Source organism: Mirounga angustirostris, unplaced genomic scaffold, assembly GCF_029215605.1.
Source record: "Mirounga angustirostris isolate CCGP_5_RB_7025 unplaced genomic scaffold, mMirAng1.0.hap1 SCAF_12, whole genome shotgun sequence".
Lineage (NCBI taxonomy): Eukaryota > Metazoa > Chordata > Mammalia > Carnivora > Phocidae > Mirounga > Mirounga angustirostris.
The window spans coordinates 88,862,960-89,109,589 of record NW_026991720.1 but is presented as its reverse complement, the minus strand read 5'-3'; the positions used below and the strand labels follow the sequence as shown (position 1 = coordinate 89,109,589).

The 246,630-nt window shown below is 42.3% G+C and overlaps 2 protein-coding genes, 3 long non-coding RNA genes and 1 pseudogene across 9 annotated transcripts; 3 read left to right on the top strand and 3 right to left on the bottom strand.

The window, feature by feature from the left end:
• Window positions 1–3,717: 3,717 nt before the first annotated feature.
• On the bottom strand, window positions 3,718–94,013 carry PRKAR2B (protein kinase cAMP-dependent type II regulatory subunit beta). Of its 2 annotated transcripts, XM_045864884.3 has the most exons (11): window positions 93,557–94,013; window positions 68,900–68,935; window positions 36,025–36,077; window positions 28,880–28,963; window positions 20,127–20,233; window positions 16,893–17,046; window positions 12,136–12,237; window positions 10,340–10,414; window positions 7,990–8,055; window positions 7,726–7,864; window positions 3,718–5,726 (listed from the first exon to the last, which is right to left on the bottom strand). In XM_045864884.3, the coding sequence occupies exons 1-11, from the start codon at window positions 93,858–93,860 to the stop codon at window positions 5,593–5,595; spliced, it is 1,254 nt and encodes a 417-aa protein (XP_045720840.1). In that variant the 5' UTR covers window positions 93,861–94,013; the 3' UTR covers window positions 3,718–5,592. The 2 variants fall into 2 exon arrangements, with proteins under 2 accessions (XP_045720840.1, XP_064431479.1); XM_064575409.1 differs by lacking the exon at window positions 10,340–10,414.
• Window positions 12,494–16,883, bottom strand: LOC135362128 (uncharacterized). Its single transcript, XR_010406600.1, has 2 exons — window positions 15,405–16,883; window positions 12,494–13,583 (listed from the first exon to the last, which is right to left on the bottom strand). It is a non-coding gene; the product is annotated as an uncharacterized LOC135362128 (long non-coding RNA).
• A 180-nt stretch (window positions 94,014–94,193) lies between the features above and the next one.
• LOC123835691 (actin, cytoplasmic 2-like) lies at window positions 94,194–132,775 on the top strand (annotated as a pseudogene).
• A 41,181-nt stretch (window positions 132,776–173,956) lies between these two features.
• Window positions 173,957–186,460, top strand: LOC123835690 (uncharacterized). 2 transcript variants are annotated; one of them, XR_010406597.1, is made up of 4 exons: window positions 173,957–174,140; window positions 174,829–174,964; window positions 182,144–182,195; window positions 185,259–186,460. It is a non-coding gene; the product is annotated as an uncharacterized LOC123835690 (long non-coding RNA). The 2 variants fall into 2 exon arrangements; XR_010406598.1 differs by lacking the exons at window positions 173,957–174,140; window positions 174,829–174,964 and adding an exon at window positions 175,604–175,699.
• A 7,406-nt stretch (window positions 186,461–193,866) lies between these two features.
• On the top strand, window positions 193,867–222,883 carry LOC135362127 (uncharacterized). Its single transcript, XR_010406599.1, has 3 exons — window positions 193,867–193,895; window positions 218,973–219,147; window positions 219,222–222,883. It is a non-coding gene; the product is annotated as an uncharacterized LOC135362127 (long non-coding RNA).
• Window positions 203,159–236,520, bottom strand: PIK3CG (phosphatidylinositol-4,5-bisphosphate 3-kinase catalytic subunit gamma). 3 transcript variants are annotated; one of them, XM_045864880.2, is made up of 11 exons: window positions 236,372–236,520; window positions 232,044–234,050; window positions 229,047–229,112; window positions 228,715–228,940; window positions 227,169–227,272; window positions 223,193–223,339; window positions 221,341–221,431; window positions 220,020–220,150; window positions 218,924–219,035; window positions 217,543–217,718; window positions 203,159–204,429 (listed from the first exon to the last, which is right to left on the bottom strand). In XM_045864880.2, the coding sequence occupies exons 2-11, from the start codon at window positions 234,036–234,038 to the stop codon at window positions 204,151–204,153; spliced, it is 3,327 nt and encodes a 1,108-aa protein (XP_045720836.1). In that variant the 5' UTR covers window positions 234,039–234,050; window positions 236,372–236,520; the 3' UTR covers window positions 203,159–204,150. The 3 variants fall into 3 exon arrangements, with proteins under 3 accessions (XP_045720836.1, XP_045720838.1, XP_045720837.1); XM_045864882.2 differs by having other exon boundaries at window positions 217,543–217,700; XM_045864881.2 differs by lacking the exon at window positions 236,372–236,520 and adding an exon at window positions 236,176–236,351.
• Between the last annotated feature and the right edge of the window lie 10,110 nt (window positions 236,521–246,630).

Sequence of the window (246,630 nt, the reverse complement as noted above, 5' to 3'; positions counted from 1 at the left end):
TTTGAGCTCCACGTTGGGTGCAGAGATTACCTGTGAGTGGGTATTGGTGGTATGTCGATGCCATTGCTGAGGTGGGGAATGTTGGAGAGAACAGACTTGAGGACTGGGAGAAGGGGAAAGGTTGGGTTCAACTTTAGATCGTGACTTTTTTGTGCAAGCAAGAAATTTAGGAACAGAGTTCCTAAAAGCAGCTGAATCTATGTGGAGTTCAGATCCAGGTGGACAGAAACAAACTTGGGTGTCCTCAGGACTCCGAGGGCACTATGCTTCATGGCCTCAAGAGCGCTCAAAACGTTTTTGTTAGTTGCCCAATTTGGTATTCATGAAAATGTGAGCGTTTAGAAAAGGCCACAAAAAATTCAACTTAATCCTACTTTCTAAACTTAAGCAGAAATAGGAAGGTTTTCATCTTTCAAATGACTGTTCTCATGTCTTCCACTGCAAGTTTTCTAGACCATTCCCGTTATCTGAACCGTGTAACACAAACTCCCACATATTTTCTCCTCATGTCTGTTATTTTAGGCCCTCATCTGTGTATTTTCTTTTAGTTGCCAGTCAAAAGTACCTCATCTTAGAGGCGAGTCTGATAAAAGGCAACTAAAACCACAGGAATAATACCTACACAGCTCTTATCACACTGTCACTACACTTAATATTGTTTCCATTTGCTGCCCCAACATTTACCAACATTACCTCCTCCTTCCCCGCCACCATCTCCTATGCATCTTTCTGTCTGAGCACTCAGTCAACAGGTGCCTGCTGAACAAATGAATGAGAAGTTAGGAGGAAATAAGCCGCACGAACTTTCTTAGGAGGATAGTGTGTTGTGTGTTATGCTGTATGTCATGTGCTGTTTTGATCGCAGACTATGAGCAAGTTTCCACGGGCTTTCCATGTGTGAACATTCATCAGGGCTCTAGGGAGGTCTCATCTTCTTACAAGGTAAGCGCTATTCTCATTCGTCTCCCTCACACAAAGGCAAACAAGATTCTTGGAATCCACTTCCAACTCCTTCAAGTTCCACAGCATTATCACAATGCGCTATAGCAGTAAACATGTGGAGGCTATTTAAGTTCAGCTAATTTAAGGAGCAATCACAAAGAAAAAATTTGCCGAAGATGTTTTTATAGCATCTCTTCTAAAATAATTTGGCTTTAAAACACATCATTTGTATACATTTCAAGAATACAGTCCTTATGTAAAGGAGTGGCCGAGTTCTCGGGAGACCGTTTATTCTCTTGTCCCTCAGCGGGATCTAGGTAGGTTTCCAATTAGGACGAAGATGGAGAACCAGCGACCGGAAGCACCTTTATCCGAGGTTTTTGCAGGTCATAGTTACTGCTCACTCATTCAAGGGTTCTACTTTGCAAACTTTTTTTTTCATGTTAAGCAGAAAACACTTAGGGTTTTGCTTCTGGGTTGCTAAGGCTTTTGTCATTTGAGTACATTTCCGGCTCACACTTAAATCCTTCTCTGGCCCTCTGGAAAAAAAAACTCATTTTCTTCTTTTTGCAGGGGAGAGTAAAACTTCATTTACTTACTATAACATCTCAAATATAATTGATACTAACAAAAACATTTCATATATATACAATTTGCAGTACACATTGGGGGAGATTTGGGGCAGGTAGAGTGGCAAGGCTCAGGCTGTGGTTGAATCTGGGGATAACCACCAACCTAGTAAGTGTCATTTCATTTTTATGGTGCCGACAGTTACTTCCACAGCATACTTCATTACATCTCCCAAATGCAAATGTTACATGCATCTTCAGGATGTCTTAGGCGATTTTAGATTTATACATTTACAGCATAAAAAGGGACACAAGACCCAGATCTGTTGATCACATAGTTTTCCTCTCAAGAGTCTTTCTATCTGCACTGTAAACCTGATACAGATTTCTCTATAGGCTCAACATGGGGAAAACATAGGAGACCAAGAACCACACAGGTAACCAAGAGATCTCAGTTGCCTGCAAGCGCTGCTATGGACTCATCACGTAACTGATTTGGGCGAAGTCACCGACTCTCCTCACTTACACACACTGAATTGATCTAAGCTCCCACAGTTATTGTTGGGCACACAAGACCTCTGCCAATACCCGGTAAACTTTACTGTTTCCATAATTCGTTATACTTTTAAGGTCTATTTTTTTTTAAGTACCTGGTAAGACTAACAACTATATAGTTTCAGTTGCTCAACCAGTTTTGCTGCCTTTAAAAATATCCTGGAGCAAGTAGTGTTGTCTCAACTCCTATTCCAATTTGTTTTGGTCAGAACAAAATTCTTTCTGATATTCAACATCAGGCCGCACTTCACACTCTTAATTTCAGAAGCCAGCATTCCTTGCTATTCTATTTCTCCCTTATGTGTGAACAATTTCATTTCTCCCTTTGGTATTAACATTTTATTCAGATACTAGAATTCCTTGTTCGGTTATTTAACAAAGCCATGGCTTATCCAGATGTATTACTTACCCCTCTGGGCTTACACATGACGTTTTCTTTAAGAATGCCATATAGGTCGTGCCATTTGCAACGACATGGATGGAACTGAGGGTATTATGCCAAGCCAAATAAGTCAGAAAAAGACAACTGTCATACGATCTCACTCATAGGTGAAATTTAAGAAACAAACAGAGGCTCATAGGGGATGAGAGGAAAAAATAAAACAAGATGAAATCGGAGAGTGAGGCAAACCATAAGAGACTCTTGATCATGGGAAACAAACGGAGGGTTGCTGGAGGGGTGGGGCTGGAGGGACGGGGTAACTGGGTGATGGACATTGAGGAGGATACGGGATGTAATGAGCACTGGGTGTTATATGAGACTGATGAATCACTGACCTCTACCTCTGAAACCAATAATAGGTTAATTGAATTTAAATAATTTTTAAAAAAGAATACCATAGGTCATGTAGTCCTTGTTATAAATTGCTTGAGAAAATTAGGAAAACTAGATCAGTATCTTCAAGATGCTTTAGAAAGGGAACGGACTTGGCACTTAATGGGACATATTTCAATCAAATCCAGAGTCCCTTGCTTCATGTCCCATGCCTCCCATGCAAGAAATCCCTTGCAGCATTTCTACACATTTTAAATGGTCTGCTAGTTTCTAACAGTAAGCCAAGCATGCTCACCCAACTTGTGTTGCAGATAGTGTTTGTTACGATATAGGCAGCAAGCCCTAGTTCATAGTGACATGCAGAACACACACACGCAAACACCACTATATAAAACAAGAAGCCCTTGTGTTAATAGAAGGTTCTTCCAGAATAATCCATAGCTACACGGAGTGTATCCTTGAATGACACTTCAGTGGAGGATCTTCCAAGAGTAAAGAATCTTGGTTTGTGATTGAATGATGACATCCAAACCCACAGGTCAAATGTGAGGTGTTTTAATTAGGTGCTTCCACATGTAAATTCCCTAGTTAGTCACACTTCTTTGGTGAACCTACACGGCCAAGTTAGTCTGCAGCATACCGCAATTGTTTAGATCACATATGACTAATAGTTAAAATCTGTAAATCCCTATTGCCATAAAGTACTATACTCTCTTGTTGCATTAGGCCCAGGAGGGAGGGGCGGGGGCAGCAGCTTTCACATGTACCCCCCGTCTGTCCTGCTTCTCACATAGTACAATATGCACCGTCCAAATCCCAAGACAGAAACAAGTGAAACAAAACAAAACCAAAAACAAACAAAAAAACCCCCAAAACTTCATTAAAAACATTTTATTATAAAAGTGTGCTTTATTATAAGGTAAATTTAAATATAACCAACAATACTGAAAATAATGTAACTGGCATTTACAGCCTTGGTCAGAGTTCTTTATTAAACAGGCATTTGTTTGCTACTCCATGAATAGTTAATAATCAGCTTATGCAACAAGGTATCTTGAAAAAGTGGATAAAGAATACAGAATGATGAGCCAGGAATCTGAGGGTTCTTTGTGGTTTTTTTCTTTTTTAACAGACCTGGTTTTTAAAATGAAATCTGAAATAGAAAACAAGTCATCTTCATGTCATAAGCTCTCTTCCTACAAGAAAGTTTGCAAAATTGTTAAACAGTGTTCTAAAATGTGGTTAAGTTATACTTTACATAATTTTTATATGTACATTATTTGATGAACACATTTTTAACCATATTTTCATTATATATGTAAGACCATAAACATTCTCTAATAACATCACACTCTAAGAGCCACAGAATATTTTTACCCAGGTTTGTATTTCTTTAAAACCTGTTTCCCAAAATGCAACAGCTCATTTAAAAGTGAACAACTGGTTAGAACTAACCTCTCCAGACACTGGGGTCATGTGGGCCTAGAAATCATGTTAAGAATAATACTGCTTTTGGTTGAATGTAATTCATCTTATGTGGCAGAATAATAAGCATATTATCAATGAAAATCTATTCAGTTAAGTTCATCCTGCACTTTTGAGTCTACATTAACACAAATGGCAAGGACTAATGGTACATTTGGATGGAGCAGAAATTCCTTTTATCTTTATATATGGTTTTGCTCATAAAAATTTATTTCTACCACCTTAAAGGAAACCCATGGGAGCAGATGTCTGCAAAGGATCATATTATGTACACCTAGTGAAGAACAGAGAAATATCCTGTGGGCATGTTGATAAGGACCCCAACATATTTTTGGTATAGGAGAGGTCTTTTTTTTCCCTTTTCTTTCTTTCTGTTCTTTCTTTCTCTTTCTTTATTTTTTTTGCATATGTAAGATCTCCGACTTCTAGAAGACAAATTTAAATAGTATTTAAAAAAACTACTTGTGACACTACATGTCGAACTCAAACTTTTAAAGAGTACAGAGAACTACAAAATGGAAAAAGGAAGCAGATATATGCTTTATGAGGAAACTGTCAATGATCTCTCATTTAAAAAAGACTCTTCCCTATTATCATAATGACTACATTGCCTGTCCTTAAAACCACTGGAGTACGGAGGTTACTGACATTATGCCAAAGAAGTCAGAATGTACTTTATTGCAAAAATAGAAAAGGTTTGAAAATTGCATATGATGTGTTCTACCATTTCACCGTAGTCCAAGGCCAGCACATAACTTATCAAGCCAGAAAAACTTGAGAAAACAAAAATGATTAAAACTGTACTTACTATATATAGTGAGTTGTAAAAAGAATGTGATGCAAGGCTGTCCAGCATGAGTCACTGCCAGGGTCCCTTTTCATGGGCACACTCACTAACACAGCAATCCGGGGAAGTCCAAATGAACACATATCACCCTTGGGTGATCCTTTAATTATCTTCTTACACACAGATACTTTCAGTATATTACAATCATCTGAATAAACCTTTCACTCAAATCATAATTTTGTGGAGTACAAAGTCATTTCATCAGTATGTCAGTATTTTTTTGACCTACTCTTTAGAAAGTGATGGTAAAGCCTATTGAGTATTAAATCACTACTCTGTTTACGGATACATTGTAAATGTAAAAAAAGGAAAAAAACCTGAAATCACAGAAAATGCTTGGCATCTACACAAACACATTCTCAGTGGACTAACCACTACTGTGTAATTTTGTCACTATGGGTCTTGTCCATACTTTTGCTTCATGCAGTGGGTTCAACAATATCCATGTTAGTTCCAAACAGAGCAACTAATTGTTCTTCATAGGTGGCAATGTTCCTTTTCATAATTTCCATGCAAGGTCCCAAAAGCCTTTCAAATGCCTGCACATCCATAGCTAAGAAAAGGGGAGAATAAAAGAAAAACAAATTTAACATTCTTTGCAAATCTGAAAAATTCCAAAGTCACTTACAATGCCCATTCTACAGGTGTCAATAATGCAATGGTATTTTTAGATATTTATCAAATGCAAGAAAAGGGCATAAGGATAAAAATGATCCATCTCAGAAAGTAAACAGCCAGTGTTCCCTTGATAATCTTGATTGTGCAATGCTAGGTCAGGTGGGAGGCTCCTGGTCTACGGTAAGAAAAAAATGAAGGGCTGTTACGGCAAGGCCTTGGAATTTTAAAAAATAAATTAGTTTTGATGTCACCATCTCAATAATATGAACTCCTTAAAGGTGGCAAGGGATTTTTTCCTCTACTGTTTTCCCTTCTCAGGGTTTACAATGCTGTGCTGTAAAGACCCAGTGTTACCTTTTGTAATGTTTACTGGTTTATCCTATTGTCTAGTCAATTCAACGTGGCGACCAAAACGCTTTTGTCCACTTCTAACTATATGCTGTCTGTCACTTTCCCTGCCTGTCTCCTGCATTTTTAAGAACTCAATTTGTAATATACACGTGGAAAATATCACACACTCTACCACAGAAATCCAAATTAAAAAAAAATTTTTTTTTTTTTTTGCCTCTCAAATTTGCAAAGGTGCAAAAGACAATGTTCGCAAGAATTGAGGAAGTGGACGTTCTTGTATTGCTGGTAGCATGTAAATTAGTACAGAACAAGAGAGCTGGCAGTATACCTCGAACGCCATAAAAAGAAAGCGTACTCCTGAGAACACTGCTAAGGAAAAATCCTATATGTGGGAAAAGAGTATGTGCACACAGACCCAAAAACTCTCCCCCACCCCCAAAATATGGAGCCCAAACCCCCAAAATATTTGCCAGTGGGAAATGACTGAATAACTTATAATGCATATGTTTACCTCATACAACACTACAATTTGATCAAATGAGAAATAAAATGAGCAAGTGCCTATGAAGCTACAGTGAATGAAAAAAAAAGCAGTTGACAAAACTTTAAAACAGAAAACCCATGCAAATAGAGAAAGATGAGAAGGAATTCGAACAGGATCACAGGGGGGTGGTGGTCATGGTGGTGGTCGTGGTATGGGCAACTCTGAGTTTTTCCTACCCTTTCTGTATTTCTCAGATTTTCTTTAATGTGAATAAATTTGTTATAGAAAAAAATTAACGCGGTTTCACTCACTTCACCTTTACTCTTCCTCCTTCCTGTCTGTACTCAGGAAAATTACCTGTCAGTTTCTACCTACCTTCTCTTTCATCCACGTGTAACACTTGATTAATATCACACGTACTGAAAGCCTTTTAAAAAGTGACTTCTCTAAGAAGTGAATTCTGAAGATGCCTGCAGGTCTGAGAACACAGAGTGGCTAATTACTGCAGAATCAATTTTCTTACAGGGTCCTCTACATGGACTCCTCCTGGGTTCCACTTCTCACTATTCAAGCGGGTTCTTTCTCCTAGGTCAGGTCTCAGATGCACATAGAGGTGTTCCAGCTGCAGGTGGCATTTGTGATGCCGCATCATTAACAGCTGGACAACAAAGAAAACCATCCTGCGTTGGACAAACCCAACCCTCCTTTCCGTAGGACTAGGAGGAGGAAGCGTTCACACAGACCTTTGGGCTTTGCCCACAGACCCTGATGAACACTATAAAAATACCGTTCTGGCTGGCTTTTCTTTGGGGAACACAAACTTTACTTGAGAGATGAGACCTAAAACTCCATACTCGGAATTCTTTACTAAAACAAGACGTTCTCTCACGCCCATATGGAAGAACAAAATAGGTATGGGGGAAAAAACGGGCTCCCACAAACGGATTCTATAATGCCATGAATCTTGACCTTGTTCTCCTTTGTGGGGACCATAAAACTTGGGGACCCAGTGCAATCATCAGTACAGCCCCATGAACACATGGAATGCAGGCATCCCAACTGCAAACAGGAGAGACATGTCCACCACTGTGACTCCTACCTAAACATTTGACGGTCCCGATGGCGTGCGCGGAAGCTGCCCGAGGTTTGTTAGTGACCAGAGCCAGCTCTCCAAAGTACTGTCCCCGAGAACACCGAGCGATTTCCACGGCGCCATTCTCTTCCACTTCTGATTTACCCTGACAAGGTAAGGAAGAGTGTGAGCCTTGACTCAGCTCAAGAAGACTCTGTTAACCTGAGGGTGAGCATCAGAAAGCCTGTTGCTCTATGGCTAACATGAATTTTTAGACTTGCCAACACTCACCTTCCTTTTCATAGTGATTTTCACTTCACCCGATTCTACGATGAAAAAAGAATCCGCCAAATCTCCCTGTAAGAAGGAAACAAAAACAGTGGGGGGAAATGCAGATTTCTTTGACAGCAATCCTTTTTGCCTCTCGTGGCCCTGAGATCAACCCAGCTCCGTTGTACAGATGATCTGCCCGAAAAGCCAGGGCCCAGAGGAACAAACTATCTCACCGTCTACACTGAGAGACCGTGATCAACAATTCTTGAATAAGGAGCTCATTTGTAAAATTATCTGAAATAATAAACTCTCTCCCGTGGCACTTCTTGCTAAACTAGCCAAGGAGATACGGCAAATACAGAGGTGAGAATTTGGCCCCAGCTCCAGCCTGGATGACAATGTCCACAGTCAGAGATGGCAGGGCTGTGTCCCAGCACCTCCTGCTCCACCAGCCAATCCCGTGCTCCCCGAGAAGTGCTCAGATGCACACCCTGTGTCATCCTCTGATAACCATCGGCATGGTGGCCCGAAGAGGAGAAACTCTCAAGGAGGAGAAAACCACCAGACTTATCAGGAGGCAGTTCATGGGGGCCCTGACCCTGACATCTGTACTGATGCTCCACTCCACCTCGGGGCCTCAAAAAGGCTCCTGAAAGTGTTGCCATTTCTAACTACATCCCTGATTTCCCTTCTTGGGTGAACTCTGCCTTGATTTCCAATGACGCCTCCTGAATTAAATGGTGCAGTACGCATGACAGCAAATACTGACTTTTCTGAGCCTCTCAAAGTGATTCTAGAGAAACTTGGGAATTTCAAAACTCTTTAGTACATACAATCCAAGAAACACAGTATCAGAATACATCACACCAAAATGTGGAGTCTAGATTTATGTAACACAGATATTTATAAATGCTTAAAAGACGATACCTAAAAATACTTTCAATAAGCCCTAAGATTAATACATATACATAATCTCCTTTCTCTTATTTTGTATCTAAAAGCTTCCTGTCAAATTTTCAAGTGTTTAAAATCATAATACATCTGTTGACTGCTGTGCAATTGTTTTTTCAGATTTTACTTTTAAATAATCTCTACGCCACTGTGGGGCTCGAACTCATAACCCCGAGATCAAGCGTCACTTCTACCCACCAAGTGAGCCAGGCGCCTGATAATTCTGTTTTCAAAGCGTGCTCTAAGTGCATGTAGAAGTGACAACACTCGGTCTGTCGGTTGGGCCATGTCGGATGGTAGGTGTGATGGTGTGTCCTGCAGCAACACCAGCAGGTACCGGGAGGAAGTGGGGCAAGGGCGTGGGACCACTGCATGACCACTGCGACTTACCAGGCATCTGCAATTATTTCAGAATAAAAGGCTAGAAAGAATCATGTTGAAAGTGCTCTGTGGCTGGTTATTTTTCAACTTCCACAGTAGAACCTCAGCCTTGTTCTCTAATTCGACTCCACTTCCTTCCAACCCCTGACTATAATCTGTGTGCACATGTGTGTACAGGAGAGAGAGACTTGTGATTTACTTGTGTGTTTGCCTTCTAACACAATTATTCTTGCCTCAGGCTCACAGACCTTGCATCTTATTCCACATGTATCAAAAGATAATACTTTTAGATTAAAATTATAATACAGCATAAATGTTGTGATATAAAAATCAGAGAACCTTAAAATCTGTTTAAATCATTCGCCCAGGGCTTAGAACTGTAACTGAGAAATATGGGCCCTATCATCCGTCTGCTTTATCTGTGAACGCTGACTGTCTTCATAAATCCTACTTCTTGGCAGCTCTGTCATAACCAAGGTGTGTATTCCTACCCATTGCAACTGGGATCTCAGAGAAGTATTAGGGGTGAAAACAGCACGTTGGCCCCCATTTCGTGCCTGGAAGCTGATACAGTACACGGTACAGTGTGTTCCCTTCCTGATTAATTTTATCAGGGAGCAGCCCCAGGAGGCTTCCTCCTGAACTGATCATGCAAAACTCTGCAGAACTCCCGGCGCAACTTCTGGGTCCACGTTATCTCAAGGAATGCGCTCGCCTGTTTTTTCTGATTGTCAATGACATCTTATTGTAGATACATTTAAATTTCATGTCATGTACAAGTAGAAAATTATCCAGAAATCCATCTGATGATTTAATACATATTCATCAGGAGTTAATTATATAAATAAAAATATTGAAATAGCTTAATGGCTGTAAATCAAACCACTTTTAAGAGGTCATTTGGTGGAAGTAATATTCATTTAATCCACCACTACATGCTAATTACAGACACAAATGAAAAATTTATCAAGATCGGCCTCGTGGAAGAAACTTTTGGAATATAACCCTAAGCTGAATTACCTAAAAAGCACTATACCTGAGCAATGATTTGTTCTCCATCGTTGTATACTTTGGTGCCTATCACATCTACCACTTTCAGGCGTTCAGAAACCTTCAGTGAAAAAAAGATATGATTAAACAGACTAAATTAAACAGACTAAACTTCTATTTCAGAAGTTAAAAATTGGTAGCCCAGAGGCCAAATAAGTAGAGCATGCGGGTTTGTGTGTGTATTAATTAAGTGCCAGCATTTTAAAATAGATTTCCCTCAGGAGAACCTGAATTCTCAGCTTCTCTTGAACAATCAGGAGCCTCAGCAACCCCCAGCCCACATGATGGCACATAGCAACAACGGGCTGGGGTTTGGCGACTGCTCTGGCGCCAAGTCTAGGTGACACCCCACCCTGGCTTCCTCTGCTCCCTTACATTACACCTGCCTAACTCTGAAGGCATATGTATTTCCAACCCCTGATCTTTCATGTTAAAAGAGATGCCGCGAGACACGATCAGCTGTCTCATATGCATTCTGTAACGTGGCCAAAACCTCCACCAGGCGTGTACCGACAACCCAACAGAGAAATTTCAGGAGATGAATCAGTACTAATCCTGAGGCTTGTGGCCCAGATGCAGGGAGGTGGGGAAGGCAGGGGTGGAGGAGAGCTGGGACGCGCTAGGTTTGAGATGTCAATTAGCCCCATGAGCGCAAATGTCAACCATGCGGTTGGATAAATGCGTCTGCTATTCGACAGAGGGACCTGGCCTGGCGATGGCCGTTTTAGGAGGCATCAGTGTATAAGCAGTGTTTAAAGCCAGGGCATTTGACAAGTTCACCAAGTGAGAAAGCATAGCCTGAAAACAGAAGAGACCCCGGAATGCCAGTCTGAAGAGGAAAGGAGAAGAGGGGTAAACAGCAAGGTTGACTGGGAAGGAAAAGACACACCGTGTTTCGACAAGCTCTCCCTGTAAAGGTGTAACTAGTTACTGCCCACATTTCTATCATTACTTCAGTCTACTTTTACATCTTTTAAGTTTTTACTTAAATCCCAGTCAGTTAACATACAGTATTATATTAGTTTTCAGGCAGACGATACAGGGATTCGTTACCTCCATACAACACCCGGTGCTCATCACACCAAGTCCCCCTGCCCTCCTTAATCCTCATCCCCTATTTCCCCATCCCCCCAACCCCTCCCCGCTGGTGACGATCAGTGTGTTCTCTAGAGTTGAGTCTGTTTCTTGGTTCGTCTCTCTTTACTTTCCCTCTACTCATCTGTTTTGTTTCTTCAATTACACATGAGTGAAATCATAGGGTACTTGTCATTCTTTGACTGACTTATTTCTCCCTTAGCATTATACTCTCCGGCTCCGTCTATGTCGTAAACGGCAAGATTTCATTCTTTCTTATAGTTGAGTAATATTCCTCTGTGTGTGTGTACACACACCTCTTCTTCATCCATTCATCAGTTGACGGACATGTGGGCTGTTCCCATAATTTGGTTGTGGTAGATAATGCTGCTATATAAACATTGGGATGTGTGTATCCCTTTGAATTAGTACTTTTGTATTCTTTGGGTAAATACCTATGAAGTCTGCTTTTAGATAAAGACCACATATAAATCTGTTCTAGACACTCACAGGAGTCCATTACTTGTAAAACAAAGCAAAACAGAACATCTGCAGCTACAGGTAGTGAAAGAAATACCATGTTATACAAACACCATCACGTAATCTTTACAAATAAAAATATTCAAAGAAACTTTCCTACAGAACTAAATGTTCCAAACAGAACAATTTTTAAAGCAAAGTAAAACAAAAGCATAAACATATACTTACTTCCAACGATTTAAGGAATGGCAGTGACTCAATAAAGCTTTCATACATTTTTCTCTTTTTGGCATTATTTTTCACAATTATTCTCCTGAAGGTTACCCTGTCCTAAAGGCAGAATAGCAGATACAAAGACAGTTAAGAGATTTTATTAGGAAAAAAAGTTTGAAGAGATAGTTTCATTTTAGTCCCAATAAGAAACAAACAGTAACTGAAGATTTTGAAATAAAAGGTTAATATTTATACTTTTTTCAGATTTTTTAAAAATTTCTTCAGGCATAAAATATAGACCCACATAAAATATTACTTTCATTTTTTTTTAAAAAAGGAAACGATTTCCTTTTATTCAGAACTGGCCAACACATAATTGGGATAAACCCACAAGGTGGCGCTATTGCACCATTAAAAAAAGAGCACTAGCCCTGTCTGTTTTCCTCGTTTTATTGACATTTAACTGATCTATAACATTGTGTAAAAGTTTAAGGTATACAACGTGTTGCTTTGATACATATATATTGCGAAATGATTACCACAAAAGGGTTAGTTAATACTGGTATCACCTCACATAATTACCCTTTCTTTTTTGTAATGAGAACATTTGAGACTCCCTTTGCAACTTTCAAGTGTACAATACAACGTTTACGATAATTACCATGCTGTTCATTCAATCCCCAGAACTCATTCACCTTGTAAGTGGAAGTTTCCACCCTCTGACCACCATCTCCCCATCTCTCCCCCCCTCAGCCCCTGGAAGCCAGCACTGCACTCCGTGTCTCTGAGTTCGGGCTAACACAGTTCTTTTACTGTGGATGACAGCCCCAGGATATCCAAAATCAAGTCAGTGGAACATGACCAGCATTTTTTTAAACGGAGTTATAATGGACCTATAACATTATATTAGTTTCAGGTATACAATATAATGATCTGGCATTCATATATATATTGAGAAATGATCACCACAGTAAGTCTGGTTCACACTCATCACCATACATAGTTACAAATTCTTTTTTTCTAGTGAGAACTTTTAAGATCTACACTCTTAGCAACTTTCAAATATAGCATGAACTACAGTGGCCGGGGTGGACAGGACATCACAGGTCTTATTTATTTTATAACTGGAAGTTGGTACCTTTTGACCCTCTTCACCCATGACCAGCATTTTTGTAAAAAATAAAGAATGGAAAATCTCAGCATGCACACCTTTTAGTAAAGTGTTGTTTAGTTATTTATTTCAGTTATACACAAGGACACATACATAAATAAATATAGTAATATACTGGTAAATATACTGGTTGTGAGGGGCGCCTGGGTGGCTCAGTTGGTTAAGCAACTGCCTTCAGCTCAGGTCATGATCCTGGAGTCCCTGGATCGAGTCCCGCATCGGGCTCCCTGCTCGGCGTGGAGTCTGCTTCTCCCTCTGACCCTCCCCACTCTCATGTGCTCTCTCTCATTCTCTGTCAAATAAATAAATAAAATCTTAAAAAAAAAAAATACTGGTTGTGATATTTCCGAATGGAAATCTAAATGTGGGTTGCAGGAAAAAAAATGCATGAAAAACACTGTTGAATTTTTTAATCATAAAGCAATTATGATAAGCTCTTGAAAAAATTATGTATGCTAGGTTGTCACATCCACATTATGTCAGAGTTTTTCTTTTTTAAAAAATGTGCATAGAGGAACTACAACTTTGTTGAATATCAAGAGTCAAATGCCAGTGTTTATCATTCTCAGGGTTCTCCAACATTCCTCTGTTTATACTACTTAACCTCAAAGATACAGAACTCAATTAGGAAACTAGGGAAAATTTTAAAGATAACAAACAGCTCAAAAAATGGTTTTCCTACAAACTTTATTTTGAAAAAATCCCTGTAAGACATTATTTATAATGGTGCTTAGTTAAGATCTCCCAGAATTATGTTGGTTTGTCATATACTGATCAACAATTACACCACTTTAATATCCAATAAAACTGTGTTATGTTCATTAATTATTAAATTACTGTCCGACGCAGTGAGGCTGAATTTAGCTGAACTGGTGGGATGGAGGAAAATGCCAGCATGGATGTAAGTCTCTAGGAAAGCAAACATCCCGTTCCCCAATTTAGTTTATTACAATTTGACAAGGGTTGTAATTTGGAGTTGTAATCCTAATAACTTTTTTAAAAGAGAAAAATGTGCAAGATAATTAGTAAAATTATTGAAATAATTTCCAAGCTTGGGTCTGCATCAGAATCAGCTATAGTATTAAAAAAACGGTTCTCAGACCCCAGACTTCAATGACTCGAACAATGTCTGCGTGTAGGGCTCACTAACCTATAGGTCATAAAAGCTCTCCAAGTGATTCTGATATATAATCAGGTTTGGGAACCAGCTTCAACACCATTTTATGGACAGAGTTTATTGCAAGACAGAGAAGACGAGAAATAGTTTAGTGATTAAAAATTAACCACAATGAGGTATTTGTCTTGGGAAAAATTGTGTTAGTGGCCCACCTCTTCACACCCACTGTGACATATAATTAAAATCCACAAAGTCCCATTTCAAATGTTTTCATCCTTGTCATTTCAATAATTGCCTTTCTGAATCATCGGCAGGTTCACGCTCATCAGTTAACCCTTAAGGCTGACAGTGACCGAGTACTATTTACAAAGTTAGACTAGTCTAACAAAGGACTTTTCTCTTGGGATCTGCTTATCTTTCTACCTGCATTTATATGACAGAGCTCCAATGTGCTGGCCTTAAAAGAAAAACATCTTTTCTACTTGACTTTCCCTGGAAAGGGGATAGTTCAGTAAGTGGCTCTTAAAAAACATATTTGAAGGATTAAGTGATAGGTTAATTCTAATTTTTAAAAAGTTCCTGCACTTAGGCACATACCCCAAGGTGATCATCACAAACTGCCCACCTGAATAACATGCATAGATAAGTAAAAATCTCTGAAAATGCTCAATCCTTGATGGCTTAAGTACCACGCACACTGGGAAATGCTGGGCCTTGGTACCCAGTTTAAGGTTTCTGCCAGGGCTGCAAATTATGAGTACTCAGAGGGGCCAACCTGCTACACATGTGACCTTGTTCCAAGGATGTGTGGGAGGCAGCTTCCAGACTGCGCACCCCTCTGACCCTGGCTGGCAACCTCATCCGAATGACGGAACTTTTCAGCGAATGCCTTCCTTAATGGAACAGGTCACGGCGGACTCTAGATGGAGCCAACCACTCCGATAACTGACAAACAGGTCCTATGGACCTAGCCCGGTCTGGTTTGGGGTTTCTTACTTTGCTGGCTTTGGGTATTCGAATCTTCAACAGTCCTTAAAACACGCCAGACCACGACGGGTTTCTTCTCGTGTGAAACAATTCCAAATTTTCTTGTACAACTTAAAATGTGACTCATCACATTTTTACCACGGCAACAGTAACCGCCTGATTCTAATAAGAAGAAATGTATGGTATGTATGGTTTCTCTGAGCAAGAGATTTTTATCAGCTGAACCGACTTCAGAGTTAAATGGCTGAGTCGACAGGGAGTAACGGGTTACTTGTGTAAAGCTACATACGGTCCTTGGGACCCAGACTGCAAATAGTCGTCCTATTCTCTCAACCTCTTCTCCTTCCACAAAAGGATTTTTGAGAGAACTAATCTAATAAATACATGTTGCAACTAGAGAGTGGGCCGTTTTCAACAATTTAAAAAGAAAATACAAGCATTGCAAACGTCCTAAACTCAGCACTGCTTAAAGTGTGCTCTGGGCAGAACAGCAATGGGGTCTCCTGGGAGCTTATGAGAAATGCAAATCATAAGCCTCATTCCAGATCCAGTGAATCAGGATCTGCGTTTTAACTATATTCCCAGGTGATCCATAAGCACATCGGAGACCGCCTTCTAGAATCAGCTACTCGGCATCCTGATACCACGTATGAAAAGAATCTCCCTTCCCACCTCATCCAAATGTCTTCAAACCAACTTTTAAGTCTTGTAGAAATATCACCATTAACAATTTTAAAAGCCCAGGTCCCACCCCAGCAGGGTCTGATTAAATTGGTCTGTGGTGGAGCTTCAGCAAGAGGAATTTTTTTTAACATTTCCACCCCCTCCCCCACCTTCAAGTAATTCTGATGTGCATCCAGGTGAGAAAGAGAGGCATCAAGTATTTTAATGCTACCCAGCTGCTTTTCGAGGCAAAGCTGTTATCACTTTAAAGCACACCAAGAGAACCTGTTCATGGAGGCTTCTCAAACTCTAGCATGCATCCGAGTCACGTGGTGGGTTTGCTCAAGCACAGATCGCTGCGCCCCATCTCCAGAGCTTCTGATTCGGTGGGCCCAAATCAGTAAGGGGGTGGGGCCAGAATCTGCATTTCCTGCAAAGTGCCCAGGTGATACAGGTGCTCCTGGTCAGGGGACCACACCTGGGGAAGCACAGATCATGTCATACCCCAGAAAGCTACCTAAGAAAACCGCGCTGGAGGCCTTGTTCAATTGTCTGGGTGGCTGGTTTTTAAGGGTGGGTAAAAGAGGAGTATTTCAGATCTGAGTGTCTTTCCCAGGACCAGGAGGTTAAGCTCCTGACTTCCCTGGGAAAGAACATGAAGATTTAACCCAGCACCCAGAAGTGCAGCATCCAGTAGCTGCTTAATAAATACCCCAATGACCGAGGAGGATCGCAAAGAAATCCACCTACTAGAACCAAAAGACTCCACCTGCCTGGCTTCCGTCATAACAGTTTTCCTAAGTAACACTCGGGTGAAATAGATCTCTCACTCACCAAACCCCACAGAGCACCAGGAGAGGTAGCAGTGATGGTAGCTGCTCGGGGCGTATTGTACATTAAGGCCAGTTCACCGAAACTCCCGCGGTTATCGTAATTCCCCACACACCTTCCGACACCATCGCATTTCACATAGATATCGAATGTTCCTCTGTTGGACAGATGGAAAGGAAGAGGTAAAAGTAACCCAAGTCAAATCTCATGACAAGAGTACATCATTTCAGAGAAGAGCTGTGTGCGACGAAATCTCCTTTCCAGCTTCCCGTTCTCCTCTGATGACAGGTGATAAAAGGACATCGATATGTGCCAGAGAAAACATCCGTGCCAGACAAGCAGGAAGAGGACATCAGCTAGACTGCGGTAAGGACCAGACATGTGCCTGCCGGGGGGAAATGAGACCGAACGATCAAAGTTTATAATAATAAAGCAAGTGATAAAATGAGACTCCAACCAAACAGAATATGCACGGACATCCTTCTGAAGAAGCTGACTGCAATCATCTCTGAATGTAAGAACAGTGAAGGATGTTTTAGGAGTTTTTGTGTCTAAAGAGAACACGTATTACTCTTGAAATCAGAAGAAAATAACTTTTTTTTAAAAGAACAGAGCTCTAACAACTTGGTCAGCCCTACTATACAGCACTTACAAGGCTCTTGTATCATCTAAGGAAGGGCCGGCAGAGCAAGGCCCCCGGACTGGCTGCCTGCTTTCATGAATAAAGTTTTACCACACAAACACACGGGTTCGCCTGCGCCTTCTTGATGGCTCATGTGTACGAACCACAGCAGCAGAGCTGAGCAGCTGAGACCACATGGCCTCACAGCCTAAAGAGTTTGCTCTTCACATCATCCGGGGCTTTACTGCAGACCAACCCCCAACCTAGAGCAAAATGTAGAAATTCAGACTGAATATCTGGTCCTGGTCTTTTTGAAGGTCTTTTTATTTTGTGCTTATCTTTTATTTGGGTTCATGTTCTAAGCAAGCAGCCCACCGTCTGCCTGGCGCTGTCCTACGCATTTCACAGACCCCGTATCTACAGAACTACATTCTTCCTGTGGACGACAGTCTCCCCATACACTGTGTTTTATCAGAGAACATGGCTTCAGGTCTTGCTGAAACACCTGGGAGCACAGACAGCAGAAATTCTTTGGCTTTATTCTCTTGGCTAAACCCCTAACAAAGACAAAAAAGGGAGAGCTTTTAAGATTAGGAAAAGGAGGGCGCCTGGGTGGCTCAGTTGGTTAAGCGACTGCCTTCGGCTCAGGTCATGATCCTGGAGTCCCGGGATCGAGCCCCGCATCGGGCTCCCTGCTCGGCGGGGAGTCTGCTTCTCCCTCTGACCCTCCTCCCTCTCATGCTCTCTGTCTCTCATTCTCTCTCTCTCTCAAAAAAAAAAAAAAAAAAATCTAAGATTAGGAAAAGGATTATGAATGGTAAAGATAAAACAAAAGCAAAAAACACAAGATACGTTAACGAATAAGAGAATAACTGGCTTGACGTTCATGGATAGAAGGATTTTTCAAGGATACCTTCTAGAATGGGTTTCATGACTGTTTTTCAAGTTCAGACTAATTCTTCTATTAACACTATTTACACTTTAGCACCAAAACCATTTTATACATTTTCTACTTGGAACAGAATAAAGTACGACAAATGTGCTGATGAGAAGTAAAATAAGCCTCCAGTCCAGCTGCCAGCACGTGGTCTGAAGCCTGTACCCCTTCTCATACACATTTCTTCCCGATAATGTGAAGCGTGGGGCAGAGTGGAGCCACGGAAAGACCACGAACAGTGGCCAGGAGACCCGGATGCCAGGCTGGCTGACCTTCGCTGACTCCTGTCACTTCCGTGTGCCTGGGAGTTTTCATCTGTCAAGGGGGTGATTAGGATCTAAGCGAACCGGGAAACGTAATGGAGTTTTTAACCATATTTCAGTTTGCCATATACCCTACAGTTAAATACAGTGTAACAGCTGAGTGCATTTCTGAGGTGTTTCCCTGATGAAAGCTGTTAAGGATATGAAAATCAAGACTTTAATTTATACGTGGAATAAGTGGGTCTGTTCTAAAATCAGAGAGCTCAGCCCAGCCCTCAGCGACAGCTCTACAGGTCAGCACAGCATTAAGACGAGGAAACGGGGGAGTCAGTGAGAGTCCTCCACGCGGAGAGCATGCATGACTGCTGATACGGGACAGATGCCAACCACAGAGCCACATCAAGAAATGAGGCTGTGCAGACAGATGGGGTGTGATTTTCCACAAGGCTCTGAGCTGAGCACAACTCTACCCAGAGAAGCAAATGCAACCCAATGAATCTGGCCAGGCTAGGAGATGACCTGTGTGGCCCCCCAAACGGGAGGGGCACTTCAGCATCACTTTACCAAAGTGAGGAAATATAGCCTCCATTCAGACTGCTCCCCCAGTACAGTCAGGGCTCTTACCTAAGTATTGCTTCAAGCACGCTCTTCTTTCGATGGACTCTGAGAAACAAACTGAGGGTTCTAGAGGGGAGGGGGTGGGAGGATGGGTCAGCCTGGTGATGGGTGTTAAAGAGGGCACGTTCTGCATGGAGCACTGGGTGTTATATGCAAACAATGAGCCATGGAACACTACATCAAAAACTAATGATGAAATGTATGGTGATTAACATAATGAAAAATTTTTTTAAAAAGCACGCTCTTCTATGACAAAGTAAAGATGTTTTCTGAAATTGCATTTTCAATATGAATGCCCACCTTCTCATTTAAATAAAATAATCTCTCTACGGTGTTTTAAAATAACTTCTCTATGTTTTTAATGCACAAGAATGCATAAACAACTTCTGGAAAGAACATAAACTACCCTCTCTACCATGTGCATGTTTTACTTTATCGTTAATAAAAAAAGAACAGATTGAGTTATATGATTCAACACCCCAGATGCTGCGCTCTGCCTCCCTCCTAAGTGTAACAGGCGTCTTCTCAAGCCAAAGGCAGCACACAGTAAATGACTGAGATTTATAGATTTAACTAAGCAAAATCATCCGTTCTTCTATAAACTAGGCCTCTTTTCATGATCTAATGTGGTTTCACCACACGTATTCACAGCAGGCTTCCAGGGCGTATTATGGAGTAAAAAGAATAAAGAGGTAACAGCAACTATCAAGTATTAATTTGCCAGTCGTTATAAGAACCGCTGAGAATTTATATGGAAGGGTCATTACATTTCAGCAGTGAGGTTACGCAAAACTTACCTATCGATCACGTAGAAGTTGTCACCATCATCGCCTTGATCAATTACATGCTCCCCTTCTTTGACCAGTTTTTCAAACATGGCATCTAACACTTGAGACATCTGCTCCTATTTTTTAAAAAAGAAAAGATACAGTCCTTATGTTTGTCTACAATATTTTCCTTTAACTAACCGTAATCGGCTATAATTATATTTCTGTGAACCAGCTTGAAGAAACAGAAGTATCATCACTGCCATTAAATCTTGTCAAAAAAAGAAAAAATACACAGCACAGTTGTTCTCATCACCTAACAAATGAGATGATTATGTATTTCCTTTCATATTCAGTACCTGAAAGTAATTATAATTAGCTATTTCAGAATATTTCAGCACAACGATCACCACTGTAATATATTGAAAAACGAACCACCGAACACCATATACCTTATACATGAAATAGAACCTTGGCAACTAAAATGACCAGGTTCATAAAGAACGACTGCAAATGCCTTTTAAAGATTGTTTTTAAAACTTCCCTATGTTTAGTCATCACTAGAACTAAATACTTAGTGAATTCAAATTCTGGCTCCAATCCTGTTTGGTTTTAGCACCAAAAATAAAAAAAAACAGAACAGAAAAACAACATAGGCAAATCCAAAATGGACTATGGCAAATTTGTTATCACTGTTCTTTACCACTATAGTTCTCTTCAAGAAGCAACCATTTACCTCCGTAGGACAGATTTATTAACACTGAAGCCAGAAATGTCAAACCTATTCTTCAACAACTACCTAACTACATAAAATTTTTATTCTGCTAACATGTGGTTGACAAGGCTTAAGGATAAACGTCAGCTAGTGAGAATAAACTAGAAGGTGAAGAAATCTTTCCTCAGAACAAATACAGGAAAAATTCAAAGACCGTCAAACAGACAAAAGGGTTTAGTGTTTCTCAAACTGGGTTTTGTGGAACCCAGGGACTTTGTGGAAGTGCTTCAGTGATTGATTCTGTAAACCACTGATTTAACTGCCTCCTCAAAGTGTATCTGAGCCATTAAATATTGAAACTAATGGAAACCAAGGTGCTCAGATGAATTATATATACATAATTTTTTCGTGAGGTTAAATTTCTCATAAAATTAACTATGGTTAAGTGAACAATTCAGGGGCCACAAAGTTGTGCAACCACCACTTCTTAGTTTTCATCACCCCAAAAAGAAGCCCTGTGCCCACTAAGCAGTCACTTCGCTATTCTCCCCTCACTGGCCCCTGGCAACACCTACCTGTTTTCTATCTCTATGGATTCCCCTAATCTGGATATTTCCTACAATGCAATCATACAACGTGACCTGTTACTTCTGCCTTATTTCACTCAGCATAAGGTTTTCGAGGTTCATCCTTGTTCTGGATATATCCTACTTTATTCCTCTTTTATGGATGAATAATATTCCACTGTAAATATACCACAATTTGTTTATCCATTCATCTGTCAATGGACATTTGGATTGTTTCGCTTTTGGCTACTGTGAATAGTGGGGCTACTGAACATTCATATTCAAGTATTTGTTTGAATATTTATGTCAATTCTTCTGGGTTATACCAAGGAGTGGAACTACTAAGTCATATGGTAATTCTAGAACTTTTTGAGCAACTGCCAAGCTGTTTTCCACAGTGCCTAAACCATTTTCTTTCCCACAAGCAAAGTACTAGGGTTCCAATTTTTCCACATCCTCGCCAACACTTGTTATTTTCCCTTCTTAAAAAAAAAAATTATACCCACCTTAGTAGTGCTGGGCTGGTATTTCATTGTGGTTTCAGGATTGGCATCTCCCTAATGACTAGCTATGTTGAGAATATCTGCATGTGCTTATTGGTCATTTGTATATCTTTTTTGGAGAAATGTCTATTCAAGTATTTTGCCTAATTTTAAGTTGGGTTGTTATTTTGTTATTGAGTTGTAAGAGTTCTTTATATATTTTTGGATATTTGGCCATTATATATATATATGATTTGCAACTATTTTCTCCCATTCGGTAGAATGTCTTTCACTTTTTTCAATAATGTCCTTTAATGCACACATTTTTAAAATTTTTTATGAAGTTCAATTTCTTTCTTTTCTTTTCATATTCTTGTTTTTGGAGTCCACCTAAGAATCCACTGCTAAATAAATCCAAGGTCATGAAGACTTACCCTTGTGTTTTCTTCTAAGAGTTTTTATAGTTTGGGAGCTTACATTTAGGTCTTGGATCCATTTTGAGTTAATTTTTGTGTACAGTGTAAAGGAGGGGTCCAACTTGGTTCCTGTGTGTGTGGGATATCCAGTTGTCCCAGCACCATTTGTTGAAGGGACTCTTCTTTCCCCATTGAATGGTCTTGGCACTCTCATCAAAAATCAAATGGATATCAAATCAAATGTATAAATCAAATGTATAGGTTTGTTTCTAGACTCTCAATTCTATTCCACTGTTCTATGTGTCTATCCAGGCCAGTAACACGTTGTTTTATTCCTGGAGTTCTGTAGTACAGGTTTTTTTTTTTTTTTTAGATTTATTTATTTATTTTAGAGAGAAAGGGGGAAGGGGCAGAGGGAGAGAGAGAATCTCAAGCAGACTCCCCGCTGAGCATGAAGCCTGACGTGGGGCTCGATCTCACAACCCTGAGATCATGACCTGAGCTAAAACCAAGAGCTGGATGCTTAACCATCTGAGCCACCCAGGTGCCCCTGTAGCAAAAGTTTTGAAATTGGCAAGTGTGAGTCCTCCAACTTTGCTCTTCTTTTGCAATATTATTTTGATGATGTGGGCCCTCCTTGGTTATATATACAAATTTAATAAATGATACAAAAGCAAAATGTTAATGCGCTTGCCTCATTTAGCTTTATAATACATAAATGTTACCAATTTAAACTTTTATAAAATCATACTACCACAAATAATTTTTGTAAAGCTTTTTTATTTTTTATTTGACAGAGAGAGAGAGAGCAGAAGCACAAGGAGCGGCAGGCAGAGGGAGAAGCAGGCTCCCCGCTCAACAGGGAGCCCGCTGCGGGACTCGATCCCAGGACCCTGGGACCATGACCTGAGCTGAAAGCAGATGCTTAACCGACTGAGCCACCTAGGCACCTCCCTGACACAAATAATTTTTAAAAAGAATACAGAACCTCTACAAATACAGATATATTGCTAAGTAAAAAGAAGAATGGGGCAGGACACTATGGAGAGTCTGCTGTCACTGAAATTTAAAAACAACAACATACTGCTCTGTACAAAGCATAACCCTGGAAAAATACCCATGAGAATGCTCAAAACATGTGTGGCTCCTGAGAAGCTGGGGTGCGAGGGAGATTTTCTCTCCCTAACTACTCTTTTGTTCTTTTTGGATTTTCATAAATTGTGTACACACACAGACTTAGAACTTTTAATTAAAAAACCCGAGCTCTCCATCTGAACAGAGAACATACTACTGCATCTTCCCGTGGGCTAAGCAAAGCTTTTGGAGGAACATGGGGGTGGGTCCTGCAGGAAGGGGTTTTCGTCCCCTCCCTCGGTCCCTGCGTGAGCTCTGACACCTACTTGTGAAACAGGAAGCCCTGTGGAAGATGAAGCCAGTGTGGCAATGCCGTCTGGATGTGCGGCTAATTGGCCCCACGGGGACCATTTTACCCAAATGAGTTAATCAACCAGGCAGCATATGGTCACCTATCAAAATTATGAAGTTTGATTAAATGGTTTACTAATATTTTGTTGCACTTACTATTTATATTCCAACTCTTTTAGTCCAGATGGAGAGAGAATATCAGCTTTATTGATTAGCTCTTTCTCTAAATGTCAAATGGAGAAAAAACAAAAATGAAATACACTGCTCTAGTAAATTTTTTTGTTGTCTTGGTATTTAGCTGCATTTTAAAACATTATAAAGCTTAGGAATTCACACATGATATATAAAAAAAGTAATTCCTGGTAAAATACAGAACAATAATTTCTTCTAGAACTTCTCACTGTGACAGGTGTCTGTTCTAATCAATCAAAATGTAATTTCCCCATAATTATGCACAGAGTGAAAAGAACTTAGGAAATATTTAATATGCAGAGGCTTATCCCAATGACTGACAACTACAGTAGGAAATCCACATCTTATTCTACAGAATGCAAATTCGAGCTCGATGAAAGGTCTCTAACTTCAAAAACAACTATTTACTCTCCATTAATGAAAGAACCTATCATGGAGCATAGGAAAATTATTTCAGTTTGCCTCAAATTAGAAATATTTCAGAAGAAAAATGGCCTACTGAGTCGAGCATTAAAATATTCATGAAAAGGATATCTTCAAAGAGATTAATAATTATAAATGCTGTGCTCAAACATAGGAATATACAGCCCTCCCAGGAAAAATATTCAGAGGCCTAGGAGGTGCCAGATTTCCAAGCTAAACAATGACTTCAGGGAATTCAGATGGGATAGTACGTAAAAGGCCAAGATCATTCTCCTTTCTAGTTAGTATTTACTGCTTTCCTTCCTCCTCCAAATTTTCCCGTTTCAGAAAAAGGTACCAGCTCGTGTTCATTCCAGCGAGACAGTGGGAGTCATCCTAGACCCTTTTCAACAGGTCACAAATCGGTCGGTCCCGAAGTGCCAACTTCGGCTAATCCTGAATATTTTATGAAACCGTCCTCCGTCCCCTTCCCTAAGCCTATTTCCCGCCCTTCTACCTTCCATCCTGCCACTGCAGTGACCTCAGACACATTCGATTGTTCATTTCTCTGCTTAAAATGTTTCAATGGTGGGGCGCCTGGGTGGCTCAGTTGTTAACGTCTGCCTTCGGCTCAGGTCATGATCCCAGGGTCCGGGGATCGAGCCCCGCATCGGGCTCCCTGCTCGGTGGGAAGCCTGCTCCTCCCTCTCCAACTCCCCCTGCTTGTGTTCCCTCTCTCGCTATATGTCTCTCTCTGTCATATACATAAATAAAATCTTAAAAAAAAAAAGTTTCAACAGTGACTTCCTACTGCCTCCAGCATGTGGCCGACACTACAGGGTGGCATTCAAGAAGGGTCCCTGATGACACAGCACACACACATCTGAGCTCTCACCACCGTGTCTGCTGGTGCGGGCTCCCGTGAGAACACTCCCTGGGCTTTCCTCCCACGGGCACTCTCCTTCCTACTCACTCTCTGCAGCTCAGCTCGCGTGGCCTCCCCAGCTCCCTAAATCCCCAGGTGGGGCGGAGAGACCCTCTCCTCACACAGCTGTCCTGACTCCATCACAGCATGGATCATGTTGTACCAAACTGCTTTTGAATCCCTCATCAAATTATAAGTTCCAAGAGGACAAGAGCCATGTCTGAGTATTTCTGCGGCGTCCCTAAAAAGGCTTTACATGGGCTTCGGAGCACGGTGAGCAGTCTGGGCATCAAAGTGAAAGGAGCTGTTGTATAAGCAGGTTATTGGAGTTGAATATGTAATTCACTTTAAATGCATCTGGGTTATTGTAGAAAAAAAATGTGTATCGTGAAACACTAGAAGACTGTTTAAAAAACACGAGCTTAACCTAAAATCTTCAATCTGCCATGTTTGGGGAGGTTTTTATTTATTCCAGGTAGTAATCTGTTGAGAAGAATAAACTTTTACCCATCTATATTTTGCATTATTTCCAGAAATGTAGGGAAATAAATCAAGATAGCTTGAGCTCTCATTTTTAAAAAAACATCTTTTGGAAGTAACTACGTAAATATATTTGCTTCTTCCCTATAAAATATCCAGTAATGATAATTCATGAATTTGGTAACTTTGTGATCCCCCCACCCCAAGAACTGGCCTTTAAAATACATATACTGAAGACCTTCAACATAGAAGCCAAAAAAGGCTAAAAAAAATTTACTGTTTCGGGTGCCTGGGTGGCTTAGTTGGTTAAGCATCTGCCTTCAGCTCAGGTCATGGTATCAGGGTCCAGGGACCCAGTCCCGCTTGGGGCTTCTTGCTCAGCGGGGAGCCTGCTTCTTCCTCCGCCCCTCCCCATGCTCTCTTGCTCTCCCTCTGTCTCAGAAATAAATAAATAAATAAATAAGGGGGAGCCTGGGTGGCTCAGTCGTTAAACGTCTGCCTTTAAGCATCTGCCTTTAAGCGTCTGCCTTCAGCTTGGGTCATGATCCCAGGTTCCTGGGATCAAGCCCCGCATCGGGCTCCCTGCTTGGCGGGGAGCCTGCTTCTCCCTCTCCCACTCCCCCTGCTTGTGTTCCCTCTCTCACTCACTCTCTCTCTGTCAAATAAATAAATAAAATCTTTTAAAAGAAAATTTACTGTTTATAAAAATCACCACTTTAATTAGGTAAAGCTGTTCCTGGCCAGAATATACTAGTGAAAGCCTTTTAAAAATTATTTTAAATGCATCCAAAATTTTCACAGTGCCTTTAAAAGAGTTAAAGGTGAAATGGCAAGAAAGGAGGAGACCGAAGGGGCAGCAGCATCTCCGGAAAACACGCCTGGCAGCCATCTGACGCCCGTCTGTTTATCACCGGGCACACGGGCACCAGAGAGCACCAGACAGTCACTGCTGAAGCACGGAAACATGGCTTCGATGCAACAGGAAAGTATGCACACGGAGTAACACGTGGTAGTCACCCAAATCTGGAGCTGGAGCCCTTCACGGCCGGCGCTTGTTCTTGCTACAGGAAGCGTGGCTGGGGGCCAGGACCCCCGGTCTCACCTGAGAGCCGGTGAGAAATGCTCTCAGGCTCCACCACACACCTACTGAACCAGACTGTGCCTTCCGAACAAGATCCTCTGGTGACAGACAGACACAGGAAAAGTGTGAGCAGCCCTGCTTCTGGTGAGCTCTGAAATTCTCCCACATAAAGTTCTAGTCGAAAAATAGAGAAATCTCCTTAGCTGAAGCCTACCCCTAAAGGTAAAATTGAGCATTAATTTTACAGCTGTCCTCTCTGTGTATCTGGAGGAAAGAGTTAAATACTAAATTAGTTTAATTCCAATACCACACACACACAAAGTTGTATCTTTCCACTAATCATTATTTGGACTCCTATTGGTGGAAGATGATTAGAGATCACATAATTTTAGTGTCCTTTATGTCACAGAGTCATTATCATTCTAGATAAATGAGATGAGGGGTTATGTGGAAGCCCATCAAAATTTTACAAATTCTCTTCAGTCACTTATTCTAGCATTTAATACTATAAGAAAATATTTCCATTCCTAAATTAAATTCTTAAATTTTCTATCTTAATTCCATTTCTCTCTGTTTTTTTTTTTTTTGGAGGGAAGGGGAGAGAGAGAGAGAGACCGAGAAAGAGAGAAAGGAGGGACAGAAGGAGAGAGAGAGAGAGAGAATCTTAAGCAGGCTCCACGATCCCAATGCAGGGCTTGATCTCACAACCCTGAGATCATGACTTGAGCTGAAATCAGGAGTAAGATGCTTAACTGACTAAGCCACCCAGGCACCCCTTAATTTCATTTCTTAATCTTCCATTATTAGAGCAAACAACCAACAACCCCATTCTTTAGAGCTCACAGTTTTACAAACTCAGTAAGAATTCTAGAGGACCTGGGTCAAACTGGACAAAACTTATATACACGTGGTCCTAAACAACATCTCCAAAGTCACAAAATGTAATCCGTGTTCCTGGAGGACATGACAGAAACATATGTGGTATTAGAAACAAAAGATCTTTAAAAAATGTTTCAGGGTGTCCTATGACCCAGTGTAGATACAGTACCTTCCTCTTTATAAAAATGACTTTAAGAAAACCCCATCTTAAAAAGATTTTAATTTAATATTCTAGGGCATCGATCTGAAAACTATTAAGATGCTGCGTTTGACCAAAAAAAAGTTGAGGTAAGAGGCATCTGGGTGGCTCAGTTGTTAAGCACCTGCCTTCAGCTCAGGTCATGGTCCCAGGGTCCTGGGATCGAGCCCCACATCGGGCTCCCTGCTCAGCGGGGAGCCTGCCTCTCCCTCTGCCCCTCCCCCTGCTCGTGTCCTCACTCTCGCTCTCTAATAAATACATAAAATCTAAGAAAAACCCTCAAAACTTTAAAAAAAAAAGTTGAGGTAAGCTACAGGAGTTGACTCAGTTTCCACATTTGGGTCATGGCAGCAGGATCATGGCAACCCAAACAATCACCTAGCAATAAAGAAGCATAATGTGAGATGAAGGAAGAGAACATTTAGGTCCGAGCACAGGGCAAAATGTGAATCACATGCTCACGGGACAGGGGTTTCTAGAAAAAAACCAAACCAGAACTAAAGAACAGAAATTTCAAAATCCTTACAAAGAAAAAAAATCCCTCTACCTTTAAAACGAAGTAAAATGTTGCTTTTAAAATACATATAATACAAAAGTTAGACACTAAAATATCATTACTATCACGAGTCGGTGAGAGAGGCAGTCCACCGTGGGCCCTGCGCCGCCCTGCACATTCCTGCCGGATGTACAAGGAACGCAAGGTGCAACCCTCTCTTCATCTGGGCCGTTTCTCAGGGCTACTCTTGTAAAGTAACCTGGAGGGATGAGATAATGTCTTCTGCAGACAAGGGGGCAGGCAGGCCTGTGTGCTCACAGCTTCAAGGATATGCACCTCCCAAGCTTAGCCTTGCTCTCCTGGAACACAAACTACCACACAGGCAGGCATCTTGGAGGGGGGGGCCTTTACATCATCCCGGGTGGCGTTAACCTGTTGGGAGGGTAAAATCCAAGACCCTGCAACCGTTCTTTACTCTGATGCTGAAAAAAAAAAAACATTTCTGGTCACTGAGATGTAGCTTACCGGATCCAGGTTCTTAAACAGCAGGATGTCTTTGCAAGCCTCTTGCAATCGATTTCTTTGATCATCAGTTTTGGGATGTATAATCTAAAAGGACACCAAATTAACAAACAAATTAGTCTACTCATCTTATGATAAGGGATGAAACTTCCCAGCAGGACGTCAGAGGGAAGAACTGTCAGTGCTGAGGTTCACTTTAGGGGACCAGACACAAGCTATCAGCCCCCTAAGTAAGGGCAAGTAGTACAGTCTTGTCTGGGAAGGCGGGGCACACTCATCAACAGAGCGCTGGAATGTTTTTCAAACGGGTGTTTTCCCCCAGGTTAGCAAGTTCATTTTGTAAAGGCCTGTGATTGGCTATTCACTAAAGACCCCAAAGCTCCCAGCCAGTGGGAACATACAGAAGGACAAGAGGCCACAATGGCTATGCTGAAGGTCTAGAGACTGCCTTCATTCTGTTTAATACTCTCTCGATATTCTCTATCACTGTTTCATACTCTACCACTGAGTGGGATAATCTTTTAGGATGTAGACCTTTCCTTTGAAATGTGACGGTCTCTCGAAGTCAATAAATTCTTACACGTATATTGCATTAGATGTTAAATATATTTTTACACACTATGTATGTAACTATCCCCACAGAGAGTGGTTTTCCAAAGGGAGCACGTAAACACAGGGTGATGTACCTAGAGTGTGGATTTGAGGAAAGATGAATCCAACAGTCCTGGTGTGCTCAATTTAGAATGAGCTCAAAGAGAACCAGTGTAGTCTATTCTTCCTAAAGCATCATCCCAGGAGGGCGAAGACCAACAGAATGCCCTCTGTAAGTGTGGCGTGTCAACTCTCCAGAGCCTCTTTTGACGAGTGGAAGGCTCAACCCACGTGAACCAAAAGGCCCATTCTTTTGTGAACATTGGTAGTTTGTAACTATAAAATGAATCGAGAGGCAAGAGACAGTCCTAAAAGCAGCAAGCATGGAGAGTCACCCTCCTGAACCACCTAGGCACTGATGTTCAGAGAGCAGCTGTGGGGGCTGACGAGCAGGTGCCCCAGCTCCTCTGTCACTGGCCCCACCATCGGATCAGCCGGAATCAGGCAGTGGGGAGTTCTGTGCCCATGAATATACCAAGACTCACAATGGGAAATTAGAATTGGCATTTCAAACCCATCTCAGGTGGCTAAATATTAATGAAAATCATAGGCCCAAATAAAGGAAATTGACCGTATTCAGGCATACATCTTGTTTTACTGACTTCACCTTACTGGGCTTCACAGATAAGATGTGATTACAAATTGGAAGGGCGTGGCAACGCTGCGTTGAGCGCCATTTTTCCAGCAGCATTTGCTCATTTCGTCTCTCTGTGTTACATTTTGGTAATCCGTGCAGTATTTCAAACCTTTCCATTATGACTGTATCGGTTATGGTGATCCGTGATCAGTTATTAGGACATGTTGAAAGCTCAGATGATGGTTAGCATTTTTTAGCAATAAAGTATATTTTTAATTAAGGCATGTACATTGTTTTTTTAGACATAATGCTAAAACAGAGTATACACATAACTTTTATATGCACAGGGAAAACAAAAAATTCATTTGACTGGCTCTCCTGCAATATTTGCTTTATTTCAGTGGTCTGAAATTGAACTCACAGTATCTGCAAGGTATGCATGTATGTGTATTATTTATATACTACACAAAAGAGCATCAGACAGTGGGAGAGGAAGTCATTGCATTCTTTCCCATATGGGTAAGATATATGCAAACTTTTATTTACTATCTAATCAATATTCACCTCAATCTAGATTTTAAGACGACATATGGACACAGAAAAAGCAGACCCTGGTGCCTACTAACTCACTGCTTACTATACAAGAAACTTTTTAAATTAGTGCACTGAAAAAATCATGCCAACCAAAATTCTTATCTCCCTACTTCAAATAAGGAAGGTTAACACAATAAAACAAAACAAAAAGTCACTTCTCACTCCAATAGAACCTCAAATCGAAGCAATCATAAAATGTTTGCCTGCTGAGGGGCGTCTGGGTGGTGCAGTCGGTTGAGTGGCCAACTCTTGGTTTCGGCTCTGGTGGTGATCTGAGGGTCATGGGGTCGAACCCGGAGTCAGGCTCTGTGCTGAGTGCAGAGTCTGCTGGAGACGCCTTCTCTCCCCTGCTCTGTCCCTCCCCCTTCTCTCTCTCTCTCAAATAAATAAAATCTTTAAAAAAAAAGTTTGCCTGCTAAGAAGCTCTGTCCTCAGAGAGAAAAAGTTGGGGATACCGTGGCACCCCTGTGGAAAAAACGTTCTAGGCCCAAGATGGAGGTGCTCCAGCCCAGGGAGCACCGTCAGCACACCACAATTTAGATAGCCTTTGTGTCCCCGTAAATGCTCCAGAAGCGTGGCGTATCCAGTTAGCCAACCAAGGCCCAAAGCCAAGCCAACTGTGGGTTCTATACTTATTTCTCGTCCCTTATTCCTTATCCCATGAATGCTTCCTGCCTTCTACCCCATCTCCCAGCTCTCTGGACTCTTGGGAACCCACTTTAGAAAGTGGTAGGGTTTGTCTGGATCGCCCAAATTATCTTCTTTAATCATTCTTGGCACCATCTTGCCCCTGCTTTACTCTTGTTATCAATTTAAGTCTTTCTCCACGACCATTCACTCCATAGGAACCCCTCACACAACAGCTTTTTCCTCTTCTCTCTCTCTCTCCTAACTTGTGTTCTTATGCATTAACCCTTTTCAATTCTGGTTCTTAATCCTGCCATCACTGCTATGGTCTACGGCTCTCCCTGTTTTCTGTTCTCTCTCTGTCCCCTCTCCCCACCCTCACTCCTCAGAGAGTCTCCTATCATTTACAGACCCCACATTAAAATCCTGTTCTGTGTTCTGGAAAGCTAACAGTCAGAAATCAGGTGACTCCTTGCGCTTTGGTGACTCTGCCCTGTAACCAACTGCTCAAAAGATGTTCTCCCACTTCTAAAGACTCTCATTTTTTTCTGTTTGGTTTGGTGTGAGCCTACATATAAGATCTGCATCTGGATAACTAAGGGTGTAACTAAACCATACACCCAAATGTGATTTTTATTACACTAGAAGTCACTTTTTTTTTAAATTAAATTTTATTTCTGATTTCAGGGTAAAAATCTCATTTGTTAAACAAATAATTATGTAGCATTTATTATGTGCCAAGCACTGGTTTAAGGGCTTTAAAAATATTAACTCATTTTATCCTAGTAACTGACCCCATGAAGCAGGTAATAATTTATGCTAAGTAAAATAAGTGAGACAGAAAGAAAAATACCACATGATCTCATATATTAAAATGAACTTGCCCACATCATTTCTTCAGTGTCAAAGTTCAGAGCTGCAGAGCTAGGATTCATCCCAGCAGGGCTGGCTATAGAATTTATGCTCTAGGGGCACCTGGGTGGCTCAGCCGTTAAGCGTCTGCCTTAGGCTCAGGTCATGATCCCAGGGTCCTGGGATCGAGCCCCGCATCGGGCTCCCTGCTCCGCGGGAAGCCTGCTTCTCCCTCTCCCACTCCCCTTGCTTGTGTTCCCTCTCTCGCTGTGTCTCTGTCTGTCAAATAAATAAATAAAATCTTAAAAAAAAAAAAAAAAGAATTTATGCTCTAAACCAGGGTCAGCAAACTGGGGCCTGCAGGCCAAATTTCTTTTTGCATGGCCCCTAAGCTAAGAACGATTGGGAGAAAAAAAAGCAGAAGAATTAATACTTCTTAACATGTGAAAATTATATAAATTCAAATTCAAGTGTCCATAATAAAGTTTTTTTTTAAGTAAGCTCTACACCCAACCTGGGGCTTGAACTCACGACCCCGAGATCAAGAGTTGCACACGCCACCGACTGAGCCAGCCGGGTGCCCCCAGAAATGAACTTTCAACGGAACACAGCCACACTCATCCATTTATGATTTATCCAAGGCTGTTTTCAAGCTACAACATCTGCAGAGCAAGTAGCTTTGACAGAAACTGTATGCCCCTCAAAGTCTAAAATATTTATTACCTGGAAAGAGTAAATTTTTCAGTTAAAAAAAAAAAGGCTTACAGACAGCTCTGCTCTAAACCCTGGTCTTTCATTTCAAAAAATTAGAAAACCAATTAATAAATAAAAGGTATACACTTTCTCTAAAGAAAACACTGCAAATCTATTCTGCTAATAAGCAAGGGATATCTGTACAAGACAGTTTCCTATTTGTCCAGTCCACCGTCCACACACAGCTGAAGGTAACCTTTAAAAAATTTAAATCAGAACACCTGGATGGACTCTATCACATTTCCCGAGCATGAAGGGCCCGTCCTTCCTTTGGCCCCCCAGCCTGCAGTCACAGCTGCCTGCACTCAGAACTACCAACAGCTCCCAAGCTGGGGCGCTGAGGTCAAGCCAAATGGGCTCCTGGGCTTTGGGGCAAGACTTCTTTTGGCCCCACTTCTGCAACCACTCCATTTAATTAGGGACCCTGTCCATGGGGGGTTTGGGTTCCTTTTAGCACTTCATATTTTGTAACTGTTCATTAGTTTACTGGCTTGTTGTCTAATTCTGCTATTAGCCTCTAAGCCCCAAGATGGCAGGGACTTACCCACGGTGCTCACCACTGAACATCCTAAGCACCTGGCCAAATACACAGAACACACTCCTCCACAATTCTGAGGGGTAATACAACAAGGAAATGACCCATTCTTAAAATTACCAGCTCTTCGCTACCAGAAGAGCTACATGTTAGATGTATATATAACTCTTACATTTTCATTTGCTTTTTTAAGATTTTTTTTTTAAATAATTTCTACACCCAACACGAGGCTCGAACTCACAACCCCGAGATGGAGAATTGTATGCTCCACCAACTGACACAGCCAGGCGTCCCTATAGCTTCATTTATTAAAGGTAAAATCTAATTTGTGATTTTTCCAAAATCCGTCTTAAGTATTTAAATTTTCTTCAAATTTATATCAGAGAATATCTACATTAATCTCAGACTTAAGGATTTGATACATCATCTGTGAAATACAAAATGTTCAGATGAAATGGAACTTTATCAAAATATATGTTTTCCTTACAGACATTTTCCCGTATCTGCTTAGAGCCAATTAATTCTGAAATCTGTAATAATCATTTCCAAGGGCTATGGTGCAATTTGCCTTGTAGTATCTACGACCAAAAAAAACAGTGCAGTTTTTAGTAACATGTTTAGAGAATAGTCAAACTAATGGAGAACCTGAAGCACTTTATAATTATAATTAATTACAAAAAATCTATTAAAAGTAACATGGAGGGTGTTACAGGGAACAACTCTAGCAGCTAATGCCCGACTCACAAAGATCCTTCCTTCCCTAGGAACGGCCTTCATTTAAAAGTGGCGTCTGGCAGCCAAAGGCTGCACTCCTTGTCCCTGGCCCCCTACCCGAAGCTGGGTCCATGAGAAACTCTCCCAGAGAACCAGGACTTTAAGCTGAGAGTCACAGCAATAAGGGCAAGTGGCAGCCAAGTCTCCCCCTAACACAATTCTCTAAGTCCTGCACCACCGCTATGGAAGGACCCCAGATGTAGCCTGGCTCCTGCCCGCCAGCTATGGCTTGGGTTGATTTTGGGGTTTGGTGTTTTTTTTTTTTCCAATTCGTTCTGGAATTCTGTAAGATTTCCAAGCATACATCCAATACTTATTTTCTTTTTTTAATTTTTATCTCAATGTGATTGGGTTCTTTGACATAGCCAAATGAATCTTAACTGGTACCGCCTCCCAAACAAGACTGTTAGGGATTAACTGGAGTGACCCAGCCAATCACTTTACCTATCCCACGGATCAAATGGTGGCTAACAGTCTGAGTCTATGAGATACTGTGTATTGTTTTTAAACTGTCCTTTTGAAATGTCCTTCAGTTTAGATTCTTACTAAATCAAACCATTTCATCAAACATCTCAATTACTAAGTTTTATTGTGTATACCTTTATACGCAAATATAAAGAATGTGTGTACTCTTCAAAGTCACCCATTACTGTTTCTGCTAGATACATAAATCAAGGACACGATGGGGAAGGCCTAGTTTTTACGACTACATGAAGTACTAAGAGCATGTTACACATTAATAACAGTATCTTAATCCTAAGGAAACATAATTTCAAGCCAGAATTTATAGACATTATCAAGTTAATTTATGTTCTGGTAGCAAACAGTGAGCTCCCCCCCTACGGCTGCTGGGAACCCCCATGGGTATGGGAATGAAATGGGATTTCCTTCAAGACCTTCAAGATAACACTCCTGATCTTTCTCTCACTGGATTCTACATATATTTCAGGGAGCTTAATGATGTAATGACTTAGGGACATAGTATTTGCTTTTTCATATTAAAAATCAATCTTATTTAAGTATGTCAGAGCTACAGAAATAAATTTTTGTTTATCTTTTGAGGCCAAACAGAAAAGAGGAGCTTTGGCCAAGTAAGTACTCAAAAAAAAAAAAAAAAAAAAAGGTAAATTATTACTTTGCATTTCCAGGCACAGTAATCTCTTATTTAGTTTACTTTTTACTAAATAAAGAATAGGTGAACGGAGGACATAGCTTAAAAACTGCTTCAAACAAAAGTGGACAAATTCTTACAAAAACATTACGACCGTCAAGAAATCAGTTTCTGAACAAACTATTCATAGATATTAAAGAGTAAGAACTTTTATACTGGCACTTTAGGTGTAATTCTACTGTGATTTGTTTTTGTTTCCAAATAAGCTTTGTTGTTATAAATTGGTAGGAACAGAAAGAAGGCTTTCCCTAGTATTTTCCTTTACTAGAAATACTGTCAGAAAAATAGCATTAATGCTATGACCAAGATAGCTAAAAACACTTTCCCTCACCAGGCTGTATTTTTGCAAAAGAAATAAAACCACAACTGCAGTGAATTTTTATGTTCATCTTTCCTTTTATCCAAAGAATAAGATGCTTTCTCTTTGGAGAAAAGTAATTCTATAGAACTTGAAGTCAAAGTAAGCTATCAGAGAGACTAGGAAAAGAAACACTCAAAATAATTCCATTATGCTTCCTGTCAATCTATATGCCTGTTAACCTCTTTCTGTTATTATATTCCTGATCCAGTACTGGAATATAATTTAGAACTAATTTATTAAGTAAATTACATACCCTGGACTCTGCATCATCTTCTTCTTCATCGGGATTATAAGCTTCTGCACATACTATAAAAATAAAAATGGACATTTGAAAGATATTCCATCAAGAAATATACTATAATAAATATACCTTAAAAATTAATAAAAAGAGAACCATGGTATAAAACAACATTAATTCACTTCATCCAGGGCAAGCAGTCTACACTGAAAAGACGATTCCCTATTGAAATCTATAACAAATTTATTAAAATACAAAGCTGCACTTTAAGACAATGACAACTGTTTTCTGCTTTCTGTTATTCAGAGAAACACAGCTTCACCTCTTCCACCTTCGTTTCTAAGCTACAGAAATGCATGAGATCCAAAAATTATTTAAAGAACAGACCCCCAAAAAGCCCAAGTCTGCTACGAAATGATCAACTTAATCATAGTTATAAGTACCTTTCATAAATTATCCACAACCCAGTCTTCCAAGAGCAAATACGATTAACGTGTTCACATTCCTTTCTAGTTTTTACACTGAGTGGATTTCATACTGCATATGCAATGTTAAAACTTGCTTATTTCATTTAACACTGTAAGAATTTCACATGCCATTAGAAACATTTTGTAAAAATCATTTTAAGGACTGCTGATTGTTTACCATAAGCTAGAATTAACCACTCCCTTAATGCTACACACTTAGCTGGCTTCTATTAAAATAAGCTTGCAATAAACATCTTCATGCATAAATATTTGTCTACATTTCAGATTATGCTGTAGAAATTATTCCCAAATGTTATTTTTGGGGGCTAAGAGTTATGACAATTTTTAAGGCATACTTATTACCAAGCTTCCTTCTAGAGGGACTATACCCATCCACTGTCCTAACAAAGAATGTGTAAGAAGATTCCTTTAAACTGTAAAACAGAAATGGATGTTACTGCTTAAATCTTGGCAATTTAGATGAAAAATTATTGAAATTCTAAAAAATTATTTTGAATTTGAACTATGTTCAAATGTTTTATAAAGCTGACTATATTTCTGCCTTTGCCTTTATGAGGAATCTCGGTATGCATTTGATTTTCTTTTTGGTTTACACCAGTTTCTTAACACCACTTTGTTATATTTCTCATAATCATTTTATCCAGTTTGCTTTTTCATTATAATGACAAAGTTGTCACAGGTTATGCATGTTTATTTTTAATGCAATGAGATCAAGGAAGAAAACTCCCCAATATGATTTAAACTCAACAGTAAACATCACAAAAACACCACTGGTTTTGAGCTAGGAAACTCCTTTGCAAATGTAAAGATTACTTCTCTTCTGGTTTTTTAAAAGTAGATTTTTTTTTTTTTTTACATTTACCCTTTAATTCATAAGGACTTTACTCTGCCAGAGATGTAGAAATATAAAGAACAGAGGATCAGCGACAAGCTGACAAATGTCTTCGTAGAGGCCCAGACGGCATGAAGAGTACTATCATCATTAGCCCTATTACTGCCATTATTACTATAAATCCTGACGTTAGTGTTCTTTCCTCCAGGCATTGCTCTAGATACACACTGGCCAGTGAGTGAGGGATTCTTAACCAGGGCCAATTTTGGCCCCCAGAGGACAACTGGCAATGTCTGGGGACATTTTGATTGTCACAACTGTGGGGACTGTCGGGGAAGCCACTGGTTACTGAGGGAGGCCAAGGATGCTGATAAACATCCTGCGATGCCCAGGACAGGATCCCCTTCCCCCCCAACCCCCAACCACCTGGCTCAAAATATCAACAGTGCTGAGGATGAGAAACCCTGACCTAGTGTATATTTTTTCATTCAATCTCACAACAACCCTAAGATAGACGGGTTTCCTATCACCACCTGACAGATGAAAGACTAGGGCTGACAGAGGTTACTTATCTTGGCCCAGATCACACATTCTAGGACCACAGGACCCATACCTGATCCCAGCAGTGTCTGGCTGACCCCAGAGCCCTTGCTCTTAACTATTGTCCTGCATTTGACTCTGGTGAAGTCACCAGCATCGAGGCTGGGCTTCAGCCTTCTGTCTCAGAAACTGAACAGAAGGGGACCTGTCTCTCAGGGGCAGGCTCTCATTAAAGAACCTCACTGATGTATATCACCAGAATGCCAATTTATTGGTATTGGTAACCAATACCAATTTATTGGTAACCAAACTCCCTGAATCAAGTATGGAGTCAGCATGACCAGCTCTCTAGCCCACACAGGAAGACCATGGAAGAAGCCAAATCACAGTTAAAGGGTTGCTTGCTGAGAGTGAGCTAGGAGGAAGAGAGTTTGTCTAATAAAATGAATGTTAGGTGGCTAAGTCTGGGACAGCTTGAGCCTTCCACACACACCATACAGATGGTCCTGCTCATGGGGCCCAGACACTTTAATCCTGCTGGCTCCAACTTTCCAGAAAGCATGAGGACATCTACTTCTTTAAAGCGTGACTCTGTGACTTTGTTTCCGTAGATGACCAATCTCACAGGTGGGACTGCCACCTAATTAGCAGGGCTCAGCGCAAAATGAAGACAGCCCCATTTTCAAAAACTCAGAATCTCAAGAGGGCACCAAGAGAACATTAGACCAAACTTGGAGCCCTTGTGAACAGGGGGCCCAGGCCGTCAGCCCTGCTAAGGGATCAATATATTCAATGAGGTAGTAGAGTAGGTAAGACACTTTAGTGTTGATCTTAAATTTTATTTCACAGAGGGAAACCTTCATGCTCTGATTTCTAAGTTCCGAGCTCCTATACTCTGACTAAAAATCATGAGGAGTGAGATTCTATTGTTCTTCTAAATAACTTACCAACTGTCCCAATATTATTTATTACTTGACACTCTTCTGATTTGTGGTGTCCACTTTATCACTTACTTGTTTCTCGGTTGCCCATTTCCTTTAACTATTCCCTGTGCCAATATTACCAGGATGTAGTTCCTGGCATGTAGGTGCAATGTTTCACTACATTCCAGTCCATCTACCACCACCTCCGACAGCCAGAGCAAAATACAACACCTGCGGGCTTGGACATTGCCATCTTCACTTACGCCGTTTCCTCGGGTTGGAACCCCACCACATCCTCCTTTCCAAGCCATCCCTTCTCTCCAGCCCCAACTAAAAAGTCAAGACAAGAGCCTCACCTCCTCACAGCTAAGTTAGGAAAACCCACTTTCTGTGCTCCCCTTGCTCCTGTGTTCCCAATACCGTGGGCAAAGCTCATTCTTGTCTCTTACTACACTGTACTCTACCAGAGCGGTTACTCTGTGTTCACCCTCCAGGCTGAGACTTATAGCCCCTCAGGGACTAACTGTGTGCTCCTGGAACTCTATTTCCCTAGCACTGACCTGGCTCAACACACACTTTTTGAATGAATGACTGATTAATGAACAAACAGGCCTGCAAGGTCCTTGAGGACAGAGATGATATGTTGTTTAAATATCTCCTGATATTCTACCTGCATGACAGACTCTCAAATGCAAGTTGAATGAATAAAAAGTTGTCCTTTGCTAAAATGTCTAACACCATTTGTCCAAGAAATAGGAACAGAGTGAAATGAGAACCTTTTGTTTTGTTCACCAAGGAGCCTGGCACACACCCTGGAAGCTCAGTAACTCTCTGTACAAGGAACGAATGGATGAGAGGTTCTATGCCCAGAAGGACCCTCAAACCAAAGCCTCTAGAGAATATGAGCTACTTTGTATGTTTTCTAAAATGTATTCACCCTATCCCTCCTGGACAATGTGAAATTGAGCCTGAAACTATTTACTCCCTTCTTGGTTTGGCGATTACACAGTAGTGAAGGATAGAGCCCTATTCTTTGAGTGAACCCTATATTGAGGTTTCCCTGTTATGTTTGCATATATTATTTGTCAATACGTCAGTCATCTAGAATGGGCCAAGATTTCCACACTGTACTGTGATATGCATGCACTGTGTGGCCTGTCACAGTCAGCAAGACAGAACAGGGAAGTGAGAACCATATTGACTCTGCATCTTCCGGGGCTTGGCCCTTGATCTTTTCATGCAATATGCACGCACACACACGGCTGTGTACAGAGGACCCCTCTACCCTTGTACAATGTAGGAGTCAGGGGTGCCAACCCTCTACACAGTTGAAAATCCACATATAACTTCTGACCCTCTCAAAACGTAACTGCAAAGAGCCTACTGTTGATCAGAAGTCTTACTGATAACATAAACAGTTGATTAACATATATTTTGTATGTTATGTGTGTTACATATTGTATTCTTGTAACAAAGAAGGCTAGAGAAAAAAATGTTATTGAGAAAATCTTAAGGAAGAGAAAATACTATACTGTGCCTACTGAAAAAAAAAAAATCCACGTATAAATGGACCTGTGCAGTTCAAACTGTGTTGCTCAAGAGTCAACTGCAGTGACGGACAAGAGGTAAGGGATTTTTCCCCATCATGACACCAAATACGTGTTGTTTTTTTCCAGCAGCACTCCTCCCTCTCTCTGACACCAAATGGGCTGTCTCACAATTCAGTGTAATTGACACTATCTACCTAAAGTTAGTGTCAGGTCCCACAAGTCAAAGGACTCAGTCTTGTAAGACTGCCTCCACCTGAGATGCTAATCTCGATTCCCAGGCCACCCACACATCTGAACAACCAGCTATAAATTGAGGGTTCTCATGACCCCTTCCCTGGTTCCATAATTCACTAGAATCACTCACAGAACTCAGGAAAGTACCTTCCTTACTCTTACAGGTTTACTATAAAGGAAGTAACTCAAGAATAGCCAATGGAAGAGATACCTAGGGCGAGGCATGGGGGAAGGGCACAGAGCCTCCAAGTCCTCTCTGGGTATGCCACCCTCCCAGCACCCCAATGTGATCACCAATCTGGAAGCTCTCTTAGCCCTGTCATCTAGGGTTTCATTACAGAGGCACAACTGATTAAATCGCTGGCCAGTGGTGATTAACCCAATCTCCAGCCTCCCTCCCCTTCCCGGGGTTGGAAGGGGGGAAAAGGGCCGAAAAGTTCCAAGCTTCTAATCAAAGTTTGGTCTTTCTGGCAACCAGCCCCTATTCTGAGGCTATCTAGAAGCCCCTCAGCCAAGAGTCACTGGGCACCAAAGAAATTCTCACCACTCAGGACAAAGACCAAGTACCCAGGGGTTACAGCAACTCCCAGGGGCACTGTACTTTGTTGGTAATGTATACAAATTAGTACAAACAGCTCTGCACTGGACCAGTTCACATAACCCGTGCTACCTCTCTGCCTAACTAAATCATCAAGAAACCAGCCTGAACTCCATGAGGCACTCCACTGGGCCTCAGCACCTGGCACGGAGCCTTGCACACAGTAGGCACTCAATAAATATTTGTTGAAGGAGCAAGAAGCAAATGTGGCCTGTACAGAAAAACTGCATGGTTTATAGGCTTTTAACCTAGGGGGAAAAAAAAACTGACTTCTGGAAAACATATAAAATTTACTTTTCCAATGTTCTCAATACACTAAGATTTTAGCATACTTATTTAAATGATAATGAGCTTAACAGAAAGCTATGATAAAAGCGCAGGTGTATTAGACAACAGAGTTCTGCCTCAATATGGTTAAACTTAGCTTACTGAAGTGGAAATGCCCTCCTACAAAGGGAAAAAAATTTACCTTTACAAATACTAGTTTAGGGCGCCTGGGTGGCTCAGTTGGTTGAGCGACTGCCTTCGGCTCAGGTCATGATCCTCGAGTCCCGGGATCGAGTCCTGCATCGGGCTCCCTGCTCGGCAGGGAGTCTGCTTCTCCCTCTGACCCTCCTCCCTCTCATGCTCTCTGTCTCTCTCTCATTGTCTCTCTCGCAAATAAATAAAATCTTAAAACAAAAACAAAAACAAAAACAAATACTAGTTTAAGGCATGCATTCTCAAGCAAGATTGGTTGGGGGAGGAGGCAAAAAAAACTTAGTCTTTTTTTTTTTTTTTGATAAAGCACATACATACACTCAGTACAGAAACTGATACACAGTGTATCTGTGGCATTAAAATCTCATTGTGGGGGTGAGAGGGATGAGGGGAAAGCGCCTAAAAAAGACTTTGGGAGAGAGCCAATAACAAAAATAAGACCAAGAAGCACGGGGATAAGATACACTAGTTCCGGTGAAGTAAAGGGAAGAGACGACACAGTGGCAGTCAAGAGTCTGTCCCCTCCTCCGCCTCATCCACACGTCTGTCCAGGAATTGTGCTATACATCTGCTCTGACACATCGGTGACAATCCTAACTTCAAATTCACAGAGCAAAAGCATCTGGACACGACCACAGTAGAGAAGCTCCCATTTTGATCCCAAGGCACAGTCAAGAGCAAGGACCCATGGGAATTCTTATTTACCATTAAAAAAAAAAACCAGTTTGTGGAATTCAGGCGATGATGCAGAGTGAAAGAATGCTGGAGAAGCACAGAGAGGAGAAAGCAGTGAGCAGCTGCTCAATGGACAGAGAAGGCTCCACCGAGAGAGAAGCCCCCAGGCGGCGAAGGGGCGGTGGGAACAAGCCTGAGAAGAGAGGCGACGGTTTTGTCCGGGGCTGTATTTCTAGCACTTAGAACTGTGACTGGCACACAGTAAACAGTTAACAAAAATGGTTAGGAAAAGGAATAGTCATGGTAGTGGTGAGGAAAGTAGGATTTCCTTTTGATCTCAGACCTAGGGAAACTGCCTCTGTCAGGGTGGCTTATACTATAGTAACAAGCCTCCCCAAACCCAGGGGACTTCAAACAGAAGTGTCCTTCTTGCTCACAGGGTAGGTCCATCTCAGGACCGTGGGTACTTTGCTCCAAGTCATCTTTGTGAAGGCTGCAGGCCAAAAGAGTAACCACCATCTAGAATGTCACCAGTCCCCAAGGCAGCAGCAAACTGCTCACTGGCCCCTGATGGGTTCAAGATACAGCACCCCAAAACACAGCACCTCATGTTGACCATCGACAAAACAGCAAAAGGAAGGTCACTCTGACCTCCCGCACCCCGCCCTCTGCCCTAGCAATCTCCCATGTGAAAGGTACCATCCCTGTACCAGGAGGAAGGGGGACATCCTTATCACCTGAGACAAGGAAGTTAGGGCCGAGAAGGCTGCATAAACAACCCTTACCCATTTACTGCCAGGAGCCCGAACCCCTTGGTCTTGTAATCCTTCACAGATTTATTATTGCCCAAAAGATATAAAAGCTTCCTGCTCTAATCACTTGCTTGGGTCTTCATTTTCTTGGGAAGGACCCCATAAACATGTAAAAATTCAATAAAATGTGTGTGAGACCTTTTGTTATACTTATGTCAGTTTCTTAGGTCCAGTCAGAGACCCAAAGAGGGTGCAGGAGAATTTTTCCTTCCCTGCACCCCTAAAGCCTCTGCCTGCAAGTGATATGTGTCCCCTCTGCCAAGAAGGAATATATAATGACAGTTCACAGGACCAGTGACGTGGCCATTCCTAACTTCAAGGACACAAGGGACGTGCATCTCTGCAGGTGCTCAGAGGAGAGAAAATGAGAACATTGTGAAAAGTCCTAATGACCAACACAACCACCTGATGGCCCTAAGCTCAAGGATTCCTCTCTCGTCCTCTCCACCAGGGGCTTAGAAGGGGAATGGAGAGTACTGAAATCAACCATATGGTTTACATAGAAATAGGGGGAAATGTTCTTAGCTTAAAAATCTACAGACTAAGTCTCATAAACTCTGAACAGAATCATTACAATTTCCTTAAAACTGCCTTCCAGGGCGCCTGGGTGGCTCAGTTGGTTGGACAACTGCCTTCAGCTCAGGTCATGATCCTGGAGTCCCGGGATCGAGTCCCGCATCGGGCTCCCTGCTCAGCGAGGAGCCTGCTTCTCCCTCTGACCCTCCCCCCTCTCATGTACTCTCTCTCATTCTCACTCTCTCAAATAAATAAATAAATCTTTAAAAAAAAAAAAAAACTGCCTTCCAAATATTCATTGAATATTTAGTCATTGAACATCTCACTTAATATTTTACTATTTCCTGCATTGAAACATTAAAAGTTATTATAATCTACCATTACTGCCTACATTTCAGCTACAAAAAGAGCAATCAATATAAATCTTCGTTCAGGGAGGTTCTTGAATCATCCCCAACATATAACTACCAATCCTAAAAGCTATAAATTTTTTCCTGTTATTTCCACTATAAAACAGCCTACTGTCACAAAAGCCTTTTAGTTATACCACACATTTTACTCAACTACCCTGATTCATTACAAACCCATTGTTTTTGTTGCCCTTTAACAAGAGAGATATTTAGGGGTGCCTCGGTGGCTCAGTTGGTTAAGGGTCAGACTCTTGATTTCAGCTCAGGTCATGATCTCAGGGTCATGAGATTGAGCCCCACATTAGGCTCCACACTCAGCGGGGAGTCTGCTTAAGATTCTCTCTCCCTCTCCCTCTGCCCCCTCTCCTCAGTGCGCGTGCTCTCTCAAATAAAAAATAAATAAATCTTAAGGAAAAAAAAACGAGATATATTTAGAGTAAGATTTCATAACTTACCAATTCATTTCTATGTTTTTGTTTCTAAAAATGATTTTCCCCCATCTGTATACCAGTCCTCTTTAAGTGACTGTAAATCAAGAGCAATTCACACCTCACAAATAAATCATCATGCACAGGACACCAGAGGAGCTGTGTCATTGAGATCATAACTGAGCAAAACAGAGAGCTTCAAACAAATGAGAATCTGTCCATCATTTGCTATTTCCCTATTATTAAAGATATGGAGGGCTCCTGGGTGGCTCAGTTGGTTAAGCGACTGCCTTCGGCTCAGGTCATGATCCTGGAGTCCCTGGATCGAGTCCCGCATCGGGCTCCCTGCTTGGCGGGGAGCCTGCTTCTCCCTCTGACCCTCCCCCCTCTCATGAGCTCTCTCTTATTCTGTCTCAAATAAATAAAATCTTAAAAAAAAAAAAGATATGGAAACCAAAACATTCTTTAATCTGTTACAAAAAATGTATGAATTTTTCTTCAAAAATGCCTCCAAAGGAAAAACAAAGTCCCAACTATCTCAGAACCCATATACATATGGTAGGTGAATTTTTATTCTAGACTTAGGTTCCAAAGTATTTTAAAACGTTAGTTATAAAGTGTGTGGATTCAGTCATTGGATCCATCCCCAATCCACCGTCTTTCCACTACATGCTCTACACATATGTGTTCAGTCCCTGAAACCATCACCTCTTTTATTATAAAATCAACTCATTTATAAATGAGTATGGCACAATTAAGAGGACAAAGCATTCAACAGGTTTATAAAAAGAATCACGTCAACATGGTATGTTTCTGAATATTCTACATAATACCGTCCGTACGCTACGCGTAGCCTGTGGGACTCAGAGAACGGAGGAGCACCACGGGAGCCCCCACTCCCTCTCATGTGCAACAGTGGTCCCCCTGTAGCTACTAATGCTCCTTCATTAGTTAAGGAAATTTAACAATGTGCAAGGTCCAGGAAATGGTGAATGCATGTAATGTAAGGACCCAACATACGGGTATTTTCCAAATAATATATTCCAAGTGAATTTTCTTTAAGCGAAAGAATAAAAACTTACAAATGACCAAGACTAAGATAAAGAGATACCATAAATAGGGCCTGAAGAATAATTCTGAGGAGAATATATTCTGATAACCATTAATATTTTAAAGCCCATGTATGTGTTTACTATTAATCACCATAATTCCTCAATGATATTCTCCAGAACTGTTGAGTAGCCGACAGTAAGTAGATCCATCTGTTTTAGAGGACAGCACTATCATAGAAATTACATTTGTGTTTTGCTGAAATAGTCTAATGAGGATTTCTGAGCATTATATTTGATGACTTATGAATTTTCAGAAATTAATAGCCAAGGAGATATCAAAAAAGAATTCTCATGCTTTGATTAAAAGTCAACAAACAGCTTCCTAAGAGTCTGTGCAAATGCCCAACTCCTGCATTTTATTTTGGTCTGAGACCTTGGATCACATTAAAGTAATATGAATATAAATACTAGTTGATAGTGAATGATATGCTCACATATATCAAAACACAATTTTGCCTTTCAGATGCAGAGGAGTTGGGGGGCTACTTAAAGCTTCTGAATAATTTTATCTGTTTACTGTTTTTGAGACTAATGCTGCCTAACATGTACCTATGAAAAAATCATAGGAATAGAAACACTAAAGGATTCTTCTCATTATTAACAAATTTTCAGAACCAGTACCATCTGACCAGATGGTTCTAGGATGTGAAGTTGGGACTAAATATAGCCAGAATTATGGAAAAAGAGTTTGGTCAATTCCCAGCTTCCAGGTTTAGTAATAAAACTACCAAACTTAAACATTAGGGGAACATCTTTCAATCAAGCCTCTCCGTATCATTATCAGAAGTCTAATAAGAATTCCAATGCTATTTTAGAAAAATATGACCAAATTGTAACAAAACAATACATATCAATACCCAATATCAATACACAACTTAAAATATGTGGTATATATTTACAAGTAAATGCAACTGAGTCTAGCTTATGCATTATTTAAAGTCAAAAATAAATCCTTATAAAAGCCTAATAGGACTTGCCTCTTGAAGAAAAGAAAAATTCCATTTCTATTTTTTTAAGGGAAACTTGAAAATCAATGTCAAGATTTGTGAGGTGATAAATGACAATGAATTTAAATGAATTTTTTATTAAAAAGAAAAACAATATAAAGGCAATAAGATGGGAAATATACAAATAAGGTAAAATAGCGATTAAACATTTAAAATCTAAGTTAGCAAAATTACTCATTTTTTAAATAAAATCCAGTTTTAGAGAGGGTGCCTATTTTAGAATGAGCTCTGTCATACACTGCTGATGAAATTCTAAACTGGGGAAACTGTAAAGATGGAAGAGTCAGTCTGAAAATGTTAAAAGTCTTGAAAATGCTCATGCCCAACATAGGGGAAGGCAAGGAAAAATAAAATAAGATAAAAACAGAGAGGGAGGCAAACCATAAGAGACTCTTAACTCTAGGAAACAAAGCGAGGGTTGCTGGAGGGGAGGTGGGTAGGGGGATGGGGTAACTGGGTGATGGGCATTAAGGAGGGCATGTGATGTAATGAGCCTTCGGTGTTAAATAAGACTGATGAATCACTGAACTCTTCCCCTGTGACTAATAATACACTATATGTTAACTAAAATAAATAAATTTCAAAACCGTATTTCAATATTGGAAAAAAAAAAAAAAGAAAACGCCCATGCCCAGTTCAGCGAGTGCCCTGCAAGTAATCTGAAGAGATGATGGTTCAAAATAGAAGAAATCTGAATTCCAACAATAAACAATAAATTAATGATAGATATTCATATATACATAGCCATTTAAAAATTACATTTAAAAAGATTAAAAAATAAAAAAATAAAAATTGCATTTTACAGAAGTAACTAATGACATAGGAAATGGTCACTAAATCTTATTAGTTTGTTTTTGTTTTTGTTTTTTTAAAGCAAGTTTCAAGACAGGTGCACGGTTTGAGCCCATATAAAGTGTGCCTCAATCTGGCAGGGCAGACATTGAGGTTTGTTGTTTCTTGGTGGTATGGTTGTGATGATGCTTATTCCCCTATTTGTACTTGCCTAGGTTCTCCTCATTTTCAACACAGAAAGCACTGTATTTATAATCAGAAATAAAGAATTTTTTTTAAAGAGATGATCACAAAACTCCCATTCACATCTCAAACATAAAAAGGGCTTAAAAACCTGGGAAAAGTTATCTGCTAATAATCAGTCTGTCTTTTTAATGCATCTGATCCCCTGTCAAAATTACTTTTATAATATAATACCTCCTAAAAACATAAGCTTCTACAACTGACAGAATCAACGTACTAAAACTTATTTTAAAGTAGTTATGAAAAATAATTTCAACAAGACTGCTCTATCACTGAAAGCTTTCTTTCTAATAAATCTTTTCACATAAAATGAGAACACTGGCTTAATGTCTACCTCAATCTTACAATGATATGGCTTCCTCTAAGCCTTCAATACTTAAAAAACCACCCTCAGAGGTGCCGTACAGGAGAGTGAAGAGTATGCAAATCCTTACCTCAAAAGCAATGATAAAACAAGACAAAATTTCCACAAAAAACCAAAACCATTTCAGGACCCTGGAGATCAATTAAAGGCATCCAACGAACGGAGAGGCATTTTTTCATACAAAACTACTGAACCTCAATTTACAACAGTGTAAGCACACAGGAAAAAACACAGGCATGTTCTTCATTTATTTACACTACCACCACACTCAAAACACACCTGACACCAAAAATGTGGGTTTATTTCCACAATGACTAATTCTCCAACACCAGCTGGGTGTCCTACAATTCAATTCAGTTCTGACACTATCTACCTGGAGTTAACATCAGATCACACAAGGCAAAGGTTCGGTCCCCAAGACTGACCCCCGCTGCAGATGCCAAGTGCAAGTAGTATGTGCAAAGGTTACCCACAACTTGGGTACCCTGCCTACAGATTGCAGCCTGCCACGACCCCCTCCTTAGAGTCCATCACAGAACTCAGGAAACATGTTTACCAGTTTATTACATGATAAAGAATATATAAAGGATGAAGCTTAACAGCCAGGTGAAGAGATGCATAGGGTAAGGTCTGGAAGGGTCCTGAGCACAGGAGCTTCTGTTCCCATTGAGTCAGAGTGTGCCACCCTTCCAGCATGTAGATGTGTTCACCAAACCCTGTACTTTGGGGATTTTTATGGAGCCTTCATCAAATAGGCATGATTGATCATAACTCGGTCTCCAGCCCCTCTCCTCTTCCCAGAGGATGGAGAATAGAGCCAAAAGTTCTAAGCTTCTGATCATGGCTTGGTCATTCTGGTGACCAGCCCCCATCTTGAAACCATCCAGAAGCCCACCAAGTCACCCCACTAGAACAAAAGACACTCCTATCACCCAGGAAATTCCAAAGGATTTAGAAGTTCTGTCAGGAGCCAGAATCAAAGACCAAATAGTAGCACAAAAGATGTTCCCAGGGCTCTTATCACTTAGGATATTACAAGGGGCATTTAGGAGCTCTGTGCTAGGAACTGGGGACAGAGAGCTATATATAATTGCCATTCCTCCACAGGAAGTCCACAGCATTCTTGCTTGGAGCTGCTATCCCAGATCCCCCATCCCCAGCTTGGTCACCAGAGCAGCTCTATCAGCTCTGCTGCTGCAGGAGGCTAACCTGATCGAGGGTAGAGCACAAAAGAATCAATGTCCGGCAGCAAGGCTGGTAATGGTGGTCTTGGTGGTAGACAAACAGGAAGACTAGTAGCTTGCCTAGCATAGGTCGTGGTTCTGGCTGTGGCAAGCAACAGATCAACAGACTAACTAGAAATAAAACCAAAAAAATGAGACCTCAAAGAGAAGCTTCATAAGCTCTTCAAATGTCCATGGCTGACTGGAAAGCTGTGTGGGCATGCAGGAGAAACTAGACAGGACCCAGGACATCCACATATCCCTGGCTGTTTTAAAGATATAGCACATGTAGAGAAGACCAAGATGGTAGTCAGAAGTCAGAGCACCCTTTAAAACTATCTGAAATTTGGACATGCTTCCCAACTCAAACACAAATCCATCAGCTCAAGGCATTTGAGTATAACATCTAACCAATCACTGACAGACCACTAAGCCCTGCACACTCAGGGGCTAAACCTGGAAAGCCAGAGTGAATTTTTTTCACTAGGAAAAAAACAAAAAACAAAAAAACAGGGACATTAGCAGCCACATACTCAGTGGAGACAAGAATCCACACATTTACCGTAGGAAAGTTACTGAGCAAAAAACAGCAACAACCCAGAGACGGAAGAAATTTAAATTCAGAATTGCTGAATGCCAGTTTTCAGCAAACTTTTAAGAATGGGAAGAACAGCAAAGAAACAAGAAAGTGTGATCCATTCTCAGGAAAAAAATCATCAATAGATATTATCTCTGAGTGGGCCCAGCTCTTGGACTTAGCAGATGAAGACCCCAAAGCAGCTATTGTTCAAAGAATTAAAAGAAACCAGGTTTAAAGAATTAAAGTATGATGACAATGACTCAACAAATACCTTTACCTCAAGGAGGAGGAAGAAATTATGAAAAAGAACCAAATAAAATTCTGGAGTTCAAAAGCCTACTAACAGAAAATTCACTAGATCGGCTCACCAGGTTTGATTTGACAATAGAAAGAATTGAGGAACTTGAAGACAGCAACAGAAACTACTCAATCTGTGGAACAGACCAAAAAATGAATAAATAAAAATGAAGAGAGCCTCAGAGTCCTCAGGTTAACATCAAGCATGCTAACCTACACATAATGGCAGTTCCAAAAAATAAGAAGGGAAGGGGAGGAAAAAAAGAGGAAGAAATAAGGGCCCTCCAATTCCCAAATTTTATGAAAAACATTAACAAGAATCTCAATGAAACTTAGCATAGAACAAACACACACACACAAATCCATACCTAGACACATTTTAGTAAACTGTTTAAAAATCAAAAACAAAGAAAATCTTCAAAACTACCAAAAAAATTACATACAAGGAAACAATAAAATAATTAATATTTAACTTCTCATCAGAAACAATAAAGATCAGAAGGCACTACTGCCATATTCAAACTGCTGAAAGAAATTGTTTGACAAAGAATTCTATACCCATCAAAACTATCCTTTAAAAAGGAAGATGACATGAATTCATTCTCAGTTAAGCAAAGACTGAGAAAATTTGTTGCTAGCAGTTGTGCCCTACAAGAAATACTAAAGGAAGTCCTTCGGGCTAAATGGACATGACATCAGATGCTAACTCAAATTGGCAGGAAGAAATGAAGAGCAGTGGAAAAGGTAAACATGTGAGTAAATATGAAAGACTGTATAAACATATTTTGCTGGGTTTTTTTCCCTCTTAATTTTTACTTTAAAAGACAAGATTTCATAAAGGAATACAACACTGCACTGCTGTGTTTATAACATATACAATGCCTATGTCAATAACAGCACAATGGGCTGATGGTCTACCTCCCTCCCTCAGTTCCTCCTAGTTCACAGAACTTGGTAAGGCAGTCTGATGATTACATATGGCTATCCCCAGGAAGACACCACCTCTTCTCAATTTGTTCCTGGGTAATGATCAAGATGAAAGGGGGGAGGGGGATAATATGGACCCATTTTGAAACTTCAGGATCCCAACCTGACCACTCCTGGGCATGATGTAGCTCTGGCCCAAAATGTATAATGCTTCCCACAACATACAGAATAAAGCCCAAACTCTTACCAAAACCCATAAATTGCTAACCTTATTAGAATATTCACTATTACTTATTTCACATGGTTTGCTCAACTAGAAATTCATTTCTTCCATTCCCACCCTATCAAAAACCTACTCTTCCCTCAAAACTCTACACAAATGCCACATCTTCCCTGTCACTTTCCCTAAGCACACAAGTTAGGACTAATGCTCCCTTCTATGTAGGAAAATGGAACGCACCTTGTTTGTGTCGTTATTTCAGTGGAATCACACATTATGTGGGGGATAAATTCTAAATATAAGAAGGAACATCTCCGACAGCCAATGTCATTGTTGAAAATCCCACAGGAAGCCATTGCTGAAGATGGTCATATGGTCCCACAGTAAGTCCCCAACAGTGGGTTTTCCCTCCAGCATTAAAACTGACAGCTTTTTCTTCTGCTGAGCACTAGAAGTTATCGCTGGCTTAAGGTTTAGAAGCTACATTGTATGAAAAATTGACACCTAGAAATGCTCATACTCCAAAAGGCATGCAGGAACTGAGCAAGCCAGTGGGAGGGGTAGATTCACATCTCCCCCTCACCCGTTGAGGGCACAAGCTCAGAGTGGAATGTCTAGCTGTTCCTTTGAGCTCATGCTCTCTGCAGAATATATATAGTGAAATCAGAGTGGAATTCACCATGACCACCAACTCTGCTGTGCTGTCCTCCAACTGGCTCACAGTGATGAAGGACAGATGCAGAAAAATGTCCACCTTTAGCCCAGAAGGCTGACCTATAGCCTGCATAGCTCTGATTAAGGATCAAATACGTACTGGTTGCTACATTCTTGAAGGGCCTCATGACTGCCTGTACATCTCACCGATAGTTAGTATCAAGCTGAAAGAGAAGCACCAGAGAAATCTTGCCAAAGTAGTTTTATGAGCAGAAATGAAAAGAAACATTTATGAAATAATACTCCCTCTATGTCCTCTTCCGCTTGAGCACCAAGCATATAAGCACCAGCTTCATGCAGCTCTTTCTGCCCACAGGAACCTGTCTCCATGGTATATAAAAAGCACCCGTTTGCATGGAAAAGATCTCAAGAATTCTTTCTTAACTGTTTGGCTCCCAACCCCACATCAATGGGTCCAAGTTCATGGGTACCTGACCTGGTCAGCTCCTCCAGGGGGTTTGGACACAAAGCTAAGTCTTACCTCCAACAATTTCACAGTGTGCACAGAATACGGTCTTGCATAAAGTGAACGATAAATGCTTCTCAGTTTAAGTGAAGAGACAGCACAACCAACCAGCTATGAAGCCAATCTTTTCTATAGTTACTAGAGTGTAAACATTTCAAAAACAAACACTCATGCACACAAAAAAAGCCGTCCCCTCACAAATTACTAACCCTTGCAAGTCTAGGGGGAAAAACCCAATCTGACTTCAAAAATGCAATAATTTTGCGTAATAGGAGGGAACCAGGTGGTTGGCTGTTCTACTGTTCTGAAGAAAAGAACATCAAAAAACAGTTTGTAAGAAGAAAATTACAGTGACCTTTTACCCTCCCACTTTATCTCTTTGAAAACTTGGTGGTATAAATGTAAAGTATGATTTCTTCTTTGGGGCTTTTTTCCTTTAGTAGCTAGATGAACTGATATGCAAGATAATAGTTCCATTCTTTTAAAAAGAAGTGACATTTGCCTGGATTGTTATTTACTGCCATTCTATGTGTAAAGTATTATGCTCTCATAACACGGTAATGTTTCTCAACAGAAAAAAAGACACATCCAAATGGGTCACCTGCAGCCTTATAAGCAGGTGGTGAAACAAGTGAGTTGAGCTTCCTTCACAGAGAGCTCAGGGCACATCTGTCTCTGACTTGCAAAAGCGGGGAGTCTGCTGAAGATGTCCCCTGAGGCTGGACAGGAAGCTCCGTGGGCCAATGGAGAAGCTGCCCTGGACAAGGAAGGATAGAGGGCTTCCTCAGGGCAGCCAGTCCAACCTAATGATCAGCTAGCAGACATGATTCTAATAATCCAAAATGGGTCGGCTGAAATCAGTCCCAGGTGAGGTCAGGGTTTCTGAGCCCTCTGTCCTAGAGGACCCCAGAGGGACAAATGAGACAGCTTCCAGATCAACCCAAGAGGGGTGGGCTACTTAATCAGAACCCTTTCCTGGGATTTTGGGGGGCCTGAATCACAGAGAATACCAGGTCAGTCTCTTCCTGGTGGCTATTACTGTAAAATGTGGAGCTGTGGTGTCCTATCCCCACCACCTGGAGAGAGCGGCCTACAGCAAGAGAGTCAGAGGACAGAGATAGAGATATTCTCAACAGTGTTGCAAACCCAGGTCCCAGTTCCTCCTGAGGCCCAGCTTCAGGCCTGCCCTCCCTGAAGCTTGATGATTTTCGGAGCACCCCACCCCCATCACTATTACAATAAACTTCCCATGTTCGCTTGACCGATTTCAATGTGCGTTTCAGTTACTGCCAGCCAAGGAAACATCAGAAATGAAGGGGAACCCTGGTGTAAAAAGATTGGGACAAGGAAAACAAGGTGACAAAGGTCCAAAAGGAACTAAGACTAAAATCCCAGAGCAGTCGTTGATAAGAAAGTGGTATTTACAAGATAAGTTCAAACTCAATGGAATTCTAACAACAAAAGTAGGTGACACCTAAGTCAGGGCCCAGTGTGGCTCTGACAAGAGTATCCATCCCTGCTGATCTGGGATATTAACCAGAGATTACAAATGATAAAGGTATTCTGCAAAACTGAAATTATTCTCTTCCACCAAATGTTGCTGCCATAGCAAAGCAAAGCTGGCCTTGGGTCTTCAACTTCGTTTTATGCTCCATGCATTTCAGAACCACTGGCTGGTATTTCTTTTTAAACTGTTTCAGCGTTTTTATGAAAATGATGATACACCCTGCAAACAACTCATTTCTTAACTATTAAACTTTTGTTTTATCACATATAAAATGCCTCTAGCTTTAGCAAAACTAACACAAAGAAAACCACTCTTATTTATTGACTCCTCATTTGTAAAGCTGTGTCTGGTGTTTATGATGATGGAAGTGCTAAATAGGGTCCCTGCCCTCTACCAGCTGGTTATGGAGATTAATTCATCTGTTAAGGCAGGAATACAAATTACTATCTGTGATTAGACAGAAGTACTGATTTATAGTGTGGAGAAAGAGCACATGATTCAGACAGACCAAAGCTCTGCTGTTTTTCCCTGCCATTTATTAACTGCGTGACCCTTTACATTACTAAGCATTATTAAATGCAATTTTTCTCATCTTTAGAATATGGCGATTAAGACCTACCTCATCTCATAGGGGCACCTGGGTGGCTCAGTCGTTAAGCGTCTGCCTTTGGCTCAGGTCATGATCCCAGGGCCCTGGGAACGAGTCCCTCGTCGGGCTCCCTGCTTAGCAGGAAGCCTGCTTCTCCCTCTCCCACTCCCCCTGCTTGTGTTCCCTCTCTAGCTGTCTCTCTCTCTCTGTCAAATAAATAAAATCTTTAAAAAAAAAAAAAAAAGACCTACCTCATAGAATTGCTGTGATTAAATAAATAAATGCCACCTGTATAGGAATTCCATGAGACGTAAGCCTTGAAAAATAGATTGATATATTTGGTTCTAAGCTATCAAAAAACATCAGGACGAAGTAGAACATTCAAACTGGCCTATGAAGAATAAGCTCCAGGCCTCTGCACACAAATCCCCACCAAAAGCTCCCCTTCCAAGACCCCCACCCTGTTCTTCCTCAGTCTGTAACGCCTTCTTCTACTAGCGCTCTCACAAACCTTCCCAGCCAACCAAACTGTGGCTGCCTAGTGTTCTTAACATTCTCTGACTTGAAATATGTCATGTAATCCTCCCATCAACTGTTTGTATAAGGCACCGTTACTGTCCCCATTTTACAGACAAGGAAACTGAGGCCCAGAGAAGTTAAATAATTGCTCCAAAGTCCCTCAGCCCATCTGGAGTGCAAAGTTTGAACCCAGCAAGTCTCCCTCTGACTGTGCACTTCTCAGAACATATTCTTTCAGGGGCTAACACTCCACTTGCAGGTGACTTGGTTCTTCCATGAGTAGACATATGACGCCTGGTTACAGGCAGGAGAATGCCTCTCCTGGGAGGTGACATGTCAGCCAAGACCTGGAAAGCACATCCAAACCATGATAAATGCCTCTTGTTGGGATCAGCAGGTGCTTCAACCAACAGTTCCTAAATAGATCACTCCTAGCTCTGATCCCTAATTATTCACCTAAATCAGGAAAGCACATACAACAATGTTCTCTGAAATATACCTCAAATTCACAGCTTGATTCTGTGTTACAAAATGTGCTTTGATTTGTACTAATAGTTGGTATGTGTTAATGACATTTCAAGAACAAGATTAATCATTAATGTTACGACCAAGCAGAGTTCATCCTAGGAATGTAAGAATAGTTCAATATTAGAAAATCTATTAACACAATACCATATCATTATGTTAAAAGACAAAAACCAAACGATCATATGAATGCTATGAAGGCATTTGACAAATACCACTCTTAATTTTTAAAAGATCTCAGTAGTATTAGTAATGCTGCTAGCAAACATATATTCTTACTGTACTTTAGGAAATGTGTTAAGCATTTTATACCGATTAGCTCCTTAATCACTTAACAATACCCAGTGAGTTAAGTACACTTACCACCAATTTTACAGATAATGTTCAAAGAGACGAAATAACCGTCTCAAGGTTAAACAACTAGTGAGTAGCAAAGACCAAATCTGAACACAAAGCCATCTGACCTCCGAGCTAAACACTTATCAAATCAGTAAGGGTAAAAAAACTGAACAGGCACTTCGCTAAAAAAAAAAAAAAAATACAAATGGTCAACAGTAATGAAAAAATGCTAAGCCTCACTCATAAATTTTTTTAAATGCCAAGTAAAAACATAATGGACCTATTCAATTGATAAACATTTAAAAATCCTGTAATACTGAGTGTTTCACACTATGTTAAACATAAGATGAGAGTATAAATTAGTATGCGGTTGTAGGAAGCAATTTGACAATAACTGTACAACTTTCACACGCTCACACTGTTGACTAAGGAATCCCACTTACAGATTTACTGGCACGATTATGCAAAAGTACACAGTATACCTGAAACTTAAACACCCTTGTTACATAAATCTTAACACATCCATATAATGGAATACCATTCAGGCATTACAGTATGAGGCGGGCGCCTGGGTGGCTCAGATGGTTAAGCATCTGCCTTCGGCTCAGGTCATGATCCCAGGGTCCTGGGATCGAGCCCCACATTGGGCTCCTGGCTCAGCGGGGAACCTGCTTCTCCTTCTCTCTCTGCCTCTCTCCCTGCTCATGCTCTCTCTCTCTGTATCTCTGTGTCTCAAATGAATAAATAAAATCTTTAAAAAATAAAAAAAACAATAAGAATGAGGCACCTCTAGATGTAAGGACATGAAAAGTAATCCAGGATATACTGTCAGGTGAAAAAGACAATGTAGGAAGTTGGATATCATTTAAATTCCAACTACATATGCACGTGCCTAAAAATGTCCAGAAAAGTACTCAAGAAGCTGTTAGCTGTGGTGATCTCCAGGGCTGGAAGTGGGAACAGCATGAGAAACAAGCACCTTTAGTTTTCGTTTTATAGCTTTTTGTACTATTTGACTTTTACAGGAGCATATAGCCATTTTATCATTAAAAAAGAATCTTTTTTTTTAAAGATTTTATTTACTTATTTATTTGTCAGAGAGAAAGAGCACAAGCAGGGAGAGTGGCAGGCAGAGGGAGAGGGAGAAGCAGGCTCCCCGCAGAGCAAGGAGCCCAACGGAGGACTCGATCCCAGGACCCCGGGATCATGACCTGAGCCGAAGGCAGACACTTAACTGACTGAGCCACCCAGGTGCCCCTAAAAAAGTCTTTAAATGAGGGGTTATGTGGGTGGCTCAGTCAGGTGAGCATCCAACTCTTGCTTTCGGCCTGTGCAAACTGTATTGTAAGCAGTTTCTGGTGTGACTTGTGCTCTGCCCCTGCCCCTCGACGTCCCGATTCAGATTAATTTTTATCTAAGTTTAAGTATTATCCCCTTCCCTTTTCAAGACAATAAGAAAACGTCCCTTCAAAGACGGTGGTAGTGATTCTCATAGATTATCCCAAGGAAAGCAAAGTTGAGCAACAGGGCCCAGCACACAGTTGACCCTGCGCACTTTTTAACACCACCATCGTCATCTACTTTCACAAATGAGAGTGCTAAGGTTCATAACCAAAATACCAAAATAACTGATCATTATTCACACTTTGAGCTACCTCCCTTGTTAGAGAAATTTATTCTTCGACTAAAGTGAGGGAAAAAAGCTCTGGGGATTACAACTTCATGAAAAACATTTGGGACTATGAAAAACAAGACAAAAGGCCCAAAATGGAGTCACTTAGGCTAAGCCCCATGTCACCGAACTGAAACTTGATGACAGTTCCAGCTGTCCCAGAGATGGACTCTTACGCCAATCAGGAATCACCTAGTCAGCACCAGTGAGGCAAGCCCCTGCCATCCCCTAAAAGAAAGTGACCCCGCAGTAACCAACCCACTTTTGTGCCACACATAACTTCCTTGCTTCTGCTCCCTTCTGCCTATAAGTCTTTATTTTTTGCACAGGTCCTCGGAGCTCCTTTCTATCTGCTAGACTGGATGCTGCCCAATTTGAAAAGATTTTTGCTCAAATAAACTCTTCACATTTTTAATATGCCTCAGTTTAGCTTTTAACAGGACTCACAGGCTACCTTGAAAACATACCATGACGTCTGCCTCAGAATTCCCATCCAGGGTGGGCCCACAGTGTGACCCTCCTACAGCCACGACAACCATCCAGCCACGACAACCATCCAAGAGACTTCAGGCCCACCGACCACATAGTTTATCATCAAGAATCCCTTCTAAAAAGACCATTTTACTGAAGAAAAATTTTACTTTCGTTTAACTTCAAACTTTATTGCCTATGTGATACAATATAAATGTTTATTTTTTAATACATAGAAATATAATTCTCGATTATAAGCATTCTCATTATTCTAATTCCAAGAACAGCTCTCAATCTACGAAATACTTGAAATAAACTGTCCCCTTCATGTAAATGCACTGAAGAAAGAAAAGTAACACTCTAACAGAACCAAAAGATCTGAAGGAAGTGAAAAGACCAAATAAAAAGGTAACTTGTAAACAGCAGTTTATTTTTATTTTGAATTTTCTTTATTTTCTTAGTAATCTCTACACCCGATGTGAGGCTCAAACTCACGACCCTGAGATCAACAGTCGCATGCTCCTCCAAGTGAGACAGCCAGGAGCCCCAAAAGTAGCAGTCTACTTTTAGAAAGCATCAGAGTACCTATCGTAAATTTTAAGTTTTCAGTTTCTACTGCAAATACAACCCAGCAACCTGTGGAAACTCAGCTCTGAAAATGACCTCACAGCAGAAAGCCACGTACCTTTTCTGGAATACCTTGTGTCTGGTACCCTGTTACTTTATGTTATGCAATGAGCATATTAAACTATCTATGTCTGTTTTTAAGTGGGACCTACAACTTGGAATTGTTTTAAAATAGCTAAGGAGAGGAGGGCCAGCTCTACCTTTTCTGATGGAGGTCAATAAAGATAATATTCATAATTCCTTGAAACAGGTCTAACAGCACAATTATTCAAGCTATTTGGTCTTGGTTCCTTTTTTCTATGTTGTCTGAAAACAACATACAATTAATCTATATTTTAATTTTTTAGCAGTTTAATTATATTGCCTTAGTAAAACAACAACTATAAAATCAATGTTCTCCGGTTTTAGTAACTGAAGGCTAAAGACAGTAAAAGAGAAGATCCAGATTCACTTTTTGGTTTTCAGTTGTGTCATTAATTTTTTAAATATCAGAAAGCATGACCAAATGATTAGCTAGTATAAAATACACTGCTCTCAGGTCATGATCCCAGGGTCCTGGGATCGAGCCCCGCATCGGGCTCCCTGCTCCGCGGGAAGCCTGCTTCTCCCTCTCCCACTCCCCCTGCCTGTGTTCCCTCTCTGGCTGTCTTTCTCTCTGTCAAATAAATAAAACCTTTAAAAAAATAAAAATAAATAAATAAAATAAATAAATAAAATAAAATACACTGCTGGCTCTTAAGAGACTCAGAACCCAGTAACAGTAACACTTCTAGCAATCAGCTCCTGGAAGCAGCTGGTCCAATCTGATGAGGGGAGGGGGGAGGAGGGCTGCATGTATATACACCTGATTAAAATTAAAGGTTAAATTTTAAAAGGCAGATCAATCTATTTTCAAAATACAGTCTAAGAATTCAGCTTAAAATCTAGGGGAGACTAAAGTTGTTTTTCTGATTTTATCTAAAGAGCTAAAGGATGTTACATCTGAGAGAAATCTTTCCCATCTCCCACAAATGCTGATACAATGTTATGTCAATCCAAGTTTGGAGTAGGAGAGTTAGCTGTAGGAGACACACAGAGTTATGTACTCTGACCAATTAAAATTAAGTGGGGTACATCATAGGAGAAAATAGCAGAGATACTAATATTATGGTATTTTTGCTACACTAAAATTCAACAAATTGAGCCTATGGATATATGAAAGTTTATTTAGCACTCACTCTGTGCTAGGCATTGTGCTTAAAAAAAAAAAAAAATGGCAGCTTTGCCTGCATTCACTTCATGAATTACAACAACCCTACCAAAGACAGTTTAAGTCCGTTGCCCAAGGTCACGCAGCTCGTAAGTGGTGCCGCCAAGATCCTAAACAATGTCGGTCGGCCTCAGGCGCTGCTCGGTGCCAAGCCCATCACAGGCCCTCATTGAGTATCCGATCAAGAAATGACAGAATGACCTCAGATCCATGCTCTTCACTTCTACACCATACTGTCCATTGTACTTACAGTAAATATCAGACAGTTAAAGTGTTCTCATTGGAAATCTGATAGAATTAGCTTTAAAGAAAGTTTAAACGAGCATCCACAGTGAATACATTATAACCTGAAGACCCTTGATCCAACCGTGCCTGCTTTGCTCTGTCACCTTGGTCATCCACCAGATGCAAGACTCCGGACAACCACGCTCTCCGCAGGTTCGTGTCCACACCCCTTCACGCTTCCCTCACTGGCCTGCAGCATCTCAAGGTCAGGGAGGATCTGCTGCTGTCATTCCCTATGCATGGTACCTGTACAGTACCTGGCAGCAGTAAGTGCTCCATAAATATCTGCTGATTGAACTTCCGACCTGCCAGTTCCTCCCACCCCTTCCTACCTTCCTTCCCAGCACTTTCCCCACACCCTCAAGTGCTTTTACAAAGCACTGCCAACATATCCCCACCTTAATTGAAACCTGGTTCTTCTCGGGGAACACCACCTCGCTTAGAAGGCACCGCTCCCTGCACACAGCAGGACCCAAAAGACAGTGAGGGGCTCTCCTGGCTCCGCACACGGGCATCCACACCACTACCTGGTCGCCCCCCCCGCCCCCGCCCCGTGCCCATGCGGGGCTGTCTCTGGGATTCACGGGTTCAGGGGCCCCTCCTCATAGGTATCCGGCTCCGTGCTCTTCACGTTCCAGTTCTGCCATTATCACAGCCAACTTCGGTGTCCAAGCCCATCCTCACGTCTTCTTAGCCTCAGCCTCACCTGCAACCACACACCTGCTCAGGCATCTTAAACCCCACTGTGCACGTCTGGCCAAATCTCCCCATTCTGCTAGGACTCCCACTTCCTTACTTTGCGTCCTCCTTTTTCTTTTCCCTCAATTCATTAATTACAATGCTCACAGTTTAGGAGAGGGAACGAGATGTGCGAACAAAGAGCCAATGTATTAAATGGTATTAAATGGTATTAAATGATGTGTAAGCAGTAACAGCAGTCTGAGTACCTGCTCTACAGATGGGCGGCATGCAGAGAGAAAGAAAGATGCTGAGGGGGCAAGGGGACACGGACGGGGACGAGCTGCAGGAAGGCCAGAGAAGCGAAGCCTCTGCCGTGCTCTAAGTGTGAACAGGCAGGGGCCAGGCAGAGGCGGCAACGTGTGTCCCCGTGGGCCGGGCCGCCCGCCACCCTTCTCCCTCTCCAGGGGGCACTGTTCACACCGCCGTCTGTTCTCACAAAACGCCAAAGTAGTAAAACAAGGGTTTGGGTTTGGGTTTAATAATCAGTTATTTGGGGACGAAGGTGTAATTTTCCACGATGAGAACATTCCGATCTCCTACAGAGCACACCCAAGTCACGGCCCCCAACGCACAGCAGTCCGCAGTGAGAGCAGCAGAGAGTGGGAGCGCTCCGGGGCCATGTGCAGCAGCAATCTTACCCTATTTTATAAAAGCCCTGGTCTGCCATGGATCTGGGGGCAGGGAGGCTGATCCTTCACACAGAGAGTCTGTGCAACAGTGACCGGAACTCTGATCAGAATCAGAGAATGGCCGTGCCTTCCATCTACTCACGTCTGCGCTACAGGGCAGGGTCCAGTAACCAGGACACACGAGGGCCCCAGTGGGCTACAAGGGCTTCCCGAGCCATCTGCCAAGCCCCTCCACCAGTGCAGGCGTGACGAGTCTGAGGCCACCTCCCTGGGAGCAGGAGGAGACAGCCGGCCCTGCGCCCCACCCTGCCCTGAACTGCTGATCAGGTTTTTACTACGGCCTTCCTCTCTCCCTTCCCGGGAGGGCTCAGAGTACTCTGAAGAAAACGCAATTACGTTCAAGAGATAACTGAATTTCTCACTGGCCTTGAGAGAGGCCTATCAGCATTCCTGGGCCTAACAAGAAAGAACCAGAGACAATACTGCCCACGGACTGCACTGGATTCTCTTTCCCACAGCATGCTAAGGCATGAAAGAACATGCCCCGCTTACAAGGGCCAGGAAATCAGTACTGCCGGAGGATGAAGGAGGGGAGGGAAGAGGACGGGAGCAGCACTCCCTCTGCTCACTTGGTTTTATTTGTAGGGAACCACAGGGGAGAATTAGTCTGGGCAGAGAGAGACAACAGGTACACAGAGAGGCCTGGAACCACTTCCAGCCCACCGGAGGGAGAAGCCTGGGGGCTGTACTCTGGCATCTCAGAGAAGCTCTTCAGGTCCACCCTCCACCCGCTCTTCTCGCTCCCCTTGCCCAGTGCTGCTCCCTGTGGGTTCATCCTGCTGCCTCAGTTGAACTGTCTGCCTCTTGATTTCGGCCTCACCCCGGGTGTCACCTTTCTAACGAATTCTCCATGGCAGGCTTTGCAGCTACTTCGGACCCACCTCTCCGTCCAGTCCAGGCTCCTGGCAGCCCCGCCTATGCAGGGGACACAACTGGACAACAGGCTCACACCAAGAAACCAAACTGGAGAGAATACTGCGTTGTGTTTTTCATGGATTATCTGCTGTCTAATCACTATGACAGTCTTGTGAGACATGTATTATCCCCATTTTATTTATTATTATTTTTTAAAGATTTTATTTATTTATTTGCGAGAGAGAGAATGAGAGACAGAGAGCATGAGAGGGAGGAGGGTCAGAGGGAGAAGCAGACTCCCCGCCGAGCAGGGAGCCCGATGCGGGATTCGATCCCGGGACTCCAGGATCATGACCTGAGCCGAAGGCAGTCGCTTAACCAACTGAGCCACCCAGGCGCCCTATTATCCCCATTTTATACCTGCAGAAACTGAACCTTAGCAAGGTGACTAAGCCCCCCCAGCCCCTCCCACAGCAGTCCACAGTGAGAGAAGCAGACAGTGGGAGCTTTTATAAGTGGATATGTAAGTAGCGGAGCTAGTATTCCAGCCTAGGTCTCTCTGAATCCAGAGCCTATTCTGCCTCCTCTGATAAGAGGGACACTAAGGTTTTGAAGAAATGGTAAGTTAATGGCAGAAATAAATCCTGGCTTTAAGCCCCTGCCATCCATGGCCGTGGGCGTCTGCTTGCTCCACGCCACAAGTACTCGATGCTGAGGCAAGGTGCAGGGCAGCATCCCAGCAGAAAGGACTTCATAATAAAAATAGCTTGCTATTAGTGGTAAGGTACAAATACTCACCTTGTTTTCCTGCTGAAACCCACATTATAAGCCCTAATGACCAGCACCCTTTCTGTGAACCATGCCCTGCAAGGACTGTATGTTTTCTCCTTTTCCTTTTGTGGATATTACGGTGCTCACCACACCGAGCCTGTCACAGCCAGCTTCCCTGCTAGACTGTGACCTTCCTAAAGGCCCTATCTTACTCTTCTTGCATGCCTCCCACTGTATCTGGCACACAGTAGGGGTGCACTAAATGTCTGCAGAATGAATTAGGAAATTAATTAAAGGAATATGCTCCCGGTGTGCATTATCTAGTGTTGGTAATTACCAAGCTTGAAACGAGCTTTCAAAATGAAGCTCATTTCAAAAATAAAATATAAATGTAAATATATTCACTCCAGCAAATTAGTCTGGCAACATGAGAATGACCTCTTGAAAAAAAAAAAATAGGAGGGTTCAAAAGCAACTTTAGAGAAGAAAACAAAGAACACCAAGGCTACAAAATATTTCCATGACAAAACAAAAGGAAACATATGTTCCCTGAATCAAGGAAGCATATGGTCCCTGAATTGGAATCAATAAAAGATCTGAACTTCTGTTATTTCACTACTATCTTGGGGACTAATCATTTTCTGTTTTTGGTGATTTTACAGAGTTTCTAATATACCATTTTACACAGTGGGTGTGTGAAGTTTAAAGACTTAATTTCACCTCTGAATTACTCCAAATGCTAGTGCAGGGAAAATTATAAAATTTTAGCTCTGTTAAAAATATACTATAAAATTCAATGCTCACGTTATGGCTAAAAATTGAAGTGTGGCTAATTATCTACATGAGAAAAGAAAATTACCGAATTCATAATTTGGAGTTCCATTTTCACTTCTATTATAAGAAATAATTATGCATTAGAGCAAGTTGTGCTCAACAGCAGTCCGGGAAAGCAGTACTAAATAAAGCAATGCTCCAAGCCAAGGCTTCACACCAACACCAACGGAGCACTGTGACCAGACAGTGGATGCACTCCTGCGAGCTAGGAAGTCGTACCTGGTGATACAGGGAACTGTTTCACTGGGAGGGAGAACCCTCAGAACTTCAAGAAACGCAGACTTCAAAAATGTTAGGGAGTCCATTTATGAAAGATCAGAAAAACGGAGCCATGAAAATTCAATGCAATTGAAAATCCCTGAATCAGCTCAGATAGAGAGAACAGAGGCTACACCAAGACAACGAAGGACACTGGACTCTATGCAGATAACAGCGCTGTATCAAGGTTAAATTCCTTGAGAGTAATATTATGCAGAAGAATGACCTTGTTCTTAGGAGATACACATGAAGTATTCAGAATTCCTAAAAGATCCAGTGAAAAAACACAAAGTGTGGATATGAGCGTGTGTATGGAAGGAAGGAGAAGGGCCTACAAATGCGGCAAAATATGAACTGGGAAATTCAGAGAAAAGTGATCATTGAACAATTCTTCAAACTGTTCTATAAGCTTGACTTTTTTCAAAATAAAATCCTGGGGTTAAAACAAAATCAGAGAGTGGTCTGACTTCATACTGCAAGGAGCTGTCTCAAGAGTAATGAGAAATTTCTTTTTTCTTTCCAATTCAGAGACAAAACCACAGAGGAAAACCATTATAATCTTTCTAAAAACCGTAACGTGCAAACAGTAAAAGGAGAGTCCCCATATTACAGGATGATATCAAAGAGTGTTATGACTCTCTAAGGCACAGCACTGAGGGTTTTATTGTTTTAAACTATGTTCAGAAGATGGTTGACCACTAATATTTCTGAGAGCCTAGCCACTCTGCTTTATAAAAACCATCTAGCTTAACCATTATAACAAGCATGATTATAGCTCTTAGGATCCCAAACTGAAAGAAAGTGTAAATAAAGTTAAGACTCAATGCGGTAAATAACTTACGTGCAAATTCACACAGTAAACGGGTGGTTTGAACTCATCTGTGAAACCCCACACTCTAGAGTCTTTCCCATATAATATACTAGATGAACAAAGAAACAACAGGACTGTTGTCTGTGTAATGTTTTACTCTTCAAAGATTTATCAAATGACTATGTCTACCACTACCATTACTTTTTAATAATAATTATAAGAATAAATGGTACATTTCCATTATTCCACCAAGAAGAATCTTCCAAAATACTCCAAACTATCAATGTTAATTCTAATTCCATCAAAATTCTAAAAGAGATTATGTGTATTTTATGTTAATTTTATGTATGTTATTTATAATCACATACTAGTTTATGTGATTATAAATAGATTATATGTGACTTCTATGTATTTAAAAATGATATACTGATAAGAAGTGATTACTAAGAGTAGAAATGGGTTTAAAAAAGAACAAAAGTAGTATTTCTTTTGTTCAAAAAAGAATTATGGGGTACTGTTTAAAAATAAGGCTGTGGGTAATCATATTGCATTATATAAATATATGAAATCAATACACCATACACCCGAAACACACACAATGTGATATGTCAACTATAGCTCAATAAAAAATAATTAATAAAATTAAGGTTATGGGGTGCCGTCAGGGAGATACCAAAGATACATTTCATCTGGATTTCAGAAGAGAAGACACCTGACAGTTTCAATCATGTTTTGTAGAACTTACCCAATCTAACACCCACCTGTGTTCGTTGCCATTAAAAATCCCCTACCTGTATGCCTTTCATTCCTGCACCTAGTGGAAAATGAGCTTAGGAAACCCTGAAACCTCTACAGACTCTTGAGATTCTAGGAAATTTGTTTGAAAATGCTAAGTGACACGTCTACTTATAGAAATAAACACTGACAGGTTTGTGGACAGGCACTGAAAACACATGGAGACAGAGTTTACCAGAAACAGTGTGGTGGAAGGTGTAAAAATGATCCCAAATAATGTATTTGTTAAACACTTTCTTAATGTAAACATCCCCTCATCCTCCTGAGCTATAATAAAAGAAAAAGGCATAAAAGGGAGAAATGTTTTGTTTGAATTACTCCAGTTGAAATATTTATTTTTGCAAGATGCAGTAGGAACAGCAAAAGCCAAAACCTCAAAGATTTAGAGAACTCAGGCAGAAGTTTAGAAATACATTGTAACATATTCTTTTCCACTTTCATTCCATCAACAGTGACTGAATACCTAGCACTATACATATTACTGTATATTACATAGCATTCATTGTTGTAATTATTATTAAAAAGTAGATGAATAAGAAACAAACTCTCACATCACATAAACCTCTGGCTTTTACTTGGCTTATTTTTTTCCCCTATATTATAGGTCTTACCTAAGTTTTATAGTTCATTTCTGAAAAGAAAAAAGTATTTCTGAAATAAAACTCCATCAGAAAAAGACATGCTAGGAAATATTGTTAACTATCAAATATGAATTTCTACATTTTAAGTAGACATTTATTATTTTCAGGAAATGATACTTTCAAATAAATTGATGTGTATCTCTACTACTAAATTAAATTCCTTTTAGCCACTAAGTTAACAAAGAGAACTACAGGACTTCCTCCTCAAGATGGCTTAAAACTGTTTCTATATTCTCCTTTGCCAGAAAAGTTTCAGAGAAACTTTTATAAAAAATAAGGAAGTCAAATAAATTATAGACAGGTAAATAATTAATTTTTTAGGTAAATAATTTTCCCATTTCTTTTTTTCTTTCCTCTACCACTGTTCTTTTTATCTAAGGCACTAAATATAATTTTATTTCCCTTACTGGAAAGACTGAAGATGCACATAAAATAATCAAGGTCCAGATTCATTCTCATAATGAATTCCAGTGTGTTATACTCCTAGGGTAACAATTTTTACTCCTTTTAAGGCTTATTGCTAGATATAACAACTCCTGAACTTGATATCACCTTGTTTATTTTTCTTTAAATCAGATTGTTTCCTGTTGTTTTCATTGACATTTCCTATACCTGTCGTTCTAGAGATAAACACAACATCTGACTTTACTGTGGGTTTCTTTGCTGGCATCCCATCTTCTCTACATTTCCAGCCAAGCCTTACCAAGGTACACTGGACACAGATTTAGTGGTGGTGGAGATACTAAAATTATGATGCTTCAAAGGTAACCTACACGCTAGAGCCCGACACATCCACTGATGATAAGTTTATCGTACAACAAACACTAATGCAACTTCCCCAGATATCAATGTCTGACGTCATATAGTTTGAGACAGAAAGGGAGATGATCTACTCTAAGACTCCTACCTATGTGCCTGTGGAAAGAATTTTACACCATGAAGACAAGATATCACACTACGGAGTCTCTCATTGCTCCTCTCTTATTCCCACCACTGCTCACCAAAGACTATATCCCTGCACCACAAACCCATCACACTCTGCGGCTCTACTTTGGGATATCATCTGATAGCCTGCTGACATAAACATGATTCCTCATTCCACAAAAGTCACTGCAATCCACTCTCTGTTTGCAACATTTAAAATAAATATGTCTTCAAAAATAAATAAATAAAATACATATGTCTTCAGATTACAAAAAGCTCAGGAGGATAAAGTAGACACTATCCCAATATAGCACATTTTCTAAGTCCTGGTCTTTTTTCTCTTAGCCCTGGTCACTATATAATAAGAATAAAATTGTACCAGTAACTGATGACAAATTAAAAATAAAACTTAACCTTAAAACACCTTTAATAATACATCACAGATGGAAATGAGGTAATTTTATTAAATAAATTACTCAACTGTATTATATAAACGTCAGAAATGATCTGCTTGAAATGTTTATCTTGTGTTTTTCAACAACAAAAAATTCTAGTGTATTTAAAAGAGAGTAATTTTCTCACATCAAACATAGCAATGCTTCATTTGCCCTCTATCTTCAGAGCAGAAGGCATTCCACAGAAGTAGATTTTCCAAATAGTTTATCCACTTCAAGACCCAAACTCACTTTACTTAAACCACTTTGGACAGAAATGCTCTCAACCATTGCCAGTATTCTCCACCAATGCAGGTGAAACACAGTATTCGTGACTCTGACTCAAGCACCTGTTAGTGGCTAAGGTCTATCACGGTGAATATGCGTTGGATTACCATGCTGTCTTTAAGAGAGCAAGAGCCTCCAGGCCATTAACAAAGGGCCCCACTGAGGAGAAGTTCCTGTACCTACATTTTCAGAGTTCTCCTGTCCCTTATCCTTTGTCCCTCATGCTCATCCCCTGTTCCTTGTCCCTTTTCCTATTGCTCATCCACCACTGTTTCTAGGATGTCCTTCACCCACCTTCTAAATCACTGCTTCTGAACCGTGGCTGATACCTCCGATAACCATGCAGATAATAACTGATCAAGAGCAGAAATAGACAAATTGGGGTGAGAGGCTCCATTTAAAAAGGTGCATCAGCCTCAGTGCACAGTGCAGGTTTAAATCTAGCCACGCAGACGTTAATTCCAATTCTGTCCTTGTTCTTCATTATATCAGATGGGTGGTTTTTGGGGAAAACGACCGACAGATAAATCATTACTCCACAGCAATTATCCTCATCACACCTTGTTGTCCAATACCACTATTACTCAAGAAATGTCACCATTAATAAGCAAAATCCATAATATGGTCTGACTTACCCGAGGCACGCCTTGTGAATCGGTTTATTACAGGAGCTAAAAGAAAAAAAGCAGAATAATATGATTACACATTATTATACACATTACATTAAGTTAAATAGAGAAAAAATACGAACGAATAAGCAATGCAAGAGGAAATATCACAAATATATGAAGACTAGATGTTTAAATTCACCAGTGGCCAAGAAATAGAAATTAAAATCAGTATTTCACCTGTTAAATTAGTCCCCCACAAAACACTTAAATTAAAAAAAAAATCCCAACTTATGTACAGCTACAACTACTGGAGTGGGGACCTATATGAAAATCTATATAGTATCTTTGGAAACAATTTGGCAATCACATCGAGGGCCATAAAAGGTTCTTGGGTCCTCTAATAAAGTAATTCTACTTTTAGAGATTTATCCTACAGAAACACTACTAGAGAAGGAAAAATCAATGTGTTGTGAAAGGAGATTTCAAAATGCGGCAAGCAACCCTAGCTAACAGAGTCTCTTAAATTGGGATCAGGAGGCCCTAAAGGAAGAGGAATTTATTCACGTCCTCGTTGGAAAAACCATCAACTTTTTTAAAAAACCCCTTCAGCCAGCTGCAAGCTCTCAGCTGGGACTTAACTTTCCTTCTCATCAAGACACCTGAGTCATCCTCACTCTTCACTTCAAGAGGAGCCAGAGCAGTTTAACAAAGCTTCACAGCCCCTCCTTTGCATATTAACCCAACCACTCCCAGCTACCTTCTTTTCAATCCCTGTTTTGCACCTAGGACCTGCATGAGAAGGACACCCTCAGCCCTTTGCCGCTACAACCCTGCCCTCTCCTTGGCTTCCTCAGGTCCAGGAACAACCTCAGACTCAGGTTTCTACCTGTATCTGTGCCTCCTGAACTGCAATTCTAATTGCCCCCCAAAAAATGCCTGTTGGCTGAAATTTTCAGTGCATTCTTTCTTGGTCAACAGTGTACTTCCATTTAGCAGCATCATTTTTAAAATAAAAAAAAAAAAAAAAACAGGAAACAAAATGAAAAATGCCCATGTATACTGAAATCATTATTGAGTATATCCTTGCTATTCTCAGATTTAATAGTTATAGCTTTGATCATTTTTGTGCAACCCAGTCAAGGCCTCCAAATCTGTACGCTGAAGGCTGCAATTTCAAGGCGGTGTGCGGAAGTGCATCATCACCCACCTGGGAAGCCTCCCATGGGCCCACTGCCCAGACTCAACTCAGGTCTGCTGTTTCCTCCTGGTTTTGCTTACAGTTATGTCAAGAAGGGAGCTTTTTTTTTTTTTTTTAAGATTTTTTATTTAATTATCTGACAGAGAGAGACACAGTGAGAGAGGGAACACAAGCAGGGGTTGTGGGAGAGGGAGAAGCAGGCTTCCTGCTGAGCAGGGAGCCCGATGCGGGACTCGATCCCAGGACCCTGGGGTTATGACCTGAGCTGAAGGCAGACACTTAACGACTGAGCCACCCAGGCGCCCAAGAAGGGAGCTTTTTAAAAACTTTATTTCTTGAGGTAAGCAGATAAATTTAAGGTTCAAATTACACACAGAAAGGACATCATGTCCACAGTATATTTAGTGGCAGAATGTCATTATACACTATAATACTTCTTAATACTTGATACTTTTAAAACAGTAATTATAAAAATTGTTTACACTACGCAAATAGGTCAAGTTAAAAAGGAAGACGAAGATTTTATCTGCACTGTGGTTATACTACAAGAAAAATGTGGATGCACAGGAACGAGTATTAGAAGAAAACTGTGTCAAATATTTTACATTAATCCTTGCAACCACTGTATTAAATCTCGGCATCTCTGTATTACCGATGAGGACATTTTTACAGTAAAGCTCAGAGATCCTGATTTGCTCTAGATCACAAAGCCACTTTGTGGCAGAGCTGGAGAATTTGAACCTAGACACATCTAGCACCAAAATACTGCCTCACAGAGAACAGAAAGCAAAAATACTGACTCCTGAAGTTACACAATAATAGGTAAATATTTCCTTCTATATTGATTCCCACTGTTATGAAGGATTAATTGGGTGAAGTGAGTCACAAGCCCAATTATTAAAATACTATCGCTTATAGAAAATTATATCTTTCAAAATGCCTGAGATAAAATTATTATTTATATACCAGAATAATTTAGCCATATATTTGCAAAGTGACAAATTATATAAAACCTTGAATCGGGTAAACTGTATGTCATGTATATTCACCACATAAAAGAAAAAAAAAACATCAGTTTTCTTGAACACTTTCAAACCCCCTTTTCACAAGTCCTTCAGAACCTAGTCTGAAGAAAGCCTCCCCAGCAAGCTCCAAGGACAGGGAATGGAGGGGGTGCAAAACACTTCACCACAAGAAGGCAGACGAGGTAGTGCAGGCTGACAAAGGCAGAGGAAGACAGAAAACCTATCAGCCTTGGAGAAAAATTAGAGCAGACGTTCTCCTCCTGCCCTCTCCAGCCTCTCGAGACAATGAAATCACAGCACGAGGAGCTTCTGATCTGAAATGTTCGGAAGTGTTTGTTCTCTTGGGATCCCTTACGTTTCCAAGTCTTTCTGACATGTATAAGACAAAGATTTTCAACACAAGTGCCATCACCATCTCGAAGGTGTATTCTGATTTTGTGGGGGGCAATCTTTTCAATTGTCACAATAATTCTGAGGACGTTGCTGGCATCTGGGAAGTCCCGAATCCCACTACTGTATCCTGCACTGCTTTCAAATATCCCACTGGACATCTGGACACTCAAGGTGGCAAAAAAGTCAGTTTATAACCATCAGATCCTAGATCCTAACAGTGTTTATATATAAACACAGTTATTTTACACAGTTTTACATTAGATTTTCCACAGCACAGCTACAATATAAATCCAAGGAATTTTGGGTGGGGGGGTTGTATTTTGTTTTGTTTGGAATTTTACTAATAGATATTCATCATTTCAAAAAATCAGGTCATTGCTGCAAAGCCACTTAAGGTGTCTGACTCACCAGTACAATACACTTGATTGGATGGCATTTGCAGCTTTTATATTCTTAGTGACTCCACATGGAAGCGGGACAATTGTAACTACATTATGTCTTCCATGAACATACTGAAGTACACACCTGCTGATATACTGATCTAAAGCAAATCAGGATCTCTGAGCTTTACTGTAAAAATGTCCTCACTTTACTGACTATAAATTACTTTCCTTTATGCCTCCTTTATATTTTTGCTAGAACTTGTCTCAATTTTTAAACTGTGGGTAGACGAGTTATATGACCATCATTTCCATCTCCCCGTAGTGAATGGGGTGTGGGGTCGGGCAGTTAAGGAGAGGGGCGCACCAGGCAAGTAGTGCAGTAGTCAAGATAAACACTGGGTTTTGTTTTTGTTTTAAATGTTATTATTTATTTGACAGAGAGAGAGAGCACAAGCAGGAGGAGTGGCAGGCAGAGGGAGAAGCAGACTCCCAGTCGAGCAAGGAGCCCAGTGCGGGGCTGGATCCCAGGACCCTGGGATCATGACCTGAGCCGAAGGCAGATGCTTAACCAACTGAGCCACCCAGGTGTCCCGGTTAACACTGGGTTTTGACAACAATTACCAAGAACTTCATCCCTTATATCCACATCCCTCCATGCCCACTTGCAGGGATGGAGCACAAGTGTTCCCTGCACAAACTTTTGGCAAGCTAACTGTAACCTCCACAATTTCTCTAGATTATTTCAGTCTAGCTACCGAAACGGGGAAGAAGGTTGCGATTCAGGGTGGAAGCCTTGCTGCGAAGAAAGCCATGGACATCTGGCTCCAGTGTGCATGCCACTCTGTCTCTCAGGAACTAAGTGCAGAGAACGGGAGCAGGACGAAGGCGAGGAAGGACACTGCTGACATTCTGAGCCCCTGACAGCGAGGGCTGCCACACGGCAGGGCCACCAACTGGAGTCAGGGGGCCAGGGAATGGATGGTGTCACACTGACTTAAATTCTCAACTTTTAAAATATGAAAAGAAGACCTGTCTGCCTCCTTTAGGAAAGAATTTTAAAAGAACTTCAGAAAAGAACTTAAAAAACCCCACAAAAAACAAAAAAAAACCTGAAGAACTTAAAAAAGAAAAAAATCTTTGAAGGTGCCTGTAAGCTACAAATTCCTATTCAAATGTGAGAGACAGGTTTATTTATTGTGAGCTAATATGATCAATTTTAATATTACCACTTTCAAAATATACTATGTAAAAAGCAGTATAAACTCACAAAAACAAAAAGGTTAACAGATGATGTTTTCAAACGTGACAAGCCAAATTTAGTTTTCCCAGACTCTCAGTTTCCACCTTCAGATGTTCCTATCCTGTGGGTATTCTGTGTGTATTTACCTACGCGCACGCACACACACACGCACGCACACACACACACACACACACTACTGGAGACTAGGAGAATACAGAACTAAAAAAATAGGAAATGTATTATCTGCCTGAAAAAACAAGCAAATATGATTTAAGAATATACTAAACTCCTAACATTTTTGGAGATCTTAGTGAATCCTCAAGGAAAAATACAGAAATATTTATACAGGTTTGACTTTCTCCCAAATGCCATCCCAGGGGAATACTGAGAGTCCTGTGTTTCTCTGAATAGCTACGTGCTTGTCTAACCAGTGATCCCCTCCATTCCCAAACTATATCCCACCAGATTAGTCTTAACTCCTCTGCTCCCAGGAGACCCAGAAGTATAACTGATTCAAGCCTTCTTTCATCTCAGAGTGTCCTTACAAGAAAAATCCTCCATGATATGACGTAAACTGAATGAGCCTCTCTATTCCTGGCAGTGAAAAGAGCTTCCCACACCTGTGACTCAAGCCCCCACTGGTACCAGCAGGACCTACTTATCTTCTCACCTCTTTATGCCTGGCAGACAAGAAACACTAAGTGAACACCTCAGCATGAATCAACAAAGCAAGTCTCCTCGTCCCAGTCATTTTACTTGCTCTACTGAGTGTGGATGTGGGGCCCTGAACAGGTAAAAGTCCTTGTCCCTGAAGAGCTTGACCAAGTCCTGTCATATTTCCAAATACAATGACTGAAGGGCTTACACCATGCCAAAAAGCTACCTAACCAAAAAATTCAGGTAAATTAGAAATTCCATAGAAGACTAAAACAACTTAAATTCTATAAAAATAAAAGCAGGGTCCCCTCCCTCCCTCTTCAGCAGCTTTGTTTTGTTTTGTTTATAAAGATTTTATTTGAGGGAGAGAGACAGCGAGACAGAGTACAAGCTGGGAGGAGAGGGAGAAACAGGCTCCCCGCTGAGTAGGGAACCCCATGTGGGGCTCCGTCAATCCCAGGACCCCAGGATCATGACCTGAGCCAAAGGCAGCTGCTTAACTGACTGAGCCACCCAGGTGCCCCTCTTCAAGCTTTGTACTATCACTCAATAAACTTTGCTTTGCTGCCCACCAAACAAACAAACAAAAAAAACAAAAGCAGTCAATTGAAAGCGTGATCCAATGAGTTTGGTCTTCAAAAAAGCAAACCAGGAAAATTAATAAGTCAGGAAATGACAGATGTTGGCGGGGATGCGGAGAAAGGGGAACCCTCCTACACTGTTGGTGGGAATGCAAGCTGGTGCAGCCACTCTGGAAAACAGTATGGAGGTTCCTCAAAAAGTTGAAAATAAAGCTACCCTATGACCCAGCAATTGCACTACTAGGTATTTACCCCAAAGATAAAAATGTAGGGATCCGAAGGGATACGTGCAGCCCAATGTTTATAGTAGCAACGTCCACATTAGCCAAACTATGGAAAGAACCTACATGGCCATCAACAGATGAATGTATATACACACACACACACACACACACAGGAATATTATGCAGCCATCAAAAAATGAAATCTTGCCATTTGCAATGACGCGGATGGAACTAGAGGGTATGCTAAGCAAAATAAATCAATCAGAGAAAGACAATTATCATATGATCTCACTGATATGTGGAATTCAATAAAACAGGATCATAGGGGAAGGGAGGGAAATGGGTGATGGACATTGGGGAGGGTATGTACTATGGTGAGCACTGTGAATTGTGTAAGACTGATGAATCACCGACCTGTGCCCCTGAAACAAATAATACATTATATGTTAATAAAAAATTTAAAAATTAAGTTTGAAAAAAATAATAAAGTTACTTCTGGTTTCCTTCAAAAAAAAAAAAAAGCAAGCCAGGTTGATAGCAGTGCATATAGTTTGCATCTCTGAGCATAATACTGGGAAAGAAGCTCCAAGTTAAAGAAATAAGAGCCCTGGGCGCCTGGGTGGCTCAGTCGGTTGAGCGATTGCCTTCGGCTCAGGTCATGATCCCAGGGTCCTGGGATCGAGTCCCGCATCGGGCTCCCTGCTCTGCGGGGAGCCTGCTTCTCCCTCTCCCACTCCCCCTGCTTGTGTTCCCTTTCTCACTGTGTCTCTCTCTGTCAAATAAATAAATAAAATCTTTAAAAAAAAAAAAAAAGAAAAGAAAAGAAATAAGAGCCCTAAGTTGTGTCTTTGGTCACTAAACACACACACACACACACAATCACCCTGTCTATACTGGAGCACATCAGTGAAATGGACCTTTTGCAGAAGGGAGATGTACACAATAATCTTGGAGTTGACCAAATAATTAGCATCCCTATTTTCCTATTAGTTGCCTTTTCTAGCAGTCAACACTTTCTGAATCTGTTAACTGTCTAAATAAAAGATTCTAGAAATTATGTAAATTGAGACCATGTTAGCTAATTATTTTTGACACAGTAAACACTTAGCTCAGAATGAATTAAATTCTTTTATGCTTGTGTTTTGAAAATTAAAAGTGAAGTAAGCTTCACCCCTGAACCAAGGAAGAATTAACTTTTTAAAAGACGGACAGCAAAAAAAGCAAATAAACAACAAAGCCTGAAATATTTTGCTCATTAACCTAACAAGCACCTTTTCAAACTTTCTTATACATATTTAATTCCTGACACTGAAAAGGACCACTTATTTTCTATATGTTTTTGTTAAAGGATGAGGAGCTTTGACCATCTTCATAAGTAATCAGAGATACTTTAGTTGTGCTGTCCTTGTGAGCCTCTGAGTTTGTTTCCAGATGGATGCATGGTGCCCAAGAATCCACTGGGATTCGGCTCCTAGAGGGGCTGCTGGGGACTAGACAGAACTACAGTTGGAGGGTACTCTCCAGAGCATCCCAGTCTTGGTCCTGAGGAGACACAGATTATAAGCCATGTACCCTCAAAGTACTTGTGATCAGACATAATGGGAATTGTGGGAGAGGCAGGCATTTGGGGAACCAGTTTTCTTCTTCCTTTCTGATTATACAGCATGAGGTCAGGTGTCCAACCCACCTAGACATAGGGAACATGGCTGGAGGCTGACATAGTCAGATAAAATACAGACACTCGAGCTTTTAGAAAGTACCAGAGCTTGCAGGACCACTAAAAAGATACACATTTTCGTTCTTTCTATTCATAAACCAAACTCCTCAAAATATAACTGATATTTTAAAATACCAATAAAATATTATTACACTAGGAAAAAACCACACCTACTTGCTTTTGCTTATGAATGAACTTGATTCTCAACTTTTTAATTCATGAGAACTTTACTCAAAATGCCCTCTAAGGAACAGAAAAAATAGTCTCAGCTAGGAGAGTCCTAAGGTTGCTAAACTTAAAGAACGACACAGAGAGTGGATGTAGTAACAATGCTGAGAGAAAGAATCCCAAATACTTTCAGGATTCTAAAATGTGAGCTCAGGAGAGAAGTAAGATATAAGAAGGGCCACTGTCAAAACTACATAAATTCAATCTCTGTTTCTGTGCATATTGAAATGGTCCCTCTTCTTACAGCTTTTTTTTTTTTTTTTTTTTTTGGAGCAAGAGTGCACATGTGCAAGAGGGAGGCGAGGAGGGGGAGGAGGAGGAGAAGGAGGAAGAGGATACAATCCCTAGCAGGCTCTATACCCAGCCGGAACCCTTACACAGGGCTCAATCTCACCACCCTGAGATCATGACCTGAGCTGAAATCAAGATTGGGATGCTCCACCAACTGAGCCACCCAAGTGCCCCTGAAACGGTCTCTTCTAAACATACGTGGTCGAATATGTACAAAGGGCATATTTTTGGAGACAGAATGGTCTGTTGGTAAGAGTGAACAATCCAGACTGGACTACTACTAATATCAAGAAAGCCCAAAGTTACAAGAGTTCTAAGTGTCACACATTCATAAAGTCACAACAAAACAGACTCAGAAAAAGGTAATTAAGAAAAATATAAGGGCTTTGAAATGGAGACCAACCAAGAAAATAATCTGGGGATATAATTAAGGTTGGTCTAATCATAAAGGTACAGTTATAGAAAATACCTACATTCAAACGCTCTCCATCGCTTCACAGAATGAAGATGTTCCTGCTATCCTAGTCTCAGCTCAGATGCCTCCTCCGAAGCCTCTCTGTGAACACCCAGTTGAGAGGAGCTCCCTCCAGTTCCCCTGAAGAGCTCCTCCTAGGGACACTTGGGTGGCTCAAATTGGTTAAGCATCTGCCTTTGGCTCAAGTCATGATCTCAGGGTCTTGGGATGGAGCCCCAGAAATCCGGTTCTCTGCTCAGTGGGGAGTCTGCTTCTCCCTCTCCCCTTCCTCACCCCCAACTTGTGCTCCCTTTCTCTCTCAAATAAAATCTTAAACAAACAAACAAAAAAGAGTTCCTCCCAGAGCTATAAGTGCTATCTCAAGGGATTTAGGGTATTATGTTTATTGTCAGCTTCCCTGCCCCGATCTGTAAGCTCTGTGAGGGCGGGGTCCTTCCTTGTCTGTCTGCTTCACTACTGTATCCCCAGCGTCTAGAACACTGCTTGAAATACATTAGGTTCAACAAATACTGAATGAATAGTGCCAATAGAAATTAATACCATAGTGGTGCTCCCTGACAGCGATTATATGGACAAATGTAAGTGATATTCACACAAGTATTAAATTCGTGAAACCTGTAAATTAAAATACAGTATTGGGTGAAAATATAAAATAGACTTAAAAACAGTAGAGCTTAACTAACCTTTGGTTTTTTGTACAAGGAGCAAAAAGCAATCTCATTTATGCCTCATTATTATGAAAATGTAACCCAGATGTTAATGTCCAACAGAAATAATGAAAAATTTCACAAGACAATTAGTGTAGAAAACAATGGTAATTTTTACTTAAAATATGGAAAAGAGGACTTCAAGAGATCCATGTTTCCATTTTTTTAAAAAATCAAGGTGAATGTGACATACAATGAAATGCACAATATGAAGGATTTTGACAAATGTACACATTTATGTAACCAACACTCCAGGCAAGACATAAACATTTTGCCTGTCTGGCTCAGTCAGTAGAATGTGCAACTCTTAATCTTGGGGTTGTAAATTCAAGCCCCACATTGGGTGCGCAGATTATTTAAAAATAAAATCTTTAAAAAAAGATATAAACATTTACAGCACCCTGAGAAGGTGCCATAAGCCACCTTACAGAGTCAATCCCCACTATCCCATAGGAAGCTACTATTAGGATCTCTATCACCATATTTAGCTTTGCCTTTCTTTGAATTTCATATAAATGTGAGATTCATTCTAGCTGTTCAGAGGATCAATAGTTTCTTTTTTATTGCTGAGGGTATTCCATTGCATAAATACATCACAATTTGTTTACCCATTCTCTTGTTGATGGGCATTTGGGTTGTTTCCAGTTTGGGTTATTTTGAATAAAGTGTCTATAAATATTTATATACAAGCCTTTTTGTGAACATATGTGTTTATTTCTCTTGAGTAAATGCCTAGAGTGGGATTGCTGGGTCATAGGTGGGAAATGTTTAACTTCATAAAAACCCACAGTTTTCCTAAGCGTTTGTACCATTTTACACTCTCGCAGCAATATATGAGAGTTCTAGTTACTCCATATCTTTGACAACATAGGGAATGTCTTCTTATTTTAGCCATTCTTGTGTGTGTTGAATGGTGTATCCTTGTGGTTTTCACTTTCATATCCTTGATTAACTAAAAATACCGAGCACCATCCCATGTGCTTACTGGCCATTCTGATGTCTTTTCCATTGAACTAGTCAAGTCTCTTACTCAGTTTGATTGGAATTTCATTATTGAGTTTTAACAGTTCCTTTTATATATTATCAGTAATGACATAATAGAATACATAACAGAAAGAAATCCTAGTTGTAAGAACAAAAATGAAATAAAACCAAGAAAAGATAGGAAAAACCTTTACGGAGAAAATTAAAGGAAGACTGAATAAATGGAGATATATCATGTTCACAGATAATTTAAGACTCAATGTCATTAAAATGTCTTTTCTCTCCAAATTTGTTTATAAATCAAGTATAATTCCAATAAAACTGCCAATAAAGTTTTCACAAAATTTAAAAAGCTTATCCTAAAAGATCTATGGAATAAAAAAAACCTATGAATAAGCAATTCTGAAAAAAAATAAGGTGAGAGTTACCCTCCTTACCATATACCAAGACCATATAAAGTCGTATTAATCTTAATTAGGTAAAGAGGTATTGATGAAGGATAGAAAAAAACAACAGAACAGACTAGAGATGTTAAGTACATTCACAAAGTATATATGGAAATTTGATATTTAAAAATCAGTGGGGAAAAAAGTCAATAAATGATGCATATTTTAAAAAATAAAATGAAATTCCCCTTTCAAACCATACACAGAAATGTATTATCAATGGATTAAAATCTTAAATATGAAACTCAACTTAAAATTTAGAAATTAAGAAACTTAAAATTACGAAATTCTGATGAAAAGACAACCCAAGACTGGAAGAAGATTTTCCCAATGCATGTTACCAACAAAGGATTAATAACCAGAATATTAGTAAGAGGAAAGAAAAAGAAAGGAGGGAAGGAAAGAAATCCTCCTACAAATCAGTAAGAAAAACACCATCAGTTAGATAAGAAAAATGGCACAGAACAAACAAATTTTCCACAGAAGACAAACTACAATTATGGTCAATGAACATAAAAAGATGCTCAGTGTTACTAGTAATCAGGAACTAGCAAATTCAATTCACCATGAGCTTCTATCTAACATGCATCCTCTTGGCAAAGTTTGTTAAAATCTGACCATAGCAAATGTTAGCGTGGAAAACCAGGAACTCCTACACTCTGCTGAGAAGTGAAGTAGTTTAACAACTTAACGGAGCAAAATGGCAGCATGAGGCGTATGTTACAGCTCTGCACCCCCTACAACCAGCCTTTCCTCGCTGAGGTGTTTATCCTAGAGTAGCAGTTCTCAAATTTTTTAGTCTCAAAACCTCTGTCCACTCTTAAAAATTATTTGCTTTTATGAGTCATATTCATTGCTATTTGTCATACTAGAAATTAAAATTGATAAATTTAAACAGTATTTCATTTAAAACTACCAACAGCAAAACAATACCTGGTATTATAAATAACATTTTTTTAGGGAAGATCACTATATTTTCCAAAACAAGCAAAATTTAGTAAAAAGAATGACTTTGTTTTACATTTTTGCAAATCCAATATAAATGGAAGAAAATTGGGTTCTCATATCTGCTGCTACTTTCAGATGTTACAATATCATGTATCATGTACCCTCTGAAAAACACTACTATACACACTTATGACAGAATGAGAAGGGGGAAAAGGCAAAGAACATTGTTGTTGTTGTTACAGTTTTCACCCTAGAGACTCCCTGAAAAAGTCTAGGGTTGGGAGGGAATGATCCTTCAAGGGGTCCCCAGACCACACTTTGAAAACCACCTTTCAAATTCTAGTACATATGCATAACACACACACACACAATATTCGCTACAGACTGTAATTTGTTTCCAACAAATTGGAAATACCCAAAGTATTTATCAAAGAGTAGATAAAGCTTCTATTTATACAAAGGTATACTACACAGCAGTCTAAAATAAATGAACTAAAGCTACATGAATCAATGGAACATCATCTCAAAAACTATTCTCAAAAATAAAGTGGAAAATTGTAACTTACATAAATGAAACTTTTATGACACAATTCATACAAACTTTGAAAATATGCAAAATAGGGGCACCTGGGTGGCTCAGTCAGTTAAGCATCTGACGCTTGATTTCGGCTCAGGTCATGATCTCAGGGTCTTGAGATTAAGCCCCACGATGGCTCCATGCTGGATGTGGAGCCTACTTGGGATTCTCTTCGTCTCCCTCTGCCCCTCCCCAACCCTTGTGTGCACACGCTCTCTCTCTCTCTCTCTCTCTCTCTCAAAAAGACTAAAATAAAACATTAAAAAATGTTAAAATTTGTAAAAGCTAGGAGATGACTTACGTGTTCCTTACTTAGTCTCTGTTCCTCTCTGTATAATGGAAATGTCTCACAATAAACAAAAGGAAAAAATGTTCTGCTCTACTTAGTGTTGGCAGATAAAAATCTCTCAAATATGCTCTGACACTATCAGATTAATTCACATTGTATTTTTTTTAACTTTATGATCTTTGACATATAAAAACTGTAAATATTTAAGATGTACAACTTGATGTTTTGATATATATGTTTTGAAAAGATCACCCCAGTCAAGCTAAATAACTTCTCCATCACCTCCACGTAGTTACCTTGTGTATGTGTGTGTGTGTGTGAACATTTAATTTAACCCCTATCCTCTGAGCCAATTTCAAGTATATGATATAGTATCAGTAGCTAGGAGGATGCCGTACAGAAGATCTCCAGAACTCTTTCATCTTGTGTTAACTGAAACTTTGTACCCTTTTGATGCTAAACGTACTCTTAAAATATTTTTCACAGAACACTCTTTTTACAAATGGGTTTTGATTAGAATTCAAACACTGAAATACCTTTTGGATTCTTTTTAAGGGATTACAAAGAAATCATTTTAAGACTTATTATGCATCAAAAGTCCTAATATTGCCTTGTTGATAAATTGTCATTAGTGATAGTCAAATAAGAAATCAAAAACCTGGGCGCCTGGGTGGCTCAGTTGGTTAAGCGATTGCCTTCGGCTCAGGTCATGATCCCGGAGTCCTGGGATCGAGTCCCACATCGGGCTCCCTGCTCGGTGGGGAGTCTGCTTCTCCCTCTGACCCTATCCCCTCTCATGCTGTTTCTCTCTTTCTCTCTCTCAAATAAATAAATAAAATCTTAAAAAAAAAAAAAAGAAATCAAAGACCTGTGAACAACTCCATTGAGAAACAAAGGTATCCAAAAGGACGGTCTTTTTTTCCTTCTAAAAATATATAGAGATAGCAGTATGTAGTGGAGCAAGTAGAGAATTCTGGGTTTTCAGCATAAAACTACATTGTAATGTAAAACTTCGGGAGGTAGAAATCTGTCCCACCATGAGCTTAGTGTTCATAAATATTATGACACGAGGAAACGGCAACAAGCTGTCAATTTAATACAACTATTTTTTCCAATTAATTTATATTTCAGGCACATATTCATATTTTTACTATAAGCATCTGCCTCATTTAAATAAAGTGACTATTTTCAAGACTTCTACCTACATTTTCCTAAGATGTTTTAAAATGACTTGTGAAAACTTAAATGAAACCATAAACATGGGAGCTACTGCACAGACGTATTTATTTATTCTGCCAGTTAACCGCGGATTCCCAAGGGAGGGGATGGTGTGAAAACAAAGCAAAGCTTTATGCCATTGTTTTTAAAACTTTTTTTAAGTTGGACTATTTACCTTGCATTTCAAATGGAATTCAAGAAGGACTTGAGATTTAAAGGAGCCCAGGCTTGTTAAAGTCTGAAACACTTAGCTAAAAGACTTTACTTTTATACTTTTCATTAATAACTTTTTTTTGGAAAAAGTACCATCACTATGCCTTGATTGCAATCTCCACATTCTTACATTTCCAATCAAACTTCATTTTTAAAAAGTGTCATGTTCTCACTGACTTTTAGAGCTCGCCTACTGTCTCTTTCGCTTTCCCTCCCTCTCTTTAACAAAACTATATATAACGCTTAGTATATGCCAAATACTGTTACCCCATTTAATTCTTACAACAACCCTCTCTGGTGGGTACTATCATTATTCCCATTTCATGGAGGAGGCAACTGAGACACAGATGGCAAAGTAACTCGCTCAAGGTGCCAAAAGTTATCAGTGGCAGAGCCAGGATTCAGATCCAGAATCCGTGCCGAAGTCAGTCCTATTTTTTTTTTTAAGTTTCCATTGTTTCTGATTTTTCATATCACTATAAATTTTCAGCAACTAAATGCAATCTATCTGTTTTCCATTAACTACCGAGTTTAACAAATGTGAGGCAGAGCACAAGGGGCTCTACTGACCATATTTCTCACATTAGTGGAGGGGGAAAAAAAAAAGAGAGAATGACATGGTAGTACAGGGAGGGACTGAGGCAGATCACATTTTCAGTTTAGGACAAAATTATCTGAAGCATGTAAGTGGAGATGGCTGGTAAGCATGCAGACATGTCAGTCTGAATCTCAAAGACAGGGGAGGTCTGTGCTGGTGCTGGGGGAAAAGCCAAAGGGCAAGTGAGCCTTGGGGGGTGGGCAGGATTCATGCAATAAAGGAGGTAGGAATGATGACGAAAGGCCAAGATTCAGATTTAGCATGGGGCTCATATAAAGCAGAAGCAGTGACATGGAAGTTTGGGTGGGTCAGAATGTGTCCTCAATGAGAAACATTCTATTAGAGGGGTGCCTGGATGGCTCAGTCGGTTAAGCGGCCACCTCTTGATTTCAGCTCAGGTCAGGATCTCAGGGTTGTGAGATGGAGCCTTGCAACAGGCTCCCCGCTTAGCGGGGAGTCTGCTTGAGATTCTTTCCCTCTGCTCCTCCCCCCACCCTGCTCTTTCTCTTTCTCTCTCTAAAATAAAATAAATCTTAAAAAAAACAAGAAACATTCTGGGGCGCCTGGGTGGCTCAGTCGTTGAGCGTCTGCCTTCGGCTCAGGTCATGATCCCAGGGTCCTGGGATCGAGCCCCACATTGGGCTCCCTGCTCCACGGAGAGCTTGCTTCTCCCTCTCCCACTCCCCCTGCTTGTGTTCCCTCTCTCGCTGTGTCTCTCTCTGTCAAATAAATAAATAAATATTAAAAAAAAAAAAAACATTCTATTAGAAATCCTTACCCACTAGACAAACCTCTGTACCTGTGTTCTTTTGCATTTTGCAGAATGACCAAATATCAGGCCAATATATGATAAAACCTCATTTCTTAATATAATGAAGTGTAATTCTCTGAATCTGAAGATAGGCTAAGGCATTTCCATTTCATGAAAACATTTTAAAATGCATTAATGTAATGGATTATTAGGAAACTATTTTAAATGTTTACATGCCTTCAGAAGGTTTCAATCACTTTAGAAATACACATTTATGGACCTTTACGATTATTACACATTTAGTATTCAACCGAGGTTAATTTAAGATACACTGGAGCACCTCCTGTGGGCAGGAAAGCTTTGGAGGGAGAGAGCATGTGCCTACATATTCCCGCCCGCCTGTGGTGAGGACACCTCACGGCCACAAAGCTTATGCTGATGTATAGCATATTCGTCCTGCCATCCTTATATAGCATTAATGCAACAGAGAATCCTGTGAAGATCATTCGTAGGGTGAAATATAAGTTAACCTCTGGAAAAGGAGCGGGATTTGGCAGAACGTTAAGGACAGAGGACTGGGCACTAAGAACCAAAAAAATAACTCACACAAGAGTATTTGTGAAGAATATATCCACTGAGCACCTTATTGTGTGCTTCTAAAGGCTGTCTGTCCTTTATTTACTATTTAGTGGATATCTACAAAAGACTTGCCTTTCATGTCTTTTTACAGTTAAAATTTATTTAATAGGTAATACAAGTATATCATAATCATTTTTTCAAAGGTTACCAAAAAGGAGCTCTTGAAAAGTCTCCCTCCTGACCAACTATCATCTCCAGAGCTGTCCCTCCTGAGATACGCTATGGAACTGCATTTCTTTAAACTGTTTAAACTTTGATTTTCTTCTAATTCTGATTCGCATGTGCATGATTTAGTGATTCTTAACTAAACACCTATAATATGAGATGATTCTCTTTGTCACATCCCCAAAATTTGCACCAAGGGCACAAGTACTCCACAATCTAGGTTGGACTTCGAGATGCAGACAGGAATACAGGTTTAAAAGAAAAAGCCTGGATCTTAGCTTATTTCCTTTTTATAAGATAGGATTTTCCTCTTTATTCTGCCAAACTTCTGTTGAATCAAACAATTAACTTATCTAATGAATGTCTATTAACACACACACACACACACACACGACCCTATCTACCTGCAGGTCCTTTATAATCTAGCAGCTTAAATCAGGAAAGCAAAGTTGATCATAGCCACCTTACATACAATAGACTATCAAGTTAAGTTGTGGTCTCCAAAATGGTTCATGCAGAGCATAAGGCAATCTTTGGCATGCATTTTACTTCTTACTTTTTACTTCTTCCTTTCAAAGTTCATATTGTGGGGTGCTTTATCATATACAAAATAAGCTAATAAAATGGTACATGTATAACACTTATAAAGACATATAATGAGAGTGCATACTCAAATACCTTCTGCTAGTGAGGTAGCAAAAAAGTTTTGAGAAATAAACAGCTCAATATATCTGGTGTTCATTTCTAAAAATAGATACCTTACCAAGTTTCTAAAGTATATGAAGTGCAAATTTGAGTGAAACCGAGAAAACAAATTGTAAAAGGTACAGATCAGTACTTGGCTAGACTGTAAATTTTTAGAGGCAAAAGTAGAGAGCTTATTTTTTGATTTGTGGTTCTTTTCAACCATGGTCCTGCTATAGGAATTACTGAAAATGAAGTGTACCACAATTAAGGAGATGGGCTCTGAACTCAAGGTCAGGTTCAAATCCTGACTCCATCACTTAACTTGGGGAGGGCTAAATGGTGCATGTATAAATGGCCTTGTCCAGTGTCTGGCACTTAAGCCACCAAAAATGTTAACAATTATTAAATAAAAGGAGCATCATTTAACAAACATTAGCTTTCTACAGTAACTGAAATGAAACAACTGAGTCATGTATTAATTCAGCTTCACCTTTTGGAAAGATGCTTTTTGGGTCCAACTGAAATGTATTTAAGCACATGGAAGCTTTTTGCCTTCTTTTTTATATTAAAAAAAAAATCCCTCAGTAACACTCCCATGAACTATTTTGTCTTGGAACAGCTAATGTAAATTAAACAATGTCAGGCCCTAGCCAAACGGATACGGGAATAACTGTATACAGTATATCTTCTTGGCTTCACTTTTATGTGGAACATGTGTTTATATTTTGACCTTTTGTCTTTTTTTTAAATGCAGAAACATTTTTAAACAGCAGCAACTGGAATGATTTTTTTTAAGTTTCCAAACATATTAAGTTACACATGGCAGTGCCTATTGCTGAAACATTTATAAATGTTACACCAACTGTGTTTATAGTTCCGATTTTTTTTAGATTGTTTTGTTTTCATATAAGCCATGACCTAAAAAATTTAGCTCAAATTCTTTCCACAAAATAATTACATAATGGAACAGTCTGAGTCATTTTGAATTTCCGAAACACAAAACTTGCTCCCATAAAATAAAGATAATGATCAGCATCATAGTAAGGTTTTTATATGGGTTTTTTCGACTATTTCAACCATACCTAAATGGTATGGATGAAACCGAAAGGACTATAAGAATAGGACCAAGAACATAGTGATAATTCATCCAACTCAGAAAAATCACTGCACTCTGTTTTCTTTCCCATTATTTGTCCTTAAGCAATTGACATTAAAAAAATAAAGTATTAGATTTCACTGCAATGAAAAAAAAATCAAAGAACAAAAAAATTGGTAATTCTGAAGGTAAGAGTACAAAAGTACTTCTTGTTAGCCTTGGCTTTTAAACCTTAACTACCACCTTGATGGAAGAGAGAATTTATATGTAAGTTAATATAAATAATGTAAGGGTTAGTTCTATGAACAAAGAAGACCAAAATCAACTAAATTGGGGCAAGGAACTTCTCTAGCTCTTAGCTGCCCCATCTGTTAAATGAAATAGATTACATATACTATCTAGAAGACAGTATCTGACAAAAGGATTGTTTCTTAAGTCCAGAGATAGTAAACTTAAGAGAATAATCATTTCTTTTTTCTTCAAAAAAAAAGGAAGGAGGGGCGCCTGGGTGGCTCAGTCGTTAAGTGTCTGCCTTCGGCTCAGGTCATGATCCCAGGGTCCTGGGATGGAGCCCCACATCAGGCTCCCTGCTCCGCGGGAAGCCTGCTTCTCCCTCTCCTACTCCCCCTGCTTGTGTTCCCTCTCTCACTGTGTCTCTGTCAAATAAATAAAATCTTTAAAAATAAATAAATAAATAAATAAATAAATAAATAAATAAATAATAAAAGGAATCGGCACTCAATATTTCTGCAGTGAGTAAATGAGTGAACGAGCACAGCATTCTATCTTCAACTTTCATTCATTCCTTCTAACAGGCCACCCGAGGTCCCAGCCCCTTGCTGGTATCAACTGAGTGTAGACACTACTCAGGTAGACCCCGCGGTCACGCGGTCAAACTCCTTCCCTGAATCCCAAGCTCCACCACAGGCTTTTCTCTAATTGCTACTACTCTCATTAAATGACTTCCTTAATGGGTCCACAAATAAGCTTCTTATTGAGGAATTCAAAGGTCTCTTGTTGGTATTTACACAGTTGAAAAAGAAACACATTTGCTTTTCTTGAGGCAGCTAGGAACAAAATCTTGACAGCTGGAAATTTACTGGAACCCATGGAATGGGATTTGCAACAATAATAACCATTAAATATTTATTCCATCCCACCCAGACACAGCATGTCACTGTACGTGCAACCTCAAATGGAAAGCTTATAACTGTCTTACATTAAATAATGGTTGAACAGTTTGATTTTTAAGACTGGTAGACAAATTAAAGTATCCTTCACTTTTTGTTCAGGTGTTCTCATTCTATGCTCTCTTCAAGGTATAAATTAGTCGAAGAACCTTCTGCAAGTCCCAACTGATGTTACTCCTCTCTTCCTCCCTTCCTCCCTCTTCTCCAGGTCTAAAGTTAACAGATGGGTAAGAGTTTGAGACAGGACACTATTTCAAGTCATTTGATTTCCCTAAAGTATTCACTTAATACTACTATTAAAATGGATAATGTCTTCACTGTTCAACTTTGAAAACCACAATTACCATCTAAACTCAAAATCTCTTTTAAATCTTCTCTATCACTGTTTTATGCTCATAATTAAAATAATGGCTTCAATATTTTAGCCATTGTAATGAATGATGTGATTCCCATTTCAGGAGGATTCAAAACTACCATATAAATTTAAAACTTACCATGTAAATTTCTAATAGCCAAAGACCATAAAGTCTCATTAATTATAAAATTCTGCAGCTCTTAGCTACAAATTATGAGCTGAAAGGATGTGGGTTTTATTACTGTGCAACATAACTTCACATTAAATCCTAAGTGGGAAATGCCACGTAAGCTCATTTCCTACTTCATTTCTCTAAAAAGTGCAAACACTAGATTCATTTCCCCAAAATAACAATGAAATTGCTATTCTGTAAGTTTACACTTCTGAAAGATTTCATGTTAATGAGATCATTTGTCTTACACGGAAACAATGCTGGCTATGTGCACTGGTCCTGAGGCCCTTATAAATATCAATCCATTTATCCTCTAACAACTTTACGAGGTAAGGACTATTAGTATGATAATATGCCAATATGCCTAGCACAGCGCTTCATACGTGAAGGAAACTGAATGTCGTCTGACTTTCATGAACATTTTCAGACCAGTGAAATGAACTGAAGAGGTGGATGAAGAGCTAACAATTGGCTGCTTTGTCTCATAATCATCTCTAGCAGCCACGGAGAGAGCAGGTTCTTAGGTAAGAACACAGAGATAAAAGGGAGCCTAATAAATCAGCCAAAGGAGCAATTCATTACAGCTATGATGATTCCCTGCAAGTTCCTGCTCTCAGTGAGACCAAGAAGTCAATCAGTCAAAGTGTTCTATACTCCCAGTTTGAGCTCGGTGAAGAACATTCTCACAGCAGATTCTTAGGGAGCTAATATACCTACTGCCCTGATCCCTTTTGCCAACTCATTTCAGGAAGACCACATAAGCCACTTCAGACAGCTGAACTTTTGAGCTCTATTCTTCAAGTTACAATGAAGCTTAGTTCTTCTGATTCTGTAGCAGAGATATAGAGGTAAAGAATATTTGTTCATAATCCTCTAAGAAAACTTCTTCGACACGTGACTATTCTTCCAACCGCTCCTTAAGCAACCATTTCTCTCATGAAATAAATTTGTTCTCTTAATCTCCCCCTGCCACCATCACGAGCTCCAACGTTCCGATATTCTGTGTGATTTTAAAGACCTCTTATAAATTCCCCACATTCCCTTTAAATTGTAAAAAACATCATAGCTAGATATGATTCTCCAACAAAGGTTTGACATAGGTCAGAGTTAAGAGGATTAAATCATAGTTTGTACATGGTGAATTTCTATTTATATATCTTGACATGCTTGCTTTATAAGATATTTAAATTTTTGAGGTATTTACTTTGAACTCTAGATTTTTCTTCCACAATATGGAAAATTAGTTCTTCTGTATTTTATATACAGTTCTTTTTCTTTCAGTTTGATTGCTTTTCATACCCACATGTAATTTAATTTTTTTCTGACCACTTGTCAATTTATAGGCGTAATTTGGAATTTTATTTACTTCATTTTATAATTTCAGCAATTTCACTGAAGAAATTATTGAGCAACACAAGATCTCACAATGATGCCTGCACAAAACCATTAATTACCATAGATTCCACTCCAAATTAGTACTGATCCAACTCTTTGGCCTGCTGTTAACCCTTCTAATATAGTCTAAGCCTGGGGACACTATCCTTTCAGAAGCGACATGTCATGCTTTATTTGCTTTCCCTTGGATGGGGCAGAGGTAGGCCATTATAGCTTCTTTCAGAACTTCAAGAGTTCCCAGGAAGGGTTATTACCATACGCTATTATCATTCTAACACCTAAAGGCTGCCCTTTTAACCAGAATTGATAGCAAACTGAAAGGAATAGAATAAAATTAGAAAACAGGAAAGAAATGGGACAGCTACCAGCAGAGAAAGGGATTCTTTGCAAAGACGGGAAGGAAGTAGACCACCTTCACCCATCTGACCATTTTGCCCAGTGCTACCAGACCCTAGCTCACTTACTTGATCCCACCACCACACTGAGGTCAAGGTCATATGCTTGATCCCCTACGTGAGTCAAATGGGCAGCAGTCTCGTGGTCAAAAATTTGCCCAACCTCTCATAAATACCATCACTTGTCTTAAAGGGATTCATGAGTGGGTACTAACCAATCCATGCAAATTCATCACCATTACTGGAAAAATAACCAGGAAAACCTGACCTGTGAGTCAGTCCACTGGACAAGTTTCATTTAGGATGAACTCTCTGATGGTCTTGGGTCAGACAGATGTGAGTAAGAAACCAGGCTCTGCTAATTACTAGTCCTGTGTGTAACCCTGGACAAGTTCACTTTGCAGAGCCTTATAGACAAAACACATCAAGAGTCTCAGGTAGAGTTTGACACAAAAGGGATGCTAAAGTGATGCTGGTCCCAGCCCCTTCCAGAGATAAAACCTGGGAGTTAAGAGCAGAGGGATGGAGCCAGGCCCATCTGTGTTTCAATCCCGGTTTTGCAGTACACTAGCTATGAAACAACTGGGCAAGTGACAGCCAGGATACAGCCAGGATAATGAATCAGAGCACTTAGATAATGCCTAGCACATGGCCAAGGTCAATAAACGGTGGCCACTTTTTTAAATGTTGGTAAGACAAAGACATTATGATCACTATCTGTTGATCAGTGTTTCTCACAGTGTGGTCAGGGAACAATGAATATCAGAATGACCTGGGATGTCTGTTAAAAAAAAAAAAAGGACCCTATGTCCCACCTCCCCAACCTATTCAAAACTGCTCTCCAAGAGCAGTACCAGGTAATATTCATTTCTAAATCAAACTTCCTTGAGATGCATACAAAAATTAAGAAATTAGTGACCCACAGATGGTTTTGTGCTGGGTCACAGTAAATTAAGACTTGCCTTCTAGTACTTACTCTTTACTATACTATGCTAGGAGAATTACCTGGTATCTGATGTTTTTATATTTTTGCACCTAAACATTAAATTGATAGGCTCACTTGTATTTCTGTTTATTTGTTTTCCAACAGCACTATTTTGACTTTTCCCCCCCCTCCAGCCAGGGGCCAGCAAACTATGGCCTTGGTTTGTGGCTAATTTTGTACAACCCCAACTTCCAGAGAAAATATGTTTGTTTTTTTTTTAAAAAGGAATATTTGATGAAGACTATATGTTGCTTACAGAACGTAAAATATTTACTGTCTAGCCCTTTACAAAAACGTTTGTCAACCCATGGTAGCCTATAATTTTTTTTTTAGCTGCAGCTCTCAACACAATTTACATACTTAAAAATAGTAATAATAAGAGAGAATTTGTTAAAATAGGAGATACTCTAGTCGGTATTTTCTAAGGCATCTAATAGAGGGAAGTACCATTGCCAAAGTTTCTGTTACATATGCATATATGTGTATCAGATAATGATCAAATTGTATTTGGTTGCAGTCAGAAAGTTTTAAAGTCCTTGTGGGTAAGGGTGGAAAGTAAATAGTGCAACTGGTTAACGAGTATTCATTAAAACTCACACAGAGTAATTTTTACAATAAAGGTGCCTTGGAGAACATAAAACCATATAAAACGATTCCTGCTGTTTAGAAGTTAATGGCTTATTCATTACAAAATGGAAATAAAATCTGTTTTGTGTACAATCTACATTGTCGTAAGGAGAAAACGGAATCATCAAAGCAAAGTACTTCAAAACTCCTGTAGTACAAAGAAAATACTTTAGTTATACTAACAATAAATCATACCAAACATATATAGGTTTTTTCCCACCTCCCTTAGTTCCTTGTTTCCTGCAACCTGGGAAATGAATCCTCTTTTCTTCCTTTGTGTGTGTGCAAGTGCATGTACGTGTGTGTGCAAGCCTGTGCCAGGAGCATAAAAGAGGTATTAGATGCTTCTGCCCTTTCTGTATCATCCATTATTAGCTTCTCCTTCCCCTCTATTTAAAATATGCCTTCTTTTACCTTTTCCTTAGTTCTAGCAAGGAAAGCATTTGATTAAATTCTTGTGCAAAAAGAACAATTAAGACTGTGATCATATTATCCCTGGAAACACTAAAGAGTCAAAAATTAACATTTTTAAAGTAACAATTTCCCTTTTTTATCTTCATAGAACACTAATGTCCAGGGTTTTTGTGATCGTTTCAGACAAGCTAAAAATACATTAATTCTAAAACACATTTCAACAAATTTACAAAGAAAACACCTTCCTAGGAACACTCAAGGAAATGACACTTTAAAACGTTTTCATTATATGGAATACACTGCAGGCACACAAACCACAAGCAGTGTAAATAAATACAGACTGGTGCAATGCTGAAATGCTTGTTTGTCTTCCACCACAAAGAGAAAACACTTGCACACCGTGGTATTTTAGCTTGGGATGTCATAAAGATGGGATTTAGGCATGTGGTGTAAATACAGGAGGCTGTAACTGTGCGTGTGTGTCTGTGTGTGTTAGGGAAAAAGGGTTGTAAGCAGAAGGGGTGGGACTTGCCAGGAGCAGCTATTTGAGAAAATTCCTTTTTCTTTCCCATTCATTCTTTCTAGCTTGTGTCTGGCACAGTCCTTAAAATTACTCACTGACTTTTCATTCTAAAGACAACCAACAAGCTTTCAGAACTTCCTACAGCGTTTTTCACATACTTTTTTTAAAAAGGCACCAAATCACTGAATGTTTTAAATAAAAAGCAAACCATTAGTCCGTTTCCTCATTCCAAAGACCCCATGAGTTGCAGGCTAAACAGGATCCTTTGTTGTGTGTCCAAAAATAACACAACGCGGTATTGGTAAATTGGAAAATAATAGATTACTCTGTTTCCAAGAATGTCAAAGTTATTACCATAAATTTTGTTCTGCCCCAGTGAATACAATTTCATGCTCCTTTTAGTGACTATGCAGTCTTAACGACAGCAAACACAATCCAACTGAATACCCTTCGCCTTTTCTGTTTGGACACTCCATTAATAAATACAAGGGCTGCAAGAGGATGCCAAGTGGGCCAGTTTCCTTTACGCACAATGGTATCCGTCCAGCGAAATCTCTCCAACCACAGTGAGAGTTGTCTTTCAGATGCCCACCCCACACCCGCCGTCCTCTGCGGGCGAGCCCAGGACGAGAGGAGGCACCTGGACAGACAGCCGTACCCTTTCAGCGCCCCACCACCTCCAGAGGAGGGGAGGAGGGGGAGGGCACGACTCGAAAGCCGAGTAGGAAGGTGGGCGAGTGGGAAAGACAGAAATGGATGCTGAGGGGGTGGGCGAGATGGGAAGGTAGGGGAGGCGGCGAACGCGGGGAGAGGAGGGTGAGCAAAGCTGCGGGATTCTAGAGCAAAGGGGGAACGGTGCGGGCGAGCGGGGGCGCGCAGGGGGTCGGGTCCTCACCACTGAACGCCCCGGCTTCCGCGGCCTCCTCCTCCTCCTCCCCGTTCTCGGAGTCGGTGTGCATGGGCTCCTCGGCGAAGTTGACCCCCTTACTGGGGGTGCCGCCCCCGGCGGCGGCGCCCGCGTCCCCCCAGGTCCTGCCCTCATGGCCGAAGCGCGCGGCGCCTTTGCGCTCGTTCTCCTGCTGCAGGCGCGTGAAGTGCTGCAGCGCGAACTCCAGCAGGTCCGCGGGCTGGTGCCTCAGCACCTCCACCGTGAAGCCCTGCAGCAGCTCCGTCAGTCCCGCGGGGATCTCGATGCTCATCCTGCCTGCCGGGCGGCGGGCGCCTGGGCGCCGCCCTCGCCGCCTCCCCGGACCGGCCTGCGGCCCCGCGGCCGCCGAGCGAGCGCGGACGGCGCTGGGGGCGCTACCCGCTGCGAGCGCGGCGCTCTGGGCCCCGGCGGCCCGGCTGGCCCGGCCCGCGGCTCCCGGGGCGCGGCTGCTCCGTGCGGCGGCGGCGGCGGCGGCGGCTGAGCGAGCGCGGCCCCGGGAGGGCTGGCAGCATCTCCGGCTCCTCCCGCTCCCGCCGCGGCCGCTCCTCTCCACCTCCCCCCGGCCCCCGCCCGGGCCGCCCCGCCCCCGCCCCGCCGCGCCGCGCGGGAGGGAGCGTCGGAGCGCGCCCACGTGACCCCGGAAACCATGGCAACCTCCGCCGGCGGGCGCCGCACGCCGCGGCGGGGAAGGTTGCGGTGTTGAAGACGCTGGAGGGCGGCGGCGGGCTGGCGGGGGACGGCGCTCCGCGGGGGACGGCGGGGGACGGCGCTCCGCCCCAGGTGGCCCCCGGGCGCGTCTCGCCGTCCACCTGTCCGCGCCCCGGAGCGGGCAGGCCGCTCGGCCGAATTCCACAAGCCGTTCAGCGCGGCGAACCGCGCAGAGCTGCTGCCCCGCGATCTGCCCCGAAACTTCAGCCTCCACCTCGGTAGCGGCATTTTCTCTTCCTCTGGGAATCGAGTTGCGTTGATAAGTGTTGGCAGTGTCTTTTGTTTAAAGTCATCTGTGCTACTGGTTCTGTTTTGGACAAAGAAATAATACCCCATCCTTGTGACACCTTTCTTTCTCTTTCGCTGCTTATCCAGCCTTTCTCCATACATCCTGTTTATTATGTTTTGCTTTACTGGTGCTAATGCATTGTCCACTCAATGCACTTACTACTATTTATTAAGACAAATGCACCATTTATTATGAGGCCCTTCAAACAGGATAAGTGCATCAATTTGAATAAAATGTCAGAGTCAAGACAGATGGTCCTAAAGCAAAAGATGCTTTGCCTGATGAGGTTCTTAGTATTTATTTCAAAACTCCTTACACTGGAGTGATTTGAATTATATCTCCAAAACAGGTTACTTAATATAAAGAGAAATAGAACTAGAAACGTGTACTTTTAAAGTTGAAGTCTTTGACTTTAAAATGAGGCTTATTCTGCAAATATTTACAATTTTGAATTAGAAAATTGCTTACCAATTAAATGTTTTTTTTAAAACACGTACTTCATTTTCTACAATGACCATCATATAGTAAATAAAATATTTAAAGAGCAAACTCAGTTATTCTGATTTATCATTCCACTCACAAAAAAGACTACATACATGACTCAGGAAATTCAAAGCCTAGAAATCGAGATATAACATTTATAAAAATTCATCTTCATATTAATCCTTTGTTTATAATCCAGCCTGTAATTGCTCCATGAGTGAACGTATTTCTCGATTTCTGTTTCTTATCAACCTCATAATAGTATGTTGTTTTTAAATATAGTAAAGTACTTCTAATTGTGCTGGGCATTGTAAGCAGTAAGCTTTTATAAAAATACCATGGTCCTCATAGAGGACAATATTAGTCCAACTCTTTTTTTTTTAAAGATTTTATTTATTTATTTGTGAGAGAGAGAATGAGAGACAGCACATGAGAGTGGGGAGGGTCAGAGGGAGAAGCAGACTCCCCACCGAGCAGGGAGCCCGATGCAGGACTCGATCCCGGGACTCCAGGATCATGACCCTAGCCGAAGGCAGTCGCCCAACCAACTGAGCCACCCAGGCGCCCCAATATTAGTCCAACTCTTAATCATGTAAGTATTGTATAAACCATATAAGCATTATTATCTTTATAGATCCAGTAATTAAGATGAATTTTCATCATCTGCCTTCATTTATGATGATGTTTTTATTAAGATTAGCATTGCTCACATGTGGCAGAAAATGCAAAATACAGTAGCTTAAGCAAGATAGAAACTTATTTCTCTGTAACGTAAAGGTAAGCAATTCAGGGCTGGTATATGGTGGTTCCATGACCTTCAGGTACCCAGGCTCCTTCCAGCTCATTGCTCTGTAATTCTCAGTTTGTGGTGCAAAATTGCTGCCCTGCTAGTCATCTCATTCATATTTAAGCCAAGAGAAAAGTGGGAAAGAAAAGGGATTCCACCCCCCCACCCCCTTCCCCACATCTCCCATCCAAATACACACATACACACACACACCTCTCAGAACCCTTCCAGGAAGTTAAATACACCAATTCCTCTTATACCCTCTTGGCCAGATGGCCACATCCATGATGTGGTGGATTGCATTTTCCAAAGGTGACTCCAAAAATATGTCCTGCCCCTGTGTTCTTCTACAGTGTGGCCTTGCCACCCCCCCCCCATCAAGAGTTGAAATCTTAGGGGTGCCTGGGTGGCTCAGTCGTTGGGCGTCTGCCTTCGGCTCAGGTCATGATCCCAGGGTCCTGGGATCGAGCCCCACATCAGGCTCCCTGCTACATGGGGAGCCTGTTTCTCCCTCTCCCACTCCCTCTGCTTGTGCTCCCTCTCTCACTGTCTCTTTCACTGTCAAATAAAATCTTAAAAAAAAAAAAAAAGTTGAAATCTTAATTCCCCTCCTTTTGAATCTGGATGGGTTTGTGACTGCTTTGAAAGAAATCATGCCAGGATGACAGAAGTAGCCAGCTCTGAGATGCCCTGCCCAAAATCCTGACCCACAGAATCTGTGAGCATAATAAAAATGTTGTTTTAAGTCTCAAAGTTTTGGGATAATTTGTAACACAGCAATAGGACTGAAACACGTAGTCATAAGGAAGGCTTGGGAATGTAAACTTTATTTTGAACAGTCATGTGCCAAGCAAACATTTGGAAATTGAGAACCAGTTCTGGGGACAATAACCAGTGTCCGCCAAATGGTTAACACTCTTTCCCCCAGGAATGACAGGGAAAAAAAGCGCTGCTTTTCCAAACATTTACAAGAACCATATTTCAAAGTAGCATATTTTGTGTTTCAAAGTAGTTTGTTGTTGTTTTGTTTTTGTAGATTTTCTACGTGAGGCATGATGCATGGCTCGGTCATCAGTGGCAATGTCCGGGTCATGTGGCTGTCATTTCTTTAGGGGTATAGAAGTGAGTCAGGCATGAAATGCATAATTGGATTAGATGACCTATATGGTCTCTCCCATCCTGGGATATTCTACAACAGTTTAATATTAAGACATGTGGGATTTAAAACATCTTTGCAAGTAGCTCTCTGATAACAATTTTTATTTGCATCAATTCTTAAATCAGTAACCATGACCTGAAAAATTAAAGCTTGATCCTGGTAGTCCTATTATGTTAATATTGTTCTCGGAACCAACGTTCACTTCTAAACTCCTATTCTGGCTTTTATTCCCTACCCCATAACTATTTGGGTAATATGTTGTGACTTCCTTTGCTTTCATTTTCAGAATATTTCCTTCCAAACCTTGGAGTGCAGTGACAGTGGCCTATGGGGACTACTTATCTTTGGATTCTTTAAAAGAACACTGAAATTGATTTTTTGGTTGTTGATTTACAAAGCAATTTTCACTAGTGTCTCAGAGAAGCAGAAGCAATTGCAAAAGAACTCCAACAAGAGTTCAGCATTGGAATGAAATAAGAATGCTACCCAATTTGTGTTCACACATGAAAAATTAAATAGATATCGGACAGAGGCATCAGTTGGTTTTATAAGCAGCTGCCAACACAGGATGACAGCATGGACAAGCCATAGTTTAGGCAAGCTTTATGATGGGTAATCATAACTGTGACCCATCAATCAGACAGCGTTTCTTGCCAATAGTTAATATGTATTCTGATCACGTCTCTTTGGTGAAAGAAATATATACCCACTCGAGACCAAAAGACAAATGGAAAGGACCCGGGGGTGGGTTGTGCTGACACAGAGCCCACTGTGGCCATCTCTCTCCATTTTATATACCTTTAGCAGTTCAGCACCTACTATGGTTTTGGTGTCTCTGGTTCACATCCTGAAGAGAGGAAATCCAGTTAGTTTGGTCTTGACCATCCAGTGGATGGGCTGGCCTTGCGTGAGAGGTTTTCTCCTGATTCAGTCGGTGTGGCCAGTGGCGTGCAGGGTAAAGGGTTGGGTAGCATAAATAAATACATGTTTATTAGTGCAAGACCTACCTCTTCAGCAAACAGGAAAGTCCCAAACACAGGCACCGTCAGTGGTACAGTCACCTTCACGACTTACGAAAGATGGCCACCTCTTGGCCGGAAATCTCGGAAACGTTTGGACTAAGACTAAATAAAATGACTCCTGTCTAGATGCAGCTTTGTACCTCCAGCTTTTCAGATTCAGTAGGTCAGAAGTGGGGCCTGGGAATTTGCATTTCTGTCAGACTCCCAGGTGATGCTTCTCCTGCGGGTCTGGGGACCACCCTTGGGGATCCGTTCCACTCGATTCCCCAGCGGGGAGCTTATACTCACGCTGAGCAGACAACTGCTTGAAGTAACTTTTCTGCTTATCATAAAAGTATAAGTTTTTCTCTGGCTAAATGAAGAGTAAATGCAACTTCATAATTCTGTTCTCCTTTAAGGAGTCATGTACGCTAAAGAGGTTCTCAAAAGCAACAGAGAATATATCCTTAAATGCTACATTTCATAAGTAGAATATGGGTTTCCTCTTAAGGACGAGGTCGGGCTCACAAGTTTATCTCTGCTTCCTGAAGTTCCACTGAAACCATGGCTAAAGGCCTGGGGAAGATACAACAAAATTATAAACTCATAAGGACAAAAGAACAAGAGACCTATAATAAAAATTAAAAATGATAATGAGAAATTTTAAATTATTTAGCCTTTTTTTTAAAAAAAAAGAAGGGAATTCTGACATATGCTACAATGTGGATGAACCTTGAGGACATGATGCTAAGTGAAATAAGCCAGTCAGAAAAGACAAACACTGTATGAATCCACTTAAATGAAGCACTTAGAGCAGAGTCATAGAAACAGAAAGTAGAATGGTGGCTTTCGGGAGCTGAGGGGTGGGGGAAATGGGGAGTTGTTTAATGGGTGAAGAGTTTCAGTTTTGCAAGATGAAAAACTTCTGAGGTTGGTTGGATAGAATGTGAGTATACTTAACACGACTGAACTGCAGACTAAAAAATGGTTAAGATAGTAAACTTTGTTATATGTAATTTATGACAATTAAAATTTTTTTTAATTGTTTAATTTTTAGAAAAGGAACAGGAAGGGGGCACTTGGGTGGCTCAGTTAAGCGTCTGCCTTTGGCTCAGGTCATGATCTCCGGGTCCTGGGATCGAGCCCCATGTCGGGCTCCCTGCTGAGCAGGGAGTCTGCTTGTCCCTCTCCCTCGCCCCTCCCCCTGCTCATGTTCACTCGCTCTCTCAAATAAATAAAACTTAAAAAAAGAAAAAGGAACAGGAAAAGAGACAAGAGCAGATGAGAGTTGTCTACTAAAATTTTGGAACTAAGCAAACTGGAGAATACTGGAACCTAAGCTTGGGTGAGGGCTCAGTGAGAGGAAGCCTGTGAGAAGCAAGATCACGTTTGTACCACAGAGTGCAAAAGCACAGAATCTGGAGATGCCGGGTGCCTCTGAAAAGCAATAAGGAGCAAGGACTAATGCAATGTTTGTAGGAGGAGCTGATAACACTGTCCACCCCCTGGCCCTCCTCTGCCCTACATAGGCAAGCAACTGTGCTCCTTCATTCCCAGCAGGAGGTGGAGGGGCTGACTTGAGACTTGCACAGCCGATTGTGGGGATAAGATGCGGCAGTGAGGAGATGGGGATTGATTCTAATTTGGTGAACTACTCTTCAGTGACCTCTTTTCCCCACCGGACTCGCCAAATTCTGAGAACCAAATGTACACCCTTCCAGGCAGGGAAATCAAGGATTCCTCTTGAGGGAGCTGACCAGCTCAGGAGTCAAGACTTACAGATGCTGACATTTGAGGGCCCAGCTCTCTTTCTTTCCACCCCATTTTGAAGTTCACCAGTCAATACCCACCACCACACACCTCATAAACATGAATTCAGGTAGGAATCATCAGATTTCCAAGAAAAACTTTTAGTATGAGAGACTGGGACCAAAATAAATGAACTAAAAAAATAAACTCAGAGAAGTAAAGACTGCAGTGAACAGAAGAAAAATTCTGAAAGCACTTTAATATCGTCAGATATATAATAATAACACAATAGTAATTGTTAACATTTATTTATCAGCTACTATTCTAAGCACTTCATATCTATTAACTCGCTGAATGTTCACAAGAACCCTATGACGTGCATATTATTACATTGCACATGAATAAATGGAGACACAGAGAGATGAAGTAATTTGTCCAAGATCACACAGCTTGCAAATGGTATTGGGATGGGACCCCAGGCAGTCTGGTTCTGTATCCAATATCCTGTAACTGAAAGGAGTAAGAACTCGTAGAAATTAAAATTATGATAGTAAAAATGTAATCCATAAAATGGGTCAAGTTAAAGGTGAGGAAACTTAGAAAATAGAACAAAAGAGAAAAATCTAGAAAATGAAAGAGAAAAATAAGAAAATTAGAGAACTGACTCAGAAAGCTCAATATCCAATAATAGGAGTTCAAGAAAGAAAATAAGGATAAATGGAGACAATTGTTAAAGAAATCATACAGGAATTTTCCCCAGAATTGAAGGATAAGAATCTCTAGACAGGAGGGGCCCATGGACGGCCCCACAGAACAATAAATAAAAACACCCTCACCAGGCTAATGATACTGAAATTTCATACTTCAGAACAGTTATAGATAAACGGAAGAGTGTAAAAGCTCAGATAATCATCAGACTCCTTAGTAGCAGCACTGGAAGCTAGAAGACAATGGAACAATATCTTGAAAATGCTGAGGGAAAGTTATTTCCAACCCAGAATTCTGTATCCAGCAAATTAAAGGTAGAATAAGGATATTTTCAGACATGTCAGATTTTAGAGAATACAGACTCCTGTTACCCTTTGTCAAGAATTGGAATAAGTTTGGGAATCACCTGAGGAATAGGAATATGGAGGATCCAGCAAGGGATGGAAACTAACATCAGCCCCCCCCCCCCATCAACCAGCCTACTTGCTCCTGGATTCACATACTCTACCTTCTGCCTGATAACTCAGATGGCTATGTTCTGTCTACCTGTGCTCCATCCTGTTCCCTCTGACCGATGCAAGGAAATAAGCTTTTGCAATGGCCACCTCTCTTCTGAGTCATCAATATTTCCCTTTCCACTGAACCTCTCAGTGGCAAACAGACTCTAGGGGACCCCTGACTCTTGCCCCCATCATTCAAGCCCTGTAGAATCCTCTTCCCTGAGTGTGAGTTGCCGTTGTTGCTTCCTTCTAGCCGATAACATCTGGCAAGAGTGAGGGGATTTTGCTGATGAATTAAGGTCCCCAAGCAGTTGATTTTGAGTCAGTCAAGAAGTTTGTCCAAGGCTTCATGTAATCAGCTGAAGCTCCCGTAAAGAGGGACTGGGGCTTCCCTGGTGGGCGGGGAGTTTCCATGCTGGCTTGAGGAAGTAAGCAGCCATGTGAAATGCTTTCTTCACTTCACCACTTTTTCTTGGTTCTCCTACCTCCCTGAAACACATCTCATTCTTTTTTACTGGATATGCTTTATCCTCCCTTCTGCCTCTAAATGTTGATGTATCCCGGATACCTCCTTTCTTCACGCTCACTCCCTGGGTGACCTCATCAAGTCCACTAGCTTTAAATACCATTTATATGTGCATGATTCTCAAATGTACGCTTCCAGCCCTAACCTCTCTCTGAACTCCATAATTCTATGTACAACTGCGTTGAGTTGTTTAAAAGGTAACTCCGGCTCAGCATGTCTAACGCTGACATCTTTATTACTAGTTCTGCTCTATCCACAGCACCAAGAACAATGCCTGGAACATAGTGGGCACTCAGTATTTATTGAGTAAAAAGAAGGAGGGGAAAAATAAAGAAGTTGTGGGGGAGGGCAACGCATGCAGAAAAAAGACTAAGGGGATTCTTAGGATCGACGTGAACAAGGACCTGGGGCAGCAGCTGTTAACAGGTCTGGAGATGATCCAGGTCCAAATGAAGCAGGAAAGCAAAGACATGCAGAGGGAAATCACCAAGGCAAAAGAAAGGCACTGGTCAATTATCTGCTGTGTTTGATTATATTGAGAAAAACAACACCTCTGGCAGAGAGTTTGGGAAATGAATAAATAATAGTTTCAGAGAAAACCAGACAGTTAAAGGAAACTAAGCAGCTAAAACCACTCCAGGCAAAACAGAAGATTGAATACGCAAGAAAATAAAATCAAAGAAGACTAGAAGGTTCAGCCATGAGCAGGATTTATGGAGTCATAACAATGAAAACAATGAGAACTGATACAACCATAAAGTGTGGTCTGACCAAATGGGGCAGAAAAAGAGAAAGAGAACAATGTGTGTCTGTGTGTCTCTGTTGTGGGAGCATAGAATAAGAGCACTAAATCCTGACATTCCATAACAGGAAGTCCACAGAAATGTCTAAATTGGAGAGTCCAGAAACAGTAACATATATATAAAATTTAGAAATATGTCACTAAATAGCAAAAGAAATAGCTTAAATAATTGAAAGTCATTCCTTGTGGGAAATGGGAATGATATACACATATTTGTTAAAGACTATGATTTTCTATAGCAGGTATTAAGTTAAAGGAATCCCCATGTTTCATGCAACTCTTTATTTCTGGGTTCGGGAGACCATGTGGCTAAGATTTTCTAGTCCCCATTTAGTAGCCTGTCTAGTGGGAAATCCCAAGCCTGCATCTTCAAGTTCTATGAATTTTAGAAATTGGTTGTGCTTAAGACAGGTGACCACTTTTTACAAGAAGGACCCTAAAGGTATTTATTTGCTAAATATCCTGTTTATTGTCCCACTTAGTTGAATATTTGTGAAACTTTCTTTTGTTTTATAATAATCTTGTTCTACTTTAGTTATTTTCTTTTTTTGTTCCTTATTGTCTCTCTCCAAGTTGGTTACTCCATTGTCACTTGTGAAGTTCAAGAACTAAGATTCCCAGGTGTAGAATTCTCTTGCTAATCAGCATCCCTATGGGATAGAATGTTTCATTTTTGCTTTCAGTCCTCTTAGAGCTAGTGTGTACTTTATTTGAAGAACAGTTGACCCTTTATCCTGCTTCAGGGTCATAGTATCTTGTTTGTTAAACTGTATGGCCTTGTAAATTCTGTTTGGTCTTCTTGCCAACGGAAACAAATTACACATGTATCAAAGCAGAAGGGGATACTTCGGGTGTTTAAACTACATTTTATTTACCATTTCAAAGGTAGATCTTCTATATTCCCAACTCTTTTACAGCACAAGGTCTAGAATTTGTAAAAATCACATGTAAGCCAGGCCTAGGTAGCAAACATAGAGATAGGTATCATTCTTGGTAGACTCGGGATCATGTAGATCCTTTTGTGCATGGATGTTTTTATTCACTCACGACCAGTCCTTGGTGGTATCCTTCTACAGATGACTCAAAAATGAATTATATTTTTAGTTCAGTCATTTTTCTTAACCACTTCCAATTTAATCACCAAACTTACCAGAAGCAAAAATTAAGCTCTTCTCCCTCAGAATTGTTCTTCCCCCCTCTGTTCTCTGAATCTGCAAATGGCATCATAACACCTTCTAGTCACTGACTTAGACTCAGAGCCGCTGTTGACCTTTGCCTCTCACATTCCCAAGTGGGTTCATTGTCAAATCCTGTTGATTCTATTTCCGTGGTGACTTGCTGACATTTGTCCTCTCCCTGCCATTCCTAATGTCACTGTCTGTCTTAGTCTGCTGAGGCCACCATCACAAACTACCACAGACTGGGTGACTTGAACAATAGCAGTTTGTTTTCTCACAGTTCTGAAGGCTGGAAGACAGATCAGGATGGTCAGGTTCTGGTGAGGACTCTCTTCCTGATTTCTGGATAGCCCCCTTCTCACTGAGTCTCACATAGCCTTCCCTCAGTCCGTGCACTTGGAAAGAGTGATTGCTCTCCTTTTTCTTATAAAACCACCAATCCGATGGGATTAGGACCCCACCCTTATGACTTCATTTAACCTTAGTAACCTCCCTAAAACCCTATCTCCAAATGCAGTCACAATGGGGGTTAGGGCTTCAACATACAAATTTTAGGGTGAGGCATTTCCGTCCCTAGCACTGTACCAGGCTGGATCTTCATCACTTCTTACTGGACTGTTGTCTTCCAATTCACCTTCTTGTCTCCAATCTTTCCCACTTCTAGTTACACATTATTCTGAGAAATCTTTTCTAGCTACATTTCTGTTTATGTTACTTTCTGCCAAAAACAAAAACAAAAAAGAAAAAAAAAGCCCACCTCCAATGACTTATGTTTCCTAGAGAATAAAGGCAAACCTCATTATCTTGAAATTCAGGGACTCTGATAATCTGACTCCAACCTAATTTCCCAGTCCTAACTCAGAGTCCCCATCATACCATTAATACCACAACCAAACAAAACACTGCCTTTCTCTTAACATGTCTTTCAATTTCCTGCCTCCAAACCTTCGCTTATTATGTTTGCCCCACTTGGAAACACTCATCTTCCCCAGGTCAAAAATCCTACCTGTGGGTCAAAGGCTGCTACCTTCTCATGAACAGTTCTTTGATTCCCCTGGCCAGCAGTAGTCACTCCCTGTTTTGTGTATCATTTTGTACTTACATTAACTTCTAATTTTATTTGTGGGATTTTGTGGTCTGCCTCTGGAAAATCATCTGCTGGCAAAAATGGGTAATGGCTTGGCTTGCAGAGTACAGCAGAGTCCTTGAATCTGACACCTGTGGATATTCAGTGACTACTTGTTGATATGAACCATGACCCTATTAATGGGAATTATAATATTTCATAGTCAAATTGACATAAGATAGCATTTAGATTAGTGATTTTCAAGCTATGTTAACTGGAGCCATATTCTATTCCATACCTCGGGCTTTGACAAAATATTTTATTTGAAGAAAGGGTTTTGTTGCCAAATACTTTAAACCATTGATCTATTTAACTCCTCCTTTCTGTAAATGAGAAAAACGAGGCCAGATGGAGATAAAAAATGACATTCCCAAGGTTTCCCAACTATTTAGTAGCAGAAACAGAATCAGCAAGATATATATAAACTGTATCAATCGGAAGGACTTATTTGTAGAGCCGCTTAGCGACCTCATCTTTTAAGACATTACCCTGCTGATGGGAAAATTAAGATAACATCTGAAATGAATCATAGTAACTCAGTGAGGGCACCTAAGGTTAAATCTTGTTAAATCATTTCTTCCAGGCACTGTTTGGTACTTCAAGACTATGAAAGATTTTGTTTTCTCAGGAAATGCGTTGTTCACCGCGGATCTAATAGAATAAGCTGGTTGTCTGAAAAGGCTGGACACAAGCTACAAATCATATAAGCTCCACGAAATGTAAGTATTGAACAAAGATTTGAGCATATAGTATTCCCCATGATATCTCAGGGACTAGATCGAAGTCGATCACGCGGTCATTAGAATACCAAATAACGTCTGCTGCTCGTGTAGGCTGGCACGTCTGATGTTAATGTTATAATGTCATCTCTAGCATTGCTTAGTACTTGGTTTTTTTTCCATTGAAATTTCTTTTAAGCCAGGCCCTTCAATCCACAAGGTTTCTGAAAATTGAGGAAGGATTAAGGAACATGGAAAGCTACCAAAAGTATTGTTTCTACTGCAGTGTGACTTTACAATAGTAGTTCATGCTTTAAGAGCAGCTCAGCCTGACAAGCCTTATCTATGTATTTAAATAGAAGCTGCCACTTAAAGAACTAAGAGCTCTGTGAAGCATGCCTTTTTTGGCGTGCAATAATCCAGGGAGGATGGGAAGCTATTGGCAAGAGACTTCATCATCAATAAGAATAATAACATGTTCAGGATGCTGCTTCCTGAGCCAATTTATGTGTTTAGATTTGATTTCCTATTTTTGAAGCATATCCCAATGAATCAAAAATATTAATGCTGAGAGTCGCACCAAGCAAAATGAATAAGAAGTAGCCTTGAAAGATATTTGAAATGCAACCGTTTTCCAGGATTAAAAAATATGGAAAGTTACCTGCTTGACATAGATTAAGGAACGTTTCCTTCAGTCGCTGGGGGTGGCTCTCTCAGAGGGAATTCATCCACGAAGTCCACATTATTTGTAGCACCTCTTCTGTGCTACAGACACCAGGCGAGGAGTTACAGTTACATAAAGGGACAATTAGGATAGAAGTAAAACGTTCCTGTCTTTATATTCCGGTTGGGGGCGGGGGGGGGGGGAGACTGACGTTAAACAGATAGAAAACAAGATTGAACAATTATGCAGAAATATAGGAGGGTCTGAGAGAGTATAGACGAGGAGACCTAGCTAATTGGGAGGTGAGCATCCTCTGTTGACTGCTGGGTATGTACATTGGGTATAGACACGCCATCTTTTGCTACTGAATAGAGCCAGAGAATGTTAGCCGCTGGGCTGCCACAGCAAGAACAGCTCATAACATGATGCAGATCCCTGGCTCAGAGCCAAAGCCCCAGAGACAGCAGTTGGCAAAAGGGAGCCATCTTCCCTAGGACCACCTCCCTGAAAACCCGCCTTCTGGCAGTGAGCAGGGCTCCTGTGTGGTCCTCCTCAGCCAGCTCGACTATGTAACTGCAGGAGGCTCTGATTCTCCTGGGAAGTGGGACAGGCAGGTTAGTGCTAGTCAGGAAGAAAATACTTGACAGTCTATTTTTTTTTCTTTTCTTCTTCTTTTTCTTCTTCTTCTTCTTCTTCTTTTTTTTTTAACTTTTCAGCTGCCAATGCTTTAGTCACAAAACCTCATAAATATTTTTAATTTAAAACGCTTTTTCTGGCTGATATAAAAAGAGAGGAAACTTGAAACCTGCACAATCGTAATATTTATCGAGAGACGATCTTTTCTTCTTTCATTATCATTTATATCTTGATGAGTTTCTGTTCATTTTTATGGTTCAGATTTTTTCATTGTTAATATAACAGAAACCTGAATTTAAATATACCCAACTTGTCATACATTTTTGTTGGTTGTTGTACATTTTTATTTCTACTCACTTAGAGAGGATTTTCTTCCTAAGGCTTGGAGGCACTATTTCATGTCAAATAATTCCTTGAAAATCCAACCTATTTCTGGGTCTTGTGTTCAGTGTCCTCTGTCACACATCTCCTAATGGCTCTACCCTCTTTCTACTTCTTATTTTGTATTTAAGTGATATTTCTGTGAACAGAAGAATCCCATTAACCTTCTGTTTTCCACTTAGGACTTTCAGAACACTTTGCTCTTTGGCTTTTTGTAAAAAATTATTTCTGATTAACCATCTTTCTACCAACAGAGACCCCAAACATCTAGAATGTCATTGTTTTCATCAGCCATCAATTTTCTATAGAGTGCTAACCCCATTTTATCCATTACTGTCCTTGATTCAAGACCAGTCTCACTGGGTTGGTTAGTCTCTCTTACTTCTAAATTTGAGTTCATTGACATCCCTCGTGGCCCCCAGCCCCCATTCTCTCCATTTCAGTCTGGAAGCGATTTCTCTTTCTTTTAGTTCCTGGTTAGTTATCTAATCCTTTCCAGTTTTGGAAAGTTGAACACATCCCTTTAAAATATGCATTTATCATGTCATGGCCTACCCTAATGAATGTTCCTACTCTTTTTTGGAAGTTGTAAGAGGAAGAGTGCAGTGCTCACAGGCAGCATAAACTACAGTCAAAGCAGATAAAAGGAGCCCCAAATGCTGCATTCCTATGTTCAAATCCTAAACTCTCTCTAACTAGGTTTGGGTCACTTTGCCTTTTTGGGTCTCAGTTTTTTCTATAAAATGAAGGAATTGATACTAGATAATCTCTAAGGTTCTCTTTAAGTCTAGAGTTCTAGGATTTCATGGATGTCTCAAAAGAAACATTTAACATGCTATACAATGCACATACATGTTAAAATCTTAAACTCTATAGGAAAGCAACTCTGTTGAATATTCTTTCTATTTAATATCTCTTCCAAGTATTGTCTTGCACCTTTCACCTTTTAAAGAATCACTCTTAAAATTCTAATGAAGATATTTCTTCTTTTCTCATTCTTTTTGTATGTTTTCCTCTTCTCTGTCTCAATCACTCTATAGTTGTTTACACTGAATCTAGACCTACGTATTTGTCACCAAAATGAAAACAGAATCCAACTGTTCTTGTCATCCTCATAGTGATATATGGCCTTAAATCTGCATCACAATTTTTAAAAATGATATTTTAAATAATAAGACATGAGATTATTTGAAAAACAAGAAAGCCTAAGAAAAAACTAGAATTTCCCATATTCCCAATATCCAGAGCCAGCAGCTGGTATTTTTTAAAAGAAATTTGGGATCATACTTTGTATATTATTTTCTCTTGATCCTTTGATACACAAAACAGATTGCCTGTACCGTTTCTAATTCTGTCCTCTTTATTTATATAGCTTCACTTTTCCCTAAACAGTAGATTTCCATCTCTAATAACCCTCTACTTTCACTGATTATGCACAGAAATTTTTGCTTATTAATGTTTCATTAGCATTTTACCATGCAGTGTATTTTCAGTTTCTATTGTTATGCATATTGCAGAGGGATGCATGAATATTCTTGCCTTACTTCAAGCTTTATCCATAATGTATTGGAATTCTAATCACATTTTCCTAGCATTTTTATATATTTCACACAGTTAGAAGGCAACCCATATGCTGGCTCTATTTTTAAAAGATTTATGCCTCATTGTATTGACGACTGTCTCCTGAGACAAAGGCACTATTCAGACTCTTTTTGGTCACTCTGTTATTGATTTGAACATACTGGAAAGTCAAGTCTGTCATCTTCTTTTGTAGCATAATTTTAGGCTGGAGCTGTTATTCCGGTCACTTGCTACTACCAGCCTTTGCAGTGAGATTATGAAAAAATTTTCATCTGCATCCAAAAATGTTGAGTACCTTCAATTACTGCTATCCTTTTACTAGCTTCCCTAAATGAGATAGTCCAAAGCACGGGTGTCATGGATTTTATTATTTCCCTTTTCTCCAGAATCAGACCAAATATGTCTGCCAAAGGCTGATTTTAACAGTAGGGGAATTATTTGCAAATGCAGTGGTAAGCCAATCTGTTCCAGGAACTCTCTTTTCCCTCCTGAACTTTATTATGCTTTCCAGCTCTCAGACATTTGCTTGTGCCACTTAAAATCCAGTCTTCCATTGGGAAAATACACTGTGCAAGCCCAGAGCATTAGACAGAGTCCTGTTTTGCCCCCCGAAGACTTGCGTAATCATGAGAGGTTTTCCTTTCGGAGCTGGACCACGTGGATGGTCATCATCTAGAGGTCTCACTGTCACTCACAAGGTATTACAGACTTCTCTTTCTCTGGGGAAAACAAACAGCATGCAGTGAACTCTAGTACCCTCTTTTCCTCTTTTCTTTCCTTTCTTTTTTTTTAAAGATTTTATTTATTTATTTGATACGAGAGAGTAAGAGAGCACAAGCAGGGGCAATAGTAGAGGGAGAGGGAGAAGCAGACTCCCCACCAAGCAGGGAGCCCAATGCGGGGCTCGATCCCAGGGCCCTGGGATCATGACTTGAGCCGAAGGCAGACGCTCAACCATCTGAGCCACCCAGGCGCCCCACCCTCTTTTCTTTTTACTGACACAAATTTATGTGCTTACTTATTTACTTTCTCACTTAGCTAGCTAGCTATGCAGTTGTCTATCAAACCTTGGACCATTTTCTCCTTTATCTGATTACGTAGGTTAGGATGTCTCCTGATGAAACTTGCCGGAGTCAACACCCTCCTTCACCTTTCATAAACTTGCTTGCTCATGTCTTCTTCAATTTCAGTGATTTCTTCCTCTCCTTGATTAACTGCCACTCTGCTGGCTGCCTCCTTGGTGTCACACATAGATGCCCCGCCCCAGCCTGCCTGCCTTCTACTTGCCGTTCTATATCATGATCTGATGTCGCTCCCCAATCTCACATACGCTAGCTTTGGCATTTTACTCACCTGCTCTTCTCATTCCAGGCATGAAGCACTGCTACTCTCTTACCACACATCCTTGCTTGTTTGGGAGCAAATTATTAGCTTTTATACAACACCGTTCAAAAAAATTCAACTTCCCTTTGTTTTATTGAAGTATAGTTGACACGTATTGCTACATTAGTTACAGGGGTACAACATAGTGATTGGACAGCTTAGCGTTACGCTATGCTCACCACAAGTGTTCAGCTTTACTTTTTATGATATTCGTATGTCTTTATTTTTGCTTTCTTCCTTTAATGTTTGTCCATTGTTGAGTCCAAGAAGATGAAAGCTGAATGGAAAAGGAATCAAGGATTATAAAAGAAATAATCCACATTGAGGTTGAGTAACATCCACCGTATATCAGAAGCAGCAATTAGGGACCTTTCAGCAGAAAGTTTAGAGGACCACTCATCCTGTATTAGATGTAACATAAAGCCACAGAAAGAGAGGTTCATAGGGAGGCATTTATATGTAGCAAGAGCTTGTGTAAGGGGCGCCTGGCTGGCTCAGTTGGAAGAGCATGGACCCTGCCACACTGGGTGTAGAGATCACTAAAAAACAAAGATTAAAAAAAAAAAGGAAGAAAGAAAGAACTTGTGTCTTTTGTGAAGGCCCAAACCATAGAATTGACAAGATAAACAACTGATCTTCAAGGAGATTAAATCTTTTGTTGAGATGGGTAGTGACTGAAACTTTGGGTATTTTATGGGGCCTTACTAGTCTCCAATAACTATTCCCTCCCCAAATATTAACATTGAATTAGCAGAGTTTCCTTTAGCCTCTAGGCTTCCAGATCTTCCAACAAAGACCGTCACAAGAATTTTAGATGGAAGGATCAACTCTCAGAGATTGGAGGCAGTTTTAGAGAGAAAAAAAAAAAGAGGATAAAAAAATATTGAAAAAAGGTCTTTCTGTGTACATACATATATTGACATTAGTTGGATACATTATTGTGATTTCAGAGATCAGTGCCATAAAGAGTACTCACATTCTTCCACAACATCTTGTTCCGCCATCGTAAATAGAACATTGGGCTTATATAGACCATGATCTGACCAGAGTGGCACTTTACAAGTTTTTAAATTATGAAATTTTTTTTTATCCATACAGAAACCATGACATTCTATGCTCCAGATATGTTGATTTGGCAACTCCCCCAACTCATCAGCCTCTGTTTTGTGTTTTATGTAGTTGTTCTCTGAACAATTTTTGGCTGTGCTATGCAAGAATATTTTACAAGCAGCATTTTTTTCTGACTACTCTTTATCCCTTCTTTCTCTTTTTCTGCCTTCCTTCATCTTCCTTTCTTTATTATTCAGCTATTGTTGTGTAACAAATTACCTTCAAGCTCAGCAGCTTAAAACAACAAACATTTATTACTTCATAGTTTCTCTAGGTTAGGAATTCAAGAAAAGATTAGAGGGGTGGTTCTGGCTCTGGATTGAAGTCAAGCTGTTATCTAGGGGCTATAATCATCTGAAGGCTGGGCTGGCGCTGGAGAATCTGCTTCCAAGATGGTACACTCAAAGGACTATTGACGGTTAGTCTTACTTCCTCTCCATAGGGTTGCTTGAGTTGCCACACAATACGGCAGTGGCCTTCCCCCAGAGCAAGTGTCCAAGGGAGAGAGCAAGGAGGAAGTCACATTTCCTTTTATGACCTAGTCTTGGAAATGATACACCATCTCTTCCACCATATTCTGTTAGTTAGTAAATCCAGTCTACACTCAAGAGGAGAGGAATCTAGCTCCACCTCTTGGATGGAGAATTATCAAAGAAATTGTGGGCATATTTTAAAATCACCACACTTACCTCCATCTTCCTCTCTTTTTAGAATTCTTGTTTGATAAAAGAGAACTGTAGGACACCCATGTTGCTTTCTTCTTCAAGGAATCAAAATAATATGCCCAGGGGAAATAGAGTAGCAGAGGACTGGGAACCAGAAAGCCAAATTTATTCTCAATTCTGTAGTTAAGGGACTTTGTGATTGTGGGTGAGCCACTGAACCTTACTTGCCTCAGTTTTATGCATTGTCTAGAAACTTGACACTCTTTAACTAAACATTCTATTTTACTTCATTCATTTATTTTTCAGGAAAGTAATACCTAACATTTGTTCTTTCAGAGACCCAAAGATTAAATTCCTAGTTCTTTGGGTCTCTATCACTATATGATTGGTTGGCTACATATTTGTGCTCCAGCCTTTACCTCCCATTGGTAATATATGGGTTTAAAGTCAACACCAACCCATATCAGGGTCCCAACAGGAAAGAGATGGCATGTCCAAAGGAGAAAATTAGGAAAGTTTAATAAAGAGATTGTTACAATGGTGGGGGCAGGATTTAGGGAGACCAACAAGGCACAGTGAATTATGTTGGGACTAGCAACGCCAGGGAATTGTTACGACCCCAAGGCTAAAAGGGGAAAAGGATGAGAGCTATCACCAAAACTCAGAAACAGAGAGGACCCTCACAACAAAGTTGTGATCATTGGTCTGGAGAAGTAGCCTATTTGCAGTGACCCCATAAGGAGAGAGCTGAGGGATCAAATACCCCTACCTCATTTTCCTCCTTCCCTCTGATCTCTGATGGCCCATTCATTGGCCAAACCCAACCTTAGCTGGCTAGAGAGTAGATCTAATAAATGGAAAACAGGCAGCACAAAATGAGGTTAAATTACACTTTGAACAAGAAGATAGGAATAATTAAAACATTATTGCTAAAATCAGACCTACACAGAAGGGACCCAACAGATTTTGAGTGCCCAGATAGAATTTGAGTAATCTGTGTATCACCTTAGCAGGGGCAAGACTGGATTGTGATTATATCTAAGAAAGATTACATTTAGATAATTATATTGTACCATGTCTGGAGAACAAATGTGTACATAAAAGTAGGGGAGCCTATAACAGGGATATTGAGAGAGAGAGAGTATGACAGCTCCTCTAGCAGTGGCTGGAGGGATGATGTCCTGACCCACGAACACCAGTATCTTCTGTGAGGCAGATGATGACTTGGAGGTGACCCTGGGCATCAAGATCATCCAGCTCACCCCTCCTTTGCTGTGATCCATTCTCTTTGAGTCATCTTGGGCTGGTAATCTGACTCCCACTTTGATCTGTCTATCATGAAAGAATGTGCTGATCAGAGAATACAAATACCCAAATGGTTCATATTTATTTTTCTTACCCAAAGTCAGTAAATTGGCCTTCTGGTGGTTATGCCTTTGTAAGCTTGGCTAGGGAGTGTCCATCCCCAAGAGACGGATGTAGGCATGGAAGCAGATCACGCTTCTGTACCTACAATGTCCAAGGGCCAGTCCCTGAATTGAGGAAACACCCTGCATTGGAACGAAGGCACCCCGTGAGGGCCTGACCCGTGCATTTACCTATGTTGGCATTGATCACAGTTTATTATAATTTAGAATCGCTTGTTTCATCGTTTGTCTCCATTGTTAGGCTCTAGGCAATGTGATCAACAGGTAGATTTATTCTCACTGCAGAAAACAAGATTAATAACTACTTGTTGAATGAATGAATGAATGAACGAATGAATTAATTAACTTATCAAGAACGAATTTATAGGGGGCCTGGGTGGCTCAGTCGTTAAGCGTCTGCCTTCGGCTCAGGTCATGATCCCAGGGTCCTGGGATCGAGCCCCACATCGGGCTCCCTGCTCAGCGGGAAGTCTGCTTCTCCCTCTCCCACTCCCCCTGCTTGTGTTTCCTCTCTCGCTGTGTCTCTCTCTGTCAACTAAATAAATAAAATCTTAAAAAAAAAAAAGAATGAATTTATATATATATGGATCTTCCCCAAAGTCACCTGACCTCACTCTGAAAATTTTCTTTAAACTGCAGCACCTTACATCAAGATCCTGCTGGAAAGCTCATCTGGAGCTCTGGCTTTCCCTCCGTACTTGCTTTCCTCATGGAGCATCCTTCTGTTTTTCATGATTCCTCATTTGGAACAGAATCCTAATCCCTTTCTAACTCTGACAATATTTTTTACTTGTGCATTAACCTTTGTCATTCAGTTTCACTATAACGCTTTCACCCCAACCTGCTTTCAGCATATTTTTTTTCTTTCCTTCCTTTTTTTTTTTGGTAAGTGTGTATTCAGAGTTCCCGTGTTTATTAGTTTTTCCTTTTTGCTCCCATTTGTCTTTCCATTTCTATTCCTTTCCCCTTGCTATCACCACCACAAGTTGTCTTTCCCAGATTCCTGCCCCTTGCTTTGTTCCATTTACTCCTCCATCCATATCAAGTGAGGCACGATTTTCCTCTTTTTGTCAAACAGTCTGTAAGTTCCTGATTATGGCTGTGGCCAAGTGCTCCTTCGCCTAACCGCTCTTTTTTGGTCTGAGAAATTAGGTCTCACATGCCATTTTCCAAAAGCTCTATGGAGATGGGGGGATGGGCAAAATGGGTGAAGGGAGAGGGAGGTACGGGCCTCCGATGACGAAATGAGTAAGTCGCACGGACGAAAGCTACGGCACAGGGAATATAGTCAATGATATGGTAACAGGGTCGTATGGTGACAGAGGGAGCTACGCTGGTGGTGAGCACAGCAGGACAGCATAGTGTAACAGAACGCAGAGACTTGTTGAAGCATTCTGTGCTACACCTAAAATTACGTAACCTTGTCTATCAACTATACTTCAGTAAAAAAAGAGAAAAGTTCTATACGGCAAAATTTCAAAGATACATAAAAGTAGGGAGAACACTGGAAAGAAGCCCTGTCACCCAGCTTCAACAATTATTAACATTTGCCTGTTTTGTTTCTAGATGGGACCTTCTAAGATGATATATTACTGAGCTCCATCTCTAGCGTGAACGTATAAAACAGATCATATTTGAGAGCCCTCTGGAGCCAGAGAAGGCCCGGTGGAATAGGCTGCTCACTGCCCTGCTCCCTTCACACACTCTGAGCAAACCTACGGAGTTCTCACCGTGCTGTTCTGATACCATTTATATTCTTCTCTCTCTCCTCTTCTAGACTGAGCTTTTTAGGGCTGGGAGTTGTAACCTCTCCCTTACATCCCTGGCACACATGGTGCCCAACACTTAATGGCTCGTAACAAAAAGTTCCGGAATGCATGCATGAAAAAATATATTGCAATGACTTATCTATTTCAAGTAAAAAAATCAGGTATCCTGGTTAATTCTTTGCAGTGGTCCGCTCTCCCTTCTAATTCCAGCTTTTTTCCTCTGAGGCAATGTAACTTTTCACTCAGTTGATTTAGGCTACATGTTTTGATATCAATATCTGCATTGTATCTATCAGCCATTTTGTTTCTAAATCATGTGAACACCAACATTTATGTACACGTATGTGCTGGTCACTGTACAAAGTTCTTGGTAAATGTTATTTCTGTTAATCCTAAATCACAAAAGCCCATGAACTAGAAACTATTATCATCCTTATTTTCCAGATGAGGAAGCCTTGGTCCAGAGAGAAACATAACGTGACAAGGTCATACCACCCTTGAGGGGAGGAGTCAGTATTTAAATCTAGATCTATTTGATGTCAGAACTCGAGCATCTAACTGCTGGTGCTATTTGTGTCCAGTCAACACTCTAAATCTTTCTCTCTAGATATTGTGTCCAAAATAAATAAGAAATCGCTAGACTCCTGAGGCTTAAGTCTTCCTCTTTTCCACCCTCTCACCCTTGGCAACAGAATCACTGCAAAAATGTCTCTTGAAGTCTTCCCCAGTGACTTTATAATCTGAGTTCCCACACAACCTCCTCATGCAGACACTTGTTGACCACTTTTCATCTCATCCTGATGACAAATAGTCCTCTGGATGGCTTCACAAGCGACTTGCCTTTCCTTCAGGGACCAAAGACATCTTTCTTCCCCTATGGAAATGCAGGTCCACACTAACAGGAGACTTCTCTCGCCTTTTGTCTGAATTCTACTTCTACCTTTTTCTTATATCAATACTTCAGTCAACCTGGTCTTCAGATCTCCCCGTCTTGGGCTTGCTTGCTATTGTGATTGTGTCTCTGATCACTGGAGGGAGCATATGTTTTCCTCTGCTCAGTATCACTTTGGGGCATCACCCTTCACTCCCATGCCTCTTGATCCATGCGTGCTGTTGGCACTGGCCTTCCTCCTGGCTCTAGGGGTGGGTGCATGAGCCAGGCCTGGCCAATCGTAATTCTGAATGACTCCACCCAAAGTAATTGCACCAGGATGAACACATGACTGATGGTGTCAAATCTTCAAGAGGTCTTGTGCTATTAACCTAGAGTCATTCTCTCCCGAGATTGTAGATACTAGGGATGACGGAGGCCCGAAACTGCTGGTGGCCATCTCTGTCCTGAGTAGAAAGAACAAACTGGCTTAAGAATGGCGTCTTCACAGAGAACGTGGTATCAAAAAACAAGAGACATATTCCGGACCCCATAGTTGGAAGCCTGAATCAAACCAGGCCTACAGCCACCTCCACCCCTGAACATGACAACCGTGAGCAGGAACACTCTGCAGAGTAGATCTCTATACCATTATTAGCATAAAGGGAACAACCAGCCTTCATCAGTTGTAGATACTCTGTTTGACTGGGTGTTGAGCAAGGAGGCAGATATAAGAACAGGAAGTTGCAAACCGTGCCCTGAGCTGGCCTGAGGGCTTCTATAAAAGTTCCTTGGGGGACACCATGGAAACCGGAGAGCAGGGCTAAGAATAGCTCTGTATTTGTTTTCTATACTGGGCTTCAAAATAAGGTTTCTGAAGAAAGGCTCTGTTGCTAACAAAAGCAAAAACAAAAGTCCTTTGAAAATTGACGTGACGTTTATGTCAGTTCTCCTAGAAACCCAAGTTCTTCTACTCTCTAGATCCCGCCTTGCACCCTACTTTGCCTGAACCTATACCCCTGTCTACATAATCATTGAATTGCATTTCATACTTTTTTCCTCCTCCCTCTCAGGTGATAAATCAGGCATTTATCTCTCCTTTCTCCTGAGTGTCTGCCAATTCGGATGTTCAACACAATTCAAACTCAGCAAATATTTATTGAGTGCAAGGTAGTGCTATGTGCTTGGTTTTGCAACATTCATGAATTCTTTCGACTCACCGAGAGATGGGTAGCTATTTACATTTGTGTCTAATGAATGAGGTGAAGTGATCATCTCAAAGGTCACAAGGCAAATTGTTGGTAGAGCTAGAAATACTACCGCTCTCCTAGTCAGGTGTAGAAGGAGCCTGAAGATTAGGACCAGGCAGGCTTGGGTTTGAATCCTGGTTTGTTACATATTTATTTTTGGAGCTTGAACAAGTTATTCAACCTCCCTGAGCTCAGTTCTCTACCCGTAAAATGTAATATCCTCTACCTTGCAATGACGTATGTGGATTATATGAAATAATGTGTTAAACACATTAGCATAAATTTGGTTCAGGAACTGTTAGTTTCCTTCCACTCCATCAGGAAATACCTGTGTTCCTCCATCCAGGATGATTTGCACATAAAAGAGGCCTCTGTTATATAACTCCCTTTCAATACCATTTTTCCACTGAGATGCTCATACATGTAGGACATATTGTGCTCTAAGTTATAATATTGAGTCATTTTATTATTGATAATACCCCTGTGGGCCAGGAGAGAGCAAAGGCTTATTACTGTGGACTCTCAACACTAAGATTCCTAGTAGAAAGGAATCAATACCAAATGGGAGACTTTCAACAAGTGGCAACTTCTCTCCAGCTGTCAGAGCCCAGCCATCATTTACTGAATCAGCAACCACATATTCAGGCCTAATGGCCACTAGGCACCGTTTGAGGGGCTGGGGCTACAATGGGAACAGGATAGACTAAGTCTGTGGAAATGCCGGAGGTGGATGTGGATGGCTGGATGGCCTGTCTGCTCTGCCCGCCTGCCCTTTATGGCCCTTATGTTTGCTGCCATAGCTTAGGGTAGGGACAGCAAATTATGTTTTTGTACCTCCGAGCTAAGAATGAGTTTTACATTTTTAAAGAGATCCCATATAACCTGCAAAGCCTAAAATATTTACCATCTGGCCCTTTAAAGAAAGTATTTGCTGACCCCAGGTTTAGAGTGACCTATAATTCTTTCAAGACCAGAGTAAAAAGTTTCATGGTGTACATATTAGAGTCTTTTTTATTAGTAATTTGTTATTTATGTAAAGCATTATTATTATTTATTATGATTGTTAAACAGTATTAAACGATGAAAAGTGATGGGTAGTGAGAGGGTAGATTTTTATACCAATTTTGCAAGATAGTAATTCACTTTTGTTAAGTCACATGACTGTAACTTTGTTTTCCTAGACTATCACTCCCACATAAAATGAGGACCTTCCCCATGTAGCTTTTCTGGGGGTTTTCAATATTTTTTTTTCCTTGTACCCAAAACAGAGGATTAGAAGATAAGCTGAGGAAGGGTCATCATTCCCCTGTGACAATGGGGATGGCAGGAGAAAAGTTACTCTGTTGTCACTCCAGCCCTGTGACAATTTAAAAAACCTCTTAACCTTTCCATCTAAATAAGCCCTGCATTTCTTCTCTGTCACATTTATTTAAAATGAAACCGCCTTCCTTTGACTTGTCTAAGTGCTTCTTAGCACTTTCTCTTTCATGCACACATACATTCCCTTTGCTTCCTGCTTGCCCTGGCTTCTCCTACTTGGGCAAAGTAAGGGTCACGCTTAGCCTTTGTCTGTTGACTTTCACCCCTACGGGTAATTCAGAGCCTTGGAGTGGCACCCTCTTCTTCCTCCTATAAACTGCCCCCAGGTAACAAGACTGTTGGTGCCCACCCTGGGCTTGCGATAGGCTCTCCTGGAGTCACCCTAGCACAGGAGAGTCCATGGAAACCAAGGTCACCGTGCACATGATGTGAAGGCTCCCAGCTCTAGCCACAAGGGTCCTGGGTTGGGTGTCCACAGACTCATTCCAGCTCTTCTTCCTCTGATTTGTTGTTGGATCCGGGCCAGCTACTTAGCTTTTGAATGCCTAACTTCTCACATCTGTAACATTAAGATAATGCCAACTTTCATTTCAGCTTCTGGGAATAGAATTAAACTGTATGTGGACACTGATGTTCCCATAGTAACAGTCACAAAAGGGATCTAGCCTGCCACCAGAGGCGATACATTATTTATGATAAGTACTTGTAAAAACTCCTCACTGTCACTGTAATAAAAGATTGTTACAGGAAATCCTGGGGATATACTTTCACATTAATTTGCATTCATTATTTCAGGGAGAGTTCACTTGGCTCCCAACTACCTAATTCTAAATTCGCAGAATAAAATCAATTAGCACATGCTGGAGCTGCTGAATTCAAAAGCAGAACGGAGCGCTCCTGTGGCCCTTGTAAGGGGAAGGAAGGGACTGACTTCCCGGGGCTATTTATTAAAAGCAGGGAGGAGTCAGTGGGTGTGGCTTGTCTGGGGAGAGATGGCTCTAGCTAGCCCACTGCATGAAGACAGCAAGAATGTTATTAGATAGCTCTACAAAAACAAATTTGTTGTCGGATTATTAGTTTTGTTATTATTATTTGGGGGAAATTTTAAATATATAATAAAATACAAAAAATGTAATAATAATCACTCATCATTCAGAGATAACCAATATTAACATTTTGGTATGTAGCCTTCCTGTCTCTCTCTCTCTCTCTCTAAGATTTATTTATTGGAGCGCCTGGGTGGCTCAGTCAGTTAAGCGTCTGACTTCTGCTCGTGTCATGATCTCAGGGTCCTGGGATCAACCCCTCATCGGGCTCCCTGCTCAGAGGGGAGCCTGCTTCTCCCTCTCCCTCTGCCCCTCCCCCTGCTAATGCTCCCTCTCTTGCTCTCAAATAAATAAACTTATTTATTTATAAACTTATTTATTTGAGAGAGTGAGAGAGAATGGGGGAGGGACAGAGGGAAAGAATCTTCAAGCAGACTCTCTGGGAGCCCCATGTGGGGCTCCATCTCATGACCCAGGAGATCATGACCTGAGCTGAAACCAAGAGTGGGACACAACCGACTGAGCTACCTAGGCGCCCCTCTTTTCATACTTATATTTTTCCAAATATTGTTTTGTAACCTGCTCTTTATATTTGTGAACATTTTTCCAAGTTATTAAATGTTCTTCTCAGAACATAATTGGCTGAATATGCACCATAAGGGTATATCACTCTAACCAATTCACAGTTAGTAAACATTTAGGTTGTATCCTGACTTGTCCTTTAATTAAAATCGATTCATGTATCAACCTGAGATCTCATGTTAATTTAGCTGACAGATTGAGACCTATGTTTTGATCCACCCATAATACTTCCACTGCTAACAACACTCTTTTCCTTTCCATTTTGCTATTAGTCCATAGTGCAAATACATCCAAAGTCTCCTTCAAAAACAAATTGCTGTGAAAGTCTCAGGAGGACAGGGCCCTTGTCTGAGTTTTGTTTTCCCATATTCTTTGGTCCTTGCATATGGATCTTTTGCCTAAAGCATTATTTTCTTTCTTAATTTTATTGAAAATATCTTTTTTCTTTTTTAATTCTACAACGGTGAACTACAACAGTGATCTTCATTTTAATTTTAAATCCAACCTTATTATTCTCTTTTGATAATATGATTTGACTTGCTTTTTTATTCTTTCACCCAAATCTCAAACTTTTTAGTATCAAGATTCCTTTAAAAATTCATTGAGGACCCCAAAGAGCTTTTGGTTATGTGAGTTATATCTATTGCTGTTTGCCATATTAGAAATTAAAAATGAGAAATTTAAAAAATACTTAATATTTCATTTTAAAGCGACAATAGAAACCTATAACATATTAACAAATACATATTTTATGACAGATAACAGTATTTTGCAAAGCAAAAACACATTCAGCGGGAAGAATGGCATTGTTTTACATTTTGCCAATCTCTTTGATGTCTGGCCTAACAAAAGGCAGTTGGATTCAACAATCTGCTTCTGCATTGACACCAATTGCCACGTGTTGTTTTTGTTGAAGTACATAGATGAAGAAAACCCTGCCTCACCCAGATTTGTGGTTGGAAAAGGAAGGACCTGACATAACCCTCCAAAAGATCTCTGGGCTCACAGCGACCCTCTGCCTACACTTTGAGAATCACTGACTATAAGTGCTGGTCTATCTTTTTTGCTACAGTTTCCTTTTTGTAAACATATAGTGATAATAATAGTATTTCAAAGTATTCTGAAATTATAACATGAAAACTGCTATAGTGGCAGGCAGAAATCTACACCTGTTCAAAAAACAGGAAAACGCTTTCTCTGGGGCATTTGGGAGACATGTAACTATCCAAAGTAAGGTGGTTACTGAAGCAATAGATATTTCCGATAGATATGTGGGTTTCATATTTCACCACTGCAACCAAAAACTAGGAGTTTTCTAAAGAAAGTTTTAAAGTTTCTTATGTGGCTTTGGTAAAGAAGCACTTTTTTTTTTTCCAGGGGGTAATTCTGGCTCACTTTCAAAGTGGAGATATATTTCTCTGAAACCCATTGCATAGTTATCTTGGCATTCTTTGATATAAAATGTACTCATGTGTCTCGTTTTAGCTTAGGTCAAGGGTGGAACTAATCCCTATTGGACGTTTTAAAAGGCAGAATGTGAGTTTCTCATGCCAGACCTCATAATGGGTTCTGCGCACTGCAACCGATCAGATATGAGCTAGAATGCTTGTAATATACATACTCTGCAGTGAGCTTGATTGCATGCACTCTGTGCAGCTGAAACATGGGGATAACTCACAAGGCCAGTTTACAACAGTGCACATTCTGTTTCATCTGAAGCAGCGACTCAGCTTGGGAAGGTGGGACCTGGGGGCAGGATGGCACAGAACCCTCTGTCCTTTATCCCCACCCCAGAGGTCAAGTGGATTGTCCACCCCCGGAGGGAACCACACTCTAGTCTGGCGGTCGCTTTGAGGGCCAGGGATGGGGTGGGGCACAGACGTTTTCCTCCGATCTGCCGCCAATATGGATTGTATCTCAACGTAGCATCTCATGGTGGTTGAGGAGTGGTTGCAGCCTGGATTTCAGAGAGCATGAGTTGGGTCAGCATTTGGCAAATGGAGATGATGGCTGGGTGAAGACAAAGTGAGAAAGGATAAGAAAGTGTTTTGAAAACACATTAGGTGCAAGAATTTTTATTATTATTCTTAAGCGAGTAAACCGTAAGCCTAGTAAACTGTCCTAGGGTGAGGAACTACGGTGAATAGGGGACACACCAGGCCTGAGGGGGTTCTTGGCTTTTCTTCTAGCAGGTCAGGGAAAAGAACATGCTGGATCCTTCCCAGATCTTCTTGTTACGCTAATACTCTCCGTGGAGCTCCTGAAGGGAATTGGCTAAAAAGCCACTTGTTGATCCCCTAACCCTCCCTTAAGTCACAGATGAAAGGGACAGTCTGGTACTGAATACTTTTATTGCCCTAAACAATCTGGTCACTGTTCTGCCAAACCTGATTGCAGCCCTCATTGTCGATGACTTTACTTTTCAAGTCTTTTCTACTTCTTTGACATCTGAAAGTAGCTGAAAAAATCATGGAATATACTCATTGTGACAATATTAAATACTTAAGTGTGCACGTCCAGTGTTTAAAAAATCCTCTATTAGTTATTTTTTTCAGTTTTTAAAGTAAGCCTTGGCACTGAAATAATTTTGGAATTTAGATATTCGTTCTTGAATGAAACCTTAACTTGTTTGTGTTTAATTAGACTTCAGTTGCTCCACTTAAAAAAGGTCACCTAAATTTGGAAAAGACAACTGCTTCTAATTGTGACAATCTCACGCTTGCTGAATTTTCTCGGAAAGGTTAAATTACTTTTTTCTATTTACTGAGAAACATTTCTGCATATTTTCCACCACAACGGCACACCCCAAAAATCTGGGGTTCTAAAGGAATGAGGCAGTCATATTTTAATGGATTAGGCTTTGATTCCTTGTGACTGCTGCGTTATCAGCTTGCCGTATGCAAATATTTTAGACTGTAGACACCAAATTTGCTCTGTTGCAATAATGGAACTGTTTCTTGTGGGTCTTTTCTTGGTGTTGCAGGCTGAATAGGAAAATGTCTACAAAACACTGAGAATTTCTAGAGATAGCCAGGTCATAAACTGAAGTGACTTTATTTCTAGAGAGCCAGGGTAGGATAAACTAAGTGACTGAGGGAGAGGGTTCAATAGGAATCAAGGTGGAGAGAAAAGACAAATACCATATGATTTCACTCATATGTGAAATTTTCTTTTTAAGATTTTATTTGTCAGAGAGAGAGAGAGAGAGAGCACAAGCAGGGGAAGCATCAGGCTCCCCACTGAGCAAGGAGCCCAATGTGGGACTCAATACCAGGACCCTGGGATCAGGACCTGAGCACAAGGCAGACGCTTAACCAACTAAGCCACGCAGGCGCCCCCCAAGACTCTTAACATCTGAGAACAAAGTAAGGGTTGAAGGGGGGAGTTGGGTGGGAGATGGGCTAGATGGGGGATGTGATGAGCACTGGGTGTTGTATGTAAGTGACAAATCACTGAATTCTACTCCTGAAACCAATATTGCACTGTATTTTAACTAACTGGAATTTAAATAAAAATTCAAAAAAAACAGGAGTCAATGTGGAAGAACTTGAAAGAAGGAGCTCTCAGGAACTGGCCCTGGGGGTACACAGGCTTCTTCAGCTGCCATGTTTCCTGTGTCAATAGGAAGCTACTAAGCTACATAGGAGCCACACAAATGTTTGGTTACATGGAAAATGGAGGTCTGTTCTAGGCTCATCTCTGAGCCTAGAAGGAAGCTCCAGCTTCCTGTGAACCATGTCAACTTAGCTTATATACAAGTATTGAGCAAGATAAGAAAAATATTTTAGCCAAAGAACATCTTACATAGACCACTGTCCAAGCATAAACTAGATTATTATTATTATTGTTTGTGTTCCCGACAATATATAAATAGCCAGGCATTTTTTTCTAGCTTTATTGAGATATAATTGACATATACCGTTATATGTTTAAGGTGTGTGACATGATGATTTGATATACATATGAATTGCAAGATGATTAGCATAGGAAAGTTGGTTAACATCTCCATCATCTCACATGTTACCTTTATTTCCCTCCAGTTTTATTGAGATATAATTGATGTACAGGACTGTATAAGTTTAAGGTATACAACATAATGACTCAACATACATATATTGTGAAATGATCACCACAGTAAGTTTAGTTAACATTCATCTCTTCATTTAGTTACAAAAACATTTTTTTTCCTTGTGATGAGAACTTTTAGGATCTACTCTCTTAGCGACTTTCAAATATAGCATACAACAGTGTTAACTATAGTCATCATGTTGAACATTACCTGCTCTGTACTTACTCATCTTACAACTGGAACTTTGTGCCTATTGATCACCTTCATCCACTCCCCCCACCCACCTGACCATTTTTGTGTGTGTATGTGTGGTGAGAATGTTTAAGATCTACTCTTCAGCGACTTTCAAGTATACAGTACAGTACATATTATTTTATATGTGATATATATATGCATATATAGTATATATTGCTAACAGATTATTTTTTAAAGCAAGTATGTATCACCTTCATTTTTGTGAACTTTCTCACATGTCTGAGTGATAATTTCAAATACTTTGGAATTACTGCAGTGCTTACAACGTGGTTTTGCATTATGGCAAAGTAATACCCTGAGCTATCGTGTTCCCGTGGGTATCTCTGAAAGGAAAGGGGTGACCACATTCAAGTTCAGAATTAGAGAAAGAGGGGCAAAGATAGGGAGGGCTATCAGAGTTACCACCACCATAGCTGTTGCTGCAGTTGCCCTGATAAAGACAGAAGGAAACAAGGCTGCCGGAGATCTTGGACCTTGAAACCCTTGATCGACCAGGAGAGAGAAAAATAGCAGTGCTGAAGACTTTATCAGTGTACAGTTTCTTAAGAACAGTTGATCAGGGCTATGGAAGATGAATGGCTTCTGTTTTGCAGTGTTTCTAGCAAAGGGGGTTGCACTCCTGTTTTAGATACAATGACCACACTCAGAATTTAGACTATCTCATAGGGATATCTTTCCAAAACCTCTAGGCTATGAGTCATTATATCAGAACCTGAGCAAAAGATAACTTAGTTGTAGAGGACTTGCAGAAAATGACATTTCATCTCCAAGTCTAGCTAACACCCTAATTCCTTTAAAGGACTGGTTCTAGGATTCTTTACTCTTCCCTTAATGGTGAGGATGTTCCAGGCGTCTGGGTGGCTCAGTTGGTTAAGTGACTGCCTTCGGCTCAGGTCATGATCCTGGAGTCCCGGGATCGAGTCCCGCATCGAGTCCCGCATCGGGCTCCCTGCTCGGCAGGGAGCCTGCTTCTCCCTCTGACCCTCCCCCCTCTCATGTGCTCTCTGTCTCTCTCATTCTCTCTGTCTCAAATAAATAAATAAAATCTTAAAGAAAAAAAAAATGGTGAGGATGTTCCCAGGACGAAGGGACCTAGCATTTCCGCATGGCCCGAGAGAAGCTGGCTAGAGATTTTTCCCTCTTCTGTTTTCTCCTTACCCCCTTACCCAGTAGCCTTATTCTCTATTACACTGCTTTCAAGAAACAATTTGATCAACTCCTTTCTCCAAAGAGTCAGAAAAGAGAAAATAAACCAAGGTTTGATGTTGTTTCCTTTCTCAGAAGTATCCTCATTAGGAAACTAAGGGATGAAACTCTGTTCATAGAGTTTCAGGCATCAGCTAGCCCAGTGGAAAGGAATTTGGGATGGCAGGGAGAACGTCATCTACCCTACCTAGTTGTCTCTCTGCCTTTAGCAAGGCCAGCCCCAATGGGTTCCCACTAACATGGTGGATGGTCCCCTTACAGCCCTTCAGAAATCTACTTGTGTTTGTGTGTGTCAGGGAAAATGGCTGAGTGGAGGAGGCATTTCCTCCTGTCCTGCCTGGCACTGCCTCAAGAGTTGGGCCTAACGTGACTTTACAACAGTTATACAAGTTTCCAAGCTGAAGCCCATTTTGGTGAGGGTGGAGACATCGTACCCAAAATAGGAGCCAGGCGCTGAGAAGGGTCACTGTCTTTTCTCAGGATGATTTTTATAAAGAAAGCAAGGGGAAATTTTTATTACACAGTTGCAATCAATTATGGTAAGAAATACCAAAGCAACATTAGGTATGAAACCACCCTTCTTCCTTTTACCCAGGAAACACAAGTCTCTTAATCAGTAACATTCCCTCCTTGTACGTCATGGACTTATTGTCTTACTTTGCCTCCTTGTTAAAGCTTGTGGATTAATGTCAAAGGGAGCCCTCCCCAAACCATGGAGCAGTATGCACAGCTTTTCCTTTGTTTCCCTGAAAAGTCTACCCATCAAGGACCCCTAATCTTTGTGACAATATCAGCCGCACTCTGTAAAGGACACTTTGGGTACTTCAGGTTGAAAAATTAAAAGTCACATTATTTTTGGGCGCCTGGGTGGCTCAGTCGGTTAAGCGACTGCCTTCGGCTCAGGTCATGATCCTGGAGTCCCGGGATCGAGTCCCGCATCGGGCTCCCTGCTCGGCAGAGAGTCTGCTTCTCCCTCTGACCCTAACCCCTCTCATGTGCTCTCTCTCATTCTCTCTCTCTCTCTCAAAAAAAAAAGTCACATTATTTTTGACAGAATATGGTCTACCACATGCCATTAGAGAGGTACCAACAGAGTGTCGGGAACAGAAAGAGGAAACAACAAATTCCAGCCAGGGAAGGAAATTACATTGGCAATAGTAATAATAGTAGCAGCTATCTGTTCACCTCTCCGCTTCGGCCCCATATGTACACCAGTGCTTAGTCCCGAGACATAAATGTTCTATTTCAAAGGGGGTGAAGTATAGGACATGTTAGTTCTGCGCCAGTGTCACCAATGATTAAATAACAGACTTTCAGGAAGGCATTTACTAATCTTACTTGTCTCACCTTCTTCACCTGCATAATGAGGCTGATGATACTTGCGCATCACAGATCTCATGGGGGAAGCTTCAGATGAGAACAGATGCATGGATGCACCCAGCTGTTTCCTGATGAATAGCTGTAAGCAGCAGTAAGAGGCTGCTGTGTGCTTCGACATTGCCATTATGTCTTGGCATTGATTGCGTGTGTTGAAATACATTTCATAAGCATTTCTGGAGGTGAATTTAGGCTTTCCGAAACACTGGCATATTTTTTAGTAATTTCAAATGGAAAAGGTTCAAGCAGGCTTCATTAAGTAGGCTCTGGTATATTCAGCCATGTTCAGAAAACAACTCAGGTTGGGAATGCGAGGCTAGAGGGAGGGGTACAAAGATGAAGTTGACCAGATCTCTGCCCCCAAGGCCCTTCCAACCTGGTGGGGGAGACAGTTGTTTAATCAACATTCCAGCACCGTGAGAGACTTAAGAATAAAAATACTGGATTGGCAAGGAGGGAGTATAAATTTTAAGTGTACCAATTAAAGAAGGAAATTATAGCCAACAGTCACAACAAGAACAATAATAATAGCTAATAATTGCTAAAGAGCCTTTTACATTCAAGACACACTAAAAAATGATATCATATTTACTCCCCTTCAAAAAAAAAATCTATGAAACAATTATTATCCTTGTTTTATAGAAGCAGAAACTGAGGCTTAGGTAAAATGATGTGTGCAAGATGACACGGCTGGAAAGCTAGAACCAAGATTTTGAGGTTAGAATCCATATTCTTTCTGCTCTGCCACCACGCTCCTTGATAACAATGTCATTCTACAAACATATTACAGTGACGTCCAAATAATTTTGAGTCTTTTTTTTAAGATTTTATTTATTTGAGAGAGAGAGAAAGAGTGAGAAGGAGAGAGAGAGAGAGAGAGAGAGAGAGAGAGAGAGAGAGAGAGAGAACACACATGAGCAGGGGGGAGGGCCAAAGGGAGACGGAGAAGCAGACTCCCTGCTGAGCAGGGAGCCTGACCCAGAGCTCTATCCCAGGACCCTGGGATCATCACCTGAGCTGAAGGAGATGCTTAACTGACTGAGCCACCCAGGTGCCCCCAATTTTGAGTCTTTTAGAGAGGCAGTTTCCCTGATAGCAGCCATGACTCTGTCCTACCTGCATGGCCATTCAAAGACCATGGAGGTGGGAAGATGGGAGCCCTGCCCACCAGCAGGTGTGAGGTCCCTGTAGAGAACTCCTCCCTAGTTTGTGGAGCTTGTGTGGACCTGGTCACCTGATCTAGTAAACAACAAACAGCAGGGATTTTTGTCTTTTCTTTTGAAAGGACTCAGGAGTGGGGAATAATCCCATCCAGCCATTGGCAAGGGCAAGCCAGCTAACTAACACTTATACACACACAAATGGCTTGCATTTCATGCATTCCTCACTGGGACCTGTTCCTTCTTACGTCTCTTAGAAAACTCTTCCCAGAAAATAAATAGGCGCAGGAATCTTTATTCTAAATGACCATATTTTGTAAGATACATATTATAAATGAAGGATCTTTCCTGATTACTGAGTTTATTATATAAAAATTCTTACAAAGGTATAAAAACTACAGAGGTGCCTGGCTGGCTTAGTCAGTAGAGAATGTGACTCTTAATCTCGGGATCATGAGTTCAAGCCCCATGTTGGGTGTAGAGTTTACTTTAAAAAAAATTAAATAGCCATTTAGCTGTTTCTTTTTTAAAATCAATTGTTTTTATTGAATACAGTAAAAATTACATGACACTGGAAGGGGTTTGGGACTATGCTGCATTTATAGTATACAAAGTGAACAAAATCTGATATGATAATTTGTTTTTTAATTTTTATTTATTTTATTTTTTAAACTCCACTATAATTAATGTACAGTGTTATATTAGTTTCAGGTGTACAATATAGTGATTCAACAATTCTATACGTTACTCAGTGCTCATCATCATGATAAATGGACTCAATCTCCTTCACCTATTCCACCATCCTCCCACCCACCTCCCATCTGGTAACCACCAGTTTGTTCTCTAATTTAAAAGTCTGTTTTTTGGGGCTCCTGGGTGGCTCAGTCAGTTAAGCATCTGCCTTCAGCTCAGGTAATGATGCTGGGGTCCTGGGATGGAGCCCCAGTTGGGCTTTCTGCTCAGCAGGGAGCCTGCGTCTTCCTCTGCCTGCCACTCCCCCTGCTTGTGCTTGCTCTCTCTGTCAAATAAATAAATAAATAAATAAATCTTAAAAAAAATAAAAGTCTGTTTTTTGGTTTGTCTCTTTTTTCCTTTGTTTTGTTTCTTAAATTCTACATATGAATGCAATCTCATGTTATGTGACATGATAATTTTCATGCTTTTTAAAAAAAAGATTTTATTTATTTGAGAGAGAGGAGGAGGAGGAGGGGCAGAGGGAGAGGAGAGGCAGACTCCCCGCTGAGCAGAGAGCCTAACGCAGGGCTCAATCCCAGGACCCTGAGATCATGACTTGAGCTGAAGGCAGACACTTAACCACTCAGCTACCCAGGTGTCCTGATAATTTTCATCCTTATCTGAAAAACCTTAAAGAACAGTATATTCTGATTATATTATTTTAGAATCTGATAACAAGAAAAGCAACTGATCTGTGGAATGACATTTTAGAAACTTTAGCACAAATTAAACAAGAAGTTGTATCTAAGGTATGATTCTGCTGTGATCGGCATGATGCCTACGACTGTGGTGCCTGGATAGCCCACTATAGGTCTGTTGAAACCCCAAATACAGAAGATGCAGCCTCTGTTTTTCCCAGTGTGTCAGTAGCCTGAGCTCTTATTGAAGGTATGGTCCCCAGGAGTGTTCCAAGATGGCAGCCATAGTTATAAAGAATGATAAATGATTCCACTGTGTTACCAATTTTTAAAGTTCTCTGTAGCCCTTGCAATGGAATTCAAATTGTGCCAGCCATCTTTTATTAGTCAGTCCCATGGGATTCTTATTGTTATTTTGAACAAGATCTATTTTTGTTTAATTCTATGGGAACCACACATAGTTTGTGCTTTTGCCAGAAACTTATTTTCCAATGAGTACTCAATTCTAAATAAGTACATTCTGCATTTTTTATGCTGGGACATAGTAGGGGTAAGTTCAGTCAGGAATGCCATTAAAAATTGTATAATGCAGCCTGGACTCTTTTGTGATTCTAATTTTCTGGTAACTACAAGTGAGTTTGGCTTTTGTTTATTGTCTTTCAAAGTAATCCATTTTAAATGAAAACATCTTCTTTTTAAAAAAGTCATTAAGAATTGATTTTACAACAGTGTGCCTTATTTGTCGACTTACAGCATTGCTTTGTATAACTGCTCAATGTGTTTATTCATGCACAGAGATAAACATTATATTAACTCTAATAACCAGAAAATCAATATCATATGTCTTTTCACCAACAGAAAAAAAGAAACGATTTTCTTACCTAACTTTCGGTGCATGATATCTGTGGAAATCTTGAGCTTGTTTTCAGAAGTGGGAAGACAGTTTTTTCTATGGCACTAAATTTCAGAGTATGGATATTAAGACTATATCTCTTTGACCTGAGAAGAGCAGAATATTTTCACTTGTAATAAAGCTTAACTCCCAGGACTACAAGAAGCAAAAAAGGCAATCTTATTGCAACACAGGAACTTCAAGTGCCTTAGACCCTGAAGGATCTGCAGATGTTATATTCTATTCAATGCAGTAACACAATCTTTGAGCAAAAGTGTCTAAACAAAATCTATAGGAAATGATGCATCCTGCACGAAGGCTTAAAGAAATAATAAAACTACAAAGCTTCTACAAAGACTGCTTTCAGAGCACCAAGGAGAAAACTGAGGGGATTTTTAGTAAAGGTCATTTATTCTCTTGTCAAAAAAGAGAATAGAGCGGTCTCACTGGCGGCAGCCGGCGAGCTCTACGCGTTCCACCGCCGCGCATCCTCCGCATCCACCTCCATCCACCGCAATGGAAGAGGAGATCACCGCACTCGTCATCGACCATGGCTCCTGCATGTGCAAGGCGGGCTTTGCTGGGGCTGATGACCCCCGCAGCCGTGTTCCCGTCCATTGTCGGGCGACCCCGACACCAGGGCGTGATGGTGGGTATGGGCCAGAAGGACTCCTATGTGGGTGACGAGGCCCAGAGCAAGATCCTCAAGTAGCCCATTGAGCACGGCATTGTCACCAACTGGGACTACATGGAGAAGATCTGGCACCACACCTTCTATAGCATGCTGCACGTGGCCCCCAAGGAGCACCCCATACTACTGACGGAGGCCCCCCAAACCCCAAGGCCAACCGTGAAAAGATGACTCAGATCATGTTCGAGACCTTCAACACCCCAGGCATGTATGTGGCCATCCAGGCTGTGCTGTCCCTGTATGCCGTGGCCGCACCACTGCTATTGTCATGGACTCTGGGGACGGGGTCACCCACGCTGTGCCCATCTACGAGTGGTACGCCCTGCCCCCACGCCATCCTCCATCTGGACCTGGCTGGCCGGGACCTGATGGACTAGCTCATGGAGATCCTCTCGGAGCGTGGCTACAGCTTCCCTGCCACTGCCGAGCGGGAAATAGTGCGTGACATCAAGGAGAAGCTCTGCTTGGTCACCCTGGACTTCGAGCAGGAGATCGCCACTGCCACGTCCTCCTCGGTCCTGGAGAAGAGTTATGAGATGCCCGAGGGGCTGGTGATCACCATCCGCAGCAAGCGGTTCCGCTGCCCGGAGGCGCTCTTCCAGCCTTCCTTCCTCGGTATGGAGCCCTGTTGCATCAGTGAGACCACCTTCAATTCCATCATGAAGTGTGATGTCGACATCTGGAAGGACCTCTACGCTCACACGGTGCAGTCTGGCGGGACCACCATGTACCCCGGCATCGGCGACAGGATGCAGAAGATCATAGCTCTGGCACCCAGCACGATGACGATCAAGATCATCGCTCCTCCTGAACGCAAGTAGTTGGTGTGGATTGGGGGCTCCATCCCGGCCTCGCTGTCCACCTTCCGGCAGATGTGGATCAGGAAGCAGGAGTGTGATGAGTCGGGCCCCTCCACTGTCCACGGCAAATGCTTCTACATGGACTGCTAGCAGATGTGTAGCATTTGCTGCATGAGTGAATTCCCGACTATAAATTTGCTCTGGTAAATGTATATGCCTCATGCTAGCCTCATGAAACTGGAATAAGCCTTTGAAAATAAATTTGTCCTTGAAGCTTCTATCAGATATCAGCACTGGATTGTAGAACTTGTTGCTGATCTTGATCTTGTATCCAAGTTAACTGTTTCCTTGGTATATGCTTAATACCCAGTACATACCTTTGATTTAAACCCTTAGCACCTCGGTGGGGGGGGGGGGGTCACTTCGTGGCTGAGGTTGAGAACATGTTTATAGAAGAGAAATCCACTGATTGGAGAATCTGCAAGACCATGAGGTTCTTGATTTGTGCAGGGTATTAATGTGTAAGAGCTGCCTATTCCAGGATTTCTCTAGAGGCTGGCAAGAGTCCTGAACCAGTTGTCATTTCTGTCTTGCAGGTCTAACAGGGTAACAGGGTTGGGAAAGTCAGAGCCTTAGGACCCACTTTGCTTTCTTACCTGATGTTTCCCTGCCAGAACACCCTGGGCTGCTAATTGCCTTGAGTGGGAAAACAGTTTGCATTTACAACTGTAAATTTATTCATCCTTTTAATTTATGTAAAGTTTTTGCACACAATTCTCAATTCTTCAAGAGATGACAACAAATTGAGGTTTTCTACTGTCATGTGAGAGCATTAGACCCAGCAAGTGTCATTGTGTGAGGAAAATAAAGCGCTGTGGTAAAAAAAAAAAAGAGAAAGCAAGTTTGTTTGTTTGGTTGATTTGATTGTGGCTTGGTTTTTTGTAGACACATAAACCATGGAAGACTATATCACTTAAACTAGTCATGAAAGTAATTATTTGCCCAAATATCTAAAGCATGAAATAAAACTTTATATATATTTTTTGCCTTTCAAATGGATAGAGTTTTTTTTTTTTTTTAAGATTTTATTTATTTATTTGACAGAGAGAGAGACAGCGAGAGAGGGAACACAAGCAGGGGGAGTGGGAGAGGGAGAAGCAGGCTTCCCGCGGAGCAGGGAGCCTGATGCGGGGCTCGATCCCAGGACCCTGGGATCATGGCCTGAGCTAAAGGCAGGTGCTTAACGACTGAGCCACCCAGACACCCCTGGATAGAGATTTTTAAAATGTACTTCTGTATCTATAGAAAATGATAAAAGTAAAATTTAAATGACCTGTAATTCCACTGACTAGATAACACGGTTGACATTTTTTTAAAAAAAGATTTTATTTATTTATTAGAGAGCATGTGATCGAGAGCATGAGCAGGGGAGAGGGGCAGAGTGAGAGGGAGAAGCAGGCTCCCTGCTGAGCAAGGAGCCCGACATGGGGCTCAATCCCAGGACCCTGGGATCATGACCTGAGCTGAAGGCAGACACTTAACGACTGAGCCACCCAGGCACCCCATGTGGTTGACATTTAAAAACAATTTTAAAGTAATACAAGCACATGTTTTTAAAAATTCCAATAGTACTGAGAGGTTTAAATGTGTTTCTCCCCTCCCCCACCCCCCAACCACCTTCCTATTTCCACCAAGCTGCCGTTGTTAACAATTGCTTGTGAATCTTTCCAGAAAAGGAACTATATCTCTAGACACCAAGAGATATGTGTGTGTGTGTGTATAAAATTAAGATTTTGGGGGTGCCTGGGTGGCTCAGTCAGTTAAGTGTCTGACTGTTAATTTCAGCTCAGGTCATGATCTTGGGTCCTGAGACCAAGCCCCATGTTGGGCTTGGTGCTCAGCTCAGAGTCTGCTTGGGATTCTCTCTCTCCCTCTCCCTCTGCCCCTCCCCCTCCTTTCTCTCTCTCTCTCTTTCTCTCTCAGGAAATAAAAAAAAGTAAAATACTTTTTTTCACAAAAAGTTTGTCATTCCACATGCCTTGAATTTTTCATTTAATAATATATTTTAGATCTTATATCAGCACCCATAGAACTCTCACATTATTTTAACAGTTGCATAATAATTCATTATATAGTGTACTGTATTTAACCAGTCCCCTGTTGATTCAGATTTAAGTTATATTTTATTTTTCTGAATATATAGGTAAAGGCTTCACAGCTGAATAGCCGATGAAGAGATATCTACATTTTTAATTTAATTTTATTATTTTTATTATTTTTAAAGATTTTATTTATTTATTTGAGACAGAGAGAATGAGATACAGAGAGCATGAGAGGGAGGAGGGTCAGAGGGAGAAGCAGACTCCCCGCCTAGCAGGGAGCCCGATGCGGGACTCGATCCCGGGACTCCAGGATCATGACCTGAGCCAAAGGCAGTCGCTTAACCAACTGAGCCACCCAGGCGCCCCTCTACATTTTTTATTTTGATAGATACTGTCTAATTTGTGGAATCAGTTTTCTCTTCCCCCAACATTTGAGAGTTAACTATTTCCCTAGCACAGATATTGTGAGAATTTTAAATTTTCACCCAATGAAATTCAGTTTATAGTATTCCACTTTTATTCTTTGTTAAATGGTCAGACATTTTACCTGAAGAAAAACCATAATGTACTTGCTTTGGGAGCATCTGGTGTCTTAGCCCAGTGATATGTGGACTTACAAAAGAGAAAGGAAACATTTTAATTTAATAAGGTTGGATTGGCACGTGTGGCTAACACCAAGTCAACTTCGTAGGCCAGTGAATTTTAGGAAACTTTTTAAAGAGTAGATTAAATTGATAATTCTCGTGTTCAAAAGATGGTATGTAGCTGGGGAGATGGGAGAATGGGAAGAAGTTGTGTAATGAGTAGGGTTTCAGTTTTGCAAAGTGAAAATTCTGGAGATCAGTTGTACAATGTGAGTGTATTACCGCCTTTGAATGGTACATTTCAAAATGGTTGCAATAAGATGAATGGATAAAGATGTGGTATATGTATATATACAATGGAATACTACTCAGCCATCAAAAAAATGAAATCTTGCCCTTTGCAATGACATGGATGGAACTAGAGGGTATTATGCTAAGAGAAATAAGTCAGTCAGAGAAAGACAATTATACGATCTCACTCATGTGGAATTTAAGAAACAAAACAGAGGATCATAGGGGAAGAGAGGAAAAAATAAAACAAGACGAAATCAGAGAGAGAGGGAGAGAAACTATAAGAGACTCAACTATAGGAAACAAACTGAGGGTTGCTGGAGGGGAGGTGGGTGGGGGGATGGGGTAACTGGGTAATGGGCATTAAGGAGGGCATGTGATGTAATGAGCACTGGGTGTTATATAAGACTGATGAATCACTGACCTGTACCTCTGAAACCAATAATACATTACACATTAAGTGAGTTTAAATTTAAAAAATGGTTGCAACAGTAGCTTTTACATTATGTGTATTTTACCACAATTTAAAAGAAAGATAACGAGCAAAATTATGCTCAATAGAGAAAAAGGGTTATTACCTAAAATGTAATTTCAAGAGTGTAAGGGAGGGCGCCTGGGTGGCTCAGTTGGTTGAGCGACTGCCTTCAGCTCAGGTCATGATCCTGGAGTCCTGGGATCGAGTCCCGCATCGGGCTCCCTGCTCAGCAGAGGGTCTGCTTCTCCCTCTGACCCTCTTCCCTCTCGTGCTCTCTGTCTCTCATTCTCTCTCTCTCAAATAAATAAATAAAATCTTAAAAAAAAAAAAAAAAGAGTGTAAGGGAAGAACCAGTACTAGAAATTCAGTCAAATCCCTTCAGGGGCCAATTAATGTCACTACACAATCAGATAAGGTCCCGAATGCAAAGATCCCTGGTATGGATGGACTCAGATGTAATCTAAGGCACAAATGACTAATATCGGCAGCATAATCACCCCTAATCTGCTATGGAATAGTTGCCTCCTGTACCTGATGACTAACTAGGACATTTCCCCAACTGGAAAAGTACCTGTTCTCTGGGGCCTAATCAAATGTATCTGCAAATATACCTGCATTCATTGTCTCCAATGCTAATGACCAGATTTGGTACCTGGAGTCGAAGCTAATGCGTGACCACAGAGAAGAGGAAGACCACGGTGAGCCCCAATGCCTCAGGTCATTGTCTGACACATGCCATTGTTTAAAAGCACTCTGTAATATTTTTATTTGTCATCGCTCACAGCCACCTTGTGAGAGAAACCAGTATCAAAGGGAGAGTGAAGAACCAAAAGCCAGAGAAAATCATGCCTTTTGTTCACGATGACTTGGGCTCCCAGGTTCTGATTACAGGAGCAGACAAATCACTGCTATAAAAATAAAATGCATTTATCTTGGAAAGGTAACTCACAGTGCATGTTAAGGAATTATCTAACTAAAGTGTTCCACAAACTTTTTTAAAAATTTTATTATGTTATGTTAATCACCATACATTAAGTGTTCCAAAAGCTGTTTTTTTAAATTTTATTTTAGTATGTTGTGTTAAACACCATACATTACATCATTAGTTTTTAATGTAGTGTTCCATGATTCATTGTTTGCGTATAACACCCAGTGCTCCATTCACATGTGCCCTCCTTAATACCCATCACCAGGCTAGCCCATCCTCCCACCCCCCTTCCTTCTAGAACCCTCAGTTTGTTTCTCAAAGTCCATAGTCTCTCATTGTTCGTCTCCCCCTCTGATTACCCCCCTCCATTTTTCTCTTCCTACTATCTTCTCCTTTTTTTAAATGTATAATGTATTATTTGTTTCAGAGGTGGGTCTGTGATTCAACAGTCCTACAGAATTCACAGCGCTCACCATAGCACATACCCTCCCCAATGTCTATCACCCAGCCACCCCATCCTTCCCACCCCCCACCACCCCAGCAACAGTCCGTTTGTTTCCTGAGATTAAGAGTTCCTCATATCAGTGAGATCATATGATACATGTCTTTCTCTGATTGATTTATTTCGCTCAGCACAATACCCTCCAGTTCCATCCATGTCATTGCAAATGGCAAGATTTCATTCCTTTTGATGGCTGCATAATATTCCATTGTATATATATACCACATCTTCTGTATCCATTCACCTGTTGATGGACATCTTGGCTCTTTCCATAGTTTGCCTATTGTGGATATTGCTGTTATAAACATCAGGGTGCATGTACCCCTTCGGATCCCTACATTTGTATCTTTGGGGTAAATACCCAGTAGTGCAATTGCTGGGTTGTATGGTAGCTCTATTTTCAACTTTTTGAAGAACCTCCATACTGTTTTCCAGAGTGGCTGCACCAGCTTGCATTCTCACCAACAGTGTAGGAGGGGTCCCCTTTCTCCACATCCACGCCAACATCTGTCGTTTCCTGACTTGTTAATTTTAGCCATTCTGACTGGTGTGAGGTGGTATCTCATTGAGGTTTTGATTTGGATTTCCCTGATGCTGAGTGATGCTGAGCACTTTTTCATGTGTCTGTTGGCCATTTGGATGTCTTCTTTGGAAAAATGTCTGTCCATGTCTTCTGCCCATTTCTTGACTAGATTCTTTGTTCTTTGGGTGTTGAGTTTGATAAGTTCTTTATAGATTTTGGATACTAGCCCTTTATCTGATATGTCATTTGCAAATATCTTCTCCCATTCTGTCGGTTGTCTCTTGGTTTTGTTGACTGTTTCTTTTGCTGTGCAAAAGCTTTTTATCTTGAAGTCCCAATAGTTCATTTTTGCCCTTGTTTCACTTGCCTTTGGCAATGTTTCTAGGAAGAAGTTACTGCAGCTGAGGTTGAAGAGGTTGCTGCCTGTGTTCTCCTTTAGGATTTTGATGGACTCCTGTCTCACACTGAGTTCTTTCAACCATTTTGAGTCTATTTTTGTGTGTGGTGTAAGGAAATGGTCCAGTTTCATTCTTCTGCATGTGGCTGTCCAATTTTCCCAACACCATTTGTTGAAGAGACTGTCTTTTTTCCATTGGACATTCTTTCCTGCTTTGTCGAAGATGAGTTGACCATAGAGTTGAGGGTTCATTTCTGGGCTCTCTATTCTGTCCCATTGATCTATGTGTCTGTTTTTGTGCCAGGACCATACTGTCTTGATGATGACAGCTTTGTAATAGAGCTGGAAGTCCAGAATTGTGATGCCACCAGCTTTTTCTTTTTCAATATTCCTCTGGCTATTCAGGGTCTTTTCTGGTTCCATACAAATTTTACGATTATTTGTTCCATTTCTTTGAAAAAAGTGGATGGTATTTTGATGGGGATTGCTTTGAATGTGTAGATTGCTCTAGGTAGCATTGACATCTTCACAATATTTGTTCTTCCAATCCATGAGCATGGAACGTTTTTCCATTTCTTTGTGTCTTCCTCAATTTCTTTCATGAGTATCTTATAGTTTTCTGAGTACAGATTCTTTGCCTCTTTGGTTAGATTTATTCCTAGGTATCTTATGGTTTTGGGTGCAATTGTCTGATTGCTGTGGCTAGGACTTCTAGTACTATGTTGAATAGCAGTGGTGATAATGGACATCCCTGCCGTGTTCCTGACCTTAGAGGAAAAGCTCTCAGTTTTTCTCCATTGAGAATGATATTTGCTGTGGGTTTTTCATGGATGGCTTTTATAATATTGAGGTATGTACCCTCTATCCCTATACTCTAAAGAGTTTTGACCAAGAAAGGATGCTGTACTTTGTCAAATGCTTTTTCTGCATCTATTGAGAGGATCATATGGTTCTTGTTCTTTCTTTTATTAATGTATTGTATTACATTGATTGATTTGCGGATGTTGAACCAACCTTGCAGCCCAGGGATAAATCCCACTTGGTCGTGGTGAATAAACCTTTTAATGTACTGTTGGATCCTATTGGCTAGTATTGTGGTGAGAATTTTTGCATCCATGTTCATCAGGGATATTGATCTGTAATTCTTCTTTTTGATGGGGTCTTTGTCTGGTTTTGGGATCAAGGTAATGGTGGCCTCATAAAATGAGTTTGGAAGTTTTCCTTCCATTTCTATTTTTTGGAACAGTTTCAGAAGAATAGGTATTAATTCTTCTTTAAATAGTTGGCAGAATTCCCCTGGGAAGCCATCTGGCCCTGGGCTTTTGTTTGTTGGGAGATTTTTGATGACTGCTTCAATTTCCTTAGTGGTTATAGGTCTGTTCAGGTTTTCTATTTCTTCTTGGTTCAGTTTTGGTAGTTTATACATCTCTAGGAATGCATCCATTTCTTCCAGATTATCTAATTTGCCGGCATATAGTTGCTCATAATATGTTCTTATAATTGTTTGTGTTTACTTGGTGTTGGTTGTGGTCTCTCCTCTTTCATTCATGATTTTATTTATTTGGGTCCTTTCTCTTTTCTTTTTGATAAGTCTGGCCAGGGGTTTATCAATCTTATTAATTCTTTCAAAGAACCAGCTCCTAGTTTCGTTGATCTGTTCTACTGTTCTTTTGGTTTCTATTTCATTGATTTCTGCTCTGATCTTTATTATTTCTCTTCTCCTGCTGGGTTTAGGCTTTATTTGCTGTTCTTTCTCCAGCTCCTTTAGGTGTAGGGTTAGGCTGTGTATTTGAGACCTTTCTTGTTTCTTGGGAAAGGCTTGTATTGCTCTATACTTTCCTCTTAGGACTGCCTTTTGCTGCATCCCAAAGATTTTGAACACTTGTGTTTTCATTTTCATTTGTTTCCATGAATTTTTTAAATTCTTCTTTAATTTCCTGGTTGACCCATTCATTCTTTAGTAGGATGCTCTTTAGCCTCCATGTATTTGAGTTCTTTCTGACTTTCCTCTTGTGATTGAGTTATAGTTTCAATGCATTGCGGTCTGAAAATATGCAGGGAATGATCCCAATCTTTTGGTACCGGTTGAGACCTATTTGTGACCTAGGATGTGATCTATTCTGCAGAATGTTCCATGGGCACTAGAGAAGAATGTGTATTCTGTTGCTCTGGGATGGAATGTTCTGAATATGTCTATGAAGTCCATTTGGTCCAGTGTGTCATTTAAAGTCTTTATTTCCTTGTTGATCTTTTGCTTAGATGATCTGTCCATTCCAGTGAGGGGCATGTTAAAGTCCCCCACTATTATTGTATTGTTGTCAATGTGTTTCTTTGCTTTTGTTATTAATTGGCTTCTATAATTGGCTGCTCCCATGTTAGGGGCATAATATTTACAACTGTTAGATCTTGTTGGATAGACCCTTTAAGTAGGATATAGTGTCCTTCCTCATCTCTTATTATAGTCTTTGGTTTAAAATCTAATTTGTCTGATATAAGGATTGCCACCCCAGCTTTCTTTTGGTGTCCATTAGCATGGTAAATGGTTTTCTACCCCTTCATCCCTAGTGCCATTGTATTGCCTGTAAGGTGACTGTTACTGTATATTGTCTGTGTTCCTTTCTGGTCTATGTTGCTTTTAGGGTCTCTCTTTGCTTAGAGGACCCCTTTCAAGATTTCTTGTAGGGCTGGTTTCATGTTTGCAAATTCCTTTAGTTTTTGTTTGTCCTGAAAGCTTTTTATCTCTCCTTCTATTTTCAACGACAGCCTACCTGGATATAGTATTCTTGGCTGCAAAATATTTTTCTCATTTAGTGCTCTGCATATATCATGCCAGTCCTTTCTGGCCTGCCAGGTCTCTGGATAGGTCTGTTGCCAGTCTAATGTTTCTACCATTGTAGGTTACAGATCTCTTCTCCCAAGCTGCTTTCAGGATTTTCTCTTTGTCTCTGAGACTCGTAAGTTTTACTATTAGATGTCGGGGTGTTGACCTATTTTTATTGATTTTGAGGGGGGTTCTCTGTGCCTCCTGCATTTTGATGCCTGTTTCCTTCCCCAAATTAGGGAAGTTCTCTGCTATAACTTGCTCCAATATACCATCTGCCCCTCTCTCTCTTTTTTCTTCTTCTGGGATCCCAATTATTCTAATGTTGTTTTATCTTATGGTATCATTTATTTGTGGAATTCTGCCCTCATGATCCAGTAGTTGTTTATCTCTCTTTTTCTCAGCTTCTTTATTTTCCATCATTTGGTTTTCTATATCACTAATTCTCTCTTCTGCCTCTTTTATCCTAGCAGTTAGAGCCTCCATTTTTGATTGTACCTCATTAATAGCCTTTTTGATTTCAACTTGGTTAGATTTTAGATCTTTTATTTCTCCAGAAAGTGTTTCTCTAGTATCTTGCATGCTTTTTTCAAGCCCAGCTGGTATCTTTATAATCATCATTCTGAACTCTAATTCCAACATCTTACTAATGTCTGTATTGATCAGGACCCTGGCAGTCGGTACTGCCTCTTGTTCTTTTTTTTGAGGTGATTTTTTCCATCTTGTCATTTTGTCCAGAGGAGAATAGATGAATGAGAGAACAAAATGCTAACAGGGTAACAACGACCCCAGAAAAATATACGCTGAACAAATCAGAGGAGACCTGAAACTGGGGGAAAACAAAGGGAAAGAAAGAAAAAAGAAAAAGATTAAAAAAAAAATATATGATCAAATATGATCAGGCTGGTGAATAGATCAGTGCCACACAGTAGATTTTTGGCATATTTTGGTCTGTTAGAAGAAACTGCTCCCAAAATTTTAAAGAAAGAAAAGCTTATATATGTACAAAAATAAGGGTAAACATGATAACAGGATGGAATATGACTGTAAAGATGAAAATTATAAAAGATTTTATAAAAGGAATTGATAAGAAGTTGGTTGAAAAAAGAAACAAGAGAAATAAAAAAAAAGGGGAGAGAATGTGATCAGGCAGGAGATTAGAACAAAGCCATACACTAGATATTTAGGGTATATTTTGGTCTGTTAGAAGAAACTGTATCACAAAATTTTAAAGAGAGAACAACTCATATATATACCAAAAATAAGGTTAACTCCTATGAAGGGATAGAATATGACTCTAAAAAATGAAAAAAAGAATTTTTAAAGAAGGGATTGATAAGATGCTCGTTGAAAAAGGGAAAAAGAAAAATTAAAAAAAAATAGAAAAAGAAAAAAATTAAATTAAAAAAATTAACTTTGAAAGACTAAAGAATCAGGGGGAAAAAAGCCGTGGATTCTATGTGCAGTATTCCCCTAGCTCCGGAGTTCTGCTGTTCTCATTGATGGGTAAACTTGGTCTTGGCTGGCTGTTCTCACTGATCTTCTGGGGGAGGGGCCTGTAGCCATGGTTCCCAAATGTCTTTGCCGGAGGCGGAATTGCCCCGCCCTTGCCGGGTCTGGATTAAGTAATCTGCTCGGGTTTGCTCTCAGGAGCTTTTGTTCCCTGCAAGCTTTCTGTCCAGCTTTGGAGGAGGAGAGTGAAAATGGCGGCCTCCCAATCTCCACCCCAGAGGAGCCCAGAACTCAGGGCCCTGCTTCTCAGTGAGCCCCCAGAGAAAAGCCGTTAGTCACTCCCGTCTCCCCGGTCTCTGGCCACACTTCGTGCTCCCCCGGCCTGTGACCGCACGTTTCTATCTCCGGCACCCGACCCCGGGTGGAGTCTCCAAACCCCGCAGATCCCTGCGGTGCGCTCCCGCGCGGCTCCTCCCCGGGAAGGAAGGTGAGTCTCCCCGGATCTGCCGCTTGTGGGGTCCCTGCTGGAGGAGCAGGGGCCCGACTGTGCCGCGGATCCCGGTTTATGGCGACCTCGAGCTGAGAGCCCGCGCCTGGGCTCCGCCTCTGCAGCCGGCTTCCCCGCTCCAATATCTGGGAGCTCTGCCGCACTCAGGCACCCCCGGTCTTTCTGTGACCCCAAGGGTCCTGAGACCACACTGTCCCATGAGGGTTCCACCCCCCACTTAGCCACTGGAGCGACATCCCTCAGCGGAGCCGACTTCTAAAAGTCCCGATTTTGTGCTCCGCGGCTCTATCACTTGCCAGAAGCGGCCGACGGAGGCCCCTCCCCCGCCATCTATCCTCCCGAATATCGCCTCGGATTCACTTCTCCGCACGTCCTACCTTCCAGAAAGTGGTCGCTTTTCTGTTCAGAGAGTTGTTGCTATTCTTTTCTTCTATCTCCTGTTGAGTTTGTAGGTGTTCAGAATGGTTTGATCCCTATCCAGCTGAATTCCTGAGACCAGACGAAATCCAGGTCTCCTGCTCCTCCGCCATCTTGCTCCTCCTCCCGTTCCACAAACTTAATAAGCCCATTTATCAACTATTCAATTGAAGTTGAACAGTTGCTTACTGGCATTCATACCTTCTAGATTAGCACAGAGCAGAGGTTCTCAACTTTGGCAGGACTTTAAAATCACCTGCCAAATCTGTTAAAAGTCTGATGCCCTAGGGTCATCCCAGACCAATTAATCAGAATCTCTGGGGTGGGTTTCCAGGTGATTCCAACCTGCAGCTAAGGCCGAGAATCACTGGTACGAAGATTGTCAACTTCAGTGTGCCTAATCCTTGGTGGGGGGGCTCCCCCCTCCCCCAACAGAAATTTGGCTTAGTAGGTTTGGGATTTTCCCAAGATCTGTATTTCTTACTTGCATTTTAGTTGATGCTAATGCATATGGCTCTGGTTCACACTTTGAAAAATACTACTACAGTGACAGAAATTCCTGATTTTTTTCCTCCTAATCACGGATCTCTTCTGCTACTCGATAAATCTGGTCCCCCCGGGCTTTGTTAATAAGGCTCTTTACCCCAAGCTAATAATTTTTCTTGCTTTGCCCTGAGACATGTTCAAGATCCTCACATATCACTCTCAATGAGTGCCTCCAAAAATGGCCGCATAATCCAATGAAGTCCTGACCAAGGTTGAACACAATGGAAAGATTACATCATGGTTTCTGCATGCCATGCTTTTGGTAATAACTCCTGGAGGTGTGCTTTAAAAAATAACAATACAATGGGGGCACCTGGGTGGCTCAGTTGGTTAAGCGTCTGCCTTCGGTTCAGCAGAACAGAGTCAGCTTCTCTGTCTCCTGCTCCCCCTGCTTTCTCTCTCTGTCAACTAAATAAATAAAATCTTTAAAAAAATAACAATACAATATTCAACACAATCATCAACATCAAAATGTAACAGTAGGGTTCTTCTGCTGGGTCACTATGAGCCTGAGAATACTTTTTAAGTAAGCTTATGCAAAATTGATCCCTCTGGAGGGTGCATTTGTACTTTACCTTTTGAAGTTTTATCCTTATTAAATTTTATCATGATTTTTTTAAATTTTAAATTTTTTTAGAGAGAGTGTGCACGCAGTGCACAGTGAGGAGGGGCAGAAGGAGAGGGAGAGAGAGAATCTTAAGCAGACTCCACACCCAGCATGGAGCCCAATGTGGGGCTCGATCTCAGGACTCTGAGATCATGACCTGAGCTGAAATCAAGAGTCAGCGGCTTAACCGACTGAGCCACCCAGATGCCCCACCTTGATTATTTTTGACTACTGCTTAACTAATCACCTTAATGTCACTGGCAAATGATGGGCACTTGTCTGTTTTATCATCCACGTTGCTAAGAGAAATATGAATTATTCTGATGGCCAGGAGATACCGTGTACATTGGTACTTTCTTTTCTTTTTTTTTTTTTTTTAAGATTTTATTTATTTATTTGACAGAGAGAGACAGCAAGAGAGGGAACACAAGCAGGGGGAGTGGGAGAGGGAGAAGCAGGTTTCCCGCAGAGCAGGGAGCCCGATGCGGGGCTCGATCCCAGGACCCTGGGATCATGACCTGAGCCGAAGGCAGACGCTTAATGACTGAGCCACCCAGGCGTCCCTGTACATTGGTACTTTCTGTTTCCCCAGGCTCACCTTGAACTCTATAGGCCTGTTTGAATCATCGTAGCCCAGAATGTGGTCACAGTCAACATTGGGGAATGGAAAGGGAGTGAATGGACTTTGGGATGAAATAAACCTAGTTCAGACTCCTAGCCCCACTTCTTGCTAGCTGTGTGACCTTCAGCAATACCCTAATTTTATAGAGCTTCAATTTATACCCCCTCTGGAAACATGCAGCTATACTACTTCCCTCAAAGGGGTATTTTAGCAATGATTAAATGAAACACACCAATGTTTAACACATTGGTTGACACATAATCAGGTGTTCAAGGTAAAGGGTTTTTTTCCTTTCATGTAATTTAGATAACATGAATAGCTAAGAGCATAAATATGGATGTTCTAACTTAATCCACTCAGAAATTATGGGAAAGGAAAAATCATTACATTGTGTTGGACTAACCCTCAGAAGGTGACTCAACCAAGGGTGACTGGGTTAACTCTAGGATCGGGCGAGGGTGGGCAGGGAGCACTCTGGGTGCTGGGTGGGAGCCAGGCCAGGAGCCCGAAGGCCACAGCCAAGAATGAGGCATGGGGTGAAGCCGAGGAGACGAACCTGAGCCAAGGAGGGGCGAGGACCAGTACTCGAAGGCAGCAGGGAGTCAAGGCTGAGCAATAGCCAGCCCTCAGAGAACCTGGAAGAAGCCTAGAGGCTGTAAAGTGTCAGCCTCAAGGAAGAGATCTAGAACCCAAGAGTCTACATCAGGAGCCCGGACAAGGTGGGACTCCCAAGCTGCAAGGTGCCAGGCTGGGGTCACCCGGGGAATAGGTTACAATCTCCCAAGGCACTCTTAACTTTTTATATTAGCCTGGCTAAACTTTTCCGTCCTTGCCGAAGTCTCTCCCTCTGTTAGTCTTTCTTTGATGGGTATAAACGTATTCTTCTATAATTAGGCACTATACTAAGAAGAGCAGGCTAAATAATGTAGCTCCAAAGTCTCAGTGACTTAACACAATAGAAGTTCATTTTAGGCCCCTATCACAGCCCGTGCTAACTCTGTGGGGGTGGGGAGGGAGGGGACATGCTTCGTGCAGTTACTCAGGAACCCAGCTTCCTTTGATGTGGTGGTGCTGCCATTCCCCAACAGGGATTCTTAACATTGGTTCGGAAGATCTTTTTTACATTTTTAGCACCAACTTGTTAAGGAACTGCGATCTACCTCCAGCTCCCCTACCAGCTGCCTCCTTAAGTCTTTTGATTCCGTCCTTCCCGTCAACATGTTCATTAACGAATTCAGAAAATGTGGTTTTGACTAAGTACATTGATAAACAGGTGCCAAACCTGGGCTGAATAGCAAACAAAACTGGTGATGTTTCCTTAGGTTTGGTTCTGAGCCCAGTCCTCTTATTTCCTTTGGTGGTTTGTGTAATAGAGAAGTAGCTCATTATATTTCTAAAATAAATTTTCAGCATGAGAAGAGATAGGCCTTTAATTTGGAAGGGTTTTGATTTAGTTGGAGAAATTACTAGAGACTGTCCATAGAAATGAGACTCATCCAGAAAATGAGAAAGAACCTCTTGGAGTCTCAGTTTCCCTTAGTGAAGGAAGTGGACTAGACAGTCCCCAGGGGTCCTTCTAGTCTTAGTCTTTAGGTCGTAGGAAGATGAAGAAAAACTTTATGAATATGATAGTCAAAGCTGAAAAATATCTAGTAGTTTTTAGTGGTTTATATGTGAATATGTTATTAAAGTGAAGCAGTTGTGAAATAAAAAATGTGCTAATAAAAATGTAGGGGCGCCTGGGTGGCTCAGGTGGTTGAGCATCTGCCTCCGGCTCAGTCATGATCCGGGGTCCTGGGATTGAGCCCTGCATCGGGCTCCCTGCTCACTGGGGAGCCTGCTTGTCCCTCTGCCCCTCTCCCCGCTTGTGCTCTCTCTCTCTCTCTCTCTTCCATCATAAATAAAGAAAATCTTTAAAAAAATGTAGTGGGTATGTAGGTTAGCATTCTTAGTTGCAAGCAAGAGAAATTCTGACTGATTTAAGCAAAAAGGTAATTTATTGAAAGGGTCTTGGGGTAAGTCACAGAATCTCCAGGAAGGCCAAGCTCAAAACCCAGGTGAGAATCGGAGCCCAAATCATGCCAGAGACACATGCTTGGGACATGTCTGCTGTTTGAACTAAATGCTGAGGTACCATGGGCCCCCTAGGGCACAGATGAATTCTTGACCATTCCAGCTTCTTTGCTCCACTCATTCCAGATTTAAAGTCTCAGGCAGGAGCACCTGATTGGCCATGATTCGTTTACATATCTGAGCCCAAACTTCCAGTGATGGTGAAATCAAAAATCAGAATGGTCCACTCAGACCTATGTAATGGGGAAATTCCCCCAAACATAGGCAAAGGCTCCTTCAAATTCCATACAAATTTTCATTTCATCTAGCATACTGAGGATCATCTCTATCAGTCCAGAGGCAGGAAGAGAAAAGTCCTTTTTTCTAGGACTCCTTGCATTCTTCTACAAGTGAGGAGGTAGATCTCTCTCTTTAAAGTTTTGCCTCCTAAAAAGTATAGAACTGAAAAACACAAGCTTCTTGATGCATTCAAAATTAACAGTCCAATAGGTATAGGGAGACTAGATTAAGTTCCTCCATGATAGGTATCATACATGTTTCCATTAGTTTTGGCAGCCCAGCTTCTGAACCTCCTTCCTATGTTGGGGAATTCTTCATTTTGTGCTTTACTGTCATGGACAGACTGCTAGCACCTGACAAGTTGAAAATTCGAGCTGCTTCCCATTTCACTTTCCCTGGTGGCCAAGTCTTGGGCACGTGATGCAGGCAGGACCAGCAGATGTGCCTGCCCCAGACCTCGAACTGGGACTGGGAGACACAGAGGAGGGGACGGTGAGGAAGGCTCCCTGGCGGGGGAGGGGGGGCAGTAGAGGTAGTGACGTGGGCGACACTGTAGATGCGGAGTCAGTGGTGTTAGCCCTCCAGGCGTCCAGTGTTTGGTACTGGTCAGGAGGCAACCTCTTCAGACCCATTCCGCAGTGTGATTCAGGATTGTTGTCCTGGCTGCATAACCATGGTCCTGGTTGTCCAGTCATCTTGGTGACTTTGTGATCCTCGGTTTTCTTTGTCAGTCTTTTCCTCTGAAATGAACTAGTGTAGGTTTCTTTTGCTGGCAACTAAGAACTCTGATACATATTGGACCTTAGTATCCTCTCCCAGTGGCCAGCCCAGTGCCTGGTATACAGTGGAAGAACTGTATTTGTTACAGGTTGGCAAGAAGGAGGAAAGGAGGGAGAGAAGAAAGGATAGAAGGAGGGAGGAAAGGAAAGGAAGGGAAGAGAAAGGAAGGAGGGAGGGAAAAAGGAATAGAGTAAATAATTTGGAAGCTAATCCTTTTATCGTAATTTGTAACTTTCAGAGGTCTGGGGGTCACCCAAAATGAAGAACAGAGGGTATCTGGAGAAGGATACAGGAAGTTTATAGGAAGGTCACAAGGACAGGGGAAAACAGAGATTTATTTTGAGAGGGTCAAAAGAATGAGTGTGATGATTTGGCCTTAAGAAAAGATTTAGGGACCGAGAACAAGTATATTTATTGTTATATAGGTTCCGCTGCGTTTATCAGAGACCCAAACTAACTGTGACTTAAGGTAGAAGTGTGTTCCTCTCTCATGTTACAGTCAGGAAGTAGATGTCCTGGGGCACCTGGGTGGCTCCATCGGTTAGGCGTCTGCCTTCAGCTCCAGTCATGATCTGAGGTTCCTGGGATTGAATCCCGCCTCGGGCTCCATGCTCAGCATGGAGTCTGCTTAAGAGTCTCTCTGTCCCTCTCCCTCTGCCCCTCCTGCTCCTGCTGTATAAGTAAATAAAATCTTAAAAAAAAAAGGGGGGGGGGGCACCTGTGTGGCTCAGTCGGTTAAGCATCTGCCTTCGGCTCAGGTCATGATCCCAGGGTCCTGGGATCGAGCCCCATATCGGGCTCCCCACTCAGCTGGGAGTCTGCTTCTCTTTCTCCCTCTGCCCCTCCCCCCGCTTGTGCTCACACTCTGCCTGCCACTCTCTCTGCTGTGCTTACTCTATGACAAATCAATGAATAAAATCCTTAAAAAAAAAAAAAAAGGATATTGCCCTTGCCCACATGGTGACTATGCTGCACCATCACATGACATCCACAGTGCAGGCAGCAGGAGGAGGAATGATGGGCATGCACCTTCCGTTAAGACGCTTCCTGGCGCTGACCATCCCAGTGCTTTCCCATCGTATGCAGTTGGTCAGCTCTTAGTAACATGGCCATACTGAACAATGCAGGCTTTCTATTCAAAGTCCATGTGAATGTCTGCCAGTCAAGGGTTCTATCATTATAGAGGAAGAGGAGAAAAAATATTGGAGAACAACCAATATTGAAGCAATCTCTGCTTCAACAAATAGCAGGTTACAACTTCAGCATATGGGATCAGATAAGAATCACCGTAGAATTTTCAAGGGTCGCTGAACACAGTTACTTTCGAATGTGAGAAATGCCTCCAGGTGTCTTAAAATGGGACAGTTGTCATTTGTAATGAAATAGGTTGAGAAAAGGGACAGCTCGTGCTCAGCCCCAGCCCAATGTCTATATTCAGAAATGACAAAGGGTACAAAACAGCACTGAATGGAAGTTTAAAGGTCTTTCTCAGGGCGGATTGCTACAGCTAGAGTCGTATGCTTGCACCGTGCTGTCCAAACGCTCCTCTGGGTCATTGTAGAAAATGCAATGGCCCCTAAGGAGGTCAGAGAGACCTCGGGCCTAGAGGAGACCCAGAAAATACCAAGGGAAATTTACAGACGACAAATAGAAGGGCAAATTGGGTGCAAGTTCAAAGCTGTGGCAATATCGTGGGGAGGTAGAGGGCACGTGTATGTCTGAGTTATCTTGCAACACAGAACTCGGGGCGAAGAGTAACGGGGCTCTAAGCCACTGGTGGCAAGGGCGGAGGGCAGCGTCTTGAGAAGGACAGCTGGCTGCCAAGCCCCCGGGGCCCCTGCTGCCCGGCTGGCAGGCTCCCACTGACTCTTCTGAAGCTCGCTCTCTGCAACAGTCTGCGAGCCACTGCTTTCCTAGGAGAGCAGTAATGCTTGGCCCGTCTCCACTACTGTAAATGCCTCAAAAGCTTTTTATAGGCATTCTCTTTGAAAAGCTTTGAAAAGCTCAATGAAAGCTTTGAGATGCGGGCAGCCATCTTTCCTGTCTGCACAGAGGAGGCCCACCTGAGCTGGGAGGCCACGTGGTCAAGCCCCAGAAGAAAGAAGAAGCGAGAGATACAGGGCTGGGGAGGAGAAGCAGAGACAAAGGCCTGGGAACGGGGAGCCTTGAGGGCTGGTGAGCCCTGAGCTTCCCAGTTATGGAAGCCAAAAGAGCCTCTGTGTTTGCTTAGGGTGGTTTGAACTGAGTTATCCTTGTAGCTAAAAGACTCATGGCTAAGGTGCCCTTTATAGTACATTTGCCCTTCTTCCATTCCTCCTCTGCCTTTGACCCCTTTCTAGACTCCTGAGTGAATCGGCACAGCCAGACTCCTAAGCTGCGGGACCTACCCCTCTCTTCCTGGTTCAGGAGTTTTCCACCTCTGGCCAATTTTCCTAGTGTCCTTTGCCAGGTTCACCCACTGTGACCTAAAATTCTTATTTCTTCATTTCTTCCTGAGTCTCTCCTCACAGCTATTCCCCCACTTTTTTTTCAATCACCTCGGATGACTTCTCTGTTTTCTTTTGAGCAGATGTATCAAGTTCAGTTTTTTCTCTTTTGCTTTTGTTCTGTGACTCTGAAGCTGGTACCCTTATGTCTTCCTTCTCTTTCTGGTCTTATGTTGGGACATTTGTATACATGTGTTCCTTTTTGACACAGAGATCACATACCGACCATCCCGCACCCTGCCAGCCTGTTTTTGTTTTGTTGCCATATTAGACACTGCTCTGTTACGTTTCATACCCCAAGCCCTTCCAGACTACGCATTTCACTCTCATGGTTGATTGATGCCTCGTCTCTGGCTGCCCCCCATATCAAGCAAAAGTATTAGTCCTAAATGAAAACCACTGGCAAAGATTTCGTTCTTCTCATACCAGCAGGCCAGCAGTTCTGTTTCTCACTTTATTATTATTATTTTTTTAGATTTCATTTATTTATTTATTTGGGGGGGGGAGAGAAAGAGAGAGAGAGGGAGACAAGCAGACTCCACACTGAGTGTGGAGCCAGATAGGAGACTTGATCTCATGACCTTGAGGTCATGACCCGAGCCTGAATCAAGAGCCAGATGCTTAACCGACTGAGGCACCCAGGTGCCCCTCTCACTTATTCCTTTAATTCAAGCCTCAGACCAGCCCCTTTCTCCAGGGCTGTTAAAACTTTATAGTTATTTAAAGGCAAGTCATACAGTGCTTGCTTAGATTACCAGTCCAGTTGATAAATGTGGAAGGAATGAAGAATGTGACAAACACCACAGTAATAAGTGTGGCAGGTAAGACCCATCGATGGAGGGGCGCCTGGGTGGCTTAGTCGGTTAAGCGTCTGCCTTCAGCTCAGGTCATGATCCCAGAGTCCCAGGATCAAGCCCCACATTGGGCTCCCTGCTCAGTGGAAAGTCTGCTTTCCTCTCCCTCTGTTTCTTCCTCTCCCTCTGCTCCTCCCCCCACTTGTGCTCTCTCTCTCTCTCACTCACTCTCTCTCTCAAATAAATAAATAAATTCTTAAAAAAAAGAAGAACCATTGATGGATGCTGAGAACTGTGGGTAAAGTATAAGGAGAAACAGGATATTTGCATAGTTTCAAAGAATCTCCCTGCAAGAAATATATTGATTACAAGGGGGAAAATTATAAATTTACACTAGAGAAAACTAGGAGACATTGCCTTCATCAAGGTTAGCATCACCACCAATAAGACACAGCAACATCATATAACCATGGTATGATGCACGAGATTCTTACAATATTCTTTCTAAGATGTTCTCGGCAGAAATGTATAATCTCAATGTAATCATGAGATATCAGAAAAACCCAAATCGAGAAACATTCCATAGAATAGCTAATCAATATTCCCAGAATCATATTCCCAAATAAATGATTTACTTACAAGTTCCAAGTGTCAAGGTCATGATAAGGAAAGACTGAGGAAGTGTTACAGATTAGAGGAGACTAAGGACAGTGGACAACTGAGTGCACTTGACCCTGACTTGCATCCTGGACAAGAAAAGGACAGTAGAGGGCAACTGGTGAAATTTGAGTACTATCTGCAGCTTAAGTAATGTTATTGTTGTTGTTAGTTTTCTTTTTCCTAACTGTGGTTTTTTTAAAAAAAATTGAGATATAATTGACATATAACATTATATTAGTTTCAGGTGTATAACATAATGATTTGGTAACTATATGTCACAAAATGATCACCACAATAAATCTAGTTAACATCCATCCTTGCACATACTTACAAATTTTTTTCTTGTGATGAGAACTTTTAAGATCTCTCTCAGCAACTTTCAAATATGCAATACAGTATTGTTAAGTATAGTCACTATGTTAATTTTCTAATTTAGATAATTACTGATTTACCATCTGGATTGTAGCCTAGGCATCAGGGTTTTATTTTATTTATTTTATTTTTTATTTTTTAAAGATTTTTATTTATTTATTTCAGAGAGAGGAAGAGAGCGAGCACAATCTGGAGAGACAGGCAGAGGGAGAGGGAGAAGCCGACTCCCCACCAAGCAGGGAGCCCGACGCGGGGCTCGATCCTAGGACCCTGAGTTCATGACTGAGCCAAAGGCAGACGCTTAACTGACTAACCACCCAGGCGCGCCAGCATCAGTGTTTTAAAGAGTTGCTCAAGGGGCGCCTGGGTGGCTCAGTTGGTTAAGCATCTGCCACTCTTGGCTCAGTCGTGATCTCAGGGTCCTGGGATCGAGTCCCGAGTCAGGCTCCCTGCTCGGTGGGGAGTCTGCTTCTCCCTCTCCCTCTGCTCCCCCCGCCCGAATTGTGCTTTCTCTCTCTTGTTCTCTCTCTCTCAAATAAACAAATAAAAGTCTTTAAAAAAAATAAAAATAAAAAGTTGCTCGAATGTTTCTAATGTGTAAAATTTAGGAACCACTGATCTATATCATAAGAAGGGAAGTCTTAAATATTAGTAATGGCTTGGGGACCAGCTGCAGCTTATCCCACTAGCCCTTGTGTATTAAGCCTTTGCAAAGATTGCAGCCAGCCATGACCTTGACTGGGATTCTGTGAAGGATTGGACTTTGGACAAGTGGGACACCTGCAGATCAGAGAGGATCCAGGTGTGGGCTGTGGCCCACATCCCCATCTCCTGGCCCCACCTCCTACTCCAGCCATTGCTGCACTGACCAGTTTCCTGCGGGCCTTGATGGGCCTTGTGCAGATGCACTTGAGCCTGGGCAGTGAACCTCTCACTTTTGGCCTGGGGTTTCGCTGATGCTGAGGTAAGGCACACCTACCTGTAGGAAGCCACCCTGGGCTTATTCATGCACAGCCTGGAAGAGTGGGTAAGTTAATAACAGTTCCACACATTATCCCCTCGGTAGACAGTTTGGAGGTGCCTTTCATTAGCTCTTCGGGAGGTCCTGGCAGGATGGAGCACCAGCTGCCCTTAGCAATGGCTGGCTCAGTTTCCTGTATATGGTTTCTCCCGCCTTCCCTGTTCCCTTTACCTGTCTTGCCCTATTTCTCCAGGAATCACATTCAAAAATAAACAACTTACAAATTCCAAAAGGTCTATTTTGCAGAGAACCGAGGCTAAGATAATCTTTGATGAAAACAATAAAATGACTCAAAATTGAGAACGTCATGGAAAATCCGGGATGTCTGATCTGGGGAGGAGATTCTCTTCTCTTCTTTTTGCTCTCTGACCCTCTCCTCCTCTTCTTTTTTATGGAAGGCAAAATAGCTAGTCCCGCACCAGCTTGCTTTCTTTTTTGACCCATCTGTCCTAGCTCTGCAGCTTTCCTCTGCTACCTCTGTCCTCGTGTTTCCACTTGAGGCTCATAGCTCACCCTCCCGAGCCCCTAGGCTGACGCCAGGGGAAACCGGGCTGCTTATAGCATTTTCCTGCTCCGCTTAAACAAATTGGCTGCTTGTCAGGCTGCTGCCGCTGTCGCCCTTGCAACCAACTCTCCTTTCCTCCTTCAGCATGGGCGTACGTCCCTTCACAGTTAGCCCAGGCTCTGCCTCAACTGCCGGCCAGTCCACCTGCCCCCCGAGCGCCCCATCCACACGGCCGCACTGCATGCCTTTTCTCACGCTCATCATCACTGATGAAGTCATCAGCACCTTTCACCAGGGCTGCTCAGGATCTCATTACTTGGGCAGCAACGCAGCGAGGCAAATAGGGAAAGAATCAATGAAGAGGTAGTCCCTAAGGATTGTTTGACTTCTTCAAGACTATAATCATTTATTTATTCATTTGGTAGATATTTATGGAGTGCCTACTACGTGCTCCACGTCGTTCTAGGTGTTGGGTATAGATGGCCGTGAGTAAGACTCGCCTACAGACAGCTTAGCTTCCAGTGAATGGTAAGTTAGCGCTAGAACTGTGACCTAACTACTACATCTCTCTCGTCTTCTGAAGTAGTTCTTTTGTCACTGTATTCCTCTTTTCACTCAAGGTCCTGAATGGCAGGCATAGCACTCATTCTTACACATTTCAAGGCTCAACTTTCTTATGAGTCTCTGGCTTCAGATTAAAGTTGATCTTTGACCCATGACTCTCCCCAACAGGCTGGGGTCCTCTCCTTCTCTGTTGAGGAAATGCTTGGCCACCTGAGTGGTGGTCAATTGTAAACCACCCTGGGATGTTGGATCTAGCTTCCCCTGTCTTAGCTGGGATCATACCACCTGGAGAGCAGGAAATGGCACTCAGAGCAGGTTCTCCACTGGATTTTCACTCTGAGCTACAGCTCTTGTCCATTGATCATTCTCTTCATGCTTTTGCAAACACTGCCACATTCTTAGATCTGTAACTTAATATTTATTACAACAACAACAACAGCAACAACAACAACTCTTCCTTGTGGAACAGCCCATGATTTTTTTTTTTAAAGATTTTATTTATTTATTTGACAGAGACACAACAAGAGAGGGAACACAAGCAGGGGGAGTGGGAGAGGGAGAAGCAGGCTTCCCGCGGAGCAGGGAGCCGGATGTGGGGCTCGATCCCAGGACCCCGGGATCATGACCTGAGCCGAAGGCAGACGCTTAACAACTGAGCTACCCAGGTGCCCCTAGCCCATGATTGTTAGTTGAGGTACAATTAGTAAACAAGACCATTGATCTCTGTGGTATGTGCGCAGGAGCAGTTCAGCTTTATAGATGAGCAAGTGGATTCATAGAGAGGTCAAGAGATGTACAGATTTTCTGATTTCCCCTCATCCCGCCAGCAAAGGTCATGGAAACTGACTGCCTTTTCAGGTAGAGGTGCACTCTCCTTCAAAATTTGCCATTGTTGTTTTTGAAGATAAAGGAATTTGTACTGTTGTCGCGAATACACTATGAAGGAAAGCACATGAGTTGTGTGTTTCCATAATGTTGGTTTTGTTCAATCCTAAAGCAAGGTTAACATAATTATAAAGCAGGGTCGGGATTCCAAACCCAATGACATTTCACTAAGCATTTAACTTGGCCCCATACACGTCACACAAAGCAAAGCACAATTCAAAGTCACAACACAAACAAGATACAATAAAGGGTAAGAAGTTAAGGGACCAAACATGAGGTCAGTCCATGAGGGCATGGTTGAGATGAGGCCATAGTCCAGTCTGGGTCAGCTCTCAGCATGCGCTGCTTGTTATGGGGACTGTCTGTTGTGTTCAGACATCTATCTGGCAGAGCCTTCGGTGGTAGTTGCCTTTTCAATGTGGTGAGACATGAAAGGGTCAGCCTCTGGAGAGTCTGACAGTTTGCTGCAAAAACCTCCTTTTTTAAAGAAGTTTAATCACTCTCGGCTCTTTGCAGACCTCCTCTGGTTCTGCTGGGAATCAGTTCTGGGTATCATCAGCCTGTACTGGTTTTGGCAATATCTGGTCTTAGCTGCAATGCCTTTGGCTATTTATGTCACTGCTTGACATGAGTCTCTGCTTGACATGAGTGACTCCATCTTGCTCTCTACAACCATAAGCTCCAGGTAGAAAGCTATCCAACTTTTTTGTTTTCAAGTATAAGTTTGGGAAAAGGCATCTCCTTTTTTTTTTCCCTTAAGATTTTATTTATTTATTTGAGAGAGAGAGAGAGAGAGAGAGAGAGAGAGAGAATGAGCAGGAGCCAGACATGGAGTTCCATCCCAGGACCCTGAGATCAGGACCTGAGCTGAAGCCAGACACTTAACCGACTGAGCCACCAGGCATCTCCATTTCTTGATGGAGAACTGTTTACTCACCAGCTTGACCTGTCTTTACAAGATCTCCCTACGAGTTTCTCCTTCCCTCTCTCCATGGCTCACATTTCTGACTACCCATGATGATTAGAGGGGTATAAGATCATCTCCATTTGGGAGATTTATTCCTTGAAAATTTACCTTTAGGGATCAATTATTTTGGAGTGTTACCTTTTTTAACATCTATAATGTAAATAATTTCTGGAAAGAGGCATAGGGGAAGAAAAATAATTTTCCTCCACCTTTCTAGGTTTTTGGGTGAAAAACAAATTTAATTATGTATGTATGTGATGGGAGCCACACAGATATGAGACTCAAGGAAGTAACCAAAGCAGGAAGCTTGTATGCCTTTTAGACAAACAATAAATTTGTGAAGAATTGATAAGACAAAGAGGTCGGACAAGGTTTGTTTACACAGTATTCTTGGCCCTAAATTCCCTATCTCTGGTGATAAGGATGTCTTTTACCCCCCTGGTATAGGGAAGATATTTTCATGTGAGAGACTTGTTTCCTGCTTTCAGGGGCACAGAGAGGGTCAGAGTGTCCTTGTACCAGCTGTTTCTCAAGTCCTTTAATTCAAAATAATCAATAGGCCAGAGTGGCGTATTTTGGGGGAACATATACTGAACCCTTACAGAGGTAGGGAGTTTATCGCATCAATCTCCTCTACCTGAAAGAACTGGGCAGAATGAGCTCTGAATATTTATCTTTTGGAGAGGGAGGCAGAGAGCCTTGAAAGATATGCAGGATAGGCATTGAAAGGGGTTATGAGAGTCCCCAAAACCAATAAAGGGCTGGGTGGCCCCATGTGATTACCAGGATGTCATTAAGAGTGAGGCTGGGAGAGAGGGAGAGGCCCCTGAGGGTTCTTTTCTGTCCTAAAGACTCTGATGACTCTGCCTCCTCTGTGGACTTCTGGTAATAGTGCTGCTTCTGGAAGTGAGCCCCCGTGGACCTACTGCCCAGGGTAAGCAGTGTCTCTCAGCCTTTCCCCCTACCCTGGGTTGGGTCAGACTGCAGAAGCTCATCTGGGTTTGTAGATAGGCAATAATGACAATTTGGTGTAGGCATGACCGATTTTCCTTTGGTTTGCTTCAAAAGCCATGAAAAAGAACACCACAAAGTCTATAAACAAGGTTAAGTTTGCTGGAGCATGGAACAGCTCCCTTTTGTCTCCCTTGGTCTTCTAGAGATCTTTGTAGAGTTTGGTGATCTGGCCGGCCTGCAAAGATGCTTTTTATGTTCCAAATCAGAAAAGATTTACACTAGCACATGAGGCAATGATTTCTGCACAGGAAGCTCCATCTCTCAGACCTCCTGTCTGAGTTCACAGCCTTGAAAGTCTTGTTGCATCAGCCCTGGGACAAATCTCCCCTTATCTGTGCTTATGCTTCTGGGCTGAGTTTTCCATTTATGTCCACTAGGGATGATGGTGACCACGCGTGCTTGATCTTTCAGGGCTGGGACACACTTCTGTGACCAGTGGGAACTTGGCTGGCCAGAAAGAGAAGAGTAGCTATTGGCTTTTCTCCCATGAGAGAGAGGGCTCCAGGCAGTGTTTCCTTTAAAATATACAATTGTAGTGTTCATGGGAAATGACAAACAAATTTACAACATAGATTGCTTTATGAAGCTTAAACTCGTTTCCTAGTTGTTGTGATGCGTACCGAAAGTGGTAGTAAGGATGTTTGTAGTCTCTTTAATTTCATTGTATCTCTTTAATTTCAAATGCTCGAATTTGCAATGCTTAAGGAATATAGACTGCTTTTAAAATTGTGATTTTTATAGCTGTTTTGTTTTTCTTGTTGATAAACTTTAAAAAATACTTTTAGCAATCTAAGAAATTACCTTCTGTGCTTGGAGGGTAAGGATGTGATAATAGTTCTTCTTTATAACTCCTCCTGTCTTTTTGGAACAGGTTGTGATCGTGGGCGGATTATTCTGATACTATTGCTTTGGTTGTGTGCAGGGTTTTGCAACTTAAAAGCGAAAGTTTTCTCTATTATTATCAAACATGTGTCCTTGCTAAGCATACAGTGGTAGTTCTGTAGATTTAAATGAGTTCTTTAAAATCTGTTATTTCAGTTCAGTGGCTCTCAAATTTTAGCATGTATTAACATCACCTGGGAAGATTTCTAAAATACACATATTTGGGTGTTACCCACAGAGCTTATAACTGAATTGTCTGGGTTAGGGTCCAGGGTTCTGCACCTTTTTTTTTCTATTGGTTCACATCTGTTTTTTAAAAATTTTAATTCCAGCATAATTAACAGACAGTGTTATATTAGTTTCAGGTGCAAAACAGAGTGATTTAACAATTCTCTACATTACTCAGCGCTCACCATAAATATACTCTTTAATCCCCATCACGTATTTCACCCATTCCCCACCCATTTGTTCTCTATATTTAAGAGTCTGTTTTTCAGTTTGTCTCTTTTTTTCTTTGTTCTTTTGTTTTGTTTCTTAAATTCCACATATGAGTGAAATCCTATGGTATTTGTCTTTCTCTGACTGACTTATTTCACTTAGCATAATACCCTCTAGATCCATCCATGTTGTTGCAAATGGCAAGATTTCATTCATTCTTAATGGCTGAATAATATCCCATTGTATATATATATACCTCTTCTTTATCCATTCATCTATCAATGGACACTTGTGCTGCTTCCATATCTTGGCTATTGTAAATAATGCTGCTATAAACATAGGGATGCATATATCCCTTTGAATTAGTGTTTTCAATATTCTTTTCATATTCCCAGCAGTGGAATTACCGAATCATATGTTATTTCTGTTTTTAGCTTTTTGAGGAGCCTCTGTACTATTTTCCACAGTGGCTGCAACAGTTTACATTCCCGCCAACAGTGCACGAGGGTTCCTTTTTCTCCACATCCTCACCAATACTTGTTGTTTCGTGTGTTTTTGATTTTAGCCAATCTGACAGGTGTGAGGTGATATCTCATTGTGTTTTTGATTTGCATTTTCCTGATGATGAACATCATTTCATGTGTCCATTGGCCATCTGGACATTTTCTTTAGAGAAATGTCTGTTTGTGTCTTCTGCCCACTTTTGGGCAGAAAAATTGGATTATTTGTTTTTTGGTGTTGAGTTGTATAAGATCTTTATATATGTTGGATACTAACCCTTTATTGGATATGTCATTTGCAAATATCTTCTCCCATTCAGTAGGTCATCTTTTAGTTTTATTGATTGTTTCCTTTGCTGTGCAGAAGCTTTTTATTCTAATGTAGTCCCAAGAGTTTATTTTTGCTTTTGTTTCCCTCGCCTCAGGGAACATATCTAGAGAGATATTATTACAGCCAATGTCAGAGAAATTACTGCCTGTGATCTCTCTTGTAGGATTTTCATGGGTTCAGGTCTCATATTTAGGTTCTTAATCCATTTTGAGTTTATTTTTGTGTATGGTGTAAGAAAGTGGTCCAGTTTCATTCTTTTGCGTATGCTGTCCAGGTTTCCCAACACCATTTGTTGAAGAGACTGTCATTTTCCCATTGTGTATTTTTGCCTCCTTTGTCAAAGATTAATTAACCAAATAATTGTGGGGTTAGTTTCTGGGATCTCTATTCTGTTCTCTTGATCTCTGTGTCTATTTTTGTGCCAGTACCATACTGTCTTGATGACTACAGCTTTGTAACGTAGCTTGAAATCTGGAATTGTGATACCTCCAGCTTAGTTCTTCTTTTTCAAGACTGTTTTGGCTATTTGGGGTCTTTTTTGGTTTCATACAACTTTTAGGATTGTTTGTTCTGGTTCTGTAAAAAAAAAAAATGCTATTGGTATTTTGGTAGGGATTACATTGAATCTGTAGATTCCTTTGGGTAGTATGGGCATTTTAACAATATTTGTACTTCCAGTCCATGAGCATGGAATATCTTTGCATTTGTTTGTATCATCTTCAATTTCTTTCATCAGTGTTTTATAGTTTTCAGAGCATAGGTCTTTCCCCTCAGGGTTCTGCATTTTAAGCTGTGGACTGAGAAACACATTCTGAGGGTAAATCATTGCCTTAGAACAGGTTTCTCAGCCTCAGCCCTTTTGCTATTTTGGCTGGATGAGTATTTGCTGTGGGGCTATTCTCTGTATTGTAGGATGTTTAGCAGTATCCCTGGCCTCTTCCCATGAGATGACAGTAGCATTCCCACTCTCCTCTGGGTTATGACAACCAAAAATGTCTCCGGACATTGCCAAGTGTCCCCTGGAGTGGTGAATTTGTGAGCCACTGCCTTAGAAATTTCGTTCTTCCCAATTCAGACATCTTAGCCACTCATTCTTGTGAATGATGGATTAATTTGTGGGACTCTAGGTTTCTTAGGGCTCTATGATAAAAGAAGTCTTTTGTCATATAGGACTCAAACTAAGGGCCCATGACCATTTCTAGCCCCCAGGCAATTTTCATTTGACCAGAAAATATTTTTTTTAATTATTAAAATTAGTTGCTAACACATGCAGTTTGGGATATACTCATTTCTGACTGTGCTTGACAATTCAGAAGATTTGACCCCATTAGCCCATATTCCTATGGGGTAAGAACCAGCTGGATTAGGGGACCAGCTGCAGCAGAGATCTGGATGTGCTCCCCAGCGGCTCGAGGCCACAGCTGGCAGATCTCACTGAGCCACAGTCCTTATCTGGCTCCTAGAGGCACTGGATTTGCAATTCTTGGTTTAATACTCCACAACGACTAGACGAAAATGGAGTATTCCATATGAAATAATTCTGCTAGGGTTGGCAACTTTGATGCCAACTCTTAAATATATTCAAAGATTAAGGAGATTGTAAGGCAATGGACCAAATGTTTTAATCTCCTGTAATTAATATGTCTTCTCATTTTGTAATATATTTATGTGGAGTTTTAGGTATTTGCCTGTTCTAAAGGAGAAAATTTCTAAAATGTGGATCATAGGCACTCAGACCCTTCACCAGGTTATCACATTCCACAAATATTTGTTGTTGTTGACCAATGCAGCTCTGCATTGTCTGTTAAGAATTTTCTGTTTCTCAAGTGCTGGTTCTTGATGGGCAAATGAAACATTTCCAGGGAACAGAAAAACAAAAGAGAAATGAGTGTGCGATGAACTCCTATCCAAATTACTCTTACCCCATCTGAACCTATACAATTATGGGAATAACAATTTCATATGGGGTGGCTAGAAACTGGGTCTAAGACTGATCTCAGAAGAAAGGTAGAGGAAGATGTCATGGGGTGGGGCTGGATTCGTGAGCATATGACTGTACAGTTACCCAAGGTCCTGTGTGTAGAAGGGCCCTGCCCTTCTATTAATGCTTTGCTGTTGCCATCTTGAAATTCTTCTTCCTCCTCTTTTTTTTTTTTTTTTTAATTCATTGTAACTCTATGGTAGTAATAAAAGACTGGAAACATCAGCAGGAACTGGTTAAATAAGCCACACAATGGAGGATACTGAGGCTGCAAAAGGAAAAAGAATATCTCAACATATTACTGGGGCGAGATCACCAGGCTGGGTTGTTCTGTGAATAATGCAAGGTGGGTCTAAAATGGGCAAATGTTTACCAGTTTATTATAAGAGTTTAACTGAGGAATAGATGGAAGAGATGCACAGGGCAAGGTATGTGGGAAGGAGCAGAGTTCAGATCTGCCATGCTCTCTGGGTTCGCCACTCTCCCTGCACCTCCATGTGTTCACCAACCCGGAAGCTCTTGAAATTCTTAATAACTTTTGACCAAGAGGCCCTGCAATTTCAATTTGCACTAAGCTCCACAAATTATGTAGATAAAACTGTCTGGAGGAGCTTTTAAGTTTATTTTATTTTATGTTATTTTATTTGATTATCGTGGGAGGTGGGAATGTTCAAGAACGTCAAGCTTAGGAATTTCATTATTGTAAAGAGAAACAGTGTCCTTTTCCTTTAATGAGATTAGAATGCATTTATTCAGGAAACTAACACCCTCTCAAAGCCAGCTGTGGGTGGGGAACAGTGAGGAGGCAAAGAAACACAGATGACGAGGAAGGCAGTATTATGGTGATGTGGAGCCAGGTGGGAATGGGTTCTAATGAATTTAGACAAACCCTATAATTTCTCCAAACCTTAGTTTCTTTATCTATAAAATGAGGATAATAGTTCTGACCTTGAGAAATTATAAGGATTAAATGAGATCGTGTTGTGTCTCTTACATTGATTGGCACTTAGTAAGCCCTCAATATATGGCAGTTATGTGAATATGGGTCTTTGCTTTCAAGAAGTCTAGATTCTAAAAGGAGAGATAGACATGTATCAGATCACTGTGGTAGAACCTGGTGTACCAGTCACCTTGGGCTGCCATAACAAAATACCATCGACTGGGTGGCTTAAACAACACAAATTTGTTTTCTCACAAGTCCAGAGAGTTCTGTAAGTTGAGGTCAGTGTACCGATATGGCCAGGTTCTGGTGAGAGCTGTCTTCCTGACTTTCAGACAGCCGCCTTTATCTGTGTCCACACATGGTTAGAGAGAGCTCTGGTCTGGCTTCCTCTTCTTATAAGGACACTAGCTAGTTCTGTTCAATCAGCACTCTACCGTTAGGACTTCATTTAATCTTAATTACCTCCCTAAAGGCCCTATCTCCAAATACAGTCACATGGATGGTTAGGGCCACCCATGTGCATCTGGGGGACACAATCCAGGCCATAACACCTGGTATAAGTACAACTAGGGCATAAATGAAAGTGTCTGACTCTACTGGTGGGGAGAGGTCAGAGAAGGCTTCATGGAGGAGGTGATTCCCGATGCATCTAAAATATTTAATCAAAAGAATATGTGTTCGCAATAACAAAGAGCATAGAGTGGTTTATAGTAAAAAACAGTAGCCTCTCCACCTCTCTCCAGCCTCAGGGGTCAGTGCTATGGAATGAATATTTATGTTCCCCCAAATCCGTATGTTGAAATCCTAATCTCCAATGTGATGGTGTCAGGAGGTGGGGCCTTTAGGGAGGTAATGAGGTCATAAGGGTGGGCTCTCGTGTTGGGATTAGTGCCCTTATAAGATGAAGAGACACAAAAGAACTCTCTCTCTCTTTCTCTCTCTTCTCACCTCCTTCCATCCCTTCCTCCCTTGCTCTTTCCCTCCCTCTCTCCACCATGAGGATACAACAAGAACATGGCCCTCTATAAACCAGGAAGAATACACTCTCTAGATACTGGACCTCCCAGTGCCTTGATCTTGCATCTCCCAGCCTCCAGAACTGTGAGAAATGAATTTCTGTTGTTTAAGCTCTCCAATGTACAAGAGTCTGTTTTAGCGGCTCAAACTGACTAAGACAGTCAACGTTTGGATGTCTAGCTTGTATTCTTTTTCCATTGGTTTCCTTTGTAACTAAAGGCAATTTACCTGTACCTCTGTTTCTTGTGTCACCAACTCTTAGCATTTTTCTATTGCTTCCGGCTTAGTAAAATATATCGGTGCCCCGTTCTTTCCTCTGGCTCTCCCTTCTCCTGCCATGGCCCTCCTTCTGTCAACTATCCTTTTACATTATCATGATTACCAATTTGCATTCTGTTCTGCTACCACAGTCAAGTCTTCCTTGCAAGCCAGAAAAGCAGTTTTTGTGTGAGTCGGCCCGTGCAAATGCTGGCCCAACTTATGTGCCTGAAATACTTTCAGTTCTGTACTGGGCCAAATGACATAAACTCAGGATCAGCAGGAGGATTTCTTTTCCTCAAAGTCAAATGGATTTTCTTTTCTTACAATTTAAAAATTTCTTAAAACCATTATGCATTTGAGTTTGCTGTATATTTAGGTATCTTTTTCTTGTGGAGTTTTATTTTTAAGTTTCTAAATGCCCTCCCCCCAGCCCCCTTAAAGCACTCACTTTGGCTGATCCTTTCCATTATACCATCTATCCCATCATACCATCTGTCTTGTCAGTCCACGCTGCTGTAATAGCACACCATAGGCGGGGTGGCTTAAACAACAGAAACGTATTTCCCACAGTGCTGGAGGCTGGAAGTCCAACATCAGGGTGCCAGTATGGCTGGGTTCTGGTGAGGACCCTCTCCTGGGTTGCAGACTGTCCTTGTTGTGTCCTCACATGATGGAGAGCAGAGAGGAGGAAGCAAGCTCTCGTGACTCTCATAAGGGCACCAACCCTATTCATGAGGGCTTCACCGTCACAACCTTATCTAATCTTAATTACCTCCTACAGGCTCCAACTCCTAATACCATCACATTGGGGAATGGGGTTTCAACACATGAATTTCCAGGGGGACACAAAAATTCAGTGCATCTACCACCTTTTTCATCAAGATCACCTTTTTAATAGAGACCACCCTCCCAAAGAGCTCCCTCTGTTCCAGAGGGCTCCATCCTTCTGCTCCTTTAAGAATGGGTTCTTTTTGGAGCGCCTGGGTGGTTCAGTCGGTTAAGCATTGACTCTTGGTTTCAACTCAGGTCATGATCTCAGGGTTGTGAGACTGAGCCCTGCGTTGGACTCTGCGCTAAGTATGGAGTCTGCTTAAGATTCTCTCTCTCCCTCTGCCCCTCCACCGCCCATGCTCACTCTCTCTCTCTCAAATAATAAATAAATAAATCTTAAAAAAAGAAAAGTAAAAAAAAATGGCTTATTTTCTAGGCCCGAATGGCAGCTACGACTCTGGAATACTGGAACTTACCTTCACCGTTGCTTTCTGTGGCATCTACTACTTCCTGAACACCATATCTTCCTCTTTCTCAGTTCCCTCCCAATTTTGCTAAAAAAGATCAAGTAATTTCCTAACAATGGTGTTAAAGTGAGATATGAAATATCTCAAAATATCTCAGTTTTGTCAGTGCATTTGATAGTTTGGTTGGGTATAGTATTCAAATGTAACTGGAATAGGGCAATTTTCAACTGGTTTTGCACAGCCTTGTCTTGATCAGAGGAAAATGCTTTCTATTCACTTCATCAAAACCCCACAAAATGTCTCAGGTGTACCCCATTAGACAGTGGATAGTCCCTTGTGCTAATAAGTGTCCCATCCCCAACTGGACACTCAGTGGGTGATCACCAGCCATTAGATGAGAAGGGCGGCGGAGCTCTTCACCAGAGACTGCAACCGGTGTGGACAGCTCAGCACCAAATCAGTTTCCAGGCAGCCGATTGATATCTGTGATGAGAGGCTTTCCCCATCCTACCAATTCCCTTCTTAAATTTGGAGTTTTCTTCATTCCTTTGTGAGGTGGTCCCTCTGCCTGTTTCTTCCCTTCTCCAGTTAATATTTTGCCTAGTCTTTGGAGTGGAAAAGCTAGCTCTGCAAGCATGTTGATCTATCTTTCTGTCCGATCCTTTGTCTAAAGGCTTTTTCCTTTTAATTTATACTCTTTGTTGCTGCTTCCAAAGTGGGTGACTCATGACTCTCTGAGTGGGACTGAGTGGTAGAAAAACAGGCCCTAGGGATTCAAATAAGTAAAGGGGGAAAGAAACACACAGGAAACATACAGATGAATACTTCAAGATATCATCTTACCACAATAGGTCAAAAAGTCTTTTCCCTTTGACATTTGAAAGCATAAGGCCATTGTTTTCCAGCAGCCACTATTACTAATGAGAAATCAGATGCTAGTCTGGCTTGTTCTTTTGTGGCTGACTTGGTTTTACTTTCTGGAAGATTTAAGATGTTCGCTTTATGTTTGGTGTAAAGTTCATAGTAATGTGTTTAGGAACAGATATTTTTAAATTCTTGAACTGAGGCTTTAATAGCTCCTTTCAACTTGTGGATTTGTGACCTCTTGGCTTTAAAAGATTTTCATTATTTCTTCGCTTAGTTTTCTCTTCTGTATGATCTCTGTTTTCTCTTGAAGTTTCATTTGTTGCATGCTGGGCTTGCTGAATTAGTCTTGTCTCATCTTTTTTTTTTTTTTTTAATTGTGGTAAAATACATGAAACATAAAATTATCTCTTGAATTTCAGTTTTTCTGTATCTCTGTGTCTTTTTGCTCTAAGGTCTGAGAGATTTTCTTAACTTTTCCATTCTTCTATTGCATTTTTTACATCAGCAACCAATAATTTCTAATGGTTCTTTCTGTTCTCCGTTTTCTCCTTATTTATAGTACCTTAACCTTGCCTTATGAATAGCTAATCGCTCTGAGGATTTTCATTGCTTTGTTTCCTGAATTATTTCTGTTTTTCCAATTATTTATCTTGGTCTCTCTTTCTTATCGCTGGTTTTCTTCCTACGCTTGGCAATCCTAACTTGTCTTTTCATATGTAAGATGGAAAGACTGAGTAGCTAGTGTAGCTTTCTTCTGCTGTGTTTATATATATATAACTTGGGTAGTTCCAACGGTTCTGCTTAAAAAAGAAATAAAACGCTGGTACATCCACATGATAAAAATTTCTCAGTCTCTGCATTTTACCTTACTTTCTCCTTCACCCCCACATAGAAGTTTAGTAATGGTTCAGAACATACTTATTAATTCAGTTCTTTTTAACATCCATTATAGGAATCCTGAAGCCAATGCAGCATCATCGTGTTTCTAGATGGCAAAGTTTAAGATTCTGGGATCTTTATGTTTTGTGGCCTACAGTTGGTAAATTATCCTTTTGCTTATCTGGGATGCCTCTCCTTAACTCCTAGGCTTTAACTTCGGTAGATCCTGCGGCATATCAAATCTCCTTCTCTGGCTCACTCCAGAGCTGGAGAGGTCCCACCAGCTCGGTAGAGGTCCCTAGGGTCATGTCCTCATTCATCAGCCCACCCCAGCACAGCTCTCAATACAGAGAATGGATCAGGTTCACCAACCCCAAACCTTTTCAGTAGAATCTTAAGACTCCTTTGTTCTCATTCAGGTTGGATCCCCAATTTTCTGGAGTTGACACCAGCCTAGGCTGGAATTCTTCATGCCTTTAGATTGCCACAGCGCCCCGCCAATACCCTCCAGAAGAGGCAAGGGCCACTCCAGGGTCTGCTGTCTCTCTAAGGTGAATGCTGAACACTGTGTTCACACTTTCCATACGGAAACCCTAATGGTGCCCTTGCAGCCAAGACTAGAGGGCTCGGCTCCACAATGTGAGACCCACATGCTTAAGTAAAGGATCAAAGGCCAGAGGAAAGTAGAGCCTGGACCCCTCAAATAGGTTCCCATCCCTTACTGTCCCCACCCCACCCATCTCTGAAATCTAAGGATTGAGCAACCCCGTTTGTCTATTTGTTTGTTTGTCTTTTACATTCCATTTGTTGCCCTGGCCTAATCCTTCATTTTTGAGTGGTAGCTTCATTCCAGGCTAATGTTTTCAGAAGAACTTGAGTCCCTAGCTTCTTTCCCCCAGTAAGCTAAAAAGAGCAAATGGCCCCTAGGGGTTATATAATGTGTATTCCCCCTTTCTTTTTGCTTACTAGAATTTACCTGAACGTGAATAAATTATGTGCAAAATCACTTACATTCATGCAATAGATGTTCAGTCCAACAAACTAAAACAAAAATTAATAGAACAAATTGAATTTAAAAAATTCTTCACTGAGCCTCCCCAGAGGGGCCCCAGGGAACCTATGTCCCCATCTGCACTCCCTCTGCTTTATCCTACCCACCCCGAATGACCCCATCTGACCCCAGCCCTTTCAATTTAAGACACAAGCATTCACTAGGGCGCCTGGGTGGCTCAGTTAATTAAGCATCTGACTCTTGATTTTGGCTCAGGTCATGATCTCAGGGTCGTAAGATTGAGCCCCCAGTTGGGCTCCACACTGGGCATGGAGCCTGCTTGAGATTCTCTCTCTCTCCCTCGTCTCCCTTGCCCTGCCCCCCCACTTGTGTGCCTTCTAAAAAAAAAAAAAAGACACAAGCATTTGCCAAATGGGTAACTGTGTTGGACAAACAGTGACTGGGGGAGAAGGCAAACCAGTGCAATAAGGAAGGGAGCATCTCTAAAGCAACTACTGATGTCCCTACATTGGCATTCAGAGGTGGCTCAGCCCTGCTCACTGTCTGAACCAAATCCATGCAAAGGAAGAGATGGATCATGACTTTATTACCATCTTTTCAAATGCAGCTGGAGCCACTTGCAACTCAGAAGAAATAGAATGTTGTACTCAGAAATGTTGCCCACCCATCTGGAGCTCCAGAGAGGTTACCCTCAAGAAATTGAACGACGGGGCACCTGGGTGGCTCAGTTGGTTAAGCGACTGCCTTCGGCTCAGGTCATGATCCTGGAGTCCCGGGATCGAGTCCCGCATCGGGCTCCCTGCTCGGCGGGGAGTCTGCTTCTCCCTCTGACCCTCCTCCCTCTCATGCTCTCTGTCTCTCATTGTCTCTCTCCCAAATAAATAAAATCTTTAAAAAAAAAAAAAAAAAAGAAATTGAACGACGGTAGTTGGCACAGAGTTCAACTGTGACATCAACACAATAGGGTACAGAATATAGAACACTGTGTATGCATTTCAAAGCCGTTTTGAAAGACGATTGCTGCCCAGCCTGCAAGACGCTAACGATGGACATTAATCAGAGCTGAAGAAATAATGTGAACATCAGGAGCTTGAAGTGTAGAAAACTGAGTCACCGGGGCCAGTTGGCAGGGTTCTTCCAAGCATTGTCCAGGGGAAAGAGACTAGCCCCCTTCTATTGGCTGGGCCGGTCCGTCATGTAGGTGGAAGCATCAGGCTATCCTAGCCTGATGCCATTAAGCATTGGCTTTATCTGAACAACTCTCTTTGTTCTGACTTCCTGCTCTTCAGGCAATCTCTGATTATTATCTGACTTCCTCTATAGTGCTGCCTACAGAAATGGATGTACTACCAGGGCTTTTAGTATTCCATTCCATATAGTGGTTTAAAAAAAATTTTTTTTCCTGATTATAAATGAACAAAATGGCATTCTGACCACTGTATTCCTTGGCTTCCCCTGTAGGTTGGCCACTGGGGGAGAAAAGACTGGTTATGTAATATGCATGTTCCTGTTCCTGTGAGGTATTTCTCATTGCCAATGAGCAAGCTGGCCTTCAGTTTTGGGGGCTTAGTGGATGTGAGTCTGTCTCTGAGGAGGTTAACATACTCAGGGAGCACTCAGGTTTCTGAGCCTGGAAGAGGGAAGGCCCTCCTGACTCTGGAATGTGGAGAGTTCCCCTTGGTAAAGAACACAACCACTGAGCCTTGTTTCCTATGTGATAAGCACATATGCTTCTAGCTACTGTGATTTTACCATTTTTAGGCAAAGATAGAACGCTTGATTCATAATGTAAGATACAGTGCTCACTGTGCATGGCCCAGTCAACACTAACATTTAGGCTCCTCGAACAAAAATGTGGCGTTGTTTCCCTCATATGCAGCCTTTTAAAAGTTCTCCACTCACTACAAAATAAACAATGCCTTAAAATTTCAACCTAATTAAAATCCCAGTGTGGATGCGTTTATTAGGCCTGCGAACGAAGAAGGGCAGGGAGGAAGGCAAATGAATGATGGCAGTCCCACACTCAGCCCCTCCTATTCCCCTCCAAGCAAGAGGCAAGATGAGATGGGCGCCAAGAGATGAGAAGAATTTCCATCCTGTTTGGATTCCGCAGAGATGCTTTTGGAGGATTCTTACCGAGAACACAGAGCGGTAGAGAAAGCACAATTGCCTATTTGCTTCTGTTGTGGATACACGTTTATAAACCCTCAGAGCCGTGTCCCAGGAATGCAGGATTTCCAGTGTGAAGCAAGCAGAGGCAGGGGCTTTTAAAATGGACCAGCAGGGATCCTGTCTAGTGATGAAGGCTGCGGTTTCCACGGCAATCGCAAGCACAACTCAGATTCACCGCACACCTTGTCTCTCTGCTCCTTTTGTTCAGAGCAAGCTACCGTCACACGGCCAAGGGCACTGTGAGCAAGGCAGAGGTGTTTCCGTGAACTGGATGCCATCAGTCTGGGCTCAGTGTACAGATCTTTTGTGCCGTAATGAATCTGCCACTTCCCGGGTGCCTGTTAGCATAACAAGGAGGGAGCTTGGAAAAAAAATACTGGTCCAAAAATGCTTGGCTCTCACCTGGGCCAGATTTTTCTAAGAAAGAGTCTGAGTGTTGAATTCTCAAATCTAGTGAGTCCCAAACTCTAGTATGCCTTGGACTCCCGAAAATCCGCAAAATGCAAATCCCAGGTCTGGCCCTTGGGGAATTTGGTTTAGTAGGTCTGAGAGTGGGCCCACGACTCAGGATTTTTAATAGGTACCCTAGCTGATTCAGATACAGATGGTCCCGAGACCACACTGAGAAGCCCTGTTTTGGATATTCGAGGACACTCTCCCCTTCGTGGAAGATCAAGATTTTAAAGAGAAGCGTTCACTCTCAGAGGATTTCCTCCATGAGGAATCTGCTTTGGATCTATTCAGGCCATGTGGCTTTTGGTCAGGTGGCAGAGTGGTTTTAGAATAGGCCTGGGCTTTAGATGGCTTGCTTTGGGGGCTTGGTTCATTATAATTCCGTTGCAGGGCTCCCTCAGAGTAGCGTCCAGCTACCCTGCTTTGTCATCTAGGGAGAAGACCAGGAACCACTCTCCTGGAGCACCTGGCGGGGGGGGGGGGGTTCCGAGAACAAGCAGGGGGAGCGGTTACTTCCAAGTTCAAGGCAAAGAGATGAGGTTGGAATCACCTTCTGCCTTTCTCATAAGGGTCAGTGTGGGCTTCAGCTTCAGAGAGGAAGTAGGTGTCCCTTTGATTTCCTATTCTTGCCAATGTGAGGCCCCCACACCTTGGAGATGTCTTGTCGCACCCTCTTCCATCAACCAGTTCTTCCAGCCTCTAGGTTTTAGATGTGCTAAGTTCGTCTCTCCCTGCCCCCTTTTTTCTTCCATTTCTGGGTTGCTCTAGATGCTTCTTTTAACCATATTCTGTTTGTTAAATAGATACAGAGTCCCCACAAGCACCTGCCTCCGATGGCCTTGGAAAAGAATTTGGCACATCCTAGAAAGCTTCCCGCAGAGCCAGCACTTAAGGTGGACGGGAGTCACACACAGTGGCTCAAGTTGAAATTCAGAACATCTTAAGTAAAACTTTGCAGGAGGCTGCTCCCCCTGCCCCAACCCCACCGTCCTCTGGTGCAGAAATAACTCCAGTGTGCATGGGCCAAAGCGCCGCAGGTGGTACTTAAGATTTTATTCAAATGCAGTTTCTCTTTGAAGGAGAACAAAGTAGATCTGAATAAAAGTCCTATTTTTGGAAAGGAGAAGTAAGTGATGCACCGGGAGATGTTCGCAATGTGAAAACCCTTTCCTAAGGCCTCATCCTCGTCGACCTCATCCTCGTCGACTTCACTTTCCTTACAGCAGGTGGCTCAGGAGGGGCCCCAACCACACAGAGGAGCTGGTGACCAGAGCTGACACTCTGTGGCTTTTCCCATTTTCACAGAATGGGAAGAAAAGGACACGTTTCCAACGGGAGGAAAATTAGAAATAAAGTAACGTATAGGCAATTGTCGACCATAGCTTTTTTCTTTTTTAAGAATCCCTGTTCACTGTTGCAAGCTAGAAGCTCCCTCGCATGGACCGCAGGGCTGGCTTTATAAACGGCTCTGAGCACAGAAATGCTGGGATATTATCCTTGTCAACTGAACTACAGGGAGTTCTTTTACGAAGAAAGTGGCAGGGGAAGGAATCCGTAAAATGCAGTGGTTAAGCCTGTAGGTTTTGGAACCAGGCCGCCCGAGTGCTGATCCACACTCCCCAAGTACTCGACACGCTCCTCATCTGCGAAATGGGAACGGTGAGTGCTAGGTCACATGGTTACGGTGAGACGGAGACTGGGAGTGCACGGTGAGCCTTTAGTGGAGGGCTGGTGCTCAGTACAAGTTCGCGATGCTAAACGTGGAGAAAACGCTGCCTTTGATATCACTCCATGGACTAGCTTGGATTTATTTGGAAGATCAGGGAAACCATGTGATCACCCTTTGGACTGGAAGAGTTGCTCTCTGGCTGCCATTTTGTGTCCACAGGGTGGACCCTGGTTAGCCATCATGAATCCCTTCATCTAGCAAGAGACGGCATGCTTGGATTTTGCTCTTGCCATTCCTGTTTCCTGCGGACCAGGACCCCCCGCTTTCCTCCACACCAAGGTTCCATTATCAGAACCTCTTCAGCAGATCTTGGACCTGGCCCTCTTAATATCGAGAACTCCTTGATGCCTCCCGTCCCCTCACTTCTTCATCTCGTTCTCCCTTCCTTAGACATTGACTGCGTGCCTGTCGTGTGTGCTAAGTGCTAAGTGATGTGGTTAATGAAGGAGACAGACCTGGTTCCTGTCCTGGTGGGGCTTATATCCTAGAGGGAGAAAGTCCACAACCAGGTAAAGGACAAAACAATAATTTCATGTTATAACAGGTGCTTCGAAGAAAAAAGAAGGGGCTGAAGGAAAATAGTGGAACGGAGTCAGGGTGCTCCTTTACAAGGAGCCGCTAGGGTGGTGCATTTAAGCTGAGAAAAGCCGACCTCTTTGTAAGGGGATAGCAGGGGAGGTCATAATCTCAGGTGATGTTCTCAGCAAAGAGTCAGGTGTGGGTTGAGATGAAGAGGTGAAAAAAGACTTTGAAAAACTCTGACACCAAACTCTGGTCCTGGTGCTGAGCTCAGAGCAGGTGTCCCAGGGTGCTCAGGGAAGTATGTGTATGTGGTGGGTCCCTGGGTGTCTGGTAGATCAGGGACCTACAGAACCAAAGGCAAATCTATTAATTCTTCTGTCCGTCTGCATGTGTTATGGAGCATTACACACATCAGGCCCTGATCTGGGCCGTTGGGCTACATCAGCAAACTAAACAAACATGTCTACTTGGTGGAGTTTATGTTCTAGGTGGGAGAAATGGAAAATAAATGACGAAAGTCATACCCCAGTAAATGATGTCCAAGGTCGGTAGTGAAGGATGAGCTGGGAGTGAGGAGTATGAAGACAGAGGCAAGCGTGCCCATGCGTGTGTGTGTGTGTGCGCGTGATTTGAAATAGAGTGGTCAGCATAGGCTTCATTCCGGGGTAAGAGGTAAGATTCAAGGAGGTGAGGGGTTTAGCTGTACTGGGGAAGAGGGCCCCAGGCAGACTGAACAGCCAGTAGGAAGGCCCAGAAATGGGAGCATGGCTTCTGGGTAATGAGGGGCTGGGCAGCTGGACCTGTGGAGGGGACTGAGCTTCACAGGCCCGTGACGCCGGATGGTGTCTGAGGGGAGGGCGGGGCTCCGGTTCCCAAGGCACATTGTTCTGGTGTTCGCTGGTGGCTGCCATTCACAGAGGCCTGACCTGGTGCCCAGGGGGACGTGGGTGGCACATTGTTCCAGGTACCAGGATCATGCAAAGGCCCTGTCCTGCCTCTCTCCCCAGGCCTCTAAGTTTCCCTCAGCCCTCCAGGGCGGCACCCCCACCTGCACCCCAGCCTGGCTCTCCCAACCACCCACGGGCTGTCTTTAATCCACATTGCCAATATACTCTTCCAGTCTGATCTTGTGCTAACCCCAGCCCTGACTCCTCAGTGCGGAAGGACCCACGTGAGATGTCAAGAGGGCAGGACCTGGCAGCCTGCACTAACAGGCATTGCTGATGAGTTAAGGGATGGGCTGAACCTGACATTGGATGGAAGAGAACCCTCAGGCTTTTCAGAGCCAGACAGGTTTTGACTTATATTTTGCCTTTGCCCCTTACTTGTTGGAGGACCTTGCACAAGTTATTCTAGGAACTTCAGGGAATCCTGGGAAGCTTCCAGATTTTGAAGACCTTCTTCACGCTTGGATTTTTTTTTCTTTTTGACATACCATAAAAAGTATACAATTCAGTAGTTTTCAGTATAACCATAACCACTATCTAGTTCCGGAACATTTTTCTCACCCAGAAAGAGACCCTTACCCGTTCACACTTACTCAGCATTCACCCTTGGCCTCAGCCCCAGCAACAGGAAATCTACACTCTGTCTCTATGGATTTGCTTGTCTCAGACCTTTTGTATAAATGGAATCATACACCGTGTGGCCTTCGCTTAAGCTAATGTTTTCAAGGGCCATCTATGTTCTTGCATGGATCAGGACTTCCCGCCCGCCCTTTGATGTGATGAGCACCAGGCATCAGGGGATTTCTGTAGCACCTACTTCTCTGCACACATTTGCCACTGATGAGCAGTCAACATCCCCCAGCCCCCAAGCTTGAGGCCTGCACACAAATGCTTTTGCATTTACTGCCTCCTACGTCCTGGGTATGTGTCCTCCTTGGGCTTCTACTGAGCGGTAAAGCAGGTAAGAATCATTATCTCACAGGTTGTCGTGAAGACTACTGAAACAGCTATAAAAGCATCTACCCTCTCTGTATCACATATGCTGCAATAGAACTCTGCATATTCCTGCATGAAGTACCTTGCCCCCCTCCACGCAGGAAGTCCTTGCTCCTGCCGTGTGGTCTGGGCTTGGGGCTGTCTGGGGTGGTAAGGGTTCCGATTAAGCTGCATCCTAGGTTCTGGGGGTGCTTCTGACTATGGTGCTGGATAAGGGGGCTACTTGCCTGAACCTCAGGGAGGCAGGAAGCAGTGAGGGGGTCTGACAGAAGCTTGGCTCCGAGAGTTTGTTAGATAAATAAATGCCTGAAGGGAAAGCTAATGGCTATAACGGACCCTGAGTGCCTCAGTCTCCAGCTAAAAGTGCTGAGTTGTAGCCGGTGTCCCAGTACAGTCAGTTCCTCATATCACGGCCTCGGTTCGCCAGCCACCACTTCTTGCCACTCCTCTCTGTCAGCGAGGGACCCTTTGGAATAGGAGTGTCTTTAGAGTAGCCTTGGGCAAGCTGCTGTCTGCGGTTCAAATCTGAGCTGAAGGCACAGTGGGGGTGGGGAGGGTGTGCTCTTGGGCACTGAGACTCCGGGCAGGGCAAGCGGGTTTGTACAAAGTTGAGAGTCTTGACCAACCCAGCACTCCTCTCTTATGATGTTTAGAGACACCCCAGCAGGACCCAGAAATTCAAGAACAGGGGAACGGATGGTTTGAGGAGGGTGAAGAAGAGGAGTGACGGGATGCTGGCTCGAATTTGGGGTACCCCCATTCTGTGATGCCCCCTTCTTCTCATCCCAGGTCTGTGTCTCCCTCATTTGAGAATCTTGAACTGCACTTCTAAGTCATCCCGAGCAGCAGAAGCATGTGGGGAAATGTAAAAAGCCACAGATGCCGAGGCCCCTCACTCAGCCACATCTAATTCAATTGCTGTAGGGGCATCGGGCAAGTTCTAATAAGGTCTCCAGGCAGCTCCAATGTACACAAAGTTGAGCACTTAGTTGGAGTCACTTCTCACTCACCTAGGAGGAAACTTCCCAGAGGCAAGACGCAGTCTTTGGCACATTTGGGGGACAGCCAACTCTAGGAGTAGAGAGATCCCCGCCCCCACTGCCCACTTGGCTTTGCGGTCATGGCTGGGTAGCCACTCCTGGAGCAAGCTGGGCCTGCAGCCCCCCAGGGATCGGCAGGGCTCAAGACCACCGGGGCCCACGGGAGGCTAGGGACTGGGGAGAACCTTCCCAGGGTAGGGCCAGGCGGCCATGTGGTGGCAGGGGGAGCCGCAAGTGGAGGGGGTGGGGAGGAAATGCCAGCCAGCTGCAGCCTCCTCTGCGACCCTACAGAACCCCCCAGCTGCCTCTGTGCCCCTCAGGGAGCTCCGAGAGGGCCCCTGAAATTTCCCTATGGGTCTGAGGCGCTTCTCTAGAGTGTCACAGGACGACCCCCAGTGCTCTCCCTGCCCCGTCCCGGCGAAGGCAAGCAACCCCCCCGCCCCAACTGGCAGGAGACAGGGGCACCGTTCTGTCGCACTCAAAGGTAGGGGCGGTGGAGCGCTTCCCCTGCAGCCGGCCCTTTATGGGGAAGCAGGGAGATGAGGGATTTGAGCAGGAGGAAGTAGGTGGGGAGAGCAGGGGTCTGTATTTCGCCGTCGCTGGGCAGGGCTCTGAGACAAGAGAGGAAGGAGAGAAAAGGGCACCCCGGGCGGCGTGCGTGCCACCCCCACGGCCACCGCGGAGCCTGGGCCCACGCTCGCCAGGAAGGAGGCCCGGCGCTCCCGAGAAGGGCAGGGTTGAGGCCCCAGCGGGAGGAGCTCTGACCGAAGCTCCAGGGTGCTTCCGTCGGGGGGGGCCGGGGGGGCGGGGAGGTGGGCTCCGTAGAAATACCTGCACTGATTACCGATCGGGTGTAGGATTCGTTTCCGTTTAGGAAGTATTTTCTCGTAGAACTCTTTTGATTCTCCCGGCAACCCCGGAGGGCAAGCTGAGCCAGTTTTACCCACCCCATTGGATAGAGGAGGAGACCGGGGTCCCCAGAGGTCAAGTACCGGAGAGTCGGCCTTGCGGGCGGTGGGCCCGGGGGAGGAGCTCGTGCGCGCCGACTTTCACTTTCCTGTTTGCCCACTGCCGGCCTCCGGCGGCCCCGGCGCCCTGACCTGTGCCCTCCTGGCGTCACCCCCGCCAGCAGCCGGTCGGCCCTGTCGCCAGGCCCCCGTCCCCCTGGGCAGGTGCACGACGGGAGCGGTGTGGGGTCTTGGCTCCTCCGCCGAGAGACTGGAGTTTGGGCCGCTGTGCGCGAACTTTGCTCTGTGCCGCGCGCCTTTCATCACGTTTGACGGCACTTACTTGAGCCCACGTTCAGGCCTTTAGCCTTCTTCCTCTCATTGTTGCTTTCTCTTTTACTCATGCTCGCCGCGAGCAAACCATGGCCCACTTTCCCTCCCCCGCCAGCCCCGCCAGCCGCAGAAGATCGCAGCCTCCGAAAAACCTTCTCTCGTCCCCTTGGAACAGGCTGGTGCCTGGGGAAGAGAAGCCAGAGTTCTCTTAGCTTTTTGGCTCTTTTTTCTTCTTTAAGCTGCACATTTGTTTTACTCTTCCTTCCCCTGTCTCCGTTGTTCCAAGTTTCGCTCCTGCACGGACTTGAGACTGCATTCGCTGCCTGACATTTTCTTGCGGCTTCTGAAGGCTTCCCCATTTAGTTATTCCGAGTGGGAATTATAATAACCTTTTGTTCTGCTTAGGAAGGAAACCTAGGAGGGGCGCCCGGGTGGCTCAGTCGTTAAGCGTCTGCCTTGGGCTCGGGTCATGGGATCGAGTCCCACATCGGGCTCCCTGATCGGCAGGGGGCCTGCTTCTCCCTCTCCCCCTGCTTCTCCCTCTCCCACTCCCCCTGCTGTGTTCCCTCTCTCGCTGTGTCTCTCTCTGTCAAATAAGTAAATAAAATCTTTAAAAAAAAAAAAAAAAAAAAGGAAACCTAGGAGCCAATGTTCCTAGGGCGGCTCCTAGGGATCCCTGCGCGTCCTGGCACGTCGGGGTTTCCAGAGCGTTCTTGTGTACTTGGTTATCACAGCAATGATGTGAGGCTGGCAGAGCAGGGATGGTCATGCCCATTTTACAGAGGCAGAAACAGAGGATCACAGAAGGTGGTTTATCGAGGGTCACTGGACTTAAAGTTTTGGCCTTAAACGACCAATTTTGCATAAGAAAAACCTTTGTTTCAGAGTATAGAAAAGTTCAAATATAGAGCCCAAGTTGATATCCGGTGCTGTCTCAGTCGGCTTGGGCTACCATAACAAAATACCACAGATTGGGTGCTTTAAATAAGAGAAATCTATTTCTCACAGTTCTGGAGGCTGGGAAGTCCAAGTTCAAGGTTTGCCAGCTGATCTGCTTCCTGGCAGAAGCTCTCTTCCTGTCTTGCAGACAGCTGCCTTCTCTCTGTGGCCTCTCCCTGTGTCTCACATGAGCGATCTCTCTCCCTTTTCCTCTTCTTATAAGGCCACAGTTCTATCCGATTAGGGCCTGCCATGACCTCATTTAACCTTACTTAGCTCCTAAAGATTCTATTTCCAGGAGCCACCAGCCTGGGTGGCTCAGTAGGTTAAGTGTCTTCCTTCGGCTCAGGTCATGATCCCGGGGTCCTGGGATCCAGTCCCACGTTGGGCTCCCTGCTCAGTGGAGAGTCTGCTTCTCCCTCTCCCTCTGCTCCTCCCCCTGCTTGTTCTCTCTCTCTCTCTCTCTGTCAAATAAATAAATAAATAAATAAATAAAATCTTAAAAAAAAATTAAAAAAGGATCTATTTCCAGATATAGTCAGAAATATGTGATGGGTTTAGAAATTCAACATACGAATTTTGGGGGCTCACAATTCAGCCCATAGCAGATGTGTCTAGGAGAGATCAGCCTGGCTTCTACCATCTGTTACAAATTAGTGAATTCACTTTGGACCAAGGACCTCGGGTTCTCAGGTTCTCCGAACTGTGAGCTCCCCAAGCTCAGCCCTGCCTGTGCTCAGACATTGGTTGCTGACATAACTGACCCCAGCTCCAAAGTTATACGTTTCTTAAGGTAAACTAATTGCAGGCCTAAGAGGGAGCAACTTTATCTCCGATCTCTTCCATTAAGTGTTGGTTTATATTTACTCTCAGAGAGCCAACTTATTTCCGTTTCTTATGGGACACCTCACTGTCACTTCCACGCACCAGCTATATGGAACAAGACAGGTCCCCTCACTCTCGGTTAAGCTTAATCTCTCTTCTCTTGGCTCCGATTGTCCTACTATTTTGTGAATCTCATTCATACCCATGGACCCTTCATTTCTCGAATCAGAGAAGACGGAGCCCATCCCTCACCTTCTGCACTGTGTGAATGTAGGGTTCTTGCTCATTGTTTCCACTGAAAGTCAGACTCAGCAAATAATAATATATTAATCTAATAACACAAAACACTTTTTGGGAGACCTAATCCTGGAGACAGAAGGAGCCTAACACTGAGTGGTACCTTTCTTTTCTCAAGAAACATATCCCCAAACTCTGCCTGCAATTCTCACTTTCCTTCTCTTGCCTATAAATCTGCTGATTTCAGATTCCACTTTGAAAAATGTGAAACTGGGGCACCTGGGTTGCTCAGTTGGTTAAGCATCTGCCTTCGGCTCAGGTCATGATCCTGGAGTCCCTGGATCGAGCCCCGCATCCAGCTCCTTCTGGGGGTGGGGGGAGTCTTTTTCTCCCTCTCCCTCTACCTCTCCCCCTGCTTGTATTCTCTCGCTCGCTCGCTCATTCTCTCTCTCTCTCTCAAATAGTTAAAATCTTCCCCCCCAAAAAAGGAAAAATGTGAAACTAGTTGGATCAATTAATTTGTTCATTAACTCAGCAAACATTTGTGGAGCACTCTCTATGTGCCCGATACTGGGCTGTGGATGTTTGGGGCATGCTGAGGCAAGGAGAGTCTTTGTCCTCTGAAAATGTAGAAGCCACACAGGTAAACGAGCCACTACACTGCTGTGTGAAAACCTCTGTGATAAGCATTATACAGAGTAGCAGAGGATCACTTGGGGATGCAGGCGGTCATTCCAACCCCATGGTAGTAGCTGCATCTCCCAACAACTACACTTCCAACAACTACACTACCCTTTCCAAAGGATTGGATCCTCTCCCCTGGGCTTCAGCTCTCCCTGGGCTCTGATACCTCTGTTGTCTTTTCAGCCCCAGTTTGGTAATGGCTTCCCACCATGGCTAGTCTATAGGCGTTCCATCTTCCTTTCTCAATTCATGTAACCCTTCCTATACCTCTGAAAGTGGTTCTTTCATTCGCGATTCTTCTTTTGAACCATCCCAGGTGAGTTCTGTTTCTGCCAGGATCATCATTACTGAAGTGGGCACCAGAACACGAGTGAGTTTGGCACCTGCAGGGAGTAGGACCCAGGAATCGGGTGTGAGGGGGAAAGAGGGGAGAGGAATGGTCAGGGATGGGGCCAAGAGAAGCCAATTCATGAATGCTAAGGATTAAGGGATTTTATTCTGAAAGCTCGGATTAGCCAGTGAAGGATTTTAAGAATGAGGGACTTGATCCGATTTCTGTTATAGAAAGAAAGTTTACTGACTGCAGTGCATCAAGGTGGTGTGGGAGGGGTTACGACAGGGTGATTAGTCAGGAGGTACGTGAGACACAAGAGGATTGGAGCTTCATCAGCTAATGGCACATCTTACGAGGTTTCCTACCTCTGTAAGCCATTGGTTCCTATCCTTCCAAAGTTCTAGTTAGTCGGTTTTCCTTCCATTTTGGGAAGCTACCCAGTATCTTTCTGATATATATACATCCCTCATAACAAATCAGCCACAGCTAGGTTCCATTGCTTGCAACTAAAGAATCCTGATGCCATTTTCAAGTAGGAAATGAGTAGGGTTCATAGGATATGGAATGGGTGGATTCCCCGACACTTGGGAATAAGTCACTGATTTGTGATTGAAAGAATACATGAGGCTAAAGAAGAGAGAGAAGTCCAGAATGACTTGACTTTTAGATTTGAGAGACTAGGTACACCAAGTACCATTCACTGAGATAGGATCAGCTTTCCACCCCAACTGTGGGGGAGGGATGATTAGCTCAGCTTTTACAAAGTGAGTTTGCAAATGCTAATGGAAATATTCCGTAGACCTTCAGGTATGTGCCTCCTCCTGAATTTAGGAAAAATATCTGGCTGGAGAGAGATATTTGGGAAGCATCAGCTTGTAAGTAACATTTAAAACTGTGGGAGTAGATGAGGTCACTCAGGAAGAGTAGGTAACCTGAAAATCCAAGAAAGAAGAGCTGGGGGGAGGTAAGTAGCCCGCACAGGTGAGGAGTTAGAGATAGTAGAAGTAGGTCAAGGGGTGAGAGAGTGAGGGGACTGAGCATGGAATCTGGGGGGCAGAAAAGAGTGAAGGGAAAACAAAAGGGGTTTGAGAGGATGGAGAGAGTGGGTGGGATTCGGAACCAGGGGTGCCAGTCTGGTTGAGTGGTGATCTGGAAGAATAGGATGCAGTCAGGGGGTGGGTATTTGAGTCTAAGATTTCAGAGATGGAGCAATTCTAGGGAGCAATTAAACTTCAGGTGTGGGCTTGAAAGGTCAAGGTACTATGAGGCTGAGGTCGTTTATGGATGGCCTTCTGCAAGGAGATGAAAGTCCTCTGGAAGGGAGCCATACCACAAGTGCCTGAGTTTGAGGCGAGTGTGTAATGAGGTCAGAGGTGAGGATGACAGGGGCTGAGGGAAGTGTTAATGACCCGGAAGTGCAAAAGGGAGACTTCTGCTCAGAGGCAGAGCTTGAAAATACAGAGCAGCTTCTATTCCAGATAAGTTCAGAAAAGTGGTCGTCTCTGGGAGAGCAGAATTTCCCTCTGTGCAAGGAAAGTAGATGATACAGAAGGCAGGGAACCTCTTTGACTAGGTTCAGAATAATGAAAGTGTGGTTTGGTTTGGTTTTGTTTTACCATCAACTAGGGCATGACTGGTTAGCAGTAAGTGCTAAGAAGGAGGAGAATGGAGGGAAATTGGATCTGAGGAGCGGAGCAGAAAGGGGCTAGATGATCAGAGGGGTCTGCCATGTTGATGATGTCCAGAGAGGTTGGTGCCTTAGGCCCGGTCGTCACCCCCCAGCCCCCGGCCCGCAACGACGGCTTCCCCCACTCTTTGGCCTTCCATGGGCAAAAGTCACCTGGGATGCGGGAAACTCTGGGACTTGTGTTTCCTCCCAAAGGAGTCATTTCCCACTTTAAGCTAAAGAAGCAACTCTCTCTCTAACAGGAATACCCACCTAGAGGTAGTAAGTGTTAATCGGAAATTTTGATACCATGAATATTTTAAACATTAAGCACTTCTCAACTGTTTGCATTTGCCACCCTCTGTGACTGACGTCACATACAAATGTACTTCTTCTTTTTTTTTTTACAAATGTACTTCTGTGAGGATGGTTTTCTGAAGTTTTTATCAGTTATAATTTTATTTTAAATATTTTATTTATATATTTTATTTTAGAGAGAGAGAGTGAAGGCAGGGGGGGAAGGGGCAGAGAGAGAGAGAATCTCAAGCAGACTCCGTGCTGAGCACAGAGCCCAACGTGGGGCTCCATCTCATGACCCTGAGATCATGACCTGAGCCGAAACCAAGAGTCGGAGGCTTAATTGGCTGAGCCACCCAGGTGCCCCTCAATTATGATTAAAAAAAAAATATTAAAACATGTTTTTTTTTTTCTTTCTAAGAAGATACATTTAGTGGTCTCATAACAAGGAGTAAGAATTCGTCAGTGTGAACATAGGGTCTATTTGGTCCAAGTTGGCACATCAGCAAAGAATGTTCTTCGTTGCTAAAGGATTAGGAAAGACTAAAATGGTTACCAAATTGTCAAGTCAGGAACATTTTTGTGCAATATACAAAAGGTTCGTTAGTCTACCCGCAATGGTTTTGACATGTGTTCTTTTTTTGTTATCTACTGCTATATCACCAGGTGAAGAGAAGTCAAAAGTCCTCTGGGGAAAACCCCACTTCTCTCACAACAGGTAAGAGTTTACTCTCCAGAGGAACAGAGCTGAGGGTTCTTGAGCTAATAACTAAGCCTGAGGCCACTTCTAGTTTGTGAATTCTGACCCCTGGGGGTTGGTTTCTGCAAATGCACCTGCGCGTTGGGGCAGGACACACAACTTTGGCTTGCACTGCCTTTAAAAAGCCCTGTCACTGAAGGGGACCAAGAACGTGGAGCCATCTATTACCAAACGGAAGAGAAAGAAGGTATTATAAGGCACCTGAATGCAAAGGTGAACTCATTAAAAAATAAAACAAAGGACTTGGGAACTTACTGGCAATTTTTCTAATTACCCAGAAAAGGATTTAGAAAAATGATTTAACAAATCATGAAAATGTCATTGTGTGTCAGTTTTCTTCATAAAGACAAAATGACTGGTAAACAGCAGTACTTCATTAAAGATTTATTAAGCATTGAATGTTTAAAAATATTGTCAAATGGCCCATGTAACATGGGGAAGAAGGATGGTGTTTTAGCTCTGGAGAAGATCATACTGGTAATTGTTGGAATTAGTCAATGTCAAAATCTTAACTTCTAATTTTTTTTTTAACAAGGCAAGTTAAGTGGGAATGAAAAACAGATTCAGAATATGGGCCTAAGCTTCAAAAAATTCAGTGTTTTTCTCATTTCTCGGAAAACCTGGTAATAGAATGTAAGGCCTCAGAAGCTACTTCTTTACACTCCATCTTAGCCAAAAGGCTGAGGAACGACAGAAGCTAAATCGTTAGCTCCGTGAAAGAATTGGAGCTGAATTGCTACTAATGCCTGTCGCCCAAATACAGTTAAGAGCCTCATTGTTTGAAATTAACGACATTAATTTGAAATCATCTTCAATAATCAGATTGTGTGAAAGAGGGTCTTGGCACGGGAGCATCTTCTCCGACTCTTCAGAGTATTTGCCTGTTACTTTTATATATTCAGCCACTGGTTGATAGAACCATCCCGGCCATAGCATAGAACCCTTCCTAAGCAGTGGCATTTGATGACTAGGGTCTCATTTGTGCAAAGAGAGTAGTGGGAGGGAAACTCTCCAGTCTAGTCTGAATACAACTGTGAGAAGTAGAAGCCTCCTAGTATTGCTACCAGGGAATTTTCTGTTTTCTAGCTTGACCCCCATAATTAGAGAACAACCCAGAAGACCGTGATCGAAACAGTGAAGCAGAGTTTATCCGTGGCTCATTCAGCAACAATCTTTAAACTTTTTTTTTTTTTCCAGTGAGTACCTAATATGTGCAGACAAAGATTTTAGGGATACATGACCCTAACCCTAATGGACCTCATAGTCTAAAGAAAGAATCAAATACATGACTACAAAAATTTTTTTTAAGATTTTATTTATTTATTTGACAGAGACACAGCGAGAGAGGGAACACAAGCAGGGGGAGTGGGAGAGGGAGAAGCAGGCTTCCCGCTGAGCAAGGAGCCTGATGTGGGGCTCGATCCCAGGACACCGGGATCATGACCCGAGCCAAAGGCAGACGCTTAATGACTGAGCCACCCAGGAGCCCCAAGTGTCCGATTCTTGATTTCTGCTCAGGTCAGAGAGTTAGAGATTTTATTTTTCCAAGTAGCTGCCTTCCTGTGCCAGAAATCCTTAGTAATAATTTAATAACATATATTTTCTTCACTAATTTGAAATGCCACCTTTATCATATACTAAATTCCCGTATGTATTTGGGTCAATCTCAGGAAGAATTTCTATCTGCTTCTTTCTGCATGACTCCCTTATCATTTTTAAGTGGCTTTATTTTTTATTTTCATATCTGGTAAAGCTAGTCATCCCTCATTACTTTCATTTTTTAGCTTATTACACATATATTATTACATGCGCATTCTCATGGAAGGTTTTTGAATAGAACACAACTACTCAAAATGATGATGATGATGATGGTGATGATGCATTTATGGCATGTTTATTATTATGTCAGATCCTGTTCTAAGTGCTTTAATATTACTGATTAAATTCCGCTATGTTGTAAATGCTTTTATTACCATTCCCGTTACGGACACGAGAAACTGAGAGAGTGAGGTGCTTACTCCCTTATCTTCTCAATATTTCTTAGTTTACATTTTCAAGAGAAAGAGTCATCAACTTTCTATACCAGGACCCATCATAGGTCACCAACCAAGCTATGGATTGGCTCATATTCAGCTATCGTCCCGTGAGGTCACAGTCTCTTAGAACAAAGCAGAGAGTCCCCTAGGCTGGTGGTGGTGGGACAGGCACCACGGCTGGTACATTTGGTACATCCTCCCAATGATACCTGTGTGCGTGCTTTCTCGGTTTCCTCTGATGTTTGCTCCTGGACAAGAAACCCATGTCCACTTTGGGGTTCTGGGTAGGAGCAAATGAACGTCAATAAAACTTCTTGGAGGTAGAATCAACCTGCCGTAAGAGACACAGGTGAATTCATATGGGTTCAGGGATTTTTGCCATACCAGTGCAACTAAAAAATATTTAAGAGGTTCACGAGATTTGCTCGGCTTACCAGCAAGCTTTGTCTGGTTGGCCTATCAAAGACTAAACTTTCAGGTTTCATAGTGGGTATGCTACTAGGGTTAAGTAGTTGACGCATTAGAGGAAGGTGAGAAAATATAATGAATAGGATGTACGCTGCAAATAGGTGGCATTCACACCCAGAGGATGAAGAGTTTGTAGAACCATTTTTTCTCCCATCCCCCACTTACCCATCTCCTAAAAGGAGATGTTTTTCTGTAACTCTGCCAGGGAGAAACCTCATTGTTTGTTTTAAGAGAACACTCCATTAGTTCTGCGGTATAGAAAGGGAGTTGGGAGTTTTGCATTTGTCTGTGAGTGTCTCAAATATTTATGCATAACACTTGCGAATTTTAAGGTGTTAGTGTTACTTGTGTTTTTATGAGAGCTGTCTGCAGGAACATTCAACTGTTGAGGGAACCTAAAAACACCTGGATCTTTTAAGATCATAAAGAATTAAGTAGTTTTCCATCAGAATCTCTCCAGCTTACTTTTGAAAGCTTCCTCTGCTTTTCAGGCTTATCATTGTCCTTTCTTTTATAGGATGCAAATCTCCCACTGAGGAGAGATCTAAATGCTAGAGCACTGGAAGACTTGAGTGTTGTTTTTACCAGGAAATCCAGCTGGAGGAAAATGATATATAATCGTGAACAGAAGACTTCGTATTTAAATGATTGTTTATTATTTGCATTTTATTCAAATTCTTAGGAACTCTTGGAAATAAACACAGGAGGAAAGCTTTGGGAAACCACCATCTAAATACCAATGCCGATGGATGACACTTGTCCTGCTCTGCTTTGTATCCGAGTTATTTGTGCCCTTTTTCAACTCCTCAGACTCTAAGATCTTGAGAGTTGTGTCTAAGTTATATTCTGAGCCCCCATGGTGCTTCATATAGTATTTAGTAATCACTGTGCTGAAACAGACTGTCATTTGAAGACAAAAATTTCCCCTCTTGGAAAAATTAGGATGCTATCAGCAGAGGACTCTGAAAGAAGAACATAGTAAACACAACGTAATCGGGGCAAAAGGCTCTCTCAGTGTGACAAGCTCTTACTGCATTAAAATAATATATATTAAAATAATATAAAATTATTCCATTATTGAACTTTATCAGCACCACACTCTAACCAGCTGAGCTAACTGGCCAACCCCCGTTATTGAACTTTAGAGATGAAGGATAGCTCAGCCAGAACTCCCTAGGGCAGCTTTGGAGACATCTGTAGAGAGTATAACCTGAGCGCAGGCTACTGTCTAAATATGTTGGGTCGAAGAGAGAAAAACTGGCAGAACCCCAAATTAAAATCCTCCTTATTTTTTACCTCCGCCCTTCACTTCTTCCTTTCTGTCTTCTTGGAGAGCTCTTCGTTGTTGTCTTTGTAGCACTTTTCTGCACACTCTCCAGCCGCTGGTTTCAGATTTTCATAAGGTTGTGGTATATTTATTTATTTATTTATTTTTTTAAGATTTTATTTATTTATTTGAGAGAGAGAGAATGAGAGACAGAGAGCATGAGAGGGAGGAGGGTCAGAGGGAGAAGCAGACTCCCTGCCGAGCAGGGAGCCCGATGCGGGACTCGATCCCGGGACTCCAGGATCATGACCTGAGCCGAAGGCAGTCGCTTAACCAACTGAGCCATCCAGGCGCCCAGGTTGTGGTATATTTAAAAACTGCTGATACTAACGTACTTAAGGCATCAGGCAAAGAGAAGGTAAGAACCTTAACTTAAGGCCCTTTAAAGCACGCTTGGGAAAAGAAAAAGGACCTTTTGGTTTAGGGAAAACTGTAAAATAGTAACCAATATCTTACCATTTTTTAAAACGACCTTTTGGTTTAGGAAAACTGTAAAATAGTAACCAATATCTTACCATTTTTTAAAATGATGCTATTGTTATTGGGTCATACTTTTCCTTTTGTATATAAGCTCAGTCATCACACAGTAGCCCATGAAATTGATGGACTCAGATAACCTCATTTTAGCAATAGGAACAGGGAGACATGAAAGCTGGGAGAAAGTAATGCATTTGTACGATATCTTTCTTATCCTAAATTACTATGGGAGACTTCCACTCAGTCTTTGCAGTAAGGAATCAAGCCTGAGATGAGACCAGTAGAGCAGAGGCATAGTAGATTAGTACCAGGGTCTTGTTTCTAGAAGAGAAACACCCAGAAAAATAGGAAACACAGTAATTACTATATTAATCTTTTCTCCTCAAGGGAGATTAATCTTAGCCTAAAATCTAACATGCTGTTGGTCTTAGAAAACACTCTTGTTTGTTGATTCCTGGAGTTGTTGTCACAACTGGAATGGTTTATTGAAGTGCCTGATACTTTACTTTAGATATTTAGATATTTTACTTTATAAAAGCTCCTTTACTTTAGGGCCTAAAAACAACAGATTTTCATCTAGTGTTATTACACAGAGGTTGTACCTAAAAGCAAGGTAGATAAGTTGACTTAAGAAATTCTGGTTGGGGCACCTGGGTTGCTCACTTGGTTAAGGGTCTGACTCTTGATTTCAGCTCAGGTCATGATCTCAGGGTCGTGGCATGGGCTCCTTGCTGGGTGGGAAGTCGGCTTGAGATTCTCCCTCTCTTTCTCTCTCTGCGTCTCCCGCTCATGCCCTCTCTCTAAAAAAAAATTTAATTAATTAATTAAAGAAATACATAATTAATTAATTCTTGTTGACTCTTCTGATCTTCTGGACCATTGATGTTTCCTGGTATTGTCTCTGGCTTTTTTTTTCTTTACTTTTTTTAATATAAAAGTTTTATTGAGATATAATTCACATACCATACAATTCACCCATTTAAAGTGTACAGTTGTAGTATATTCACAGAGTTGTGTAACCATTATCACAATCAATTTTAGTACATTTTCATCACCTCAAAAAGAAATCCCATGCCCCGTCACACCCCCCAACCCTTGCTAACCACTAATCTCTGTCTTTATAGATTTGCCAAATCTGAACATTTAATATAACTGAAATCATACAGTATGTGGTCTTTTGTGACTGGCTTCTTTCACATAAACTTAGCATACTGTTTGCCGTGTTCATCCCTAATATAGCATGTATTAATACTTCATTCTTTTTTGTTGCTGAATAATATTCCATTGTACATTTTAATTCAGTCATCAACTGCTGAATCTTGGGTTGTTTCTAATTTTTGCCTATTATGAATAATGCTGCTATGAACATTTTGTACTAGTTTTTCTGTGGATATAGGTTTGCATTTCTCTAACCTAAGGGTTGAATTGCTGGGTCATATGGTAACTCAATGTTCAGTCTTTTGAGGACGTGCCAGACTGTTTTCCAAAGCAGCTGTGCCATTTTCCATTCCCACCAGCAGTGTAGGAGGGTTCCAATTTCTCCACCTCCTCACCAATCTTGTTATTCTCTTTTTGATTATGGCCATCCTAGTGGGTAGGAAGTGGTATTTCACTGTGAGTTTGATTTAGGCTAATGATATTGAGCATCTTTTTGTGTGCTTATTGACTATTTAATATTTTCTTTGGAGAACTGTCTATTCAGATCCTTTGTCCATTTTCAGATTGGGTTCTCAGTTCTAGTTCATTGATCAATATGTCTATCCTTCTGCCAGTACCATATGGTCTTCATTACTGTATATTTGTAGTCAGGTTAGAAATTGGGAAATGTGGGTCCTCCAACCTTCTTCTTTCTTTTTGAAATTGTTTTATTTATTCTGGGTTCCTTGCATTTCCATATTAGGATCAGTTTGTCAATTTTTACAACAAAGCCAACGGATTTTGATGAAGACTGTGTTGATTCTGTGATCAATTTGGGGAGTATTGCCTTCCTAACAATATCATCTTCTGATCCATAAATATGGATACTTTTACATTTATTTACATCTCCTTTAATTTCTTTCAACATTTCATAGTTTTCAGAGTATAAGTTTTGCACTTTATTATTAAATCTATTCCTAGGTATTTTATTCTTTCGTGTGTTACTATAAATGGAAATTTTTTTCTTTATTTCATTTTCAGATTGTTCCTTGCAAGGGTATAGAAATACAATTGAATTTTGTACATTTGATTCACTTTTGCTCTAAGGTAACACTTATGCTGGTAACAGAAAACACCTACAAGAAATAAGGTTTAGAATAGATTATCCTAATGAAATAACACATTATAGCCAAGCAGGGGTTCTGTTTCATCCTGAGGAATGAAATATCTCATCAAAAAGCAGATGCATAATGCAAAGGCATTTAAATGTATCATATCCATCCCATAGAGGGCTTTTGATACTTAAGTATCTCCCGGAACAGGTAAATAGCATTGTCTATTTCTATTTGTACTTAATTTTCTCCAGCAACAGCTAATAATTAACTAAGTACTGGCACCCTAATTCTCTTCCTTCTAATTTTGACTCAGATGTCAATTCCTCAGAAGGTCTTTCCTGACGCATCTGTGTATGGTTGTCCTCCTGCATTTACTTGGTAACACATCACCAAATTTATTGCCTTAATCACACCTATTACAATCTGTAATTATCTCATTTGTTTACTGTCTGTCTGTACTACATAGTGTAAGTCCATGAGAACAGGGATTTTTCGTGTATTTGCTCACTACAGAATTTCTAATGATTAACACTAATTTTTGGTGCACTAGGGAATAAATGGATTTTCCAACTACAAAAGCATAGCATTGATAACTACCAACCATGCAAAGCAATAAACAAATGGCATTGACATTGCACTTGTGAATGCTTTTATGTACACCCCAAAGAATTGTAGAGATATGAATAAGATGGGTCAGAAAGACTCACTCATTAGCTAAGTGCCCCAACTCCTCACATGAGCCTCAAAGCTTGGGTTCAAAGTCGGCTTCCTACACAAAATGATCAGTTGTATACACCATGGACTTTTGGAGTTGCCCTTCAGTAGTTGAACTCTTGGATGTTAGATTTGCAAGTGTCCATGATATATTTTGTGGCTGTCTGGGAAAAGTCCATGAGAGGATTTTCTTTTAATCTGAGTACATTTAGATTCTAGCAATTCTAGTTGTCACAATATTATTCATTTGATTATTTAGTCTAGTTAGACGTCCTGAAATCTTTCATTCTATTCTGCAGTTTCTATATCCATCCAGATTTGTGTAACTTCAAAATATTCTCAAGTCAATTGACGTGCTTGGTGAAGACAAAATACTACAAGAATTCAAAATATGCCTTACATATTTAACTAAGATAAATATAACATTTTAAGAGAGTTCCAGGAAATTTGAGGAAAAGGAAGTGCAGTTTTAGTTATCAATCAACATCATATTTCATGTTAATTGCAGAAACAGAGGGCTGAATTTAGAGGGTAGGGCCACAAACAGAATGATGAGCCTTTATTGAGCTTTGCAGGTGGGCTGATGGTAGTTATTGTTTATACAAATCCATGTTAATTTGGATTTCTGGCTCCATTTTCCTTTTAAGAGGGGCAAGGATAAGAATCATTCATCAGCGATAAACTGATGTGATAAACATTTAAAGAACTTGAGCTCTTATGTTTTAGAAAATTTAGAAAACCAGTTGATTCAAAAAAGTTTTTCCTATCTAATATTTTACCCAGATTAATTAGGAAACATGATTTTTCCCTAAAAATGAACCAGAAAGAATATAGGTAAGAGACTTAATGACTCTGTCTCTGAAGGAATTGTGTGTTATTAATTCTGAATTCCAAAGATTTCACATGGTATCTGGCATATAAATGTTTGATAATCATATTGAAAAAGAAAGGACATTATCTTAAAGTAGATTGGGTACTTTCAGTTTTGACCTCATGGGATCTTTAGTGTTGAGGATGACTTCAAGTGGAAATGGGACACAGTTTTGGAGGCCTTGCTTAGTAAAGGAGTCTGGAGTGAGTGCTCTTCTGACTTACATTTCTTTCTCTTGCCTATACCAGACTAGTCAGTATTATAATTGTACTGCCTGTCCTGATCTATTAAAAGGAATCATACAGTCTCTTCCATATCTTAGAATGATATCCCCTTTCCCAATGTGATTTGCTGGATTTTCATCTTCTCTATTGATGTTGGACATGGGGGAGGATCTTGAAACCAAGATATTGAACTGATGCCTTAAAATGTGAAGAGTTCCCAAGGAAGAAATAAAGTAGACCTCCCAAGTTAAGCGTCCTTAAATTAGAGACAAAAGTCAAAGAGGCAGGCTGATTTCTTTCTGATACCAATTCTGGTTGTTATGGAGATGGGAGGGGGAGGAAACAGGAGGATTGTGAAATGTGCAGTGGAAGAAGGGGTTACTTATATAAGCTGGTGGCTCATAATATATCCCTTTAAGCTAGGTAGGAAGCATTCTCAACCTGGCTCCCATGGCACTTTGGGAATCAAGGTATCAATAATTTCCAGAAAATTCTGCAAACAAACCTGATAGTTTTTTTTTTGGTAACCTTACTCCAAAACTCTAAAAGACCACAGGTATTGAGAAAGGCCCTGGACCTGGTACTGATCTCCACTGCTCTTTCCCAGGTCATTTTTATTCTAATCTGAACATGACTGCATTGAGAATTCAGATTCAAATCACTTATAATAATTACTGAGCTGTCGCCTCTTGTTCCCTGAGGAATCCCCATCACCCATTCTGATAGACACCATGGGACTTCTTCCACTTGCCTTGGATAAGCCAGTACTTGCCAATGGTTTTCAAGATGCCAAAAGCCACCTGGGCTTATTTTTCTCCTAGAACCAGGTAGTAAAGAGAGACTTGATACTAAATAACTCTTAAGTAAAACAAGCTCAACCATTGCTCCTGGAGCTACAGCCAGCAGAACCTTGGCCTTGACCCTTTAATGAATGGCTCCGCGGGGGGGGTGGGGGGGGCGGAGAAGAATCCTCAGGCAGCAGCACCTGCTTCTGGAGAAGGTGCTTGTGCGAGTTTCTTTAGAAAATGGTTTCCAGGGAAACCATATAACTTCTATTCTTTTTTCTTAAATGTATTAAGCACCAAACGTGCCTGCTAGGGCTTGGAGTTCTCCTTTGAAGTCAGGAGCTGCTGAAGAAGAGTGTTTGCATGAAACACACCTACATAGCCAGAAATCATTTTTATGCTTCCTTCACTAAAATGTCAGCTGCATACTCAGCTGGGGAGAATTAAGTGACCTGGGTTTATCTCTGGGGTGAAAGATAGGGAAGATTAACTCCAGTTGCTTGAATTGCTTTTCTTCCCTGTTAGTATGATGGGTACTAAGAAATGATAGTCATGTTCAGATTGAGCAGCTGTGTCTTACGAGTTAGATCCTCTGTACATTAGACTATGTAGACAATAGAATGTCTTTCTGTATATCGTTTAATATGTAAAGAAATATTTAAGCAAGAAAAAAATCACAGAAAACTTGCCCGAAGAGTTTCCACACCTACATAGCCCCTTTCATGGCCGAAGACCTTCAGGAACTTGGTGTACTACCCTGCCCAGGTTTCCAGGGTAGTAGGGGTAGGTCCTGGCAGCCAGGTTTCCAGCACGTGGCCCCGCCTCCCTGATCGTAACTGATTGGCCTAGAGGTGGACAAGCTGAGCCAATCACAACCTTCAGTGTGGTTTAATTGGAACTTGAAGATGCTGGAGGTTTAAATTAGGTGTTCCAACCAGAGGAGGGCTAAGACGTGGCCGTGCTTAGCGACCTGCTCAACCAAGGAGAGGAGAGGGGGTCCGCACACAGAGATACTAGCACACAGAGGAGAAAGGTAAGGCAGAGGTGGGGAGGGAGAGAGATTGGAAAGACTTTTTGATGTTTTTAGTTCCCATTTCTTTGGGAAGCTTGGATGTACTTCTTGATCTAAGGTTTTATGAGCCAGATTTAGATCCTTAAAATAAATCCCACTTTGTTCTTAAGTTAGAGTGGTTTTCTGTTACTTCCAATTAAAAGGCCTCTCGTAAAACACCCAGCTCTGCTAGAATCAGCTTTTAGCACATGTCTTTCCCTGGTCCGGGTTTTGGGTTTTGTCATTTCTGACTGCCTGGGTGCTCTGGTAGGTGTACTTTTCCTGGTATTGCAAGGACACTGACCTCCTTCACCGGCCATTTGACGTGGGTGTGTGGCTTTAGTCATGCGCTTCACACGGGGGGTGGTTGGGTGATCTGCACAGAAATGCTGTTTCACACTCATGTGATGGGTTCTGGTGGAAGCGTCAGTGAGGCTTTTAATAGAACTGCCACCCAGCAGGCTGACCAGAAAAGGGCTAGAATTGAGGAGATTCAGAACTGTCCCTGCGAGGGAGACTTCTGGGTTTAGGGGGACTTTTTGTTTCAAAAAACACAGAATAGTAGATGGAGAAGGAACCTTAGGCAGAGTCCAGCTCTACCTCTTCTTTCTCCAGATGAGAATCCTGACCCCCTGAGGGGCTGATTGGTTTGCCAGGGGGTGGAACCAGGACTCCCCACCTGCAGCAGCGTGTTCTCTGCCCAACCCCATTCTGCCTCTAGCACTTTTTTCATGAAAAGAATATTTAGATTCCTGTGTAGGGAAGGAAAAAAATCCTCTGCCCTCTGCGTGTTCCCAGCTGGGCCTAGGAATTACAATGGCATAAGACAGATTAACAGGTGAAAAGCATCCAAGTTTTATTAAATTTTTATGTGTACGTGGAGGGCTTCACAAGAGAATGAGGTCCCAAAGAAGTGACCAGAACAGAAAGCTTTGGATCTTCTAGATAAGGAAATGGTACATTTGGGGAGAAATGGCAAGGCAAAGGGGTTTGGGTTAGGGGCAGTAAATTGTGGGGAGGTTACTAAGATATATATTGGTGATGGAAGTTAGTGGAAGAGGAGGAGAGTTATTTTAGTGTATTTGTACAGATCCATTTCGGTGGTGAATCCAAGTCTCTGGTGATAAGGATGTGCTTTTCTTCCTGATACAGGGAGGGCGGGCACCTCTCTCATGGAAGCTTTTATAGAAAAGGGGAGCCCGGACCATTCTTGCATCTGCTGTTTCTTAAGTGCTTTCAGTTAAAAATAGTCAATATGCCAAAGCGGCATATTTTGAGGTGGCACGTTCTGAACTCCTTCACCTGAGATCTTGCCTTCTGCACTGTTTTTTGGAATATATCTAATAAAGTACTTATACCACATATATGGCTAGGGATTTTTATGGTGCTTATAACGAAATTAGATATTTATTTTAATTTTTAAAGCAAATTGAAGAAAAATATGAGTCCCCAGGTAAAGTGAATGAGTAATTTTTTTTTTCAGTAGACTTCTATGCATGGTGTTTGTCTAACTTCAACCTAAGTTATCTTAGCCTGTGTTTGTTCTGACGGCAAATAAGCCATGATAACCTGAGCTTTTTTCCCATGGGTAGAACCATGATAAAATCTAAGTTGTGTCTTTGTACCACAGGACCCTTTAAATCACATTGATTACACACATGATTTCCATATTTACTTCCTAAAATGTTTCTCTCTTGACCCTTCAGTACTCTGTGTGAGATTATGAGCCACTGTTTTGTTCCTGTCATGCCCGTGCTGTGTCCTGGTTCACACCATTGTCTTGCCTGGTCTGTTGCAGAGGCTTTCTGGCCTCTGGGGGGGACCCCTGTATTGCATTTGCTCCAAAAGATGGTCTCTAGAATTCCTCTTTTAGTTTGCAATGGACAGGGTATTGGTTTTTGGGTGTGTGTGGGTTTTTTTTGTCAGCTTTGCACCCATTTCTCTTTCTTTTGAAAGCAGCCCTTGGATTTTCCGTTGAGGACCCAGCCCCGTTCAGGGAGTGGAGTTTGGGTAGGGCCGACCCCCCCCCCCCAAAATATGGACACTGTATTCCACTGGTCATAGCATTTACGTTGGTAATGGGTGATGTTGATTATGGAGAAAGCTGTAGCTACCAGACCTTTGATGGAACTATTGGGGAAGAAGCCTTCTGTTTGCACAGGGGAGCCTAAGCCCCTGATGTAAGTCTTAAGCTGTCGATGGCCATCTTTGCTACAGTGTGGAGAGAATCCCCATGAGAAAGAAGTCAAGAAGGGGAAGGTAGTCCTGAGAGATGGTATCATTTATTCTTTGGCACCAGCTGAGCCCGAAGCCAGATGCACCTCTTTACTTTCCAGTCGAGTGCACCAATACATTCTTTTTCGCTCAAGCCAGTTTGAATTGGGTTTCAGTCACTAGCAACCTCAAGCGTACTGGCTAATGCATGGCCAAATCGCTATTGTCCTTAAAAGGTACTCATGCTTTTTTGTTACATGCAGAATAAATCCAGCCTCTTTTTGGCTTCAAGGCTTTTTATGATCTTCCCCATTTTAGCCTTCGCTTCCCACTCTTCTGCCATACAGCTGACACTCCTGTGGTGGTGTTTTCGTTGGCATTTCCTCATGTACCTCGCGCTTTTACACCTCACTGCCTTTGTACCTCTCCTGCCCTCACCCATGTGGAATGCTTTTACCCGCATGGTGAGATCCTATGTATTCCTCAAAACCACACTCACATGTTACCTTCATTAGGAAGCCTTTCCTGGGCCCTGAGTCAGAATTAACTTGTGGCATCTTTGTATTTTCTTGACTCTGTATTTATACCTCTATTACAACACGTCCCAACCTGTCTTCGCTCTCTACTTGAGAGGTCAGCTTTACGTCCTCGCCCCTACTCCCAAGCCTGCAACGGAGCAGGCGCAGTAGATGAAGACGCTCCACCAGGGGTCTCCCGGACAGTCCGGTGTGAATGTGCCTGTCCCCTCCGCCAGATGGCGCTTTACTTATTTTTGTTTCCCCGGATCACCGAGGAGGGCTGAATGCCCGGCACACAGTGGACGCTGAATAAGGGTCTGTTAAACGGGGGACTTGGTCTCCCTTTGAAATGCTCTCACACTCTTCACAGTGATTTTCATAATATAGATCTGGGCTTCCACTCTTGGTGAAGGGCTGTAACGGCTGTTGGAGTGGACAGACTTCCCGGACGTGGTTCTTAGAGTTTCCATTTGGCCTGATGATTGCTGCTGAACTTGCCTCTTTGAATCAACTAGACGGTAGGAGGGAGAGAATGAGAAGAAAAAGTGGGAATGCCGCTTGACGCACCAGGGTTCAGTGGGCGCTCCGCTTCTCTCCTCCTCCTCCTCCTCTTCTAGAGCGAAATGCTGCTCTAGAAGGTCTCTTTCTAGATCCTCTGATGACTTCAGGTGTTCCTGTGCCCCTTCTCTCCTCTTCCTCCCTGCTGGGCTGCGTGAGCACGGCCCTAAGATCCACGAAACAGCAAGCTTACGTTTAAGAAGTGGGATATCTGCATCAATATGTAAAACACGCGCGGCATGAGTTATGCCTTTGTATTTATAGGGACGCGTCCAACTTTTTGGTCTGCAGGTTCCCTGACAAGGCTGAAAGTAGCAGGCTTTATACACATGGATTATTCTTAGATTAGTGGCCGCCACTGCTGTTTACAGATCCTGGCAACGTTTAGGACTCTGCTATTTTTAGATTCAACTAACATTGCCAAGGGGACACTCTGTGCCCTGCACTGTGCTAAGTTCTTACATGAATTCATTTGTCTTTTTTAATCTTTGGAACAACTCTGAAATGTGTTAGCTATCTATTGCCACATGAGAAATGACTCAAACTTGGTGGCTTAAAACCATAACATTATTATCTTACGGTATCCGTGGATCAGGAATCCAGGCACAGTTTAGCTGGGTCCTCTGGCTCTGGGTCTCTCACAGGCTTGACTTGAAAAGACCTCTTGCCCAGCTCATTTATGTGGTTGCTGGCAGAATTCACTTCATCTCTCCCTGTGGGCCAGAGGCCTCCCTGGGTTCCTTGCCACACAGACCTCTCTAGAGAGAGGTTCACGACATGGCAGGCGGCTTCATTGAGCTGAACAGGTGGGAAAGAGCGAGCTAGAGAATGCTAGTAAGGTGAAACTCACAGGCTTTTGCAACCTCATCTTGAAAGTGACGTCGCATCATCTTTGCTGTATTTTATTTGTTAGAGGCAAGTTGCTAGGCCCAGTTCGTACTCAAGGGGAGGGAATCACACAAGGGTGTGACACCAGGAGTCAGAGATCACTGGGGACCATATTGGAGGTCTACCTATGACAGAGATAGTTTAAAGCCCATTTTACAGATGAGAAAATTGAGATGCCATTAGAAAAACAGAGATGATTGATGATGTATGTATATGTATTGATGAAAATTCATGTCTCTGAGCTGTATTTCTCAAGCGTAGGTTGGTACATGTTTTCAGCCTCCTTGGAGGTTTGACTTTCCCTACCAACCCATAGAATCTGCCCCTGTGTCTTCTAGAACATTGCTATGCGAAGTGTGGTTCAGGGACCAGCAGCACTGGCTTTGCCTGGGAGCTTGTTGGAAATGCAGAACCTCAAGCCTTGTCCCAGACCTATGGAATGAGCATCTGCATGCCTGGTGATCTGCGTGCACATTAAAGTCGGAGAAATGCTGCTCCAGAAGGTCCCTTTTCTAGGTTGTCTGATGACCGCAGGTGTTCCCACGCTCCTCTGTCTGCTGGCACTGCTCGTTGCTTGCCCTTCAGCAGTAGTGGGGAATATGACCATGTATCGCTGCATGAATTTGAAAACCAGAGGAAATGAAGCCCCTGAAATGAAGGCTTCTTGTCACCTACTGTCTTGTGTAACCAACAAGGGAAGAGGAACAAAGGGTCTCTCTCCGCAATCTTAGGTAGAACAGGAACCCCTGGCCTGCATTGTGACAGATGGCAGACAAACGTGAAAGTTGACATTTGGCTCTGGAATGAACTAGAGCAAATTGGTCCAGCAAGTGAGCCTTCCTAAATTACTTTATTTAGGCAACCTAGATGAATCTGCAAAGCATTATGCTATGTGAGAGTAGGCTGGCACGAAAGACCACATATGGCATGGTTCCGTTTCTATGCAGTTCTAGAAAAGCCAAGACTATAGTGACCCAAAGCATTTTGGTGGAGACAAGGCAGAAACTTACTACACAGAGGCCTGAGGGAGCTTTCTGGAGATGGGACCAGACTGCATCTTGACTGTGGTGGTAGATACATGGGTGTGTATACATTTGTTAAACTCATCACAATGTACATTTAAATGGCTGAATTTTATTTTATATAAATTAACTTTCCATAAAGTTGATGGGGGGGGAAAGGTAAGTAGGAGTTAGTAGCCTTCAGGTCGTGGTCCCAGGGTCCTGGGATCGAGCCCACATTGGCTCTGTATTCCTTGCTGTGCCCCTGTCCCCCATTATATCCTCCCAATCAGGTGACCAGTGCATTATGAACCCAGCCAGACCCAGAGGCCGGTTCCCAGAAGGAAAAAGTCCTGCTGAAGCAGCAGACAGGGAGATTTGATTTATACTAATGAGCGCATGGGTAGGAAAAAACCTGACACTCCTGAGAAGTGAAAATGAGGCGGTTTGCACCTCCAAGGGGGATGTCACGTGTGAGCTAGAGAGTTCAGTGTGGGCACATGGGCTGTGGAAGATTTGTAGAGCTGAGAAGAGCTGGACCCAGCAAGGCATCCCTTACCGACTAAATAGACAGCATCCCGAGAGGTCTCCCTTCTCTAAGAGCATTGTCATCTTGGGAGACAGATCAGGCCCGCCTTAGTGTACAAAAGATCACAATCAGGTGGGGTTGGGTAAGGCAGGAAACCTTACTGTAGTCGTTTATATGCCAGAAGGTTCTGACAACAGCTCGGATGTCACATGATAATTATTGACTTCACATGATTTTTTTTTTTCCCCTTTGAGAAAATTTTCTGAGCTTTTAGTGAGGTTTGATATAAGCGAAAGGATAGGATTATCATGCAGATTGCATTGTTTTTTCAAAATTAAAAGAGTATTTTTTTTCTGTTTTTTAAAAAACTCAAATAATATAAAGTCCTATTTCCCAAGGCTCAAGAGAAAAAAAAACAAAAAAAATGTGAAGTCAAAAAAAATCACGATTGACAGTTTGGTGTGAATATATTCTCCCAGCCTTTTAATGTTGCTACAAACCTACATTTTTATTTGACTAGGACTGTACCGTAATACTGGCCTATAACCACCTTTTTTCACTCCTCAATAGGTCCTAGATCTACATGGGTCGATACATTTTCATCTTTCTTATCTTTTCAGGGGCTTCACTGTAGTCCATTGTATGAATATGACTATATTAACCAATCCCCTGTTTTAGGCTGTTTCCAATTTGGGGTTGTACTACAGAAAACTCTGGTAACTGGTTCTGCCTAGAACTCTTTGCACACTTGTCCAATAATCTCTAAGGGATAAATTCTTGGATGTGGACTTGATGGATTGGAGAACAGGTATCTTCTTAATTTGGTAAAATTTGACAAAATGCCATGCATAAATTTATCAGCTTGTTCTGCTTTCAACAGTGTGATAGAGCGTTCTTTCTCCCAAATTATCACTAACTCTGGGCTTTGCAGATCTTGGCTAATCTGATGGTGAAAAGAAACTTATCTTAATTTGCATTTGTTTAATCAGCAGTGATTTTGGGTCCACTGTCAAATGCTTATCAGCCACATGCATTTTTTTTGGTGAATTCGATATTTTTCTGATAAGGTATTTATTTTTTACTTATTGAATTATTAGAGCTTTTTATATATTAAGTATACTAGCACTTTGTCACATATTTTGCATGCAATGAAATCTTTCTGGTAACAGCAGAAAATATCCAACAGTTTACTTACATAAACTCTGTCCCCCCCCCGAAAAAAGAAACCCCCCACAAAACTGATGATTGTTGACGCTCTATTAGTGTCCTGGGGATGTCATAACAAAATATCACCAACTGGATGACTCCAAACAGAAGTCTATTCTCTCGCGGTTCTAGAGGCTAGAAATCTGACGTCCAGGTGTTGGCAGGGCCGTGCTCCCTCGGAAGCTTCTAGGGGAGGGCCCTTCCTTGCCTTCCTTGCCTCTTCCAGCTTCTGGTAGCCCATGTGTTCCTGACATTAGACACTATAATCTCTACCTCTGTGACCTTCTCTCTCAACTGTACCAGTCCTGTTGGGTCAGGGCCCACCGTCATGCCCTCATCTTAACTTTATTACACCGGTAGAACCTATTTCCAAAAAACCTTGCATTCACAGATACCGGGATTAGGACTTCATATCTTTTTGGGGGACACATTTCAACCCAGAAGAGACACCCGTTATGAAGTGTCTGCTATTCCCAGCAAGCTATAGACTCTGTAAGGACTGAGGCTGGGTCAGTTTTGCTCTATATTCTAATCCCTGGTCCTCAGTACAGAGTCCAGCAGGTTGTGGGAACTCCACAGGTTTCTTAAAGAATTTGACTTTCAGGAATCTCTGGCCTTTCAGAAATTAAAAGATGTGTACAGAGAACACAAGATGGCCTTTCAGAAATTAAAAGATGTGTACAGAGAACACAAGATGTCAATTCTTTCATTTGAATTTACATTTAACAATTAAGATGCAAATACAAGTGGGAGACCTGGACTATCCAGAAGAAGGAATGTCTCAACTTTCTGAATGAGTATGTTTTCTTTTTTTTTTTTTTATTATTATGTTATGTTAATCACTATACATCATTAGTTTTAGATGTAGTGTTCCATGATTCATTGTTTGTGCATAACACCCAGTGCTCCATGCCGAACGTGCCCTCCTCAATACCCATCACCAGGCTAACCTATCCCCCCACCCCCCTCCCCTCTAGAACCCTCAGTTTGTTTTTCAGAGTCCATCGTCTCTCATGGTTCGTCTACCCCTCCAATTTCCCCCCCTTCATTCTTCCCCTCCTGCTATCTTCTTTTTTTTTTTTCCTTAACATATATTGCATTATTTGTTTCAGAGGTACAGATCTGAGATTCAACACTCTTGCACAATTCACAGCGCTTACCAGAGCACATACCCTCCCCAGTGTCTATCACCCAGTCACCCCATCCTTCCCACACCACCCCCCACTCCAGCAACCCTCAGTTTGTTCCCTGAGATTAAGAATTCCTCATATCAGTGAGGTCATATGATACATGTCTTTCTCTGTTTGACTTATTTCGCTCAGCATAATACCCTCCAGTTTCATCCACGTCATTGCAAATGGCAAGATCTCATTCCTTTTGATGGCTGCATAATATTCCATTGTGTGTGTGTGTGTGTGTGTGTGTGTATACACCACATCTTATTTATCCATTCATCTGTCAATGGACATCTTGGCTCTTTCCACAGTTTGGCTATTGTGGGCATTGCTACTATAAACATCGGGGTGCACGTACCCCTTCGGATCCCTACATTTGTATCTTTGGGGTAAATACCCAGTAGTGCAATTGCTGGGTTGTATGGTAGCTCTATTTTCAACTTTTTGAAGAACCTCCATACTGTTTTCCAGAATGGCTGCACCAGCTTGCATTCCCACCAACAGTGTAGGAAGGTTCCCCTTTCTCTGCATCCCTGCCAACATCTGTCATTTCCTGACTTGTTAATTTTAGCCACCGAAGGAGTATGTTTGCCAAGGAGTGTGCTTTAGGTTCGCCTAGCACCTGTCTTAAAAATGAGTCTTTGCACATATGCAGACAAGTACATAGACTAGAACCACATTTATTGACCAGAATTATTAGGTTGGGTTAAACAGAAATAAGACAGCAGAACACTTAAAATCCCTCCATTTTTTTCTTTGTATCATAAAACACAATTGACAATTTATTTCATAACCATGGCAAATAGAGCCTAGTTTACCAAATGCCAGAATTTGCTCCAGAAATTTACTTTCTAAATTATTTTTTGGCTCATTTCCAAAAATAATTTCCATTTACAGAGGACTCACAGCCTCCAAGTTATCCTGCAGAATTCCTATATCTAATCTTTCTTTAAAAAAAAATTCATCTCCTATAAAATATATACTTGTTACTTTTTTAAAAGTTAAGCATTTTCTCTAGGGATTTCTATATTTTATCTATAATGTCTCCACTCCCTCACACTTTCACCAAAGCTAGTCAAATACAGTCATTTGGGGCTAGGCCTTGAACACCTGCTTTGCTCTACTTTGAGCGGCCATGGTTCTAGTCCAAAAACAATGGGCCAGTGTTTTAAGTCCTAATGTATGGCCACAGAGATGAGGTATTTTAATTAGAACAGAAATAACATTTTGATCTGGGCACTTTATCTGAACTCATGCATAGTCCAAATGTAAAACTGAGCACCAAAGCCATTATTCAGATACATACATTTCCAGCTTCATGGGTTTGTGACCTATGTAGTCCTGTGCTTGGTTTCATGTTCTGCTGTTGCCATCTTGAGTTTCTTAATAATTTTTGAATGGCAAGCCCCCACATTTCCATTTTGCATTGGACTCTGCAAATTATGAGCTGGTCCTGGACACACACAAAATCTGCTTTGACCTGAATCATCTGACTTGTAATCTCTGTTTTCATCTGGCAGTGAAGATTGAGTTGTGGGTAGTTCCCCGAAATCTCCTCCCAGGAGGAGATGACCCTGGTTCTAGAACGTTTTCAAAGATCTAAAAGTTGTGGGTCATGTGATTCCCTGGGAGTAATGAAGGAAGGAAACACACAAAGGTGATTTTTATCGGCAAATCTGAAGAGTTAATGTTCTACCTTCAGTGAAATATGGAGGAATGAAGCCCAATGTGATGTGTACCAGCCTAAGAACCTGTTCGTTTGAAGAGAAAATAGGTATGCCCATGTGCCAATAAGCTAAATATAAATACATTCCTCTGTAATTCTTCTATCAAAGATGATGATTTCAGCAATTCAAATCTGTGCAAGGCCACGCTCCACTGCTCTTTATAAGAATAATGAATACATCCTCTTCTGAATTAGAAAGCATCATTCTTCCTATTCTTCTTCAAAAGAATGGTGGGGAATAGTTGTTGTAAAAATGCCATAAAACATCTACCTTCCATTAGGACAGAGGATTAAACATTTCATTACAGGGCATGGTCCTTTCTACAGGAGGATAGAGTGTGATTTTAAAAGGACAAGTTGTCAAGGAAGAGTTCTTTCTAGACCCCTTACGAGCCGGGGGAAAGGCTCAGCAGGCAAGGAAGCAGAGTTACCTATACCTTCAAAGGGCTTTTGCATATACAAAATGAAGGGTTTGGGCTACACCGAAGTCAAACAGGTATCTATTTAGAAAAATTTTAAATTAAATATCTATTTATATCTGATTGTGTTTAAACGTAGACACTGTTAACAGAGTTATTTCTAGGTAAAGTAGTAACTATACGTAATTTTAAAATACTTTATAAATAATGTAACGATCTTTCTCTACGGTTAAACAACGCTTCCAATAAATAGCAGAATATTTAGGAGATGAAAATAGTTTTTAAAGAAGACATTTCAATTTCTAGGAAATCTGAAGAATATGTCAGAGTTTCAAAGTCCTTTAAACTGAGAGATGGCCAGGGCACGTAGTGTTCTTCCTAACTTGAAGTACTGTTTAGATCTCAAAGACCTTCTTCCATTGAAAAAGAAAGAAAAAACTGCTTAGGCTAAAATTTAAAATTAAGGCATTTGGAAACAAATCCATATTTCCTAGAATGTCCTCTTTAATAATACAGTTAAAAAAAAAAAAACTCCACCAAACATTTTTACAAATAAGTACCTAAAATTCCAGTAACCCTAGAGGAGAAATTGTTTTTCAACTGCTGTTTGAATTCTAGGGTCGATGTGTTCTTGAGGATTTCACAACTTGGGTAAAAAGTTGTGGGAGGGTTAGCCATTAAGGAAGAAGGGAGGCAGGGAGGAAGATAAAAAGGTAAAAGAAAAAAAGAGTCCCTTTAGTTTCCTCCTGTTTCCACGGTAGAAAAGGCTGGGGTAACTGTACTTGACAATTTACTCTTGGGCAGAGTTGAGACTAATGGTCTCATCTCTGCTATTCCTCTTTGTAATCCTGCAGCCAGACCAGCAGGGAAGGGTCAGGGCACAAAGGTTCAGGTTTTCCAGTGTGTGTTTGTACGTCTTGGTTGTATACTGTAAAAGACCCTAATTACAAAAGACAATGGAAAGGCTAAGTCTCCTTCCTTTGCTTTTAGCAAATCGCTAACCTCTCCAGACATGGAGGGGGATGTTTGGAAGTGTCTTTCCGGGAATGAGAGAAAGGTTACGGTGATGACATCTTTTTCTCTCAAGGGCTTGAGGAACCCAAGAATAACCAAAATTGAGAGTAAACCCAGATGAAAAGAGATGTCACCAATTATTCTCAAGAAGCACTCAATAATAAGATAGTCAAATCAGCAGGCACAATGAGGAAGTAATGTGTTCAAACTAAGAATGTTCTCCAACATCACCGAGGCGAATGAGAAAAAAAGAAACCTGCGCATAAGCCTAAAACCGAATGTGGCTTAATCTGACATGCCAGTGTTTTCTTCCAGTGAAGAGTTCAGCCAGGAACAGGGCTGTCTTTCTGAGGTGCCAGCCTTCATGATGTCCTGTGACATTTTAGATCCGAGTTCGATGACAGACATGCTGACTTAGAGCTTTAGGACACGAACTAGTTTTGCATTCTAGCCCGGAGAATTAGGCTGAATGTTTCTCTCCTTGTTTGATGCCCAGAACAAGATGCAGGAACCAGTTAAACTGCACCGTCCATCCTTTGTCCCTGCAAACTTCGATCTGATCAAGGAAATACTTCTTAGCTTCCTCCTCATTCTTCCCCACTGTTAGGGCATCCCGAATATATTCGATATCTTCTTTGCTTGTTAACTGGGGCATTCCCGTCATCAGCATCATGGAGAACAGGATGATCAGCAGGTTTGTGTGGTGACGAAGGGCTAGGTAAGCCTTGACGCAGACGTCCTGCATAAAGGAAAACGAAGTGCTGTTACCATTGTTGCATTAACTAAGTGGGCTGAAGACCATGGGGCTGTCCTGAAATTTACATGGCGTTATCCTGTCCTCGTGGGTGGAAGCTGTCACCAACAGGGCAGGTCGCCGGCCTCAGATGGAAGCCTTGATGAGAACGTAAGACTGTGTTTATACTCTCTGGAGCACATTACTGTCGTCACCTACGTCCAGGCTGGGCTCAAGGAGAACTAATTGATACTCTATGTTTCATCTTTTTTCTTACTCGACCTTTTACGTCCATTTCTTTCCTAGGAAATTGAGGGTGGAAATTTCTGTAGTCTCTAAAAAGGGATGGGTCAGTTTTTGAACACCATACTGGAAGCAATAAACTTTATGTAAGTGTAAGTGTTTGCCAAGGGCTAATGGAATCCAGAGAAACGATGGAAATGTGGTGTTGGAGATTTTGTTTTCATCTTTATTTTACAATTTGTCCTATTCTAAGAAAACAGATGTATTAGCGTTTTGCTGACACACAAAACTGTTGAATAAACTTGGGAATTTTAATATAAATTCTGAATACTGAGTGAGACAGAGAGCTTTAAGCAAATGCTTTGGCTGGTGCCTCTTCCAAAAGCCTTTGAGCAGATGATACAGGTGAGTAAGTCCACTTAGGAAGCAAGGCATGCTTATGCTAATTAAATGGTCCCAAAGCATAGAAGAAATTTCAAGGTTCACAATTTTACAGCATGAGAACAACCCAACCCTAATATCGTAACTTGGCAAAGATTGCGTGTTAAAGAAAACTGAAGTTAATGATTACAGATATAGGGGTGCCTGGGTGGCTCAGATGGTTAAGGGTCTGTCCTTCGGCTCAGGTCATGATCCCAGGGTCCTGGGATCAAGTCCTGCATCGGGCTCCCTGCTCGGTGGGAAGCCTGCTTCTCCCTCTCCTACTGCTCCCTCTGCTTATGCTCTCTTTCTCTCTCTGTCAAATAAATAAATAAAATCTTTAAAAAAATGATTACAGATATAAATATTTCAAATAAAATACGGAGTAAAATACTAAGAGAATAATACACTATCACCAGAGTTTATTCCAAAATTGCAAGGACAGATCATCATAAGGTACTGTATGAAAACCCACTTCTGATTATTTTTTTTAAGATTTTATTTTTAAGTAATCTTTATACCCAGCATGGGGCTCAAACTCACAGCCCCAAGATCGAGAATTGTATGCTCTACTGACTTGAGCCAGCCAGGTGCCTCCGCTTCTGATTTCTTAAAATTAACATGTTACTTAATATGTAACTAAAATGTAAAAGGTAAAATTGTTAGTATTTATTTATTTTAAAGATTTTATTTATTTATTTGACAGAGAGAGGGGGAGAGCAAAAGTAGGCAAAGCAGCAAGCAGAGGGTGAGGGAGAAGCAGGCTCCCTGCTGAGCAGGGAGCCCGATGCAGGGCTCAATCCCAGGATCCTGGGATCATGACCTGAGCCGAAGGCAGATGATTAACTGACTGAGCCACCCAGGCGCCCTGATTGTTAGTATTTACAAATAACTTCACTGTCTCCTGGAACACCGAGGGGAAAAAACAAAAATATGATAGTAACTAGTTTTCATTAAACTAGCTTTTTATAAAATTAATACATAGGATGCTATAAATCAGAGCCACCAGTTAGAACGTATAGTGAAAAGACAGATGCTGTGAATAATGGCAACAAAACACCCCATGATTCCTGGGATAAATACATACACAAACCCTGCAGAGCCCGTTTTTTAAACATGTAAAAATTTACTGAGAAATGTAAGTGAAAACTTGAACATGTGGAGTGATATAGCATGATCCTTGGAGAGAAGACTATTATAAAGATGCAAATTCTTCTTAAGTTCATCTATGATGAAATTTCAACAAAAATTCCTATTGGATATTTAAACCCAGATATGGTTTTAAGTATGTCTGGAATCATTAGGGCCCGAGAGAACATTTTGAACAAGGACAGTAATGAAAAACAGTGCTTGGCATGTGAGATACTAAAACATATTATAAAACTACATACAGTATTTGAAACTGTGGGAAACAGTACCTACTCTTACCGCCCCCCCCCAAAAAAGATAACACATTTTGTAGATGAGAATGGAAAGTTCAGCACACGGATCTGACTACATGCCACATGTAGGGTATAACAACGGTGACTTCTCCAATTAGGAGAAGATCTGTTATTGGATAAATGGGGTTGGTACAATCAGCTCATCATTTGGGGGACAAATAAAGCTTACCCTGTGTAATACGTGAAAATAAATTCCCGATGCTTTAAAGATTAAATACGCTACCTTTCATCTTTTGTCTTACTCTGCCTTTACGTCAATTTCTTTCCTAGGAAATTGGCAAACATTTAAATAATCGTAGAGTGGGAAAGGCCTTTATGAAGATCACTTTCCAAGGTGCAAGCTATAAGGCAAAGGTGGAGAGATTATGGAAACATTACTGAGGGGGAAGAAATAGCTATAAACAACAATAGAAGAGATAAACAGCAAGAGAAAACATTTGCAACACGACAAATCACTCTTCCATTACCGGCCCTCAATAGCTCTTACAAATCAGTAAGAAAGAGTGGATAAATAGTTGGCTAGACCTATAAGCCAAGGATATAAATGCGAATTCACACTATAAGACATAAAAACAGAGAATAAACATGAAAAAATACATTACCTCATTAGTAAACAAATAAATGTAACGAAACGAGATGGAAACATTCACCTACCAAATTGGAAAATCTTAATTTTTTTTTTTAAAAGAATAATATCCAATGCTCACTTTTCATGGGCTGACAGAAGGTGGGAATAGGTATAATTTTACTAGTGGACAATTTGATAACATGCATCAAAAACTTTAAGTTACTAATAAGTGTTCTAGAACTTCATTGCGTGACCAATGCCTTTCATCAAAACTCAAGGAAATGTACACGCAAAAAGGCCCAGTTCTGCTGTAGGTGAATTATGCCTCAATAAACTGGATTTTAAAAATGTCTATATCCTTTTACCCGGCAATTTCCATGCTAGAAATTCACCTTTTAAAAAAATTGGGTCATTTTTGCAGTACTTGGTCTACAAGAATATTCAGCAGAACGTTGTTTAAAAATGCAGGACCTTGAAGGTAACCTGGATATCCTACAAGTTGGGGTTGATAAAAAGGATTAATGAGAGTCCCTCCAGCCAAGTGCTTTCTAACTGCTGGAGTGAGATTGGACAGGAATATGGAATGACTGTGTAACTGTCTGAGTTAAAAAGTGGGCATCAAACAACACATGTAGCGTAAGCCCATGTTGGTAAACGAACACAAAATATTTATAGAGAAAAAAGACTATAAGGTTAACAGGCCAAATGTTGAGGTAGTGAGTTTCCTTTTTGCTTTTGGATAATCTTGTCTGTATCAGTTGCACGTGGCCGGCTGAGAGTCGCAGTAATGGTGGTTATGCCTGTGTTATTCTGTACGGCAAGGCTGGACCATGGACGCATCACCCTGTGCAAGTAGAAAAGCCCATGGACTATTCTGACATTAAGCGAGACAATATATATAAAATGCCTGGCCCTGGGGCCGGCACATGGTGAGCGTTCAATAAGAGATCGTATCTCCTTTCCCTGCCTGGAGGGGAGATCGCTCTGTATCTCCTCTCTGCCTACTTGCCCTGGAGCTGGAGACTTCCAGACCCAAAAGCCTGGGCTGTTCCTGCCGTGGCCCCAGTGCATTCGGGCTCTTACATCCTTAATGACTCCACTTATGGCCGGAAATCATTACCTTTTGCTCATCCAGAGGACCCACCAAAGTCACTCTCATTTCTTGGTAATTACACAAGGGCAGACCTCACCGTGGGGCAACTGGCTCATTAATTGGTCAGCTCACACGATTCTCACAAGGGCATAGATGGAGATGCCTTTTGATTTTGAATTAGAGTGCATTCTGATTTCTGATTATTTTCTAGCCTTCTGTGCACTGGGGGCTCCAGGCACACCCCTTGCTGTCTGAGCTCACTGTGTGGTCAAACTCTTTAATAGAAAATTTTTGAGAAGGAAAATGAATCTGGGGCCAAGGTATTTTAATACCAATCCGTAGGTGCTCAGTGTATATTTTTAAGTGGAACCCATGGATTCACTCATCACTGTAGCACACGGAAATGTATTAAAGGAAAAGAACTGTCCTGTGTCTCTGTCTCTCTCCCTCTCTCAGGACATCTCATCTACCTAAGGCTTGAGGTTATTCAGTTCTGATTTTCACTGTGTGTGAAGGGTCATGTCTGTGAGGAAGAAATTTCATCCTCAAATTGCACACCCCATACCAGTCAGGCACAATGTGTAAATTCCGACTGGCAGCGCAGACTTGGAGCCTTCATTAGAGATGTAATTCTCTTTGGCTCAGCGACAGTACGGAGTCGGGGTGAGAAGTGCAGTCACACTTCGCTGCCTGCATTCAGCTCTTGGCTTTATTACGGACAAGCTGCTTGTCATCGGAGAAATCACTTAACCTCTCTGGAGCTCAGTTTCCTCATCTGTAGAATAAGAAGAAGAATAAGACCCGTTTCATAGGGTGGTGGTGAGATTCAAGTGCCGTGTGAGTGGTTGGCAATGATTATTAATAGAATGCAAAGTTGCATTATTGAACACACACGTCTCGATGCGGAGGTGGGGAGCAAGTTGGAAGCGGATAGTGGCCTGGCTGCATCTGCAGGTGGTTCTCCGCCCCCTCAAGCCCCAGAAGTTTCATTTCTGCCCTTGGTACTCAGCCACAGGGTGTATGTGAGAGCACCCTGGCTATGCTGCGTTGGGCCGGAGGCCTGTGGTTTGAGGGACTGAGGATGTGGCTTGGGGAGCTCAGGGGGAATCACAGAACACAGAAGTGACTGGCTGGAGCAGCAGAATTTTCCCTTCTGCCAGGACTGCCTGGCACTGACCTCAAACATCCTCTTCCTCTCCTTCTCAGCTGCCTGGGGAAGGCTGTATGATATGGAGTGGAGAAGAAGGGGTAAAGGAAGAATCCGATTTCAGGAACTCAGTGCAATGTACTTGTTAATGAGCGTGAATGCTGGGAACGCTGAAATATTGTTACTGTTAGCCGGAATGCTACCAGGAGTAGTTAATAAATAGATTGAGCCTACACAGCACATCAGCTCTTAATTGCATAGTTGATTCAAATGCCTTAATTATAGCATCTAGTACCAAAGGAAAGGCTTGTCTTCACAAAGCTACCACTCCTGTAAGTCTTGGGAACCAAGGAATTCATTACCATTTCAGGGTCAAAACTTGTTTCGTTAACTGGGCCGAAAGTAGTTCATTAAACAGAAAGCTTTCTATATACAGTCTACTAATTTCTTCCTTTTTTTTTTTTTTTAAAGATTTTATTTATTTGAGAGACAGGACAGAGAGCGGGAGTGAGTGCAAGCACGAGCAGGGGGGAAGGGCAGAGGCAGAGGGAGAAGTGAATGGGACTCCATCCCAGGACCCCGAGATCATGACCTGAGCCAAAGGCCTTAACCGACTCAGCCACCCAGGAGCCCCAGTCTACTAATTTCTTAGCCACCAATGAGCTCTGGCTACTTCAGACTGTCCAAGGTCATAGGGAATAGGCCTACTTTTTCTTAAACCAAACTCCTCCATTCTCATCTAGAAACAAGTGGAAGTGAAATATTACTGCACACACATATCGACAAAAATGAGGAAGTAACCCCAGGACTACAAAACAGGAACCCCAGGGCCAAGAGGGAGAAAGGAGAAAAACTCCCAAAGATTCATCAATGAAAAGCAGTGTCCGCACCCCCTGACTTTTTCTAAGTAGTAAGGCTGCCTCCGTCTGCTAGAGGAAGGAGGCAGTGGAGAGAAATAGTATTTCTGTCAGAGAGGGTTTTATTTTGTATTAAAAAAAAAAAATCAATGAATTGGTTTAGGCGATGCCTTTAGAAGTTATTTTGGCAAAACCGAGAGACACCAGTTAGCAGACCTAATAATGCAGGAGGAAGCATTTTCTGGTAAATCTGAAGGAAGAGTGTGTCTGACACTTGGCTGTGCACTTGTTGTGTTTGAATTAGGAACCTTCTCTCTAAGGACCTCTTAAAAATGATTCTCAGACCAGCTCTGTCTACCAGGGGAAGGGCTGTGTTGCCATGTTCTCAAGTACTTAGAAACTTCTTAGAAACCTACAGGTTACAATTACACTGTCCTTCATTAGTCAGGTATTCTAAATGGACTGTCTGTAGGGGTATGTGTGTGTATTCTAGCCTGTTCCAGAAAGGACTGAAGGTGAATTATATGGGTACCCAGAAGTCAAAATAACATTAATCTGAAGTGGGTAGAAAAAGGAAAGGAAGGACAAAGGAAATGATCACAGTGGGTTTGGGACAAAGACCAGTTCAACGCTTATACATCACAAACACTATATACTTGCTATGGACGATCTTAAATATATCTGTAACCAAAAGGAAAATCAAACCCCTTACTTCATCCAGTGTTCAGAGGATTTTAAGAAACTATTTGTTTAGGAGAAACACAGACTTTCTAGAGACTATGACCTAATAGCGATTTCGCAAGAGGATCTCCATAAAGAGTACACCTTTTGAAACATAGGGAATAACAAACACCCTCAGTGATACTCTTTGGGGAGACAAAACAATTCTCTACAAGAAACTAAACATTGAGAGAAGATGCCAATTGGGAAGTTATTCTTGATGTTTAATAGTCAAAGGGGTCCAATATCTTAGGCACTGAGTGACCCTGCGTACTGGCGGATTAACACATCAGTCCAATTCAAGGCCATCTTCCGAGGCTGTGTCTGGGTCAGATTCCACACCAGCGGATTCCAGCGCCTACAGATGACAGATGCTGGACCCTTCTCTGAGGCTATCTCCCAGTGGATAGTACAGTCCTGAGCATCTGATTCGGGCCTGGAGAGAGGCGGGGGAGCTTGACCGTGTTAGTGGTCCAGGGTGCAGATCCCAAGAGGGAATCCTTTCTCAACTCAGTGTTTTATGGGCAGTTCGACACATAAACTTGTCATCTCCCTGTTGACCTATAATAGGCCTCTATTACAGTCATTTGTGTTTCATCAATTGAGCTCCAAACGACTCCTTTGCTTGCTCTCTACCCGCCCCTCCCCCCCATCCAGCCCTTGCATTGCCTCAAACTGGATGCAGTTTTCCTTCCTTGACCCAAATTTCACCACACATTCCCAGCTATACCTGTGTTCCATCCATACCGGGTAACTGTACTTTTTGTTCCTAAATACTGATACTAAATACTGACTTCATGCCCCGGCTAATGTTACTCTTTTTGCCTGGATGTTCCTTCCCTCCCTGTATCTGCCTCGCAGAATGGAACTGATCTTATCCATCAATGCCCGATAAGAATCCTTCATTCCCAGTCCCTTTCTAACTAACCCTCAGGGCAGGAATCATGGCTCGGTCTGCAAACCACTTTTGAAATCCTTGGAACAAAGCTCTGTGTGTGTGTGTGTGTGTGTGTTCATTCGTGCACGCCCGCATGCACGCGCTCGCCTCCCGCCGTGTGCTGGGGCTGTGCCTCTCTGCTCCTTGTCACCCGGGCCCAGCACAGAGTCTGGCACACTGTAGCTAGTCTGCAAACCCAGGATGAATCAATGCTGAATGCGCAGCAGGCCATTTTGGCAAGAGTCATTGCTTTAAGAGGAGGGTGGATTAGGGAACGTCACCCCGGAGGGGGACTCAACCGTAAAGGCATCTTGCGAGCCCAGTCCTGAGCCTTCTGCGGGCCTGGCCCAGTGCCTGACATGTAGCAGATAGTACGTGTGTGTTGAACTAGTGTGCTCTCTTGGATACGGAAAAACAGGGCCTGATGACTACCAGAGGACGGAGCAGGAGGCTGAGAGCGTGCAGCCGGGCAGGTGGTAAGTACAGCGAGTTCTCAGTGTAGACGAACGCAGGGTTACCAGCATGAGGAAGGGCGGTCAGAGGGCAGGAGTGGGGAATACCGGGGAGGGGGCCGCAGTCCTCAGAAGTGTCAGATGCTAGGGTCCCTGTGGCGGGCGTTAGGATAGTACTTGAGGTTCCAGCAAGGCAAATGGCAGGAGGAAGCAGGGCCCCGGTCCTAGAGGCAGGTTAACAAGCAGGGCCCTGCTGGAGAAACTGAGGCAGAAATAGTTGAAAGAACCTGGGATCCAAGATGAGAGCAAGATGACAGCGGAGACGGTTCTTAACAACCCAAGTTAGGACTCCGCTCGGAGAGCGGGCGCGGGGCTGAGCCTCCCCGGCATGGGGCCCGCACTGCCAGTGGTGGACCCCAGGTGGGGCTGGTAAAGCTGGCCCCTGAGGTTAAAGTAGCACAACGAATGGGTGCCAGAACTCTCTCCTATAAAACGCTTAAGAGTGACATCTAGGGGCGCCTGGGTGGCTCAGTCATTAAGCGTCTGCCTTTGGCTCAGGTCGTGATCCCGGGGTCCTGGGATCGAGCCCCGCATCGGGCTCCCTGCTCGTCAGGAAGCCTGCTTCTCCCTCTCCCACTCCCCCTGCTTGTGTTCCCCCTCTCACTGTGTCTCTCTCTCTTGTCAAATACATAAATAAAATCTTAAAAAAAAAAAAGAGTGACATCTGGGGCAAATGCCTTTTAAGTGTGCTCATCGAGCCACCTGTTTTGCATAGATGTGCCCGGGAAGGTGTTATTTGGCTTCCCTGGTTTCTTTCGCTTTATGCAACATACATTTGCTCAGTGCCTACTGTGTGCCAAGGACAGGCAGGAACTGCCCCTCCACCCTCTCCCCTCCTCTCTGCCCTCTCTCCTCCACGACCTACTGAGCGCTCACTATGCCTCAGGCCCCACAGGAGGGATTCAGGTCAGAAGTGGCGCAACTGCCACAGACTTGCACGGACAGTGATATGCTGTCCCAGGTGCAGGGGGAGCAAAGGATAACGCCAGGGCCCCCACGTAGGAGACTGCTCGGAGGAATGACATGGAAGCGGAGACCTGAAGGGTGTTCCAGGAAGAAGGCCACCATGGCCTTGACCGAGTGAGAGAGTGTGGGGAGAGTGCCATGGGGTCCGGCTGGAGAGGGCAGGGGCCCCCTGAGTGGAGCCTTGTAGGGCAAGCTTAGATACTCGAGTTTGCTTCAAAGTGAGGTGAGAAGCCACTGAACAGTTTATAGGGGGTAACACTGTATCTATTGCTTCAGTTCAGTTTTTAACCAAATCCTGATTAATTTACAACCTTCTCAAAGGCCAAATAATAGAATGAAGGAAAAACACTCAAATGTTAACAGTATTATTTTTGGAAGGTGGGTTTTTAGTATCTTCCTGATATTTTTAATATTTTACTGACTTAAAACACATTTACTGCTTTTAAAATTAGGAAAAAGCCCCACGTTCTTAGATTAAAAAAAGGGGGAGCCAAATTTCCTTTGCTAATGATATGTGTTTGTATGTCATAGAGGTTCTAAAACCATTTAGTGAAATTTAAAGCACAGTGGTTCTAAAATCAATTGTCAGTGGGTAAAATATGGTTTTGTCTTTTCACTCTTTTGGTAAGGGAGAGATTTTTCAAAGGAGACTTTATTTATAAAAATCATCATCATTGACATGTTTCTGTTTAGCACCTGGTGTCCAGGATGCTGCTCTGAAGGCTAACGGATGTTCTTGGTTTCAAATAGTAAGCATGCCTTGGTTTTGTGCCTTTTTGTCTGATTACAGCTTGCTCCTAAAGTCGACCCCATTTGGAAATAATTTATTAAGATGGTCCTGGGCTTAACAAGTATTTTGGGAAAAAGGAAGAGGGGAGATAAAGCAGTGCCTTCCTCTTTCAGTTTCCGGCCTTTGAGCCTTTGGCCAGGAGTTAGGTATGTTTTCATGTCTTTGTGGAGAAGGCTCACCTCACCCTTAATGAAAAGTGGGTCAGCTTTTCTTCACCCTCCCTAACAGGTTATTCAAATGTGCTGCGTGCATTAATTAACCTTATCATTCCAAATTAGCGGTCTGCTGGAAATGAGGACACCTTTGATTCAAAATGTAAATATATACAACATTTCCCAGCCTACTTAAAAATGGCAGCTTTATTATACAAGATCCTGTGGTGCTATTTAGAGAGTTTAGAAACATACTCCCAGAGCTTGAAGGACTTTTCATCTCAAAAAAGGAACATAAAACTAAGAAACAGGAAAACTTCTGGAAGGCTTGGTAGTATGTTAAAAAAAAAATTGTCACAAGGTCTGAGTCAAATGATGAAAAACCTGCTACTCATCTTTGTCAGGCTGAAACTTTAGAAAGCCTGTATATGTATAATTGTATACACACATGGGTATGTGGTCAGCTTTTTTCCTGTTGTGAGTGAGGAGCGTGGGGATAGTATCGGGGCGGGGGGGGCAGACAAGGGGGCAGGATGGCGGGGCAAGCAGAGCTTGGACCCCTTCCCCTTGCTCTTTCACCAGAACACCTCTACTTTTTTGTGTTTTGTATATTGCTTGTATATTGCTGTTGTGCTCTCATTTTTTTTTTTTTTAAAGATTTTATTTATTTATTTGACAGAGAGAGACACAGCGAGAGAGGGAACACAAGCAGGGGGAGTGGGAGAGGGAGAAGTAGGTTTCCCGCTGAGCAGGGAGCCCGTGGGTCTCGATTCCAGGACCCTGGGATCATGACCTGAGCCGAAGGCAGACGCTTAACGACTGAGCCACCCAGGCGCCCTGTTGTGCTCTCATTTTTTTTTTTTTGATGATTTTATTTATTTATTCATGAGAGACAGAGAGAGAGAGAGAGAGGCAGAGGGAGAAGCAGGCTCCCAAGGAGCAGGAAGCCTGATGCGGGACTCGATCCCAGGACCCTGAGATCATGACCTGAGCCGAAGGCAGACGCTCAACCATCTGAGCCACCCAGGCGCCCTGTGCTCTCATTTCTAAGAGGGCTTCTCAACTTAAAAGTTTTCAAAGTTCGAAGACCCATTGCCATATACGTGACAACGGAGGCCGTTGGGTATTGGATTTCGGCTGTGCTCTAGGCACTGGGATGAGCATCCTACCTATTCTGTTCAGATAATCCTGAAAAATACCACATGAAGGAGGTCTTCCTGTTGCCATTTTTTACAGAAGAGGGATCCAAGGGTCTGAACAGATGAGTACTTTGTATCACATGCAGAGATATTGAGTAGCGAGCCAGGATCAAGCTATTTGCCTGCTCCAAAGCCCATCCTTCAGCCACAGTGCTGTTCTGGATCTGGGCTTAAGGCTCAAAGTCCATATATTCACAGATACTGAAACTGCAGGCCTGTACTCTAGAACCCAGACACGTAAGTACAGTAAAATTCACGAAGGTGTGTTTTTAGCAGTGCACACTGCCTAGAGGTCACTTTGGTGAGGGAGGTCTCAGCGGTTTGGGAAAGAAGCTTTGGTCACAAAGGACAGAGCAATGGTCCCAGACGGAGAGAATAGTGCAAAGGCTCCCTGCAGAGGGTCGTTGCTTTGGGTCGAAGCTGCCTGGGACAGGGACGTGGCCTCCCACGTCCAAATCTTCATTAAAGAATATTTTGAAGCTTAACAACAAAAAAGAGTAAAGGGGGAAATACTGCTGGGATTTTAGGGGTGGCATGGGCCCTGTGGGGGTCTACAGGAACAGGAGAGATGGGCAGTCATTCTGAGGAAAACCACTGAGCGAGAGAAAGAGAACACACACAGAGACAGCAGGAAAGCCTGTCGGTGAGGACGGACTCCTGCATGCCCGACTCCCAATGGCACGACTGCTGCTATGCATGAGGCTATGCGGATGAACCCCCTCCTCTGGGAGAGAACTGAGGGTCCCCCTCTTCTTTAAATGGTGAAGTTCTTCAGGTTTTTTTTTTTTGAACCATTTTTCTCTTCCAGGAAGTTGTCAAAATATGTGATTTTTAACTTTAAAGAAAAACAGGACTGAAATGTGTCAAATCCCTGGAAGTAGTCTGAAACCCAGTTGAGTTTACACAGAAACACACACACACACACACACACCAAAAATCCTAAGACCATCTGGCCCCAGAGATCTCAGTTTCTCTGATAACACTCCCGGAACCGTGGGAGGATTAAGTCCTGTAATCAAATCGAAATCAGCCAGGAGAACGAACAAGAACAGACAGCTTTCAAAACGATACACATCTCCCAGTTCCTGTTGCACTGAATTGCAGGGCCCGGGCCACCTCCCAAGGATCACGGGCGACTCAAGAAGAGACTCCGGAAAAAAGATTTGTTTCTGAAACGCTAATTGCAAACCAAAGTGTGCTGAAGAGGCCCTAAGGCTGGGGGACAGGGTGGGGGGAGTCCTTAATGGGGACCCAAGGCGCAGGCGCAGATCAAGTGCTCACTCTTCGCCTCCACTGATCTGTTTCGTGTTTGTAGGGGTACCATGTAGGTATTGTATGTGGCAATTAGGTAGTAATTTTCAGTTCTATTCATTCACAGTTATTAAATTTGCAAGTGTGAAAATTTTACTCCTCGGGTGTTTGAAATATTTGGTAGTCAAAAGTGGATGGAGACCAGGAAGGAATGAAAAAGAAAGGAGGACGTGAGCCCCCCGGGGAGATGGGCTGCCCATGTCAGAGCTCGTGGGCTGGTAAGCAGGTCGTGTCAGAGCTGGTTTTACCACCTGCAGACATGTTGACAGGATTTCAAATGAGAGCAGGGACTGTCCTTCACACACGGGAGACAAGAGTCCACTGGTGCTGCCACCATGCCCTCTGCCGGTAATTTGATAAGGACACACCTGTAGCAAACACCAAGAGAAGCTCCCACCTGTCTGAGCGTCCTGAAAGGAACAGGTAAAATTTGGTTGTTCTAGGCCCTGGCTTGACTAGAGAAAGAAGTATTTGGAGGCACTCCTCGGTCAGGTCCCTCTTCAGTACAGGGACCATCCCAGTGTCCTGTATCTGCCTGTCCCACTGATTACGGAATGCTTTCATTTCGCTTGCCATTTGGTTTGAGGTGGGAGGTGACAGAGGAGTTGGGGCTGGAACGGAGGAAACAGGGAGGACTGAGGGTGTCTGCCAGGGAGGGTGGGCAGCAAAGCCTCAGTGGAGCCGGAGGTGGGGGGGCTCCTGTGCCCGGCAGGCACCCTCTGGTTGGTGTTCCCGGAGGCCAGGAAGCAGGAGGCCAATTACCTGAAATTTCTGGAAGTACAGGCTTGTCTTCTTTCCAGAAGTTCCCATCACAAACAGGAAGTCTGGGGTTAGCACAAACGGCACTCTCTCTTTATTAATGCCCAGGAAACTTTTGTAATTCCCAAGAATGTGTCCAAAGTCAATATGAAACAGGTTTCCTTCGGAGGAGAAAATGCCTGACATCATTATAGTGGCCCAATCACTTGTAACAACACTTTGGTTTGTTTATTTCCTGAAATATTTTTTTTAAGATGCCTGAAAATGAGCTATCTTGGGTGCGAGAGCTATTTTTACCCTGTTTTATCAGCTTGTGATATTTTTCAGCTTAGCAGGTGTGTGTAGTGGAACCACAAAGCGCTCTTTGAACCAAGTGTGTTTTTGATATCCTTCTGGTGTTCTTTAAATGACAGCCAAATGCCATTAAAAGAAAATTCTCGACTCGTCTCAGAATTATTCTTAGAACTGTTAAGTCCAGACGCTCTGGCTAATCTGTCATCATTATGCCCGGGACTCTCTTACGCCCTTTATGTGACTCAGGATACACGGATGGTTGGCGCTGCTTGGGGGAAGGGCACTCACATTTTACTTTTGAGTGGCGCCATAGAAATAAACCTTTTGAATCCCCTTTGACTCCATTTCCACCCCTGTCACTATTACCACCATGATTACCATCATCTCCTGTTTAGATAGCCCATATCACACGTATGGTCCATAAATACTTGGCGTCTTTTGCTCTCACAGAGAGTAAGCAATTCATCCCAGTCTGGTGCTTTTTCCAGGCTCTACTCCTCAGTTGGTCCAGATTTCTTAGAGAAACCTTTCTTGGCACGGTAGCCAGTACTGACCACTGTCGGGGCGGTCAGTGAACTAGTGATGAGGGGTAGGTTAGGAAGGCAGAGCGTTTCCGATGTAAGGACATCTGGGAGTCCTTGTCATCACTTCTCTGCCGCGTCGGACGCCACTGACCACACCCGCCTTTACCAGCTTCTGGCATACGCCCCTACCCAACTTTCTAGCTGCTCTCTGGCTTTTCCTTGTGAAGTCTCATTTTTGGCATCTTCTTCCATTATTCTCTCCCGGGTCCTCTCTCGGGTGATCACAGCGTCTATGTCCCTGCCCAGTAATGACTTCTAGATGTGTGCTCCCACCTTGAACCCTGTGTAAATATCACTCTGTGCAGAGGGAAGGGGAAAGGGGGGTTAGTGCTAGTTCAGTGGGGACAGTGTTTGAGTTGGGGAAGGTGAGAAAGTTCTGGGGGATGGTGGTGATGGCGGCATGGCAATGTGAGCATTTAAAGCCATTTAACTACACTTAAAACCAAAGTGGTACATTTTGTTATATATATTTTACCACAGTAAAAAACAATAATAAATAAACTCACCTGTCTCTGTGATCATAATATTGTCGTTGTGCCTGTCGCCTATTCCAAGAACAAAGGTGGCCACACAGTAGCCAGCGCAGGAATAAACAAATCTCTCCACGGCTGCCTGAAACTAATTAGAAGGCGTCCGAATATCAGTGGTGTTCTAACTACAAAGAACAGCCCAAGTCAAGTACAGACGACTTCCAAAAAGGCACCATCTGGGAACCATTTTCAGAGAGCAGGTGGGTTGTGCCTGATTTCATTCACGTTCTATCTACTGGGTGCCGACTTTCTCATCGTTCTCCTTATGTTTTAGGTGAAGAGTCAGTGACTCACAAGAGCAGGCGGAGGAAACAAAAGTCAAAGAGCAACAGTTGATCAAAGGGTTCATTTCCGCTCCATGCATCGCTTGCCGACAACACCACAGAACCCATAATTGTTTCTCCTTCATCAGTGAACATATGTTTTGCTTGTGACCGCTTCAAGTATGCACAGGTTCACAAATCCACATGTATAGCAGGCTAATAAATGCTGCTAATTATATTTCCTCCCCAAAAGGCTGCTAACCATGCAAATGAGAAGTGCTAATCCTGTGCAGCAGAACTTGAAACGACAGCCAAACAGCCCAAGCACGCAGCTTGAAGGATGCAGCATATGTCCTTCAGAAGGATGCTGGAACTGACATTTGCCGCATCCATAATTCACCGTTTAGATGGGGGGGGCAGTTAATTAGCAATTTGCTGATAGGATAGGTGGCATTTCCCAGGTAGGGAGGTACACGGTGACTACATTTTTCTACTGAACAACAAAAATGGACTGTCCTAAAAAGTACCAACACATTATTTCATAGAGCCAAATTTTATGCCAAGCATGCCTGATCATCAAAGGAGAAACAAATGCTCACAGCATTCTGAACGGAGCGCATGCGTTTTACACAGATCTGCCGTGTCCCCCAGGAAGGCACTTAAAACCCCCGCGGCCTCACAAGGAAAAGGTTTCACCCAACATCAGGAGGCATGACACGGATAGATCCTTTGAAAACGTGAACCTGTCACTGCTACATAAATGACGAGCGTGTAAGGAGCCTTTGGCACTGGGAAAAGCAGGAGCTCACCTTTTCTTCAATAGGGCATTTTTCTTTGAGCCAGTGATTCAGGACCTCATCTTTGAATGCGCCCGTGTTGCCCACTGTGCTTTGCTGTATTTTAGCAATTGTCGTGGCATCTTTCACGATCTCGATCATGCCTATGGGAGGAGGCACAGAATCTGATGTAAATTGGGGCCTCATGCCTGACCCAGAGGGTGAATGGCTGTGTCACTGTTGATGGGAGGGGGCTGTTGTCCAGGTTTGTGCTGTTGGTTTTCTTAGGAGGGAGAGAAAGAAGAGGAGGATGGAGGAAGTTTGGTGGGACATGCTTTCAGTATCCTTGAATGAAAAGATGAAAGGTTTTTTTTTTTTTTAAGATTTTATTTATTTGCGAGAGAGAGAATGAGAGACAGAGAGCATGAGAGGGAGGAGGGGAGGGTCAGAGGGAGAAGCAGACTCCCTGCTGAGCAGGGAGCCTGACGTGGGACTCGATCCCGGGACTCCAGGATCATGACCTGAGCCGAAGGCAGTTGCTTAACCAACTGAGCCACCCAGGCGCCCCGAAAGGTTGGTTTTAAAAGGTAGTAAGTAGGGGCACCTGGGTGGCTCAGTCATTAAGTGTCTGCCTTCAGCTCAGGTCATGATCACAGGGTCCTGGGATCGAGCCCCACATCGGGTTCCCTGCTCCACGGGGAGCCTGCTTCTCTCTCTCCGCCCCCCCGCCCCCCATTTGTGTTCCCTCTCTCACTGTGTCTCTCTCTGTCAAATAAATAAAAATATTAAAGAAAAAGTAGTAAGTAAAAGCATGTATGTGCTGAGCATAGGTGCTTGGCAAACTGTGCCTTTTCCTTTTTTTAATCAAAGGGTCAAATGGAAGTGGTTTTATACAGTTCTCAGATCAGAAGCTCAAATAAAAATATCTGTGGTGGAAACAAAAATGTTAAATGTCTATAAAAGCACCTAAGAGTCGAGTATATAATCGCTTCAATAATGTGAATTCTAAGATATTGAAATAAGTGACAGATCTTACCATCTATTTTTAAATGTTATTTGTGAGACAGAAGTTTAATGTGCAGTGAAACAAGCTACAGTTTAGACGTGGAGAAGTAGAGAGGAGGGAATGAGTTCTTACTAAAATCATTGCCATGTATAGTCACAGGATTGGAATCCCACATTTGTATATTTTCAACAGATCCACAGAGACACATGCACCAGCCTTGGAACACTGCCTTCCTTTTTATATGGATTATGTTTGTAATTTTCCAGGTATTAAATGCTTGCACTAAAGGGCTTAGGATCCTTTAAAGCGAGCTGAGCAGTACATTCACCTCCCGAGGTGACCACATACCTATTTTGTCCCCAGTTGAAATGCAACCATATGGCAGGAGGCACAGATCCAAAGATTCAGTCTCCCAAATGGATTCCATGATTCGTAGAATCTAGACATCGGACACAAAAAAATGTTTCCATTAGAAATACATATTTAATGTATTTTTCTTCTCCTTTAAAAAACCCGACAATCTTAACTGGAAACGTGAAATATGTACGTTAACGTACACTCTGTAAGTAACAGCTGTACTTTATTTATCAGTGGGGTGCTCTGAAGTTCCCATTCCTTGGGAGCCTCTTAAGTTTGGTCCCTGAGATGTACTCTGGGGAAGAAGATGAATGGACTTAGTGCGGGGAGAGGTGGTAATCACGTTTCAGCTGTTCAGAGGTTCCACTCCAGTTATGTGTATTTTATCACCACAACAAAAAATGTTCCACTCTGACGTTCTTATGAGTTTAAACCCATAAGGCACTCTTGGGTTAACCCAAGGCCACACTAACAGTGATGAGAATGCTGGCTACTTTACTGAGTCTGTTTTATGTCGATCCTTTGCATTTACCCTATCCTGTGAGTAGGATTATCATTCCCATTCTGCAGGTGGAGAGACTAAGGCTTCATGAGCTTTTGTAACTTGCCCTCACCTGCCAAGAAGTGTGCCTCAGCATCAAAACAAGTACATAAAAGGCAAGTGCAAACCTCCCTGCAAAGTGAGAGGAAGGACACAGTGATGCACAGTGATGCTTTGCATTTCTGAAGCTCTTGTCTTTGGATAATTCAAAGGAGTCTACAGATTTATGGGAAGTGCCATAAACCTTCAAAAGGTTTGAAGGATTTCTTTTCCTTTCTTTCTTTTTAATACTTCTGGGACAATAAACATAGGATTCTTGAAAAGAGAGCAAAAGGTATTATTGTTTCCATATTAGAAATAAGTACAAGCAGAAATGGAAAGAATGGAAAACACGACCAGTTTTTAAATAGGCCACATTTAAATCAATGAGGTTTGCCTATTTTATTTTTTTTTAAGATTTTTATTTATTTGACAGAGAGAGACACAGCAAGAGAGGGAACACAAGCAGGGGGAGTGGGAGAGGGAGAAGCAGGCAGAGCAGGGAGCCTGATGCGGGGCTCGATCCCAGGATCTGGGATCTTGATCTGAGCCGAAGGCAGATGCTTAACGACTGAGCCACCCAGGCGCCCCAAGGCTTGCCTATTTTAAATAAACCACACAAAAGATGAGAAATTATGTTACTTCTACAGTGGTGAGCTGGAATATGGAGATTTACTACACCAGTTTGCAAAGCTAAAGTTGATCCAGAAATGTTAGAGAATATGGAAGATGATGAACATTGATTACCATCCACCTTCTGCTCTAGTAATCCATTCACTCTTTCTACTTAACTGCACGATTTCTGAAATCACCTGCCTGTTCATCTTCTCTCTCCTTCCTGTCAAATCCTTCACTTGAGTTTGTGGATATGGATGTATATCAAAGTGATGTATCTAAGGAGAGCACCTGTGGGTGCACAGCTATGTCTATAAATCCAAATAAAGTGGATGCCAGGGGGCCAAATACGTCTATATTTTATGTTATTAGGAATGGGGTGTGTACAAGAGGGGTTAGGGGAGGGAGACCTATCTGGCTGTGCATCTTCTCATGGACAGACAGAACTGGGATGCTCACTAATTGCACATCTCATAGTCCACAGCCACGTTCCCCCCCGTGAAAACTCTCTGTTACGGAATCTTTGATCACCGTGTGTGGACGGAGTAGGAGAATGGGAACAGAATCCGTAGGAGACATTTTTTTTCGGTCTAACATGGAATTATTTTTTCAGGTAATTGAACAAAAAATTCCTCAACGGTAGCATACCTGTAAAATCAGCATGTCTTGGCGCAGATCGTCACCATGTTTAAAGATAATTCCAATCGTTTCATTGGATAGGGCTGTAGGATCAGCACATTTAAACTCAAGCCACAGGGGCTTTTTCTTGGAGGCCATCACTTTACATTTTTCAATCTGTAAGGAAACGGTCACAGGGCTCCTACATATAATGAATGCATAATGCGGAGACACAAATCCTCTTGCAAAGCATCACTACAAACAACCAGTACAAAGTCCTAGCTGGAAAATGATGTTTAATGATTTGGGTGAAAATACACAAAGTGTTCCTACCAAATCTGGAAATGCTCTATGAGAGCAAGTCACAACACCCAAAAGCAAGGGTTCTCAAACTGTGTTCCGGGGAAATCTAAGAGTCTGTGGAGGTGCCAAGAGGCAATGTGCCTCTGAAACGAATAATACATTATATGTTAAAAAAAAAAAAAAAGGAAGAAGAAGAAGAAGATAGCAGGAGGGGAAGAATGAAGGGGGGGAATTGGAGGGGGAGACAAACCATGAGAGACAATGGACTCTGAGAAACAAACTGAGGGTTCTAGAGGGGAGGGGGGTGGGGGGATGGGTTAGCCTGGTGATGGGTATTAAGGAGGGCACGTTCTGCATGGAGCACTGGGTGTTATACGCAAACAATGAATCATGGAACACTTCATCTAAAACTAATGATGTAATGTATGGGGATTAACATAATAAAAAAATTTAAAAAAAAAAAGAGGCAATGGCAGGTCCCATCCTCAGCACACCCCCCTCCTACAGGGCCCTGGTACTCCCACATGCCTATCAATACAGAGCAACTCTGACGTTTATCCAAGCTCAACACATGCTAGTAGACAAAACATAAAGAAAACCATACCAAGGTCCATCATAATCAATTTGCTAGAAACCACAGTGCTAAAAAGAAAATCCTAAAAGCAGCCCGGGGAAAAAAGACATGTACAGAAATCCAAGATAAGAATGACAGGAGACTGGGCGCCTGGGTGGCTCAGATGGTTAAGCGTCTGCCTTCGGCTCAGGTCATGATCCTGGAGTCCTGGGATCGAGTCCCACATCGGGCTCCCGGCTCGGCGGGGAGCCTGCTTCTCCCTCTGACCCTATCCCCTCTCATGCTGTTTCTCTCTCTCTCTCTCTCAAATAAATAAATAAAATCTTTAAAAAAAAAAAAAAGAATGACAGGAGACTTATTGTCAGAAAATAGGCAGACCAGAAGAAAATGCTACTGAAAGAGAGAAAAAAAATCACCCTAGAATTCAATATCCAGGGGAAACATCTTTCAAAAATGAAGGTGGAATAAAAAGGTTTCTCAGACAAACAACAGCTGAAAGAATTTCTAGCCAGAAGACTTGCACTATAAGAAATATTTAAGGCTGAAGGAAAAGGATGCCAGATGGACACACAAACTGATACAAAGAAATAAAGAGTTCCAAATGTGTTAAGTGTGTGGGTAAATATAAAGAATGTTTGGGGTACCTGGGTGGCTCAGTCGTTAAGCATCTGCCCTCGGCGCAGGTCATGATCCCAGGGTACTGGGATCGAGTCCCACATCGGGCTCCCTGCTCCACGGGAGGCCTGCTTCTCCCTCTCCCACTCCCCCTGCTTGTGTTCCTTCTCTCGCGCTCTCTCTCTGTCAAATAAATAAAATCTTTTTTTTTTTAAAGATTTTATTTATTTATTTGAGAGAGAGAGAATGAGAGACAGAGAGCATGAGAGGGAGGAGGGTCAGAGGGAGAAGCAGACTCCCTGCGGAGCAGGGAGCCCGATGCGGGACTCGATCCCGGGGACTCCAGGCTCATGACCTGAGCCGAAGGCAGTCGCTTAACCAACTGAGCCACCCAGGCGCCCTAAATAAATAAAAATCTTTAAAAAAAGTTTAATCTCTTAAATCTGCTAAATCTATTCTTAACTGTTTAAAGCAATATAATGATGATTATTATTATTGGGTTTATAACATATGTGGGAGTTACAGGCGTGATAAAAATTGTACAAAGGATGGGAGGAGGGTAATGGAAGTATATTGTTGTAAGATTCTTATGCAAACATGAAGTGGTTTATCATCTGAATGTAACCCAGAGCATGTGGTATTAATGTAAGGATATCTATCTATTTTATTTAGAAGGTTAATTTATTTAGTTTAGAGTGAGCGAGAGGAGGGACAGAGGAAGAGGGAGAGAGAGAATCCCAGGCTCCCCACTGAGTGCAGAGCTCAATGTGGGTCTTGATCTCACGACCCAGAGATCATGACCTGAGCCGAAATCAAGAGTCGGAAGCTCAACCAATTAAGGCACCTGGACGCCCCAAGGCTAGATATTTAGATCAATGAAGTGCACTAGAGAATCTTGATATAGACTCACTCACATATATGGTCAGTTGATACCTGACGAAAGGGCCAAGGTATTTCAACAGGAAAAGGTTAGTCTTCAACAGATGGTGCCAGAAAAGTTGGATATTCAATTCTAAAAAACCCACACCTGATCTCATTGTACACAAAAATTAACTCAAAATGGATCAAGGACTTACATATAAAAGTGAAAACCATAAAACTTCTAGGAAAAGTATTTGTCGCATTGAATGAGGCAGTATTCCTCAACTTCGGCACTGTTGACAGTTTGGGCTAGATCATTTATTGTTGTTGGGGGGCTGTTCTGTGCATTGTAGGATATTTAGCAGCATCCCTGGTCTCTACCCACTAGATGTCAGTAGCATTGTCCCAGTTGTGACAATAAAAAATAGCTCCAGACATTACCACGTGTGTGTGTGTGTGTGTGTGTATTGGGGGGTGTCAGCCCTGGGTGAGAATTACTGGATAAAGCAAATGTATCGTAGGACACACAAAAAAAAACAAACTATAAAAAAAATGATAAGTTGGGCTTAATCAAAATTAAGCCCTCTGCTCTTTGAAATACACTACTAAGAAAATGAAAAGGCAAGCCATGGACTGGTATTTGTAAAATGTATACCTGAGAAAGCATAAAGGATTTGTATCCAGAATATAAAAATAACTCAAAAATAAGAAGGCAGCCCACATTAAATATGAATGAAAGATGAGAACAGAAACTTCTCAAAAAAAAAAAAAGCACATGAGAAGATACTCAACATCATTAGAGATACGCAAGTAAAAGCAACAGTGAGAAACCACTTCACCACTGGAATGGCTAAAATTAAAGATTGGTAATAGTGTTGATGAGGATGTGGGACAGTTGGAACTCACATACACTGCTGGTGGGAATATAAAATGGTACAGTCACTTTGGAAAAACAGTTTGGCAGTGTCTTATAAAATTATACATACATGTACCATGACTCCACTAGCTCGCTGTTAATTATTTACTCAAAAGGTGAATGGAAGACAAATAGTAGTATATCCACATAGGGGAATACCACTCAGTCATTAAAAAAAAAGGAACAGCCTGCTGACACACACAGCGACGTGGATGGATCTCAAAAGCACTATGCTAAGGAAAAGAATCCAGATACAAAAACCACATACCGTATGACTCCATTTCATGAAATTCTAGGAGAAGCACAATGACGTGACAGAGGGAGATCTGTTGTCCAGGACGGGGGATGGAAGGAGGGAAGGACTAATTGCAAAGCACATGAAAGAAATGTGCCTTTCCTATGACATCTCCTTGGAAATGTTCTCTATCCTGGTTGTGGTGGTGGTTATATGATTTGTCAAAACTCATTGCACTGTATACTTAGAATGAACAAATTTTATTGTACGTGAATGATTCATTAAGAGAGCTGATTTAAAACCAAGTGGTTGGGAGATTGCCTGGTGTGGAGGCTTTGAGCAGCTAGCGCTTAAGAGAAATCCTGGATAGGAGCCCTCTTGGGGACTTTCCAGCTTCTCTGTCTCTCTATACACGTTAGCTTTGACCCACGGGGCCCTGTAAAGCACGCACAGACAGCTCCAAGACACAAAGACCACCTGGAGACCTCAGCGTGATACCTACCACCAATGCTCCTGCCTTCAGTCCAGGGTCATACGGCACTCTAAAGCTTTTTGGGAGATTCGAATTCTGCAGGTTTTCGAGCTTTTGCTTAAGTTGTGAAATAACTGTAATTGTCGAAAGCACACAAAAGTTACGTGAATTCGAGAAGTCACCGACATTATCTAGAACATTTCCTGAGGTCACATTTCTTCATAACATTCCATCCATTTGGTGTGGAGCAGGGGGAGGGTTCTGTCTTTGAGGAACTAACGTAAGAGGTGGCATGATAAGTCAGGCTTACTGTAAGCAATACAGCCATGACACATGAGACAGCAGAGGATAGAAGCGTGGGGGTGCGTTGTGTCCGTGGAATCCCAAGCCAGTCAGGTAGGGGAGGGAATTTTGAGGGTAAGGCTAAGGAATGAACACTGTAGTTATCATTCCAGTGTGAAAATCTCAACTGCCAATGTGGTTTGGGGAACAGACATTTGAAGACCGTATTAAATGCCATTCGGTTAGGGTTCTGTAAATTCTTTTCAAGAGAGGAAGTTAGGTTATGTGAAGACAACATGATAGCCTCAAAATTCAAGAGTTCTTCAGAATTCTAAATTCTAAGGCAAAATATGTAGGTTAAAAATGACTTCCTGGATACCATACTGGAGGCCAGGGCAAGTGTTTCCCTTTCTTTTATACAAAGCAAATAAAAGTAAATGATTATTACCATTATTATTTTTTAGGAGAGCGCACTATGGGTGTATTGGAAAAGAAAGGGAAAAGGTGGAAATTCAGAATATTTAAACGTTTAAAATACTGGCTGAGTATGTTAGAGTGTGTCCATTAGGGGCCATAGTGCTGGGTCTAGGTACACAAAAATGAATAAGAAATATCCCCTAGTTTCAAGGCTCATGCAGTTTACCAGACCAGAAAGACATGTTAATAACTACAATTTAATACAGTATCAACCCAAACCTATGGGAATACAGAGAAAGAGTGATTAATTTTCCTAGGGGCAGGGGCGGGAGCAGGATTTCTTAGGGATAAGAAGATCATATTGGAAATGACTTCAGAGAGGAGGTATCTACGTATGTATACAAGTACACTGACATATATAAATATATATATATAAATATACCTACACACCAATTTTTAATTAGCTTCTCAATAATTCATTTCTTTAAAAGACTGAAAATTTGAAAATTACACACATATATTGAAAGGGAGGAAACAGGTAAATATTTGCAAAGATCTAATCTTTGTGTACATGCATGCAATTGTTCTTAATACATCTTACATCGGCATAATGCTTTTTTAATTTTTCAAAGAGTTTAATGACTATTATAAATTCATCATTAGCACGTATATGTGTATAGTTCAAAAAAATATGAATGTGTAAAAGGAGAGCTTTAAATTTGCTTACTCCACAGAGACAGAGGATTAAAAAATGTGTCCTTGGGGCTCCCTTTCGGAAGGTGCGACTTGCCTTCCTGAAGGAGAAGAATCACAGGGATGATGGCATTTGGAAATGAAGGCCTTTGGAAAGGGAACCCCGAGAACACAGCCACTGTACCTTGGGAACTGACATCATACTTTTCAGCAGAGAGCGATTTAATATCAATGGTGACCTTCTGCAGCATCTCGATCACTTGAACTTGTTGGGTGAAGTCGTGTAGCATGGCCGTGCCGCAGCCCCTCAGATAGGCTTCCAGGATCACGGCAAACCTCTGCTGATGGTGCCTGGACTGGGCTATCTCGCTTCTCAAGAACCAAAACAAGAAATGACCAATTCTTTTGTTCTGAGGGTGGGAACGAGAAGGATGAAATTATTGCGACTCATGCTCTGGCAGTCAATTCTCGCTAACTTTTGAAATGCCCCACTATGATCAAGGTGGAAGGACTTACTCTTAAGCCTCGCTTCAGCAGAAATCGGGCCAGGGCGCTGTCATGATATGGTTCAAATTTCACAGCCTGAGGGAAGAACACATGGGCACTTGTAGAATTGCATTCTGTGTTAAAAGGGAATGGAGGGGAAATGGTCTGCCTTCCTGGGTCTTTCAGGGCGAGGGTGATGAGAATCTTACCAGTCACTCAAGTCAACCCCTTCTTTTCGAGGACACTTGGGGCCAGAGTGAATCACTTGCTTAGGGCCTGGGATTAGAAGCCAGAACCCTTGACTCACCGTTATGTGCTTTTGATAATTTCAAAGGTGAAGCGGTAAGGCTTTAGCTCCCATTAAGGGCTTACTTGATTTACTGGAAGGACAGACAGGACACACGGGGATGGCTATAACAAATCCACAAAAGTGGAATGGAAAAGAGGTTGTTGGAAAGAAAATGGACAGCGGAGACAACAGTACATATAAGGAGAAAAGTATTTGTTAGATGTGAAGATCCTAAATATCCTATTGCTCCCCTTTTGCTCAAGCTGTTTGTTTGGCATCTCACTGTCAAGTCATCAAGCTGCCTCACGGGCCCTTCCTGCAAGTAAATAGCAGGCCTGGACTGTCCACACAGAGTGATCACTACCCCCTGCCATGTTGCAGTGTAGACAGAGCTTTTTGTCTGAAAAGTCTCTGATTTTAGATGCTCCTTCAGGTTTCGTAGTTTTCACATGCCTTGGCTATCACAGAGATATTGACTCGGGTGGCAGACAGCTCTATGACTGAAGGAAAAGCACCAATAAAGTGGAAAAAATAATTAAGAATGGTGGGTGTATGAATATTTGTTATATCATTCTCTGTATTTACAGTAAGTCTGCAATAGCTCATCATTTTAACAGCCGCAAGACTAGCAAATAAGATGCGTACAAAAAGTTAGAGGGTGGGTATCATGTGTATGCATAACGAGAGGCTTAACATGAAATTAGAAATACTCTTAGAGAGTATTCCTTTACAAATAGAAGTGGCCTATCTTTTTTTCCCCAAGGAACCAAAGAAATTCCCACTCCACTTTATGTTTGCAGGCTTGTGGGATTCTTGGTACAATTTCCAGTTCTACTCTGGTTTTCCAGTTTGGAAATGATCAAGACTGAGTGATAATCTCTCTCTTATCCCCATGCCGTCAAAGATGCTTCTCATGGGTGTGGGCCAGTAGGTATCTGTAGCTGCCGTGAAGGTCTGAATTCTGAAAATGTGGTTATGTAGCCACGGTACTGACTTCAGAATCAGTTGTAAGTTTCTACCCCGAACGTGAGTCTTTTCAACCTTATTCGTGTTTCACTTCTGTAAACACAATGCAGATCTCAACCAGGAGACCATTTTCATCAGGAATGAGTCATTCCGCCATATCTGAAAATGTCTCAAATAGTTTTACAAATGACGACTCTTTCTCAAATTTACGACCACAAATTCAATGTTAGTGTTACTTATTGACCTCTTTCATTTAAAACAGTTCCAAGAAGAATGCTATTCATTTTCCAATTCTGCAAAATTGACTTGTGAAAATGACAATGAAAAATAATTCATCAGTGAATTAAATTTCATTAATTATCATTTGTGTTATGTCAGTATCTGAATTAAGCGGCAGAGAAAAATATTAGGTACATTTAATAGATGAAAGCAAAGGTCGAGTGTCATGTTTCAAGTATCTGCCTAATGAGAAGGTGAAGATTCAGAGTTGAAGTTGAGAATATCCAAAATGCTCCTCAGAAAACTCCGGGGCCTTCCTCTAACGATAGCAATGATTTGGCCGTTTAGTCTCTAACACTTAGCCCGGGCTCTCGGGTCAAACGTCACTTACTCAAAACTGTCCCTGGTTTCCTCCAGCTAAATTAAGTATCCCCAGGACTCCTGCCTATTTTCTCACAATACTGCAGTTTTCCCCCAAAGCATGTGCACAATTTGGTATTAAAGATCTGTTTGTATGTGTATGCATTTGCTGTCAATCTCCTCCACTGCACCGCAAGCTATAAGGGGGCAGGCGGGCAGAGACTGGCTCGCTTGTGATCACCACTCTGTATCTAGCATCCAGAACGGGGGAAACACTCAGTACGTGTTGTTGAATTAATAAAGGGACATGGCTGCCCTCTAAAATAAACATTTCTCTTCCAATTCCTTTACTTCCTCTTCCTTCTTAAGCAGCACAATACCACCTGGGAACTGCCGTGGTGTGTCGAACCATGCCTCCTTTTTTCCAACTTCCTAGGTAAAGCGCAGTCAAATCGCTGAGCCCCTCTGGACTACAGGGAAAGATGTGAGAACCCCGAGTGGAAATCCTGGACCAGACCTGTCTGATGAGAGGGGCTTTCGAGGTGCCACCCAGAGAGGAGATGTTATTCGATGGATGGTGATGAGCGTGATCAGAGAGGCTGACCTTTTTTCTCTAGGACACACTATCCTGACACGGGGTTGATGCAGGATATTGGAGGCAGTGAAAAGAGTAAGGCTTGGAGTCAGACCTCCTGGTTTGGATTTCTGGTCTGATTCTTTCCCAATATGTGACCTGAAGCATACTACTTAGACTCTCCGTGCCCCTGTGTCCTTACACATAAAATGCAAATGTTAATTTGACCTCCATCCTAGTTGTTGGGAGAGTTCAATGTGAGAATACAAGAAAAGCATGCAAATCACTTGGAGCCTCAGAGTCTGGGCACAAGGGAGCCAGTCAATAAATCGGATCCGTCACTCATACAGTAAATGAGAACAAAGTACTCCTGTAGGGCCAGTTTTCCTAAAAAGCAAAATTACTTAGGTCTTCAAAATGCTTATTGGCAACCCCTCCAAGAGAGTAAAAAAGTAAATGGGACAGTTCACTATTTTTTGACATGGCTTCATCAGATCTACTGTGACTGATTGTGACGCCAGGGACAAAGGGCATTTGATGACAACTGGATGGGGTGCCCGCATACACCCAAATAAACCCTTTGAGGAGAGTGCTCTGTGGAGCATAGCAGCATCCCTACCTGGACCAGCTGCAGCAGGTAATGCAGGACATCGTCATCCTCCAAGCTCTCCAGTTTCTGAACTGCGATGGCTCTTACGTTTTCGTCGGAAAAGTTGCAGTCCAGGAGTTGCATCGTTAACCCAACATCCAAAGCACTTTGGTCCCAGACCTCCCGTCTGGCTAACAGTTGGTATGTTTTGGCTACGATTTCTTGCTGTCCCCATTTTACGGAGCTAAACAGCTTAGGATAGGCCTTTGGATGCTTAAGACTTTCATATCTAAAATGCCAGAGCAATTCTTTGTCCTCTGCGGTGAGAGGGTTAAGTGGATCAGTGGCTATGATCGCTTCCAGTTGCTTCCGAAGCTGGTTGGGCATTTCCGCTCGCACCCGGTCCCCTTCGGGGTCAGGGGTGGGCCGATGCTTAGGCAAGGCGATTGGGTGACAGTAGTTGTCCAGAAGAATGGAGATGGACATGGAGTTCTCCTTGTCTGGGTTGGTTGCCGACGTGAGCTTGTCCGCACTGAAGCTCCCTTGGTCCTCCCCCTTTCCGGAGATCTGCCACATGTGGAGCACGTACTCCCCGTGGCGCAGCAGGAACCGGTGGTCTATCAGCAGCAGGTTCACGTAATAGAGAAGCTGAGCTTTGCCTTTGGACTCGGAACCGGGAGTCTCTGCAGAGGCCTTGCCAGACAGCGCTGGAGCTTTGCTGCAGTAGATCTGGAGGTTCAGTAGAGCCCCTCTGGGTAAGTCTTTGATTTTGATACTGAACTCAAGCCACACATTCCAGAGCACCTCCTCCGTGAAGGGTTTGGGGCTGGTTCTCCTCTGGCAAAGGACCTGCTGCCCGTGCTGGATGTTTGCCTCCACAAAAACCGTGAGGTCGGCGTTCCGGGGCAGGACGGGGATATCAATGCCTCTGATTTTGACCCTGAACTTCCGGTCGCAGTCCCACAGGGACACGGTGAACACGCTCTCGTGGTCCTTCCCGTGGATGGTCAGCTGCTCGTGGTAGCCAGTGACTCCCGTGCAGTCGTCCACCAGTGGCCATTCTTCTTTCCTCACCTCGTCCAGGGCTGGGTCTGGAGGCGAGTCCAGCACCAGGTGAATCTCCTCTCCGTTCTTGAGGCAATGCCTCACCCACTGGAAGTTTTTGATGGGCGTTTCACCTACCAGGTACTCGTCCCGGCCGCAGACGCGCAGCACAAAATCCTGTTCGCTTTGGCTCTCGGGGATATCCATCAGAGACTTCTTCTTGGCCATCTTGGCGAAGAAGCTCTGGAGGATGGTGCCTGGGGTGTCGTCGGCCGAGACCTTGATGGTCTGGCTGGTGGTGCTGCGGTGAATGATGATGAAGATGCAGTTGTTGGTGATCTTCTTCAGCAGGTACTCGGGGAGGGGCTTGGAGGTCACCCACGGGTGCATGGCGTAGAGCTTGGGGTCGCGGCCGGCCACCTCGACCATGCGCGGCGTGACCAGGCGGCGGCGCGTGAACTCGAGCTCGTTGTCGTGCACGTTGCTGACGTCGGTGACGTCGTAGCCGATCAGGGCGGTGAGCTGCCGCTGGAAGGCCAGCGTCTCCTCGGAGGGCGCGTGCCGCTGCACCACGTGGATCTGGCCCGGGCTGCGGTGCAGCACCTGCCAGTAGCGCAGGCAGTCCAGGGTCTGCACCACCTGGTGCTTGTCGTAGATCTCGTACCACTGGCCCTTCTTCTGGTAGAGCAGGAGGAAGTGGTCCGGGCCGAGCCGGTGGTAGAAGTCCGCCGCCGCGCTCGTCTCCAGCGCGCGCAGCCACACCTGGGCCTTCATCTGCTCCACGTTGCCGTGGCCGGCCACGTGCAGCAGCGCCGTCTCGGGGGTCTTGCTGTTGCGCTGGCTGGTGGGCAGCACGAACTCGATGGGGATGAGCTCCATGGAGGACAGGCTGGCCGCGGAGCTGCGCGGCTTCATCCTCCGGCGCCGGCGGCCGTTGTCCTCTCTCAGAACCACGGGCTGTTCATAATGCTCCAGCTCCATGCCCGACGTGACCTGGGAGCGCAGACACAGGGAAGGCACTTTCTGTTTACATTTTTCCACGAGGTGGCAGAAGGAGAAGGGCGAGGAATGGCAATGATGTGCGCACGAAGATACGGGGGGTTTTGGAATCGGGGCCCATGAATCCTGATCCCGCCACTTAGCACCTGGCTGCCTTGAGCTAGTTAAATGATCTCTGCGTCTGTTTCCCACCTGTCAGTTGGGGTTAGGAATACCTCAGAGGGTGGAGGTGAGGATTAGATAAGGTAATATCCTTGTTCAGTATGGGCGATAGGTATATGGGAGTTCATTTATTGTGTACTTTCATTACGTCTGAAAATTTAATTAAAAAGAGAGAGATGTAAAGCACTCATCTCGCACGGTCCCTGACATGTTACAATGGCTCCAGGTGGTAACTGTTGTTCTTAAGCATACTGAAATGGATAGAGGAGTAAAATCATCCACTTAAAGGGCTGAATTCTAATTTACAAGGCGCACTGTGAGATGCTGAAACCCCCCACTTTGAAAACAGGTCTTTGACTTGTTTCACCTTTGTTCAGTCTGACACTTCTCCTTGGGATCCAGACACCTCACCCAACCACGCTGCACATTCTTGATTTTCAAGCTGTCTGGATCAGGTATCTACTCCCTAGCCAACTTCCTGTCTGTCTTTTTCTTTTCATTTTTTTCCTTTCTAGTTAGGAAAGGTAGTAATTTCATTGATAATATTCAAAACCATCAGAATGGGTGAAGTTGCAAAGCAAGAACATTTGCAGGTATTTAAGTTTTTGAATTGTGAAATGTGTTTGCTCCACTAAAGCAGTATCTTAGGAGAGTCCCCCAAGGCTGTGCTCTTCTGGTAGGAATGTTCAGATGTTTAATTTTGCACCAATTCATTCCATCTGCTCTGCCTTCCATAGTGGAGAAGCCACAGGATGGAAGGAAGGATTTCTGGACTCCAGTGACCTGCTATTTGGACCCCAAGAGATAATTTAACTTCTTTTTTGCCCTCATATTTTCATCTCTATAATGAGAATTCACAAATTTATTCTCATCAGTTCACTCTTTTCCTAAATCTTTAAAGATTTTATTTATTTATTTGACAGAGAGAGACACAGCGAGAGAGGGAACACAAGCAGGGGGAGTGGGAGAGAGAGAGAAGCAGGCTTCCCGCGGAGCAGGGAGCCCAATGCGGGGCTCGATCCCAGGACCCTGGGATCATGACCTGAGCCGAAGGCAGACGCTTAACGACTGAGCCACCCAGGCGCCCCTCTTTTCCTAAATCTTTAATAAGTACCTACCCTTCACAAAACATTTCAGTATAAATGTGACAGAATGCAATAGGAAACACTTCAAATAAATACTGAAAATATTAAAATTGAAATACAAAGGAGGGTTTTGATTTTCATACTTAGTATCATGGCATTGTAAGTTATATGCTAAATAAGAATCAAATATCAAAACAAAAATTAATGTTTCAGAAAATATCATTTACTCTCTTAAATGACTAATGTTAGTGAGACTCATAACTGCTTATTTCCTTAAGAAATAGCAGACCATTTGATATATACCAAAAAGGAGAGTTTGATTAAAACATAAGCAAGACAAGTTTCATTAGATCCAAACTTCTATTCAAATCTTGACCTCAATTTACTTTTAAAGTCAACATTCCCTCTCTTCAAATATGATGGAGTTATATTTAGTAGAGACATGAAATCAACTGTCCCAAAGGACTACCTCTTGCAGCTTTTAATTCACTGTTTGCTCTGTGGCTACATTATAGATTAACTGCCAAAGAAGAGAACCATAAGATACATTTATATTGACACCAAGTTGAAATAAAATAGGTCCAAGTTGAGGCAAAAGACAAATACACAGCAATCACTTCTGCCTCTGTGATACCAAACAATCTCACAAGATACAAAACACAGAAGAAAACGGTCTGGCTAAATACTCACTGCTCTCCTTCATGGCTGAGGCTACGAAGCTCTCTTCTCTTAAGAGAAGGCGTCAGAAACACTTTAGGCACGGTAGGCACTAAGCATGCACTTGTAAGAGCGTGAAGCCCGGTTGGCACAAGCCCCTTGCCCTCCCCCTTCCTCCCAAACAAAAACAAAACAACAAAAAAGGACAGATGCACCTGCAAAAGGTTTTGCCAGAGCCTTGCGGATATCCACACGTCTAGGTTGGACTAGACAATGACAAGGAGACATTCAGTGGTGGTATCATCTCAAGAACCGACAGCCGTTCCAGATAAAAATATTCTAGCCGAGACGGAAGTGTCACTAGTCCGAGTCAGACCCAACAAAAGGGCAAAAAATAGAAGGAAGTAATACCTGATAAAGCAGCGGAGGTGATGATGCTGAAGGATCATTTGTTTAATTTTCGAAAACAAAACAAATTCGAATCTACCCAGTGTGCCTCTAAACTCTTCCGCTTTTCTGGGTCTCCCTGCATATCCAGATGCAGAGGAAGTGTTGCAGTTACCAGGAAGGAAGTTTTAACCAAGTTGATTATACGTGTGATTGCTCATTTTAAAAGTGTCAGAAATGCATTTCCTGTTATAGCCCAGAGTGAAGCACGAGAGTGAACAATGTTTACCATACATATATTCTCCTCTTTGAATGAATTTTTTAGAAGGGGAGAGGCTGAAACAAATTAAAATACACACTCATGAGACATAAACACGCGAGACAGAAATAGATAGTTCTTTCTAGATAGTTCTGAGAAGAAAAGGCCTAACAGCCACAATATTAGACAAACAGCCTGGTAGGAAGATTTTTAAGAGCCAAATTAAACCCATTAGTCCTGCAAAGCTCAGTGAATTAATTTTTTTTTCCACGGTAATTCAGATGAACCCTTGTTCATACGCTGTAACTGAGGGATGGGGGAGAGAAACCTAGTGATCCAGGGACCTGAGTTACCACGCTGAATATTTTCAAAGACAAGGTCTGGGAGCTTGCTTCTTTACCTTGCTGAGACATTTCTCTATATTTTCAGAGCATTGAGGGTCCAAAATATCACTGGTATGTCCATGTGTATTGTAGGGGGAGACTTACTGTGGGCAATGATTGGCTGCAGAAAAAATAGAAGGTTCCTTGGTGTCATGGGAGAATTGGGGAGCTGAGCACTGTCTTACCATCAGATAGACTGTCACTGAGAGATGGCTGGAGTCCCATGGGAGTAGAGAATCTATAGAAAAGCCATCCTAAATAATTTTTAGAGTAGTTCTGTATTTTCCAGGTGACCTCAATTCCTTCTGGAACCCCCAAACCCACTCAGATCCTCAACCAGTGTCCCCTCCCCTCCGGCCCAGGGTTTCCTGTACTAGAGTTCACCCCCAATCTGGGCTCTCCTGGACCCCAGCTGAGCCCAAGGAAGAACAGGTTAGCATGGTGCTGACAGCTTTCTTAGAGGTATATATTTGATAGGTTCTCTAAATTACTCTGACAAGATAAATTTTTGTTGATCTGATCAATCTCCTTTCCCATAGAGCCCTTGGGTCTTAACTTTCTGCAAATAGTTTTGACAGTCAAATGGGACCTATAATCCTTGGCAGCAGCAGGCGAACCATTTGATTCGAAGACTGCCTCCCAAATATTTAGAGGGGCCTCATCAGCTTCCCAAAGTATATTCCTATTTAGGAATACTCCCTTAGGAGGCTGGCAGATTTAGAAGCCTCAGAGCTGGCCCTCCTGGTTGATTCTGAATGAGGGGCCAAGGAACCATCTGGAGGAGTTGGCCAAGCTGTGCTTACCCCAGCGTGTTGAAGGGAGGCTAATGGGGGCAGATGAGCTGACCATAGAGGGGCCATGAGCTTGGCCAGCTCTGTTCCCAAACCATTCAACAGATCCCTTCCTAGCCCTGGCTCAGACACACTCAGGGGGCCACATCCCAACCTGATCACCCCCCCACCCTGCACTGCCCATACATACGCATTAGTTATTCTGAAGTGCTAGACGCTGGCTCTTGGGTCTCCTTGCTGCTGAAGGAACTACTCAGCTAAGTCCAATTATGCAAATATTGTCTGTTCTATGACTAAACTTGCAAACAGTTCAGGCTTTATTGGTGGTTTGAGATTAAAACTACCCTGCCCTTCCCCAAATCCTAATATAGCCACTAAAATTTGACTATATGTCATAAGCGTTCCAAGGCAGAAGTAATGGTCAATGTCTCCTTCCTTTCTGTGGATACTTCTTCCATGCAGAAGAAGCCTTTACTAGTTAGGGCCTCTTTCATCCTCAGTTAGAAGACCTCTAGGCTTCATCATTTACCTGCTTTATTGATATGTTTCTCTTTTCTTCTCCACCCTCCCTTCTGTGGATCTCCATGCATCTAGCACCATGTTTTATTATCAGTAGACATACATGACCTTCTATATCACTTTCAACCATTGCAGGAATGACAAGGTAGGACAGATGAGAAAATAACCCAGTAAGATCTGTCAGTGGTCAATAAACAGATTAAAAATGAATCATTTGCTATGAGGAAAGCTCATTGTGATAGCCTTCAGAGAGATTATTTATGGTCTAGTTGGAGAGATGAGATGTGCAGAAGCAAAGCTAAGATGTACAATATGATAGTACATATAGGTCAGATTCCATTATATAATGTTTTTTACAAAAATACAACAGTTTGAGGGAGGAGATCACTTTGGGTGGAATTTAAAAAAAAATTTAATATGCAGAGGAAGGCCTAGGATTTAAGGTAGGAGGAGGAATCAGAGGGGAAGGTTTCCAAGCCTCAAAGTATTTGGGGGACAGTGAGCAGATCAGTTTGCTGAAATGGAGGGTTTATGAAAGACAGCAGTGGGAGATACGGAGATTCGGGGAAAGACATGGGAAGACTGGCATGTGCTTCCCAAATGTATTTCATGTCCTGGCACCCGTGAATAGTAACATTTGTATGGCGCACCGGGTACATGGACTGACTCTTTGTGTCCCCCAGCCGATTCAGATATGGAAATCTTAACCCCCAATGTAGTAGTATTAGGTGGGGGCCTTTGGGGATTCGTGCCTTTGTAAAAGGAACCCCACGGAGCTCTCTGGCCCCCTTTCCGCTGTATGAGGACACACGAGACTATGGCAGCCTGGAAGAGGGCCCTAACTAGAACCTGACCATCGGGTACCCTGATCTTGGATGTCTTGCCTTCGCAAGATTGAGAAATACATGTTGGTTGCTTATAAGCCATCCAGCCTATAGTACTTGGTGATAGAAGCTCAAACTGATTGTGCCACCAAGGTCAAGTGAAGAGGCTCCTCAAACCATGAGACAGTGCCTGCCTCCCCAAGGGCCCCAGTGCTTTCGGGGCACACTCATTGGCAAGCTCTGTTATTGGTTGTTGTTCCTGGTTGGGGCAGCTATCTGATGGAGACATCTGGGTATATCTTTGACTTGAAAAAGCACTAGAACCCCTCTTTTCGTATGTCTTAGTTTAGCCTCCAATGGCTTATCCAATGTGAACAAAAATGCAAAAGTTATTTTAATCCAGCAATTTACTTTACTTTGATACCTTGCTTTGTTGTCTGGGCACAAATCCCAATCTTTGTGAAATTTTTTGGCCCATAGATGAAAGAGAAGCATCCCGGTATTGTAGAAACACTAGCAATCCTGAGACCTAGGTTTATTTCTGCTTATTCTCTGGACCTAATATTTGCTCATTCATCTCTCTCAGCTTCCCAATCTACCAAAGGGATAACAACCACCCTAATTGTCTCACAGGAAGTCGTTCTAAATCTTCATGTTTCGGGGCACCTGGGTGGCTCAGTCGGTTAAGCGTCTGCCTTCGGCTCAGGTCATGATCCCAGGGTCCTGGGATCGAGTCCCGCATCGGGCTCCCTGCTCAGCAGGAAGCCTGCTTCTCGCTCTCCCACTCCCCGTACTTGTGTTCCCTCTCTCGCTGTGTCTCTCTCTGTCAAATAAATAAATAAAATCTTAAAAAAAAAAATCTTCATGTTTCAATGGAACATAAACTTATTGAACTATACTATGCAAGACATTGGATGTTCTAGAGGACATACAATTCCAGATGTCACTCAGCCAACACCACATACAGAAGAAGAAGAAGAGGTATGCCTGCTTCTGCATTGCTTTTTCAGAGAGAGAACTTTCCCAGAAGCTACCTGGGTTCCCTCTTGTCTCTGGCCAGAACTGTGGCAAGTGCACACCTATCCCTCAGCCCATCACTGGGAAAGGGGGTAGAAGTACATGAGTGATTTCAACTAATCAGGATTTTCTCTGCTGAGTTCCTGGATGGCAGAGAAGTGTGGACTCCAGAACAAAATGTCAGGCCTCTGACAAAAGGGTGCTGGGAAGGACGGCAGAAGAGTTTGTCAGAGCCTCGAATGCCATTAGGGTGGTAGGCTATTACCACCATGCCGTGTGGGTAGAGGGGAGCCACTCCAGGGTTAGAGAAAAGAAGCTACAGGAAATCATCACAGTCAACACAAACCCAAGGATCTACAGGCAGAGCCAGGTACCTGTGGGCCCTTCCATGCATTTTCCATTCTTATTATCAGTAATCAGTCACGGAGGGCACTTTTGCTGATACAGCTGAGTAAGCATTTCACACATTTCTAGAACAGATTTTTCTGTGAATTGGTTTTGTAAAACTCCAGTTCCTTAGCATGATGCACCAGACCCTTTGTGATTTGTCCCTTATGGTCTAACCTTAACTTGATGCCTTATCTTCTAAATCACCTCTGTGAGTTTGAATGAAACCGCTTTCTGCTCTCCCACTCTCCGTGCTGTCCGCACCTCTGTGCCTCCGTAGGCTCCTCTTTCTGCTCCATCTTCTCCCCTTAGTCTTCTCTCCTTTCCCCTTCCCCCATTCCCTGGGCCCCTCAGCCATTTGACCGACTCCTCTTCTTCAATACTCCATTTGCCTGACCTCCTTGGGGAAGGCCTTCTGGTTTGGGAAAGCACGGGGTGAGGGAAGTTTTGTCTCCATCAGTAACCATTCCAAGAATAACAATACTATCACCACTCACAAGAACAAACTCTCCCATTGCACTTTCTATGTGACTTATATTGTTCCAAGCACTTTAAATACATTACTTTATTTAATCCTCATAACTTGCCAAGGAGGGGCACTCCTATTATCCTCATTCACAGATAATGAAAACAATGCACAGAGAAGTTAGGTGACTTGCCCTGGATCCCACAGCTGGGAAGTACAGTTGTCCTAGTGCTTCTTCCAGGGGAGGATAGCTCTTTTACTGGGGTGTCTCCTCCATCAGACTGGGATTCCTCGGGGACAGTGACTGCTCTGCTCATCACCGGATTCCCCAGGGCCTAACACAGTGCTTGGCCCATGCAAAGCAAGGGCCTTGATAAATATTTGTGGAATGGATAGTTTGTATAGAATATCTGTTTTGAAAATCAGTGGAGGGGCGCCTGGGTGGCTCAGTCGCTAAGCATCTGCCTCCAGCTCAGTCATGATCCCAGGGTTCTGGAATTGAGTCTCATGTGGGGCTTCTTGCTCAGTGGGGAGTCTGCTTCTCCTCTGCCTGCCGCTCCCCCTGCTTGTGCTCTCTCTCTCTCTGACAAATAAATAAATAAAATCTTAAAAAAAAAAAAAAAAGAAAATCAGTGGATTCCCTTGCACTTACAGGAAGCAACAGGAATATTGGGTGATCCTCCTGAAATCTCCCAGATCAACCAAAACTCAGGCACCCCCTCCCTCCCATCTAACCATGTAACCCAAAGCCCTGCAGTTTGCCTCCTCTGGAAACTTCAGAACAGGAAATACAGGAGGAAAATGGTGTGCAGACTGTGGAAGGTGGGAAGAATTAAGTTTAAGATTATAAGGAACTATATAATGCTTTAGAAATATCCCCTTTATAGCCCTTCTGCCTGATCCAATTTATTAGTTCTCTTTGTTGTTCTCTTAATATAAGGAACTGAAATATAAGACCCCAAACTGCCTGTACCACCCATAAACAAGAAATCCCCCCATATCATAGATGCCCAGCCACAGCTCTGGGACCTTACCTGCAAAATTCCCTGCATAGTCTAGAATTTTTATCTAACTACCTACACACCTATCTACTCTCTCATCATGTGCCTGTCTCTATCTCATACCAAGATCCCGACAGAGACAAAACTGCAACGAAACCAAAGATGGTTTCTGATTTCCCTGTTCCAGCACATAGTAGAGAGTTGGTAGACAGGCTTGAATGGAGCCTGTTCTCAGAGCACTGGTCGAGGCCTGGAGTGACGTTATAACAGAAGCTGCTTCTCAGGCCTTTATATGGGACTTTGTTCCTTCCAAAGCCCAGGGTTCTCTGCCTGGAGTCTGGCGGAGGCACATCCCATTGGAAGGAAGCCCAAAGGATGCCCTGCCTCTCCAGGTTCAGAAAAAGAGCACAGGAGTGCAGGGTGTGTGTGTGTGTGTGTGTGTAGTGGGGTCGGAGCGCTGACCCTGAGCCAAGCCCTCCCCGGCTGGGGACACAGCGAGGCCACCGCCCTGCACCCACCGCCCTCCTGGGCGGAGGACGGGACCTGGGGCTCGGCGCCACCTGCCCGCCTCCCGGGCGCCCCTCCGCGCTCGGTTCCCCGCTGGGCGCCCGGGCTGAGCGGACCCCGCGGCCTCGCTCCGTCTGGGTGCCCAGGAGAAATCCTCTTCGCTTACAAAGCTCGGCCCGCTGGCTCTGCGATTACCCATTTGGTGGGGCTGTTTAACCCCGTGAGAATTTTCCGCGGGGCCCGGAAAAGCCCCATGGGCGTGTGTCCGCGAGGGCGTGAGTTGCCCCCGCCCCCTGCCTGTCGCAGTGTTTCTAATTTTCTTTTTAAGTGGATGCCTGCCCCCCTCCCCTTCCTTCCTTTTCTTTAAAAATAGTTTTTACTGACAGGGGGGAGGGGCTTCTGGATTGCTGAGAACACTCTGTTTCTTGATGACGTGCGGGCTGCATGGGGTGACCACTTTGTTGAATATTCATCAAGCCCTCGATGGTCACTTTTCTGTGTGTGTGTTATACATCAATATAGATCAAAAATAGTGTTTACCTAAAGGCATTTTTATTTTAAAAATGTCTGCCATTTAAGCAACTTTTCGTACGTCCTTAACTAAGAGGGTTTTTCTTCTTTTTCTCTCTGCCTCCTCTGCCTTGCCTTGTAAATCTGGGTGTTCCGGGTGGGGGAGGGTGCTGGACCATCATGTCTGCTTCTCACGAAGCATGCATTCGTTTAACGTTTATTAGTATTATTTATTTATTTATTTATTTATTTTTTAAAAAGATTTTATTTATTTATTTGAGAGAGAGAATGAGAGAGAGCACATGAGAGGGGGGAGGGCCAGAGGGAGAAGCAGACTCCCTGCCGAGCAGGGAGCCCGATGCGGGACTCGATCCCGGGACTCCAGGATCATGACCTGAGCCGAAGGCAGTCGCTTAACCGACTGAGCCACCCAGGCGCCCTGTTTAACGTTTATTATTGAATATCATCCGTGTGCTGACAGATGGAGTCCCTGTCTGCAAGGAGCTTGCCCCTTAGCAGGGCAGAGATGTCTACCTATTGTCATCACACATAGATGAGGTGGGGGCGGGGGGCATAGGTGAACCCTCAGAGCCGTCCAGAGAAAGGGCTGTAGGAGTTCAGAGCTGTCTTTCCCATCTGAGCCTTCCAGAGGGAAGGCCTCAGTAGGGGTGGCAGGGAGCACGGGTGGAGTTGGGCAGGCAGAGGTGAGGGGGGCAGAGCATTCTAGCAGAGGGCATAGTATGGGCAGGCGAAGTTCAGAAGACTGACATTTCCTTAAGTACCCTAGAACGCAAGAAGAGGCCAAGAGAGGGTGGGCTGTGGCCAAGTCTGGGTATTCCTGACAGCCGCAGCAAGAAGCATTCTGTAGGAGTTGTGAAACAAGTAGGAAGAGCCAAACTCAACGGGGTGGGGGGTGGGAGTAGAGGCGGGGTTGGAATACATCACTAGGGACCCCTGGACTTCCTTTTTAAAATTAACAGCTTTATTGAGGTATACTCGACATACCGTCCCCTTTAGTTTTAACCTTGCACGGGGTTCTCTGGGGCAAAGGCAACAGTCCTAATGTATTCAGGAGGGTCTGCTAACTGTGCTAACTGCGTAACGAGATCTCCGTGGTTTATTGCTCTCTCTCGTCATAGTCCCGAGCTGGCTGGGTGGGGACCGTGCTGTTCTGAGCATTCATTCAGGAACCAGCTCCTGCCAACTAGAGGTTCCGCTCTCCCTTGCGAGGCCTTGAGGCCTCCAATGGGTCTGAGAAGGGCTCACATCTCTTGTACCATCACTTCATTGGTCAGAATTCTGTCACGTGGCCCACCTAACCCGCAAGGGCGGCTGGGGGGTACAGCCTCTCTGTGTGCCCCCCAGGGGAAAAGAGACAGAGCATTCGTTTGCAGCAACGTAGTAGCGTTGATAGGGCTTTGAGGAGCCTGATAAAATTTAAGTAGTATCATGTATCTAAGTTCATGTGTTATGAATTATTTCTGTCATGAGACACTAGAATGTGGCCCATCAGCGTTAGACCATCACTGATGCTGTGATTATATCTCCTCTCCATGTGGAGATCAGAGATAAGTAAAGGCTTTTATAAAACCTTTATAAAACTGGCTGCCCCCTCTGTAGCCTTCTCCGGACCGTGGAGAATAGTGCAGTTCTTCCTGCATTTGCTGGAACGTTCTCCTCTAATCAGGCGGTGCAGTTATCCAGAGAATATGCATCTCTGGAGAGAGATGCCTAAATAGCTAAGGAATTACATTAGTTGATCTTGTCCTTGTCGAGGCCAACCAAACCATTTCTTAAATCACACTTTTAGAGTATTTTGTCAATTATTATACTACCCCATCTTAAAGTTTATCTATCATAATCCAAGTTTATTTTTATAAACTTAAAAAATAAAACTATTTATAGTAAAATGTTTATATGTATCATCAGCAGGGTAGGGGATTGAGGGAAGGTCTGGGTCACGTGGTCCTTTGGAGACCAGGATGACGGAGGCTCTACCGTCTTCAACATGTGGCTTTCTAGATTGCCGCAGGCATCAGCATCCAGCCAGAAGTTGAGGAAGGCATATGGCGCAGGAGATTTTTATGGGCTGGGCCTGAAAGTGGGAAATGACACTTCCATCTACATTTCATTGACCAGAACTGAGTCATGTAACTACGCCTATTGCAGGGGTCTGAGAAATATAGCCTCTGTTGCAACTCACCAGTGACCACCCACTGGTAGTGATGGTGAAGGTCATCATCTCTGGTGAACAACTAGTCATCTCTGCCACAGCGGGGCTACCAACTTCTCTTTTTTTAAAATGTACCTACGTACTGTGGCTCTATTTGTGATATACTAGGGATGCTGGTTTTAAGAAAAAAGGAGATTTTGCTTTTAATATGATGGGTCTAAAAGGATGAAATATTTTGTTGTTGGATTGATAATGTAAGTTCGTTGGATTGATAATATGAGTCCAAAACAGAGGGATAGATAGTGTGGATTGTTATCTGGTGCCAATGTCCAGAGGAGTAAGAAGCAAAGCCATGGTGATAGTCAGTAGGGCTAGTGACAAATTCTCCAGTTCTCCTAGAAGGCGGGTGGTCAGACAATATTCTCCCACCCTCTTTGAAGTTAAGATGATCAGTGATTTGCTTTGGCCAATGAAAGGTGAGCAGAATTGTGTCACAGGCTGTCATGTTTCCTCCCCTCTGCTGTGGAAAACTTGGAAGCACATGAGTACGTGTTGAGATGCAGCCTTGTCAACACGGCCCTTCAAAGGCTGGGACCAGCAGAGCTACCTAGTTCACTCACGATGAGCACTCATATGGGCAGGAAATGCACTTTGGTGGGTGAACCTACTGAAATCTTGCAGTTGTTTATAACCAAAATCCAGCCTAGCATGTTTTGACTGCTATGTCAGGGAAAGATTCTCCTTGAAAAAGCCGGCTGACATAATATTCTGGATCAGATTTTGGAAGGTTAAATTTCACTCTAGGGAATTTGAAATGCAAAGCTGCTTTGGGTGAAAGATTTTGTTGATATCAACTTTAGGTGGTATAGACCAGTCCTATGTATTCATTAAGATACAATACCCAACTTAAAAATACTTCAAAAGTAATGCTATAAACTTCTCTATCATAAAGAATACCACAGAAACAGCACTTTATCTGATGTTTTTAAAGTACACAATTATAGAAAAATAACATCTAACTTCTTTCTCCAGCAGTTTTTAAATGAGATGTAATTTTCAGTTTTAGATGTAGATTTTATTAAGTAAATTATACATAGTTTTTTTTGGTCTTTGTTCATAAAACTGTCTCTCTTTCCCCTCAGGGATTTTGTGTGGCTTTTCTTAGAACTGATGACTTTTTAAAAAAAGATTTAAAAATTGATCTTAGGGAGAGAGAGAGAGAGAGTGAGTGTGTGCACATGCGTGTAAGCCTGCATGTGAGCAGCGGGGAGAGGGGCAGAGGGAGAGAGAAATTGCCAAGCAGACTCCCAGCTGAACACAGAGCCCGGGCTCTATATCTGGTCCCTGAGATCATGACCGGAACCAAACACAAGAGCAAAGACATTTAACTGACTGAGCCACTTAGACAACCCAGAACTTATTCCTTCTTAATGGTATTGAAATAAC

What these genes read in the sequence shown, in the direction of transcription:
- PRKAR2B (XM_045864884.3), bottom strand. Translation starts at nt 93,860, where the DNA reads ATGAGCATCGAGATCCCCGCGGGACTGACGGAGCTGCTGCAGGGCTTC. An exon ending in GGAAGCCGGGGCGTTCAGTG is followed by an intron (nt 68,936 to 93,556) that starts GTGAGGACCCGA and finishes TTTTTCTTTTAG; the next exon opens with CTCCTGTAATAAACCGATTC. An exon ending in TGTTTAAGAACCTGGATCCG is followed by an intron (nt 20,234 to 28,879) that starts GTAAGCTACATC and finishes TTTAAAAAATAG; the next exon opens with GAGCAGATGTCTCAAGTGTT.
- PIK3CG (XM_045864880.2), bottom strand. Translation starts at nt 234,038, where the DNA reads ATGGAGCTGGAGCATTATGAACAGCCCGTGGTTCTGAGAGAGGACAAC. An exon ending in ACCTGCTGCAGCTGGTCCAG is followed by an intron (nt 229,113 to 232,043) that starts GTAGGGATGCTG and finishes TTCTTCCCTCAG; the next exon opens with GCTGTGAAATTTGAACCATA. An exon ending in TGAAGGCAGGAGCATTGGTG is followed by an intron (nt 223,340 to 227,168) that starts GTAGGTATCACG and finishes GTTTCCTTACAG; the next exon opens with ATTGAAAAATGTAAAGTGAT.